This window comes from Dipodomys spectabilis, unplaced genomic scaffold (genome assembly GCF_019054845.1).
Source record: "Dipodomys spectabilis isolate Male_0828 unplaced genomic scaffold, ASM1905484v1 ptg000264l, whole genome shotgun sequence".
NCBI classification, from domain to species: Eukaryota; Metazoa; Chordata; class Mammalia; order Rodentia; family Heteromyidae; genus Dipodomys; species Dipodomys spectabilis.
Window position 1 is genome coordinate 6,765,605 of NW_024870941.1, and position 288,358 is coordinate 7,053,962.

At 44.4% G+C, this 288,358-nt stretch overlaps 1 protein-coding gene across 1 annotated transcript; it reads right to left on the reverse strand.

Moving 5' to 3' along the window:
• Positions 1-74,793: 74,793 nt before the first annotated feature.
• On the reverse strand, positions 74,794-217,261 carry Fam135b (family with sequence similarity 135 member B). Its single transcript, XM_042699932.1, has 19 exons — positions 217,163-217,261; positions 173,558-173,637; positions 145,169-145,308; positions 138,059-138,129; positions 133,178-133,351; positions 128,735-128,861; positions 109,741-109,894; positions 107,876-107,925; positions 103,855-104,010; positions 101,823-101,896; positions 96,763-96,917; positions 88,915-90,721; positions 86,579-86,745; positions 84,010-84,101; positions 82,175-82,272; positions 80,840-80,991; positions 79,157-79,267; positions 77,554-77,667; positions 74,794-74,999 (listed from the first exon to the last, which is right to left on the reverse strand). Exons 1-19 carry the CDS (start codon positions 217,237-217,239, stop codon positions 74,794-74,796), a joined length of 4,005 nt encoding a protein of 1,334 aa, XP_042555866.1. The 5' UTR covers positions 217,240-217,261.
• Positions 217,262-288,358: the final 71,097 nt, after the last annotated feature.

A 288,358-nucleotide genomic window follows, 5' to 3' on the forward strand; every position in this document is an offset into this window, starting at 1 on the left:
ATATACAAAAAAACCTGGGATAAAATTTTCATGGTCCTTTCATCATTTTTAAACATCAAGTTACAGTTTTGACTATTCAAGTCCATGATGAAAGGCATAATTGTCATGTCTTTGTAAGTACATACATGTTAAACTTCTTGTTTTAAATCAACTTCATGTGTGTATTTCCTTTTCTATACTTTGTAAGAAAGTGAAATGCAGATAATGAAGAAAGCTAACAATTCTCTAATGTCCATACTATGCACCAGCTGCTATGCCATAAGAGAAAGGAGTCCTTTAGCTTGTACGTGATAACAGAAACTGCACATTTAGTGTAGTTGTCTGATGGTGTGTGTGGTTGGGCCTGGGTGCTTTCATCAGTCTCTAGATTCCTCTATGTATGACATGGGCTCTTTGTTCTTACCCAACTTTAAACTGTATTATAAGATGGGCACTAGTAGCTCAAGCTACTCAAGAGGTTGAGATCTGAGGATCTGAGGATCACAGTTCAAATCCAGCCTAGGCATGAAAATTTGTGAGACTCTTATCTCCAATCAACCAACAAAAATCAAGAAGTGGAGCTGTAGATCAAGTGGTAAAGTGATATTCTTGAGCAAAATTGCTCAAGAACAGTTTCCAGGCACTAGTTCAAACCCCAGGACTGGTGTGTGCACACACACACAAACACAAACATAAACACAAACAGAAATATTATAAATAAAAGGGTTATTCAACTTGCACAACTCATACATCTATAACCAAACAACTTTGTGGTATCTTGTATAAAGATATATAATGAATGTTGGTCAAGCACTGCTTAATACGCTTTGAGGTTTTGTTTATGGGGTTTTTTGGTGATACTGGGGTTTGAATCCAAAGTCTCACACTTGAAGGGCAAACATTGACCACTTGAGCCATAACTCCAGACCATAAATAAATGTTTTGCTGTCAAGTATGCAATCGAAAGTAGCATATGTATTGCTGACCATACAAGAAAGTCCTGAACTAGAACTAGAAACCTGATGCTCCAAGTTCCATACAATAATCTGAAGATATCATTAAATCCTCTAAGTTAAGATAGGTAAAACAGCTCAAGACAAAGTTCTGGTTAGAAGAAAAACATGATCTCTCTGTGTTCAGAACACCAAGGGAAAAACAGTTCCATGGAAGAAAGAGTAATCCACTGACATGCATTAATAAAGAAGAGAATTAGAGGGTGTTCTTTGCATTTAATGAGAAAAAGTTTTCTATTATGGGGAGAGAGAGAGCTCTTTCTGAACGATGGAGATGGCTGGAGTTTGAGGAGCTTGGAGTGTCCAACCCCCACTGCTCCGGCTGCATTGAAGGTGTGAGCACATTTAAGTGCCAAAGTAGAGGACTCAGTCATGTCAGAAGTAGAAATCCCACCAGAGAGAGGGGTGAAGCTGAATCATATTAATACAGAAGGGTACTTCCCTATTATCAGACAAGGAAAGAATTAATCCCTGATAGTGTCACATAGGGACCTTTTTAAAGATTTCCCTGTACTACTTCCTTAAAAGATTTCCCTGGTTGAAGTTGAGACAGAGTAGATGATGCTAAATGAGTTGGGCTTTGATCATTGAGAAGAGAAGAGAGGCAAGGGGCATGTTTTTAGGGAGCTAATGGCTAGAGAAACGAAGAGGAGAGACCTGAAAGTGGAGAGAGCCCCGCGGATGTGCAGGTGATGGCCTCATCCAGGGTTCCGATGAGTAACAATCAGAAAACGCATGTGAAGAAACTATGCGAAGAAACAGGGAAAAAACCATCCGAACAGAATAAAAGGACTAGTGCATGGTGTTCACAAAGAGCAAAAAGACTTCCTGCTTCAAATTGTGACGTTGGAGAACTTCAGGGTCTTTGGGTGGGGAACACCTTACTTCTGCAGCTCTGTTCTGTCTCATCAGAAGCAACAAATCTCCAATGGCAGCTCCCAGAAAGATCTTTCATTTCCCCAAATACCTGTATTTTAGATCAAAGGGGAGATCATTTGTAGGCAAATGAAAACATTTAACAAGGAGTCAGATCTCCAACCTATGATTTACCAATCACGAGAAGAATTGGAAAATAGGACTCAAAATTCATAAGGCAACACTGATTCATCCTGGGTTGATGTCACAGCCAGTAGATAAGCAAATGAAAGTAGTTATCACATTGTCCAAAAGTTTAGATAAAAATCAAACTCCTAGATAAAAGAGAGATGTGACAGTGTTTGAGTTAAGGTAGAAGCATTTGAGATAAAAATCCAATTCATAGAGGTTAAAAGACACTGGGTAGAATTAACTAAATATTTGATGAAGTACAAGAAAAAAACATTAGTGTACTTGGGCTCATAGCTATGAGATATGTTCACATGAAGTTCAAATAGAAACAATATCAATAATAATAATAATAATCAACAGGCACAGAAATGAGCTGTGAGTTTCTTCATATGGCCATGTGTATAAGTAAAGACTTCAAAGAAGAGAAGATGAAAAGAGAATTATTTCTGCATAGAAATGATTGACAAAGCCAGGCTGGTGGCTCACGAATGTAATCCTAGCTACTAGGAGGCTGAGATCTGAGGATCACGGTTCAAAGCCAGCCCAGACAGGAAAGTCCATGAAACTCTTATCTCCAATAAACCACTCAGAAAACCGGAAGTGGTGCTGTGGCTCAAGCAGTACTCGCCTTGAGCTAAAGAGCACAGGGACAGCATCCATGCCCAGAGTTCAAGCCCTGCAAATGACCAAAAACAAAACAAAAAACAAAAAAATAGACGTGATTGACAAAGGCTCAATAGCTATGTGTATATGACCATATAAAATAATATTTTATGTAATGAACTCCAAGAAAAGGAAATGAGAGACATTTTTAGTTGTTGTTTTCTTTTCCTTTTGTCTTGTTTGTTTGTATTTGGGAAGGTAAGGAGGGCACAGAAATGGTGGAATAAAGGTGAACAAATAGAACAGTAGTACTCACCAGACACTATATGGAAAATGAACATCTTGTGGGTGGAGGTGGGAGAGATAAAGTAGGAGAGAGTGAGGGAGAGGGAGAGATGATTTAAAAAGAATTGTATTCATTACTCATACCTGATCCGTGTAACTGTAACCCTCTGTGTATCAACTCTACATTAACAATAAAGAAGTAAACAAATAAGAGAAATAAAGAAACAAATATTTATCTGACTGAATTTATCTATTTATCATGACAACTAGAAACCCACTGATTAAAGATGCTCAGAAAACTAAACAAAATAAGCATGAGAAAAGGCGCATCCATTTATTGACTTAAGCTCCTCCAAAGCCAGTATTGAAATCGAAACTGTAAACTCATCTAGGGAAAGATATGCATTATATACAGAAAAGCAAAGAAGTGGGTACAAGCTTATTACCTTACCAAGAGGGAAGTAATAGAAGAGTATATTTCTATAGCCCTAACTAAAGAAAGAAAGAAATGCTTACCTATACCTACCTAAAGTGTCTGCCCCAAAAATATTCTTGCCAGAATCATAAATATAAAAGGAAACACATACAAAGGAAAAAGAAAGGACTCATTCTATGCTATTCAGATAGAAGGAAAAACATTCCAGAGAAAACTCTAGAAATACCACTAAGAGGTAATCTGCCACTTAAACAAATAATAACCATTTTTTAAAGGGGAAACCGAACAGTTAGCTCTACAAGAGTGATATAACTTACAGGCATGACAAGTTAATGATACATATTATAATCCCTAAAACAAGCATTTAACAAAATAATAATAAGACGTAGGGTGACTAATAATTCAATAGTTCAATGACACAAACTAAAACTACTGAACACTGAATCAAAAAATCTAAAAGAAACATTAAATATAAGACAAAGATTAGCTGAGACAAATAGAAAACAAACAGTAAAATAATAGATTTAAATTTAGCAGTGTTTATATCCACAATGAATATAAAAGTCTAAATTGAGCAATTAAAATGCAAGTCTTATCAGGTACAATTAAAACACAATTATATGTTGATGGGAACACACTAAATAAACAGACACAAAAGTAACAAGTAAAATGATTGACAAGGTTTATAGTAATAACACTAATTAAAAGAAAGCTGCAGTTTCTGTTGAAATGTTAAATAACAAATTTCTTATAAAACTGCTACAAATAAACAGTCATTTTATAATAACTTATAAAGAGAAGGCAAAATGCTTAACTATTTATAGAACTAAAAGGGAATTTAAAAGTACATTAAAAAGTTCATATGTCTTCATGCCCAAACAAACCCACAATTATACTGAGATCTTCAGTAATTAGTAGAGCAATTAGAAGAAAAGTTTTAAAAAATGAAAATTGAAGATTTGGTTAATTTGATACTTAGCCTACACACAAAATTATTAAAAATATATTCATTTTAAATATACATATTTCTCAAGGTATACCATATTCAATGTGTTATTCTTAATATAGTTCACATAAATAATTCCTAAAAAACACTGAAAATTAAAATCCATTAAGACAGATGACTGTAATATGATTTCTTAAACATTTGCAGGTACATAGTAAATGTTTAAAGAACAGTTAGCTCAAAAAAAGAAATTGAACATATCTCAAAAACAAACAAAACAGCAAGGCACTGTGGCTTAAGCCTGTAATTCTAGCTACTTAGAAGGCTGAGATCTGAGGATGGTGGTTCAAAGCCAGCTTGGGAAGGAAAATCCATGAGACTCTTATCTCCAATTAACCACCAGAAAACTGGAAGTTTCACTGTGGTAGAGCACTAGGCTTCACCAAAAGAATTCAGGAACAGCACCAGGTCCTGAGTTTAAGCCCCGTGACTGTCAAAAAAAAATCACTAAAATGTTATTACTTTGACCCTATCAAATATAATCAATAAACCTTTAGTTGTCCTTTTAAGTACAAAAGTAAGACATTTGGACCCTATGTGAAAGATGTAGCTATAACTTCTACAAGTAAAGAAGTCCTGAGGCTATAAAAAAAAGTACACTATGAAATGAATCTGAAAACTCGACATTATTATGATGACCATATATTCCAAAATGATCTATAGGCAAAATAAAATCATTATCAAGCCAACTTATCCCAAAATCATTTGAAAAAGCTAAAATGGAGGAGTTCCGGGAAGATGGCGGAGGAGAAGCTGGAATCTGAACAAGCTCTCGCATAGAAAGCAGTTTTAGAGTTCCAGTGAACAGTCCTAAGCCAGAGAATCACACCAAGTGTGCCATCACAGGACAGAGAGTTAGTCAAGAGAGGGGAAGCCAAGACAAGGAGACACATCTGAGCGCTTGCCAGCAACCGCCGCGGCGGCTGCAGGGTCGCAGCGGCGACTGCCTCCACGGTCATACCTGAGACACAGAGAGTCCGGGAAGAAGGAGCCAGACGCAGCGGATGAGCGGATTCTACTCAACACTAGAAAGAACCGACAAGGAGCGGACATCTTCATCCTGCAGTTTGCAGACCAGAGACGACCCAGGAACCAAGACTCGGCATGAGTAGAAGCCCGACGTCCTCACTCCTTCTCAGGGAGCAGAGGAGAGAAGGCCACCCCTCCCCCCCAGCACCGGTGATCTCCATCTTGGATACCGACAAAGCTCGGAGGAGCTGCTAGCTCCAGCTCAGGCCTTGGAATAAAACGAGTCATTTAGCAGGTCACAAGAACTTAACGGCGAAGTGACCTCACAGACTCAGTTCCATCCAGGGAAAAGTCACCCAGCTCAGGCGCCAGCCATTGGAGTGGCTCTCCTCACTGGGTAACCAGAGCCAGAGGCTGCCCCTCCCTCTAGCAGCCTCCACAATCAATTGAAAAACAGAAACCCTGAGAATGGCTCCAGGCTGGGCTCTGTGAGTTTTTTCACAAAATAGCCCCAGGGAAAAGTTACTGTTTGTTGAAAGGCCTCAACTCTACCCAGAACCTAGCCTCATCACTGCATCCCCCGCTTTTGTGATTCTCAAAACAGATCACCCTCCCATTAAATTAACCTGGGAGGGGGATCTCAAAATCTTGTGTAAAGCAGAGCATTTTTCTGCCTGTTCGAACAAACTGACTTAAGAAACCAGTCAAGCCACAGGACCTCAAGCTGACCAGAGACTCCAACAAGAGGCTGGTTACAGACAAAAGGGAGATACAGGATTCTTCCCACCCCTCCCAAAAAAAAAAAAAAAATCAACTTTTTTTTTTCTTCTTCTTCTTCTTCTTTTTTGTCTTTTTTTCTCTTTTTTTTTTTGGTACCTCATATAAATAAAAAAAATTTTTTCCTTTTCTAAAAATTTTATTAATCTTTAATTTTTGCCTCTTTTGAAAAAATAATTGTTTTCCAGTAACTTTTTTTTTCTCTTATAATTTTTATTTTAGGAATATGTGAATGTGCGTTTTCCTTTCTTTTCTTGTCTTCTTTCTCTTTTTCTTTCTTTCTTAATTATCTTTTTATTTTTTGTCTAGCTCTACTGAACTTCTGATCTTTTCTTCTCCCTTTCCTATCCGTTTCACCTTTTCCTCTCTTTTGTTCTTCTTTATGTGACTTAACTCTTGTCCTGCACATCCTCAGATAAACCCGTAGTTAACTAGTAGACCCTATCCCCCATTGTGTACACACTTAATCCACAGATTTATTACTCAATTCAAAACCTCTGAGACTTAAATTCCTTAACAGCAGTACTACCTCTTTATACCTATATAATATTTTAAGCATTTTTTTTAAGTTTTTCACATTTCCTCTATGTCCCTCCCCTTCTCTCAATATATTCACATTCCTCTCTAAATAGATGGTCTTTTAATCTCTATAATAACATTAATTTTTACGTTTCTATTTTTTTCTGGTCTCTTTTTCATTCCCCTTTCCTTTTCTTCTTTTCCTCTCTCTCTCTACTTGCATCCTACCCAACCTATTTCCTGCATTGTGATTAGGACATAGTTAACTCTCCCTGTGCCTCCCCACACCAATCTATCCCTATTTTTTACCCACATCTCTCCCTAACCCTAATAATTTCTGGTTTTCCAAATTCTTCTCTGCAGTTTGAAGTCCATTAACATATAGTTGTTTGATGTTGAATAGATGTATCTGTTGAACTAGATTGTATCTGTAGACTATTGACTGTACAAATGCAAACCTTGGTTGATGGTTGCCTTAAGATAGTGTTCTAGCACAAAACTGGTGCTATCTTCATCTCAAATGGGCAGAGTAAGCCGGAAAAACACAAGAAAAATGGCAAATTCGGGTATCTCAATTCCCAATCTTGATAATCAGGGGTCAGAACAGATAATGAATAATCCAGAGGAGAGTTCCCAAATAGCTCTACAAACACTATTGGCAAACATGATAAATGAGAAGTTTGACAAAGGACTCTGTATGAGCGTGATAGGGAGAGAGAGGAGACATCCCAGAAGTTTATACAGGAATATCATAAGCGTGAGGAAGCTACTCAAAAACTGATACAGGATTTGCGTGAACAACTTGAGATTACTCAAAGAGAAAGGGAGGAATGGTGTGAGCAGGCTGAGAACACTCAAAGAGATCTGCAGGAATCCCACGAATGGGAGGAAAGAGAAATGCAGGAATCCCACGAAAGGGAGGAAGCTAATCAAAGAGTAATACAGGAATTGAGAGACCAGATAGAGAACACACAAAGATCACTAAAGGCATTCATGGAATCCATTAACAAAGAGCTGAAGGAAGTCAGGGAGACCACAAAGGGAATGCTGAATGGAACCCAACAGAAGGAATGGGAGTCCAAAGAATCCATAACCAATCAACTAAGTGATTTGAGAACAAACACTGAACACCAAATTAAGGAAGTAAAGAAATTCATACAAGGCCTAAAACAGAGCTTTAACAAAGAACTTGAAGCCATCAAAGCTGACCAATTAGAAGGAAAAGAGATAAAAAACAAAGTAGAGAGTCTTGACAGCAGGTTAGACCATGCAGAAGATCGAATCTCAGGGATTGAAGACAGCCTAGATATTATAGAGAAAGAACATACAACCATCCAAGACAAGTCCAAGAAATATGATACATCTATCCAACATCTGGAAGACACCATCAGAAGGCCTAATCTAAGGACAATGGGTGTAGAGGAGCACCTAGAAACAGAAGTTAATGGTCTAGGAAATTTGTTTAACAGGATCCTAGCAGAGAACTTCCCAAACATGCAAAAAGATAGGCCTATTCAGATACAAGAAGCCTTTAGAACCCCAAATAGACCAGACCAGAATAGGACATCCCACCGTCACATTATAATCCACACAGGATCAACTCAGACCAAGGAAAAGATCCTTAAAGCTGTCAAGGAGAAAAGGTTAATCACCTATAAAGGGAAAACAATTAGAATCACCTCAGATTTCTCAGCAGAAACAATCAAAGCAAGAAGAGCCTGGAATGATGTATGCCATGCCCTAAAAACAAACAACTATCAACCAAGAATACTGTACCCAGCTAAACTCTCCTTCATAACTGAAGGCCAAATAAAAACCTTCCATAGCAAAGAAAAATTGAAACAATACATCTCCACCAAACCAAACCAGCCCTACAAAAGATTCTTAAAGATGTCCTACACATAGAAAACCAACAAGACCGCAATAAAGGCCAAGAAACTGCACCCAAACTGAGAATCCAAGAACCATAGGAAGAACCCAGTTTTCACAGCCCCCAAGAAGGTGGATAACATGGCAGGAACTCCAAAATACCTCTCAGTCCTATCTCTTAACGTTAACGGACTGAACTCTCCAATTAAGCGACATAGACTGTCTAGTTGGATTAAAAAACAAGACCCTTCTATCTGCTGCCTGCAGGAGTCACATCTTGCCCATAAAAACAAACACATTTTCAATGTTAAAGGCTGGAACAAAATCTACCAAGCAAACGGCCCCCATAAATAGGCGGGAGTTGCAATCCTAATATCAGATAAAATAGACTTCAAATTAAAATTCGTGAGAAGAGATAAAGAAGGTCGCTACATACTAATTAAAGGATATCTCCTTCAGGAGGATATTACAATTCTAAATATCTATTCACCAAACAATGGAGCACCCAAATTTATCAAAGAAACACTACTTTCCCTCAAATCCCATATAGATCCAAAGACATTAATTGTTGGGGATTTTAACACACCACTCTCCCCACTAGATAGATCAACGCGGCAAAAACTCAACAGAGAAACCGCAGCTCTAAACAGCTGCATAGATCAACTAGACTTAACAGACATCTAGCGAACATTTCACCCAGCAGCATCAGAATACACGTTTTTCTCAGCAGCACATGGAACGTTTTCTAAAATAGACCACATTTTAGGCCACAAAGCAAACTTGTCTAAATTCAGAAACATTGAAGTTATACCTTGCATTCTCTCTGACCACAAGGGAATAAAATTAGGACTCAACACCAAAACCCACCAAAGAAAGTCCGGTATCACATGGAGGCTGAACAACACACTGCTGAATCATGAGTGGGTCATGGAAGAGATTAGAAAGGAAATTCAAATGTTCATGCTATTCAACAAAAATGAAAACACAAATTACCAGCTCCTTTGGGACACAGCAAAGGCAGTACTCAGAGGCAAGTTTATAGCTCTGAGCTCCTACATCAACAAATTGGAGAGATCTGAAACTAACAATTTAATGACACATCTAAACCTCCTTGAAAAAGAGCAGCAAGATAAACCCCAATCCAGTAGACGGAAAGAAATAATCAAAATTAAATCAGAATTAAATGAATTAGAATCCAAAAAAACTATAGAAAGAATCAACAAAACAAAGAGTTGGTTCTTCGAAAAACTTAACAAAATTGACAGACCCTTAGCAAATCTTATCAGAAAAAGAAGAGAACACACCGAAATTAATAAACTCAGAGATGAGAATGGAAACATCACCACGGAAACAACCAAGATTCAGAACATTATAAGGGAATACTTCTCAAAACTTTATGCTAATAAGTTTGAGAACTTGACAGAAATGGACCTCTTCCTAGCAAATATTGACATGCCAAACTAAACCAAGATGAGGTAAACTATCTTAACAGGCCCATATCAAGCATTGAAATAGAAACAGCAATAAGAGACCTCCCAGCTAAGAAAAGTTCAGGACCAGATGGTTTTACAGCGGAATTTTACAAGGCCTTCAAAGCAGAGCTCACACCAATTCTCCTCCAACTCTTAAATGAAATTGAAAGAGAAAGCTCACTACCGAACACATTCTATGAAGCCATCATAACCCTCATCCCAAAACCAGGCAGGGACTCATCAAAGAAAGAGAACTATAGACCCATTTCTTTTATGAACATTGATGCAAAACTTCTCAACAAAATTTTGGCCAATCGACTTCAACAATTCATCCAAAAAAATCATACACCACGATCAAACAGGATTCATTTCAGGGATGCAAAGCTGGTTCAATATACGCAAATCAATTAATATTATTCATCACATCAACAGGAGCAAGAATAAGAACCACATGGTTATCTCAATAGACACAGAAAAAGCATTCGACAAGATCCAACACCCCTTTATGATGAAGGTTCTGGAAAAATTAGGAATCCATGGAACATTCCTCAATACAATAAAGGCTATACATGACAAACCTACAGCCAGCATTATACTCAATGGTGAAAAACTAAAGCCATTTCCTCTTAACTCAGGAACAAGACAAGGATGCCCACTCTCTCCACTTCTCTTCAATCTAGTATTAGAATGCCTAGCTACAGCAATAAGACAAGATGCAGACATAAAGGGGATCCAAATAGGGAAAGAAGAAATAAAACTCTCCCTCTTTGCAGATGACATGATCTTGTATTTAAAGAATCCCATAGACTCCACTCCCAAATTACTCAAGCTGATTCAAAACTTTGGCAAAGTAGCAGGTTATAAAATTAACCCCCCAAAATCAATGGCTTTTCTGTATGCCAACAATGAGAAAAGTGTGGCTGAAATTAGGAAAGCAACTCCATTTGTAATAGCCCCACAAAAAATAAAATACCTAGGAATTAACTTAACCAAAGAAGTGAAGGACCTCTATGATGAAAACTTTAAAATCTTGAAAAAGGAAATCAACACAGAACTTAAAAAATGGCAAAACCTCCCATGCTCCTGGATTGGAAAGATTAACATCGTGAAAATGGCAATACTTCCCAAGGCTATCTACAAATTCAATGCAATACCTATCAAAATTCCAACCTCATTCTTCAAGGAAATAGAAGAGGCAATCCAAAAATTCATATGGAACAATAAAAGACCCCGAATAGCAAAAACGCTCCTCAACGGAAAGAACACTGCTGGAGGAATATCAATACCAAATTTCAAACTCTACTATAAAGCCATAGTAATCAAAACAGCCTGGTATTGGCATAAGAACAGACCTCAGGACCAATGGAATAGAATTGAAAACCCAGAAATGAACCTACAGCCCTATAGCCATCTAATCTTTGATAAGGGAGCTAAAACAATACAATGGAAGAAAGACAGCCTCTTCAGTAAATGGTGCTGGCAAAATTGGTTAACTACATGTAGAAAACTAAAGCTAGATCCTTATATATCACCCTGCACCAGAATCAACTCCAAATGGATCAAAGACTTTGGAGTCAAAGCAGACACTCTGAAAACATTACAGGATGGAATAGGAGAAACCCTAGGTCTCCTTGGCTCAGCCGAAATTTTCTGAATAGAGACCCGGAAACACAACAAATCAAAGAAAGGTTGGACAAATGGGATTGCATAAAGTTGCAGAGCTTCTGCAGGGCAAATGACATAGCTAGCAAGATCAATAGAAAACCCACGTATTGGGAGAAGATCTTTACTAGCTATACAACGGACAAGGGTCTCATATCTAAAATATACTTGGAACTCAAAAAATTAAACCCCCCAACAACAAATCCTCAAAGAAACAACTGCCCAATAAATAAGTGGGCGAAAGACTTAAAGAGAAACTTCTCTGAAGAAGAAAGAAGGATGGCCAATAGACACATGAAGAAATGTCCAACATCCCTAGCCATAAAAGAAATGCAAATCAAAACAACATTGAGATAACACCTCACTCCAGTTAGAACGGCAAAAATCAAGAACTCTAACAACAACAGATGCTGGAGGGTATGTGGACAGAAAGGAACCTTACTTCATTGTTGGTGGGAATGTAAACTTGTTCAACCACTTTGGAAAGCAGTATAGAGGTTCCTCAAAAGACTTCACATAGAACTCCCCTATGACCCAGCAATCCCACTTTTGGGCATTTACCCAAATGTTTACAAACAAGACCACACTAAAGCTACCAGCACAACTATGTTTATTGCAGCATTATTTACCATAGCTAAGATATGGAACCAACCCAGATGCCCCTCAGTAGATGAATGGATCAAGAAAATGTGGTATATATACACAATGGAATTCTATGCCTCCATCAGAAAGAATGACATTTCCCCATTTGTTAGGAAATGGAAAGGCTTGGAAAAAATTATATTAAGTGAAGTAAGCCAGGCCCAAAGAAACATAGGTCCCATGGTTTCCCTTATTTGCAATATCTAGTATATGTATGAGTCAAGCGGAAAAGGTCAGATAATGTGATGTTAGGAAAACGAACCCTTAAATATGTATTTTAATTTTTTTTTCTTTCATGCATGTGTTTCTAATGCATTTATAAGATTATTTCTTTGTTGCTTTGTATGTCCCTCCCCCCCGCTTTCACTATATTTGATGTCAGTATAACTTGTGGAGGAGATGGGGACAAACAAGTCGTTTAAGGATTCAGGTGGACCTGTTGCAACAATGAGAAGTACAAAATGTCATGTCAAAAACGAGCTTTACAGTGTCGGTGTGGTGGGAGGGGGGGAGGGGGCTGAAGGATTGGGTGGGGGGGAGGGGGGAGGCTGGGAAGGGAGGTAAAGGGTAAACAAAGGAGGAGGCTGCAGTGCTTGGTAAGAAACGTATGCATTATCCTGCCCATGTAATTGTAACCCTTCTGTACAGTATGTTCTCAAATAAAATAAAATAAAATTTTATAAAAAAAGCTAAAATGTACAAGATGGTTAAAAAACAAACACTATTAAAGGTAGGAATAATGTGTAAGAACCAGTCTGATAAGGATTACCATGAAGAACAATACTCAAGGCAGTGTAAAATGACATATAGAACACAGACACAGACCAGTAATCCAAGAAGAGAATGAAATTTATGCAGACCAATTTTCAAGGAAGATTCAAGGCAGATTATAGTCAATTTTTTCAATATGCAGTGTTCAATTTGATATTTATATGCAAAAAATCTCAAATTAGTTAAAATTTTAAGTTGAAGTGGATCATTGATAAGGAAATATAATGTACCATAAAACAATGCCAAAAATCTTTCTGACCTTGAATTAGCGAAAAATCTTAGTAATGACACAAAATCCAAGGCCCATTTTTTTAAAAAAATGTAAGTTGGGTTTCAGTGTAAATTTTTAAAAACTTTTCCTGGCAATTTAATAATAGCAGACTGAAAAATAAAATAAGCCATGAACTGAGAAAAAATAGTTAGAAATGATAACTCTGATAAATGGAAAGCCTTTATTTTATTTAGAATATCTAATAAACTCTCAAAATAAGCAAGAAAATTTCTTTGAAATGAATGAATGATAGATTCTTTATTGAGAGAAAAAAGAAAGAGAAGGAAAGAGAGAGTAAGAGAAAAAGAGAAAGAGAGAAAGAGAGAGAGAGAGAGAGAGAGAGAGAGAGAGAGAGGCCAATACCAATGGCTCATGCCTGTAATCCTAGCTACTGTGAAGACAGACCTGAGAATGGCTCATGCCTGTAATCCTAGCTACTGTGGAGACAGATCTGAGAATGGCTCATGCCTGTAATCCTAGCTACTGTGGAGACAGACCTGAGAATGGCTCATGCCTGTAATGCTAGCTGCTGTGGAGACAGACCTGAGAATGGCTCATGCCTGTAATGCTAGCTGCTGTGGAGACAGACCTGAGAATGGCTCATGCCTGTAATGCTAGCTACTGTGGAGACAGACCTGAGAATGGCTCATGCCTGTAATCCTAGCTACTGTGAAGACAGATCTGAGAATGGCTCATGCCTGTAATCCTAGCTACTGTGAAGACAGATCTGAGGATCGCTGCTCAAAGCCAGCGCAGACAGAAAGTCCATGAGATATGCATCACCAAAAAGCTGGAAGTGGAGCTGTATCCCAAGTGGTAGACTGCTAGCTTTGAGCAAAAAGTTCAGGACTGCCTCCAGGTTCTAAGTTCAAGTTCCAGGACTGGCAGAAAGAAAGGAGGGAGAGAAGAGGAGAAGGAGGGAGAGAGAGACAGAGAGAGAATAAGCAAACTAAGATACTCAACATCATTAATCTTTAAGAAAATGAAAATAAACGTAAGATGGAATTCTTACCTACATGAAGAGCTGACTTTGTAATAACTCTCCATCTCATGTATTTGAGGAGACACTGACATTTTCATATACTTGGAGGAGAAATTTAATATCCTACAATCCTGTTGAAAACAGCTGGCAACTTGTTGTTTGATTTGAAGCTAAACTTAACTCTGTTATCCAAACATTAGGTGGCCCATTTTCCCCAGGCTTATTCTGAGCATATGTTCCCTCAAGGATACATGTGCATGTTCATAGTTAACACTACCTATACTAAACGGGAACAATGTGAAGGTCTATCACCAGCTTCAGGGTTAATCAAATCACAGTAGGAATATAAATAGAACTCTATCAACCTGAAGAAATAAATTGATTGTCCATCGATGAAGCAAAAAAAATCTCCAAGTTAAAAACAAAAGTGTTCTATGCAGTTCATTTCTACAAAATTTCAGGAAGGTCAACTATCGTAGAGTAGGAGAAAGCAGATGGATTGTGTGTGGTGAGCAAAGCTGCACAGAGGACATGAGAAAGTAAGTTACAAAGGAGCAAACAAGAGTCATTTTAGAGGTTCTTCTGGTCTCTTCTTCCTCAGGATGATGATTTTGCATGACATTTGCATGCCAAATATATCTAAGTTTACATCTTAAATATTCATGCCTTATATGCCAATTATAGCTCAATGCAGTTTAGCTTTCATGTTAGTCTAGTTAATTAGCATATATTTATAATACAAGAAGTTTGTGTTGTGGTATCTCCATACAGCCACACGGGGTACTGTGAACAGATTCACCACCTGCATCAGAAGAATAATTTTAGGACAGAATTAGGGGGACAGGGTGCCTAGGTTCAATGCTAGGCACCTAAGATATTTTCCCATGTAAAACTAGAGAATTGGGTATTTAAAGGGTAGGGAGGAAGTGGAGGGGTTTTGTAAGTTTCTGGCACACTAATGAGGCTTAAAAAGACTTGTCTTGGAGAACAGGAGAATTAATTGACCTTAATTGATTCAATTAATTAATTCAATGTCATTTAGTTGAAAAACAAGAATGTCTCCTGGTGGAAGAAATCTTAATTATTTAACAAGATGGAGTTTTATATGACCAAAGTATTTTAAGGAACACATATGAATAAAAATACCACCTTTAAAACACTGAAAGTGATACATTGAGGTAGGGAACACATAACTCATAATGTAGAAGGCTGCAGAGTAGCCTTATGTTTGGAACTCTGATGAGTTTGGCACTGACAGTTGTAGAGTTGATTTATCTTCAAAGAGATAGTGTTCAGTTTCTTTATACCAATAATGAGACCATAAATGTTCATTTTTCCCCATTCTATAAATGAACGTCCATGTTGTAAACTTTTATGTTAATCCAGTCAACTATCTGTAATAAAGGATCGCCTGATGCTCGCCTATGGAAGGATAAACTCATTTCTGTCAAGAGGACAGGATTCCTTTGGTTTGGGGATCCATTCGTGATTCAAAGGCATTGTCTTACCCATCCAGAAGCACCTGCTCCATCTGCATCCTCGCGGTGCACTGGTCCCCAGAGCCGGTCCAGCTACCCATCTGGCCAGCGCCCTCCCGCACGGCCCAGCGCCTGCCTTGTCTCCCACAGCTCTGCTCTGCTGGGTGTACTGATCCCGCCACCAGCACCACCTGAGATCTTGCGGAACAGACGGACCTGGAAGGCGACCTTGAAGCAGCAGGCTACCAAATGACAAACACGCCACCTCCCCCGTGACTCAGAAAACGAATGTACAAATAGCTTTCAACAAGAAATGCCTCTTGGCGATGTCTAAATAGTTCTTTGCAGTCTTGTTATCATTCCCTATGTAATCTCTAAATTGCCCTGCAAAGCCCAGAACCAGACCTGTCCTGGTGATCTCTAAGAAGGTCAGGAGAGCCCTAGATGCAGGAGGTGCAGGGGTTAGCGTGTGCCATCTCCTTTCCAGGGCCCCATCTCTGCAATCCACTCCCAAACCCTTCCCCAGCTTCCGTCTGCCCGTTCTTCCTGTTCCAACCATGTACTTGAAATTCTACTTCTTCCTTCTCACACCATCTGAACTTCTTTTTTTTAAAAAAATTACACATTATATGCACATTAGCTATCAATATCCATTAGCTATCAAAACAGTGTATCATACTATTTAAAACCTTCTACTTTTTCCCATTTAACTTCAATACCAGTCCAAGCATTTCAGTGTGATGATTGAAGGCATATACTGCCTGACCTCAACCAGCCCATCAATCTACTTTCCCAACAGCTAACCCAGAAAACAATCCCTACTATAACCAAGCATAATAGACTGCCCCCTGCCAATAGTGCAAAGCCAGTGTTAGAGCCAGACAATAAAAGAAAACAAAATGGAGGAAATGTGTTACCTGTAGTAGGTAACAGCTTGAGAGTTGCCACAAAAGTAGGAATCCCAAGGAAAGAATTAGGTGCAGGGATTTCATTTTCGTGTGTGTGTGTGTGTGTGTGTGTGTGTGTGTGTGTGTGTGTGTGTGTATGCGTGCGTGTGTGCGTGCATGTGTATGCACTTTGGGAGTAGGTGCATTACTGAGGACACTCAGTTTACACTGAGAGTTAAAGAAGGACAGATGGAGGACACATTCCTGGGCGTGGCTAGCTCAAGGTCATGGAGCTCATGTTCCAAAGGTTAAAGGGCAGATGAGAAGATTTATGGACACAATCACACCTCATTACAAACAGACAAGAAAGTTTCATAATATAGCCTGTTTCTTTTGTCAAAAATATTTTAAATAATAAAGAAGAGAAAGGAGGGAGATAAGAGTATAATAGAAGGCTCACTACCAAACTCCTTCTATAAAGCCAGTATTATATTTATCCCCAAACTGGACAAGTACCCAAAACAAAAAAGAAAACTCTATTCCAATACATTTGATGATAATAGATGCAAATATTCTTAGTAAAATACTTGCTGACAGAATTCAATAAATGGTCAGAAAAGGCATTCACTACATTCAATTTGGTTTCATCCAAGAGATGCAAGGCTGGTTCAATATACCTAAATCAATATATGGTATACAACACATTAGCAGAGAAAATGACAAGAATCATATTATCACTTAAATAGAGTGCCTTAAAAATTCCAAAATCTTTTTATGTTAAAAGCTCTGGAGAAACTAGGAATAGAAGAAACATACCTCAACAGAATAAAGGCAATCTATGACAAACCTCTAGCCAACATTATAAAGAATGGTGAAAAACTAAAACCATTTCTCTAAAATAAGAACCAAGATAGGAATGTGGATTCTCTCCATTCCTTTCAATGTAGTCCTGGAATTCCTAACCGAAACAATAAGGCAAGAAAAAAGCTACATATCTGATGAGCATCTAATAACCAGAATATACAAGGAGCTCAAGAAACCAAACTCCCAAAGAATCACTATCCAAATTAATAAATGAGCTAAGCAGCTAAATATACATGGTCAGAAATTTAAAAATGACAATAAATACATGAGGAAATGCTCAGTATCTCTTGCCATAAAGGAAATACATATCAATATAGTGAGATTCCACCTCAACTCAGTAACAAAGGCCATCATCAAGAATACAAATAACAACAAAATCTGGTGGGGATGTGGGGAAAAGAAACCCTATGACTCTGTGATGTTTTAAGCTAGGATAACCACTTTGGAAGGCAGTGTGGAGATACCTCAATAATTAAACACAGAATTGTCCTATGATCCCACAATGCCATGCTTAGCATCTATCCAGAGTATTACAAGTCAGTAAACAGGAAAGACATTTGCACATCCATGTTCATTGCTGTACAACTGACTATAGACAAGTTATCTAAAAACAATATTATGTCATTTCCAGAAAAATGGATGGATCTGGCAAAATGATATTAAGTAAAGTAAGTCAGGCCCAAAGAGAAAAACAGTACATGTTTTGTCTCATATATAGAAATTAGATCTATATTACAATCATATATGAAAACATCTACAGGGTCATATGTATACATACAAATGAAGTCCCTAAAGCATGTTTACTTGGGGGAGAATTCCAGTGATGTAGTTCTTCTGAACAACTAAAGAACAGTTGCACAAAATGAATACCAAGAAGCTGAACCATGTGAAAGGTCAAGGGGAGAGAAAGGGGGGAGAAGCTAGTCATTATGTTCAAGACACATATCTGAAAATGGAACCTCACAGCGTGAGGGTATGGTGTGGGTTCGAGAAAGACGGGAGAGAACGATGGAAGGGATAACATTGACCAAGACATACTGTATTCAGTTACGAACTGATTTATTGAATTGAAACCCCTTTTACAACTGTTTAAAGGTCATACAGAAGGAAAAAGAAAGCAATGGATTGAAAGTGATCAAAGCCTATTTATATGCTTGTGTAGAGATAAGATGAAATCCCTCACCATGTTTTATAAACAAAATATTTATCTAATAGTTTCAAAAGAAAGTTGTGGCTGAAGCGAAAGCAAAGGACAGCTTGAATGTGCAATAATATATGAGTTTGTCCCCAGTGGCTCATCTTAACTTACCTACTAACATCAAGTCACAAAAGGCGACTGAGGATCTTTGCAAGCATGGGTATCTGTGTCCGGTTTGTGAATGGTTAATCAAACTATGCCTGTAGCTGTGATCAACTTGCCTAAATAACATGTGCACATATGATTTACCACCGTGAAAATCTTTGCATAATTACTATACGCTGAAATAAAATAAATGCCAGTAATGAAAAACAGGCTCTGCTTGGGGGATGGGTAGCAGAGGACAGCAGAGAGGGTGGATGTGGGTGAATATGACCTAAGTATTTTCTATGAAAACAAGAAAACATACTGAAAATTTTTTGTCAGTCATTGGGCCTGAACTCCGGGTCTGGGCACTGTCCCTCAGCTCTTCAGCTCAAGACTAGCATTCTACCACTTGAGCCACAACTCCACTTCTGTCTTTTTCTGCTTTATGTGGTGTTAAGGAATCGAACCCAGGACCTCACGCATGCAAGGCGAGCACTCTACCACTGAGCCACCTTCCCAGCCCCTTGAAATTGTTTTAAGAAGGAAAAGACAATCAGACATTGATAGGGTACATTTGATGGTAGTGCTTGATACATGTATATGGAAAATCATAATGAAACCCCTCTGTACAATGAGTGTATGTTAATAAAACATATTTCAAAAACCAACTAGCAAAAATAGACATGTTCTGTAATTGAGCTTTCCCTGAAAGTGGATTTTAGTTATCACGTGGTACAAGTTGGGCTTTGCTTCCTAATCCAATGCTGGACAGAGAAAACCTTGCTTTTGTTTGTTTCAATAGGATTTTTACTTCCTTCTCTTTAATATTTTACATTTTAATCACATAACCTACTTTAAGGAAGGACCTAATATACCATACAGTTGAAATAGTTTGCATTTCATATGTGTCGTCTTATTTCAAGCTCTTCAAAACTCAACAGCTCTTACAATTTCCATCGTACAGATTGAAAAAACATTCAAAGCAGACATTACTGACATTATAAGTTGTGAAGTATGTGTCAGGCATCATATAAAATACTAGGAATGCAAATAGGAGTCAATAAACTTATGTAAACGTGCTTTTTTAGTAGCAGAGTAAGAATAAATCTTGAATATACTCTCTGTAATTATTTTTAACATATAACATTCTAACAGGCCATACATATTTATAAATATTGATAGGCCTGTTCATTCATTAATACCTAAGAACCCTTGACTATTGTGTTAGAGTGACTCATATATAACTCTTAATATTTGTTTATCATTTCCATTCTGCAGAAGAGTTTTCTCTAATTAAGCTATTTCCATGCAGTATTGGATATAAATTGAGGAAATAAAAAAGACCCTCAGAAATTTAGTTGACAATATACTACCCAAAAAATGTTCGTGAGCATTTTGTTTTAGAAAACAAAATTAGAAAATAAAGAGTGGAAATAAGGATTTGTGGTGACACTGCCAGAAATCTAGAGTTCAGCAACCTAATTAATAGCTTCTGGGCCAATGTCACAGAGCCACATACAAATTATCTTCCTCCATTCTTCTTCATTGTGTGCAAAGAAGAGACGCAGTGACTGAAACCTCCTAGACAGGAGTTGAAGTCAGTGACTAGCATGCAAGTGATTTAACCTCTCAAAACTAGATATCCACATGCAGAAAATTTCCACCAATCCTTTTTATTTTTATTTCAATTCCACCTCCTAAGACAACCTTCCTATGATTAACCACTAGCTTAATCTCCATTACAGCAAGATTTTTAGGTTAATAATTGAGGCAAAATTTGCATTGCATAAGACACTTTATAGTGTATAGCACAGAACCATTTAGTAAATTTACAATATTTGAGCACATAATCTTCATCAACTTGTAAAACACTTTCATTGCTGTGAAAGTAATCCATTTTCCAATTAAACTGTTTCTCCCCATGTTCCCCTTCCAGAACCAACTCCCATCTGTTTTGTTTCTGGATTTGTCCTGCCTGTTTCAGAAAAATGTAATGTGTCTGACTTCCTCCACTGAACACAAAATATGAAATCATAGGAAATTTTGTGTCAGCTTCTTCCACGTAACACAATGCTGTTTATCTCCATTCATATATCAATATTTCATTTGTCTATGGAGGAATATTGTTTCATGTCAGGTACAAAATATAGAGTATTTACTCATCCATTTATGGAGGGACATTAGGAAAGTTTCTACTTTCGAAGATATTAAGAGTACTTCCATAAATATTCATGAATAGTCAGGCTTGTTTGAATATCTGTTTTCCATTCAATATAGAAAGAAACATACTACCATGCTTTCATTTTCCGTTAAGTTTTTTTTTTCCAGTTAGGATGTAAACTCTTGGAGACATGTATGCAGTCCAGCTATCTGGGAGGCTGAGGCAGGAAGATCACTTGAGTCATGAGTTGAAGACCAAGCTATGCAATTCAGCAGAAAAGCCTAAGATAGGAAAGCTGGTTGCTTCATGGAAGCCAAGACACAGAAACTGAGAGAGCTAGTCCATTGATAAAGTCCATACCTTCATGGCCCATTCACCACTCATCACCACCACCAGCTGGGGGCAAGCCTGAATAGGGCATTTCATATTCACACCATAACACTGCAATTCATAAAGACAGATGTCTTCTACTCTTGTATTATTTTTATTATTGTCTTTAAGCAGTTGCACAAAGGAGTTGCCATTTAGCATAGCAGTTTATGAATATAGTGCATCTTGACCAATGTCACCTCTTTCCATCCTCACCCATCCCTCCCATTACCTCCCTGTTCCTTCACTCTTCTTAATTTTGTAGTCTAGACATTGAATTCTTGACTGCATTCCCCCCACTCTTCTCCTCTTCATATGTCTACGCCTTTCCCCTGGCCACCTCCCACCCCTTTGAGTAGCTGCTTCCTGGTGTTGTATTTTGCTGAACCTAGATTTTTCCTTTCTAAGGAATCATACTACCTCAGTTCTCCCTTGAATCTGCAGTGTTTCGGTTAATGCACTTGTATACATTTGTGTATTTACTTATAAGTAAATATGTTGGGTGGTATTTTTCTTTTATTACTTTGGCTTGGACTTTCTCATAGAAATTGCTGACAGTGCACACCTGTCTTACTACAAATAGAATTCCAACTTTCAACACTATTATTTAAATCATGAATGAAAATTTAATTCTCCCAAATCATTTTTCTATAGCTTCTGAGACACTATGTGATTATAAATTTGATATATTGACTTTGAAATGAAATGTATTAGCGTATTTTTATAATGTTAAACTTTTATTGCGTTCCAAGGCTATGTCTCATTTTTCTGCACATACCTATATATGCAATGCATTACTGAATTACTGTTTTTCTATAAATCTGGTCAACACTTCTTATGTAGTGTACTCCAATTCTTTGTTGGATTTTTTTTTAACTTTTCTCCAATAGGTTTTCAAAGCTTGACAATCTAGAACTTTGACTGAAGAACTTTGATTGAAATACAGCCATTATCTGCCTGTAAAGCCATTTTTCATGTAATTGAACTGGAATTTTACATTTATACTCTATCTGTGAAAGGCTTTCACAGTTATGTAACAATCCACAGCTTTTCTCCACAGCTGTTCTTTGGAAGTCTATAGCTCTCCTGTCTATTTCCTATTTTATTCATTGTTTTTACCCAGAATTATTCAACTTGTGTTTGTATTTAATTTTTGCCTAACCTGGAGTTCTTTCTTCTTCAATTCCTATGCTTATGCCATATATGCATGTACAGGCATACATACGTGTGTGTGTCTTCACACACACAGTGACTCACGAAGCAAGGGCTTTCCACAGCCCTCTGACCTCAGTGATCTGTTCTCTGTGTTAACTCCCTTAGCTGTCAGCATATCAGGGAAAGGCAAACTATCACACAGCCATTATGTTTAGAGACTTGCTGAAAGGCTCGTCGATGTTCTTGGTCCTACTGAAATGTGAGCATAGGCATTTGAACCAGACTGTCAAAGCAAAGTTCTCTTCACTATGACACATGTCTCCAAAGAAGGAACTTTAAACTGGAGGGACCTCAGAAGCAATGCCACTTCCTGTGAGGAGCTGAAGCGTAGAGCTATGAAACACATTTGTTTCATCCTGAGGTCACCCAGACATGAAACAGGAGGGTGGGGATCAGAGCCCTGATCTCCTCCCCCCCCCCCCCCCCCGAGGCTGACTTCAGAGTACTTCCCTCCTTCTGGGGGGCAAATCTCTCTTTATAGCCAGGGGCACCACCTCTGACCCACACTCTCCTGTAGGCTCATTAGATACCTCACGTTACCAGCCCCTCTCTTTGATTTCTGGAACCTCAGAGCCGGCAAAGGCACTCCTCTGAAGCTGCATTCCACCTCCTTTTGAAAGGGCTGATTTAAGTAGAGCAACATGCAGCAAGGAGGTGAGAATGAAGACTACAAGGACACGATTTCGTGACACTTCAAGCCAGGCATCAAAGCTAGGCTAGGAGCCTCGGATGTGTGAAAAGCATGAAAAGCCTCTGTTGAGAAAGGTGGTATGGTGTGGACTAGTACTGACCAAAGGATACTTCCTCCTTAAGATGGGTGGCGAGCCCTGGGGGTGAGGAGAAGGGGGAGCAGCAGTCTAAACCCTGCCCCTGTCCAGCAGAGGCAGCTTCCTGTGGGTTCCTAGGTTTGACTGCCACATTGGTCTCAGAGAGCTTCAGCATCCAGGTGGAGCCCTGCCTTCTTAGAGCTTGAGCTTACTGACTCTTGGGCTTGACAAGAATCAGTTACTCCCTTGATCAAACTACCATCTTTGCCTCCAAATTTGTCAGAATAACTTTTCTTGTCTCCAATATTTTCTCATCTTCCTCCACCCCATTCCCTTCTTGTACACACATTCTTCATGGGAATGAAGAGTATAACAAGTAACTCACTGGAGGCCACCCCTGAACCCCAATACATCAGACCAATGGGCTTGACCTCAGGCCATTCAGACAAGCTTGAATCTAACTTTTTATTCCTTTCTCTCATCTCTGAGATGGAAAGGGTGTCTTCCTTCTCCTGCCCGCTGCCTGAGCAGCTGTGCCTCTGGGTCCAAGTGCTAGGCCTCTATTAATTCTACTTGTCTGGGGTCTACACAGTCACCAGAACTCCAAGCAGCTCACATCAAAATCCTACAGATCCTCTTGAAGGCACTACAGACTGCCTGTCTCCAGAATCTAATGCATTCTTAAAATTATTAGCAGATAACGAGGAAATTGTCTTCTCTTAGCCTATTTAGCTTTCTGGAGAATCTATAGGCCTAAGATTTGGTTATGCCTGCCAGTGTGACCCTAAGATAATGCAGAATGTAAATGAGTCTTTGCTTTTCAGATCCTTACATATCCGAACACAGACTAAATTACTCTCAATAGGCTCAATTCTCTATGTTCTGGCACTCACATTCATTTCTTCCTTCTTTAAAAAAAAAAATCTCTGTCCAAGGACAAAGGTTGAACCAATGCAACAGCAATTCTCACAAGACACTAGTTGGAAATGAACTTCACAACTTGGGGAGGGGAGCTAAGGAGAAGGAAAGTGGGAGAAAAGGAGGGAGGGGATAGCAATGTTCAACAAGAAGTGTACTTATTACCTTACTTGTGTAATTGTAACCCCTCTGTACATCACCTGTACAATAAAATAAAATTAACATTAATAAATAAATTAAAACTGTCTGTCATTTCTGTTACCTGATCTCCTGATTCTTGAAACAAAAATGAAAGAACGCCATGTCTTCCAGCATCATTGTAGCTAACATGTGCTGAACAGTAGCTATCCTAGGCATAATGCTATGTGATGGGTTTTGTGTATTAATCCATATATCCATCATGCCAAATCCATAAATGGACACTGTCAGCAACCCCGTTGTACCTGTAAAGAAGTTGAGGCTCACAGACCTGAAATTTAGTCCAGGTAAAAGTTAGTAGTAGATGGAATTGCAGACTTGAGAAAACTCTGAGAGGTTGTGTGAATTCTCCAGGTGAAAACAATAAGCAGATGATCAGGGCGAGATTCAGCCCAATTAGGTTTGATTCCCTTGTTCATTCTCTTTGGAAGAGCAACAAAATTTAGTGCACTCTGACTTTTCCCATGTTCTCCTGAGATGAATAGAGTGAGCTTTATGCGTTTCCTCAGGGAGGACCTCGGTGTTCACATGGAGATACGAAGCACGCAAGGGGTAAGGCCTACAAGCTTGAGGAGTGCCGTTAGTGAGATAAGAAGCCTAAACAATCAAGAAGCACAGATGGGTGGATAAGAGGAGAAGGAGCAAGGAGCAGATGTGTGGAGAGGAGAAGAGGGGGCCAGGAGCAGGTGTGTGGAGAAGAGGAGCGGGAACTTGTGGGACAGACGTCATGCACACATCACTTCTCGGTATGTGCGTGATATCAGTTCCTACTGCCTCAGTAGATGAAAATGGACAGGTCCTGGGTCAGACACGTTGGAAGGCAAGACTTTTCTTGGCACTGGGGTAGGGAGGAACGTGGTCAACAAAGACGATTGAGAAAGTTTATTAATAAAGATGGTGGTTTTTCCACCAGATCCTATAAAGCCACATTTCTGTTATCACCAGTCTAATTCCTGAACCTCATATTTAATTTTGACAGTTTTCCTTCATACTGAACATGAGTGCGAGGGTATTGATCACGACGGAGAGCCACAGAAAGCCTTTGTGTCTTAGCCAGACACCCAGGGTGTTGTTCTATTTCCGTGGCCTGTGGCCGACCCGTAAGGATGGGGCACACTGCGGGGCAGTGCGGGCGTGGGAGGAATAGAAGAGAAATGAGAGGTTTGCCTATGACATGCCCAGCCCAGGGGAGCCGGGCTGGCACAATGGGTGTTGTGTAATTCAGCACAAGGGATAGGCTGGTAATCATAACTTATTTGGAGCTCACAGTGTGAGGTGAGAAAAGAAATGCATCATTTTCCCTCACAAATCAGGAGAGTGCAAAGCAAACCCATTCTTTCACTTGTGAGCGATGCTGAAGGTGGGAACAGCAGGGGCAAATGTGTGCATGAACAAGAGGATTCTAATGCTTGGCTAGGAACAAGATAAATAAGCCTGTGGTTCTAATCAGAGGAATTGTTAGGTGTGATTTTTCCACTGTCTTCCAGCCTCTGAAAGAGCGGAAACGACTTGTCTTGACCATAAACCAGATGAGACTTCCTCCGGTATGCCTACTTGGGTCAAAGTTATTCTCATCTCTCAGTTTTCACAACTGCCCTCCTTATTGCCCGGCCTTAATCTGAGGTGCAGAGCCCCACAGGGAGTTGATAAATGGGCCTCAAGACAGCAGCAAACATTTAAATTGCATGTGGAATTTGGTATTTATTTGAATACACACATTTTATGGTGGAAAGAATTTGAGAGGTTTTATAAATTTCCTTTTTTTTCTTTTTTCTTTTTTTTTATTGTGAAAATACCATATAGAGGGGTTACAATTACATGGGCAAGGTAATGAGTACATTTATTATCAAGCATTGTTGCCTCCTCTTTTGTTTCTCCTTTCCATCCCTTGCCATCTCCCCCACCCTACCCCGCACCCCCTTCCCCTCACTACCACCACCCCCGCCCCACCAAAGTTGTAAAGTTCGTTTTCGACATAATGACTCGTATGTCTCATTGTTGCAATGGGTCCACCTGTATCCCTATTTACACAATTTGTTTTTCCCCTTCCCCTTCACAAATTATACCAACATCAAATACAGTGAAAACAGGGGTTATACCGTGGGGGAGGGACTTTCAAAGCAACAAAGAAATCATCTTATAAATATGTTAGAAGCAATTGCAAGAAAGAAAAACCATTTGAATCCTTATCTTGGGGTTAAAGGAGACTGAGTCTCCAAATGTGGAAAGAACACCATCATCTCAACAGCAATCAGACACTATATATTTCAATTAATTACTGCTGCCCTCATTTGGGTTCTACTCATGTACCTCATGCACCTTTGGGAACAGACATTTTTATCCCAGCCATACGTCAGGTACCATGAAGCTCATTTCAACTGTTTGAATCAGCACCATTGTCCTAACTTGGGACTTTGAGAATGAAAGTCTCCAGATTGTCTTTGGGTGGTCTCTCTGACTCCTGATGCTAGCCTGCATTCCCTTTCCCTAACTGCCTTGAAATAAACCCTCATAGAAGCATGTCTGGTGGTATCTAGAGACTCTCTCCCATGGTAGGACCTGGTAGGGTAAAATTCCTGACTCCTGGGTTTGGCCCTGAGACCATCTTTAGTCATGGGATATTCGTAGACCTGATGCAAAGTCACAACCTTGAAGAAGACAGTTTTGCTCATCTGGAGGTCACCCTCTTAGCCATAAGCACATGTAGAAGGAGGAGGAGTAACTGCAGTGGAGTCCATTCAAGCCATTTACCACTGCTAAGGGCAGTTTGGCTGATGCATATTCAGCCATCAGAGAATAAGTAAATTAGCCCAATTAAAATCAAAAGAGCTTCAGCTCAAGCCCCGAAACCTCCTGAAAAAAAATGAGTAAAACATGGTGAATGCAGAATGTCCCTGAGAACCTGCATGGCTCACCACGACAGGGATATGAGCGGTTCTTTGAGTGTGGCTGTCGACCAGTTCCCTCAGTACGGTAAAGACACTTGGCAAAGGGCCATGGGGTTTAGCAACTACAGTGTGGCCCCTCACTTCAGTCTACATGTTTAAGCATGTGGGGTGACCTCATCCATGGAAAGTCCGGGGCCACTCCCAGGCAGACCCTGACCATGTTCAGAGTCGGTCACATCCTGGCACATGACAGCCTCTCCCACAAACAGAAGCCTTTTTATTCTTCAGGACATAGGTGAATTCGATGTCTGAATAGACATAACATCTGCTCATAACGGATAATAACTCACATAAAAATTGACCATTAAAAATTGACTGAGAATTTTCCTTCCTGCATAGTAAATGAGCAGGCATAGTAAATGAGTGGGCATGTTTTGTTTTGTTTTGTTTCTGTTTTATGCCAGCCATGGTGATCAAGCCCCAGGACCTGGGCACTAGCCCTGCGATTTTCTACTCCAAGCTAGTGCTCTACCACTTGACCATTTCTGGCTTTTTACTAGTTAATTGGCAATAAGAGTCTCATAGACTTTCTTATCTAGGCTGGCCTCAAATCATGATCTTCAGGTCTCAGCCTTATAAGTGAGTAGGATTACACTCATGAGCCAGTTATTTTTGAGGCCATCTATTTAACAGTTTCTCATGGATTCCTATAGACAGGGATCAGTGATACAATCAGGTTCTACTCTAAGATGGACCACAAAACTCTGCTATCTTTGAAGAATATAAAGTTACAAACATCAGCTTTCAATATTAGTACCCACTTGAATTATCTCCATCTAGACGTGTCTAACACCTAGGCAAGAATGATTAAATTGCTTTCCCCAAACTTCACCAAGTTGAAAGAGCAAGCTGGTGACTAAGCTCCAGTTGCGAATCATCATGGCTGTAACACAGTCTCTAGGCAAAACATACTCATTTGTACCTTGTATTTCTTCCTTCCCTTTTGTAATATGCATAAAGCTATCTCATGTTAAGGGGAGAAAAAGACTATACAATTGAGAGTTCAAATGCTCTATAATACCTCTCTGAAGAAAGAAAGTGTGTAGTTTTTGAGACTCTCTGAAGACTCTCTGCCACTTTTGGAGCAAATGCACTCTTGCACAAGACAAGGTAATGACTGGGAAGCCACATTGCTGACCCCTACTGCATACACACTTGATTGTATTTATCTGGGCACAGATGCAGTAGCCTCTCCAACAGACATACACCTTGTCAAACTGAGTGATCTCTGTTGTAAATGTACCACCGTCAGCTCCGCAGCAGCATCACAGGGCAAAGCACCAACTTAGGTATGGAAAGATTTTTATCCTGACTCGCTTATTTATTGGCTGCATAATTTGGGTCATGATGCTTGACAGTTTTAGGTATCAGTTTCTTCATCAGTACAGAGGAGATGGTGATGTACATTTGCACACAGGTGCTGAGCAGATATGATTCTGATTCACTGAGGATATAATGGTTCTAAATATGGACACCATCTCTTCCTTCCCAGTTCAAAAGACAAAAATCTCTGAAAACAAGCCACAAAGCATGCAAATGAGGACTACTGGAACAGAACCAGTATTATGAAAGAAGAGAGAGTGGATTTGATCAAAGCGCAATAAATGCATGCATAAAAGGACCGCATTGAAGCAATTACTGTGCTCAGATTTGGCTCACCTGTGGAGCACTTGCTTTAAGCTGAAGGCCCCTAGTTCAAACCCTGGTAGTGCCAAATAGAATATTATTACTTTGTATAATTAATATGCATTCATAACTATAACAAATACTTCAGGTGTACTTCCCTGGATAAAGGAAGGCACTCACATGAAGCTGCCATTTACTGACTTAACAGCAATGGAAGGTATGAAATTTCTATGTGACTCCTCTTTGCACAAGTTTGCAATCAGGTTAATTAAAATTTTTTTCTCAACTCTATCTTTACCATGAAAAGTAGATTCCAGAAAAAGAAAAATCAGAGTGTCATTAGACCTTATGAACAGATCTCTTGGAAAAAATAACCTTTCTGCTTACTTTCTTGTCTATAGTGGCCATAAACTGCTGGGCATTTGAAACCTGTCACTCTTTTAGTCCTGAACTATCCAGCTGCCGTCAGAAACTGGCTAACTCACAGAGCTGCAAATTCTCCCCTGAGAAAATGAGAATCAGGAGCTAAACCTCAATATGACAACCACCTGCCCTTGACAGTCTGATCATTTATGACAGGTCAGGCTCTCCTCCTGTTCACCTTTAAAAATATTTTTAACTGTACATTAGTTTACAAAGGTTTCAGTATGATGTGTTTATAGCTGCATACAAAGTATTCCAGGCAAATTCACCTTCTATCTTTCTCCCTCGTCCTCCTCCAGCCCTTCTCAAAATAATTTCAACAGATTCCTGGGTTCTGTTTTCAAACATGTTTGTAGAGTGCTTTGAACATATTCATCCCTCTTCACCTTCTTCAACCCACCTCTGCTGATGGTATTTACCCCCAAACAGAATCTGTTGTGCATTTATTTTTAAACTCTAGATTCTTCCTATGAAAGAGGACAAGTGATATTTGTCTTTTGCAGCCTGGCTTATTTTACTTAGCAGGATCTCCCATTCCATTTTCATGCGAAAAATGTAATTTCATTCTTCTTTCTTGACTTGTAAATAAATAATATTTATACACATATATGTACATATGTGTACACATGTGTACACATACACACACACATATATAAATACTCCCTTATCTTCTTTGTCATTTATTTGTGGGTAGCCTTGGGTTAGTTCAATATTTTGGCTATTATTCATAGTGTTGGTATAACATGGATGTGCAAGTATGTCAACTACAGATTGAGCTGCACTCTTTTGGCTACACAACCACCATGGCTTACCAGAATCATGTGGCAGCTCTACCTACAACTTCTTAAGGAAGATCTATACTGATTTCCATAGTGGCTTCACTAATGTTCCTTCCCACCAAAAGTGTATAATGTCCCTTTGCTCCTGAATCCTCACTGGCATTTACTATTTTTAATGGTACTATTCTGACTGAGGTGACAGTGATCTTAATGATACTTTAACTTTCCTTGTCTGTATGGAAAATAAGCTTTAAAAATGCAAGAGACATAAAATAACTGGTGTCTTTTATTATACCAAGATAGAATAAAACGAGAAATCAAGTAACAAGAGAATATTAGGATAAACACATGAAGATTGAAAAATTCATTTTTGAATGACCAGTGGATCTTGGAACTGAAAATGGAGGAATTTAAAAAAAAAATCTTTGAAGGAAATAAAAATAAAATCAGTTTCTAGAAAGAAATAATAAAGACTAGGGAAGAAATGAACAAAATGGAGTCTAAAATAACAATGCACAGAACAGAAATAACGACACCCAGAAAAGTTTGGCACAAATGAGGGAGAAGAGAGTGTATCGAAAGGTCGATACTTTATCCATCTCATAGGAAAGGTACAAACTCATTAAACCATGGGAGAGGAATCTTTATCGAAACAAACAAACCCTTCTGATTATGTGCATTCTTGGGAAATTCAGAACTTCACACAGGTCTCACCAAATAAAGATGATTTCTCTTTTGCAAAGAAACATATTGGACTTTGTGCTTGGTCCCATCATGCATATTCGGTCTTCTGGGAGAGGAGTGCTTCGTAACTCTGAAGAGGATGTCAGCCCAGGCCATTATTTCTCACCCCTGAGAGTCATAAGAATGCTCACAACCACCTCTGCCTTCTGAAATTCACACCAGAGAGGACCCACCGGAAGTACAGGAACTCATCTTCTGCGCCAGTAGGCACAAATCTCTCTCGTTCATCGGCCCACTTCCAGGAGTGGGTCTGCAGAGCCCAAGACTGTCTCGTGGCAGTGAGGAGGTCACCTTTTGGCCTAGAGCTGTTTGCTGCAGGTGTGTTGCCAGAGAGAAAAGGTACGGCGTTCTCTGAAGGGTCTGAAATGTCTATCTCATTCCAATCCAATGAACTGGAGCATGGCCAATCTTTTAAGAAGGGTGGCAGTCTTGATTTATAGAGTCCTAAAAATGATTGCCTTGTTCTCTTTAGCTCCATTTTTTTCCTGTGATGAATGAAGATATATTTACCTTCCCCCCCTTCTTTGAGGACAATTCCATTGGAAGGAAGAGATTTCATAACTCATACGTTGTCCTCTCAGCTCTCTGATGCAAAAGAAAGACTCTGTCCATTTTCATGGCAAAATGTCCTATGGTCTTTTTCAACAGTGAAGCTAACTGTAAAACACAGACATGAACCTGTGTGAGCAAACAGGATGAACAGCTTCTGCATGTGAATTGGGGCCTCCTGGTCTCCAGAAGAGCCCATTTCTCAGGGTGTAACTCAGAAGCTGAAGCCTGTCAGTGGTGTTAAAATACAAGGAGTGAAGCAGGAGGAGGAACTCTGAATGTCATGTGCAGAAAGACCACCTCGCTTGCTCATTTCTCTGCCATTTGGAAAGCTATTCCAAAAGCTCTTCTGTGAGACATTTAAAACCTCTTCAATAATCTTCCTGCAAGTTCCAAATTTTGCCCCAATTAAATTGTCAGATAGGGAGACATGTCTGACAAACGCCGTCTAATAGATGAGCCTTCAGCACATTGGCACTGGGCCTCCCCCACGCTGTGGCCTCTGGCAGTGGAGGAGAGAGAAGGTGGAGAGCAAGCTGGAGCATTCCCTCAGACTCCATCATCTACAGGAATGTAATCTCTTCGCCGCCCCCCTCATCCAGTCTGGAAGACATTTGGGGAATGCGGATGTTTTGTTCATATGGTTTCATAGTCAAGGTGTCACAGGGAGGCAAGCATTCTGGGTTTCGTTGAGTTATCTTCCAAACCCACTGTGACCACCCACGTGGAGCCTGAAGATAAGGATGCATGCTTCCTCCCAGGCTTCTTGTAAGAACTGTGAGCTTGGCATCATCCTATATGGTCGTATGTGCCTAGCTATTGAGCTATTCTGCTCATCTGCTAAGCTTATCCTAGATGTATACTAATTATTACAAAGAAGGGAAACCATGAGACCTATGTTTCTTTGGATCTGGCTTACTTCACTTAATATGATTTTTTTCCATGTCCTTTTTTTCTTTGTCATCATTGTTTTTAATTTACTGTGTGTTTTCTTTTCTCTTTTGTGTCTTACTTCCCCTCTATGGTTTACTCCCTGTTGTCACTGTATTTGATTTTGGTACCCTGGGTATTGTATATACATTTATCTGAAATAAGGAAGGGAAGGGGAACAAAAAATGATGAGACAAAGGACCAAGGGGAAAACAACGCAACAGTGATGCTCACAAGACAATATGTTGGAAATGATCTGTACAACTTGGGGGAGGGTTAGGGAGAGGAAAAGTGGGAGAAAAATAAGGGACAGGGTAACAAGTTTAACAAGAAATGTACTTATTACCTTACTTATATAACTGAAACCCCTCTGTACATCACCTTGACAATAAAATGAAAATTAAAAAAAAATGATTCGTGAGGTTATTTTTGCTTGTAGTGAACCTGCTTAGATTTTACCTTTCCTGTATTGGAAGGCTGGCACAGCTCTGGCTTAGGTACCTGCTACTCCCTGTGCTGTTCCTGTCTGTGATGTGAAGCCAGTGCAAGTCTGTCTTCTCTCACCTGTGTTAGCTCCTGAGGGGGTGGTGGCGCTCAGATCGCCCCAGTTTTGTTCCATTACTTGCCAAACGCCAACACAACCTTATTGGTAAGTGCATTTATATGTACAGGGCCACTTCAATGTGGCATATGTAGTAAGTTACTCTCGATGCTCCTTGAAGAGTGACCCTTACCCGTGTTATCATGGCAAAAAAATATCAATTTCTTTCATCCAACCACTTACTTTCTCTTAAGTATGAAACTATTACAATAGACACCAAAGTGAATATAAGTTCTATCAGCAAGAAACTTGCTCCCAGTGAGGAAGATGCAAACCATTAATACAACGCTGTACATATGAGCAATTGTAATTAGGATGTGAAATATCTGGGAACAACCCCTACCAGTAATGTAGCATGGACAAGTTAATTAACCTCCTTCAGAGTCTGTTGCATAATCTAGTTAATTGAAATAATTCCTCGTTCTGCGACAGAACCGGATATAATTAGATGTTGTCTGTTGCTCTTGCTCAGTAACAGCACTCACAACCATGCTGTGGCATTTGAGAACTTTTCAAAAGAGACAGACACGACTGTCCAACTGTCCATTGGGCCCATATTTACATTCTCAGACCTACACAATAGATCACAGATCCAACATCTGTGAGAAGAGATAAGGCTAGCTCATCCCTTCCCCAAAAATAGTTAGTCGAAACAACGAATGTGGAAGGTCCTGTTAGACATGGAATTGGAGTCCAAAGTGGAAGCAAAGAATGTCAAAATTCTTTGAAGAAGTATTGACGACCACTTTTTGAATTACGGTGAGGCTACGGATGTCCCAAATCTCCACTGTGCCATGGTGAGTGACCCCAAGCGAAGGCTCGGCGCCATCCAGGCTGCAGTGATACCTGGTATCAATGAAACCAGCACCTGCAGTTATACCACTGCCGGTCCACGCACTGTGTTCCCATGGAGAAGCCTCTCTGCCGCTCAGCACTCGGTGTCAGCAGCCTGCGGATTCCTGCCTAGAACTGAGCAGAAGAAGCCATGTCTGCATTAGCTGGCCTTTCAAATGGCATCATGCTGAATTCGGATTCTGACTGTATGACTGATGTGTGTGAAGAAAAGAACATCTTTTCAGGCTTGTGATCATGGGGCATATACCCTTTTTGGTTATCCTTCTACTGAGTACCAACAACTGGGCCACATGAGAAGATCATTTTCATTTTTGGTCCTGATGACTGTCAGATGACTTCAAAGGAGGAGGACCTCACACACACACACACACACACACACACACACACACACACACACACACACAGGCTGCCTCTGCTCCATAGATAACTCCAGACAGAGTCCCAGATGCTCCAAACCAACTGACTGAACAAAAGCAAAGACCAAGAACGAGCACCAGCCCTAAGAGAGAGGGTGACACTGAGCCATGACTCCGTCTCCATCATCCCATGGGTGCTATCTAACCTCTGTCTTCTCTAGAACCACATCCCTCAGACCTTTAATGCAAAGGCCGTCCGCCCCAAACTCCCAATGTGTGCTCTTCCAGGACTCCTTCCTTCCTTATCTCTATTCATCTCTTCCTTGCTGTACTCCTTAGAAATGTGTGTACGACAGAAATGCCAAGGTCACACCATGACTCACATTATTATCCCAGTGCAGGGAGATGTAAATCTGACTGGGACACAAGATCTTCTTTGGTCATGACCCCCAAGTCCAGGTGAGTCCCCCCCTTTCCAGCACTGGAAACTTGAGCCAGAGCCTGCCTACCTCTGGACTCAGCATTCAATCTTGACTTCTGGTGTTCTGGTAGTCAAAGCTCAGAAGGAACTGTCATAGCTTTTTCCTTCCCAGACAGAATATGGACCAGCAAACAAAACTTCATAGGACCTTAGATGTGGAAATCAATTGGCTTTGACTTACAAAGCTTGGCTCTCTAACACAACGGAGAAACTGGGTTTCAGTGGGTGGGTCATGCCTGTCATCCTAGCTATTCAGGAGGCTGAGGTCTGAGGGCCAGGGTGCAAAGTCAGCTCAAGCAAGAAATAAAATGAAGGGTAGCTTTGTTCTATATACATAGGGGTGGGGACACAGAAAACAACAGGATTAATCTTCAGAGTTCTTCCTTGTTCTTCTGCTTCCTGTGACTCTATTGCAAATTTTCAGAGCCCACACTAGAATATTCTCCATGACTAAATTCCCAAGGGTCTGGAATTTTTTCCAGAAGACTGATGGATCCAGAAAGACAAGCTACCAACGTGCTTACATGCCCGTCTTCCTGGAAGCCTAGTCGGTGGTGCAGGTCCATCACGGTATCATCAAATGCACCATAAAATCCTATCCCCTTATATAAATTTACTAACGTCTTTTAAATCTATAAACTAAAACTTGTGACTTTAGAAAAGGTCTTTCATATGCAGACAACGTAGTCACTGAAAGATACATTCTTTGCATTGCCTCTGCCTTTTTTTAGTTCCAATTAGATTGCAAACTTTTGAAAGCCAGAAGGCCCAACCTTTCATTTTCAATATTCTTCTCTTTAGACCTCACTATATTAAATGCATTAACCTGAATAACCTTTGGTAAATATTGATTGAGTTGAATTAAATTGAAGGACATCGTCCCTTGGTGAATGATGTCAGAATTAAAAGCAGTGTCTACTTGGTGCACTTGGGGGCGTATTTCCAGGGACTCTGGCACTGGGCTGAGAACAATGGATTGTATCCCCTGTGAATTCAGCAATTGAACAGTTTTACTCGTGCAGTGCAAATGAAAACTGGAAACAGGAAGATCAACCATCTGCACACCCAGCTCCGTGAGTCAGGCCACGCATCTGCGGTCGATGGGAACTGCGCTTGGATGTGCATGGATACAGTTCAGGATGGGCTCCTCTCCATGTGGATAGATTACAAATTTGTCTTTCTACGCGTGCTTGATAGACTCAAGTCTATCATCTGTCCTCCAAGCCTACATTCATCTCCCTTGCACTACATAGATTCACTGTTGACTGACATTTGCTGTAAACTGTTCTCATACCTCACTCTCCAACCTCCCTCACTCCTCACCCCTACCATTGTATCCCCCACGTCTGTTCCAACCCCACCAATCCTCTCAGACTGGCTTCATTTTCACGTATGCACGTGGAGTAGTATGAGTGTATTTGTCCACTCTTCCTCTCTCCATTCATCTGCCCCCGCCCCTTGAGCCACGCTGGTCTGATGAAACATGCTTCATTTCCCCTTGAGCCCTAGTCCCTTCCGACAGAACATGTTTCAGATTCCTAGGCCAATTTTCCTCTAATTTTGCTATCACATATAGAGTTAAGCCTTTGAGCATTTTTATAACTTCAGGCTTCTCATCTCTAAAGTGAGCTTGCTAATTTCACTCACCATTTCATGAAAGTAGAAAATAAATTTAATGAATTTCCTACCACAATATTCTTTTTTACCATTGCTTGATGTACCATTAAATTATTCAGCAAACAATTATCACATAAATAGTCTAGAAAAAAAGCATGTGAAAGATTAAGAAAAGTCAGGAGTATATTATAACATCATTGGACATATATCTATCCAAAAGCTATAGACAATAATTACATAAATCTATACCCGTATGCACATATACACACATGTGTCAAAGCAATGTCATCTTAGAATAGAAATAAAAATTCATACCTAGAGCAGGCTAAGGAAAGTTGTTCCTAAGGGGATGGATGGACAAAAGATAAACAAGAAAGGGTGGAACAAAAAAAGTCCCCCATTCCCCAGATTTCATCTCCTGTTCTGATCCCTACTGCTTATGGAGCCCTGGAGGCACACACATGTACACCTGCACACACACACACACACACACACACACACACACACACACACACACACACACACACCACATCAGCACTATCCAATGAAGTTTGCTGTGCTGATGGAAATGCTCATATCGCCTATGCTCAGTTGAAGGTCTTTGCCAGCTAGGGAGTTGATAACATCTAAATTGTAATTAATTTGAATGTAAATAGCATCCCAGTGCTACTGAATACCACCTTGAGCCAGTCAGTTCTGTACTCTTCTTTCTCAACCATGGAGTCAGCTTTCCTCATGGTGGTCACCGGTGCGCCCTGTCTCCGGGCTGTTCTGTGGTATAAGCATGTCAGACAGGCATCCTGGTCCATTTTATTCGGCATTGCAAAGCCATACTCGGCCTCAGAACTACTTTACTGGGTCCATTTACCTACAGCAGGTGACCAGAGCACAGGCCTGCCCTGAGACCTCACCAAGAGGTTCCGACACATCCACACTCTGCTATTAAATAAGCAATTAAAGGGACGCATCCTTCCCTTTCCTCTTATGCGCTATGTCCATGTACTCACTTGGTTACCCTTGGCTAAATGGAAGATTCTCTGGAGACCCTGCGGATGAAGCATGAAGAAGGTGATGTCTCTGTCTCTTACATTGTTGAGCGGCACGGGTGTTAAAGGCTTGGTTAAACGCCCCGTGGGTTACAGTGAAGGAACCCACTCTACCTACCTCTGGCAAGTACCCTGACTAGATTTTAGGGTTCTGTGGCTGGGTCCCAGACTCCTTTTAGGGGAGCTTCATCCCCTCCCACAATGCCTTGGGCTCTCCTCCATGCCCACATTGTTCCCTGTATCTCATGACAGGATTACCTCGATCACCGCTCACATCCAACATTTGTCCTCAACTCCTTTCCTTAAGAAAATTTCACAGAAAACCCAAAAAGAATGATGCACAGGATAAACCCATGCAATGCACAGAGCTAGCAATAACAGCATCCAATTGGCTTTATTTCTTGCATTTAATCTAATCCTTTGAGGATGCTTTAAAAAGTGGAAACAATATTGTTCGTGGATACAAGCCTTTTTAAGAAAAGGTGTGGCTTTCCTTCTTTCCAAGGCCCAAATAAATAAGGATAGGTAGGATCAGCTCAATGCTACTCCAGGAGATCATTCTCCAAAGAATAGGTGTCTCCTTTCCTGGGTTGATTTTGTAAATTCACTGGGGGCCAAAGAGCACCCACTCTTGTCTCTGTAATCATGTTTAAGAACCATCAAAGTAGGGCTGGGAAGGTGGCTCAGTGGTAGAGCGCTTGCCTTGCATGCCTGAGGCCCTGGGTTCAATTCCTCAGCATCACATAAGCAAAAAGAAAAAAGCCGGAAGTGGAGCTGTGGCTCATGTGGTAGAGCGCTAGCCTTGAGCTGAAGAGCTGAGGGACAGCGCCCAGGCCCAGAGTTCAGACCCCACGACCGGACCCCAAAATAAATAAAGAAATAAAGAAATAAAGAACCATCAAAGTAGCAAAGGAAAGCATAGGTGGGGATTGTGGAGAGAAATTGGAAGCATGCTGAGCATGGTGGAGTAGCATCTGGAATTCTTCTGGTTTGAAAGGTAAGGAGGTGTTGGCAGGGTGACATGGAGCCTGTGGTTGTGGGGTGGGAGAGAGCCATGTGTGCACCGCACACTGCTTCCTCACGCCTCCTCGGAAAAACTGAAGTGACCACAATAGGATCCGTGACCAGATCCAAGTGATCCCAGAGATGTTCCGAAACACAAGGTGTACCCATCACAAACAGAGAAGAGGAGGACGGAATGGAAGCCAATTCCCGAGTTTCTGTTTTGGGTGATGGATGGATAATACTGCTGAACTGAACGGAAGCTATTTATTCAAGACGACAAGATTTAGGGGAAAAGATAATGAGTGTCAGGGGAACTATCAGGTTGAAATATCTGACTCTTCAGGGGACTCGTGTGTGTGTGTGTGTGTGTGTGTGTGTGTGTGTGTGTGTGTGTGTAGAGAGAGAGAGAGAGGGAGAAGGAGAAGGATCAGTAGAGGGAGAGAGAAGGAGAGGGAGAGGGAGAGGGAAAGGGAGAGGAAGAAACAGAGATAAAGTTCTCTGAAACTCTTTGAGAGCAAAGTTTTTCTCCAAGCTCAACCAGGAACAACTTTTCCCCTCTCAGGACACTTGGTAATTTCTGCCAGTGTTTTACCAGGTCAAGATGCAATTGCTACCTGGTAGGAGGATAGTAGAGTTCAAATACTCTGCAAATCCTCTAATACACAGCAAATAATTATCTTGGGTAAAATGTCAATAATGCAAAGGCTGAGAAAGTTTGTTCTATAAGGTCAAATGTGAGAACTTAAAAAATAGCCCAACTTAAGGTAAGTTGTACCTGCATTCAGATTTTAGGTTTGTAACTACTTACTTGACCTTGAGAATGAGCCAATAAAGAAAATGCACCTTGTATAAACCCCTAGTGAAGATAGGCAGTGCCCCCAAAAGGAATGCAAATGAATACACAGTGAATGAATATACTCAGCTGATCTCTGCTGTTACCACTGACACAGGACTTGCAGATAAGCACGTCGCTCCACGGCCCCCTGCACATCCCCTCACAATAGCCTGCCAGGCTTGCTCTTGTGGCTTGTGTACTTCTTCATCTCTCTTTCCACCATGATATGCTGCAACCTCTTAAGAATGGAAGGCATATCTAATCTTTATATCCACAGCCCCCAGCATATTCGCTATTTCAAGTGGATCTCCAGGAACTGCTTACTATATGGAGAGAAAAATAATAAAAAACATATTCTCTCTCTCTCTCTCTCTCTCTCTCTCTCTCTCTCTCTCTCTCTCTCTCTCTTTCTCTCTCTCTCTTTCTCTCTCTCTCTCTTTCTCTCTCTCTCACACACACACACACACACACACACACATACACACACACGAGTCACAATCCACTCTAAATGTGTGGACTCCTGTGGCATGCCAAGATCTGCCCCAAATATCACCAGTTCAAACCTTGTGTATAAATACAACCAGCACCATTGTTACCATTGACTATTTACAGTTTGCCTGAGGAATAGGAAAAAAGAGAAAAAAAAGCAACATTGTTTGAAAAGTCAGAAGCCTACTGAGAAAATGTCTGTCCACTTTGGTAACTTTTCTTGAAATATGCCGAAGGCCCTGGTTCCTGTCATGTGGGGTTTTTTTCTTCTCCTTCTATAAAAAAGTGGATTAATAGATTGAGATCACGGTTAATAGCAACACAATGACCTTTCTCTTCAAAGGTCTGTATATCGGAACAAAGGGAAATCAGCATTGCTCTTATTCTTCAGTAAGTCTATTTGTTTGAATTACGAATTTTTATAGAAAGTGGAGATAAATTTGTTCTTTTGGTTCCAAATCAAGCAACAGGAAATAGAACATGAATTTTTCATGAATCTATAAATACCACCCTGGGGCAGGTAGAATTATGGCTGTCTAAAGGTGTCAATGTCAAATCCTGTAACCCAGGAACGCGCTGCCTGACACAGAAATGAGTATTTGGGTGTGTGATTTAGGTCTAGGAATTCGAGATGGAGAATTACCTGAGGATCTAGGTAGAGCCCATGCAGTTACAGGAGTTCTTCAATGCTGGAAATGTTCACATATGTAGTCGGTCAGAAGGAGACACAAGAAGACATAATAGTCAGAGAGATGCAATGTTACTAGGTTTTAAGACAAGCCAGGGATCATTAAACAAAGGTTACAGGTGACTTTAAGACAAGCCAGGTGTCATGAAACAAAGGTTATAGGTGACTTTAAGAAGCAGGAAAGGGGGAAAACAATGTATTTTTTTTCTAGAGACTCCAGAAAGAGTACATTTTCATTTGCATCATGATTTAGATGTATGAGACTATATCAGATTTCTGACATAAAGAGCAGCTAGATAAGTGTGCATGTATGCATGTGTGTGTGTTTTTAATCTACAGGGTTATTTTATTCCTTCCATCCTGCATTAATTGAGCATATTTATGTGTCTGAGTATGATGTCTTCACAAGGCCGGAATGAGCACTGATGAACATATCTGAAATGAGCTCATCTCTGCAGTCACGTCTGTGACACACTAAGAAGAGAACAGAAGGTTCTGGGGTGAATCTTTGCCATGAGATGTATAGAAAAGTCTTTTGATCTTATGTTCAATAAAAGTCAAAGCATGGTAGTTTCTACTAAACAGAAATGTTTCCACCAGCCTGACTCATCTCAGAAGTCAACAAACTGAGACTTTGGGAAGGAAAGTACTTTGTTCAAGCTCCTCTAGAGAGAAATAGTGACCAAACCTTGTCCTCTGAGTCCTGATATACCACTCCCGCCGTAGCCAGTCTACAGCAAAACTCACAGACTTGGTCAAGATGAGACCCACTTTGCTACACAGTGCAAGAGAGCATTAGAGCACACAGTGGGAATTTCTAAGTAGGAACGACACTGTCATGATGATATAACAATGAAGTTTTAGACCAATCCATGGGCGGTCAATCCGAGATGCATGATCCTACCCTGGTGCATGATTCTGCCATGATTCACGATCCTACTGTGATTTACGATCCTATCATGATTCACAATCCTACTGTGATTTACGATCCTATCATGATTCACGATCCTACTGTGATTTATGATTCTAATGTCACTCTCCACCAGCGACAATGTGACCACGAAGGGTGGACAATCCAGTCAAGGTTGTGCTGTGAACTCAAGAGAGAGAAAGGCCCTGAAACTCAGCTCACGTCGTGTAGAATTAGAACTCGACACAGGCTCTGATTTTGGAAAGAGCAGCATTTGAATCTGGACTTGGTGGTGAGAGGATGCTATATGTAAGTTCTGGTTACGGGCTCTGTTGCCTAGATGGTCGATTTGCTCATTATTAAATAAAGGTAAGAGTGCATGCTTCCCGGACGGCATGGCTGTGAAGAATTTGTATCAGTCAGATGAAATTGCATATAAATGCCTGCAATGTCTGCATTTAAAAAAAATGTTTCTCATTCTCACCCAGCTTTCTCTGGATTCTTTTCTTCCTAATATCTGAAAAGAACAGTTCATTAAAAACACACACACACACACAAAGCATTGTATTGCAAACGACTAAGGCATATACCTTGCCAGGAGCCGAGGCTGTAGTCCTCAAGAGAAGGGTTTCATAGGGATTAGAGGTGAGGACTGCGGCTTCCTCGCCCTGCCTCTCCTAACAGCCACTTCCAGACCTGGCTCCCACAGGGCTCCGCTTCTTTTCCTCCTGTTCATTGCGCTTGTGAGCCCACAGCACCATCTTGTGGCCATATTCGGGCTTGGTCGCTTCTGTCCTTGGGCATACCTTGAATTGTCCATAGCCAGGAGGTTCTCATTGACCTTTCTTCACGTGTGTGTGATTCACCTTGATCACATTCACCACCTCTATTGTTTCCCCTTCCCCTTCCCCTGTTTCCTCCCCCTTTCTACCCCCCACAGAAGTTGCCCTACTACTTGCACAATTTTAGGTTTTCCGTTTGCTTTGTTTGGTTTTTCATCCCCCCCCCCATCACACCCACCCCCTCCCCATGAAAGAAAACATGCAACACTTGTCTTTGTAGTACTGTTTGCTTCCGTGTAACATGAGTAAACCTCCAATATGTATTGCAAAATATGTTCCCTGTCTGTTCTTTTATTGATGAGTACTTAGGCTGATCTGGTAGCTTGGCTTGTGTGAATAGTGCTGTGACAAACATGTATAAGGTATCTGTAATAGTAAGTCACAGTGCCTTCCTTCCTTTCTTCCTTCCTTTTTCCCTCTATTTTTTCTTTCTTTTCTTTCTTTCTTTTTCTTTTATTTCTTTCTTTCTCTTTCCTTTCTTTCATCATTCATACTAGAAAATTCAACAAACTACCTCTCCACTAAGTGCAAAGATCTAAAAACCAAAAACAAGAGTACTGACATTATGTGTATTCACCAATTTAATACCTGTAAGAACATGATGGTCATATAGTGAAAGCCACCACATTCCAGATGGAAGGGTAAAATTTGGGAAGAGGAGGGGTACCAAGAGGGAGGAAGAAGAAAAGAGGGCTCTGTGGTAGACGAATATGATCCAAGTACATTATATGCAACTATGAAAATAAAATCCACTATTTTGCACAGTTTGAATATACTAATAAAAGTTGTTTTGCAGAAACACTTAAAAAGAAATAAAAATGACAAAAAGATACCTTAAGTCTGAATGCCTCAGAGTTCACATGACATAGAATACTCAAAGAAACCAGCTGTAGGTAGAGGGAGTTGATGTGTAGAATTACAAAGGCACACTTTAGTTATGATACTTCAAAAACACATGAAAAGATAGCAGTTAAAAGAGGGGAAATAGATTTTATATAAATACTGATCTAAAAATCTATAAATACAGTATTATCAGATAAAGAATGCTTGAAAGTGCAGAAGTTTACCAAACACACTAAGCACACTGCATGGAAACTATAGGGAAGACACCACAGAGACTAAGAATTCTGAACAGGTGAACTTCAAGAACACGAGAAAAAATCTGAAGCTGCTGGAAGAGGAAATGAAAAATGTAAGTAGGCCTGTAGGTCGTCTGTCTTTGAGCCCCACGGCTCCCATGTAGGAAGGGAAGTTGCACCCAACTAACTGGGCAGGGAGAGGGCAAGAGGTTTTCAGGGACTGTGAGGCTTCCCCAGCCAGGCTGGCCATGGCTACAGCTCTGCACTACTGTCCTGGTACCCTCTGTGAAGAAGGGGTGAAAGTCAAATATCCATCGACTAGTGCACTGACAAAACAGGCTTTTCTGTATAACAACTGAACCAGGCTGCATCTTGGACAAATCTTAGAAACATCATCTTAAATAAATGAAGGTGGTAATAAAAGACTCCATACTGTTTTATTTCATTTATATTAAATGCTCAAAAAATTAGCAAAGGTATAAACTGGTCAAACTTTTGTTGCCTAAGGCTGGTGTTAGTGTGAGGGAAATTTAGAGAAATGGTCTCCATGTTTCTAGATTATTTTTCTATTATTACTTACTTTTACTCTCAAATGACAGTATGAGCATGTTTATATATGTGACATATGCACTGAAATGTGTTAGGTTGTGCAGGCAAAGTTGGTGACTGAATGATTTGTGAAATACACTAAAGATGGGATTACAAAGAAGTAAGGTCGGGCACTGGTGGCTCACACTTGAAAAGCTGAGGGCCCAGGCCGAGTTCAGACCCCACAACCGACCAAAAAAAAAAAAAAAGCAAACCATCCGAATATCTGAAAACAAGACTGCGTCGCCAATATTAGACCAAAAATATCTGCTACTAAATATAATCCCTACCAGCAAATGACCATTTATTCATTATCTTAAACTGTATATACCTCAAATATCAAGTTTAGGCTAGTAGAGAATATTGCCCTTAGGACTAAAATCTCTAGATGCATGCTGAGTGCTTGTCATCCTAGTTAGTTACTCAGGACGCTGAGATCTGAAGATTGCAGTTCGAAGCCAGCCTGGGCAGGAAAGTTGGTGAAACGCTTATCTCCGATAAACTGCTCAGAAAAAGCAAGAAATGGAGGTAAAACACTAGTCTTGAGCACAGAAATGCTCAGGGACAGAGCTCAAGCTCTGAGTTCAAGCCCCAGGACTGACAAAAACAACAACAACAACAACAGCAACTCTAGATGTAACATAAATCAAGAAAGATCAAGAAGTGAAAAGAAGGAAGTGGAATTCTTTTTTTCGTGTGGTTTTTTTTTGCTGTTTAGCTTTTTCTTTTTTTTCTTTTTTTTTTATTGTGAAAATATCATATGACCCTTGGATTTCAGGAACAACACAGTGGGATTTTTTCTCTGTATACATACATACATATATGTAAAGTGTGTGTGTGTGTGTGTGTGTGTGTGTGTGTGTGTGTGTGTGTGTGTACCCTAGAATCCTAGATTGGGAAGAGTAGAAGACTCTTAGAATATAACATAGTCACAGACTATTAAAATCTTGCCCACTCCTTCCCCTGACACACACATCAAAAGCTCAAAAAAGGATAGACCAACAACACACAAAAAAATACGGTATTCTCCTTACTCCATCCAGATCTCAATAAAATCAACAAACACACACAGAGATAGTAAAATCAACACACACACACACACAGCAAAATCAACACACACACAGTAAAATCAACACACACACACACAGTAAAATCAACACACACACAGTAAAATCGACACACACACACACAGTAAAATCGACACACACACACACACACACACACACAGTAAAATCCACACACACACACACACACACACAGTAAAATCCACACACACACACACACACACACACACACACACACAGTGAGGGTCAGCAGGGCAGCACTCCCAGCATCCGGCGCGCGGCACTGAGTAGTCGTTCTGGGAAGGGCTCTTCCATCTCCGCTGGTGGAAGCGGGTACCAGCCTGTCTCTTCTGCTGGTGGCAGTGAGCCTCCAGCATGGCCTATCTCCTCCACCTACCACAGGCAGGAAGCGATTCCTGGAGCGTAGAGGCTCTGATTTTTCATTCTGTCACCAGCGGCGATGGCCCAGGTCCTGCGTCCCCGCCAGGTGTTATTTGTCCAGCGCGTGGTCAACGATGGCGCGACTCCTCCCATTGGAGCCCGCAAGCCTGAACGGGGCGCGGTAAGCCGCTCCTACCCATCCCCACGAGCCGGCCGAGGCGGTGAGAGGCCCGTCCCTCAGCATCTTTCCCTTCCTGGGTGCTCTCTGGGCCCACAGGGGAGCTGAGCCAGCCACTGCCCCGGCCTTCGATAAAGCTTTCCTTCGCCTGTTGGCAGCCTGACCTCAGTCCTCACTCACAAGCAAAGAGGCCCTGTTGGTTATGAATTCCAGATTGTGTGCAAGGAGAGAGGGAAGAGCTAAATGTCTACCCGGTCATCAACAAGGGTAAATGACCCCACTGGCAGACTGGTGTTGGGATCCGTGGAACCTACTGAGAGAAAACTAGGGCAACTTAATATTTAACCGAGTTTACTTGGGCAGGAAACAAAAGATTCTGCAACAAGGCAAGATTCCAGAGCCACCATCGTTTCAAATGTCCCCACTTCCCCCATGCACTCTGACTATAGTCATCGGAGGGATGAAAAAAGGAAGAAGAGGAGATAGGCAATCAGCACCAGTCTCCAGAGACATGGCCAAGTCAGGGCTGGTGGGAGGAGGCAGAGTTGATGGCTATGCTCAGTGATTTGGAAACAAGGGGATTCGCTTACACATCAGGCTAGGCTTTAGTCCACTGCATCTAGAGGCAGCTTTGAGCCAAGTTTATCACAGGTATGAGGGTCAGTTGAGGACAAAATAATTCTAGTGTAACAAGGACATCTGGAGGTTGAGTGTTCACAGACCCCTGCCCACTCTGTACCTGTCAATGGGAAAAACGACTAGTATAAAAACCCAAGTCTGAGGCTGGGAAGGTGGCCTAGCAGTCGAGTGCTTGCTTAGCATGCATGAAGCCCTGAGTTCAATTCCTCAGTACCACATACACAGAAAAGTCTGGAAGTGGTGCTGTGGCTGAAGTGGCAGAGTGTTAGCCTTAAGCAAAAGAAGCTCAGGGACAATGCCCAGGCCCTGAGTTCAAGCCCCAAGACTGGCAAAAAAAAAAAGTCTAGTTATTCCAAGAAGTCAACGACACAATCAAGCAAGCTTTTTACCAAGAAGGAGGGAAATTAAAACTATAATTAGCAAAGATCCTAAACAGAAGCAAATACTAAGATGAATCTAACACTGGAAAGATCTAGCAAGGGTTTTAACACAGATACTAGAAAAGAGTATTTCAACACACAGTTACAAAAATCTCTTGCAATGGATGAAAAATACACAATCTCTACAAAGATACAGAAAACCTTTAGTACTAAGAAAATGGTAGGAGGAATAGAATAGAATAATAGACACTCAAAATTTGTAGAAAGGGCCTTCTAATAGGATGGATATGAGGATACAAGGATACAATCAGTGAAGTTGAGGGGAGGTCTGTCGGTGGCATATAGTTTGAACAATAGAGAGACGGTAGACCGGAAAACAACACATCAATGTTACAAAGACCAAGGCATAAACAGAAAGGAGATAACACTTGGGTGATTTCAGTGTTTTATAGGAGGAGAGAGAGATTAGAACTGAAAAGCTATGTTTTGTAAGCAAAGCTTCACACTTCCCATACTTGACAAAAGATACAAACCTACAGATTCTGAAACTTTGAGACACCAATAGGATAAACATAAGATTCATGCCAAAGTACATCATAATTAAACTCAAACAAAGACAAACAATGCTGAAAGCAGCCAGAGCAAAATGATTCATTCATAAGAAAATACCAATTTAATTATAGAATAGATTTCTTTCATGAAACCAAGGACCAGAAGGAAGCAACACTGAGAGGATATTAAAGAACTAATATTAAAATGCTAATACTAATTGTCAGTTGTGAATTCTACCACTCAGGAATAAATAGCAAATAAAGTCATTCTCAGACAAAGACAAACGAAGAGAATATTTTGCTAGCATATAGACTCCTAGAGAATAATGGATGATCTTTAAACAGAAAAGAAAAGGAGAAAATAGTTTGGAAATTCTGAAAGAAAAACAAGACTCTCACCATCATCTGATATGATATTTAATATCTCTAGAGCAACGCCTTACCACTGTGAAAGTCATTTAAAAAATGTTACTATAAAGGGGATGTACAGAGGAGTTATAGTTACATGAGTCAAGTACATTTCCTTTGAAACAGTGCCACCCCATCCCACATTCTCTCCTAGTACCCCCCACCCCAAGTCCCCTTCCCCCAAAGTTGTATAGCTCATTTCCAAGACAGTGTCCAGTGAATATCACTGCTGATTGCTTCACCCTTTGTTTCACTGTTTCTTTACTTCCCCTTCCCTTCCTAAATCAGATACACTTATATACAAACCAAAGGGTACAGAAATCCAAAGCAGTTACAGAAAGGAATAAGCCAAAGGAAAAAATATGACTAAAAGCATGCAATAAAAAAATCTTAGTTCCATTGCTTGGAGTAAGCATCCTTTTATAGGTTGCATGGTTTTCCTCATTTGTAAGACTAACTAAAATATCTACAAGTAAGCCCAATGGATAGTAAAAGACAAATAATCACAGCTACAAATGATTAAACAGCACTCTAAAGATTCACACAGGGAAACCAAGGGTTCAATAACTATGTGCATATGACCTTATAAAATGATGCTATGGAAATGAAAGTCACTGGTTTTCACTCAAACTGTTGAAATGTTACCATGTCAGTAACTTGTGATGCAGTGTACTATAATAACTAAGAAGAAACACTAAGAAAACAATACTAAGTGATGTTGGTAAAGATACTCTAAATAAATCAAGGTAGAATTCTACTAAGTATATAGTTGTCCTATAAAAGGCAGAAAAAAAAGATGAAACAAACAAAAAATATTAGTACAGAAACCTCAAGTCCCACCTATATACCGTTGTGTTGTAATTACTTGATGGAAACATATCAAAGCTATTACAACAGTAAAAAGATCTAGAAGCAAGAGAAAACAGAGACATGTCTGAATGGGAAGATGTCTTGTATTATTAAAATAAAAGGAAGGCTTTGAGGTTAAATGAGCCCACACTGAGGAGCAATCAGGATCTTTGGTATTAGACTATGTGTTCTGAAATTTGTCCTAGAGTTGATTTAAAAAAGTGTGTGTGTGTGTGTGTGTGTGTGTGTGTGAGAGAGAGAGAGAGAGAGAGAGAGAGAGAGACTTTTATAAGACTTATTTTTGAAGGTAATAGTAGAATGGATAGGAGGATCCAAAACTAAAGAGATCAACTAGGTGACTATAGTAATACTTATTAATTAAAAGATACAAAATTAACCAATATTGTTTTAAGAAGAGGAGAGAGTATAAAGGAGACTGACAGATGGGGTAGGTTGATGAATTATATTGTATCATGTATAGGAATGTCACAACGAATCTGCCCTTGTACAACAAATGTATGCCAAAAAATCCTTTAAAAATTAAAAATTAAAAAATATAAGGCCTTTGTCTAGGACAAGCAGAAAAGGTCAAAAGCTACGTACATATGACTATATAAGATGATGCTAAGCAAAATGAACCCCAAGATAGCGACACAAGTGGTTTTATCTTTCTTGCTATTGTTTTTAGTGTACTTATAATGTACTATGTGATTTTTTTTTTCTTTTGTATGTTCTTTCCCCACAGTATAACCCCTGTTGTCACTGTATTTGATTCCGGTGCCCTGCATCTTGTATATACTCTTTTCTAATTTGGGGAGGGAAAGGGAAATAACAAAATGCTGAAATAAGGATACAGGTTGACCCATTGTAACAATGAGATGTACAAGACACTATGTTAAAAACTAACTTTACAACTTGTGAGGGGAGGAGTTGGAGAGGTGGGGAGGAAGGGATGGTAGGGGAAAAACAAAGGAGGAGATAACAATACTCGATAGGAAATGTATTCATTACCTTACTCATGTAACTGTAACCCTTCTCTACAGTATTTTTACAATAAAAAATATATACAAAAAACAGAAATAAAAAGGTAATATATATATGTATATATATACATATATATATACATATGACCTAGGAATAGCAGATGACCGGGTTGGGGGACAGTGGTAGCTTCACAGAGAGTGAGATCTACCCAAAGACCATTCAGAGGAGAGAGGCCATAGCTAATCTGGGACAGATTCTAAGCCAGGATGCAATCCCCTCAGACAAGGGGCTTGAATTGGAATGATATCAGTGATAGACACTTTTAATCTGAGATGGATACATTTACTCTTACTTGATCTTTTAAATTGTAAAATATAAGCAGTCATCTATCCTATTTTTCAAACATATTGAACAATACTTACGTTAACGCTTGGCTCTGAAATGTGTCCCTAAATGTTGTGTGTCGGAAGCTTGGCTTGGAGGAGACCAGACCTTTGTGTAAGTGCTTCTCTCCTGCAGGCTTTGAGTTCTTCGGTGGATTGCTCCATTGAGGGCATCATGACTGGGTGGTGCTATCAACTCGTGGTGAGACAGGAGATGGACCCTCCTGGGAAGAGGCGGGTCACTTGAGTCTGGACTTGGTGGCTGCCTTGTCCCAGGCCCTAACTGTCTTTCTGTTTCCTGGCTGCCATGAGGGACTCCGGTTCACCCAGCCCTGTTTCCTTCCACCCTGATACCCTCCTTCCTCCAGGCTGAAGCAACTGACCCAGCAGCCTTGTGCTTGTACCTCTGAAATCATGAGCCAAAATGAACCCGTTCTCCCTTGTTGTTTATCTCCCTCCACGTATTTGTCACAGCAACATAAAATCTGCCTAAAGAAAGCCACTATAATATATACAATTATCCATTACAAAGCATTTGAGCTTTGACATGCGTGTGTGCACACACGCACTTAAAATACCAAAACAGAGGAAACAATATTTAACCTCTATAACTGCGTTATGCTTCGATGTTGTTTATTCTCAGGGCAATAGATTACGTCCTACGTTATGGCATTGAAAATAGTGTTTTGGAACTACTAGCTAGCACACAAAGCACTCAGGTCTTTTCACTCATGATTTGAATAATCCTGCTGAACACCTTGCAGATTTGCTTTGCCTCTACATCAGCATGAGAAATTGAAAACAACCTGTCAAGTACAGGCACGCTGCTCCACTCCCACTTTCACAAAAATTGCTTCAGCCCCTGGGAGTGTTGACATATTTATAGGATGACAGGAAAAATCCTGAGTGTCGCCGAGCCCCTATTGAATATGGTGTATTTCCCTCTGCAAACCATTATTCGCCAATTTTAACACAATGAACAGAATTAAGAGAAATATTGAACAAATATTGACTCTGTAGAGCTATCTCTGTGCATGAAATGGACAGTTGGTTTCCTTCTAAAAAAATAAGCAAGCTGGGAGCCAGCCTGTGATAATAGCTACTCCAGAGGCTTAGATCTAAAGATGTCAGTTCAAAGCCAGCCCAAGTAGGAAAGTCCATGAGATTCTTATCTCCAATAAACTACTCAGAAAAAGCAAAAAGTGGTGCTATGGCTCAAGTGGTAGAGCACTAGTCTTGAGCACAAAGAGGCTCAGGACAATGACCAGGCCCAGAGATCAGGCCTCAGGGCTGGCAAAAAAAATTAAACAGTGACTTTTTAATACTTATAATTATGTCTCCTTTCTCTCTTTTATCTGACAATATTGCTATGTTTTATAGGCATTAGTTCCTTGATTCATACATACAAACATATATATATATATATATATATATACATACATACATACAGAACTATACAGATGGACATAGATGGACATACATATCCACATATATACATACATATATGTGTGTGTACATGCTATAAGAAATTAAAAGTTCTCAGTGAAATTGATGAAGAAAGTTCTAGGCTAGATAATAATAAAATCTGGTTTTCTGAACAGAGCTTTAACTAAGCTACATGCGCATAGATGTGATATTTTCCCTAAATTCATGAATTTGTTTTTAAATAGATATCTTTATTGAATAGTAAATATGCACCTTAAGCATAATGCTCACACATTTTGACTCTTCTCTGGTCCTTGGTCTTCCCTGGACAAAATCATTTCCCAGGTACTCAGACCAAAATAGTTTATTTTTTACTCACTTCTCTTTTAATATAATTGTTTTCCTTCTACTTCTTTCAGGTTTACTCTTTCAAAGTACCATTATTGTGGCCTGTATCAAAATGACTTCTACATAGTCATCCTGTCTTTACTTTAGTCTTGATTACATTCTCTATGTCCTATCCCCGGGCTCAGCGTGAGTCCTTTGAACATGTAAGTCCACTCAGTCCCTTCATTCCCCCACAGAAACCCCGCACCGACTTCCTTCTGTGTTTGCACTAAATTTCAAAGTCCTTACAATGGATTTCAAAGACCAATAGCATATCCCCAGTTTCTTCTCCCATTGAATTTCTTTCCATATGTTCACCAACTCTCTCCCTTCCCTTGGTCAAATGTGCCCAGGGCTGCTTGTACTGGGGGTGTGTACTTACTATAATTAGTGCCTGCCTACGTGTCCTTTCCCTGTCCTTGTCCTGTTCTTTTCCTCATATCAGCCTTCCTTCTACTCTGTCAAGAATTGAATCTGGCCTTATTCCCTCTGCTCCTTCCCTGCTTCCTATTTTCTTTTGGAAATCATCATAACCTTACCTAATTTATTTTCTGTTGATTCACTATCTGATTATTATGAGATCTTCCCAACCAGAATGAGCATGGGTTTATGTTTAATCATTACATAGTTCAGGTATAGAAAAACATGTAGGTGTTTCGTAGATATCCTCAAAAGTTGCTAAAATTAGTCTGAACTAATATAGAATTGTCTGGAAATGTTTTTACAGATTTGTAAATTCTTCTAAAATTATTATTGCAAAAATATTATAAGATTCACAAAATATATTCTGTTGATCAGAATACCTTGTACAAGATACCTTGTATAGGAATCAATGTTCTACTTCATTTATTGTAACCACAGTCTCAGCTTGGCTTTATCTGTCATGTATTTTTATTTTCTTTTGCTTTTGCTTCTTTTAAATGGCCCTGTTTAGGCCTGGGACAATTCCTTTCTTCTTAGGAAATATTTCTGATCATAATGCTATTTTTACCTTGAGTAAAGTTGCCTGGAAATAAGGTCTTGCAATGGTTCTATTCTGTCTCATTTCATGCACATGGTCACAGTTAGTGCTCAGGGTTAGAGCTCGAGAAGCACATGGAATTGAGACACAAGAGAAGGAAAAGAAGCTGAACAAAAGGACAAAAGAATTTCTTTCAATCTTTAATTTGTAGAACTCACATATGAGTGAGTTCGTATTGGCTTTTCTATGTTTGCCTTACTCCACCTGGCATAAACTCCTCTTGTTGTGCTAGTGTGCTTCCAAATGTCAGGATCTTCTTCTATTTTTTGCCTGCTGATAAAAAAAAATTGATGATCTAGGCAGGAGACTGAGGTCTGAGGATCGTAGTTCAAAGGCAGCCCAGGCAGGAAAGTTAGTGAGATTTTTTTTTTTTTGAGTCCAATGGTGGGGCCTGAACTCTGGGCCTGGGCGCTGTCCCTCAGCTCTTCAGCTCAAGGCTAGTGCTCTACCACTTGAGCCACAGCGCCACTTCTGGCTTTTTTCTTTTTGCTTATGTGGTGCTGAGGAATTGAACCCAGGGCCTCAAGCATGCAAGGCAAGCGCTCTACCACTGAGCCATCTTCCCAGTCCCCATGAAATTCTTATTTCCAATAAACCAGAAAACTGAAAGTGGCGCTGTGGTTCAAGTGGTAGAGCGTTTGCCTTGAGCTGAAGAACTGAGGGATAGCGCCCAAGCCCAGAGTTCAAGCCCCATGACCAACAAAAAACAATGATGATAATAATAGAGGTTGGCTCACAGCTGTAAACCCAACAACTAAGGAGGTTAATATCTAGATGCTCACTGCTGAAGGCAAGCTGGGGCAGAGCTGGAATCCATCTCCAAACTAATCAGTAATAAAACAAGACTAAAAGTATGGCTCAGGGATTGGTGCCAACCTAGCAAGACAAATTCCTGAGTGCAAATATTTGATAGCCAGATATAGATAGATAGATAGATAGATAGATAGATAGATAGATAGAGATACACACACATATGTTATGTATTGCACAATCCTGCTTTAGACTATTCCATGATCCTCAATTAAAATCCAAGAGTTAGTAGCACAAGGTTTGAAATTTAAAATATTAGACACAATTTATTTTTAAAGTTTTCTCTCCATAGGTATGAGTCTGGGTGAGTCAATGAATATCATCCACCCTGTTTCTCATCTGCAGATGGAATTTGACAATAATAAGAGTTGGATCATACAATCATTAAATGGTTTAATTAAGATATACAGCAACCAGGTGCCTGTGGTCCATGCCTGTCATCCTAGCTACTCAGGAGGCTGAGATCTGAGGATCTCAGTTCAAAGCCAGCCCAGGCAGGAAAGTCCATGAGACTCTTATCTCCAATGAAACATCAGAAACCCAGAAGTGGCGTGGTAGCTCAAGCGGTAGAGTACTTACCTTGAGCTGAAGGACTCAAGGACAGCGCCCAGGCCCGGAGTTCAATCCCCACAACAGACTCCCAAAATAAAAAGTATATATACATACATAAACTCACATTACATAGCATTTCACACAATGTATGTCATTAGGTAGACACCAACATCTTAAATATTACCTAATGAATACTGTTAGGATGGTATCTAGTGTGTGATAAGAAATCAATGTTAATAGCTCTTATTATATTAATATCAGTCACAAAACTAAAGAAGATATCTGTTAACCCAGTGCCAAGCACATATTGATCACCATCAATCTTAAAAGCTGATAAAAGAATTCTGCAGATACACAAGCTTGTTGCTGGGTCCACAAGTCAGGAATTTCCTGGTTTTCTCAAAGACCAGGAATAGAGAGGAAAGTAAAAACAGCTTCCTGGCAGTGAGCCCTGAAGTATGGAGACCATGTTGATAATTACTAACAATTGCAATTAGAGGGATTTCCTCGCAATGCCTCAGGCACTGTCAGCAGGCTTTTGCTAAGAGAGTCCTCAGCCATTCTCCATCTGCACTTCATTAGAGACTTGGAGCTTCCAATCCTGTGGAGACATTTGGACAAAGAAGCTTTGTAAAGAGGATGCCTGTTTCCCTCCCAACCTTTCCTATCTCTAAGTTTCTGTTCTGAAGATCCAGGGGAACACCAGTGTACCTTAGGACTCAATGTCTGTCCACAAAACTCCTTTTCCCTATCCATGTGTGCGGCATTTGCTATGTGATTACATCACAAATCATTTTGCTTTCCTGGGGCCCCGTTGCTTTCCGTATTCTGGCTGATACCATCTAGGGGACTGAGGTTGTTTTTTAGAACAAATAAAGATTCTTTGGCAGGAAAAGTGGAGGTGGTGTAGAACTTTATTTGAAGGTGAAAGTAAGGCTGGAAAAGAGGATGCAAACAGTCTTTTGACTGCTGGCAGGTTGGAATAGGCCCCCAGCTTGGACTCCTGGCTCACAGACCAGCTTTGTCTCATGAGGTGCTGTCCACCTGCTTCCTAGGTATGATGGAGAGAACACAGAAAGTGAGAAGCAGACATGGAAATAGGTCATCCACTGCTGGGTCCACCTTTTATGTCTGTTCTTGATGAGTCTCCCATCAAGTCAGCTGTCCTGGCATCTGATTGGACCATCAGCCACCAACCAAGAAAGCATCCACTGGCTGAGGTCTACTCCAGGGTCTTCAGAAAGAAGAGAGTGCCTGATGTCTGTCAGGGTTGTTATCTCTGCCTTCCAGGGCCTTCGGGAAGAAGGAGTAGTGTTTTCTCCACAGGGGCCACTGTCTTCTCCTATTTGCCTGGTTTTTCTCTGACTCTCTCTCTCTCTCATGACTAGTCTAGTCAAATGCAATCACTTCCTTCCTGGACAAGGTGACACTGAAGACATCCACATCTGCAGCCACTGAATCTCCATTTGCCTTGGTTCCAATTTTTGAGAAATGGGAAAATAAAGTGATAACTGTCTTGTTAGTGATGAGGTCTAAATTAAATTCAATTATAGACTTTCCATTTCTATCTTTAGACCCAAAGATTTCCACCTAGCCATACTAAACTCCTGGACATCTCCCTGAACAAGTCTTCCTACCTCTGTATTCCCAGCCCATGCTACACAAAGCACCCTTCCCAGGAGCTCTTCTTCCTCCCTCTGAGGCCTGGAAGAATGAAACACCACTTTCTAGGTCAAACCCAAATATAGGATTTTATCTCAATGAGAATTAACTCCATCTGAGGCCAGTGGTTTCTTCTGTTCCCTCCCACCTCCAGCCCCCGGGAGACTCTACTTTCTCTGGAGTCTTTCTTGTCTGTCACAGCTGGATGAGTCATTTCTGGACAGAGGCCAGCGATGCTTCCAAAAATCCTATCGTGTGCAGGGTGGCCTTCCGCAGCAGAGTTCTCTAGCTCAAATTTTTAAGCAGTGCTGAGGATAAGAAATTATGCTGTAGAAATGTCACCTGGGACACCACCACCAGAGGTCTCTGTGGCTCTCTGTTGCAGGAGTCCCGTCCTGGGCAACTTTCTCACTCATGCAGAGTAAGTTTTACAGATGGCACCCTGCATTGGTCTACTTATTCCTCACGATGCCAACATCAGAACCTAGGACAGTGCTCTGTGCACGGAGAGTCTCTGAATGTGAATGGATTGGAATCTGCTCTTTCCAGCATATCCTAGAGCCTGAAGTTAAACAGCTCAGGAGTCCACCCTGGAGAGACCATAGCCTCAAGCTGACGTTGGTCTGGAGATGAAGAGACAGCAGGACCAAGGGATTCCCCCTGAGGCTGCTGGGAGCATGGTAATTTGGACAAACGGGCTTTGATGCACAGGCAGTGGCAGGCGTTAACCTCTTGGACTTCCTCCGGCCACAGAGATGTTGGCATTCAGGCCCTCCGCAGAGGGCGACAGGAGGCAGAGATAAGTCCATCTGTTTAGAAGCACCATGACCCTCTTTCCAGCTCTGCCCTGATACACCTTTCTATGCTCCAGACCTAATTTTCACTGAAGTTTTGGAGGTAGTAACAGGCTTGGATACCCTGGAGTCATCTGGTTTCCAAGTAGACCCATCTGAGTTAAGGAGGATCGTAACGCAGGTTCCCAGGCAAACTCACAATGTGCAGAACAATTAAGCTGATTGATTTTGGCAGATATCAAAAAGACAAGGGGGGGAATGGAGTAAATTCTCATCCATCACTAACTACACTATTAAGGTAACCTGAAAAGCCATCATTAATTTTGTGCTACTTTATATTTTACCTTTTAGCCCTTCTGACTAACACCATTTTTTCTTTCCCTTTTGTGGGGACAAAGCCACAGTGATGAGTGATTGCTCCAGCTTTGTTCTCCTTTGAAAAGGTCGTGATGGAAGTTTGGCTTTCAATGTCCCATGAATGTGTGCACAGGGTACTTCTACTTTTCTTTCCTTTTCCCTGTATCTTCTGCTTCCCCTGTGAAATCTCATCCAAAAGGCAATGGATGAGGAGCAAGGCTTTCTAACAGGAAGCCTAGAATGTACATCTTTTACCCTGACTTAGGGTAGAGGATGCAGGCTATGCTCCTACATTCTCTGCTCCGGACACCGCTTCCCTCCCAATCCCCCAAATAAAACAGAAAGAGATCCGCAAATAATATTTACAAAGGAGGAGGAAATGTTGAATCTGAAGACACTAGCCTGGCTTTTTGTTACCAGAACTGTAAAAATACCAAATGGACATCATCTTTCTTCATTGGTATATATGAACATCACCTTTATTTGGAGAAAATGAATGTAGTAGACGGTGTATAGATGGGAGCAAGCTCATGTTACTTCCACTCATACCTCCTGTCTCTTACCCACTGCACAACTGCATTTCTCTTTGGAGATAGTTTTGTCCCCGAGGGACATTTGGTAATATCTGGAGACTTTTTTTATCATCACAAATAAAGAATAGGTGGCTATGTGCGTTTGTGGTAAAGGCCATGGATTGAGCTAGTGACCTGCAGTGCCCAAGCCAGCTTCTGCAATCAAGAATTATCCCACCCAATCCATCCATTTTGCCAAGGCTGATGACCTTAGTCACAGCAAATGGTACCAACGTTCCCAAACCTTGTCACTCACACCTTTCCATGCTTGGGCTTTTCCATTTAATCTACTAGCTTTTTGGTGGTTATTTTTGGTCATCTTCTTCTATCTATAGCATCCAAGACATTATGGAATGTAAAGTTCATGAGGGTGGAAAAGCTTTTTTGGTTTGTTCATGGCTGAGGAGAACACTGTTGAATGAATTGATACTAACTTCCCTGCTTCACAGGTTGCTTCTTCTGAGAATGTGTTGTTCTCTCCTGGGAGCCTTACAAACCCTTACTATCCATCATTCAGTACTGGAGCTCTGCCTCTGTAAGATGTGTGGCCCTTCATATGAGGGCAACTTTTCCCTTTTACATCCTTCCATTTTAGTTTTGCACACTGCTCTAGTTTATCTACCCCCATGTCCTTCTTCTCTCTGTGAAATCAAGTTTCTTAACGGCAGGTCTCAGCCCAATTAGCATCACCAGCACTTGTCAGAGGCACACGTTAACATATTTTCTTTTGTAGAGAAATCCATCCCAGAAAAAATGAATGGATGGATGGATAGATGGATGGATGGATGGATGGGTGAATGGATAAATTGTGGATTGATCAATAGATGGATGGATGGGTAATGGATGGATGGAAGGATGGGTGGATGGATGAATCAAGTGCTAACTGCATGAGCGGCATGGTGAGATGTGATGTGAGAATGTGGGTGTCTTGCTTCAGCTAATTAGTGAAAACATTCCACTGCTCAGCATCCAATTATGTGAAGACAGGCAAACCTTTGCTATGTGAAAGTATCTGATAGAACTGGGTTGAGGTGAACGAGAGCCATCAGGGCATTTTTCTTCTTTTAATCTATTTAGTATACAGTCAGGTTTATGAATTACTAAGTTAGGTGAAAGTATGTTTATAATTGGATCTAGAATTAATGAAGGAGCTAACGCTACACAATCAGGCTGGATACTCAGAGAGACCAGAATTTATATTTTGGAAGTTCCTGGCAGGTGATTATTACCTTCCAGCAAGTTTGAGAACCACCCTACTAAAGGTGAGGTGCAGGTTGAGTATCTCTTGCTGCATTGAAGGTTTTTTGGTCTTTGTGTGGGTCAGGAGAGGTAAAAGACTTATGGTCTATTGTCAATAGGCAATAGATCAATAGATCAATAGATCTCAGCACTCGGCCCGGCCCAGCCAGCCTTCTCAACTACACACATCTCAGGTGACTTTGTGGAAATTGCTGGATAGAGGAAGTGCCCCAAAGGGTCCAGAAATTGGATGCCCTGGAAATTGACTGTCTTTAAACACATGTTGAACACTTATTTAGCAGAGACCAGGAGTCACTGATTTCCGATCAAAGCAAAATGGGCACTCTCATAATGTCTTGGAATGTTTTATTCATGTAACAGCATCTTTTACACAGATGATTAGACATACTGTTGTTAGCTGTTACCTTTCTGCCTGGAGAAGTTTTGTCGGCATTGGGTCAGTTTATTCTAGGGTGTTGAGGCACCCTTATGGATTACACATCACAGTCCAAAACCCTGCTAATGCACACCGGGAGGATTGTGCTAGGCACTTTAAAGTGCAAATGATTCTTTAAACCGCAGTAACTGTAACCCCTCGTTTACATCATCTTTACGATAAAATTAAATTTTTAAAAAGCAGTAGCTCTGCCCTCTTGTGGGTAAATGTTCAATTGCAGCGCCACACCTGAGCTCTGGGATCTTGGCTTGCTCAGAGTGGGCATGCCCAATCAGAGAAGGGAGGTAGCTTCCCCCGCCCAGTACTTTAGGAGGACTCAGAAGTTTGATTTCACTTTGCAGGACACGAACAGGACATTCTATAAATGGGTGTTTTGTACACACTGTGGTTTTATAAACAGCTGGAGGATGAACAAAGATCACAAGATCTTGGCCTTCATGAAACGTACACTGGAGTTATTACAAAATGAAACGATCAATATGTCATCAGTGTAAGTCACAGAATAATCACCAGGGGTCAGAGGACGCCTCGCGGTGGCCCATCTTACGTCAAGGCCCAGCGCCCTCTGGTGTGTGCTGCATCTGATGAGTGATGGCCTGTTTGCTAGAATGGTCGGCAGGGCGGTGAGAACCACCCTGAGGAAGAATGAAACGATCTGACTGGATAAGCAGACAGGAACACATCCATGAAGCAAAGATCAATAGTGGCAAGGAATTTGCCTTCTGCTAAGCACGGTGCTAGCAAAGCATTTGCAGTGTTGCTAACCAAGCGTCTGTGTGGCATGGTGGCGAATCTTTCTTCTCGCTGAGTGTTGGGAGGCCAGCTGCTCGGTGCTCCCCCCACCTCTCTCTTACCTCCATCAACTCAGTCTCTGGAGACACAGGTCCTGCATCAGGAGCAAGATCTGTCCCAGAATTTACATTCTTTCCACCCAATGCTCTGCCAAGAAGCACAGAGCTCCCCATAGCTCCTGCCTGCGCCGCAGGCCACACCAACTCTAAAAGCCTTACAAAGAGTTCCTTATTATGGGGAGTTTTGTTTTTCCCCCTATTACCTCTTTTTCTTCTTTAGCTTCTTTTTAGTGCCAACCAAGGAGAGATTAGTACACTCATGCAAGAGATGAAGGTGTTTTATTTTTTATGTTTCAGAAGAAGAAATGAAATTACCTTCTCATCCAAAACGGACGTGAAGTCTCTCTCCCGGGGGTTTGATGCTGCATTTTGAGAAGAGCGTGTGTTGTAGATGGATCTCCAAGAGTGTTATTTGACAGTGTACCCAAATCTCATGCTACCAGCGAGCGGGCAGGGCTGAGGGACCGTGGTAAGGACCGCGCAATGAGCAGAAGCCACCCCTACCCTGTTACCACCCAAACCCTGGCCAGCCGGCCTCACAGCTCCGGACGCGCCGGTGTGCGTGAGTGCAGAGGGGCACAGTGCAGAACGGAGCCCCACGCGTCCACCCTGCACTCCGGACTCCCGTGCTGCACGCACCGTACCCCACCACTCGCCCGGGGCTCCACCTCGCACGCATCTCACAGCGGCTGGGCTCAGGGGCCAGTGCAGGATGCCCAGCGCCGTCCAAGACCTTTGTAATCACAATCTGGCTACTTAGGAAATACCCCTAATTTGGTCAACAGATAACACATGTATTGGCCATGTTTCACACACACACACACACACACTCACAAATGCACACACTTCCCCTACTTACCTTTTACTCTTTGTAATTGCTTGCTGCTCAAGTAACTTAGAGGTTGACATCACAGGACTTTATTGCTCCATTTTTAATTGGGCCTGGTATGTTAGAAGTCCTCTCTGATTTCTCCTGGGAGAGTGTAGTCCTGAATATATATGTATCTCTGTCCACACCCAGAGGGGCTGATCATGCAGTTCTCACAGCCTTTCTTTGAAAGAGTAGCGCTCTGTTGTAACAGCTTATTTCTCAGTCAGTGTTTGGTCAGAAGTAAAGGTGATTTTAATGGGTGATTTTATAACAAAACACCCAAGCCTGGGTACGACTATTTATTAAGAAGTTTATTTTGATCCACAGTTCTAGAGGCCCAAGGCCAAGGTGATGATTTTGTTACTGGTAGATTCCCGAGTGGGGTGGGGTATCTGTGGTTAACAAACAAGCAAACAAACAAGTAATCCACAGGTATGCCAATGACTGTGTCTCTTCTGGTCTCTCTCTTTCTCTCTCTCTCTCTTTCTGTGAATGTGTGTATGTGTGTGTGTGTGTGTGTGTGTACATGTGTGCCAGTCCTGGGACTTGACCTCAGGGACTGGGCACTATCTCTGAGCTTTGTTTTTGCCCAAGGCTAGATTCTATCACTTGAGCCACAACTTCTGGCTTTATAGATGATTAATTGGAGGTAAGACTCTTGTGGACTTTCTTATACCTGGGCCAGCTTTGAACCACGATCCTCAGATCTCAGCCTTCTAAGTAACCAAGATTACAAGCATGAGCCACCCACGCCTGGTTCTCTCTCTTCTTAAAATCCACAAGATGGAATGAGAGGGGATCTACCCTCATGATCTTATCTCATCTTCTAAACAACATAGTTAGATTAACCTTCCATGCCCATTTTATTGGCACTATTGGGGCTTGAACTCAGGACCTTGCACTTGTACTACAGATGCTCTACCACTTGACCACTGTGCCAGTACCCGTTTCTACCCTTACTTAGTACCTCATAATGGAGAGTAAAATCCAACATACGAATCGTTTCCGCATACCACATGGCATCTAAAACCGTGGTAGGCCAGCTGTGATCTCAGTGTTCCACCAAAATGTAAGTTGAAGTTTAACCACCGATGTGAGTGGTTAACAGATGGGACCTTTGGGAAAGGCTCAGATCACAGAGCTCTTCACTCTTGAGTGAGCTGAGTCAGTCATGAATTAACAAATCAATGAGTTACTGTGAGAGTGGCTTTGCTTCAAAAATATACACCGGGTTTGAGGACCACTGGTTCAGGCCTTTCATCCTCACTTCTGAGGGCCAGAGGATTGTCATTGGAGGACAGCTCTGGTAGAAGAGTTCACAAGACTCCATACCCAAAATAACCAGCAAAAAGCTGGGAGGTGTGCATGGTTTGAGTGTTCCAAGGCCAGTTGAGGCTAGGTGAGCCAGAGCAAGGAACTGGGGCTCACAGGCGGGTATGGCAGCCCCGCTATGAAAAAAATGCAAAGGGAATTGAAAGCATTTTTAAGTGATGATGTATCGCATTCATGTCTTGAAACAGTAGGTCGGCAAAGGGATTTTTTTAAATAAATGCGAGTGTTGATTTCCTTTTCCCTTTTATAAAGACCAGAGCCTCACATCTCTTTTCAGTTCCTCAGATTCCTCTCTAATTATCACCCTGGGGCCCTGTCCAAGGAGTATGAAGGTGAGGCTGGAAAGGACATGAAAGGGAAAACATGGCCTCCCAAAAATCCTTTTCTGTTTCACTTATTGGAAAATATAGAAGGATTGAAGATGATCCCAAACTGAAAATGCAAACATTAACCTTCAACCTACACACGCAGGACTTCATGAGTCCAACAACTAGTCTCCTGCCAAAAGGCCTTGGGGGGAGCTGGGATGGAGGAAGCATCAGGGAAAGTCACTCTGCTCCTTCGCGAGACGTAATATGTTCTGTTTTGTTTTCTCGTTGTCCTTTTTCCTTCCCACATTATTTTAGTCGTTAAGTCGTTGTACAGCAGGGTCTTATTCAACATGTCACTGTGTGGGCACAGTGGGCATCCTGATCAATGTCACTCATCAGTCTTCCCATATTCCCAGCCCCATCCACCCCCTCCTATGCGCTCATCCATTTCCCATATATACATTGAATATGAACACTGCACTGTTGTCATTTTTTTAAGGGATAGAGGAAAGAAAATTTAGAACAAAAGTTTTACAAAAGCAACCCAGCACTCCCCCCTGAAGGAGCATCTTCTGATACAGGCTGAAGATGGTAATTCAGGCCTAGAAATGGTCAGTAAACATGAACATTGACATACACAGAGAGAAATGGGTGGCAGAGAACCCAGCGCCAGGTCAGGCCTTCCATTCCCTGCAGGTCAGGTCTTGGTGGACTGCGTCCAGAAGACATTGAAGTCTTGGTCTAAGGTAATTAAACAAGAATTTAATGGAAACTTGCAGCTATGAAAATCCCAAGGCACCTGTGTGACAAGAAAAGGAGGAAGCCAGGTGCTAGTGGCTCACGCCTGTCATCCTAGCTACTCACGGGGCTGAGATCTGAGGGCTGCGGTTCAAAGCCAGCCCAGGCAGGAAACTCCATGAGATTCTTATCTCCAATAAACCACCTGAAAACCATAAATGGCGCTGTGGCTCAAGCGATAGAGCACTCACCTTGAGCTGAGGAGCGCAGGGACAGCGCCCAGGCCCAGAAGTTCAAGCCCCACAACTGACAAAACAGAAAGAAGAAAGAAAGGGAGGGAATGACACCAGCTGACCTGGGAGAGCCTTCTCCAAACTCTGTGCATTTTTGGAAATGTGAAGGATCAGACAATTGGCCTCGTGGTCTGTTCACAAGTCCCTTTCCACTCCATCTGAGTGCTGGGTTCACTGCCACCCATTTCTTGTATGTCAATGCTCATGTTTACTGACCATTTCTAGGCCTGAATTACCATCTTCAGCCTGTATCAGAGGATGCTCCTTCAGTGGGGGGGTGGGGGGGGCCTTGAGTATTCTGTTTGGAGTAAGTTAACTCCTGTAACAACAAAAGCAAATAAAGAAGACCAACAAAACATAAAAGACAAGAACTCGCCAGCAGTAAGGTGTCTGTGAATATTTCTGGGAGCAGAGAAGGAGGGACCCAAATTCCTGCAGTCCAATACCAGGTTCCTGGGCTTACCTCTCCACCAACGGTGTGCTGTTTGAAAGCTAGCTTCGGAGTTTTCTGCATCCATAAAGTGAAAATTAGATGTAGTCATATTCCACTGGGCTTTGAGTTTCTGTTTTGTTCAAAAGGGAAACTTGAACAGGAAACACAGGCATTGACTAAAGCATTACTCCTGACGAGGAGCTGGAGTTTAAGGGTCAGTGAGAAGTGTGGGCATCATTTCTATCAGCCCAGAGAGCTCCCTGCTCACTCCCTCACACAGAGGGGCATGGGGTGTGTCTCTGGAGTGGAGGAGATCTCTGATGAGAGAGCACTAGAGAAGACTGTGAGCATGAACAACACGGGATAACGGGAGATCAGGAAGGCAGCGTGATGGGGAAGAAAGACTTCAGGCATAGACCATGATTCTGCACAACCCATTAAGCCCTGAGTGTGTGTCAGATCCACACTCGTTCAGTCACTAATCACATTTCTTTTTACTGTAGTGGAATCGGAACTCAGAACCTTGCATTTGCTAAGTAGGGTACTCTACCACTTGAGCCACCCCTCCAGCCCAACTCCTCCCATTTTTATGAAGAACATACTGCATACTCTGGTACAGAAATGCAAAGAAAGTCGACAACGGTCCACAAACAAACATTACAAATAATCCCTGCCTTTCTACTCACGAGAAAAGTAGATCAATAAAGTAAAACAGCTAGTAAGCTGAAGGAGAAAGATGAAGCCTATGTGGGTTGTGAACTTTCCAGGGCACAAGAGACAAGCAATGTAATTTGAGATCAAGCATCCAAGGGAAGCCTGGTGAGAGGGAGATCTTGAAGTAAAGGCCAAAAAGAAGAGAGCAAGCCTCATCTTCCTGGAGGAAGAGCACGGGGAAGAGGACATGTCACCCAATGGCCTGAAGAGTTAGTGTTCTTGGTGATAGCCACTTTTGACTAACAGAAATAGCCTCAATGTAATTTTATCTTGCATTTCCTTTATGGAAATCAATACATGTTTCACCTTTATTCACTTATTTACTAGTCGTTTGTACTTCTCTTTTGAGAGTTGTTTGGGAGTGAGAACTACAGTAGGGGAGAAGGAGAGAGGGAAAGAAAGGTGAATATGATCAAAGTCCTATGAAAATAAGATAACAAGACCCCTCCCTCCCACAAAAGAGTGTTTAAAAACAGGAGGATAAGAGGGTAATTGAATAAATGAATTTGGCCAAAAGACCTACATGCATATATGGAAATGTTACAATGAAACCCCTTATGTTAAGCATAAGGAGAAACACGGTTTGGTCGGGTTCTCATACAAGGACATGAAGAGCCTAAAATCTCTAGCGGGCACCCAAGCAAGTTGTTTAATGTGCATTCTTCAATTCAGATCTAGGGATTACTTGTGTAATTCAACCTTTTTCTTTATTCCTGTCTGCACATGTCTGACTATGCCAGGTCACTGGCTTCCATGTAGACTCTCTGTCTGCAGGTCATTGGTCCACCTGCACTCCTGCAGCAGAGCAGCCAATCTCGGGTTAACACAGGTGGGCATAGAGCCACAGCTCTGGTCACAAGTGATTTCTCCTGGAGATGGACAATGTCATGATCCTCACATTGCCTGGCCTTTTTGCAAGGAAAGAACAATGGGTACACTGTCACTACTACACAGAGCATGTCCCATGAGCATCCCTGAGTGGTAGAAATAGTGAATACATCCGTCAGACAAGATGGCTTACTCCTATAACCCCAGATATGCAGCAGGCAAAAAGATGAAAGCCTGTGGTTTGCCAATTAAACAAATACATGCATGCATGCATGCATACATGCATACATACACATTCAGTAAGTGAATAAGAATTGAAGACTTGGCCCTTCAGGACAAGGAATGGCACATTTTTGACCCTAGATTGTTCTGTGGTACAGTTAAGAGATTCCTACTTTCCCAATGGCCACACTGGGAAGAAAATCCTCAGTCCTTCTCATACTACATACCCAAGAAATAACAGTCAAATAATGTGTCCTCTAACCAAAGGCAAAATAAGTCATTCAGCTCTGTTATCTTTTCTGGATCTTAAATGTACTCCAAAAGCCATCTGATGAAGGCTTACTCATGAGCCTGTTACATGATTGGAAGCTGACAAAACTTGTAGGAGGCGTGGCCTAAGGGAAGCAAGTTAAGTTACTGGGAGCATTTCCTTGGGAGCATTTTCTTGAAAGGAATATTGGGATCCCAGTTTTTTTTTCTCTCTCTCTCTTGTGTGCTCTCTCTCCCCACTCTCTCTCATACATACATACACACACACATGCACACACACACACACACACACACACACACACACACACACACACACACACACACATCCTAGACAACAGTGGGTAAGCAGCTTTGCTTTACCACGTTCCAACCATGAGATTCTGCTTTATCAGAGGTCCGAAGTGACAGAGCTAAGCATCATGGGTTGAGTCCTCTGGAACCACAAGCCAAAATGAACCTCTCCTTTTTGTAAATGGTTTTTCTCAATTCTTTTGTCAGAGCAATGTCAGGATGGCTAACACAAGCCCTGACTGCCCTAAAGACAGGTTGCTGTGAATTCCGTAGACACAAAGTTCCAGTAAAAGGAAAAGTGAAAGGATCATTTTCTCTTTTATTAATTTGTTCTTTTATCATTTTATACACATCACAAGTTAACACAAAAAAGCCAACCAAGAAGCAAATGTAGAAAAATAGTGGAATTATATTGGCACTAATGATTCAGGTATGACTAAGGGGACTGTTTCACAGACAGTTTTCAAGGGTATGCAGGACATTGTAATTATTGTGTACAGATATTTTCACCAGAATAAATATGCATTAGGATTCACAGTGGCATCAAGCTAGACATTCAGACTCTTTCTCCATGGGATCGTAACAGAAGACCCACCTCGCTTCACCCTCTGTAATGTTGGATGCCATATTTAAAAACAGATGTAAAATAAATAATAAATTCCCCAGCCTTTCCCTATGCTCTCAATAAATGGGAGCCACTCGTGGGTCCCTTGGCCAAATCTAAGCACGATAGCTCTTGAAGACACTAGCAGTGTGTCTTTTCATTATCTGATTGTTATTTCATCTATTAATATTAAAAGAAGTGGAAAGCTCAGTAGCAGAATATCTGAAGCTTTTGCATCACAGGATGCGGTACTCAGAGGAACGCTTCTTGCTAGATGCGACAGTACAGCAACCATCCATCTCCTTTGAGAAATTGACTTTGATAATATGCTGTGGGAGAAATGGCTGGAGAGAGTGTTGGAATCCTGAGTGGTTTGATTGACATTTCTGGAGCATCTCACATTGGTTTTCTGTATGCAGACCCAGATCGAGACCCAATTCTGGGCACCAAAAGCCCAGAACTGGCACTGTGGTTTGGTTTTAGAGGCACTAGATGATATTATTCACAATGTTCCCCACCTGCTCCCGTATTTCATTCTGTCCCGGACTATTCATTCAGACATCTCTTCCTCACTCTGGGTGAAGTGGTAAGGTCACATCAAATGATTCTCTGTAGCCCTCACAGCTTAGCCCAGAACCAATCAGAGAACAAACAAACATTGTGTACAAAAGAAATATATTCTAAAGGAAATCATGAATGAAACTAAAATCACAGACTCTTTAGGAACACACCAAGAAATTAGTATGTGGGACCAAATGAGACACACTTCCTTTAGAAGGAAAGATAGCCAGTTGTCAGTGGCTCACACTTATAATCCTAGCTATTCAGGATGCTGACATCCAGAGAAACATGGTTCAAAGCCAGCCTGGGCAGAAAATCCTGTGAGGCTCCAGTTCCAGAATAACCAACAAAATGCCAGAATTAAAGCATGTCTCAAGTGGTAGAGTACCTGCTGAGCAAGCAAGCTTAGTGAGTCCGAGGCCCTGAGTTCAAATTCAGGTACTGGGAAGAAAAAGGAAAGATACACACACATATACACACACTTACATGTATACATATATACCTATATGTGTGTATATACATGTATGTGAGTGTATATATATACATATATATAAATATATAGGCATACAGTATTAGATGCACCTTGCTTCGGATACTTCTTCCTGGGGAATGAAGGACGAAGCAAGGTATTTTGTTATATGCAATAAATCTAGACATAAGTTAAAGAGTATTTCATTGTGTCTGTGCTGTTTAGTGCAATAGAAAGGAATATGTAGCAGTCACAGAACTCAGCTTCTAACACGTTATGTTAGATGCCACACAACTCCTACCTGTGGGACAATTGACAGCCTTTCCTCCACTCTCAATCAACAATGGCTTACAGCATACCTGAGAAGGAAATTAATTTGTATTATCCCGACAGTCCCATTAAACCTGAGCATGTCCAGTATGGTCACTCCTGTAGTCACGCTGGAAGGCTCTGCCCGCTGCGGTCACATCTAAAGTTTCAGACGAGGCCTCCCCTTCAAGCCAATGTGACTGAATCACTTTGAAGCCAGGAAGATTTCTTAATTTATTTCAAAGAAAATTCCCAGTAGGGAATTTGAGGCAGCATGCCTAAGCTTAGAATCTGAACTGCCTGATCTATGCCAGGTACAGCTCCGCGTCTCTACTTGCCGCTCTTACCCATGTTCCCTAGCTACTTTTAAGCACACCTTTCCAAATTTATTGTACAGATTGGGAAACAGGTTCTTTCCCACAATGCAACACACATATCTCACAGAACGACTCTCTCTTCTTGCAAATTCGGAAGCTAACAGCTTCATCACAAGCCAAGGTCAAACTACTTCTGCATTAGAATCCATTGCTGTGACTGAGAGGAAGGATGAGAGAGGCACCAACCCTTTCCAGCGGATACATTCACGTCCAGGCCGGGTAATGTATGGAGCACCAGGTTTGTGAGAATGAATGAGAGATGGTGGGAGAGCTACAAGGACAGAATGAAGACATGCTAAGTAATGAGAAACGGCCTTGTGGAACCATGAGAACACAGCTCTGAGAGCAAGGCACTGGGCTCAGATTCATCATGGTTGATTCCTGGGTGATATGATCAGTCGTCCCGATGGAGGGAGAGCAGAGACAGGAAGTGTGGGTGGAAGCGATGAATAAAAAGGCATCGAGGGTTAGCAAAGGAGACCTTAGACTGGAAAGACAGAAGCACAAGCAACAGGTGACCAGCCAAGAACAGGACATTCAGCCAGTCATGCAATTATACTCACTGATGAGACTTATGAAACCACATTTGAAACGGAATAACATTTCCTAGGTCATATATGTTATTGGTTAAATAAATGTCTTATATAGATTTAGAAACTCATTGGGAGCATAATTTGGGTGTTGAACCCTGTCTTTGATTTTTGCAAGATGGGTGACATTTACAATTATGTAATATCTTTTGATTGATGGAGTCATAGGAAAAAGAATATATAGAAGGCTGTGAGTTTAAACTTTGGCTCTATCACAGCTAAGTTGTACAACCAAACGGCCGAGTCACCCAATGACCCCTCTAGTATTTGTCTGGTGTCATGTTTTAAGGGAAGAATTCAACCAACTTAGCAGAAAAAAGTTGAGCATTAAAAGTTAGTTCCATTCTCTTGTTCTTTGTTTATAAAAAGATAGAATGAACAAGTTTGTTTTACCTCTAGCTGTTTTTGGTTCTGTGCTGAGTCTCGAAGTTTGAGTAACTGTTTTGCAATCACGTAACCACAACCCCATGCATGAAACAAGGAAACGCTCTTTGTAACTGGCCATGAAGAAGGGTGGGAGAAGGCAGCCAAGAATTCGATGTGGACCCGACAAAATTAAGAAAAGCGAAGGGAAGGGTGGGTGGGGGAGAGTATTGAAATGAGTGGCACTGATCAAGAGGCAGTTTTCATTCACTGCTTTGTTTACTGGCAACTCCTTGGTAGAACTGCTTAAAGATAATGACAGTAAAAAGGAAAATAAGCTAGTGTAATGGTGAGCCAAGAATTGCCTATTTGCTGATGGATGTATCTGTGTCTGGAGGTTGCTAATTCTCTATATCCAAGGCATTCCATTTTATGACAGAAATTACTGGGTTACATTTCCAAAAGCTAAATGTATGTACAGAGTCTGGTGCTCTGAAGACTTTGCAAGAGCCTAGCTTTTCTTTTCTGATTGTCTAGACCATTTGCCTTGAGACACACTAGCATTATGCGTAATGACACAGTGTCATGGAAAAATTAGATTCAAGTGATTTAGGGCGGGGAAGGGAGATAGTCCTTTTAAACACTCTAAAATGAGCAAGAACGGACTCCAGGAGACTAGGGATGATTCTAACTGTTTGTGGCAGTAGCTCTTCACAGATATGCACAATCATGGTCATGTGCAAGCTCTACCACCTGAATACAGTACATTCATCACAGATAGGATGAGACCAAGAAGTCAAATGGCATTTGAAAAGCAGAGTTCAGAATGCTAAGCAGGAGACGCATTGGAATCACGCAATCCATTTGCTCTCTTCCCATTCTAGAGATCTTGTGATTTTTAAAATTAAATACAGATAGCTAAAAAATAAACCAGCGAAATGTTCCATCCTCTTAGACCCTTCTACTGTGAAGGATGATAGGACTTACGTTAAGAGTAGGTACTCATTAAAATGTGTAAAGATGAAGTGAGCAGACACAAGGCAATTGATCCAGATGTTAGCATATGTTGCCTAGCTTTGCCAATTAGACAGGAGCATCCTTCCTAAGGATACAGGGATGGTTGGTTGCCAGGATGACATGGGAAGCGTGACTCTATTTCTGCCTCTTGTTTGCCCTGGCTTCTCGTTTCTTTCACGCTATCTGCAAAAACACCCGCAAGAGGCACTGATGACTGTGTATTCTGGAAAATGCACACTGTCAGAGACCACCAACCACAGTGATAAAAATAAGTGGCAGAAGGCTATCGACTTTAGGATCACCAGGGAGGGAGATTTGCTACTGTCTCACACAGGCGAAGGTGGGCCAGCTGCTCCCTACCTTCAGGTGCTCCTGCTTGGAAACATTTTTCTTCTTTACAGAAGTACCTGGGCCTTGTGTTATGATTGCTCTGTGTGCTGCATGGATTATTCCCCATCCGTGCTCTTCAGGGAGCTCCTTCTGACTCCAGTCTATGTGTCTTGTCTATGGCAGCAACTCTGCCCACCACCTACCTTCCCCTTGCACATACAGCTATCTTCCATCCGAATAGAACATTTTGATGTATTTTATGTTCAACACCTGCCTCAGGGCAGATGGTTAAGAAGTATTTGTGGCCTAGGAAAAACTTGTGATTTTGACTCCATTTCTTCCAGTTTGGGGAGCTGCAGATAGATCAACTGTAAACTGAAGACTATTTTCCTTGCATATCAAACAGCTTGGTTCAATAGTAGTTAATTCAAATCTGATACAAAAAGATCACTTCCTTGCTTTCCTATGCAACACAAGAGCCTATTAGGATTTTGAGCAGCCAATATTCCTTCATCTTAGCCTTCTTATCCAATGCCATTTTTTCCCAGCTTCTCCATGTCAAGACAAGTCCATGTGCTTCTCCGAGGGTAGGCTCAGAAACGAGACATGGGAGGGAGTGCTCATGGCTTCTCTCAACGCAGGGGTGAGGTCCCTGCAGAGTCAGCTCGGGAGTGAGGGCAGGTGGTGGGCTTATCCCCTGTCCCTCATTTCCAAGAGGAAAGTTCTCTATTAGTGCTAACAGTGGAAATCTCTACTTGATATAAGAAAACACTGCATAGCATCTAACTTCATACACCTCTTTTTTCACTCTCTGCCCCTGCATATTTTCCACCCACCTTCCCTTCTAGTGTACCATAGATTATCTCTCTCTCTATCTATCTTTCTATCTATCTATCTATCATCTATCTATCTATCTCTCCCTTTCTCCCCTCTGTCTCTCTTCTGTCTCCTGTTCAAAATTTGTAATGGCATAATGGATTCCCCACAGCTCACTTTCACCAGACCAACTTTCACCCATGCAGTCTTCATGCCTGGCTTTGTGACCACTTCTGTGAGGGCTTCCCTAAGCACCTGCTACCTCACCTCTGGTGTGGGATAGCTTCTTTCCTCTGAGCACTCATGAAAGCCTACAACTTCTATTTAGTTAGTTCCACACTTGGCCAATTATGTTCTGTTCTAAATTTACAAATATATCTCTGGTCTAGATTGGACCCTCAGTGAAAATTTATTAAATGTATGAATGAATGAATGACACAATGGAAGTGCAGCTGATGGCAGCTGGCTGTGCAGGGCAAATGCTCTCCCCTGGCCTCTCTCTAAGGCTGCCCCCTCGCCCTTCTGGAAGCAACAGGAGGTGCATTTCCACTGTGTGTCCTACTTTTGAGCTGCTATCTAGCACAGACTGAAGTGATGGCTAATCCCATGAAGACGGGAATCTAGCTTTTTGTGTTGCCCCTTTCCTCAGCCTTGCAGAACTGTCCCTTTCAGCCTGTACTGAACTGCTCACGTGACTCCAGCTTCTTCCGACTCCTCCCTGCTTCTCCGTGTTTATTTTGGTTCACGAACAACAAATTCCAAATAATTGCAATGTTAGTACCTTTTATTTCTAACTGGTTTTAAGAAACTCCACAAAGTGTACAAACCAAAAAAGAAAAAAAATGATGCTGAGAATAAAGACATACTAGGCCATTATCTTGGCAGGCAATATTTTTTTATAATTTTTATAACTGATAATAGAATGTCCCCTGTTATTTTATACATATACATATAATGTGTATATTTATAGTTATATAGATATAGATATATATATATATCTGTACTTTAATAGAAAGAGACATAAAAAAGCCTTTTTAAATGAGTCATGACACATAATACTTGACACTTATTTACAATACAGAGGTGTACTTTCCACATGATTATAGTAGATGCTCAGAAGTGAGAGATGGTTTACAAAGACAGTGGGACACCCCTATCAAAAAAGGGGGACACTATGCAGCTGGACATTTATTGCCATTAGTTCTTACTATGTCCAGACTGCACATGGAAGGTTAAGGTGGCATCTGGGTATTGGAAAAGATGATGGTCATTGGACTGATCCTGTGCCATCACCCCCAGTGACAGGATCTGCCAAGTGGCTGAAGAATGACAGAATGGTGATGAAGGGAACTAGAAACACAATATGAAATGTACCCATCAGAGAGGACGTGTTCCCTCACGGCCAGAAGGGAGATGTTGCTACAAGCCTACGGCTCTGCAGAGTGCACAAACACTTGTCTAGATCAGGGAAACCAGCATCAAGAATTGCCCAACCAGGAAACAAATGTTTCCCAAGTAACAAAGCCAAGCATCCCCGCTTAGGAGCAGTCAGAGACTGAACCAAGCACCAACTCAGGAACTCACGAAGAATATCCAGTGGCAAACCCAAGTGTTCAGCTAAGTACATAAGGAACTTTCAGAAAAGACCCAAGAAAAACTCGAAATCCACTGTAGGAGTGTCTCCCTTGGAATGACACTCCAAGCCCACACCAGCACCATGACATAGGTTTGGAAAACCCACAAGCTTGCTCTTCTGCAAAGTTGTCTATGAAGACTTAGTTCTTGTGTTCTGGATTTAAATTCAAATGAGAGGGGTTGGTAACTTTCAGAGGAGCCCAGATTCACATGGTATCATTGCCCTGCTATCTGTGACCTGGAGCCAGGCTGCTCTGTGCCTGGGACTGGTGAGTTTGTGCACTCAGAAGGGACTTTCTATAGAAAAACCACAGGCTCCCATTGCTATTCCTCAGCACAACTAAATGAGTCGTTCGTCTGTCTCCTGTGTTTGGGACTGTGTTAAACATCTTGGGAACTTTCAGAACTTCCGCTGGAATTCACTTACCCAGAAGAATTTGTGATGCATCTTCAGTCTGCCTTCTGTTCTGTAATCTGATCTCATTCTCATCCCTATTACTCACTTGGCTTTAATGGATGGTGACCTTTCCTAGCCCTTTGTTTTCCTAAGGCAAGAAGACATTTCTGTTGGTAGATAACCAGCACCTGCCTGGAGCCCCCTCTGAGTATTTCATCCGGCACTCTTCCATTTAGATATCTTTCTCTTTCCATGGATAGGAGCAGCTGGCCATGGTCCTGGTTTTTTTGTGATTGCATTCCACACTAACACAGCCTTTCCTTGGAAGCGTGCCATTGGAAAGTGCACACATTAGTGCACGAATCCCCGTGTCCCCTTCTGTGAGTGTGCAGTCTTGCTGTTTTCCCTACTGCAGACAGAGATCTAAGCAAAAACAATTTGTGAACCAGACGATGCATAGAAAAGGTGTGAGAGAGTAGGCAACATTCAGTACAGTTCAGTACATTCCCTATTGCTGGTTTGGTTTGTAACAAGCATACATTTTGTTTGTATATACCACGAACACCCTTCCCTCTCTGCTCCTCCCCATTCCCCCCTGCCTCTCACCCCATCCACTGCTGTTACAGAATAAAACGGGGCGTGGCCGCACGTTCCTTCATCCCTTTCCTTGTTTAGAAAACGTGGAGTGAGAATGACAATGTGGATATCACATCTTTTGAAGGAGTGGCACATCTGAGTGTATGGAGGATTCTATTTACACAAATATGTTCCATTTCTGCACAATGGGCAACCTGAGTTCTGAAATGCTTGTCTGCACTTAAACCAAAATGGTAAAGCTATGAGCTAGTCACAGATTAGACAAAGCTACTTCAATTGGAGCCATCTCTCTCTGACCCAGTGTTTTTCAAAGATGGGCTCACCAATTCCAAGGATTCTGGTTTTTTTTATCTTCCTTGTTTTTCTTAGAAAGCTTCTTGAATGAGACTCCAGGAGGCGAGGCAAATTCAAGCAAAATTTGTTGTGTTTGACACTATTTGTTCACCTCTCCCAAATGTCTGAAACAAAAGCACCTCAATGCGAAGTCCCACCCCAGCCTTCCAGCCCTCCCAGCCATCCATCCAGCTGACCTCCTGCAGCTCTACCCTGGACCGCACAAGTCTGTGAAAGGGCGTCGTAGCTAAAGAGCTTGATGGATGTGAAACACGTCCGGAGAGTTACCCCAGGCTGGCTTCCTCACAGCCGCTACTTGAAATAGTTGAGTCCCGCCACCAAGAAAAACTTCTCCAGGAAGAGTTCTGAGTCCAGCACGGCAATGTGAGCAGCACGGCCGATCAGGGTGTTGGCAGTGTTGGGCAGAGCGTGGAACACGTTGTGTCGGATCAGAGAGCAGTCCTTGGCTTCCACCAGAGGGCCCAGGAGGTTGTTGATCATTTCCGCGTACACTGGCCCTGGAAGGAGGGAAGAGGATATGAAGGCCTAGGTAGAAGCTACTAGAAACATTTAGAGAGCAAGACTCTGCGTGTTCACCAAGGGGCAGAGTGTGAAGATCAGTTTCCTACTTGTATAGGATATAAAAGAAATGAAGTCAAAGTTCTCTTCCTCTGGTTAGATTAAAAGCTAGGGGCACTCGAGGGTTTCCACATGACGGCTTTGTGGTCTGTGCCAGAAGAGGCGTGGTAGTGGGGGACGAGGAACTCAGAGGAGGGCTGTTCTCTCCATGGAGGGCCAGGAGGAAGAGAAGGGAGACACCAGCCAGGACAGTCACTCAGAAACCAAACAAGTCCCACTGCAGGAGATCACATATCGAGACACATCTCAAGAGATCCGTGGAAGCTAATACCTACTGACGCCATGTCTCCTACAAGTCAAGTTGGCTCCTGAGCACCAAGGAGAAGAAAGAAGAGATTGTAGGGTATAGGGTGGTGGTTGTGCCTTATCTTTTATAATTGTACGTCAGAACTGATTATCCTTTCTACCTAAGAATTAACGGGACCGTGATTTTGCATCAGGCATGGTAGGTAGGGGGCGCTCTTCTAGCCACGCTCTTCTAGTCATTACTAATGGACCAGTATGCGCACTGAGGCTGAAGTTCGGACCTGGAAGGCCTGTGCTCTTCCCGATCATGATAACTGCTGAATCGTGTAGGGACCTGTTCTAGCATGAACCAGAGGGCTAGAGTGCTTAACATTGACTCACTGGGGCAATACTCCAAATAATAGGATCTGTTTCATAATGTCGGCATGATGGCCTGCATTTATACAGAGAACGGCTCTTCGCTGAGTCTGGCAGCTGGTCAGCCTACTCCAGACATTCCTCCAAGCCCTCTGCTGCCCTTTCCCCCAGAGTTATCCAGCCATTTTTGGATCTGCTCTCCTGGACCAGGAAGGGCAGAGACCTTCACACAGGGCCTGGGCCACTTCAGTCTTCTAACCCCTTCCTCAAAGTTTTGACCAAAACCTTTGAGGCAGAGAAGGTAGAGATATAAATTGAAATAATTAGGAATTTGATTTTTTTTAAAGAAATTAGTTAAGAGGTAAAAATCCTTTCTTAAAGTGTCTATTGCTATATGAGAATAGTGGTTATTACCTATTACCATCACTAGGGAGAGGCTGGATGGTTATCAGCTATAAAACAATTTACATGCAGAATGCTTGTTTCAGAAAAGAAGGGAAAACCAGTCAAAAGTTGACATGAAAGGAGTGAGCCACATAAACCTTTCTTCACAGGCTAGTCTGCCGGCTGTGCCCTTTGAAAAGGATGTTGTGGAAACCACAGGATTACAAGAATACTACAGGAATGTTGCCAAGCAACGGGAGCAGAAGCATCTAATGGTTGTGCCACTGTCAGAATGTGTTTAAATTATGTGCGCAATGAAGGCCAACAGGCCATTAAAGAATAAAATAAAACAGACAAAATCATTCAAAATTCACTGAGTGAATCAAATCATTTTCCACCTCAAGGCAATTCTCAACAATGTTTTAAACATACATTGCATAGCCCTCATTATTTTTCTTACCTAAAGCACTGTTTCCATCTTGATGAACTCTTGAGACTACATGACACGTTAGTCGCTGAATTAGAAGGAGAATACAGAGAAGACCGGGAGGTATTTTATCTCAGCCTAGGTGGTACTGGAATTGATGGGGTATGGTTGGAAGAGGTGAAACAAACCAAGACTCAAGATGCACTGCACTAATAGATTGGTGTATTCACCTGAAACCTCTTTGTACAACTACTTAGAGATAATTATTTCTAAAACAAGAACGTTTTGGAAAACAGGACTATGGGTACTTATAAAACAACACACACACACACCCCAATATGAATTAAACACCATGTCAAATCATTCCATTTGTCTTAATTGATCAACTAAGTCACCATTTTTGAGGCCCGTTTGAAAGCATGACAGAAAACACTAACTTGGGGAGAGACGGTACCACTGTCCTCACGGCAACTGATGAGATTCATCAAACATTAGCATCCTTTGAAGAAGAACAAGTTCTGTGACACACAGTAGGCCCTCCTTCCTCTCAGCTACGGGTCACCTTGGGCAGCGTCTAAAGAGCAAAGCCCAGGCTCTGGAGGAGGAGGATTTCCTGTTCCGGGGCAAAGGTCCAGCTCCAGAACTGGTGCCTCGGGATGGCTTTGCGCACTTCCTCCAAGAGACAGGGGGAATGTCACCTTCCGCCGGGGCCACTGTGTCGTAGGAATGGGCTCAGCACAGTGAGTTAGCGGCGCCTGGCGCACAGCACACAGGGGCTCTCGCCTTGGCTCATCTAAAGCACTTCTTCCCTCGCGGTCAGCATAGAGATGAGGGTGCCCACAACTGTTCCACAAAGGGAGGATCTGACAACCACACACGGATGGGCAAGCCGCATCTCACGCTGAGATTAAAGGCAGCGCTCGGCTGCCCGGCTGCCCGCAATAAGCACAGTCACCTCCATGAATCTCAACTCGCTTCTGAAATCCAAAGACCCCTTTCTGAAGTCCAGGGCAGCTTACCTGTGTGTCTGTCCTTCAGGGCGGTCTTGCACATTTCGATCCGGGCTGAGTGGAAGGGCACGTAACGATCTTGAGGAGAAGCCACCAGAACGACGTTTTTAAAATACTGCAGGCCTGTGAGAAGCCGGGAGAGTATGCTTTTGACCTGGGTAATCCAGTCGGTGGACATGCTCCCCCCCTCCCCCCTGGGTTTGCACACAGTTTGTGGAACACACCCTCGGGAAGTTCCGAGGGGAGGAGACAGCAGCCACGCAGCCAGTGTGTCAGGCTGCTGACCGAGCTCAGGAGCGGGGCATTTGGGAAACTGAGGGAAGAAGCATGCAGAAGCGTGGGCCTTGAGTACTTTGCTGGGAAAGAGAACTCTGTTCTTGTCAGCCATGGGCACCAAGGAGACCCACAACAAGCTACTCAGAACAGTGTGTGTGGGGTGGGGAATGTATGCAACTAATAATACAAGTTCAAGATCACTTTGGTGGGCTGGGAAAATTAAGATGTCTGTGAGGACGGAAATTAGAGATTTCTAGGCTTCCTTCTTCCTCTTCCCCACCATTCCTTTACTTCCAGCCCCACTGCATCAGCCTGGATGTCCCCTCCCTGCATCCAGCCTCATCTTCCTGCATCTGCTCCCAACACAGAGACCGAGGGATCTTCCACACTGGACACGGTAGTGCCGCCTCAGAGCTCATCATCATGTAGCTCCAGGGAAACAGAGGGAAAGCTCCATCAACCTAGGGACCACCCTCCTCCTCCTCCCCCTTCCCCAGCACTGCTGGGCACAAGAGCAACCTACAGCTCTCAGACATCCAAGACTAAGTCTGTCTGCATCGCCGTCTGTCCGCTCTGGGGGAAAGTGGAATAAGGTGACAACCTTATAAGACCGGCCCAGCTTCTGAGCTCCCTATGACTGGAGGCAGCTAGGACCTCTGCGGTAAACACACCACAGTCCAACTTCCCCCTTCTGCCCAACCCTGCCATCTTCTTCTTCTCCAAGTGTCCACCTTTATATCCAAAGGCACAGAATAGGAAAGGAACAGCCAGAGGTGCTCTGCCAGGTTCACATTCTTGTGGGAGCAAGGGTATCAGGCAGTGCTCACAGAAGAATGGGACTTTGTGTACCCACAGACCAGGGAAAGGCCAGCAGCGCTGAATCGGTCATCAGCCAGTGGCTCTGCTCCCTCCCTGGACACAGAGAGCACTGAGCAACGGTCACTGCTATCTCTGCAGCCACATCCAGAATACAGGCAGGCCCCCCCACCCCCACCCCCATGCCCAAGGCCATTCTTCCTTCCTCCCCACAGCCCAGTGGGCCTCTGTGACATGTCTCATGTATTCTTTGGGTAGCTCACCTTCCACCTGGGTGAGGGTGCATGGGTAGAACACTCAAAGGCTGACGGGAAGTAGGAGCTGCCACTCCTGAGTATCCTGATGATGCCAACTTACCTTGGCTCTCATTGCTCTCAGGACACACTGGAGACGCGTGCGGGCTCCAGTAGAAGCAGCTCAGCTTGCTGAAGGCCCTCTGAGAGGACTGACATGGTAACAAAGCTAATCTGCGTCCCAGGAGTCAGATCTCATAAGCATGGCCGCAGAAGGCTGCACCCACCTGTTTTCTGGCTTAGCTGGTAGAGGAAACACTTGCGCAAGTCGGCATGATCCCTGAAGGTCAGCTGCAGAAGGGACCCGGACTTCTTCAGTTTCTGCATGAGCCACAAGCCTAGCAAGACAAAGATAAATAAGTCGGGCACAGGTGGCTCACGCCTATAATCCTAGCTACTTAGGAGGCTGAAATCCGAGGATCTCAGTTCAAAGCCAGCCTGAGCAGGAAACCCCGTGAGACTCTTATCTCTGATAAACCATTCAGAAAACCGGAAGTGATGCTGTGGCACAAGTGGTAGACCACTCGCCTTGAGCTGAAGAGCTGATAGACAGCACCCAGCCCAGAGCTTAAGCCCCATAACCAATGAAAGAAAGAAAGAGAGACTCAGAGAGAGAGAGAGAGAACTGAGACAAAGCAGAGCAATGTGAGAGCACTGCTCTAAACTTCCAAATAAGAGAGAGGGCGGCATTCTGGCAACTCTCTGGAAAGTCAGAGGTTAATTTCTCCCTGGTGATAACACTGTGATGGCTGTGATGGCAAGGCAGCAGGCAGCAGAAGGGGAATCTGTCAATATTCTCCGAACGAACGCCATCCGCGTCTGCAAAGTAGGCTGCAGGAAGAGTCTCCAAGGTGAAAAATTCAGAGGAATGTTCCTCACACATCACCTGCCGCTTGGTGCCCGCACGCTCTTCTCTGCACTCACATGCCACTTACTCTGCTCAGAAAACCCTTCCCACTGCCAGCAGCCGGCCTTGGAAGCGCTGCTGCTCTTCCCAGGTGCACTGGACCTGGCCTTGCTACTGTCCCCACCCCACCCCACCCCACCTCCAGCCTCCTCCCTCCCCAGAACAGTCCAACTCTTCCAGCCAGAAAGCAGCGCAGAATCAACTCTATTTAACTTTTCAGATTGACTGATTTCCTTTTTCCTTTGCCCACTTAATTGTCACTGATTCTATGATGGAAAGACTCCCTCCTATATACACACTCATATGCACACATAATATGCACACATTATATATGTGCAGCATCGTTATATATAGCTAGGCAGGTGTGTGTGTGTGTGTGAGAGAGAGAGAGAGAGAGAGGGAGAATAAATCAACCCTCTGTATCTGTGGGTCCCCTCTCTGAAGACTTAATCAACCAAGAATCAAACACATTTTCAAATCACTGTGTCTGTGAAGAACATATACAGTTGTTATTTCTTCACATTATTTTCTAAACAACAGATGATAGCAATTATTCTCATGGTGTTTGCATCGTATTAGATATTATAAGCAGTCTAAAAGATGATTTGAAGCGTACCGATTGCATTTGTAGGTTATATACAAGCACGGTGCCCTTTTGTTTAACAGACAGATGAATCCTCAGCTTGAGGTCTCAGAAGGGGGTTCTGAAACCAACCTATGCTCCAAAGAGACTGGGAGGGGGGTGGTCTGCGTGGTAAAACATATAGTGTTCCATAAACATGCCCACATGTAGACACAAACACCTAATACATAGGCCAATTCTTGTGATGACTTTGGGGGCTTCTTCTTTGAAGAGTTTACCCAACGACAGGGCCGCATCTCTAATCCCAGCTGAGAAGAGGCTCCAAAGCTGCAGGCTTCCATCCGGAGCCTTGGCCTCCAGTCTCAAATTCTTGGTGCCCTAGGTCCCGGCAGAGGGCTGCTGCACCTGGAGACATCTTACCTGTGCTGACCAGGGTGCTGTTGTTGTACAGCGTCCCCAGGTGGGGCCCAGACAGCGAAAGGAAGGTGTGGAGCTTGTTGAGGTAATACCGGAACCGGGGCCGGGTGAGGACCGAGCGGATGATGATGTTGCCCAGAGAATGGCCGATGAAGCTGGTCAAGGACAGAGAGGATGCCCGTGAGTGGACCAGTGTGGGTCAGCCGCTGCCGGGAGGGCCCACAGCCGTGCCCTCAGCTCCCAGGGCCTCCGCGCCCTGCATCTCCCTGGACCGCAGGGGCACAGGATCCTGCCAGCTCCCCCTTCCCAGAGTTTTCTAGACTCTGTTGTGAACAGCAGCTCTGTGCCATGTGGTCGGGGAGACGTATGGCCACCGTGCCACCTCCTCTCTCACTCTACCTGGGAGAAGGAGGGTGACATTTCTGACACCCACCCCTGAGCTGCCCCTCCCTCCACCCCCCCCCATTCTTGGACAGGATAAAATTGGAATCCTGTAAGTTTGGTCCACGAGGGCACTCAGAACCTGACCTTGGAATCCCACTCCACGTTTGCTCCTTTCCTCACCACCCTCCCTCCTCGACTGAGCGGCCTCTTCTCTGTTCGTCCTCCGTGGTCTGCCCAGCTGTCCTGCTACTCACTTATCCATGGATCCAATATAGCTTACTTTGCAAGTAAATACTTACCGAAACCCTATAGCACGAGCCGTGTACTGCTCTCTCATGATACACATCACACCCACCCAGAACGGAAATGCTACAAAACTGCATTGCCTTACTCCCGTAGACCTCATTTGTGGAAAAAAGCAGTTATATGCTGTCTCTGAGGTCTACACAGGATGACTTCATTGAGAACTTAACTCTATGTCAACATCACATTTGTATGTTTAATAAAAATAGAAGCTACTTCCCTTCATGTTAGTCATTTTAGCACAAGTTACTTATTACTGGACAAAAACAAAATTAGCTCTAATGGAAGCCCTCTCCTTGGGTAGGAAGTTCACTCAACTCACAGTTGCATCTTCTCAGTGCTAGTCTATTTAACAGACTAGAAAGCAGTTTGATAGATTTTAAAAGTTTGCAAAAGTAAATTCATGAGTCTTAGAGTAGGAATTCAAACCTAGTGATATTTATAAGTTTAGTACAAAATGGTTATTCACACCCAAGTATGACAGACATGTTAAACACGCCTGATACTCCTGCCTAAAAGCAATGGACTTCATTAAAATCACAGATTACCAACATGGTTCACAGAGGCATCATAACAAACTGGCACTGCAAACACTCAAGAGAAAACCACCCGTGTTCCCCACATCATTAACTACCTGTGGTTTCCTTTTACCTAATTCGGGATATGGAGAGATTGTACAACTGAATGTGTTGGATGATTTCATCTAACAATCGATCCGTCATGGTATCAAAGTCTGCAAATGTGTCCATCTGGAAAAAAAGAAAGGGAAGGAGCCAAGGTCAGGCTCTGAGCAGAAGCCATCTTCCATTAAATCGCGTGGTGCATTCTGGGAGCATGCCCAGGCTTGGGGTCACACAGTTGGGATCTGACTACAGATCCCAGGAGGAAGTCTTCAGGCAGCTCTTCCCACTTCACAGACTTGGAAACAGACTCTCATTTCCTCGTGTTCTGCCTGAGCCAGCTTTCACAGTGTGCAGACACGGCATTCCGCTAGCTCTGTGAATCTTCTAGATATCATGAGATGGGCCACGGTTCCCTCTTAATGCATCTGTGCCTAGGATCTAAGGCTTCCCTAAGGGAAACCTACATCATCCCCTGAGCTCTTAAAGGTAGAGAGTGTGGCCCATCCCTCCCCATCAGGTGAAGGATTGATTAAGATATGGATAATATCCCCAAGACTGTTGTTGGTATTATCATGGCCATGCAGTCTTTCAGAGCCTGTCACTTCATCTGTAAATGACTGATTGAACACACTCGTCTGCAAAACAGTCAGAAGGACGAGGCTTGATTTCAAATCAGAGTTGGGACCTCACCAAGCAGAGTACTTTTTTTTAAAGAGATTTCTTGCCATTGGATCTCCTTATGGGCTTTTCACAGTTAAAGAAATCGTGGCAAGCTATTGTGGAATGTCATTAGCACGGAGTGAATAAACACTGCGGTAAAGTGACTCCCAGAGACCCAGAGGCAAGGCTCCCGTGGAATCCAGGTTGAATCATAGAACAGGCTGCATCAAAAAGTGAATGGGAAGAGGTGCAGAGAAGACAGGATCTCTGCCAGACCTTATTTGATAGCCATGCTCAGGTTCCTGAAAAGAAAACTTCAACCAGATCAAGTCAAAGACACAGGGAGGATTAATCGCTCACATCCCTGCTCCTTCCCTCCAGAGCTCTGGGAAACAGTTCTCATCATTCTTGGCCACATATCAAAATCTAGAGCACAGTATCTCTGCAATCTCACATGGAATGCCCACATCCAGGCCAGATTAGGTGCAACCGGGTTCACCCCAGAGCCTCCGCTCCCTCCTCTGTAAGAGTTGGCCGTGTCAATGGTTACGAAGTCAGAATGAGAGATCAATCAGAGCACCCTGCACATCGCTGTTCTCAGATAACGATCTCCCCATTCTGCCTCTACTACTCCTCTTTGCTACGGATGTTATGTGGCCTTGAACACAGGAGGTACCAGAGACAAGCTAACAGAACTAAGCACCAACAGGTCACAAATGTGACAGAACTTTCCCTGTGCTTGCTGGCAGATGGCTCTCTGTGCAACTACCACTTTCGATGGTCCTAGGATTGTTGACTTAAAAAGCAATTCTATTCCTCAGTGCATACTCGGGTTTCTTCCACCTCAAGTGTCAGTTTGCTGGGCTGCATCCTGCCAGCCTCAGTCTTGCTTCTGGATTCACCTCGGTGTCTTTGATGTCGACACCTCCTTAGGAGCCCTGTGGTTCCGTCTTCCACTTCTACCTGCTCAGCAGCCCTAACCTGGCTCTTTCTGTTACACAGATGAGGCTGTATCCTGTCCCCAGATGCCCAAACAGTTGCTGCACCCCGCGGCCGCTCTCCCTAACACAGCCCTCCGAAAGGAGCCGACGCACACACCGACATCAACACCTATGTTATCATTACAGTCAGCAGTCACCTCCGGAAGGAAACAAGGCCCACGTGTGGCCCCGTCTGCGTGCGCCAGGGCCCCTTCAGTCATACCTGATTCTTTTCCGACATCAGGAAGTCCAGCTTCCCCCCAGGAAGCCCCAGCTCTATGAAGGTCTTCACCAGCCGGAGATCTGCACTGTTTCCTGAAAACCAAAGAGAAGCCCCACCCCATCCTGAATCAGAGAAGAGGTGACCCCAGCCACTTTCTCCTCCCCGCCTTCCCCTCTCCCCAACCGTATGGCTCCCAATGCTTTTAAGCAAATAAAACAAGTCGAGCCTCCGCTGCCCTGCGGTTGCTCAGATGCTCAGAGGCCGGTCCTGCCTAGCATTCCACGCAGAAGCCTGGCCCGGTCCACTTACCCGTGGCTGGTGAACCGCTGGCGGCAGGCCGGCCTCCACCCTCCTGTTTTCCCAGGACATTCTGTCTGATATGGCATGTGACACCAACAAGCCTCCTCTTAAGTTGCTTGTTTCACACAGGGACTAGGCAGTGGTGCCACTTTCAGGTAATTAGCCAGAGCTCTGGATGAACCCATCACAGAGTATCGGTGCAGTGAGAACCTATCTAGATAAAGGATCTCCACCCAGCAGGGGGTCATGGAAAACCACCTTGACGGGTGTTGGTGGCACATACCTGTAATTCTGGCTAGGGGGAAAGTACAGGTAAGAATTCTAGCCCAAGGCCTGCCCTGGGGTTCGGGAGGTGGGGGAAAGAGGGGCATGTGAGCCCTATCTGAAAACCAACTAAAGCCTGAAGTGGCAGAGTGCCCACCTAGCAAGCCTAAGGTCCTGAGCTTCAAATCCCAGAACTCCAAAAAAACAATAAAAAATAAATTAAAAAAATAAAGCTCCTGACGAATCGGAGCAGAGGAATGAAAAGTTATTCCTTCCAGGCTGCTTCTAATACCATAAGTATGAATAAGACAATGAATAGATTCCTGAGCTGCTGCTACTGCTGCTGCTGTTGCTGCTGCTGCTGCTGATGATGACAATGATGATAATGGGGAAAATAGATTTGGTACAACAAAATCATTCTTCTTTCTGTGTGTGTGCCGTTCCTGGGGCTTGAACTCAGGGCCTGCATGCTGTCTCTGAACTGTTTTACTCAAGGTTAGTGCTCAACCACATGAGCCACAGATCCACTTCTAGAAGTTTGGTGTTTAATTGGAGATAAGAGTCTTGTGGACTTTCCTGCCAAAGCTGGCTTCAAACCATCTTCAGATCTCAGCCTCCTGAGCAGTTAAGATTAGAAGTGCAGCCACTGGTGCCCTGCCAATAGCTTTTTGAGCTTAAAATGCAGACAGGTCTTGGGGTCTAGTTGTACCTACGTGAATTTTTTGGCCTATTTTTTCAACTGAATCCTGGTGGAGCTGAAAGTTAGAAGCTATTTGTTAAGATGTTTAAAGTCACCTACTTTACTGTGTGAGTGAAACCCACAGGGGCCAAAGAGTTCTTACAGTCGAAGTGAAGTGACAGTTCATTTTTTTTTTACATTTTTTATTATTATATCTTTAAGTAGTTATAGGAAGAAGTTCCCATTCTACAAAACAGTATATGAGCACAAGGTGTCTGGCAACATGAGCCAATGATTCAAAACACTGTGGAGGAGCCACCAGGAATCTGGGAGTGTCCCTGATCGTTAGGGATAACCCCTGTGATCACATGCCACCTGCCCAGGGGGCCTATCACAAACCAGTGGGCAGCTCATCTCTCTGGTATAAAACCAGACCTGTAAGCTGCCCCTCTCATTGTAACTGTCAGCCTTCACGTGCATCGTGAAGAAAGGTAAATGCCTATTTGATTTTCCTGATCAGATTTCTCCCTTTGACAACAAGGTTGAGGTCTTTGTCCCTGCAAGCCTGGGAACTAGCAGCATCTGGGATATAAAAGGTGCTCCAAATGAGAGAAGACTAAAGCAGGTAGCAAAGCGGTGTCTTCCGCTAACCCGAGCACCTTAAAACAAGTCCATGTGCTCTCTACTCTAGCTTTATTCACACCATTCTATTGACCCATGGACTCTATGATTCTAATAACTCATACATTTCATCCTAGCTATATATACACTTCATTCATTCACTCCATTCCTTCTTTTATTCTGAACATTCAATTAGTTATTCCACTTCCTCATTCTACTGATTCATTGAATTTCCACATTACATTATATTCATTCATGTATCTCAACTACCCAAGAGATATTTTGTGTTACAGAGAATTTGTTTTTCTTCACTTGGGACAAAACTATGCCATCTTCCTAGGTTTCCATAGCAATGTATTCTATATTGGCTATCTAACCATATTTTTAAATAAATAAAATTTTTTTTGGTCGTGGGGCTTGAACTCTAGGCTTGGGCGCTGTCCCTCAGCTCTTCAGCTCAAGGTGAGGGCTCTACCACTTCCAGTTTTCTAGGTTTATTGAAGATAAGAGTCTCATGGACTTTTCTGCCCCAGCTTTGAACTGTGAGCCTCAGATCTCAGCCTCCTGAGTAGCTAAGGTTACAGGCATGAGCCATAAAACTTAAAAAAATTAAGAAGTAAAATTAATTTAAAATAAAATTAATTCATAAACAGTATGACTTGTAGATGGTATGAAAATTCCAAGAGGGAACTAATTGGGACTCACCATCTAAGCCGTGGACACAGACAACTAGATGAATGCCATCCTCCAAGTTTTCTTCCTCTTCCTCTGGTGGGAAATACGGGATGTCAGAAGCTAGCACAGTTAAGTCACTGTAGAGAAATCCTTCAATCTTCAGTTCTTTTTTAAATTTTTCTTTGGCCTGATAGAAACTGGAGAATACACTAATTAATCACAAGCCAAGAGGCACAGTTCATGTGGGGCAGGAAATGACTTGGGCTGGTGTGCAGGAATGATGCATATCCACAAGCTTGGTGACAAATGCCAACCATGAGACCCTGTGAGATGCTGGTTCAATCTGAGCAAGAAGGCAGGTGAACATCCCAAGAAAAGCACAGGGATTTGGTTCTGCAAATCGAATAGGGCAGGGCAGGGCTGGGTAATAATCCCAGCCCCAGGGATCCAAGCGAGTCCCTGAAGTGATCTCCTACAGGAGACTTTCCTTCTCCTGACCCACGAGCCTGCTGTGGCTCTGCCTACTTCAGCTGCCCAGCATCGCCTCTCCTAGTCTCATAGCCTGGGCTTGAACATGCAGTTCTGGATGACTGATTTCTTCTCCACCTGACCACAATGCACCTGGCCTGGTCACTGTGAAGATGGCGGCGATGCGCACAGACTCGGGAATCCACATCTCCTCTGACTCAGGTCAGAATCCTGGCACTGGCACCTGCCATTTCCTACGAGTTGAATGCCTCACATGAGAAGTGTTTAGGAATAGAAGAGTTTTGGATTTCACGTTCTTTTGTTTTTGTTTTTTTTCCCTCCAGATTGAAGTGTGTACATAGATATAATGAGGTAGTATCCTGGGAGCAAGACTCAAGTCTAAAAATGAAATCAAGCTTTTGTTTTCTATATGCCTGCTACATACAGTCTACAGGTAGTTTTATGTAGTAGTTTAAATATTGATTTTTCATGGTATAAAATTTTACATGCCTGGTATTTTGGAACTCCAAGGGTTGTGGATTTCAAGAATACAGGCTTTGGGACAGGTCGGTGGTACTGTGCTCTTGCAGCATGAGTAAAGTCTTCTTGGGGTGGATCTCCAGCACACATTAATTAATTAGTAAGGTTTAGATATGTGAGTGTGTCAGATTTTGGAATTTTACATTAAGGATATTACTATTATTAGCTGTATCGTCATCACGACCATCATTATGATCACTGCTATCATCACCATCTCTACAACCACCCACCACCACCACCACCACCACCATCATCACTACTGATGTTTTCCTCGTTCAGAGTGTCCTCTTCTCTAAGAAGCTAATCTAGCCAGGTTCCTCCTACATTCCTTTTACCTTTCAGCTCCACAAAGTGCATGAGAACCACCAGCCACATGTACCCAGTCAGCATCCTCGCTCCCTGCCTACAACAATCTGACTCTCAGACTGTCACCTCCTCAACAGGCAGCACAAACTTAGCCAGGCATTGAACAGCATCTAATTGTACTTGTTCAAGTGATGACAAGAGTCACAGGTGACTCTTTCAGTAAGGGAAAAGTCCTAAGTATCGAGCTGTTATTATTTTGGATGGTAGGATATGAGCTTAAGATATTCTGATGAAATGATGCTATTATAAACTCAGTCAAATGTATCATTTGTAAGTTTGAGAGAAATGTGAATACAAATCCAAAGGGGGGAGTATGGGGAAGAAACGCAGCAGAAGGACCAGTGAACTTGATAAATCAACGATATTAAAGAGGGCTCAGGAAGCAATTCCAATGAGAAGCAAATCCTACCACAAAGTCTTCTTTAAAAAACAAAAACAAAAAAAAAACCTTCTCAAAATGTGCAAAGAACAACTCAAAATGCTCACGTATGTCACAATTTAAATGGAGCAAAATTTAAATGTCCATCTTTTCCTGATGTAAATAATAAATTCTGGTACAGCCACACAGCGGAAGGCTATGCAAATATTAAAACAGATCAATCAACTTTGGAAGGTATTTCTAAAATATTAATAAGTTTGGGATGGGGGTGGGGTAAACTTATTTAGGCGCTGTGGGAATAATCCTGGTTGGTTTGGTTTTTTGTGAACATCAAACACATACATGGGAGAATCTTGATATATTAAATTTCTAGGCAGCAAATTGTGGAAGAGCATCCAAGTATGCTATCATGAGCTTGGCTTCTTGATCCTTATTATCACCGCTTAGACTCACTATTCGGCACCTCAGCACTATTCAGCACCTCAGCACTATTTAGCACTTTGACACTTCGGCACTTGGCTCACTTAGGTGAGCACTCACAGCTCCTCCCTGCTTCACTAGCACGCGGGGAACTGAGCATCTTCGGAGGGGGAGGCGCGCACCGCCGGCTTACCTGGACATTCTCTCGCTGACGTCCTCCTCCAGCTGGCCGGAGTGGGTAGACATGGCCCCAAAGGAGCCCAGAGGCTGGTGGGTGATGGGGGCCGGGGTGTGTTTGGAGGCGAAGCCGGCCCTGGCTGGGGTCTCCTTGGGCACAGAAGAGAAGGGGAGGCAGGTGGCCGTGCAGGACACGGACAGGTTGACCACCTCCACGGTCTTCAGGCTGTCCAGGGCGAAGGTCTCGGCCGGGCTCAGGTGGGCTCCCAGTGTGGCGGGGCCGGCCTTCAGCTCCTGGTGTCTCCAGCCCTGGGGGGGCGCGGCGTGGGGCACGGCGGGGCGCGGGGCGAGCGCCTCGGGTTCCTCCTCCGTGTCCTGGGCGGAGCGTGGGGAGCTGCGGGGCGTGTCCGGGGAGTGCCCCGTGGACCTGTCCTGCGGGCCTTCCACGAGCGCTCCAGGGCGCGACGTGGTCCCAGGAGGCTGGCGCGGTGGTGATGGTGGTGGCTTCAGGTGGGGACCTTTGGTTTCCACGCCCATGGCGATGTTCTCAGTCCTGCCATCGGGGCCTTCACGATCGAGGGGACCCCTGGCCCCCGTAGGGAGGTCCAGGTATCCGGGGCCCGGCGGCCTGTCCACGTCCGTGACTGTGCCAGAGAGCTCGTGGCCGGCTGCGCCGTCGTGGGTTCCGAAGCCCACGCAGGATGGAGAGCTGTGTCCCGGGGAACCGGGGCTGTGGCCGTGGCCGTGCGTCTCCACGTCTCCAGCAAAGCCTCCAAGGCACTGGGCGTCCTCGGGGCTGCTGATGTGGGGCGCGGACGCCGACTTGGTGAGCCTGGTGTGCGCTGGCTCGCGCGCCTCGTCCTCGAAGGGCAGGGAGCTGATGGAGGTGAGCGAAGCCTGGGTGCCGCTGGGCAGGCTGCCGTGGCTGCCCGCGTGGCTGCCTGCGTGGCTGCCAGCGTGGCTGTCAGCGTGGCCCCCTTCCAGCGAGTTCCTGTGCCGTGCGTGCCTGCGCGCCGCCGGCTGCGCGCCGTCCCGGTCCCCGGGCGGCTCCAAGGCCCGGCTGCGCGCCTCCGACCAGGCCACGGAGCTCGGCTCGCTCTCGATGCCCGAGTCGGAGATGAGGGACGAAGACCGCTGGATGGCCCCGGATGGCCCCGACAGCTCCTCCGTGCTGGGCTTCTTCCCCGGCTCCCCGCGGGGATCGGCTGGGGTGAGCGGCAGGCTCAGCAGCCCCTGCTGGGCCTCGGGCTCCGCTTCGGAGATGGCCAGTCTTTGGTGACCTCCACCGGCTCCCACTTGGCCCAGCACAGTCCTGTGGGGACCGGAGTGGTCTCTGCAGCCCCGGCTTTCATAGGGGGCGCCAGGGAGCGGCTTGGGGTCTCCTGGATGGTGGGTTTTATTGCTGGATTTCACATCAATGTAGGTCAGGGCCGGGCCCCGTCCGTCCTCTGGGCCGGTGCTGCTCCTCCGCGGCGAGTCCACCACGGCCAGGGCGTAGGTCTTCACCGCAGGCCTCTGGCCAGCCCAGCCCTCGTCCTTGGCCACGCCTGCTTTGTTCTGGAACTCGCCTATGGTCAGGTACACCTGAGACTCGGAGCACACGTCCACGTGGTGCGCCGTGGGCGCGCTCCCACCCGGCCGCGGGCCTCCCACGCTCTCCCTGTCAGAGCTCCTCTGGGGCGCTTTCACAGAGGACAGGACAAAGTCTTGCGCGAAAGGTGACTTGGGGGTGGCAATGTGGTTCTCTTCTTTTCCTTTCAGATCCATGATTGCCGGGCTTGTCACTGGGACGTCGAAATTAGGGTAAAGACTCAAATTATGCCCTGCAGAAAAAGAAAAGATAGAAAACGGTGGGATAGTTCACAAATTGGGGTCCTCACAGTACGCGAATGTCTGCGTGTGTTGAACGCAGAAGATTCTGAGAGTGCTCTGTGCCTGCTTCGTGAGGAAATTCTCTTCGGAGTTTTCAGATTTCCCAACTGACAGAAGTGTCTTTTTGTTGTTGTTCTCTGGGCTCTATCTTGTTTATGCTAACCAGGTGACTCATGTCGAAACCCTAAATAGTTTATCCTGATGAGATACACTGGACAGGGGTGGACAGAGCTGGAGACAAAGTCATATTTGTCCACCATCTGGGAAAAGACTGAATTCAATCTCAAGTTCAGCGGACTTGCTCTAACTGACAGCATGAGCCCTGTCCCAGGACTGACACACTGAGAATACAACTTCTGATCTAGAACCTCACAGACCTCATCTTCTCAAACCTAACAGCTGGACGCATGGAAGGCTTCAGAACCTCCGAGATTGCATCTAGTGTCTAAAATGAAGCCAATCTTATGAGGAACTGTGCTCCTAAATGTGAAGTCTGACCTAAATCACCACAGTTAGTGTCTGATTTGCATCGTGCTAAGGAAAAGCTCTCTGATCTTATCATTATTACTTACTTTATACTTACCAAAGGTAGCTTAGTAACCACCACTTGTAAATACTCTTTCTCTATCTCTTCACACACAGTATTGTCAAGTAAAAAGATCTCTCCGCAGCCAGGAAGGCCTGACTGGCAACCTAGCTTGACATTGCTACTTCACAACTCTGAAACTGTGGACATGGGCAGAATGGTGGGACGGAAATGTACTTTTCCTCTCCTCCCTCCCTCCCTCCCTCCCTCCCTCCCTCCCTCCCTCCCTCCCTCCCTCCCTCTCTCTCTCTCTCTCTCTCTCTCTCTCTCTCTCTCTCTCTCTCAAACAGAATATGTGTTTAATCATGTGATTAAGTTCAACAAACCTTACTGCTGATAAAAATATTAGACACATGCTGCCTCAGAATGATAGCCAAATAAACTTTCTCTTCATTCCTGGGACAGGTACTTGACCTTGTTCAGGCAGTTAGGGATAGACAACAAGGTGGGAAATAAAGAGTATAAATCACCTTTCTTGAAATAAAGAGTATAAATCACCTTTCTTGTTCCCTCCACGGTTCAGGGAACTCCAGTTCCAGCGCATACATGCCTAGACCAGAGGCAAAATCAGAAGGCAAGCCCTGATTTTTTTGTCCTTTTGTTCCAGGATAGGTAAAACCCAAGCCAACAGGCATTCCATCTAGTAGGCAAAGCCTTTTTCCTAAGGGACTAGGAACTTAATACCTAGCTAACCAGACAGAAAAGCTTCTGATTCCCCCACCCCATCCCTACCCCCCACTCCTGATGATAGGGAATGGTTTCCTGCCCAGAAGGTCACCAGTTCCTCCATTCTACCTTTCCTCAAGAAACTTACTCAGTTTACCTTAAACACCTCTCTAGCTTACTGTTGTTCTTTAATGGCAGAAATAACAAGCCCCGCCCCTGGAAGGAATCAGCAGATCCTCAGCTGAGAACAGTCATAACTCACAGTCACGGCCACGGTAGGAAAGGTCTCCTATGGGGAAGGAGATTTCTGCTTTCTTCAGAAAACCACTCGTAACTATGATGGCTCTAACCAGGTTAATTATCCCATGTGCCACCAGGAAGCTTCTAGAATTATTTCTTTTCATAGGCAGATGGCAGGAAGTCAAAGCATTGAAAATTTTAAGGCAAAATATTCTCCCTTGTCTTCTCCCTTCCTCTCTCTGCTCTCTTTCTTCCTTATCTCTTTCTTCTCTTTTCCCTTCTCCTTCCTCTTCCTGCTTCTCTACTTCTTCCTCCTTCTGTTTTCCTCTTCCTCACACACTCTCTCTCTCTCTCTCTCTCTCTCTCTCTCTCTCTCTCTCTCTCTCAGACAAGCATAAATGCTTCCATGCCTGTCGTTAGCACGGTTCTGATCAGAGAACAATGTGATACATTGTTCATTTTCCATCTACACAAAACCAAAAAGGGAGACTATTTCCCCTGAAAGGTTTAAGTCTTCCAGATGGTTTTCATAGACGTGAAATGAGTATGATCTCTTCTGAGTGTTGTTATGGAGTAAACCACCATGACATGAGTTGGAAGCCACATGGGGTTTCCAGACAGGATCATCACTCACTCTGAGTGTCATTCATGACAAGGTCGAGGAATGACGTCTCCATCACATGGACGCAGTCTGAGCATCCAAAACACTGAGCACATTTCCCCTCCTCCGTGAGACCTTGCCTACGTCCACCACAAATCCCAGCGTGTTTTCTATACACGCGTGGTGCCACTCATCACCCAGGGGATGATCCGCTTCGTGCATCTCTTTTCCACTTGAGAGAGAAAAGCTTATGTTCTTTCGCTGTTGCCCTGGGGGGTAGGATCAAGTCTAGTGCATATTTGATAAGTTGTATTCATGAAATGAATTGAGAGTAGAACAGAGATGAAACAAAACAAAGGATAGTATGCTCTTTAGTTGTACTGGTTTCCAAAAACAAACAAAAGCCCTCAGTATCATTTAATCCCAGAATAGTACACTGACATTCCATGTGTGTAAAATTCCCTGACTTCGGCAGTGGACCAGGCTTAGGAATTGCCACCACTACTTCTAGAAAGCCGAAACTCTCATAATCAGGTTCCTCGGCAGGAGATCCCTGTGAAAATATTGTGTTTGATAAGTTGCTGCCAAGATTGTTTTTTGAACCCGATTTCCAGAGCATTTCTTACCTTAGTCAAATCAACACATCATTGCCACTATTCCTAAACACTGATCAAGATGCATTTTAGTCATAAATCGCTTTGCTGAACATCAACTTCTTTGTACAAACTACTTTTTAAAAAAAAAGAAAATAAAGAGAAAGTAACAATGAAAACACCAGTCATCCAACCAGTGGAAAAGAAATAGCCCTAAAATGAATATGGTCAGCATCCGGGGGTCACACTAGAAGGGAGACATTGTGGGCAGTGCTCCGAATTCTAGGGTGAGGATTCTGTGGGGCCATAGATAGAGCAAGAGTGAAGAGAGGAGGGAAGAGCAGGAGGTCAGGCAGAGGGAGGCCACAGTACATTAGCTATTCATAGATCAATAGGGGGTATGGTTAGCATGTTACAAGCACAGCTTATACATTCTTAGAACACGCAGCATTGTATTAGCCTGACCCTGGCCAACTAACACAGGCTGAATCAAGGACAACAAAGAAGCAATGCAGCAGCCATGAGTAAGGCTCAGAATTATAACCCTGAACCAGAGAGATGGGCGAGGGTCAGACGCAAGGAGGAGATAAAGCCAGGTATGTGTGTGCTGTTAGTGGGATTGAACTCCTTACACTGTGCTTGGCACTGCAGTTAATGTTTCAAGGGTAGACTTGTCCATTATTCACTGTGACCCGGATAGGTAGAAATTGCAACCCCTTGTGTCCAACTTCATATGCTGGCCATTGGGAAAACAACGCAATCGTGCTATCCATCCAGACCTCACAAACTGACACAAACCAAGCTCACTGGGAGCCTGGAACGGAGCTCGGGTTTATGGTACAAACCAGTGCACAAGTCATGGTGAATGGCTGATCACGGCCCCACATTGTGTTTTCAATATGGAAGTGGAACTCTTTTACTTCCCACTTTATGCCCTGAGTAAAGGATAGATGACAAATATTTTCGAAAATGCCATGGCAAGGTATTATATAAGTGCCCCCAAACTCACGAGGGAAAAAAAAAGTATATTGCTATACTTTTGAATCTGGGACTAACGTACTCTCAAAGTCATTTGTGACAGAAGGAGGAGATCAAAGCCAAGCATTACATTTGAGTGGCAATACGGACCTTGCTGTAAAGGTCATTTGGAGGATGGGAATAGATCAGGATGGTGTGTGTGTGGAGAAGCCCCAGGGAGACAGCCAGGCCTCAGAGTCACACAGCCCTGACCCTGAGGCTGGAGGCCCAGGCTCAGGCAGAGCAGAGGCTGCAAAAGAAGAGGTGCTGGCCCTAAACTATTCCATACATAGGGACAATAAATGGCTTAGAGAAACCTGCAAAGGCAGATGTCCACAGGAAGAACTCTGCTAGCCATGTATTGCTGAGTTGAAGCATCAAAGGCACTGACCTTCAAGGGAGAGGGAGAGGGAAGCAAGGGAGCAACCCCAGGAAGGCGGGGGTTGACTTTACCAGGGATGCCCAAAGGAAGGAGTCTCACAAGGAAAGCAAAGCTGACTTATAAGCAATGAAGATATGTAGTGTTCACATACTCCTGCGTTGCAGGGCTGAATTTTATATTCATAGACTGTCTGCTAATGCTTGGAAGGAAAAAAATGGGAGACAATCTACAAGAAGGCAAGATACTGGCAATATGAGAGAATCTAACCAAGGGTTTTTATCTCTTTTCTTCTCCAATGCTCCACATAGTCTATAAATGATTAACACCTATACATATATGTATGCATATGTATACCTAGATTATACACACTGATACACCGCCACATATGTTTACATGTATGTGAGTACCTGCACGCACACACCCCACCCTGTACACACACACACACACACACACACACACACACACACCGCCCTGTAGGAAACTGAACCCATCCTGTAGGAAACTGAATGTAGTAGCCTGGTAATCACTCTGGCTGTCATACACAGGATGACCACTAGATGTCAGGGCGCAGCTGAAAATCAAGTACACAGACACATTTTTGCACTGTCCTTGGAAAGTCACCTAGCTTCCGAAACAAGCTACAAGTCTCAGATGGTAGAATTTCACTTTGGTCCATCACTAAAAGGATAGGTACCTAGGCCTGTGGCTTAAAAGACCTCATAGGGCAGTCAGTTTTGATTGTTGGCTTATGACCACATCACTCATAAATGGTATTGATCAATATTCATTCTCTTTGTGCCTGTGTAGCTGAAATGGCTTGTGATGGTGTTTACAGGATTGGAGAGATAAAGCACACGGGCCTGTGACTTAAGGACCTGGAATTTTCTGGTCTTGGTTGGGTTCCTTTGTCAAGCAGCGGCAATAGACATGGAAGGGGGTATCCCTGCCTGTCCACCTAGGAGTTGGTGAGCGAAGTGTGACACCATCTGGAGACACGGATGCAAACAAAGCACAGAAACCCTTGCTCTTTCCTCATGGTAAGGAGCCTTCCATCCAGAGCCCAGTCACACCCTGCTTCCGAGAGCCTTTTCTTCTGGTTCACGACACAAAACAAGCACTTCACAGAGGGCTGAACCCAATGCTGCTACAGTTAAAGTGTGATGACTTCTTCTTCCTTTATTAGTGATACTGTGATTTAAACAGGGGACTTCGGGCTTACGGCATAGGTGCTTTACCACTTGAGCCACACCTCCAGCCCTCATGTGCTTCAGTTACTTTTCGGGTCTTGTGTCTTTTTGCCTGGGATGTACCCTCATACCAGGACCCTCCAAAGTATGGCCTCACATCTAGATGGGCTGGCAGACACAGACCATCACACCCGGTGCCTGATGATTGGTTGGAATGGGATCTTGCTAGTTTTTTTTTTTTTTTGCAAAGGTTGGCACCAAATCCCCTTCTTAGTAGCTGGAATTGCAGGTATGAGCCACTGCACCAGATTTCCAAAATGACTTCATAATTGAGATGCACAATAGAGACAAGATCTTCATCTACGCTTAATCAGTCCTGGTGTGTGTGTGTGTGTGTGTGTGTGTGTGTGTGTGTGTGTGCACGCGCACGCACGCGCACAAGGAGACAAGGAATTGTGATCCTAACAGGTACTAGGCATGATACCACCTAGAAGATGTCAAGGAAGAAGTCATTAATCAGTCTCTGGTTAAATGGTTGGGTTACCAGTACCAGTGAAATAAAAATCTTTCACAAAGTGGGTCAGCCTTAATTCTTGGGGCCGCACGGGCCTGACGGAGCCCTTCCTTCCTCATTCTCGCTGTGGTTGGTCGTAACACTGGCAGGAGCCACCTGCATAGCCTCTTTCTTCAGTCTTTGCAAAACAGCAAAGTGAGACCAACCTGTCACCGGGCAATCCACGTATCTGTCCTCGAAGATGACGGGCAGCGTGTTCCAGTCTCCGTCGATGTCCAGGCACTCTGCGGGCAGCGGGGGCATGCTGGTGAGGTACTCCGAGTTCCGGATGTCCAGGGAAAGCTGGCTGTGGGTCTGTATCCTGCGGAGAACACCAGAGGATGAGCGTCTAAGCAGGAGGAAGTACTCTACACGCGCCAGCCACCCTCTCACCCCATGAGTGTGTTCAGAAGAGTCCCATCAGCGTCTGGCAGTGACTCTGTCCATCCACCCACACCAACCTCTCAGCCACAAACAAACTCCAGGACAGGCTGCTTTGTGCGGGAACTGGTCCAGACACAGGCGTCAGCAGTTCTGGAGGTTAAGATTAGGCGAGATGCAGGTTGTCTGTCATGTACCATTTAGTGGAACGCAGTGTACGCCGTGCTGGAAGAATGCCAGCTGACCTTCTAAACAGCCAGGGATCTCACACACAATACACTGAAGGAATACTTTAAATCGGATTTTCGTCCACTCTTACTCCTCCACGTAGGGTCTGAGGCACGTTTTGGTATGATCATAGTGCTTTGAATGCATGCATAGAAATATCAGAAAAGAAGCTAATAAAAATCTAAAAGAAACTCCACCTAAACAGCGCCCCCTTCCGTCATGGGGCTTCAACTCAGGTCCCGGGCATTGTCCGTGAGCTTTCTGCTCAAGGCTAGCACTCTACTTTGAGTCACAGCTCCACTTCAAGTGTTCTGGTGGTTAATTGGAGTCTCGTGGACTCTTCTGCCTGGGCTGGCTTGGAACCATGATCCACAGATCTCAGCCTCCTGAGTAGCTAGAATGACAGGCGTGAGCCACCAGCACCCTGCTAAACAGCCTCTTTTTCTAATTGCCTTTTTTGTGGAATGTGGGAGCTTCAACCAGAGTTCCTGTAATTCAGGAAGCATATTTTTAATTGGCTTCTCTGTGTAGGATTTAAGAAATATCCATTATTTATTCTCTATGACCTGAACAATTTTCCATCAACAGGAATTCAGTTCTAGGCATTGGAATAATCACGATTTCTCATTCTCAGATGAGATGAGGATGGGTGGTGTTGGGAGAGGGGAGGGGAGAAACAAACGGAAGGGGAGACATAGATAAAGATGCATTGCTCACAGACCGACAAGCCGAACTGAAACCTCCTTGTACAACTAAAGATCATAAAAAATAAAATGAAGTTTTTCCTTTAAAGATGGGATAAATAATGGCCCTTTCCCTTAAATCTTTCCAAAGAGATTTTTTTTTGACCTTAGGAAGTGAAAGACATTAACATTCCATAATTTTTCTCCACAACAACTCAATCATTTCCCCCAAAGAAAGAAAAGCGTAATATAAGGTTGTGGATCTGGGAGAATTTTAGCATGCATGTCTGTCTGTCTGTCCATCAGTCTGTCTCTCTGTGTCTCACTGTGGAACAGCCTGAACTCTGGAAGTTCACAGCCATGGAACTCGACACAGGTCTGCCGCAACCTCTTTAACCAGTTTGCTCATCAACAGATGCCAGGAAGTGAGTCTAGACACATAAATGATCCTTAGTGTAACATTTCAAATAAAACCCATACTAAGTACGCCTATGAAATACACATCAATTTATATTAAATGTGGATGTTTTATTTCCTTCTTCCATTGCTATTGGATGGGTCTGCTACATCATCTTTGAACACTTGAGACTTTCATGTTTTCTGAGTATTTAAGTGGGATTTTGTGTCAATCAGCTCTGAACTTCATACTATGAAAGGAATCTGGACCGTCCAGTATGATTTGCAGTGCACTGAGTAACGTGTTGAATACGCATGGAGACACTTCGGACTGAGCTTGAATCTGGGTCTGCAACCCGAGAGTCACAAGAAAGGTGCTAGGCAAACAGGGCTTGCAGCAAGCGCAGGAGGGTCAGGTCTGAGCTGTGTGTGACCCAGGGTCCTTCTAAAACGCAGATTCTCAGGCACGGGGCCCATAACTAACACAATTGCTTAGCATGTGTTCTAACAGTGGCTAAAACGCTCGAGGCCCATGGAGTCCTTGCAAGTCTGGGACAGAGCTTAGGAGTTCAAGTCCCAGGAGTTCAAGAACTCAAGAGGTACACACACACACACACACACTCACACTCACACACACACACACACACACATACACGCACGCATGCACGCACGCACGCACATAGTATGGAAGTCCAATTCTCTTTTTCTGGAGGCAGGATGTTCATTTGTCTTTTTTCCTTGGCTATCAGAACCCTGAGTTCTCGAGATATTTTGGAACCTGGGGCTCACATCAGCACCCTCCTAGGCTCTCAGATCTTTGGCCTTGGAGTGAGAATTCCATCACCAGCTCCCTGATCCTGAAATCTTCAGACAGGCTGCGTCACACTTCCACAGCCCCTGGCTCTCCTGTCCTCCATCGCTGACTCCATTTCCCGAATAAACCCCTTCTCCTCCACATTGCCCTATGGTTCTTGTCTCTCTGGAGAACCCTAAGACGGAAGATTAGCAATTATCAGGTGATAATTAATGGAAGACAGTAGCAGAGGACTGTCCTGCGCACTCTGTGCAGCCAGGGCAAGGACATGAAGATACCCTTTCCATCCCTAATGAAAGCGCTCCTGTGGCCCTTCACGTTGCTTTGATTTTTTTACCCTGTCCATCACCTAATATATAATTTGTTGATTCTTCTTTATAGTGGTAGCTGTGTCATAAGGTAAATGTGACCATCAAATGAGCCAACTCTAGGTATAGAGCATCTTATAGAATCAATACATGTTTTAAAAAGTTAATGTTACAATCTGGGCACAGAAAACACGAGGGTCAAAGTAACAGGTCAATGCCCAGGTCACAGAAATGAAGGCTTCAGTATTCATCTCCGTGGGCTTCCTCATTTCCACATCCAGTCAACAAACATTCCTTCACAGTTACTTCGAGAGAAGCACCACCACACAAATGCCCCGGGAGACAGAGCGGAGGGATGACCACTCACAGCCGGCCGCTGACTCACGCCCAACACCTGGGAGGCAAGAAGCTGTCCGCCTTCCGTGACGAGCTGGCCGACACTCACACTCCCAGAGACACAGACACGGAATGACAGTCTCCGCAAATACTCCTCATTCCCACCTGCTCAGTCCTGTCCGGTCCTGTCCTGGCCCTCTCCACTTAACAAGTCCTGTCCCGAATCTACGAAGCTGAGTTCACAGGCCACTAAGCAGTGGTGACCTATTGTTGAAGTAATCCAAGCCAGAGTGGACTAGGTTTGAATCCCATCGCTGCCCTCTACCCTCATTCTCCAATCTCTAAAGTGACTCTATAAGAAAACATAATCTCCTAGGGCACAATCTTGTACCTGGCAAGGTCCCTACTCAAACAACTCCATGAAATTGTACTAGCTGTTCCTCTTATGTGTGTGTACAAACACACACACACACACACACACACACACACACACACACACACACGTGGGTGCATTTCTCCATAATATATCACAATTTGTCACTCATCTCTATTTATGCCTAAGCATTTCTACCACTAAAACAGAAACTCTGTTGTCTACATGGTTCACTGCTGAATAGCCTACACCTAAAACGAATGCAGCTCTAAGGAAATAATCACTGAAGGAAGGACTCTCCCTCCATTTCAATCTAGTATACCAAGTTCGGAGGGTCTCAGTCACCAACTTGATGTCACACGTTGGAGCATCCAGACTTCAATCCATGTATATGAGATTTGAAGTTAGGGTCCAAATTTCTCTTTGAAGGTTAAAACAGTATTAGCTATAATTACTGTAAGTCTACATTATTTCCCCGGTCCCTAAGGCCCTACCTGAGCCAATCTCTCCCTGCCATTGAGTGAGGACTTTGCTTCCTCTTCCAGTTTTTCCTGTGTATGTGGTGCAGAGGAATCAAACCCCGGGCTTCACACATGCTAGCCAAGCACTCTTACCACCGAGCCACCTTCCCAGCCCAGCCTTGGCTAGCTACCCACCCCTTCCTGCTGCTCCTTCGATTTCCCTCCTCACAACCACCACAGAAAGGTCCCCCATCCCACCCCACTGATGCCACAGCTCCAACCAACTCCCCCCCCCAAGGGGTACCTTCTATCCTGTGACCCGAGGCCACTGGTACCTTACCACAGTCCTGGCTTTGTGAGACAGTGCTCAAAACCCTTAAAGTTACAGTAATATTGGTGGGTCTAGCTCTTCTGATGTTAGACTTGTACAAAGTGTATTCAGGTGGTGCAACATGGCGGTTGGAAGAAATGAATGGGTAAAGGACAGACCCCAGCCACCTCTGCAGTCGCTAGCATAACAAGCAGACACATTTTCCTTGGTGCCCCCTTGCCTTCAGAACCCAACTGAAAATGCCAGCGGACTCTGCAGATAGAGCAAGCGCAGGGCAGAATGCAGGTGGGAATCCCACAGCTTGCTCCTCCCACTAGGGGACTTGAGGCCTCCCCTGGGCATACTATCCCCACCCTTGTATTCATTCAGAAAACCAAAAGAGACTTGTGGAACGCGAGACCAAAGTTCTCAGAAGAGTCTCTGCCCCTCCTCACCCAGGAACCTAGGAGGGAGGATGAGCTGCTGTCTATCCTCGGACTCCTCTTCCATCTTTCTTAGTCTTTTCTGGTAGAAGGCAAACTTAAACAGCCACCAATAAATCCTCTTCAATAGAGAGCTGCTCAGGCTTCATGATTATGCTAGCTGTGCTTGTGACACAGCTATGGGCAGCCTGGGTCTGTGGTTTGTTCTGACATGGCTTGTGTGATTTATTTTTCAGAGAGGTAGACGTGGATGTCGGCAGGGATGGAGCAAGTCTTGATGGTGTCCCTAGAGCCAGGATGACACTCAACAAAAGGAACTTTTGGCTGGTGACCCTCTCTGACCCCTGAAGCTCCCGCCTCTGCAGCCCAGGAACTGCAGAGGGGACTGGCAGAAGGGAGCGGATTTCTCTCCATCACAGCCAGGGATGGAGGAGAGAGGACCTGGGTGGGATGAAGGGAGGAGGACGGCGTGAGTGGACACTGGGGTCACTTACAGATTCTCCTGGAAGGTCAGGACTGCCAGCTTTTGGTGCTCCATATAAAAGAAGGCTTCAGAAAACCTCCGGACCTGAGAAGCCAGACAATACCAACAATGTAATTCTTTGGGTGGAGAAGACCTCTACTTTCTAAATTGAAAGGTTGAACAGGTACGTATTCAGTTGTGGTCGGAAGAAAGCTCGCACATGCCTGAAGATGTGAAGTGGTCGGTCTGTGCTGTCTGCCGCTGCCCTCACCCTGCCCAGCGCTCAGCTCACAGCGAGTTCATCAGTTCCATGCGTGTTGATGTATCTGTTCCTGCAAGGCTTCCTACCAGCTTTGTGCTTGTGTGTTAATCCCTCTGAGCATGGGACCTCTGAAAACAGTTCTTATAAAAATGGAGACTGCCAGGTGCAGGAGGCTCACACCTGTAATCCTAGCTACACAACAGGCTGAGGTCTGAGGATCACGGTTCAAAGCCAGCCCAGGCAGGAAAGTCCGTGAGACTCTTGTCTCCAATGAACCACCAGAAAACCGGAAGTGGCACTGTGGCTCAAGTGGTAGAGCTCTAGCCTTGAGTGAAAGAGCTCAGGGACAGCGCCTAGGCCCTGAGTTCAAGCCCCACAACCAAAATATGGAGAGAGACTAAGCAGGCTTTCCAGAGCCAGCCCTGCAGGTGTGTCCTCAGATTTCCACTCCTCTCGCTATAAACAAGAAGATCGGCTTTGTTCAATACCACCTACTCTTAGGTGCCAAACTTGTGGTAAAGAAACACACCAAGGAGGCTGGGCCACAGGACTCCCAGGGCTCATCCTAGCACGTGGGCTGCTGGAGCTGGGGATTCCCAGAGTGAGAGCAGACCAGACAGCAACAAGTCTACGAGACTCCATCACCAATGGCTGAGCAGAGCAGAGGGGAAAGGGCTGGATAGCCCAGCCCCACACAATGGCTGGGTGTGGGATGGGCATGCACTGTCAGCCCTAGCCCAGGCTGGCCAGGGCTTAAGGGGGACCCTACCTCAATATAACCATTTTTGAAATGGGCTAGAGGTGTGACTCAGGTGGTCAAGTGCCTACCTGGCAAACATGAGTCCCTGAGCTCAATCCCCAGTACAGCAGAGGGAGAAGGAGAGAAGGAAAGAGGGAGAAAGAGAGAAAGCCAGAGACAGAGAAAGAAACAGACAGACAAAGACAGAGAGAGAGAGAGAGAGAGAGAGAGAGAGAGAGAGAGAGAGAGAGAGAGAAAGGGAGGAAGGGAGGAAGGAAGGAAGGGAGGGAGAAGGAGAGAGAGAGGCTAAGACAAGTCCTTATATTTAAAAGTACTTTTCTACCATACAAGATGATGGTAAGTGAAATGAACCCCAAGATGTGGACACAAGAGGTTTTTCTTTGTTGTTGTTTTTTTAATGTACTATGTGATTTTTTTTGTTTCTTTTGTATGTTCTTCCCTCTGTGGTATGTCCCCTGTTGTCACTGTACTTGCTTTTGGTGCCCTGCATCTTGGATATACATTTGTCTAATTGGGGGAGGGGAAGAGGAATAACAAAATACTGAAACAAGGACACAGGATGACCCATTGCAACAAGGATACCCACAGGACACTATGTTAGAAATGAACTTTACAACTTGTGGGGGGAGGGGGAGGGATGGGGGAGGAGGGGGAGGGAAGGGATAAAGGAGGCGGTAACTATGCTCGATAGGAAATGTGCTCATTACCTTACTCATGTAACTGTAACTCTTCTGTACAGCATCTCTACAATAACATACAATTCCCAGATACTTTCTAAGGTACCAGTACCTCTAATGTCCTATGACAAGCTCTGTGCTGGTGGGACTCCGGGCAGCAGGTGTGGTGTGAATGGCAAGGCCTGGGTCTGGGGGCCATAAGTGGACTGTGTCCCCCTGCACGTCCACGGTGGATTCTCCTCAGCTCTTTTGTCTGGAACCATCCCGTTCTGATCCCACTCCGTGAACTAACTCTAGTAAAAATGTCCTCAGGAGAACAGCTGGGTGGAGCTGGCACATGTATGTGTAGCCGTAGGCCATTTACCCTCAGGGTGTGGTGCTCCTGGGTGAGGTAAGTGGCCACCTGGGAGTTGAGGGTCACGGCGTCCAGGAACTGTGTCCACAGCGCCATCAGGTGGGATGCCAGCCAGGCCAGGTCCCTGCTGATCTGCTCGGCTATCTTCTCTGGATTGTTCAGCATCTGAATGTGCAGAAGGGAGGTGCAGTCAGGAAATGAAGGGTCGTGGGCGGGATGAGGGTGCTCCTGGGACAGAGGCACGGTCCCTGGGAAACCTCCACGCGGGGGAGAGGAGGAGGGGAGGAGGGCAAGCTGGATTCTCCAACCTGAACCCCTCGCTGGTGACCAGCAGCCTGCTGTCCCAACGCTCGGCTCCGTGTTGCCCCTGGGAACCACCAAGCCCTCAGTCTGGCTCCACTGTCTCCCCGAAATCCTCCTCCTTCACTGTCTCCCCGAAATCCTCCTCCTTCACTGTCTCCCCGAAATCCTCCTCCTTCACTGTCTCCCCGAAATCCTCCTCCTTCACTGTCTCCCCGAAATCCTCCTCCTTCACTGTCTCCCCGAAATCCTCCTCCTTCACTGTCTCCCCGAAGTCCTCCTCCTTGCATCTTTGCTTGCCTCACCATACAGCTAGAAACCACTGAACACTCAGTTCTAAGGACAGGAGGTGTGGCTCAGGTGGTAGAGCACCAGCCAATGAGTGAAAGCATCAGATACCGAGTTCGAGTCTAAGCCTTGGTTTAAAACAAAAAAGAAAGATAAGGGCTGGGAAGGTGGCTCTATGGTAGAGTGCTTGCCTTGCATGTACGAAGCCCTGGGTTTGATTCCTCAGCACCACATAAACACAAAAAGCTCAAGTAGTGCTGTGGCTCAAGTGGTAGAGTGCTCGCCTTGAACAAAAGAAGCTCAGGGACAGTGCTCAGGCCGAGTTCAAGCCCCAGGACTGGAAAAAGAAAGACAAGAACTCAGTTCTAGTGACTTACTTCTGATAACTCTGAGACTGACCTCTTCTGCCTTAGTTTGTCCATGAAGGGCAGCCACAGCCCTCTCCGGACACCTGTGGCTGGTGTCTCTGCCGCGTTCCCTCCTTGCCTACCCTTCTCCATATTCTTGCGTCTAGCACCCTGGCTGAAAGTGTGAACTCTACATTAAATCCACGGGTGCCCTGGTGTCTGTGGGTGACCTCCACAGCCATGCTGCAGCCCGGGCTTCCTGGGCCTCTGGCTCTGGGTCCTGCGTCTCCCCTCCACCTCTGACACAAGTGGGAATTCAGAGCTCAGCCACCAGGGGGAATGAGCACAAGACAGGAAGCTATCCATAATGCATGTTTGGGGGACCATTATCCGCTCCCCCCCGCCCCCAGCTAATTAGACAAATGGCTTCACATAAGGCTAAAGCGGCTTCTAATGAAGCAGCAGGAAGTCTTCGCTGCGCTCACAGATGCCTGTGACACATGGCTAGGAGGGCTTTCTGCAGACCAGGGAGGGGCTGCACATTAGCAAGCAAGCGGCCCGGCCCAGTGCTGGGTGCCGGCTCCACCCAGCTGCTGGCCACTGCCTCCAGCTGCCTGTCCACCCTTCACCCCCAGCTCGGCTTATGGGGAGCAAGCAGTAAGCTATATTTTATATTCTAGAAAACCAGATATTGCTATCTTAACTAGTAAGCCGGCATCAGTGGCTCACACCTATAATCCTAGCTACTCAGGAGGCTGAGAGCTAAGGATCAAGGTTCAAAGCTAGCCTGGGCAGGAAAGTCCATGAGACTCTTATCTCCAGTGAACTACCAGAAAACAGAAAGTGGCACTGTGGCTCAAGTGGTAGAGTGCTCGCCTTGAGCTAAAGAGCTGAGAGACAACACCTAGGCCCAGAGTTCAAGCCCCACGACTGACAAAAAAAAGTATATTTTCCAGCAGGTACTCTGCTAGTCCCTGACCAATTTGAGGTCTCTAAATGCTGGGCTGGGTTTCCTGAGGACCCTTCTGCTCTGTGCGGGGAGCACCGCCCTCTCCTTGCTCATCCTGCATGGCGGGGTGTGCCCCCCCCCCCCCGCTGCTCCTCCCCAGGCTTTGCAGCCCCAGCTCCAGCCGGCCCTGGTCCGGGCTGTGTGCTCCCCACGCCAGAGCCACGCTGCCCCCATTCCCGCGGTGTCTCTGGCTGGGAGCTGGGCCTCACGCTGCCCACTCCCTCTGCCTGGATGTCTGACACTGCCCTCCCTGTGTCTGGCAAGCTAGCGTGTTTCCAGAACCCTCTGAGACAGAACCAGCCCCCCTCCCCCCTCTCCTTGCTCCACAGAGCCTGCTCCTATCTCCAGGCTCAGGCTGCAGACCTGGCTGCTCTTCCACATGGGTATGTTATGCCCTAACGCTAATTTTCTGAGTGACCAGCACTTAGCAGATGCTCAGGAGCCATCCTAAGGCTCACATAGAGTAAAGGTATGTGGAAAACCACTGCTGCAGGGCTCTGGTGTTCAAATCGTCTTAAATCACCTAAAGCAGGGTCCAGCCTTCCATCCTGCGGCAGGAGCAGGTGCTTGAGATGGACGCATAGATTTGCTACACGGCCACCAGGTGGCGATGTTCTCCGTCTAAATGGCAGGGTGTGTGGGTGAGCCTGGCTTGGAGCAGCGCTGGGGAGAGGGCAGGGGTTATCTCCCCCCAGCCGGCCAGGTCCACCTTTCAGCAGTAGACTCATGCCGATCCCACTCACCCTTCCCTCCTGGTCACCTGGCCCCCTCCTGCAGCAGTGACAATAAAATGCAGTGACAAAAAAGGCTGCAGCAGCAACACAGTCACTCAAAGTCAAGATCCAGCAACCTTCCTTCCCCCTGCCCTAATCTGGGGGTAGAGAGGAGGCAAGGCATGGCCTCTGGTGAGATGTGTTGGGTAAACGCTTTGGCAGCAGTGATCCGAGGTGACGGACTTGCTGTAGACGCTGGTAGCCCGGGCAGAGTCCGGCACCCAGCCCCTAGGGCCGGCTAACACTCAGAAAGCCATACTCCCATCCTCAGAAAATGAACGGGGACATGGAAACGCTTCCCTCAGTATGACACAACAGATGTGCCTCCACTCCGTGATGCCGGTACCCGTGCTGGTGTGACTGCCACTAATCCCCGGTGAGGTACCTTCGTCTCCCCAGGTCCTGGCACAGAGCGTCTGCAGCGGAGCAGTTTCAGGGGTGTCTTTTGTTATTCCTAAGGTCCTTTCGGACCCACTGAGTTTATGTTAATAGGGTGGCTCACACCCTTGGACCCTCGGACACCTTCACTTTGGGGGTTGGTTACCAGAAAGATCTACTCAAGATGAATGCCTGGTGATTTTCCCACTTCGGGGACCGTGTCGATTGTCAGTGGGCAGGTTTAATCCAGCGGCGCTCTGCCCTGCAGTCTCCCTGAGAACCCTAACCAGCAGGGCCTGGTCAGAAAAGGTTGGTGGCATCCCATCTGCCAGAGGGTGACCATGCCCAGCTTCAGGGACAGAAGCTTGCCCTCCTCACCCCTTCAGATCCCGCCCTATGCACCTCTTCCTCTACATCCTTCGTTGTATCCTTTCCGCAACCACACTAAAAGTTAGAACGTGTTTCCCAAGTTTGCTGAGCCATTTGATCAAATTATCCAACTGAAAGGGGAAGCCTGGCTGCCTCTGATTTAAGAGGCAGGAGAGGCCCCGGCCCAGCCCCTGGTAAGTCTTAAAGGACTGTGACTTTTGCTTATGGGACCAAATGACCTTGATCGTCTGACCTTGAGCTATGGTTAGCATGAGAAAAATCCCTACACCTCTGATGCCGTAAGTGTTCTGTGGTAGAAACCAATCTTTTCCTCTTAGGAACCCGGCGTCTTCATGGCTCCTCTGGCCTGGGAGATTGATCCAAGCATTCCGGCCTGAGCAGCGCACAGTCCCCGCCCCATGCCGGGGACCCCTCCCTGAACCCTGGCTGTCCCTTGTCCCCCCCTCCCCTCGCTCAGAGCCTGGCTGGCTGCTCAACACAGGCAGCCCTCTGCTTCCTGCCTGGAGGCTCCCCTTCCTTCCACCCAAGGTCAGTGCCCGAATTACCTGTAGCTCAGAGCACAGCCGAGAGAGCGTTTCTTCCACAGCCAGGGCCTCTGGGAAGGAAGAAGAAAGATCACACAGTTCAACAGACGTGTGCCAGAATGGGACTGCTGACTAAGAGAGAAGCCTGCCTTTCCAGCGAGCACTGAAGTTGAATGTCCTGTCACAGCCCTAGAGGACACCTTCCTGTGAGTGTAGCCTGCTTACACACCCCATTGCAGGACCCAAGCTAAGCCCGCATTTACTTGTGCCATTTTGCCACAGATTCATACAGTCATGGACTTGAATATCCACCTTGCAGATGAAAAGGTAGCAGCCCAGAGAAGCAGGTGCAGTGTGAGCCGGCTGCACAGCTCCGAGTCTAGGAGGTCAGTCAGCACCAGAACCTTCCAGGCCGCTCACAGGAAACAGGCTGTCTACGAAGGAGAACCAGGGGCCTCTGGAGGTGTGCAAGCAGACACTGCCTGTGATGGTGTCTAGACTCATCCCTTGTAAATGCTCCATCATTTGGAGTTGGCTCTGATACGTTTTTCTCTATCTATAATTCCCTTACACTCCCTCCTTGCCCTCTTTCCCTCCTTCCTTCCTTCCTTCCTTCCTTCCTTCCTTCCTTCTTTCCTTCCTTCCTTCCTTCCTTTCTTCCTTCTTTCCCTCCTTCCTTCCTTCCTGCCTTCCTTCCTTCCTGCCTTCCTTCCTTCCTTCCAACTCATTTGTCCACTCTCACAGCACATGTCTGGAGTGTGGCGTGACATTAGAGAACCCTGCCCAGAGGTGGGCATGGGCCCGTTCCTCAGCTCTGCTCCACCTTGCCAGGTGACCCTGAGGATTCCTGGCCCTTCAGTTCTGTCAGTCAAGAGCATTTGCACTCCACAATGTTCGATCACTGGAGAATTCATGTGCAAGAATTTGTTGTCCTCAGAACACTGTAAGTGTGAAGGAGGACAGGTACTGCATGGTTTCCTTAATCACCCAGATCAAGTGTGAGCTCTGCACAGCCCTGTGTGCACAGCCCTGTGTGCACAGCTCTGCATTCTAGCTGGGAGGCTCTTTGTGAACATCGTTTCATGCAACAAGGTAGCTTTAGGAGGTCGTTGGGGTTGGGACAGGTGGCGGAGAATGGTGGCAGGTGTGTGGTACTCACAAACTGATGTGTTAAATTAAATCCCCTTTGACAACTACTTGAAGATCATGATTTTTAAAAGTTTATTTTACACTTCTGTAAACTGTAATTTTTTAAATTACAGCCTTCCCTAATTTTTTTTTTCTTTTGTGGTTCTGGGGATTGACATCCTAATCGTTTTGTTGTTGTTGTTGTTTATGTCAGTCCTGGAGCTTGAACTCTGGGCCTGGGTGCTGTCCCTGAGCTCTTCAGCTCAAGGCTAGCACTCTACCACTTGAGCCACAGCACCACTTCTGGTTTTCTGGTGGTATATTGGAGATTAGAGTCTCATGGACTTTTCTGCCCGGGCTGGCTTTGAACCATGGTCCTCAGATCTCAGCCTCCTCAGTAGCTAGCATGACAGGCGTGAGCCACCGGCACCCAGCTGACACCCTAATCTTTAAAGACTGTTAACCAGCATTTCCCCACACCCCAAAGAGCAATTTAACATTATGCCCCAGGTGTGCCTGGCATGAAGTAAATGTTCAAAAGAGTGGTTGGTGAATGAACGAATGAACGAATGAATGAATGAGGCACACTGGAGGCACGCTGCCTTTCCTGCACACTTCCATGGTCCTGCCCCGCAGGGAGGAGGAGCGCGTGCACAGAAACCTGCCTGGGTGCTAATGTCCTCCCTGAGATGAGTCCCAGCCCCGCCCGGGCGCCTCCTCCCTGCGCTCTGCCGGCCGCCGGCCGTACCACCGCTTACTCAGCTCCGCGTGGGGCAGCTCCGGGACGTCCCGCATGATGACGTGGAAGTAGAGGCGCAGCCCGCGGTAGGCGTGCAGGAGCAGGAAGCACAGGTCCCGGTGCCACTTGCGGGCATGCTGCATGCAGTTCTCCGAGGGCACGTAGAAGCTTCCCTGCGGGGGCAAGGCGGAGGCAAAGCTGGGCGTTCCTGTGCCTGTCCCGGGGGGCACAGCTCTCCCACCCTCTGCCTGCCCAGGTCTACGTTCACAGAACAAAATCGCTGGAGGTTGGAGCTTGAGGTGGTGGCAGACTCCTGTAATCCCAGCGGCCGGGATGGTGGGGTGAGGCCAGCCTGGACAAGAAGCCAGTGAGCCCTCCATCCCAACCGACAAGGCCCGACTCGGTGGGTCAGTGCTACACCCCCAATCTAGGTTTGTACTGGGCAATAAACATGAGACCCTATCTCAAACAACTGATGCCACGATGAGCCATGGGTCTGACCCAAGTGGTAGAGCAACGGTTGAACAAACGTGAGTCTCTGAGTTCAAACCCCAGAGCATTTGGAGGCTCGGGGAAGGAGGCCTGGTCCATGGGAAGCCCGAGGGATGGCTGAGATTCCAGGGAGAAATGTGAATTTCAATCAGTTCTTTCTTCCTCCAGGTAGGAAAAACTGCGATAGCTCTATTCTATGGCATTTACATTAAAATAGTAATATAAATAATATTAGTAACAATATCAGTAAACGACGAAGATGGTGGTGATGATGATGATGCGGCGATGGTGGTGGTGGTGATGGCGGTGACATCGACAATGATAGTGGTGACAATGGCGGCGGTGGTGATGGTGGAGCTGGCGATGGTGGTAAAGATGGCTGTAGTGATGGTGGTGATTAAGATGCTGCTGCTGATAGCCGGACACTTCGTGTCGACGGCCTAACCCGCTTACAATCCCCTCTCCCCAGCTCAGACAGGGCAGGCAAAGGCCGAGCCATTATGTTCCCGTTCACAGGAAACAGAGGTTGAGAAAGACTCTTGTGGCAATTTGACAGGTAGTTGCAGATAATGCCATAGGGGGAGAAGAAGCCTTGCACAACAGTAGTGTCTTGTGAGCTGAGTCTCTCACGTTGAAGTGCAGCTCACAAGAGCTCTGAGTGTTAGAATGGACATAGCGTGATTTGTTTGTACAAAGTAGTCTGTCCACCAGGGCAAGAGTCTAAGTCCAGAACACACTTAGAGGCTGTGGGAAGCAGCAATCCTCTCTGTGTCAAACCAAAATGTCCCCCACTCCCTGCTTATTCCCAGCTGCCACTCTGTACTGATATTTCCTGGAACTCCTTGCTTCTTGGCTTCGGTTGTAACAGTCAGCTATGTGTGCTGATGTAACAAGCCGGCCATGTCAAAGGCATGCCTCCTCATCACCCGGCTCGAGTGGCCATTTCCACTGACTTCACCCGTCTCCTCCAACAGCCCCCTGCTCCCCGGCCCCACACCCGGCCAGCTGTGATAAGAAGAGCATCTCTGAAGGACAGACAGCTTCCCCCAGGACGGACCTCACACTGCTGGTTACAGTGGTTCTCACTCCCTTATGACACACCATGACCCTGGGAAAGGCAATGAGCCTGGCTCCTTAGAAATGAGAAGAAACAAAGCCACCCCAGGGGTCGGGGTCAACACGGGCAGGCCGCTGGGCCGAGGAGGTGCACACGGAGAGCGAGGCCACACCCGTCTGGGCAGAGCCATGCACCTCCATCAGACCCCCCGAACCCCTCGGATGGCTGCGCTCTCTGAGCAGAACTTGGAGGGGGCGGGGCTCCCGAAGACACCACCGGGGTAAGCTCCCACTGTGGGGCCCGGGTGTACAGAGATGCCCGGTTCTCTGAGCAAGAGCCCAGCGTGGGTGCCCATGCATAGACCGTGCATGTGGGTTTACTCCGGCGAGAGCCTGGTCTTCAAAGGCACACACGACGTTCACCGGTGTTCAGAAGCAAAAGATTCCCCCCCTTTCATAACCAGCAATTTCAGCCCAGTAGAATGGCTGTGTCCCCTGAGCACTCGGAGTCTCTTTCTGTCTCTGATCTCTGCCATTATGTGAAGATGGGGCTCAGAGCAGCCCGCGGAGCTGTGGGGAGCCAGCCAAGCTTGGGCACTGCAGGAGGCGTGTCACCCTCCCAGGTTTGGAGAACAAGAAGGAAATCAGCGCTTGTGAATCATGGGATCGTCGCTCGAGCTTGAGCTCGGCAGACCTTCCATAAGCAGCATTGAGCGTCCCATTTAGCTTTTCAAAATAGAGCATAGATAGGGAAATCCGAAACCTCAACAGCACCGTTTCCAATTCTCTAGAGGTTCATGCTTTCCTGTAGAACCTCCTAGAACTCCATACATATATGTGCATGTTAACAAATATCTTACATATTTACATACATAAATATATAAATATTTGATATATATCACATATCTATATATATACATATTGTTCGTATGTTTGTAAGCATACAGAGATGCACTCACACATTGGAGAATGTTCTGGGCTATCTCTCCATTGTTTTATCACCAAACCCCTCTGATCAGACAAACACCTGAGTAACAGGAACCCCTATTTCCATTCCACAGATCAAAAGAAGTGAGTGAGTCACGCACAGTCCCTTGTTTGCCAGGAGCAGAGATGAGGATCCAAATTCCGGTGTGGGAAGAAGGCGGTGCGTCCTCAGCGGGCAGCACGTGCCCTCCCGGGCCGTGCCGACAGCAGACACATGCTCTCCACAAAGCTGGGCTTGCTCTGACAAAAGCATTCATTTAAGTCCTGCGGTGTGTCTCCATTAGCTGTGACGAAGCAGACTTGAAAAGCAGCAGTGAGGGCTTACCCAGGCCTCACGGCCAGCACTCTCCCTGCCCCATGTCTGTCTGTCTGTCTTGCACTGATCAGTCCTGCCATTCATCCACCCCGTTCAAAAACCCACCTTCCGACCTCCACGGCCTTGCTCTGAATGGTAGAGAATGCAGGGTTGTACGGTGTCCGTGACTAAGCTTGACTTTTGCAAACAGATGCAAGCACATTCCTCCACAGAGACATAAAGACAACTTCAGGGAATCTGCAAAGGCTGACGCAACACGATCTCTGAGAAATAAGAAGTCAAAACGCTATTCCAAAACAAAGCGCCAAAGGTAGATGGCTGAGGATCCTTACACAAAACAGCTCAGTTCTCTCTAAGTGACTCCATAGTGTGGCCTTTTGAAAGTGAGTGATGTACCATGGAAAATCTGATTATCTAGCCCTGTGGGCTGTCAGAGTCCAGATCTGTGCAGAAAAGCCAGGCCACCGCCATTAGAATTGGGAAGGCAGAGCTCCACCATCTCCCTAGCAAAAAGCCAAGGACACTTTAGAAACCCACTTTTCACTGTCGGCAATGAAATCCTGAAATAATAAAGTTGGAACCGAACAGGGCCTGCATTCTAAAGGCCCAGCCCCCAGTACCTGCACAAAATAAGAGCTGTTTCTGCCTGTCTGTGCCCGAATTTGGTGTAGAATATAGATTCTGGGGCATGAGCTACAGTGCAGTCATCTCTCTATATATCTTTATTTTATTTTATTTTATTTTGCAATTTTGCCACTTAAATCCAGGCTCTGATGTTTGCAGTACGCTTGCTGACTCATTCCTCAGGACATTTGTGTGTGTGTGTGTGTGTGTGTGTGTGTGCTGTTCTGGGGCTTAAACTTGGGCACTGTCCCTGACTTTTGTTTGCTCAAGGTTAGTGCTCTACTACCTGAGCCACAGCTCCACTTCTGGCTGTTTTTACTAGTTAATTGGAAAAAAGAGTCTCTCAGACTTTCCTGCCTGGGCTGGCTTTGAACTGTGATCCTTAAATCCCAGCTTTCTAGAATTACAGGCATGAGCCACTGGTGCTTGGCTTCCCAGTACATTTTAAATACCAATTATTTTAATCATTTTGAGCTAAAGTCCCACATTTTCACTTGGTTGTGTATGGATGTTACCATGCTGGGGCCTGAATTCAGGCCTGGGCACTGTGCTTAAGCTTTTTTTTTTCCCCCTCAAGGCTAGTGCTGTGCCACTTGAACCACAGCTCCATTTCCAGCTTTTTGGTAGTTTACTAGAGATAAGAGTCTCACAGACTTTGCTGGTTGACCTGTCTTCAAACCATGATCCTCAGATCTCAACCTCCTGAGTAGATAGGATAAAGGCATGAGCCATCTGGTATATGTTTTATTTTTGCCCTTGACCTTACCAACAAGCTAGAGAGACAGGTACACACTATCATGCCTAGGTATTGATTGAAAATGGCTCTGAACCAACGTTTGCCCGGGCTAGCCTCTATCCCCGATCCTCTCAACCTGTCTTCCAAGTAGCTACGTCCCTGGCTCTTTATATTTTCTTTATTGTCTCCCTAACTTCGCTTGGGCTGGCCTTGAACTCACAATATCCATGCGCTGCTATACTCAGATAGGACTCTTTCTGTCTTAGTTATTCTCACACCACTAAGAGGTAATTTTACATTTTGTAGACAAGGTAACTGTCAGTGCTAATAAGGATGACCCAGGGTTGAGCATAAGATGTGTGATCTGTCACTAACTTTGGAAAAGTACTTGACACTTGTGCTCCAGACTGAACCTCAGCTGTCCTCAGAAGGCAAGAATGAAGATAATAAAGAGAGATAGTCCCATCCACAAAGCTCAACAAACACTCACCCGCCCCCCAGACTTCTTATAATCACGACTGGAATAAATTCCCCATAGCATACTCAAGTCATGTCCTCTTCTTTAGATCTATTTAGAACTTCCAGAAATAATAGCTGCTAGTAATCACATACTACCCATATCATTCATAACCATATCATTATTAATCATATGGCATCTCTGTTATTGCCACCAGCATACTCACAATGCATTCTGTGAGAACACACAGAACGTTACTAAGTTGTTTGAGTTGAGGGAATATTGTCTCACACTAAGTACCAAGATTGGGTTTGCTGCTGTGCAACGTAGTAACTGGCCTACTAGAAGACACCTGGAGGTGTTGAATGCATAACAGGCACACATGACCCTTTAAAACCAGCTTCCCAGCTTTAAGTTCAACTCTTCAAGTTCCACTGTGGCAGCATCTTGAAAGGTTTGGTAGATGGGCAAGGATGAAGGGTACCAGAGAGAAGTTAGGAAACAATGCACATTCCTGATCTGTAACTGTGTAACAAAACTGAGATCCCAGTAACAAAGGCTACTTGATTTTGTTTCTCCTGGTGTTTTCAAAATCATTTCAGAATGATATATGTAAGTATACCTCATTTGGAAGGGAAAAGTGTCGTTTCAATAGAACTTACTAAGAAATTACTTGAGACAGACATTCAATCCTATTTGCTTCCTTTGTAGAGTTACTGACAATGCCACACACATCATCTGTGTAGATACTGATTAGCAGTCATACAATATATTGAGAATCGCTTACAGGATAGGAAGGCATTAAAAAGGCTCAGTGGACAGAAGGGATTCAGGGAAAGGACTCATTACTGTTACCAAGGTAGAAGAGTCTAGACCACTGAAGCAAGAGATGAAACCAGACAGACAGGCTAGTGTTGCTCATAGAGAGCCAGGTATCTCCAATGAACCAAGACTCTAACTTCCAGAGACACATGAGCCTTGTGCTCTACCCGGGGAGCAGCAGCGGGGGCAGGGCAGGTGCTGAGGCTCACCATCGCTTTCTCTCTGGCCCCTACCAAGCTAGAATCACCTAGCATGTTCACAGAAGTGGACTAGGCCCAGAGAAGTTCCCGCACAGCTCCCTGTCCCAGTGTGATGCTGTGAGGCGAGTCTCGCATTCCACAGCAGCACAGCCTGACTCAAAGTCCGCATTCTGCATCTTACAGAGGGACCAGCCCAGGGTCCGAGTGCACTAGTGGACGCGGGGTCAGCACGCCTGGGTGGATGGATGTGCAACCCGCCCACGGAAGCAAGAGAGCGAGAACGAGAGATACGGAAAACAGCAGAGCTCAGATACACAGGATTCATCATGCAGCGTGTAAAGGGTCAAGCGATGAATCAGTAGACCCTTATGTAAGTGGCTCCTTTCAAGGTCACACACTCAGACTTAAGTCTGGAACAGGAGGATCCCGTGGCCTGGCCTTGGGACAAGGGGCCTATTGTTCTGCCTCTAATCTGCAACTGTAGCGATTCATTACTGTGCTTCCAAGATTCGACACTTTCTGCCCTTGTGGTTTTTAATTATAAAAGGCATTAAATTTCTCCAACTAATACTGGGCGGGGACATAGAATCTGTCATTACTGTACAATGATGAGTGCTGAGGTCTCTCACATGACTCTGCTTTGTCTCTCCCTCTAGTGCTCTTTTTCTCCTTCTTGTAAGTGCTGAAACTTGAACGCAGCCCCTTAAGTTTAGTAGGTAGATGCTCTAACCACTTGAGCCATAGCCCGAGACCCTAGCTGGGTACTTTCTGGAGTGGCCTTTTACATATGGCTCATTCTGTAGGGAATTTCTGGAGGTTGACTAGGTTAGAGTGGAATTCAAAACAGAATGTGTGTTCTGATACTGAATGTTGCTTCTGATAAAGCTCCTTGTCTAAGACTCACAGAGCACCTGAACACACATCCCAATGCAGGTAGAGAAGGAGAAGAGACCTGTTCTTCTCTCCAGATTAGGCCAGCAACAGGTCAGGACTCCCAATACATGGAAAGTAAGCACACCTCATCCAGAGTCCACAGGCCTGCCTACTGCTGACTTCGTGATAACATTGAACACTTTATTGTAGAAAACTGACCAGGAGGTCTTGAGAGATGAGTAAACCACAGAGCACTTCATGGGTGTATCGTGGTAGGTTTAGCTTTGCAGAGAAACAGCTAAAACGATGCTTGGCTCTTATTCAAATAGTTATGTTGATCACTGGTAACAAAATAACAACGAAGGATATCTGTATAATAAATCATGGCTTATCTAGTTCTTCAAGTCAGTTCTATCAGGTTTGTATCATTATTAGCCTCATGCTTACCACAAAGAGACAATGGAACAGATCTCTTAGACATCATAGTCAGGAATGAGGGCATTCTACAAAAATCATTTGGAAAAATCAATAGGCCATAAATAACCTAAACAAATTTCAAATATAATTTGGATTTTGCTGTATCCAAATAGTGTCATAGGGTTTTAATGCCTGTATCTGCATAGTGTTTAAGATCAAATTGTTAAGCATATGGCCACTGGCTGGGCACTGGTGGCTCACCTCTATCATCCTAGCTACTCAAGAGGTTGAGTTATAAGAATCCCAATTCAAAGCCAGCCCAGGCAGGAAAGTCTAGGAAACTCTTATCTCCAATTAACCAGAATTATAAAGTCAGACATAGAAATATGGCTCACCAACCTGAACCCATAAAACCAAGGGACAGTGCCCAGGCCCTCCCTGAGTTCAGGCTCCCAGGACCAGCACAAAGAAAAAGAATTTAAAGTTAAAATAAACGTATGGCCACTGAAGCAGCAACATTCACAGTGCATGGTGACAGCTCAGAATCGAGGTGAAGGCCTTTGCCTTGCCTTTAATGCTGGTCATCATTATTGATCACTTTGTATTTGTGAGTTCTCTGTCGACTACTGTGAGAAGCTTAAGCCTGGCATGGGACCCATGTATCTACATATGCCCTGTATCTGGAATGATTTATTACTTCCAGGACAAAATAACCATGACCATGACAATTGCCTAGAGCAATATGCTGAGTAGCAACGAACGCGGGGAAGCCAAGTGTTCTACAGAGTGTCACAAAAGATGAATACTCCACAAAGAATAGGTCTGTAATAGGGACATAGAAGAGGAGGTAATACACAGCCTGTGGGTATTACCAGGGAGATGACCCTCGGGCTGCGTCCGAGAGCATGAAGAGGGAACAAGTCAGAGGGCCAGATGGGTGGAGTGACAATGCCAGCTGTCACGCTCTGTAGATGGAACCCTTCACCCCTGCCTGGAGATGGCAGGAAGGGGTAGGCAGCACTGTACTCCCCTGCAGCTTCCAAACACAGCTGCCTGCTGCCTTCTCCTAGCAGTGCGATAGACTGAGGTTCCAAATAATATGCCTAGCCCTAAATGATACATCTAGTCCTCAGATGGCTTTCCCAGGGGGACTATGAATGGTAATGACTCTGGAGACGGTAGACTCTGTCAATACGTGCTTCCACTGTGGAGAACACTTATCCATCTGGGGGCGAACACTTCCAATCCATCCATGACGGAAACACTGACAGCACCGCGCTTTTGCTTCCTACTATTTCCCCCCAGTTGTTCTGTGGTAGCAGTGGTTCCCAGACAGTGTGGAACCTCCCACAATGCAGCTAGCAGTTGGCGAGTGGGATTCTGACTATTTCATCCACTTGAGGGCCGTGCTACGCAACTCCTGCCGAGCAGGCTGTTTAGAGGTCAGGTCATCTGAGGACAGCAGTGGCCTATCCCACGAATGCCTTCCCTTTTATTATAGTCTGGCTTGAAGAAAGGTTGAAGGGAGAAAATGCTATTTCCCCATTTAAATTGGATGCCTCCATTTCCTGAACATCACTAGAATGTCGCTCTGGGTGATGTGTTGGACAAGAGGCACCATGCATATTGAAGGGAAATGAGCGTGAGTCCTGTGCAGATTCATACAAGGGCTTTGGAACACGTGGACTATGAGATCAAAGACAAGAGAGGCAGACACTTCCCGCACCACTCCTCATGCGGAAGGCTGGCTGCTGATTCTGCTCAGTCTGTGTTCTCTACAACATGGTTGCCATAAAGAATGAACTGATTGGAGATGAAATGCCACTTATGATCTCAGATTGTGAATTCAGCCAATCCACAGAATCAGTTACATGTCTGCTCTGTATACAAAGTTGTTGTTTTTTAAACAAATAGTAACCACAATGAGTTGAATAACAATAGGTATCATCATTAGAATCCATTCCATGATTCTTTGTAAGGCTGTTGTCCAGCTTTTAGCGTGTTATCTAATGTTTCTCCCAGGGAGGTCTCATTCGAGACTTACAGACAGATGGAGGAGCAGGAGCGAGAGATGGAAGGAAGGTTTGCGTGTGTACGTTCTGCTCAAGTCGGTGCAATTTCCTTCCTTCGCTTTTTTACTTAGTGTGTTTTATTGCTTGAAGACCTCGTCCTCAGAGCTGGCAGGATCATCTTTTAGAGACAAGATTTTAGCTTATTAAGGATCAAATGCAGAGGACGTTTGTCTCCCGTGCAAATTGTGGTTTGAGAGTCAGGGTAGAGAACACTGGATTTCAGCACAAGAAGTAGCACAAGGTAGGAAGACAGGACCCTGGCCTGAGAGGCAAACAGATGAGGAAAGATCCAGCAAGCTCACCTCCGTGCTCTTAAGCATTCACACCACCTAGCGGCCACCATGAATGGGAGGAAGGGAGCGGATGCCAAACGAGAGTCAGCTCCCTAAATCCTGCTGCAGGCACTGGGGCTCTGACCAGGGAAGCACTACACTGCACACATTCATAATATCAACCATGTTCTTTTTTCTTTTCCTTCTTTCTTTCTCTTCTTTCTTTTTGTTTTGAGATTTAAACCCAGGGCTTAGGCATGGTGCACAAGCTCTTTTGCTCAAGGAAATTGAGTCACAGCTCTACCGCTAGCTTCTGGGTGGTGAATTGGAGATAAGAATCCCAAAAGGTCTCCTGCTCGAGCTGGCTTTGCACTATGGTCCTCAGATCTCAGCCTCTTGAGTAGACGGTAGTGTGAGCCCCCTGTGGCTGCTTCTAACTCATGCTCTTGGATCAGAGCTACAATCCCAAACATCTCATAAAAGTAGAGCCGGAGGCACAGAGTGGATAGCATAGCTAGAGGATGTCAAAGTTTTCCTAGGAACTTGAGCTGCAACATCTACCAGATCCTTCTCTTCCCACTGGTGTGATCTGAAAGGGTGGCAAACTCTTGCCACAGTTTCCTGATGCATAGGATAACACTATAAAGTTATAACACATAGGTGTGGTGAAAGTTAAATATGTTACCTGTCATCATCACCATCACCAACGTTATCACCAGCATCAACAGCATCATCTAGTATCTGACAAACACACACTGTTAGATCAAGAGTCTGGCAACTTCAGCTACAATGCACTTACCTAAGTAATGGCTACATCGAAAATGAGCTTTCTTTAGTATATAGTTCAAAGAGGTCTTTGCTTAACAGTTGGAAGAAGTGGCCTGGAGTCGCAACACTACCCTCTGTAAGGTGATAGAAGAAACCCCTGCATCCAGCCTGCTCCCTGGGGGTCACTTTTCCCCAGTGCATTTCTATCTATGGGAATCTCTAGTGCACCCGCCCGCCATGTTGGAGGCACAGGAATAGATCAGAGTCCAAGAAACGCAGTCTTTTCCACCACACAGCTTCTACAGCCATGCGGATGGTGCAGCAAAATACCCATGGGAGGAAGACTGCAGATGGGGGATGCCTCCCCTGTAAATAATCCTCCCTTCTATACCAAAACCACCTCCCTCTGAAATAATGGAGGTAGTAGGGAGGCGTACTTAATTCCCATACTAAGTATCTTTGGTAGACTTTAATAGAGGGAAATGTAGTATTTATGGGAACGTGGTAACTCAGATTATTTCCAAATGCGCGAGCAATGAGACTCTGGGGGAAATAAAAACCAAATCTATGTAAGGGTAGTTCTTGAGTTAACTAAAAATGTACGCACATGAGAAAGAAACAGTCACAGTTCTGTTCCTACTGCATCTAACTGTAGCTGTAATAAAAGTAATGAGAAACTAATGAACACAAGAGAAGGAAGCAGGAGACCAGAACTTGCAGGTACTCATTATCCCTTGTGTGTCAGACGGAACCCAGCTCTGCGACCCGCAGGGCAGTGCCCGGTGGCCCGTTCAGAATTGCAAAGTAATCTCAGGGTTCCACAGAGATCACTTAGCTCTCTCATAGAATAAGAAGTGTGCCTCACTTCGTGGATGTTTGATCTTGTCACCTAGAAAAGGCCTCATACATAAGGCTCAAGAACATTGCACAATTCCGATGCTGTTTGCAAAGACAGACACCTTCGTGGGAATAGCACCTGCCAGCTCACTTGATAGACATCCCTTCTCCTTTCTTCTTTTCCTGGGTAAAGGATTTCTGAACTACTGATGTCTGCTACCACGTGGAGAAGGCACTGTGGAGACTCTGTTCCACGCCTTGCTTCCCTCCAAACTATGACCGATACACAATGGTCCCATCAGAATGGCAACTGCGCTGAGAACTGCTTACCTAGCCCTGGTAGGATGCCCTCTGAGAAAATAAAACTGAACCAACCCAGGGAGAAAAAAATAGCCATTAAAAAACTGCAAGAGTAAACATAAGTTACCACGAGAAAAACTCATTTGCAAACAGTGATAAATATCCTGTACTTCTTACCAGGCTAAGTCAATGTGTGTGGTATGGGGCGACTGGCATTAACAACCCCGTGCTGAACACAAGCAATCTGGTCTCCATGGGAACAGAGGTGGTATCACGCCATCACGCCTAGATGGATCTGTTATTATTTCAATCTTCGAGAACTGATTTTTCAAAACAATAGAAACGACCAAATGTATTCCATTATGGGAGATATGGGCTTATACTGTTTCTTTGACACTGCTTGTTTTTCAGGAAGAATAGAAGACATTCATGAGGAGAAGAGTTACACATTTAGGTAAAGCATCAAAACTTCCAGTTCCTCTAAAATCGCTGGACTTGCTGGGAGTGGAACCTGACCCATGCAGGCTTCTTTAGAGGTGACTAAAGTATTTCCAGAAAGGCACGCGGTATCGACGGGGGGCCCTCGGGAATCACGCCACAGGGCAAATACTGAGAATGGAGGCTGAGAGAAAACCAAGGACTCACGGCTGAAGATGACAAACAGGAAAGCAAGGCCACCATCCCAGCAATGAAAACAGAAATCCAGGCTGGCCACGGGTGTCTTTTATCCCCACTACTCAGGAGGCTGAGATCGGAAGTTCTTGGTTCAAAGCCAGCCCAGGCAGAAAAGTTCATGAGACTCTTATCTCTAAATTAATCACCAAAAAAAAACCACGAAAAAACTGGAAGTGGAGCTGAGGCTCAAGTGTCAGTGTGTCAGTCTTGAGCCAAAAAGCTCAGGGATAGCACCCAAGCTCTGAGTTCAAGCCCTAGGGCTGGCAGAAAAGAAAAGAAAAATCCAGTCATCCTTGCACTTTGTTTCTCCCTCATGGAGACCTGTTAGCTCTCCCTCTGAGTGACCTTCACTCTTGACCTTCTGCTGCTAGCATCGGCAGCAGGGATCTGGTTCTGTCCTGAGTTTCTCTGACAGCCTTGGACTTGTTCTCCTTCTTTCTCAAAATTCAGGCTTCAAGAGACACATCAACAGCTCACATGTGCTGGGAGCAGCCATGCACGCGGCCTTGTGATAGTTAATATATGAATGCATTAACGCCTCTGCGGCTGCTTCACAGACATTCTGGGTCGGGCCATGCCTTTCACTGACCTCCGACCTCGGATCATCAACTCTAGCTCAGAGGGGTTCAGTGATGAGGTCAGCAATAAGAGGGACTGCAATATCTGTACCTTTCAGATTCTTCCAGGAGCCTTCAAGGGGAGGTCCACACCAGGAGCAGAGAAGTTTGCTGTTGTTATGATTTTAATACGCACTTCTATTTAACTTTCACGATAGCCAGACTGAATCAGAATCTCCGATGATCTAGACTGTATTTTTACACATCTACCCCAAATCAGACACGGTGAGGCCTGAGTGTAATCCCAGCACTCGGAAAGCAGAGGCAGAAGGACTGAATTTGAGGCCAGCCTGGCTAAGATAGTCCCTCTTCCTAAATAAACATAATAAAATGACTGCTTAAACTTCTGCCAGGCGCTGCTGGTTAGGTGAAGGATTGTTTTCGCCTCCACAGCAAGAGCAGCCCAAAGGAAACGTGCTCTCTGCCTGGAGCCGAGGCCCCCATTCAAAGGTGTTCCTCAATAATGAGCTACTTTGAGGAAGTGCGAATGTGTCAGACTCTGCCTGTGTCTATGCTTATGAAATAAACCACCAAGAGTCTGTAAACGCTTGGTAGACACTTGTCACGGTGGAAACGGATGCTTAACAAGGCAAGTGCCGTAGGCTGTGGTGAATACCAGAACTCCAAATCCACCCTCCCCGGGGGAGCCATGGTACACCCCTTCATGTTGCATGTTTCCTTGTTTTCAGCCTTCAGGAGTTCCATAAGGCCAACCTAAGACCCAAGAAGAGGCAGAAGGGGAAAGCTGGCAGCCCGGCCCAAGTGCTTCACAGGGCAGCATGTGGTTTGACCTCCCCAGATTCTTTCCATCAACTCCACAGCAGCCTCTGCTACGGCTCAACCACGTGTGCGAGTCTGTTGACTGGCTTCAAAACAGGACACGGGCTCTGTGGAAAGGACTGTTTCATGTCCACACCCCCAGCACGTGCTGTCTAGACACACAGGCCCACGCAGGCATCCGCAGTGCTGAGCTCAAGCCAGCCCTGGCCACTGCTCTCATCAGAGGCCACAGTCACAGTCTGGTCCATACCAACCTTCCTGGGGCACGCCCAAGCCGACGCCATCCATGCATTACACTCACTCTGCACAATCTCCTAGTGGTGGGCATGCTCTTGACACTACCTTTCCATGATCACTCTTCAATCTCCCACACCTATGACCTGAAAATGCCTGGCTCACGCCTGTCATCCTAGCTACTCAGGAGGCTGAGATCTGAGGATCATAGTTTGAAGCCAGCCTGGGCAGCAAAGATCTTCTAAGACAAGAGAGGGCAGGGAAGAGGTGGGTTTGATGGCCACGCATGCATCTCAGGAGAGGGCCATGCCTGCCACGCCTGTGATCTCCATCTCAGAGGAGTACCTCTCCTGCCACTCCTGCGGTCTCCACAGCATGCACCTGTAATCTCCACAGTATGCACCTGTGATCTCCATAGCATGCCATGCCTGCAATCTACACAGCATGCACCTGAGATCTCCACAGCATGCCATGCCTGTGATCTCCACAGCATGCACCTGAGATCTCCACAGCATGCCATGCCTGTGATCTCCACAGCATGCACCTGAGATCTCCACAGCATGCCATGCCTGTGATCTCCACAGCATACAATGCCTGTGGTCTCCATGCCATGCACCTGTGATCTCTACAGCATGGACCGTCTGTGATCTCCACAGCATGCACCTGAGATCTCCACAGCATGCACCTGAGATCTCCACAGCATGCACTTGTGATCTCCACAGCTTGTCATACCTGAGATCTCCACAGCATGCCACACCTGTGATCTCCACAGCTTGCAACTGTGGTCTCCACAGCATGTACCTGTGATCTCCACGGCATGCCACACCTGTGATCTCCACAGCATGTACCTGTGATCTCCACAGCATGCACCTGTGATCTCCACAGCATGCACCTGTGATCTCCACAGCATGCACCTGTGGTCTCCACAGCATGCACCTGTGGTCTCCACAGCATGCACCTGGGATCTCCACAGCATGCACCTGTGATCTCCACAGCATGCACCTGTGATCTCCACAGCATGCACCTGTGGTCTCCACAGCATGCACCTGTGGTCTCCACAGCATGCACCTGTGGTCTCCACAGCATGCACCTGGGATCTCCACAGCATGCACCTGTGATCTCCACAGCATGCACCTGTGATCTCCACAGCATGCACCTGTGATCTCCACAGCATGTACCTGGGATCTCCACAGCAAGCCTCGCCTGTGATCTCCACAGCATGCACCTGTGATCTCCACAGCATGGACCTGTGGTCTCCACAGCAAGCCACACCTGTGATCTCCACAGCATGTACCTGTGATCTCCACAGCATGCACCTGTGGTCTCCACAGCATGCACCTGGGATCTCCACAGCATGCCACGCCTGTGCTCCACCTTCACCAGCCTCTGCTCCCCCGCCCCGAGGTACCCCAGGTCCACAGACTTCTTCACTCACTCATTCAACAGAGGCTCCCCGAGCGCATCAGGCAGGCAGAAACCTTAGAGCCAGGGGAAGGCAGAGTGGTAGAAGTGATGTGGGAGCTAGTTACTCATGAACGCGGCAGCCGGCAGCAGCGCGCGGGAAGGCTGCCTCAGTCCCATGGGCGTGTGACAATCCTGGCATGGCCCTGACCTCGCTGCTCAACTGCAGAAACTCACTTAACCTCTCTGTATCAGGTGAGCCTTGCCTGGACTGAAGGCATCATATGCACGCGGTGTTTACAGGTGTGATGTGAAGTGACCAGCACCCAGGCACACACTGCTCATGGTGATTTTTCTAATCCTTCCTTTGTTTCACCGGGACTTGCTCAGGACAATTGGCTAAGCAGGACGTAGGTACTAACACGCAGTAGAGGACAGGCCAATCCCAACACTTCATGTCTTGAAGCTGTGGAGGGGTCGGGCAGGGAGGGCAGGAGAGGAGGCAGGCATGAGAGACACAGAGAGCACACCTCCCACCTGAACCCCGAGGCCTCACCACCCCCAAGTATCAGCGACAAGAAAGGAAACGGACAGCCTGGGGAAGAGATGGGATTTTCTGAGTCACTGGACTCAATCTGCAGCGGAGTCTCACAGATCCTGGGGTTTTTTCAGAGACGATGGTTACTCTAGGAATCAACGTGGCCACGCCACCGCCTCTAGCTACTGGGTCAAACACTCTAAGTGGTGCAGTGAAGGCTTTCTTCAGAAGAGTTCAATATGGGAATACTTGGCCTTGGAGGAAAGCAGATGTCTTTCCATAGTAAAGACAAGCCTCAAAAATCAGTTGAAAATTCTTGGTGGTAAAGGACTGACCTACCCACACCCCACCACCCTAACCCCTGTACCTCAATATAACTCTTCCCTGGGACCCCAGCCTTCCCGTCTACTCAGAAAATTTTGGAATTCTAGACTAGAGTTAAAAATTCCAGCTTTAACTGTCGATTTTATAGACACACATGAATATGGTCTAGTGGGGGATGCCTACAAACCCGGGGGCCTGCTTCCCTGGATAGTAAGGTGGGTACCTCATTTTGTGCTCACTGTCCTGCTTTCTGCAGCAGTGTCAGGGAGATCAAGGTAAAAGCAGCAGAGAAAGGGCTGGAAGATCCCAGCCAATCACCTTCCTACACCTTGGAAAACCAAGGCCCAGAGAAGGCAAATGGTTGTGCCAGGGTCACAGAGCTGGTGAACGTTGAAGCCAAGAACAAAGCTGCAGTTCAGGCTCTTCATTCACTTCTCCACTTACAAGAAAACCCCAGGCTGCTGTGGCCACACGGGGTCTTGGGATGCAGATAAATGAAAGGGACAATAATATCCACAGAAGGTTCTCTTGGGGCTTTAGGGCCAGGCTATAGAACATGATTTCATTTAATCCTCTTGGCAGCCCTGTGGGGCTAGTGTCCTTGGCGAGATAAGCCGAGAGTCAGAGGGCACACGTAATTCCCAGAGTGCACAGCCACTGCTTGAGAAAAGAAGGAACACGACCCTTTACCAACTCTGAACCCCCAAGTCTAGCCGCCCAAGGAGCACTGGGAGGGAGGGAGGAGCTGCGGAGGGGGGGCGGATCACAGTTCACACTGTCATCCCCCGCTTCCCGGGGAATTTTTTGTCACCCAGCTCTGGGTTTGCAGACACCTCTGCCAGGAATGGCTTATTGGGCAGCACTGCCCTCTAATCTCTCCAGCTGCCCAGATTCCAGAGCTGTGTGCTAATTCTAGGGACGGCGGGGGCGGGGGCGGGGCTCTCGCGGGGGTGGGGAGTGGGTTGTGTTCTCTTCTTGGCAGCCCTGGCTCTTGGGAAGGCCCAGGGTGGGTGCCTGCGCAGAGTCCACACACTCTGACAGTACTCCCTTGGAAAGTGCACAGGAACAGAGCAGAATCCTGAGACAAATCCGTCCAGCTATGGGCTGTGAGCAGGTCTAAATCAAGCCCTCACAAACACTCCATCTTTTTCTATTCTTAAGAAAGACAGGCATGTCCCCAGAAGAAAAAAGACAGAAAAAAATGACACTACACAATACCATGGGCCAGCCAAATCTATGTCTGTCATGGTTTTCACATACACAGAAATGAAGTTTCACAGCGGTAGAAACTGATTTTCCTCAGGGCTACATTCCCCCAAAGTCACACGGAATCCATCAGAGCAGGCATTGGAACCCCGCCTTCCCCCCCCCCTCCCCCGCCCAAGCAACATGAAGACAGAGTTCAGCAGGGCGTGACCAGGTACATCATAGATCCTCAGGAACGCAGGGTGATGGCTGACATGATCTACAATGCACACCGTCCCATTCTGTCCAGGTCTCTGGTCTCTGCAGTCTCCCAGGAAAACCTTATATGGAGACATCCATCATTTTACACTGGCTCTCATTCATTTCTGTCTGCTGCCACAGGAAACCACCAGATAGCCTTGTGGTTTAACTCTCTGGTCATTGAGCTCCGTACCTAAGCATGATTCATATACGTGCACCAAACATTCATTCAGCTCACATTCGTTTGCATGCCTTGCAGTCAGCAGGTGCAGGGCCCTGGGGGAGAAGACGGAAGGAGATGGTCTCTGCACGGAGGCCTGGTGCAGAAGAGCCGGGGATCCCCAGAGCACATGCAAGCAAGTCTCGCTTCTCAGGAGCTCAGTGTGACTTCCAGCTGCACGGGAGCAGGCCTGGCCGGCTCTGCACGGAGCTGGGCACCCGAGCTCCTCCAGGGCAGAGAGTTTATGATCACTCTGTCATATACTTTGGCAGCTAAGGACCTTCCTGTGGGAGGCAGTATTAAAAATTCCTTGAATTGAGACAGTCATTAACCACCCAGGCCGTCACCCAGAAAACAGTCTGAGAGGAAGACTCCAGCTCAGAGGAAGGCATCTTGGGACCACTGTGTTGTGGGTTTTAAAAGAAAGATCTGGGTAGCGGGAGAGCCTGACTGTGAGGAGTTCCCAGCATAGGCTTCTTCCAGGGCCCAGAAGACATCATAAAGACACTGGGAAGGATGCTAGGAGTGTACCACACACTCATTGCAAGATGAAGGCTCTGCTGCCAGCCATGAGAGTGGAGAGGCTTCTCATCTGGCCCTGTTACCAGGGTAGGGCACAGGTAGAGATAGAGATAGGTCTATGCCCTGCTAACAGGCTCCCTCCAAGATAGCCCAATGCAGATTCGGATACTCCCCAGCCTCTGTAACCAGTATGAACCAATTCCTTCTGAGAAGGAAGGGAAACCTCCCATCCATTCTCTGGTTAGTCCTGAGTAACACAGTCTGGTTATTCCTGAGCAAGCCACTAATCAAAACCTACCACAGATCAGCTTAGGAGAGACACAGACAGGCATGCTGTGTGTGAGCGCAGCCCGCCCATCACAGAAGGGTGGCCACCCACGGAGGGGCAGAGAGGACCGGATGGGCATATTTATTCATCAACTAATGAGCGCCAGGTACTTGCTTAACATTTTTTCCAGTCACTACAACTTTGGATACACATAACTGCCCATGAGATTGTTCACTGTTAGCAATCCACTGCAGGTGCGGGCACTGATGCACAGGGAGGAAGCAGATAAAAGAAGGCACAAGATTTAGAAGGCGGAACAGACTGACGCCAGCAAACCTTGGGTGTCACCCCAGAGTCGGAGGGAAGTCCCACCTCCAGAGAGCCAAGGTCTCCAAAGGGCACCACGGGTGGGCCACACACCCTGCGCCCACCCCAGGGCTTGGCATTGGCAGTGTGTTCGAGAGATGTTGCCATGACGAAGACAAGGACGGTTAGGCAGTAACCGGACCAACTGGACACATCTCCAGGTGGGAAGAGCTGGGCAGAGTGCTCCCTGTATCCCGACTCACTGGGGACATTATAATCTATGCAACAGACAAATGCAATGCACGGATGTGGTCCAGCTCTGCGTTGCATGGTACAGAGCATGGTGAGCTGGCAGAATCAAAGGAAAATAGGCGAGCCCAGCCCCCACCCCCTACACTCCCTGCAACTCCTAAGGTTCGCAGGGGATGGGCCTGTGGCCCGTGCAGACAGTACCTCTGAGGAAGTGGGCTTGCAGTATCCAGCTCCAAACACTAAGTTTTCCAGAGAAATAACGGACGGCTCGGGTCCCGCGTCTGGGCCACCTTTACCGAGCCACGAGCCTCTTCCAGGACGAGTGAAACTGGGAGCAAAAGAGAGAGAGGAAAAGGGAGAAAGTGATGTCAGCAAAGCAGGGGGGCACCCCCTTAAGCCCCTCCCCCAGGAGCGATCTGGGGGCGACCGCGAGGTCAGCATGAATGAACTCTCTCCCCACAGAGGATAGGATGTGACTGACAAGGACACCCAACCGGCACCTGGCAGGCACCTGGCACCTGGCGGGTAAGTTGAGAGCCAAGGATCATGCACTGAGAGACACTGAGGCTGAGTTCCAAGGTGACATCAACCACAGGGGCAGGTGGAAGGGCAAATGGACCAGATCACACTTGCACTGAACTCCTGTCTCTGGCTCCTTGTAAAGGCGTCAGCTGGAGCAAGCTCTTCCACCCTCTTTCTAGCATTTTTTTTATTTTGGTGTGTCGTGGGGCCTGAACTCTGGGCCTGGGCACTGTCCCTCAGCTCTTCAGCTCAAGGCTAGCGCTCTACCACTTGAGCCACAGCACCTCCTCCTCCCCATCTCTTCCTAAGCAACACCAACTGCCATGATTCACACACATGTCAAGCAGAATGCCAAGACAACCATAACTGACAAAGCATTCCTGAGATCCGGCTTAGCTGGGAATATAGTAATCTGGTCCACAGACAAATATACAAATAGTTCCTGGCGCTGTGCTTCACACAGTCATGATCAGCTGACATGGGGTACTGGCAGCAATCCATGTGAGACTCCAAGGAGGTTAGGAAAGGTCATTTTTGTCTTGAGTTTACGGTGAATGATATTTTCTAAAAAGAAACCTAATGGTTCATTATGTATTATTGTTATTGTTATTATTAGTGTTATGGTTGTTGTTACTATTGTGTGTGTGCCGGAACTGGGGCTTGAAGACAGGGCCTCCCATTGACTCTCTCCCTCAGCATTTATGGGCTCTAGACTGGTGTTCTACCACTTGAGCAAATTCTTCAGTTCTAGTTTGTGCTGGTTAATTGGACATAGGAGTCTTTCAAATTTGCCCAGGTGGGATCTGAATGGAATCCATTTGATCTTAGCTATGTAAGTAGCAACAAGAGGGTCTCAATAACAAATAGACCCAAATGATGTCATCGTTACCATAGCTACCCAAGAGAATCATGGGGGAATTTTATCCAAGGGATTTATGCTTGTGCCTGAGCACAAGCAGGCTAATGTTAATGTTACATTTCTGTTATTTAATTTATTCAAATACTATTAGCCTTGTGCCACATTTCAGGCTGGGTGATTACGAGGCAATCACCTAGAAGCCCCTCACGTGGGGCAGGGCCAAGAATGTACTTGAACCATGGGGTCATTACAAGGATTCTCTGAGATTTAAACACCAAGTGTGCCAAACAGCAATGATTCAATAAATGAAGTAACCACGGTAGATAATTTAATCAACATAAAAGCGTTCCATGCACATAGGAATATATGTAAACATTACTCATATGTATATGCGTATACATAAATAAATACATATATAACATATTTATAGTTGTTTGTAATACAACAATTATAAGTTTGCCCACAATATCCTTGAATTCTGGAGATTCCACCAACCACAGACTGAAAATATTTGGGAAAATATTATATCGACACACCTAACATGTAGAGATGTTTCCTTGTACTTAAACAAGAAAGAAACTAAACTCTGAAGTATAATGAACATCTCTGCAATACATCGTGTATGGTTCCAAGTAACGGGTGACAGGAAGTATGCTGGAGGGCGTGGGTGGGTGGTAGGCAGACATCACAGCACTGTACCATGTGGCCATGAGCAGTCGCAGGTTTTAGAGTCTGTCAGGGGGTCAGCATCAAGGAACTGTGTGATGCAGTATTGTCATTCTCCCAATTTGTTTTTGTTTTTGTTTTTGGTGCATGTGGGTTTGGACTCAGGGCCTGGCGCTTGCTGGGTTAGTGCTCTACCACTTGAGACGTATCTCTAGTCCTGCTTTTCACTGGTTCACTGGTGCTGGAATGGTGCAAGATTTTTCTGCCTGGGCCAAGTTCCTCCAGAATTCAACCTCTTGAGATACCTGGCTAGGGTTTGCTTTGAATGAAGAGTTCAAATGAGTTTACCAGGAAGCTGGAAGACTAATGTAGAAAGAACATTCCTGGAGTTCAGACAGGACAGATATGTGTATCTGTCAGCATATCTGACGCTGGTCATTTACCTAAGTGTGACCTTCAGCTAGCCTTCCCGGTGGGATGGAGATCTCTCCAGAAAAACTGTTAAAACCAAGTAAGGTTCAAAGTTGGATCCTTCTCTTCCATCTGTTTCAGTGAAGACTGAGGTCTTTGGAGGTGACATTTTCACTTCACCCCTGCTTCGTACTTGCCGGATCTGACTGATGCTATGTAAACCTTTCCTAGAAAAGCTAGCACTTGCCCTATTTGACAGGCACTTCCCGTGAACTTAAAGGATTCCCTTTGCTCCAGATACTAAGAACTAAAGCAGAAACTTGCTGCAGATTCCAGAGCGGAAGGCAAGTCTATTTTTACTCCATCCGTGGAGAAGTTCCAACTCATGCTGCAGCTTTTAAAATCCTCTTCTAGGAGGTTGCTGCAGGAAAACTTGCACGAGGGAGCCCTCTGGTCCAGGTTAAACTCCCTGCTGACATTTCCCAGCTTCCCAAGTCCTGGGGAGGATGTCACCAAGATTCCAATCACATTACAGTGAACTGGAAGCCTGTGATCGAAGGTGTGGTCCTAGGGTCACCCCTGCTCAATCCTCCACTGCCTTCACACATAATAAACTCATTTGCAATTCCTTAGTGCATCATTAATGGTGCCTTAAATTAAAACCTTGCTGCGCTCTCCCCCCACCCTGCCCAAATTCTTTTTTTTTAATTTTCCTCTGGGTGGAACACAAAGGCGATTTCTTCTAGAGAGACTTGCATCAGGCCTCAAGTAGAACTGCCTCTCTCTAGGATGAAGTATACTTGCCATTTGTTAACTGTTCACTAGTGCTACACAGGTGGTCCCTAGACCAGTGACTGAAATGTGGCAGATGCTAAATAAAATTAGTCTATTAAAGCATGGCCATTGACTTCATATGCACGATCTCATTTAACCCTGGAGGTCGCTGAAGCCTCCGTGCTTCAGAGTATGTAGGTAGGGCTCCGTGTCACTACCCAGGCCTATCTGGTCCTAAAGCTCATGTTTTTAAACTCTGACCTACCAATTCTTTACATCTCCCCCGCTTCCATTTGACAGGTACCACTCTGAACTGGAGCTCACAGCATCTCTGTGTCTCTTACAGGCCCTGAAGTGCCTGGAATTCAGCAGGTTTTAGCCACTGGGGTGGCTCTGGACTTATCCTTGTTTTTGTTGTTGTTGGTCGTGAGGCTTGAACTCTGGCCTGGGAGCTATCCCTGAGCTCTTCAGCTCCAGGTGAGTACTCTATCACTTGAGTCACAGAGCCACTTCCAGTTTTCTGGTGGTTAATTGGACATAAGAGACTCAGGGACTTGCCTGCCCGGGCTGGCTTTGAACCGCCATCCTCAGATCTCAGCCTCCTGAGTAGCTAGGATGATAGGAGTGAACCACCAGTGCCCAGCCCACAACCTATTTTTTAAAAGCATTCTTTTTTTTTGGTTTTGTTTGTCCGTGTGGTGTTTACGTGTTGAAGCGGATGTTTTAGAGAAGACAGGTGACTTATTCAAAGCTCCCCAGGAAATCAGTAGTGCAGCTAGGCAGGAAGATGGTCTTGATGCCAGCTTTACGGGGACCACTGACTGGGCTACAGACTGCCTGGAAGGAAGCTCTCCTTCCTATCAGGTTGTCACCTGGCATTCCACGGGACAGCTCCCTGATCTCAGGGTAGAATCCCTGCCACCGCCTCTGCTTCCAGAGCAGACAGCCCACACCCTGAACCCTGCACTGAAACGAAGGTGGTAGATCTTAAAGCTACACTTGCATCTTAGCAAGTGTCATCCATGAAGGTGAGCCAGGCTGGAATCCTGCGCCCAGCCCTGCTGGCCCCATCTGGAACTCACTAGAACTTTATGAAGATGCCACGCAAGCGAGTTCCGGTTTTAGAGTCAGACTCTGGAACACTAGGTAACTTCTCAGATAAGGCCAAGTGAGAGGCTGGGAATGAACCCAGGTTCTCCCAGTGTGAGCTGGAGGGCGGGTGCCCAGGTCCTGTGCTGGACACGTGCTCTCCGCCCTCTCCCCTGCCTTTTCTGCTTCTCCCAGCAAGGCCCAAGCCTAAACCTGCAGCCTCCGAGGTGCAAACCTGCCCGGGGCTGACCCCCAGGGTTACTCCAGCCCCGCTGTGATAGGAAGTGTCTCCCCATGCCTGCAGGCTGCCTCCGACCTCATACCTGATCAGGGGCTGCTGAAGAGCTACCAGGGCGGCGTGGACAGTCACCGAGATCACCGACAGGTGGAAGTAGTCAAACATAACCGGGACCTGGTGGTGCAGACCCCGCCGCGGGTGGAAGTGCAGACCCAGTGTGCGACTGCTGATCATCGGGGCACCGGCCACTTCCCTCAGCCTGGAAGGCAAGAGAGGGCACCATCGTGAGTGATGGTCTGCAGGAGTGCCTCTCCATATACCAGACACGCATCTTCTTACTCGATCCATGGAACATTCTGCCACTTCCTCATGTCGGGCAAGCGAAGATCAAGGCTACGTGGCAGCTCTGAGCTCGGCTCTGCTGACACTGCCACCAAGCCCACACCTCAGTGATGACCATGATGATACCCAGCTCTCCTTCCAGTGCAGCCCTCCTCTCCCTCCTGCCTTCCTCGTGTCCCCTCCCTTCCTCCCCCATGCTCCAACACTGAATCTTGCAAGGATGTTCTGAGTTCTGAGTTCTGTGCTTCTCTTAGAGTTCTATGACCCTGGCTTTGTGAAGCCCGGCATCTCTGTAATCCCTAGCATAACTGGGGAAGTTTGTCACACGCGTGCCTATTAAAATAATCAGCTGACTGTTTTACTGGCCACAGTCATGAATGACTCCCAATGCACAATGCTGAGACAGTCTGGCAAGTTTTAGGAAGAGCCCCTCATGCTTTTAACATTTGTAATGGCTATGGGTCTCGCCCTAAGTAAGAGCCAACTGGCAGAAAAGGCCCCATGGCATATTTGGTTATCAAAAGCAATCCAGTCTCTAAATAAACGCCGCCAGAGGTGTTGGCCAGCTGGAATCTCAATCTCTGAATACTTGTCACGCAAGCCCTGCAAGGTGAGTGGGAAGCCTACATGGATATAATTCAGGAGTAGAGCAGAGAAGATGTTTTTCTGTCCTCCACCTGTAAGGAAAGAGGAGACAGGGAGAGGAGAAGAGGGACCCAAGCCCCCTGGAAGCATTGTTGCTTATGTGCATACAAATGCCACGAGCCACAAAACCTCTGGGGACCAGCATCACTTCATAAAGACACCACACAGAACAGTTTCTCTCCCATCAGGATGAAGGTGAGGAAGGAAGAACTGAAGATCCACACTGTGAGTCTCATAAACACATAAAGACATTATGTGTTTAATCCAGATCACAATTTATTGTGACCTCACTGCAAACTGCTTTTTCCCTTCCTCTATAAGACTCTCAAGTACAATGTTTACTAATACTACTCCACTTGCAGAAGAGGAAGTAATTAACGTGAGCCCATGAACGTGTTCAACATCATGAGGTAAAACTGGGATGTCAGATGAGGCCTTTTTGACCATAGTCTGTTCTGAGTTAGCGTTTAGTAGTTTATTCACACAGTAGTTCCTGGCAGTCACAGAAATATCCTTAAGGCGTGGCCAACAGGATGTTAAACATACCTCAATTAGACAAGATACAAAAAAATGTTAACTAGAGTTTAAACCACATTGGTAGGAGGAAAGAATGAAGGAGGCCAGAAATTGTCTACTGGGCTTGGAAATGGATAGAGCTCTTACATGGAATTCTTCAGTTCAGATTCAGTGTTTGTGTGTATATGAGAGAGAGAGAGAAAGAGAGAGAGAGCAAGCTTAGAGAAGACAGAAGACAGAGTTAAAGCTGATAGCACTGAGAAGAAATGCCTAGATTCTTGTAAAGGAGCCAAATCTAACTATAAATAAATAATACATACATAAATACATAAATAACTAACTAAATAAATAGTAAACAAGAAAAATCATGCTCACAGGGAGAGAGCTCCCATGTTTGACCTAAAGTGTAACTTAAGAACTTTTCTTATCTGAAGAGCTATCCAGAATGAGAGTATTTTCCAGACATTCACCAGGAATACATCTGAGATCAAACAAGGGGAAAACACAAGGACGGCCTTCCCTGAAGGTAAGAAAGAATTTCCCATGTGCCTGAGCTTCTGAGGGACAGAGAAGGATACACTGGGGAGGAGCACTTGTCTTCCCTTGTATGAGCAGGGGTTGATACTGGTTTTGGAGATCAATCATGATCTGCTGTGAGGGGAGGCTCTGACCTATGCATATAAAGTGTCCGAAGCATCGTTGATCTCTATCTGCTAGAATCCAGGACCACCGCCCATATCTTTGAACATGTCCAAAAGCCCCAAGGAGCAGCGTCTTCCCCCTCACCAGGGTGGGCTGGGCAAGATGGACACTGGTAGCCTTTCAGCCTTGGTATTTGATGTCCAGTCTTGTGCACTCTGTGCCTTTGGGGTTGTTTTCTACCCAGCACTGAGGAAGCTAGCTGACAGAGCAATGCTTCAAAGCCTAATGTCTACCCCCAAGGATGTACTCCACATACCTTATCATCCTCAAACCCAATTTATGAAAATGAAAAAAAATACAGCATTTCCAATTTTCCCAGCCTCTGGCTTCCTGTTTCTCTCAGATAATCTTAGGCCGCATGAAAGGCCCCGCTCTGGTTGTTATTAAGTGTTTTGTGTTACACAGAGGAAACAACACATCTAATAAGACATACGGATGAAGAAGCCATTTATCTAGCAGAATGTGCACTTGCCTGTACACACACACACACACACACACACACACACACACACACGTCTCTCTTCATCTTCATTAAAGGCTTATTAAATGACCCTTATCCTTATTTCATAAACAAGGCTAGTGAGATCTGGGAAAATGCAGGCATTTGCTCTATATTTAATAGTGGATGAGTGAACAGCTTAACTTGCTGCATTTTATAGACTTTGATAGGACCAATTTCCTATACATAGGATTTCCAATAAGTCCCACTTTTGCTGGCAAGAAGGTCTCAGTAACAGTGTCCACTATAGCTTATCATTAAAGCTCTTTAAATTGTTTACAGTTTCTAAGCTCCATTTGAAAGCAGCAGCAGGGTTTGATGGCTGATCAGAAGTGTCTGCCAGGGGGGCTGTGGATAAAACTCTCCGAATGAGCTTGGCATAAGGACATAGGAAACGAGTGGGTTACTGGAAAGATGATGAAAGAGATTCCCTGCACAAGCATGGTGTGTGGATTCTGAGCATATAGATGGGATTTCTTAGCCTCTACCATCCCACCAAGGGAGGAGCTGATGTGATGAGAGAAGCAGGAATCCAGTCAGGTCCCGATAAAGACAGGAGGGCGCAGTCTAAGGCACTGAGTGCAGATTCTGGATCAGGACCCTGGACAGATCCTCTCCCCACTGAGCGAGCAGGCACCACATCTACGCTTTTAACCCATGTCCGTCCTCAATGCCCAGTCACCACCATGTGTCTGACTCCTCAGTGGAGATCCTTCCTGATCCAACCCTTCCTGCTTCAATCCTTCCTAACCCCCACATGAGGCACAACAGTTAGAAAGACTACACAGATGAGACAATCTCAGCAATTCCTGAGAAGTGCAGAAAGCCCTAAGAAGGAGTCTCAACTTCGAAGATAAGAGAAAATTCATTCACCAGTATTTTCACTTCAGCTTCCTGGTTTGCTATTTTCCAAAGGGAAGGAGGAAGAGGTTTTAGAGACTTGGCATGAAGGTTCATTTTTATAGAGCAGTGGCCAATGGATATCGAGATTCTGGTATCAAAATGGAGGTAAAAGAACCCTTTTGCATCTCTTCATCTTGGGAGTTGGCCCTCTACTGCTTCGAACTGTGGAAAGACAGGTCTTGTCCCCCGGTGGTCATGAACATGCCCTCAGGAGAAAGGCCAGGGAAAACTTGAATATCCCACTGTAACAGAGGTGGACTTAAAGGAAGGGATTCCCCATCCCACTGTAACAGAAGTGGACTTGAAGGAAGGGATTCCCCATATCTGTGGGACAGGATTTGCATAACTGCATCTTCTGCAGCCACATTACAGGGTCTCTGGGAAAGCATCTGTCTCAAGGTTCCTCCAAGACACAAGTGATCTGGCCATAAAAGGCCACATCAGAGAATGACAAGGCTGGGGCTGAGTGAGGATGCATACATCCCCAAGGAATTCACAAAGATACCCTAAGGGTGACTGACCACCTGCCAGTTAGGGAGCCCCGCTTCTCTGCTGATAAGCAGCCTATAAGATTTTCCAACCCTCTCCCCTTCCTCTCCTCACTGTACCTGACTCAAAAACTACAGCACAGGAGAATGCTAGGGAAGCAATACAATGCCCCCTGCTTCATCTTTTCTCCACGAGAAAGAAGTTTCGGGGCCCATGGAAGCCTGATCTGAGGGTTGCATGGAGAATGGACATGAACAAAGAAATTATAAAATTGATGAGACTTCAGAGTTGGGGAATCATACTTGTGTATGGTTTTTAATACCTAAGAAAAAGATGCTCTATCTATTTCCTGAAAGAATGTACAGTAACTAAAATGTTATTCACCCCAGGGAAGGAGGAAGAGGCCACAGGACAAACCTGAAGGAAGCAGTAAACAGAAAAGAAAGGGGGGGAGGGGCAAGGAATTGCCTCCTGCTTATTCAATCAGCAGGTTATACATAAAAGGATTTTCAATTTTCAGAGAGTTGAAATATAATAGCAGACATTCAGTACAACGACAAGAAATCACGGGAGAACGTCCGCTCCTTCGGAAGTTGCTTTGATTGTTGTAACCTACCTTGCATGAATAGTTACTGGTTCAAAAAGCCAGAAAGTAGGAGACATCTGTGTGTAGAACCAGAGCTTCTGCCTAACATGCACAGCTTCAGGATCCCAGGCTGACCCCCTCAGCCCAAGCTCCGGCCAGCAGTATCAGTGGTAGGATGTAGGAACCGGGCATCTGTGGCCCCTTCTGAGGCTCACAGCCCAGGCATGGGACATGCTAGAGGAAGACACCAGCTACCACAACTGTAGGATTTACACAACACTCACTGCTGCTCGCTGTCTGTGAAGTGCAGGTCCACCTTGAGCTGAAACTCGACTTCACTCAGGGCATCTTCCACCTGCAAAAGAAATAAAGCCCAAGGGCCATTAGGGGTCAACACCTGTCTACATGAAGCATTGAGCGTCTACTTCCCAAAGAAGAGAATCGGAAATCACAGCGTGAAAATCAATGCCACTTGTGCCTAAGGCAGGTCCGACATGCATGCCCCACGTACTTCGGGAGGAACGGGACATCTGGGAATATTAGTGCTAAGTGGAAGGGAAGGATTTATGCAGCCCATCTGGGAGAAGCATATTTTCAAAAAGGATTCAACCAGGGTCCTTATTTGAGGACTTTTGAAAGCTTTGTTTCTCAAATAAAGCTTTGACCTGGAATTCTTTTAGGCAGGAACAAGGGGCCCATAGCCCCTCGCTGGGAAGGATGCAGCCACAGAGCCCAAGTTAGCCAGCAAGGGACAGAAGTCCCAAACTGGGACTTCTCCGGTGCCATCACTGGCAGACACCAGTGCTCTCATGCTGAAGAAGAAGTACCCAAGAAAATGAAGTCATTTCCAAGCTGGACCAAGCTCGTAAGAAAGCAAACCTCTTTAAGTTTTGCCTTGGAATTCACTACATTTGAAATCATTGGTGATCCAAGAACCTCCCCTTAAATATTTCCCATCCTTTCACCTTGAGCTTTAAAAATAACACCACCACCACCACTCCCAAAAATGGTCTGTACTTTTCACATACACCCAAAGATGAGCATGGTCGTATTTCTTCTGTTCTCATATTCAGGGAAATTCGCATGCCAAGGGTCAGATTTCACCTTTCCTTCTATTCCGTGCTGGCCCAGTCAGTGCAAGCAGCCTCTGTAACTCACAGAGCTCCACGCTTCTTTCCTGTCTTACCATTGGATGCTTCCAATGCCAGTGATTTCTCTTTTCAAATTTGTAGGCTGAAAGCCCATGAGCCAAATGTTCTCTGCAACAATGTTTTGTGTAGTCTTCATCCTGTCTTCTTAAAATCTTTTTTTTTAAGCTAAAAAACTTTCAGGTCATTTTATATTGATGTTACAAGTCTATACCTTCTTGCAGAGTGAAAAACACCAGGTTCTAGCAACATAAGACTAGTGCTTGTTAGCTGTGTTCCGTTCAGGCAATTCTTGCATCTGTGACAGTCACTGAAAATATCCACCTGGTCTACAGCTGAAAAACTATTTTCTTTCCATATGTCCCCACTAACCTGGCATCATTAGCAGGGCCATGGGGTTTTACTCACTTTTAATCTGGGCATCACTAAGGGAAGCGCTGCTGGTTCCTCACTGGGGACCCTGAGTTCAGGACCAGGTCCTACTGCAGAACAAATGTCAATGCGTTTTTTTTTATTAGTAAAACTCTTCCTAATCCCTTCATTTTTTTTCTTGGCTTCTGTTGCTTTGCAAGAATGTGCTCATCCTTCAGGAATGGAAATCTCTCCTCCAAAAGCTGCTTTGAAAATGTCTTCCCAGTTAATCACAATTCAGGCAGAGACATACGGATGGAATTTATCTTTAGGGTTTAAAATTTGTTGTTTTTTAAATTAAAAGCCTTAATAGCTAACATTTGGCTGAAACCAAGTACTATAAATAACTTGCTCTTAGCTTTGTTTTGCATAGTCACATCTTTCACTTCGTATACACAAGGAAAGTCAACACAGTCTCTTGCCACAAGTTCCTTGGAAATAAGACTGGCAAAGAAAGGCCTGTCCCCCCAGCCATCCTCCCAGAATGCATTAGTCTGGGAAGGAGAACTCACTGAGGCTGACCCTCCTGCAGCTTCCTAGGAACTGTGGCTATGCAGATCCTGGCTGTGAGGCCCCTCATTAATCTGGATTGCAAGACAATCTAGAATGAAGCCACTGACCTTTCTGACCATTCATTTCACAAGTGGTTGCTCATTACCTGCCCTTCCTTCCAAACACATACACATACACACAAGCACACAACACACCTTTCACTTATTCTGTCTCATTTTAAAATAAAGGCAAAGATATCATCTCCTTCTATGGATGATATTCTCCTCACCAGGAAGGGAAAAATTTTAAACTAGAATTAACACTTATAAAAGCATTACATATAACTGGAACCTCTCTGCACACCACCTTTATAATAACAATACAGGTTAACCCACTGTAACAAGACACTATGTACAAGATGTACAAGACACTATGTTGAAAACTATACAACTTCACAGGGGGGGAGGAGTTGGGGAGGTGAGGAGGGAAGGGATAGTAGGGGAAAAACGAAGGAGGGAGTAACAATGCTCAAAAGGAAATGTATTCATTACCTTACTCATGTAACTGAAATATCAACAGCAAATAAGATACAACATACTTTAAAGAAAGAACTACAATTTGCTACAAAAAAGCTAGCATTGTAGTGTGCTATCATACTAGATATGGATAAACTTATGAAGAAATATTTTTCCTCTTCTTTTAAATGAGGAGGCTGAGACTCCCTGCAGTAAAGTCTCAAGCTCAAGCTCCAATACGAAGCACTTTCCCTGTGCTAGACTCCGCTTCATGGGCAGTGCATCTCTGGCTCAGTTCCATGCTCAAGTCTTTCTCAGGTCATAGACTCCTCCGCATGTCCCAGTGTCTCTCATTATCTTCCTCCTCCTCCCCTTGTCTCCCATCCTTCACACTGCTATCTTCTGACATCAGGCTGCAAAGGTGAAAATCCTCCTTCCCACCCTGAATCAACATCTCCATCATTTCCCATATGTAAAATGGAAGTGAGATTATTACCCTTAATCCATAGCTTTGTAAGTGTGAGCACTAAATAAGAAAGCATGCATGAAGACCTTACAATTCTAAAAAAATAATGTGAATGATTGCTGCAATATTTCTGCTTTTCTTCTGAAGGTGGATGTGTAATAGATCTTCCCTTTCTCCAACACCAGGCAGCCATCCTAACTACACATGCCCCAGAAACTCCCATGAGCCCTAAGTTGGATCCCTGGTTTTACCACTTCCTGGTTGTATGGCTTTGAGAGAAACAATAACTCTAACTCTTCATATCCTCATCCATAAAATGAGACTAATAGATGTTTATCAAAATGAAGCCCAAGAAATGGAAGGGTGTTAGGAGGTTTTATGATATTCTGCTCTTTGGTTTTTGTTTTTTTTCTCTCTCATTTGCTATTGTTTTTATTTCTGTACCTTTTGCCTTGTATGGAAGTTCATCTGATTTGGGGAAGGAAAAGGGGAACACAGAAATGGTGGGACGAAGGGTGAACACATGTAGCAGTGATACTCACTAGACACTATGTGCATATGACCATAGAGGACGATACTAAGCGAAATGAACGCCAAGACATGGACACAAGAGGTTTTTCTTTTTGTTGGTTTTTTTTTGCCAGTCATGGTGCCTGAACTCTGGGCCTGGGCGCTGTCCCTCAGCTCTTCAGCTCAAGGCTAGCGCTCTACCACTTGAGCCACGGCGCCACTTCCGGCTTTTTTCTTTTTGCTTATGTGGTGCTGAGGAATCGAACCCAGGGCCTCAGGCATGCAAGGCGAGCGCTCTACCACTGAGCCACCTTGTATTATGTGATTTCTTTTGTGTCCCCCTGCTGCAGTTTCTCCTCTCCTCTGTTGTCACTGTATTTTGGTACCCTGGTATTGTATATGTTTATCTAAATTAGCGAAGGGAAGTGGAACAAAAAAGATGGTGAGACAAAGGACAAAGCGGGAACCAAGGCAACTGCAAAATTCACAAGACAGTATGCTAGAACAAACTTTACAGTGGGAGGGGGAATGGGGAAGGAAAGAGGGAGGGTAACAAGCTCAACAAGAAATTTACTCACTGCCTTACTTATGTAACTGTAACCTCTCTGTACATCACCTTGACAATAAAATTAAAAAATGAACTATACAATTTATGGGGGGGGGAGTTGAGGGGGAAACGGAGAAAATGAAGGAAGAGATGACACTGTTCCAAAAGAAACGTGCTCATTACCTGACTTATGTAACGGCAATCCCTCTGTACATCACTTTCATGATAACATCAAGTAAAAAACAAAAATACCACCCCACAATACTATGGCCGTGAACCAAGAAGAAATTATCAAGCACAGTGCCTGCCACACAGCACCCCCCTAAGCAGTGGAAGATGCTGTTAGTGTTACGATTGCCGCTGTGGTTATTACAGCTAAAGATGAACCCCTAGCATGCTCCTGCCCAACCTCCCTTAGCCCTCCTGCACGGGGCTCACCATGGCACTTACAGGGCCATCTCAAATCCAGGCCTTACAGTCAACTTCCATCAACACATCTCCATGTGGAAGCCTCCGTTAGGCTTAATTGTGAACCCAGTTGTATGAGCCATTCTATTTTTTTTTAATTTTCCTCCAGTCATAGGACTTGAACTCAGGGCCTGGGCACTGTCCCTGAGCTTCTTTTTGCTCAAGGTTAGCATACCTACCACTTGAGCCACAGCACCACTTCCAGCTTTTTCTGTGTATGTGGTACTGAGGAATGGAACCCAGGGTTTCGGGCATGCCAGGCAAACGGTCTGTCACTAAGCCACATTCTCAGTTCCTTAGCCATTCTTGCTCCCATGCACCTCTCTCTTTTGCTCGCTTGGCTTCTGACCACCCGCCAGTATCTGCCATGATACATGCGACACTCTCGGGCACAGCAGTAGCAAACGCCTTCTCCAGGCCTCAGCCTCCCTCCTCATGTGAGTGCCTACACGACCTTCCTTTAACCCCAGGTCTCTGAGTTTGGGAGGCCTTCTACAGGACAAAGCAAGCACGTAGCCTTCCGTGAGGTTCCTGTGGTTGGTTCCCCTATGCTGTGTCTCTGGCAGTGCTTTCTAGGTCTCTACCTGCATTACTTCTCACGCAGTGAGGATTTCTTCCCCAGATCTTCCTGCTATTTTCCTGCTTTCCGGTGCATGACTATCCTCGATTTCACAAGCACTCCCTGCTTTCTGTAGAAACCCCACACAAGCCTAATGAACCAACCTCTTAGCCCGATCACTGCCTCACATCCTCTGTCTGAATCACTAGGGCATGTAGTAGGTCAAGAATCTTCATCCGCACAGAGGCCGGTTGCAAGATGTGGGTGGATCAAGGTCCCTCACTTTGGAGGACATGCCTTTCATTTATTTTATTTTTACCCCTTTTGCAATCTTGTTCACAGAATAAAGCACTTTTTCCCCAAGCAATCCGGTCTTCTTCATGAGAGCAATAAACATCTGCTGGTTAGTTATTTTATCTTCTTCTTCACTTTGTCTGCAAGGAGGTAAGCTATGTGTGGGTCACTTTTAGCCAGCACCAGAGGATGTTTCTGCATTCTGTTCTGCTCTCATTACTCCAGCCTTGCCTAGCCTTGCCTTTCTCTGTCCTCTTCTCTGGCTCATTCTATTACTATTCTTTTCCTTGAAGTATTCTATGTTTTCTGTAAGCCTTCTCAGATCTGCAGTGGGATTACATTGAATACATAAATAAAATATCCACTCTCCTTCCAAACTCAGCTTGCCAGTATTATTTATTCAAGCATCTCTTTGTAGTCTTTATCCATTGACTTCTCTGCGTGGTCAACTCTTCAGTTCACCTGCTGCCTAACTGCATGGGCTGATCTTCAGCTCCATATGCTCTTGGATAAATGTCCATTCTGTAAGTGTTTGTGACTCACGATGATAACAAAATGCACTTTGACTATGCTTCCTGGTCACTGGGTTATAAACAGTGCTTTGGTTGCCATGAACAGATAGCTCTGCATTGGAAATGAGCCAGGGTACTATTTAAAATTCCAGTTTCTTTAACAGACATATCCAATTAATTTTAATTGTCACTGATTTGGATATAACGATTAGTTGTGACATTGTTCACTGCCATTAATCACTGCTCACACAACAATAAATTACTAGCTTATAGTAATGAATACTTTGACATGCAGAAGGAAATAATAGATCCTGTGATACACACTTCCTGTTTGACCTCCAAACATGTTTGGATCTCACAAGGTCAAACTGTGAAGGGCAAGAGCAAGACTTGGATAGAATTAAAATGGAACGGTGGGGCAAGATACCTGACATATTGATCTGCACCAGGAATATTCTCTTGTTCACTATGTTATCTCCAGCACATAATATGCACATCATGGGTATTTAATAAACCTTAATAAATATGAGTGGCTTGATAAATGGATTAAGATTAAGTGATACCGTTTATTTTTGTCCACCAAGGAGAACTTGTCTACTATCCAATTCATAGAAAATATAGACAAAAAGCCACTCAACAAAATGGGCAAAAGAGAACAAGTACTCAATTAGAATTCTACACGCCACCTGGGGACTATGAATGGGGGGGACTCTAATGAAAGCTTCCTGGAATAGAAGCACTCTTCCCCACGAGGAATGGTCTTCCACCAGGAAACCATCAGCTGACGCGTGTCAGCGGGGTCTGAGAGGGGGACCGGGAAAGGAGCAGTGGTGTGGACTCCCCTGGAGGCCTCCAGGGGTCATCTGTGTCCACTCCCCTCTGCCGCACATCCCTCCCTTTTTCCTGATCTGAAAGCCAGCTCCCTTGGGAAACAGCTGGCACATACCAACTTTGTCATCTCAGGCTCATTTTCCCATACTGTGAGTCTTTTGACTTCTTCTTACATGCATCTAGTTTAGTGCCTAGCACCTGCTGACCCATTTGTTTTCTTGCTCAACTACTAATCCCTTGAACGTAAGGCCTTGCTGCCTTTTTCAATCCTGTCTCCTAGGCCAGGGCCTAGCTCAAGGCACTGCACAATGGAGATGCTCAAAAGCATTTGCTGACAGATTCACGGACAGAGCGCCTGAACAGATGCACACATGGGCAAGTGGGGAGTGAGTGTGAGAGGTGGCAAGTTAGTCTTGCTATCTTGGGACTTCATAGAATGAGCAAGTGTGTGAATGGAAGGATGAGTAAAAACACATGAATGAATGCATAAGTAAATGTACAAATGTTCCAACTCACAAATCCCTGTCCGTCAGAATTCAGAGTCCATCTTTAGCTTCTCTGTCACTCACCACTTACCCAAGGATGAGAGGGAACGGTCAGGGGAAGAAACACTTGTTCCCGATGGTAGATTCACGACTTACCCTTTCACCGTCTAAGAGCAAATGAGCTCGGAAGAGGACAGCATCGTTTATGGGCACCTCTTCATTCCTGTACAAGATCTGGAAGACGCGGCTGTGCACAGTGCTCTCGTAGACACAGGCTGAATTCACGCTGTTGCTCTCTGCAAAACACGAATGAGCAAAAGCCCATGAGCTCCTATACCTGCAGTCTCATCAGGTGTCTATCCGGTCTCACCAAAGCCAGGACCTGAAATGCCATGAACATTCCCAAAGCTTAACACTTAAGATCACAGATGATGAATCAGACAGCACCATGTCGAGACCGGTGTTCACAGAGGTGGGCTGCGTCGCTGAGAACCTTGTTCAATGCCTTGTTGAAATGCTCCCTTGTCCGTGAGTGCTTCCATATTCCCCCGCCTAGAAACAAGAATGGGGAATAAAAGAGGGAAGAGCATGTCTGTTTCCTCGCTATTGTGAGGGAGCCCTCACCAGAACCTGACCAGGTTGGCACTTGATCTCAGACGTCTAGCCTTCAGAAGTGGAAGCAACCTATTTCTATGTTTATCATATGCCTAACTAGTTTATGGTATTTTGTTCCACCAGCCTGAGATAAGACACTGCTATATGTCTAGGTATAGTGTAGATTTATCCTCATGACTACTCAGTAAGTGAGAAAATAAAGCCTTGGATGAATATGTAACACTCCAATTTCAGGCCAGGCATGGTGGCACATGCCAGTGATCCCAGCTACTTGTGAGGCAGAGACAAGAGGAGCGTGGTTCAGACTAGCCCAGACAAAAGTCTATGAGGCTCTGTCTCAGAACTGAGATGGGTGTGGCGGTATACAGCTGAGTAGTTTTTCTTTGTAATTGTGATTGATTCGTTTGCTACTTTTGTCTCCATTTGAATTATACATATCCCAGCCGTGCAAAGGGGGGATTAGAGGATCATGGCGTGGGCCATGCCAGGTACAAACTGGAAACTATATCTATAAAGAAAACTAGAATGTGTGTAGCTTGAAGTATGGCTCAAAAAGCACAATATAAGCCTGATAAATATAAGGTCCTGAGTTCAATCCCTGGGGTCGAGGGGAAAAAGAATGAATAATTTCCTAGCAAAGTGTCAGTCCTCTATGAAGCACAGTGGAAAAACAAGAGAGAGCCAGGCGTGCTGGCATAGACCCATAACCCCAGCTACCTGGAGCTGCGGTGGCTCAAGGCCAGCTTAGGTTAAAAGGAAAAAGGTACCAAGACTTTAAACTCAACAAATAAAACTTGCCATAATGGGACAGGGTACAGTGATATATCCCAGCTATGTGGGGTCATAATGAGGAATACTATGACCCAGGAAAGTCACAGGAAAAAAATGCACCAAACTTCATTTTAAAAAAAATAAAGAAAAATTAAAAGAGGATTGAGGGTAGTGGCTTACACAGTGGAGTACTCGCTTATCTGGCAATCGTAAGATCCTGAATTCAAAGTATAGTACAAACAAAAAATAAATACATACACACACATACATATAGGTGTGTGTATGCATACACAAATACATAAACTGTATGATTCACATGGAGACAAAAGTCACCAAAAATCCATTACAAGAGCAAAGAAAAACTTCTCAGACGCCCCTGTCTCAGATGGCTTTGAGTGCCCTGGAAATAGTAAGAGATCTAATGGTCTCTGTGCCCACCCAATGTGTGGTGACATCTAAGGGGATGCATGAGTAACTTTAGAACAGGAAACAGAATCACATAAAATCCCAAGTTGTTCCCAAGGCTGTTAAGATGCACCTGCTCTAATCCGCCCTTCATCGGGAAGGAAATAAAATCACCAGCCTGATGCGGCCTCTGGAGACCTGTTGGATTCAGATCGATACAGATTTTAAATAGAAATGACTGTGTACAAATACTATGCTGTTTCCATTTGCTACCCCACCCCCAGCCCTTGGCCTAGCCTTGTCAGGGCCTGGTTGATCTATAAGCCAGACTGACAGTGTGGCAGAGGATGGATGGGGTGAGTTCTCTGGAGGTCAGAGCGGCGTGCGCCGTCTGCTGCCAGGAGGGACAGCAGGCACAACAGTTCAATCACTTGCCTTTTTGGGAAAGTGACGTCACCTCTTAGAACAGCAGCTTTCTATGTGAAAAATAGGCATGTCCACCCTCATCTCCTAGGAGTACAGCGGGCATAAATAGGATAAAACAGATCAAGACCTTACAACTTGGCACAAACCAAGTCTGCCATGTACACTGTTATGAAATTTTTCATTGTGTCTGTAGAGATTAAAGTGCTCAGTACTTTCTTCAGAATACACGTCTATCTGTCACATCTTTAAGGAAATGAAAATTTTCTGATGTTGTACAGATTCTGATGTTGCACAGCTGGAGATCCAGCTATGCTTACTGAGGTTTACTATAGATCATTAAATCCTAAAATGCTCCATTAAGCCCAGAGTAAGGCATCTCTCTTAGGCTCATCTCTAAGGATAGACCAACAAGCAGAAGTATCTTTGCAAGGAAGGCTCACCCATCACAAGGCATGCTCAGATCATGGTCATGGTAGAGGCAATCTTCCTGCATGGTGCCATTGGCATCCTTTCTTCCTCAGTTAAAAGAAGAATCCACATTTGGACACCTTGCCCCAACATCTTTATTCTCTCTTCTTTGGGGGGTTGAGGTGATGTAGGATTCAAACTCAGGGCCTTCTGCTTTCTAGGGAGGCCCCCTGCCACGTGAGCCAGGCCTCCAGCCTTTTTGGTTTCAGATAGTCTCACACATTTTACGTTGGCTGACACTGGACTGTAATCCTCCTATCTCTGCCTCCCTACAGGCATGGGCCAATTCATCCATGTTTTGCTCCCTCTTCCCAGAATCCTGAAGAAAAAGCTATTTCTTCATCCTCCTAAGCAAAGCCACTTCCTGAAATCTATTGTCCTGCATGTGTTGCTCGGTTTGTACAGACTTCCTTTTCAGCCATAAAGGGCCCACGCCTATCATCCATGATCTCCTTCTAGCCCAGGCCTCAAACACACAGAGACGATGGAAGTACATACCACTGTCCTTCAAGACCAAACCCATTCCTTGAGATGCTGCCCACTACTAGGTACTGAGGGATGAGCCACTGTCTGCTATTTGCTGTTTCTATTCTCTACTTTCTGGAGGCATTTTACATAATACTTGACAACTAGAAATCAAATCCATGTGTGTGTGTGTGTGTGTGTGTGTGTGTGTGTGTGTGTGTGTGTGTGTGTGTGTGTGTGTGTGTGTGTCATGCGGGAGGGGTGTCAAAGTTGGAACCATAAATAAGGAGGAGTCCAGTGAGAGCTTTAAGGGAACTAAAAGACAGGTGGAAAGCAAGTGTGGTAGGAGGAGAAGAAGTCAGGAAAGGAGGAAACAGAGGTGAGAGCAAAAGGCACAGGAGGAGAGAGGCGCTCTTCACTGTCTCCTGTTGTACCAATGTTCCAACAGATTAATATGGACTTTCAGCATAGAATGCAAGCGTAGAAACAGCTCTATCTTGTTACTTCTCCTAGACTGCAAAATAAGGCACATGATGACTTAACACAGCTGTGCACCCCCAAGTGTGTGACCCTCCTCTGCTGGGCACTCCTCTAGCTCTGGAAGGTTCTGTAAGCCTAGATTGCAACGTGTGTTCATCTGACACAGACCCAAAGCACCGAGATCCAAGACAACAGCACCCAGGGCCCATTCCTATGGGCTGACCGCCGACCCATCCCGAGAACGTGACTCACAGGTGTCCCCCCAACGCTGAGCTTTGTTAAATAATCAGAACTTCCAAGCAGACATCCACTCCGCTCTCCAGCCCCGAGGATGGCTCACTGAGGTCTGGGATGAGTTGATGGAAAACTAAAATACAGAGACTCACCGCTAGATTTCTTCAAGCCCCATCCACATTTGTATGAGACACTCTCCACCTTAGAGCCCACAGAAGTGAGAAGGCCCCATGGGACCAGGAGTGGATCCTGGTCGTGACCTGGGATTTCATAGGCAGTATCACTCAAACTGCTTCTTTAGCTAGCTGTGGGCTTATATCTACTACTTCCCGTTGTTATGTAGTTTTGAAAAGACCGGGACATCTGAGCACAAATGAGGCAAGAATCACAGCTTGCCTCATCTGCATAATGAAGGTGAAGTTTAGAAGGGGTGATAAATAAAGAAGTATGTCTTCAGCTGTAAAATTCCCCAAATCCAAACAGATTTCCCCATAGGAGGAAGGTAATAATGCTGCCAACTCCATAGGAAGGTAATATTCTGTCTGTTTCCAGGAACAGAAAAGTCAGAATGTCACCCTCAAGTTACACTTCATTATGTTTTTCTAGCCATTTCGAGGAAGAGGCAGCAGAGAAATCACTTTGTAGAAGATGTTCGTTGTATTTTGGAAGGATGGCCAGATTGACTCCTTGTAGTCTGGACACACTTTCTACTCAGAATCCAGGGTGCAGTCGCCTGTACCTCCATGTAGGTGATGGCCGTCCTGGTTACCATGTTACAGGAATGACCTGGTTAAGAAGCCGAGCACTCCTGGGAGAAGCAGAGCCATGGTCCTTTATTTTGAAATTTGGTAATGATTCGAAATGTGGGAACTGTTTTTTAGCATACTATGTGGAACTAGCAAGGACAATTCATTCCCAGAAATAAAGGTATTTTGAAGAAACGTGAAGTCCAGGGTGACAACCTCCCACACGCACAATGGCTCCTTGGTAGAAAGCTGGTTTGGCTCCATTATGTACTGACATGTCCAGAGACATATCTAAGCATAAAGGAGAGTTGTTCTTTGAAGATCAATGTCTGAATATGTGGATGTTCTGACTCAGTCCACCTTGTGTTACTGTTACAGAACACCATAGATTGTATGATTTAAAATGAACTGGAAACTGGAGGCTAACAGTTCTGCAGACTGGAAACATCAAGGTATCCCTTGTTGCATCACCCCTGATGAAAAGCAGAGGGTCCAAGAGACAAAGGGGGATTCCCAGTCCTTCTGTAATGACAGCAGTAACGCCCTTAGGGATGAAGTCCTTGTGGCTAGATTGAGTCTCGCACAGGTCCCACCCCCCCACACTGTTACCATGACAACTAAATTTCATACTGAATCTTGGGTATGACAAATGTTCAAACACCATACCTACCAAAATAGTCATAAGCTGGGAGGTCAGGATGGGGGCTCCAGATGCCTGGGCTGGCATCCTACAACCATTCAGTTGTAAGCCTCTTCGTGAGTTCTAACATTCCTCACTGCAACTGAGATTTCTGGGTGCCAGAGAGAGGACCCAGCAGCAAGGGACCTCTCATCTGGTATTCAGAAAAGCACCCCTGTTGATGGGTAAGCCCAGACCCTCTCGGATAACATGAGATGGAGCAAGGTGTCACTTCTGACACCAAAGCATTCCAATATGCAAGCACTTGATTTGGAAGCAAAGTAATTGTACTCATACCTTCAATCTGTGAAGCATAGCACATTGGTTAACAGGTCAATAAAGACTAGCCATTGTTTGGGCAATTCTGGTGAATATCAAATATGTTTGCTTTGTAACTAAAATGCCACATGTTAGATGGAATGTGGGTGAGTTTGCTTTACTGAACACAGACATCAATTTATAAATTCATATAAACTTGCCCATAATCAAATATATTTATGTTTTTGCTATAAAACATAATTTGTACATTTGCTAAATACTTCCTGATCACCTCATGTTTTCCATGTCTCAAGCAGAGCACTGCTTGAATAAGCAAAAATTATACTGTTGTGGGGAGATTTAACTGCCCATAGTGCTGGCTGGGAAAAATGGAGCAAGATTTTTCTTCAACTCCACAGTCATGTACCTATCTTCATAAATATATTATCTCTTTGATATTGCATTATTAGTAACATCTCATAAGAACTAATTTAAATGATTTAATTGTGGCAATAAATTATGTACAAAAATTAGCTAAAGTATAGGTATTATTAACCATAAGAATTAGAATTATTACTTTTCTGCAATATCAATGCAAAATCATTTTATTCATTGTAAGTAGCCTGGGGTTAGTCTGAGCTCCACATATTTTATAAACCTTATACAAATGGGCAAAATTTTGTTTTAATTATAAGAAAACTCAGAGTCATAGTTTATAACCATCTTCAATGTCAAATATAAGACTCATCATCTTGGGGGTCTTAAAAAACTTCTTCCATTTGGTATTCAGTCGTTTTCTATTTAAGTAAACAATCCCCTAGGAAATACATTAAGTATAATGCTGTTGCTGGTGAGAATCCAACACTAATGAGGAATACTTTTTTCTCTCCTAACTTGGCTTTCATACTCTTACCCTTCTATTTTATGGAAAAATAACAACTCCTAAAATAATGAAAGTCAACTTTCCATAGCTCAGCCACTCAGTTATTTATCAATTACTCAATTAATATTATTGAACGCAGGGCTGAGGGGTGGTGACCTGCCCAGGTCATCCGGGGTTCCAGGGAGGTCTAGTTAGGTAGTATTAGCAATAACAATTGCTGAATCTTAGTTACTCTGCAAGAAACTCAGGTTACAAAGCATACAATGACCGGCAGAAATTTATATTTACAGGAGTGCAACTGAATCAGAGTCCAGTTAAAAGCACCATTTAAACTGCTGACAAAGAGCAAGGCTATTGCTGTAATTTAGCTGTAAGCATTCTCCTATCAACACTGAGTGGGCTTAATTACTTAATTATAAGCCATTGTGATCCACCTATTAAATGGAGCCCAGTAAGTCCAGCACTTGATAACGCTCTATTAGCTAATAATGTCTGCTGCTCTCTAATCTCAGATGCAAAAGGACAGCATGTTTCCCAGGGCACACTCTAGTCATCTAACAGTTGGGGTTGGGGGGGGGGGAGGCTTGAGATTGGTCCCTACCCATTGGGCTGTCTCAGGTATCTTAAGTTGTATTTCAGTCAGAGTCCAGGGTATGTGCTTATACCACTTTTTTAATGGCACAAAATAATGGATTTGAATGAAAAGATATGTGATTGAATTTGGCCTGGCCCCTGTGCACTGTATCCCTGCAACTAAAGAACTTGCGAACAGGCCTCATTTTCCTCATGGGGAACTGGGGATGGGAGAGTAATTCCAAGAGCCCAGGTTGCAGAAGGTGACTGAGATGATGCTCTTGAGACAAGATGTAAAGGATAAAGGTCCATCAGAGAATGGAAATGGACAGATGAGCATCTAGATAGGGGAGCGTGACAATTAAACATGACTACAGTGCACTCCCAGTGGGAGTGCATGTGCACGCGCGCGCGTGCACACACACACACACACACACACACACACTGCGTGTGTGTTGGTGTCACAGAGCTTGAGTTCCTGAGATATTGGGAAGGAAGGACGCTGGTTTCAGGGCCGTGTGCTGTGCCTGGGTGGGACACGGAGGCTCCTTACTAACGTCTAAGGACCCGAGGGAGACTTCAATTTCCCAGCCTCAGCTCTTGCAAAATAGCAATAACAGTGTGACACTTCTTGACAGCATAATAGTCCCCTCATGCCCTACTTTTCCCCTAATGAAGGGCGTCTAAGTTCAGGGCCTCTCCCACCTCACTGCTGTTCCTTTTCCCCTTCCTCTGCACCTCCTACCTCTCTGTGCTGTACACCTCAAGTCATTGTCACATGCATTTTCTCCTTCAAAAGCTCTATACCTCTGAGGAAAGAACTTCTAGAAGAGGGTAAATTAGATGAGTCTTTAATGCATCAGAAGAGAGCTTAGTGGAAAAAGTTCTAAAAATAACAGAAAATTCAAAAGTATTTCTATCCTACCCACTTGGGGCCAGCATTCTGTAAGACTTCTGAAAACTGTGAGTAACACCAGGTCTAACTAGAAAGAACCTTGTATTCATCATGGCAAAGGTCACTGTGAGCCAATACCTACTCCTTGCCTATGTATATAGAACATGGAAAAGTTGTATTCATGTATAGTGTCAGACTCAGTACCTATGACTACCCATTAATTAGAGTCTAACTCCCTTTTATGATTAAAAAAAGATTTATAAAAAATAAGTCCTTGTTATTGAAGAAAATGAGGATGATGCTAACCCGAGTCTGTTGATCTCTCTGTCCTTAGAGCAGAGATCTAACCTTCCTTAATTCACCTTACCACAGCTGCATAATTGACCAGGTGCACATAGATCCGCTACATTGCTGCAAGCATGAGGTTCAGCAGGTGTCACTGCTGAGGAAGACATCACGTTCATGCAAGGAAGCAGGGTGCTGCCGGGCTACCCCGGGGAGAATAGACTGCCTGGTGTCTGCCGATTCTGTGCACACCTGGCATTGTCAGCAGTATAGATGAGGAGTAGGTGCTTTTGGCGATGTGCTGGTTACATGTTTAGTATTTTTCTCTGAATGATGAATGGTGCTGGATGGGAAAAAGCCTATGGTCAGTAATGAATGCTTTTTCATTTTATGCTGGGACAGTTAGAGCAACCTGGCTGAAAAACACAGCTTTGAAATAGATTTTAAGAAAAATAGGCATGTACTAAGCCCTGCATCATTCCTTAATGATCAGCACCAGTGAGATGATGGCTGTCACAGGCCCACTAGTTCCCCAGATTGTGGGATGGCTGGGTGGAGTGAAGGCAGGGTGGAGTGAAGGCCAGAAGTGTAGAATTTCAGACCAAGAGGTTTCCCAGAACATACAGCAGAGACTCTGCCATTGAGCAACAGCTGTGAATGGAATGGAAAGGTAATGGGGTGGCTCAGCCAAGGCCAGGCCTGAGTCGGGCTGACCCATCAGAAATCGGATTGCCGCCTGTGCTGGAATTCTCAGACACACAGACCACCAGGAAGCACAGACTAAGGAGGCGTGAGCTGGAGGGAGGACGGAGAAGAGCCAGCCCTGGAGTGAGTCCCAGGTCCAGGCACGTCTCCCTGTCTCTCTGTCTCTCCATGGTGCTTGGATCTGAAGCACAAGCAGTGGGAGAGAGGAGGCGTGTCTGCTGAAATTGTTGCCAGTATCTGGGAGCAGGTCGCCCTGCAGTTTAGAGGGAGGGAGATTGAGAGGAAAACATGTGAAACTGAGGAGACAAAATCTCTAGCTGCCGAGACGGGAGTCCGAGGGACTGAGCTGTCCCTGGGGCATGGGAACACCTCATTAACTTATCCAGAACCAACGGACAGCCACAGCAGCAGCTAGCAGCAATGGTTATGTCAGCATCTACTCTGAGCTTTCCAAATCCCCCGTCGCACACCACAATGGCCCAAATCCCGACCCCCTCCAGCACATTGCATTCAATGCAGCCCACGTGTAAAGGATCCGTGCCAGGACAGGACCCTGGCTCACTACTGTGCCTGGCGTGTGCTCTGATAGGCTCATACCCAGGCCGTACCACGGGCTCTGTCATCATTAGAATGCTAGCATGGTCTAGATATGGACCCTCACACATCGGAGGGGAATGTGAGGCACATGAGGAGAGAGGCAGCAAGCAAGGGTACACCCGGTGACAGAACAGTTCAATGAAGGCTTGGGTGGGGGAAGAAGCAGCGGGCTCAGCCCTTACAGGGAGCTGCTCATCGTGTTCCAGAGCCGGCCCGGCTCAGCCCCTGACAGCGGAAGCCCTCGCCTCTGTGGAAGGCAGAGGCAGAGCGACTGCCTGCTTTCACCTGCTCAGCAGTGACACAGTCCACCCCCCCCCATACCCCCACCCCACGCGTGATGTGTGTACGGCAATGCTCTGCCTTCCTCCGTGGCTTCTAGCTAACAGGCCAAGGTCACCGTGGGCCAGAGAACAGCCGCTGTGCTCCTGGGAACTGCTGGGGGCAGAGGGGGGGGACATAATTGGGTGGGGACACTGCAGCTCCTACAAATATTTGATTAACTGCATTTGCTGCTAAACTTAGCTCTCCTTGGGAAACATATGGCTGAGGCAGATGGCTCAGGAAAGCCTGAATCACATAAACAGGGCTCTCTGCCTCCCGTTTGCTGAGTCTCCTGATGACTTAGTGAGAAGATGGGTTTCAGGCTTGGAGGATGGAGCCTGGCTTATCCCGTCTCCCAGGAAGTCCACACTGTGTTTCAGGCCTACCTCATGCCTGCTGCTTGCAAGGGAACAGTTTGAGGTGGATTCGGGATCATTCTGAGGACTTAGCAGGAAACAGAGGCAGCGCCAGAGAACTAACTCCTCCATGTGAGATGAGTTCACTGCCGCCGATGTTATTAAGCACCGTTGCCAACTTCACAGCGGTCAGGTCACTTGGAGCTGCGGATGGTCATGCATGCTATAAATATTTGCCCAGCTCAGATGATGCACAAAGCAAAAGCCTGTGTTGAATCCCTGCCTTGCCAGCAGTGTTCATTCTGGCCTTTCAGGGATGCAGGTTTTGTCCTAAAGTGCAACATAAGTGAGATTTACAAGATTCAGTATTGAAAGAGAATCTAAAAAGAAGGTCCAGCGGATTAATCAGAACCATGTCTTGATTGTGAATCCCTAGGACTACTGGTGATTAAATACCAGGAGTGACAGGGAAAGAGAGACCAAGAATGGGCTGGAAATATTTTATTACTCTCACAGGCAAAGGGAAGTGTGAGAGGAATACACTTAGGAAGTGTAGTGAAGGGTTCTGAGGGGACACACTAGATTTATAATCTGTGTTCATCGTAAAAGAATAATGCCAAGTAAGTAAAGGCCCATTCTCACTCAGGAAAGAGATGGTACCGGCATTCTTAGCTTATATGCCCAGTAAATATTGAGCCTCGGAAATGGATCAATGGGCTCATCTTCTATGTCCAGGGCGATCTGTATCTACATTATTGTAATACCCGGCCTGGCAGCTCCAGCCTTATGTGTGTCTTTCTATCAGTCAGCCATGGACTTCTCCAAAAATGGGGTTTACACTACTCTTTAACCTGTTCTTGCCCGCCGATGGGGGAACTTTCAAGCACAGGAGGCATGCAATTCGTACTATTTAATTAATGGGTATCCTCAGCCTCATCTCAAATCTCTGCTCCTTAATGATCTCTCACTTGCCACCTGTCCCTTGAAGATTGTCTCAGCTGGAAGGCAGCTTTAGCACAGCTACTGGCATTACAGCATCAAAATCAAACGCAAAGGCACTGTGGACATTTGCAGGCCGTTTGTTTTGAGTCAAATGCTCTTAATATGCAAAATCCCAGCAATAATCTCTGCTTTGAGAGGATTGTTTTGGAGATTAGACGAGACAGTGATGCAATCCATCACTACTAAGGACACACAGGGACCCCTCCTCCCTCATCTCCCCTGACCTTGTGCTCCTATGCTCCATGTCAGCCCCCTCCCTCCTTCATCCCCCCCTCCCCCCCCCCGTGCTTGGCTTCTCCCTTCAGTCTCTCTTCCCAGTCCACCTGTTTGTTCCCGTTCATCATTCTGTAAGACACTCAGCGTCTTCTTGAATGCTTGTGGGCCATGTTGATTAGCTCCAAAGGAGAGCTGAGTGATCATTTCAGAAAGCAACTTTTCATTTCCTATCACTCAGCCACTATCCGACAGTAGAGAATTCAGACACCCACCATGGGGGGCCAAGTTAAAAAGGCATCCGAAAGTTAAGAGGAAGTTCCACAGACTCATTTCACAGATAGGAAATAGGACTGACATCTATGGAGAGCCCAGTCCAAATGGCCAGCTGCAGAGTCCTAAATGCACCCTCGAGCCCAGTACCGTCCTCAGGTCTCACACCTCCCGGATGCTCACTGGGCCACTAAGTGACTATTCCCACGGCTCTCTCAGTGCTACAACTCTCGTCTAAAAGGTGCCATTGCACCTGTCCAGGTGCTGGCCAACACTTAGCTGGTTGGCTTCAAAATGTATACATAGGTCCATCCATCTATAGGTCACTATCCGCAACATCTACTGGTGTACCACTACATCAATGATCAGCCAGCGTGCTCTCCAGGGCTCCATTATTTTATTCACATCCTCAACTTGGCACAGACTCAGGCATGCCAACTTGCTCTTTAGATACCTTGGCTGCTGTCACTTGGCCTTCTGGAAGCTGCTAGAAAACAAGGTCAGAGGACTTCTCAACATTGGTTAAATATCCTACTCTCCACTGCGCTTCCAGCTGCCATTCTTTTACCTTTCTCCTGATCCTCAGATCTGACTTGCTTACTCATGCACCTCTGTGAGCTTCTGAGAGTTCAGGCCTGCTTTTTCATCCCAGGACTGTAAGACATGGTACTGGACTTAAAAAAAACAAATGAAGTCTTAATGACTTGTGCAGTTCAACTGTTTCTGCTGCTTCATTTTTACAAATTCAACCTTTCCTCATAGATCAGTTCCTTTCTTGATGTATTCAGCATTCTTTCAGGAGACAGAAAATGCACTAAATGCACACTAAATCCAATTTCCGTATTTTCAAGCCTACCCTCGCTGCTGTGCTTGGTTAGCAGGGGCTACCACCTCAAGGATGTCTCCTCTGGGTGTTCCTTGGTGTTTCATCATTCTTCAACACTCCACAGCCTGGTTTCTGTCTCTAGCACCACAAAAAAAATTCAAACCAGATGATTAGTGCCCTATGTGTTGGTAAAAGTACAAGGAAGTTTTCAATCCACATGAACTTGGATGTGCAGCAGCATTCTGTAATGCCAAGGAGTCTCTCTTGGAAAGAGGCTAAAAATAAAACTTTCCCAGATTTCCTCTTTACCCTCTCCAGTAGCTCTCCACTGACTCCTCGTTGCTCACCCTCAAAGTTAACAAGTTTTTGCTTGCCCCAGGCTTCCTCTTCTCCCTTTAGTAGTGTTTATTTTCATAGAGCAAAATACCACTTGGACAATAGCGCTTATGTGAGAGTAGGAAATGTGAATCTTTGGGGCATCTTGCAAGGCTGAAACAGACAGTGGTAGCTATACACAGTCATTGCTGACATTTATGCCACTACCCCAGGCTTTTCCTCTACCTTCAAGACCTGTAAGGTAAATCACCTACTTGGAATGTTTTTGCTTAGGTGTTTGGAGGTAATACACATTGAGGATGCTTAAACATGAACTACCTTTGTGGAGAAACAGTAACTCCAGAGGAACATTGAAGCTTCCCTTGAGGATGGTAAATTGACTTTTAAAATATGACACAGAGATATCACATATGACAGAATTCATAAGTAAAATTTCATTGAAATTATTGTTTTTTTTTCTTCCAGAAAGATGTGGTCAAGAAAGTAGAAAAATAAGCCACAGACTGGGAAAAATCATTTGCAAAAGGACTAAATGACAAAGACTGTCATCTTAAATATACAAAACTCTCTTAAAGCTCAACAAAAAAGAAAACAATGGGATTTAAAAAGTAGGCCAAAGAGTTGAACAGACACTTCACCAAAGAAGGTCTGAAGATGAGGAACAGGCACAAGAGTAGATGTCCTACATTGTAAGTCATCGAGAAACGCAAATAAAGTTAATTAAATAATACTATATGTCTACAAAAATGAGTAGAATCCTAAACCCCAGAACATACCTGGGAGTCTGTGGAGAAACAAGAACTTTCTCGCTGATTAATGTCAGGAGTACACAAGGTGCAACAGCCACTTTTAGAGACAGTTTGGTGCTTTTTTTCCCCAAAGTAAACATATATTTACTGTGTGACCCAGAAATCACGCTCCTTGGTATTTTCCAGAGTTGAAAATTTATGTCTGCATAAAAAGCTACGCTTAACGACACCTAGACTTTATCCATAACTGTCAAAACTTAAAAATGGTCAAAGTATCCTTCAGAAGGCCTATCAATAAATAAATCAGTGGATCCTGACAGCGGAATATTATGGAAGATTGAAAAGAAAAGCTCTTCAGGGCCACGAAAAGATATGAAGGGAACTTAAGTGTAGATTGCTGGGGGGGAGGGGGGGAGAAAATGGGAAAAGATTACTGACTGGATGTTTCTAACTCTATGAATTCTAGAAAAAATAAAATTATGGGGACAATAAAAAATCAGCTGAAACACTCCAGCCGTGGGATGTTGGGGCGGCTAAGGATGGCCGGTGCCGGTTCAGCGGCGGTGAGATGGAGACCGCTCTGACGCACCTGGCTGATAACGGAGGAAGCTTCCGTGTACAGAGAGAAGGTCACGCCGGAGCCATGTCAGTGTCGACCTCTCCATTTTGCAGGCAACCTAAAACCTGCATGTTACAAGTACTCATGTTAAAAATAATGTTACTATTGAACAACGCATCAAACAAACTCCACGTTCTCATGAGTGACATCGATTCGTTCTTAAGCTGGCTCCTTTTGGCAGAGGTTCTGTCATGGTCGGTGCAGGCAGGGATGTGAGTCCCTTGGAGATGTTCTCTGTCACTTCCTGGGTGTGCTGTCTCATCAAACGCTCCTCCTCCCTTCCAACTCAATCACCAACAAACGCGTCCGCATGCTCGTGGCTGCCCATCGAGGCCGTCGACGGCCTTTGTTTGCTCAGTGGCCTCTCGTGCAGACGGTCCACCTGTCCCCCCACAGATTTCCCTCCGAAGAATCATCTGCGTGTTCCAACCTCCACCATTCTTCTCAGGGGAAAGGGGGGAAAAGGCAAATAGAGTCTTCAAAGCCTATTTGTCCTTCCTCCCTACCCCAGTCCTCAGGCCATTCCTCGCTATGCGCCCACTTTCTCCACTTCCAGTGCCCACGTCACGGGCACTCTACTGCTCCCTCTTCCTGGGATGGCTCTTTCCGTCTCTGCCGAACAGTACGACTTCTGCTCATTCTTCACTTTTAGTGCCAGCATTTCCTCCTGCACCAGCTCTTCGTTCATCTCCCGTACACATGCAAGCTTCTCCCTCCACTTTGTAACATTGATTGTGACTATTTGTATAGCTACCTACTTTATTAGAGTAAGTCCAGTATGAATTCTAGGTTCATTTTTTTCTCAGACATACCCAATACATTGTGTAGCATATGGTTATTACACACTTACACACACACATACACACACACACATGAGCATAAACACACAGTGACATATATTTACTATGTGACCTGTTTGAAAAACAGGTCAATTTTTTTGTTCTTAATGTATATTTTTGTTGTAAAGATACTGTACAGAGGGGTTACAGTTACATGAGCAAGGTAATGAGTACATTTCCTATTGAGCATTGTTTTTCCCCTACCATCCCTTTCTTCCCCACCTCCCCAACTCCCTTTCCTCCCCCCAACAAAGTTGCAAAGTTCATTTTCAACATACTGTCTTGTATATCTCATTGTTACAATGGGTCATCCTGTATCCTTATTTCAGCATTTTGTTATTTCCCTTCCTCTCTCCAAATTAGAAAAATGTATGTACAAGATGCAGGACACCAGAATCAAATACAGTGAAAACCGGGGTTGTACCGTGGCGGAGGAACATACAAAGAAACAAAAAATAATCACATAGTACATTATCAGTATATTAAAAAGAACAGCAACAAGGTCAATTTTTAAAAACGATTTTTTTTCTGTCTTGACCTTTTAAAATGTCATAAAAATACAGAGAAATCTAGTTATTCACTTGGTGAAATAAAATCTACTTAGCTGGCAAAAAAAAAAAAAAACCCAAAAACTAAATTCAGAAACACCAAACGCATCAGCTCTACTCATTTCTAAGTCTTCTGAGATTTCCTCTTCTGAAAAAATGGGAGCAGAGACTTTGTTATAAGATTATTATGAGAATATAGAGTAAGACCTACAAGATACCTAATAGAGTGCACGGCATATGAAGTTGTTCGGCTGATAAAAATTCATGAGTGTTATTACAACCAATCCATGAAACACTGGGTCAGACCTTGGCGCATCGTTCAGAAGGCTGAGACAATGTACATTCACTTCAAGAAAGATAAACAAGAACATTCATTTCCAGGAGTATGACTTTGTGCCTAAAACTTTCACCCTATCAACCTGAATTGCTCTAAACCAACCCCATCAATATTGGAACGTGTGTTGGAAGCAGCTTTCAATAGTACAGTGAAAGGGAAAGGGGCCTTAAGCCAGTCCTCACATTTGCCTGCTCTTTCCATCACCTATTAACTCTGCCTCCAAACACAAATATTGAATGACTATGGCATACCTGACCCTTGAGTTATGAACATGAACAGGACAATTTCTGACCACAATTTCTACTCTATAGAAAACCAAAATCAACCCCCCCCCAAAAAAAAACGATCACCTAGATAATGCCATAAATCTTAAAGATAACAAAATATAACGTATTGATTTGTGGTTTGGTGATTTACAGTCCAAAGATAAACTTTAGACTGGTTGTGCAGATTGAGACTTGATTTGAAGCTAGAACAGACGTGCCAAACAAACATGGTGGAAAAGAGTCAAAGCAGACACGGGCATGGGTTACCTGGCCATGGTGGCTCCTGGATGCCTTGGTCAAGTCTGAGGAGCGACATGTCAGGTAAGGAGGGAGGAAAGGACGTTAGACACAACAAAACATCTCATTCAGAAAGAGCTGTGGCTGTGGAATCCGTCTCTATGCCCCTGGGCAGAGGAGAGAAAAGATGTTGCCTCCTTTATTCCAAATATCAACCTCCTAGCTGGACACCTTCATGTAGATACTTACAATGTGAGGACCAGGGGGACAGTGCCTCTATCACCCCTATGAAAGCTAAGGTAGCTGCAAAACTGAACAGATCTAGAGGAATAATCGTAGATACTTGCAAGGTGCTGAGCCAGTGGGACAGTACAGTATGGACCTGGTCCTGTTTAATGTCTAAGAGTCCAGCAGGCAGAGTCCAGTTCCCAAACGCAGACCAAGTCAGCAGTGAGCTGCAGGGGTGACCAGGATATTGAAGTCAAATAGATCTGACAACAAATCTGACACATCCTCTTACCCTGTTAAGCCTCTAAATAGCAAAGACTGTCAACCAGAGGACCAGGTTGTTGGAAAGAATATTGATTGTCTTAAACAAGCTAGTAGGCAAAAGCTTCATTGTGTTAAACGTTAAGCATTTAAAATGTGTATGTGGCAAAAATTACCTAAACCCAAATTAAACAAGAAGCTGCAGACTAGAGGATTTATTTTTCTTTAGTACACAGCAAAAAAGGAAAAAAAAAGAAAGAAAAAAAGAAAAGAAAAGGGCGGTGTAATCAAAGATGCATTTGGAAACAGAAAACAAAATCATGTAATTAAGAAGGAAGCTATGTAATGAAAAATAAAAGCTATCAATGGAAAATTCATGAGAGGGAAATAAAATTAGTTAACAACATAAAAAGTAGTCGATCTTCTTGGTAATTAAAAAAAGGCAAATTAAAATAAGACACTATATTTTACTGGTTTGGGGAAATAAATATTCTCATAAACTGCTAGTGGAAGTGCAAAATGAGACTCTGAAGTATGTTTTGGCAGTCTTTTTCAAACAAATTTAACTCTTGCTACCTCCCTAGAGAAGCGACTCATACACTGACATAAGGCAGTAAATGCAGAAATACTTACTCAACCATTATTTGTAACTCTGTCCAAGCAGTGGCCTAGTAGTACACATTTAAGAATTGGCTTTCCAGAAAAGTGCACCTGCTTTGTAAAGCTTGCAGGCCTCTGGGTACAAACAGCCCCACCTTTGGCCATTTGCAAGTTACCAAAGTGAAGTCACTAACTGCAAAGAAAATCAGTGGACAAACTGATGGCATATGTCATGTCCTTGGTAGCATACGTGTATACATTTAACCAAAATAAGAAAGAAAATCCATGTAACCTATCACCTATCACAAAAAGGTACAGAGATACCAGTAACTTAATAATGGCTTCTTTAGAGAGAAGATTTGAGTGCTACTATGTGATATATCTCTCGTCTTTTAAAATAATATCCTCAAGGAGAATTAAGCCATTGAGGATTTATGTTGCCAAATGAATGAAGTAATGGAACTATTGTAATAGCAAAGTTGTGCTATTCATGTGGCAAAGTTATTAAATAAATAAAAGTAGGGGGTTGGGAAGGTGGCTCAGTGGTAGAGCGCTTGCCTTGCATGCATGAGGCCCTGGGTTCAATTCCTCATCACCACATAAGCAGAAAAAGCCAGAAGTGGCGCTATGGCTCAAGTGGCAGAGCACTAGCCTTGAGCTGAAGAGCTGAGGGACAGCGCCCAGGCCCAGAGTTCAGGCACCACGACTGTCAAAAATAAATAATTATAAATAAATAAATGTAATAAAATAGAGCCAGGCACTGGTGGCTCATGCCTGTAATCCTAGCTACAATATGAAAGCTTCTCAAAAACAGAATATATACCCAAAAGAATCAAAGTCAGCTTACTACTAAGGAACTTGTATACCAGTATTTACCACAACAGTTAGCCTTGGTGTCCAGCAATAGGTGAATACATGAAGAAAACTTGGTACAAATACATCACAGAGTTTTACTCACTCATGAAGAAGAATGAAATTATGTTGTTTTCTAGAAAAACAATTGGAAACTGGAGATAGCATGTTAAATGAAATAATCCAGTCCCAGATGGACAAATATCAAATTCTTGCTCTTGTTTGTAGAAAATAGAGGAGAAACAACACAAAAGCTAGACTCCAAGGTCAGGAAAGTAAAAGGAACGCTACGGGTATAAGAAAGAGCAATGAAGGGATGAATGTGTGCATGGATCTGGTGTTACCATTTGTAACATTATTATCCACCAATGAAAATGACCAGTTAAAAAAACTTTTTAAAGTAAAAAATATTACTTGCTACTGATTTATCTCAGGAGTCATGAAAAAAAGAAAACAAGCCCACTGAGGTGAAAATGTCCTTTAGATCCCATATTGCTGTATTACAATGCCAGCTTTGCCCTTTAATAGTGAGATTGGTCAGTTCCTTTCCTGACTCTGAGTACACAAACTCTCCACTCAATTTTTTGATCCTTTTTGTCCTTAAACACTACTGCAGGGGCTGGGAAGGTGCCTCAGTGGTAGAGCACTTGCCTTGCATGCATGAGGCCCTGGGTTCAATTCTTTAGCACCACATAAGCAAAAAGAAAAAAAGCCAGAAGTGGCACTGTGGCTCAAGTGGTAGAGTGCTAGCCTTGAGCTGAAGAGCTGAGGGACAGCGCCCAGGCCCAGAGTTCAGGCCCCACGACCAGACCAAAAACAAACAAACAAACTCTCTTCTGGCTCCCGTCTCAAGGATTTCAAGGCAATGATCTTCTGAATCTATCCTCAATGAAAGTAAACTAACCACAATGGAGAGTTGGTAATGGTAGTTCCTCACACATTCCCGATTCCATCCACAAGTCCACACTTGCTAGTTCGCAAGGTTAGGAATTGCTTGGACCAGGTTCCTTAATGCCAAAGAAGGAGCTAGACTCAACTCAGTAGGGTCATCTTCTTCCAGCTCTACTCCTAAGTAAAGGAAAAGAGACATAGGGCTAGGAGCATGGCATGTAGATTCTCCCTGTAGCTCTGGCATAGTGAACTATCCCTTCATAAAGAGATACTGTCACTCTTTAGAACATTAGCCTTCATAGATAACCAGCTTTAAATACTGTGATGAGAACCAAAACATGGGCCCTGCCTTCCCTGAGTCTGTCTGTAAAGACCAAGAGGAACAGGACAATTTTCGTATGCAAGCAATCACATCTGAGGTGATTCCATGAAGCCAGGCCAGGGAGCCTTCATGGGGTGGGAGCTGTGGACATAGTTCTAAGGGAGGAACAGGAGCAAAGAGGCAAAGAGACAAGCGCAGGCCTCCTGTCTTGGTGGTGGGAAGGTTGACTCACAGGATACATTGACCAACACTGCCAGGCAGTCCAGACTCTCAGGGATTCTCAGATTCAAATTTATGACATGATTGATTAAAATTCAAAACTGAGTTATTTTTTGTGCTGGAGTATAAAAGACTTTTTTTTTTTTAAGTGGGATTGGGAAATTGACCTGAACGATGATGATCTGGTCAGAAGAAAACCAAGGGAAAAAGGGGAGAAACCATAAGAAATTGCCACAGACCAAACAAAGGCTACCACTTCCTCAGTGAACAGGAAGTGGTTCTGAGTGAGCAGGAAGTCGTCTGGATGGAATGAAGGTCATGTGTCAGGGATAACTTGAAAAGTTTTATTTCAAAGACCTAGCATGAACAGCTTAGATATTTTCTGCTATTAGATGCTTTCCGTCTTATATCAAAAGCCCTCCGTCACTTTGGGGGGTATGGGCTGAGATTTCCCTTTGAAATTCTTGCCTGCCTTTGTGTTTCAAGCCATTCTCTGGATGTTCTTCCTCATCTGCCCCTTTTCATCTGCCCTCCCCGGAGGAGGTTCACATGGCCTCTGAAGGCTGGCTCACTTCATTGCTAAAATTCACCTCTCTCCACGTGCAATGTTATACTCACCTCTGCCCTCAGCCTCTTTGCTAAAGACTCCACATGTGTGAACCTCAACTCAGAGCTCCTCAGGAACCAATTCCACGGCCCCGGCTCTGGGCTGGACTCTACGTGCTTTCTTAGATTCTGTTATTTTTAGGAAATGGACCCCTTTTTCTCCTCTGCCCTCAAAAAATCAATCTTATACAGAAGCTCAAACTGTAAAACACATGCACAAGTTTTCATAAATGTAATTTACCTTATATTTTAAATGTCCACTATTTGCTAAGGAAAATTAATAAAATGATGGGATGGTTCTGATTGACATGCAAGTATGAGATCAGTCATTTTGATGCCTTAAATAAGCTTTTCTTTTCTTTCCTTAACAGCATAAGATACAGTATAGCAAAACACACACACACACACACACACACACACGAGTGACATTAGTTCCTGGGAAGAAGTATATGGTAACTTCTGCAGGTACTGAGTAGAGAGATGGCTGTCTATGCAGTGCCAAATGGCTCTAAGTGTGTGCACAGGATTTCAGTGTCCACCGCTGTGAACCACAGTTGATTGCACACTGGAATCCCCTCAGCGGGGCCTTTCCTTCAGCTTCTGAGCTGACACATCTCGGGGACTGGAAGTTGCAGCACCAGTGTCTGCACGTGGCAAAACACTGACAATCAAACCCATCTGGACTAACGTTTCAGCTCACAGAACTCTCCCTCACTTTCTCTGTAAGTTCCTGGTACTTAAAACCTGATATAGTCAGTGCAATCTGTCAACACCATGGTAGAAAGGTAGTGTGCTGGTGGATAAGGGACAGGCTCTGGGCTAGGGCCTCACAAGTCTTCCTCTGTGGGGACCCTCCTCATTTTCCTCATTTTCCAGGATGAACCTGGATACCTGGAGTCAGGTTGTCTCAAGAAGAATGGTTCGGGGACACAGCCTTCACCGAGTGGTTTTCTCTGAGCCCGGGATGCCCAGCCCTCTCCTCCTGAGCTCCCATTGCTCACGCTGAAATCATCGCCTGTCTTTCCCACACCTTCCCATCGGGGCAGCATTAGCCGGCAAGCACGTATCCGCAGTTCCTCATTCAAAGCTGACGTTCAGGAGCCAGGGATTTGATGCTGAGTTAAGTATTTTACAAGGTTGAAATCCAACATGGGGAAGACAAAGAGGTGATTCCTGTCAGCTGTGGTAGGAAAGTGATCCACAGCTCTGACACCTTAGGGTGCCCACTGCCTGCACACAGGCTCTCGGTGGCACAGGAAATCTGTTAAGGACATCACCTTGACTAGTCCTCAAAACAGCTTTAATGATTGCTATGTATAAAGAGCTGTTCTAGGTCATGAGACACAAGGGACCCAGCTGGACCCAGGGATAGAAGCTTCTAGCCTGATCTCCTAACTGCTGCCCTATGTCTGAAGGTTTCTTGATTCAGGCAGTCACATAGCAAATCAGAATGTGTGTGCAAGTGACTTATTATAGGTGTGCCCTCAGTGGGACCACAGGAAGGCAGGGGGAGACAGGAAACAAGGAGACAGAGAATGAGGAAGGTAACACTGGCATGCTCCAGAGGCCACACACATGACAAATTATTTATTCTGATAAGGTAGGAGATGGCTCATGGACAGGCTGGTCACTGAACATCACGTGCAATCTTTGCACCAGTCCAATAGGTGTGAACTCAGAGTACAAGGGACATCTGAGGTAGAGCAGACATGAGCAAAGGCATGTAATGGACAGGAGAGGGAAGGAAGCTTCCTGAAGAAGGGCTCTGAATTCAAGCAACATGAAGATGCAGCCTCCAGGACAAAGGAGGAGAGAGCAACCTGGCTTGACCCCCAGGGAGCCAGGTCCCTGGGCAGCTGGCACCACAGACGCCTGTGGTGTGCAGAGGGCACAGCTAAGGCAGCTGGAGCATGGCTGTCTCTGAGCAGCTGGCTGGGACCTAGCGGGAGCTAGGAGATGAAAGAATGTCCTTGAAGTGCCAGCTTTCTGCAGGTCATCCACGGTTCCAGCCTGGATGTATCTCTTCGCCAGCCCCAGACCGGACCTCAGAGCCTAGGAGGTGGAGTGTGTTCCCTGCTTAGTATTCCCTATGCGAACGCAGCTTGGATATTTAGGTACACTTTAATGGACCCTACAAAGAAATTAGACTGATTCATTTGAGGAATAAATGTCTCCCCCCAACCCCCGCCCCTCCGCACGGTGAAGCTCTTAAGTGCTTCCACTTAATGGAAATGGAAATTACCTCTCAAAACATTACTAAAACTAATCATGACAATTTTTATACATTTCCACAATTTACGGTGCTAGCTTCTCCTTGTGCTTTGATGAGTGAAGACTAGACTAGCAGATGCCTGCTTTGAGTTGAACCACTCAGCAGAGAGTGCCCCAGTGCCTTGGAGCAGCACCTCCCCATAGTCTGCCCCGACACACACCAAAGGAAATGGCTCCTTTTTGACTTTATCATCTCTCAAGGCAGGAAGAGATGACAGAATCTATTAAATAGCACCTTTAGGGAGGAACAAAATAGCCAAGGCTATGTATACTCCACATTTTGTCCAGGGTCGTGGGTTTGCTGATTACTTACAACCCTGAACTCAGAAGAAAAGAGGAAAAAGGTGTGAAATAACAGGATTCAATTTTCAGATCTCTTTCACAGGTGTTCAGTTCACTTCCTGGAATACCTGAACTCTCCTATTTCAGTTGGCCACCATTATCATCTCTGTATTTCTCAGGGCACCGCACATTTTCTAGCTTGTAAGAGACACCTTAAGCCTAATACTGGTAGTTCACACCTGTAATCCTGGCTACTCAGGAGGCTGAGATCACAAGATGGTGGTGTAAAGCCATCCTTGGCAGGAGTGTGTGTAAGGCTCATCTCCTGATAACTAGCAAAAAGCCAAAAGTAGACATGTGGCTAAATTGGGAGAATACCAGGCTTGAGCAAAAGAGCCAAGCACGACTCCAGTCCCTGACTTCAAGTCCCAGTGCATGCGCACGCGCACACACACACACACACACACACACACACACACACACACACACATACACACAAGCATACCTGCAATACCTTAAAACTTTATTGATCACAGATGAATACTAATTTGGGTCAAAATGTTCTATGATTGACTCCAATCACTATCTGCTCCTATGTTAGCTATAGCCATTTATAGGTACATAAATGCTGCTGAAAATCAGTTATGTGTACATACATGCTTTGTCTGACTATTCCTAAGAAGAGAAAAAGTAATATGCCCTCTGTATCTTCTCATTAGCTTACACCAACAACACGGGGAGGGGGCGGTTACTATGGTATCTCCATGCATGGATGCAGTTCACTTAGCAAAATCTCATCCCTTCCACCACATCCCCATGCTCCTAATCCTCCTCTCCTTCCCCCTTTTGACAGCTATCTATTCAAACATGCATGCAGGTATATTCAAATTTGGGAGTACGTTTGTTGTCACCTCCACCCCTAAGCTGTCCTTACACCACGTTAGGATGCTTTGTTAACTGATATTGATAACGGCCACCATGAATTTTGCAGCAGATACTGCAGAAACATAACCTCACATCTCTCAAACTCAGTTCTCCATTACCCTACTCCGGGTCCAAGCTGAAGGGATGGCCCTGATGCACGTAACTCTGAAGTCAGCAGGTGGGGTTTTCACGTGACTGTGTGCAGGGTCTCACCACGGCAGGACCTGCTTCCTGAAAAATCACATCTCTCCACTGGACATTTTCCCAGTTCCCCCGGATATCTATCATGAGGTAACAGGAAGACATCACAGTGATCTTTTTTCCTCTTTCATGTTTTGGAGAAGCCAAGGAATGTCCTGGGCTGAGTGACTCATTAGACCTCTTCTGGGGTTAATACATTTCTATTCCGCTGCTGCTGGAGACCACATGGCCTTTAGATGTACGCTGCATGCCAGGGCTGGCCCTCCAAAAGCACTTCCCTTTTTGCTCTACACCTGAGCCCAGCAGACCTGATGGTTACAGTCACCCGTTTATATATCTGTCCAGTTCTGAGTGCTGGGATCTTTCTAGAATGCAATGCCAAGTGCAGGGTTATTCCTAACCAGTGTTTTTATAGTCTACTCAAGGAGCTATCCAGCTAACTCAGGCAAGAAACAAATCCTCAGTGTTCCACAGAAGTCTTCCCCAAAAGCATTTGTAGAAGGAAATGCTATGATATTCAGGCTAAGAACACGGAATTTTTTTGATAATATTCTAGTCACAGGATCTAATCGTAAACATCAAATTTTCTAAATTCACCCAGGCATTATTTCACAGCTAAAGAATCTTTATCTAATCTGTCCATATTGTATGATTTAAACATGCTTCCATATACTGTGGTTATTAGAGACATGGTTATTAGAGAATGCCCCTTTGTTTATGAAAACCCCATGGATTGCCAGTGCTGGTTTTACTTTGCAATTGTTCTTTCATCTGCACCTTTGTGTGGCCTCCAAACCCAGCCACAGCTCTGCTTCCCTTCTGGGGATGACCCCATTCTCATCAGCACACCAGCTGGCTCACTGGCACCATAAATAATCTTACTGCATTCAGGCTCCAGAGGTATTAATCTTTCTGTTTACTTCTTCCTAAATCCCCCTTTGTACCTGCGTCCAGCTTCTTGCCCTTCCAAGTCACATTCAGGACCCCTTCCTGCTTCTGTTAAGCTGCCAGCTCCTAGTTTGGACCATCCTGGATGGATGCACTTATCCACCCGCTGTCATTACACCATATCCCTCCCACCACTTCCGCCTCCTGAGATGAAGCCGAGTCCCTCCAGGGGAGGAAGGTAGCTTCCCACCAAGTTCCCAGGGGTGTATTTTGAGACCTGCACAGGAAAAATGCTGTTCAGTACACCACTATTCTGTGCAGCCCCAGAATTTTCTCCATGCTGCAGCATCACTTACTCTAGTGAATGGTTATTTTGAGCCAGCTATAGGCCCAACACCTTTCCAGTCATTTTGCTTGCATAAGTAACTTGCTCCTTACCACACACCCATGAGGTAAATAGCACCTACAGCCCTCATTTTATGTATGAAGGACCTGCAAAACAAACTGATTAATAACTACAAAACTCAAGCAAGGTAGAAGAAGGATTTGAACCTGGACAGCTCATACATGGCCCTTATTACGCCTGAACTCTGCTCCTCTAGACTCAGTAAAATTTCTCTGTGTCCCTTTCAGCAACAAATAGAAGGCGTGACATTGGTCAAGATTCACTGTACTCATAAATTGACGTGCTGAATTGAAATCCCTTACTCTAACTACTTGATACAAATAAATTATAAGGCAATGAAAATAAAATCTTACAATTGAAAAAAATTAATCATTCATTTCCAACAAAACAATTCAACTAATGAATATTAAATGCATCATTAGATTCTGCTATTTCCTGGTTCTTTGCCCAATATAACAACCTTCATTGCCAGAAAAGTGCTGTCTTCCGATTTCCCCTTCAGAAACATTGGCAGGTAATGGGATGGAGAGCATGTTTGGATGGTTCCTGCAGAGATGGCTGCTAGTGTCCTCCCCACACCAAATGCCGGCGGTGCTTCACAGGAAGGGGTGGGGTCCATTTCCTCTCCCCTTGTAGATGGGCTGGCCTTGGCCCTAGTCTTGACCAATGGGATACAGATGACCTTGTGACTGTGCCCCACCTATTCTGCAAGTGACCTGTCTTTTCTTTGTTGAACTTAGCTACCATGTAAGGGGGCTGATCCTACAACTGGATCCAGGGCCTACACTCCCTTTAGCCAGAGCAGTCACCTTATGTGAGAGATCAGATCTTTGAGTGAATTTACACTGACCCCATCTTCAGCTGGTATTTCAGCTAACATGAGTACATGAATGATCCTTGCAAAGCCCAGTCAACTGGAAACATCAAAAGGAATAAGCCATCATCTTAAGCACCAGGTTCTGGAGAGCTTTGTAATATAGCAGTATCTACCTGAACACTATTTCTAAATGGAAAATTCACCTTGAAGAAGAAACCACCAATGCTATCCACAGAACAATGTTACTATAAATTACTGCTGGCCTTTGTGTTCACCTTCTCTGCTAAATAGCCTGCTAATATGGACACTCAAGGGCATGGCATTCTTATCACAATTATTCCTCTGTCAGAATAGACCAGGAAAGAAAATAGTTTAGCCCTAAAATTGCATTTCATTTTTCAAAATGTATTTATCTTTCTGCAGTGCCATCTCAACTCTTTCTCATTATAAGGAACCGCCCCAGGCTCCGGTAGCAGCACTTGGATGCCCAGCACTCTGTAGTCCTCAAAGCTGGGGCTGCCAGCTTCAAGAGAACACACCACAATAAAAAGAAGAACCAAGCTCATGATGCCCAAAGTCTCAGGGAGGAAAAAGGATTAAAAAAGGTGGAGCTCAGCAAGTCAACTGGTGTTATTCCCTGCTGCTGTCTAGGTCGCTCCCTCCCCTGGGCTTTTGCCTTGATCCTAAGAACAGGATCATGCTTTGTACCCTTGATCCTGTGCCATGCACAAGAAGAACTGTCAAGCACTTAGCCTCTTCTGGAACATTCATATTTATAACTGCTATAACATGCATTTTTACTTAGAATCTCTAAGACAAACCCTACGGAGAATGGATTTTCTCTGCATGCCCTGCCTAGTCGTCACACACAGTCCATCCACACACTGTCAAATCCCAAGTTCTCTGCTCTCTAAAGTGTGGACACCATGTAGGGGGCCAAGCAAAGGGTGACAAGAAAGGAGGGAGGTAATGGATTCCTGAGTCACCTGCATCTACACTACTTAGGAGAAGAGACTGCCCTTTCCCAAGTCTCCAATTCCTGGCCTATTATTACCAAGCAAGCAGAGAGAAAATATGGAGACAGGGTGCCTATGATCCTTCGCAGTGACTCTGCTCAGTGAGGGGAGAATCAGGAGGTCAGCAGCATCTTCCTCCTTGTACATCGCAGACTGACTTATTCATCATTAGCCAGCTCTTCCAAGCTGTCCTCTTGTTGGTTTGAGGAATGCTGGCTACTCCCAACCTCTCCTATAAAGTGACTCTAAGCAGTCCACCAAGCAGTCCACCACCACATGAACACTCCTGGCCTCTCTGAGTGTTTAATTACTCATGATTTAATTCATCACAATCTCATTGACAATTCCAAGTGAGTTCTATGAAATACAACTCTGATCAGAACAGTTTCCTCTACTGGATTTTGTTTCTATAATATTCTTGGTTATCTTTGCTTTTAATGTTATATAAAATTTTTTTGCAGCTCCTGTTTTCTTTTTCTCCATCTTTAAGACCTTCTCATTCTTCTTAAGCATTTCTGGTCCACACATTCTTCCCATGACATGTCTACTAATCTTACACTTACCTTTCTTTCTTTCTTTTTTGTCACTCATGGGGCTTGAACTCTGGGCCTGGGCGTTGTCCCTCAGCTCTTCAGCTCAAGGCAAGCGCTCTACCGTTTGAGTCACAGTGCCACTTCCGGTTTTCTAGTGGTTTATTGGAGTAAGAGTCTCACGGACTTTCCTGACTGGGCTGGCTTTGAACCAAAACCCTCAGATAGCCTCCTGAGTAGCTAGGATTACAGGCGTGAGCCACCAGTGCCTGGCTCACACCTATTTTTCTTAAACAGTCATTTCTGTATTTGTGAGTCTGTTTCATTATAAACAAGAGCATTAAACCCCACTTAACGCTCTGGGTTCCCCTGGACAGGGACGTTGGTATTCATGGCAGTCCTCCTCACATGAGATGCTGGCTTTAGGATCCCATACTGAAACTAGAAAATGAGATGACTGTCCACTTCCTCAGCTGATAACCAGTACTCTGTAACCATAGTTCTGTCCATCCCAGGAGCTGCCAGAAGCTGCTCAGTGCTGTGTCCCACTCAGCTCTTCCCTGACATGGCTGCAACCAAACCTTCCCAATTCTACCCCCACCCCCCCATTCCCCTAATTAGGTACCAACCATTCCTGAATGTGATTTTCTCCTGCCAGGTCTCACTTTCAACAATGTACATACATGGCCATTGCCAACAGTGCGTCCCCATTTCCCTGGATGACAGTGATGGGGGGGGGGGTTCCCATGACCCGTTTACACTCCCCTCTGGCTGGGCACATGGTGACAAATAATGGCGTGCCTCTGGGGCATCTTTCCACTCACCTGTCTGCCCAGCAATGGAAGCACTCAGTCTGTGGGGAATCCTGGAGGACACCTTCAAGGTCACTCGGATCTGGTAATACCTAAGAGGAGATCAAAGGATAAACAGCTGAAGGTCTTGATGCCCCATCTTGACTCTTATGAATACCCAAACTGGAAAGACACGCACACAGGAAGATTCTAGAAAGCCTGGGTGGCAAGGAGAAAGTATGTCTTATCAGCAGCATGGAGGAGGGGAAGGAAGAAGTGGGAGGCAAGAACTTGAGGTCACCTGGGATCACATGAGTGTGAAGGTGGGAGTGAGGGAAATAAAGAAAGGGAGCAGGTGGGAGGCATGATTGTACATGAAGTGGGAGCGGGCGGGACGGCGTGATTGTACATGAGGTGGGAGCAGGCAGGAGGCGTGATTGTACATGAAGTGGGAGCGGGCGGGAGGCGTGATTGTACATGAAGTGGGAGCGGGTGAGAGGCGTGATTGTACATGAAGTGGGAGCAGGTGGGAGGCGTGATTGTACATGAAGTGGGAGCGGGCGGGACAGCGTGACTGTACATGAAGTGGGAGCAGGTGGGAGGCGTGATTGTACATGAAGTGGGAGCGGGCGGGACAGCGTGACTGTACATGAAGTGGGAGCAGGTGGGACAGCGTGACTGTACATGAAGTGGGAGCGGGTGGGACAGTGTGATTGTACATGAAGTGGGAGCAGGCAGGACAGTGTGATTGTACGTGAAGTGGGAGCGGGTGGGAGGCGTGATTGTACATGAAGTGGGAGCAGGCAGGAGGCGTGATTGTACATGAGGTGGGAGCAGGCGGGAGGCGTGATTGTACATGAAGTGGGAGCGGGTGGGAGGCGTGATTGTACAAGAAGTGGGAGCGGGCGGGAGGGCATGATTGTACATGAAATGGGAGCAGGTGGGAGGCGTGATTGTACATGAAGTGGGAGCTGGTGGGAGGCGTGATTGTACATGAAGTGGGAGCGGGTGGGAGGCGTGATTGTACATGAAGTGGGAGCGGGCGGGACAGCGTGACTGTACATGAAGTGGGAGCAGGTGGGAGGCGTGATTGTACATGAAGTGGGAGCGGGCGGGACAGCGTGACTGTACATGAAGTGGGAGCAGGTGGGAGGCGTGATTGTACATGAAGTGGGAGCGGGCGGGACAGCGTGACTGTACATGAAGTGGGAGCAGGTGGGACAGCGTGACTGTACATGAAGTGGGAGCGGGTGGGACAGTGTGATTGTACATGAAGTGGGAGCAGGCAGGACAGTGTGATTGTACGTGAAGTGGGAGCGGGTGGGAGGCGTGATTGTACATGAAGTGGGAGCAGGCAGGAGGCGTGATTGTACATGAGGTGGGAGCAGGCGGGAGGCGTGATTGTACATGAAATGGGAGCAGGTGGGAGGCGTGATTGTACATGAAGTGGGAGCTGGTGGGAGGCGTGATTGTACAAGAAGTGGGAGCGGGCGGGAGGGCATGATTGTACATGAAATGGGAGCAGGTGGGAGGCGTGATTGTACATGAAGTGGGAGCTGGTGGGAGGCGTGATTGTACATGAAGTGGGAGCGGGTGGGACAGCGTGATTGTTCATGAAGTGGGAGCAGGTGGGAGGCGTGATTGTACATGAAGTGGGAGCAGGCAGGAGGCATGATTGTACATGAGGTGGGAGCAGGCGGGACAGCGTGATTGTACATGAAGTGGGAGCAGGCGGGAGGCATGATTGTACATGAAGTGGGAGCAGGCAGGAGGCGTGATTGTACATGAGGTGGGAGCAGGCGGGAGGCGTGATTGTACATGAAGTGGGAGCGGGTGGGACAGCATGATTGTACATGAAGTGGGAGCGGGCGGGAGCGTGATTGTACATGGAGAAGTGGTTGGAAAATCCAATGTCACAGGAAAATATGGAGTGTAATAAGGGTGGAAAACAATAATGCCTGGAAGCTGAGTTGTTTTCATCTTGTGATACACACACATAAACACACAACCACACTTCCTTAAGACATGCAGAATCTAAGCTGTCCTTCCTGAAGTTCTATGTGAAACACTTGCCATTTCCTTATCTTACTTGGAGTAATTCCCTCCTTTTTCAAGGTTCCAGCATTTCAGCACACTCTACAGCCTCCCCTGCTCTCCAAGGCCTCTTTTGGGTTTTCTTTTGATACAAGTGCAAATGCATCCTTTGAAGTATTGTGCTTGGAATGAATGACCTTTAGCATATAAACACTTGGGGTCACTTCTGGCATCCTAATTGTTCTCCTTTTCCAATAATTTCAAACCTACTGTAAAATGAAATGTGACTAACACGAAGCGAAAGGAAGGAAAATGGACCATGAACACATTCACGTCCCCTGGTTCACTGAGCTCGTAGCTGGAGATGGCAAATGCTCCGTCACTGAATCAGAGACACTGGGGATACTCAAGGAATGTTTCTCTGATGGCCCTACATCTATTTGGATGTGTATATGAAAGCCAGGGAAGGATAGAGCTAGAAGCTCCATTTATGACTATAGTTTGGGTGGTACTGTGAGCTCTGTGACTTTGAATATATCATGTAATTTTTCTGAACTCGTTTCTGTATCTCCAAAATGAAGGTTTGCAGAAGATACTTACCTTTTATTGGTATTATAAAAGGTGATGGACAAAGAGGCTACAGTTTCGTAAGTCAGGAAAAGAGTGCATTTCTTACTGGACAATATCACCCTTTTCCCTTGCTTTCTCCCAGTTTTTCCTTCCTGTCTCCACCCACACTTGTACAGTTCATTTTTAACGTAGTGTCTAGTGAGTACCACTGCCACATTGTTCTGCAGCAGCTTTATCTGAAAGAACCCAGCCTCCCTTCAATAAGTAACGAGTTAAACAATAACTATTTACTAATAACCGTTGAGCAATAAAGTATGAGCACTCTATGCATCTGAAAACCTGAAGATCTTTCATGATGATCATGTTGAGCTAAAGAAATCCACTCCAAACAGGTGGGTGATTACATTAATATGGCATCCTCAATACAAGAAAAATTATGAATATAGGGCATACAGAGTACAGGTGAGTGGTTTCCTGGAAGCAAGGGATAAGGTGGGAGTGGAATGAAAGAGCAAGACCAGGATGCTGGCGGGGATTAAAGTGGTCTACACCGTGACTGGTGCTAATACTGAACTCCAGAATCACAAGACGTCACCATTGTGGTCACAACACAGGATGCCTTTGAGCTAAGTTTTAAACCTGCCTGTAAATCTGTAATGATCTCAAAATAATTTTAAACATTAAAGCAGCTTTTCTTGCTAAACAAGAAAATCACAATGGTATATATATATATATATATATATATGGGCCCACACCAGCCTCCAGGCAATTAACACACCAAAAACTTTTAAGGGAATTCTAGGTTCTATTTAATCTAGCTTTCTGCTCTCCATTTTTATAGAAATACAGATGCAGAAAGAGTACACTACTGCTACAGTGTGATAATCTGAATTTAATCCTTATTGTGAGCTATTAAGAGGTGATGCCAGGTGGGACTTTTAAGAGGGGATTAGGATATGAGGAGTGGGGGCAGACTTTGTCCTATTGAACAAATTAATCCATTTCTGCATTAATGGGTCCACAGGTGAGTAGCTATCTTTGGAGGTTCTGCTGTGACCGTGCGCTGCCTCTTTGGCCCACTCTCTCCCTCTGGTGCACTGTGCTGCCTCCAGGTTCTACTGCCATCCTCATCGAGAAAACCTTTCACAGATATGGCACCCGGCACTGGACTGTCAGTTCCCAGAACTATGAGACACTACTTTCTCGACTTTGTAAATGCCCCAGCCTCCACCATTCTGTCATAAACACAGACTAAGACAACTACCATTTGGAAATGCTACTGGGAACGGTACAACAAATAACCATGGCATCCACGTGGCTCAGAGAAAGACTGGCAGAGAAACCTCGCCGTGTCCACCATAGAGCTAACCTACAGCTGAGCATCGCGATATGCAAACAATGACTCCATGCTGCTAGGTCTTTCTACGTTTGGGAGAGTTAGAAGTCTGATTCTTTAAAGTGTAACATGTTTCATTTCTTAATCAATGACAATGGCAGCAGCACTGACAGGAAAATCCAATAGTGCTGGTAACCATGGCCACAATATCTTCAGAAAAGCAATGTGACAACAAGGTGAAATATGCTTGAAGACCTCTCAGGCCAGGAACTGTTTGACTGTTATTGATACAATTATGAGATATTTCTCTTTACCTGTACATTTCTGAAATTCCATCACAAAAGGCACTGGCATAAACGCCATCAGCAGCACAACTGACTTCATATTCTACTAGTTTGTTGTTTTTTTTTGTTGTTGTTTGTGGAGCTTGAACCCTGGGCTTGGGCACTATCCCTGCGCTCTTCAGCTCAAGGAGAGCACTCTACCGCTTGAGCCACAGCTCCACTTCCTGTTTTCTGGTGGTTTATTGGAGATAAGAGTCTCACGGACTTTACTGCCCGGGCTGGCTTTGAACTGATCCTCAGATCTCAGCCTCCTGAATAGCTAGGATTACAGGCATGAGCCACCAGTGCCCGGCTTTGACTTCATATTCTAAAGGCAACTTGAGTACCGGACAGGCTAGGCACTTCCCAACAATGCTGTTCTTAAGAGATGGAGCTGCTGTGCTGAAGATTTATTACACATCTCTATGCAAGAACCTTACAACTTTGGGGGGGGGAGGATCGGATGGGGGGAGGAGGGGGGTAGATGGGAAGGGATGGGAAGGGGAAACAAAGAGGAGGCAACATTGCTTGATAAGAAATGTACTCGTTATCGAGTCATCCTTCATTGTATAAATTAGACCCTACTAAATCTCATGTTAAGGACTACATCATCTGACTTTCATGTGTCCCATAGGCAGCAGTTGAAAGGTGTAAGTTGCAATCCGATTGACGTATTTGGCTCTTTCCTGACTACATGAAATGCTTCATCTATAGTAGTATTTCTCTTCTGTTTCATTTGAAGGTCAAAAATCCATAAACTGCACATCCGTATATAATATAGATGTGATTGTTTGATCTTCTGCTGGATTGTTTGATGTGTATACTATGATTTCTGTTGAAGATGAGAAAGTTAACATTTACAGATAAAGAGATTTGTCTGAATTAACATTGTTAATCACATACACAAATCTCCAAGAACAACGCTGGTTACCGTATGTCATACAAATGCCTTCTAGTCAGCCTATTTCTAGCCTGGACCATTGAAATAAGATACTGTGAAGGAAATTCATTTAGCTCCAGTCTTTGGAGAATGAATAAGTGGCAAAAGGAGATGATTTGCAAGCCAGCTGTGGTAGCTCCTGCCTGCAGTCCTAGGCGGTAGAGGAGGCCGAGATTGGGAAGAACATTGCTCTAGGTCAAGTCAAGGTTAAAAGTTTGAAAGAATTCACCTCATCCAATAAAAATTATGTGTGGAAATGTGGATCTGTCATCCCAACTAAGTGTGAAGCATAAAGAAGAGCACCACAACCCCCCACAGGCCACCCAGGTAAATGTGAGAGCCTATACAAAAAAGAAAGACAAAGCCGGGTGCTGGTGGCTCACGCCTGTCATCCTAGCTATTCAGGAGGCTGAGATCTGAGGATCGCAGTTCAAAGCCAGCCTGGGCAGTAAAGAGACTCTTATCTCCAATAAACCACCAGAAAACAGAAAGTGGTGCTGTGGCTCAAGCGGTAGAGTGCTCGCCTTGAGCTGAAGAGCTGAGGGACAGCGCCCAAGCCCAGAGTTCAAGCCCCATAACCAACAAAAAAATAAAAAAGAAAGACAATAAAAAGGGCTTAGGGTATGGCTAAAGCGGTAAAGGACCTGCCTAGCAAGCTTGAGGCCTGAATTCAAATGTCAGTACCACCAAAAAGAGAAAGGAAGAGGAGGAGGAGGAGGGAGGAGAAGAAAGAAGGAGGAGGAGGAGGAGGAGAAGGAGGAAGAGGAAGAGGAAGAATAAAAAAAGAAAGAAAAGTAGAGTAATGAGGGAGAATGAGTTCCAGCCAGCACAAAGAAACGTTAAGACCATGAGATGGAAAACTAAGACACTGCTGATGTGTCTACATCATCTACATTGGCACTGGACTCTTTTGTTGTTGTTGTTGTTGGAAATGATACAGACAGCCATTCTTCACTGATTCCTGTCCACAAGTGTGGCAATAAACCATGTGCTGCTCAGAATGTAATAGGCAAAATTCCTTTCCCCCAAGACATCTAAGCCCTTAAATTCAGAACTTAATACATTAGGCAAAAGAGAATTAAGGCTGCAGATGGAAGTCAGGAAAAATTATCATAATTACTAAGATACATTCAATGAAATCAAACACAAGAGAGAAAATAGGAGACAAAACAGAGACTGCAGTGTGAGAAAGAGTCTACCAACCACTGCTGGCTTTGAGACTAGAAGGGACCATCAGCCAAAGAAGTTGGTTGATAGCATATAGAAGCTGAAAAGGTTTGGAAAAAGATTCTCCCTACCACAAAAAGAGATTAAAATGTATCAAAATAAAGTTTTATACAAGTGAAAAAAAAAAAAAAAAGAAATGTAGCCCACATATCATCTCAATGAGAAACATTTTAGATTTCCAACCTCCAGCATCTTTGAACATGATATCTTTATCATGTAAACCATTAAAGTTGTAGACGTTTGTCAGCTTTCACATTTCCTCACAACAAAATGAATAGGAATGATTGGTGAACCATATCCAGTGCATGGCTCGAGGATGTCTGTCGGTCCTAGTCACTTCACTATTTGCTGCAGTTTGGATCTTGCAATGTTGCCAAAAAAAAGCCATGAGTTGGAAAACTTGGTCATGAACCTCTCTTGATGCAGACAGGTTGGGAAAACTATAGGAGGAAACTTCAGCCTAGTGAAAGGCAATTAGGTTGGGGGTGGGGGGGTCTATGCTGTCCTTCCCGCACTCTCTCTCCTTCCTACTCCTCCTGTCTTGAGGTCATCAGACTTCCTTTCACACATAGGCCTACCACCACGGTACAACGAACTTCCATGGTCCTGTGCCCACAGTCTGAAGCCAGGAACTAAAATAAACTGCGCCTTGTTATAAGTACCTGATTGATCTCAGGATCTTATCACCGCCGTGGGAAGCTGAGTGACATACTAGCGAGTGGAAATTTTGGTGTTAAAATTCTGAACCATTTGAGTAAAACCACATTTACTTTGTGAAAGTAAAACAAATTCTTCAAACTCCATAAGCTCACCTACTTTTCTTTCATCACTAGGATTCCAATTACACTTTTGATCTGATGGCTAATTTTTTAAATATCATTACAGTCCCATGTATTTGTCTATGTTCTGAAAAGCACCTTGAGAATAGAAATGCTGTGTCTTGCCTTTTTTTGTATTCCTTGAGGCTCTAGCAGCTGCACTAAAGAGGGAAAAGCATCTAATAGGCATCTGTTCCCAGCCGATTATAGAAATTTCCATTACCACCAGCTGCTGACGGAGACAAACCACGCTATGCTCTTCTGTGTGTCCCCAGGAGCTCGCATAGGTTTGGCAGGAGGTTAGCATTCAATACATGTCAGATGGATGGGTGGATGGAGGTCCCAATCACATAGACTTTTTCAATAAACTACAGTGCTATACCATTCATTTCTCCTGTGTACATTCCTGGGATGGACTGAGATTCATACACAATTTTCATAAAGCTCATAAAGCCAGAAGCAGTAGCCTGTGATGGGAATTCAGATATCTCTGACTTTTTGTCTTCATCACTTTCATTTTAGTATATTACAAAACAACTTCTCTGACCCAAAGACATCTGACATGACCTGAAATATAAATCACTGTTAGGAAAAGGCCAAAAAAGCTAACAAGTAACAAGCTTACGCCAGTAACTTTTTTCTCTAAGCCTCTCTCTCTTCTAGATATGTTTAGGAAATCCATACCTATACCAGCCTTCCAGATTCACAATGAGGCACTAACATAAACACAGGAGAGCTTCTATGAAATGTTAACATTAGTGATGCCTGTCTCTCCTTAAAGGAAAATGATCCTCTCCTTGATCATCATGGTCAGGGTATCTTAAGTCTAAACAGTCATCCTTCTTGCTGTTTACAAATGTCAAGTCACATTTTACCTGAGTTCTCAAATCTACAGAAACTCAGGACGGAGAGAGTATTCATCAATCTTACTTTGCTAGCTAATACTCTCCAAAGCATCCATCTCTAAATACACCCACAGAGCAACACCGATGTCTCTTAGTGTGGTGATAAATATTCCAATGTTCATTATTTCCATGAGATGAAATAAATAGAGTAAATCATTTCCCCCAAGTTTTTGAAACTTGTAAAATTCAGAGCTGAGACAAAAATGGAGGAAATCTCATTTTTTTAGTGTGGCTCTTAACCATTGTGCAATGCAGCCTATTGGAACAGAAGAATCAAAAACTTGAAAGTATTGTTTGTATTTACAAAGAAACTAGGAAGAAAATCAATTAAGACACATTTCCAAAGTGATCCCGTTGGTGAGTGAGTCAAGGAGAAGAATGTAAATTTACAAGCATAGAAGGTCAAGTAGCATTTTAGGTTTTTATGAAATGTGACCAATTGGGTTACAGGTGGAATGAGCTTTCATTTTTTTCTCTAAGCCTTTAACTTCTCTTGTTTTAGAAGACAAGTTACCTTCCCAAGCCATCCTCCAATCCGCATTACTTACTTATTTGAGAAAGATTATTCATAGGCATGATACACTCCCACCAGTCATTCTTACTTAGGAACTTAGGGAATTCTGCATCTGGCCATGGTATAGAAATAGAAGCTAAAATTACATTCTACCACTTAAGCAACTAAGTAACAACTGGACAAAACCAGTGAAGTGAGAGATTTTAAGACACTAGCCAATGAGGAGAGGAAGACTGCCATCCCTGAGCGCCGAGACCCGAGGGAGAAGAGCCTGCTTGTCCCAGCATGGAGGCATCCCAGGGAGGAGGAAATGGTACGGAACTGAATGCCCTTACAGAGTGAAGGGGACCACTTCTGATCTCAAAGAGGCAAAGGTGGCTGCAACGCTCACACCAATATCCCAGAGCAAAGCCAAGGAAGAGAGGGAGTGTCTTGAACAGCTGAGTCTCCTCTGGACTCTGTAGCCAGTTCAATTCTCCACTTTTTGGTAAGCAGATTGATTAGATTGGGGTGGGGGACTGGTGTGGTGATGGAGTGAACCAAGAGAAAGACATAAATAGCTTCAAAATAAAAGAACAAAAAAATCTCCTCCATGGTCTCCAATGTATCCCTCGAGGACACAAATGCAATTAAGCCTTCAAAGCCTGTAGCATGCTCCAAATCTAGATTCAGAGATCTACCATTCCTAGCTTCCATCAATACCAAAGGTTGTATCCAGACTAGAAATCGTCCTTGTGCCCAGATTTCTCATCATCATCTATTCTCAAGACATCTCCCTCACACCACTTGGCTGCCACAGTTGCTAATACTAGCATTATTATTTGTATTGATTCTTAGTACTGATTGGCATTAATCCTTGGGCTAGCTTGATTCTCTACCATTTACATGCACTGACTTTTGAATGTATGTAACTACTCTTTGAACTAGGTACTATGGTGACACGATTTCGGGAATTGGAAAACTGAGTCAGAAGAGAAGATAGATAACACGTACCAAACAGATGCTGGAGTAGGTACTGTCATTTCTTTCTTGTGTCAGAAATTGTATTTACTAAGGTAGCACCGAGACCCCTGACTCCCCTCCTCTTAGATTAAAATAAAAAACTCAGGAAATTCAAGTTCTATGGCTAAAAACACAGCAAGTAATGGGAAATCTAAGTTGTAGGCACTTAATAAACATTTATCCAATCAAGCTGTTTTTAAACTGAGCATCTACAGAAACCTATTAACACAGTTATTACATTTAAGTGGCTTTCCGCCAAGCAGCAGTACGTTTTGATTGTGCACAATTTCCCATCCTTTGAATGGGAGTTGATATCCTGAAATTGACCATAGAGGAGAGATTCACAGCATGGCATCTGACACATGTTATGCTTTTATTTTCTTTAATCGCTGACTTTTAAACATTTGTCAGCACACCATTGCTTCCTCTCTCTTCTGAGATTACTATTCTGACTTTCTAACTCAAGGAAATCCCAAGTCCAATCGGAAACAATTCTAAGAGAAAAATCATGGCCAAGCCTCAGGGAAACATATTTTATTGTGCTGAGAACTGTCAATGAGCTACCGGATATGTAAGTGAAGCACCTGGCAAAATCTTTCTACAAGCTGAAAGGAAGAATGCCGGTCACAAAGTGTCACCTTTTGTCCAGAGTTACGGACTTTACCCTCTGTCCCCTTTCTTCTTTCATATTAAATCAAAACAAAACCAGAGCAAAAACGCTTCCCTTAGCAACTAGAGACTAAACTATGAAATGCAGGGGTTTTGGTTTGCAAATAGGGGGCTATCCGTTACCATTGGGGGTTGATCTAGAAATCAAAACAAATACTCAAAGTAAAAAAATGGCTTTCAAAAATGGTAGTTATGATTACTGCTAGTTATGTCTCTGTATAGCAACTCCTAATATGTTCAGAAACAAACATCTGTGTTTACCAAAGAGATTCACGAAGGAACTTCCCCCAGGACCAGGACTCGCTTAGCAGCAGTGGCTGCAGACAGAAGTAGGAGATTGTCAAGCTACTGGAAAACTGAGAAGTCTCTGCAGCCTTCATCCCTCTCGGCTGTTTTTATTCCCAACAGGTGGAGGACCCGTTGTTCCCACCTGATGAGTCACCCCAGATGGGGATTCTAAGTTGCAGGAGTGGCCATGTGTCAATGTTGCTCAGAAAGAGTCTGGGGCCAGATTCTGTGTCACCCAGAGAAACACCATTGCAGGTAATAAGAAAAGCTCCTCCACTAAGAGGCTGGCATAAGAGCCAGCAGCTCTTTCCTTCTACTTTGAGACACATTTGATTTCCTCCACCCTTGTGACGCTTGATTAAATGAGCTTCCTTGAAAGCCAGCCTTTGAGCAGCAGGCACAGCTTGACGTGACATGGGTAATTTAAAACTTCAGACCAGAAAATTTGCTGTGCAAACTCACACTGTGTCAAGGGTCTCTGCAGAGTGGATTTATGTAACTGGCAAGACCAGAACCCACCACAGGCTCCCGGCAGTCAGAGAGTGCAGGAAGGATTGGGAGCCAGCACAAGCGCATGCATCTTTCATAAAAAGCATGAAATGAAAGCACGAGCTGTCTCCCCAGAGCTCTGGCTCTTTGGCCTCAGACAGCTCTTGTGTTAAATGCGGTATTTGTCACTTACGGAGGGTGCATGACCTCGCGCAATTCGTGTTGCCTTTCTAAGCATTGGCATGCTCACCTCACTTGTAATAATCAATTGTAGTGAGAAAGGAATGTAATGAAATGCATTTAACACCTGGTACTACGCACAAGACACTGTAAACATCAATTCCCATCAAAACAACAATAATTGCAATTATTATAATCTACTCAAATGTTGCTTTTCAGAGGATGAGAAAAGAGGAAGATGTTCTTTAAAGATTTCCATTGTCTGTGCTAGAATCAGAGGCTGCTGATCTTGGTCCTTGATCTATTCTACTTAAACAAGATATTTGGACTTAACTAAATACTGGAATATTCTATGTATTGATATGAAGTGATAGCAAAGGTCCTTCTACCTTCTACTGTTGCTTTTAGACTGTCCATATTATGGTTGTTAAACAACTGAATCAGAGCAAGAATAATTGAAGTCACCAATTCTTTCAAGTCAAAGTTAGCCTGTGTCATCAACTTGCGTCAAGCCACCTTCCAAGTCAATATATTTCAAGTCAACCTGAAGCACTATACTAGGTATATTCTAGGTGTTTCTTATGCATTGCCACCTTCTTTCTTTTACTTTTTTTTGTGGTGTGTGTGTGTGTGTGCGTGCGTGTGTGTGTATATGTGTGCATGAGTGTGCGTGTGTGTGTGTGTGCATGTGTTTCTGTGTATACGCTGGTACTGGACTTGAACTCAGGGCCTCATGCTCTTGCTTCCTTTTTCTCACTCAAAACTGTGCTCTACCACTTGAGTCACACCTCCACTACTGAATGTTTCATGGACTTTTCTGCCCAAGTCGGTTTTGAACTACAATCCACAGATCTCAGCCTGCTGAGAAGCTGGGAGTACAGGCCCCCAGTACCCAGCTATATGGTCACGATCTAGGTGGTCATTGCTCCACCCAATATTCTCATATCAAAGATGAAATTCAAAATCAAACAAAAAATACCTTACTCACAGTCCCAGAGCTTAAAAAATCACTGCCGGGTGCTAGTGGTGATTCATGCCAGTAATCCTAGCCACTGGAGAGACTGAGATCTGAAGAATCACAGTTTGAAGCTAGACAAGTGAAAAAATAAAAGTCTGCAAGATTCTGTCTCCAAAATAGCCAAGAAGAAAGCATGGCTGGAAATGTGGCTAAAGTGGTAAAGTGCCAGCCGAACAAAACAAGCTAAGCAAGTATGAGGCCCTGAGTTCAAACTCTGGTACTAGTAGACCAAGAATGATAGAAGACTTCCAAGTCACAAAAGTGTCTTGAAAATTGGAGTTGATTCATGCATAATGGCAATCAACTGAAATGACCAAAGGGTTCGGCAGTGACAAAAACTAGGATACCGAGAGCGAACATTGAAAAGTCACGCCACTGAGACTTCAGCGAGCAGAAGCTGCCTGTCCACACCATGCACACTCCTGCTGCTGGGTTATGGTAAACTGACTGGTGCTGGGGTCAAGGCACCAGGGCAGTTGCTGAGGCCTCATGAGAGGATGAGGAAAACCGTCCTTGCCCCAGAGGAGATCACAGGCTCGCAGAGGAGGGAACTGACACCCCAAGCGTCTTCTGTAGTCAGAAGAAGGCACTTGGGGCTTAAGGACCAATGAGACTTAGAGCCAGGCTAAACAGAGCGGGGAGCAGTGTGTTTCAGTAAGGACCAGGGTGTGCCCAAACCAGAAGTGAAGGTAAAGCTGAAAGTCTCCAAAAGGAGTAAGAAGGAAAAAGGACAAAACAGATGTTACCTTTCAAAAAACAATAACAATGCAAGGGATGGTAGTCTGTGTGATTGCTTCACCTCAGTCCACGAAGATGAGTACAGTAGCACACACTTGTAGTGCCGGCTAAATGGGACGCCTAATTAGGAGAACCGTGGTCCAAGCCAGCCTAGGAAGAAATTTGAGACTCTATTTAAAAAAAATGCTGAAAGTCAAAAGGCCTGCAGATGTGCTCAAGCGATAGAATCCCTGTCTGAGAAGCACAAGGCCCTGAGTTCAAACGCAAGCACTGTTGGAGGAAAGAAAAACAGAAAAGACTCTGCAACACTATGTTGAAAAACAAACTACAATTTAGGTGGGGAGGAGAGGTGGCGGGGAGGGGGGAGTGTAGTTGTGGAGGTGGGAGGGAAGGGATGGTAGGGGAAAAACAAAGGAGGAGGTAACAATGCTTGATAAGAAATGTACTCATTACCTTACTCATGTAACTGTAACCTCTCTGTACAGTATCTTCACAATAAAAAATATTTTTTAAAAGTATGGCGGTTAAAGGGATGCACCATGACATCAAAACAAGCTAGATGTGCACATCAAATTTTTCACCCTTTGGCTATAGAACCTTAGAGAAATTACTTAACATCCCAGAGCTACCAGTTTTTCATGTAATGTGCACGTAAACAATTAGACACAAATTGTTAAGATTGACTGCCATACAAAAGGTTTGGCACAGCTTCAAGTAATTACTTTAATAATTATTAGTTGGATTGATATTGTTAGTGAAATTATTATCATGGAAAAATCATGGTCTGGGAGAAGTGTGGCTTTCAGAGCACAACCTTGGTTTGGGCTCTGCTTCTGCTACCTTCCAGGCATGTGACATTGGGGGAATCCCTTCACATCCCCAAGTCTCAGTTTACCCATTTGTCAAGGAGGAATAATAACATCAACCTCTTAAAATACATAAATGAGGCCCTGTAGACCAAGCATAGGCACCTTGCAGACATTTGGGAAAATACAAGAGCCTTGAAACTTTAGAATGATGATATCTTCTACTCTGCTTTCCTAAAAATCACACACGCGCGTGTGCACACACACACATCCACATACCTTCAGGCACAAGGTATCTAATAGGATACCAGGGAAACCTATATAAACAAAGAGTGAGATTGTGGATGGAGATGTATGTATGTATGTATGTATGGATGGATGGATGGATGGATGGATGGATGGATGGGTGGATGGATGGATATGTATGTGTGGTAGATGTATGAGACAAGGATAGATGGATAAGTCAATGGACTAATGGAGCAATTGAAGACTGATCAATTGACAAGTAGGTGGATGGATGGATGACTGGATAGACCGAGATGGACTGGTAAAACAACGGGTGGGCAGGTGGATGGAGAGATGGAAGGCAGTAGGATAAACAGATGAGTGATAGAGGAGTAGATGAGCAAATATAACACATGAGCCCCTGACCATTTTACTTCTTTCTGTATTTCTGCTTTTGAGGAGAATCTGTCACTTTCACAACCTTAATTTATGTCTTCTCCATGGCCTCCTTTGTCTCTTCATTGCCTTTTGAAATGAAAACTACTGGGTGCCTGAAGTCATCCCAGAAATATCAAGGGATTCCTTGTTTGTGTATATATTTCTATTTCCTCACCCGCTCTTTCTCTCTCCAAAGCTGTTCATACAGAATAGCAACAACAAAGAGATCCCCTTACTAGATGCTCAGTGGTTACAGTGAGGAAAGGTGCAGTCAGACCGGAGGCAAAAGATCCCGCCTGAAATAAGGGCCGGCGAGCTGTGGGCTACCTCGCAACTTCGCCATGAAGACTGATCAAGGCAGTGCAGGTGATAATGCCAAACCACAGTGCCTGGTTGGTAATGCAAACTCACTTTGGACCCAGCTGTTAATATTAATAATCGCATTATTACTGGTGCTAAAAAAAAAAAGCCCTGTCCACAGTGTGTGAGAAGCTTTGAGTGAGCCTTAAGTGGTTCAACAGAAGGACGCAAGGGGAAAAGCCTTCAACACTCCAAAGAAAGATGCCCATGACCGCAAATGCGCCCGCATAAATCTGGGCATGCTCACACCGGGCTGTTTCATCCCCGACCTGTTACTTAGGAAAGGGGACTTTTCTCACTCTCACTCGCCCATCTCTTTTTTCCCTCTACCTCTCTTTTTTCTCTCTCATTTCCTTTCTTACTCTCTTACTCTCTTTCCTTATTCTCCCTCTCCTCACCTCTTCTCTTCTCCTTTCCCCTACCCACCTTTCTCCTCCCGGCTTTTTCCCTCCTCTCTCCTTCCTTCCTCTCCTCATATCCTCCCTCCCCCACACACATTCACTCACTTCCCTAACTATAAAGCCCAGGTGTCTGCTCTCTGCTTTGTAGCCAGATACTAGCCATTCACTTTTATTAGCAATTTTCTCAACTTGGTTTTTTGGTCAGTCATGGGTCTTGAACTCTGGGGCTGAGCTCTTCAGCTCAAGGCAAGCGCTCTACCGCTCGAGCCACGCGCCACTTCTGGTTTTCTGATGATTAATTGGAGATAAGAGTCTCATGGACTTTCCTGCCTGGGCTGGCTTTGAACTGTGATCCTCAGATCTCAGCCTCCTGAGTAGCTAGGATGACAGGTGTGAGCCGCCGGCACTCAGCTCTTCTCAACTTTTAATCAAGGTTTCATGAGTTCAAATCTCTGGCTGCCAATCCAGTGGTGCAGAGAATACCATTCCCTGGACGATGAAAACTACCCCTCCCCCTGCTTTTCCTGTCCTAGAGTTCTAGAGAAAGCAAACACGGTGTGTCACAAGAATGGGAGAGCAGAGCCTGGAAAGCCGTGCTCCCGTGTGCCGGCACCGCCAGCCTTGGCTTCCCTCACCGCTTGCCATCAGCCTTGCCATCACTCCTGTTGTTTCTATGGCTCCGAAGCTCTGCTCTCTCAAGTCAGAACTGTGTGCTAGCTCTCAGGCCGGGAACACACGTCTGTAGGCTGAAGGAACCCTGGGCATGGACACCCTTGTCATATTAATAAATGAAGCAGGCCTGCAGAGATTTAAGTGGCTTCCCCAGGCTCAGCTCTGATAAGCTCGCCAGAACACAGATGAGTTCCTGAGTTCCTGTGCCTCCGCCTTTATCCTTGTTCCTGCCCCCCACTTCCTATGCTTCCCAAGCAAGACCTGTATCCAGAACTCTCCCTGGACCCAGACAAGGAGCCATCTCCAGAGGAAATGACGCCAGCCTGCCATCTCCAGCCCTGCCTGCTCTGGGTACGGCATGCAGGAAGGGACAGGAAACCTTTGTTGACTTAACTCAGAGTCCCCAAAGCACTGCTGAGGAATGAATGTCTGCAATCACAAACACAGTATTTGAACAAAGAACACTCCTTGGCATGACTTTTGCCATCTAATTTAGGCCTAAAGCTGGGCATTGCTGCTCATGCCTGTAATTCCAGATATTCAGGAGGCTGCGAGCTGAGAATGGCAATTCAAACCTGACCAGGGCAGGAAAGTCCGTGAGACTTATCTCCGATTAACCACCAAAAAGCTGGAAATGATGTTGAGACTCAAATGGTAGAGTGCTAGCCTTGAGCACAAATGCTCAGACAGTGCTCAGGCCTTGAGTTCAAGCTCCAGGACCAACATTTTTTTAAAGTAGGTCTAAAGTAGGACTGTTACAAATTATAAATAAGAGTTTCAGAGAGGTTGGCTGATGTCTTCAAGATTACATGGTAAAGATGAAATGGAGCTATGACTTAACAAAAACCATGGTTCTCCAGACCCTTTGACCCACAAAATCCTGTACTAAAACTGATCATGCAAAGAAGAGCACCCCAGTCTACCTTCAGCAAGTTCACATGGAGAATAAATTAATGGGGCCTTGACAGAACCTTTAAGTTTGGTTTTTGCTGGTTTGGCTTTTTTCCCCACTACTTTGACAGCAGTCTAAACTGAAGATGGCATAAAAGAAATCTAGTGTGGCTTGGCAAAGGGTTCCATGAGACTTCTGAGAAGGGGTTCCCATGTGGGAACAGCCCTGATGTCATGATGGCTTAGGCCTTAGGGAAAAAAATCTTCCTTGTGATGTGGTGTATACATATATACCATATATGTGATCAGCACATGGGGTTATTTAGTAGTGATTCTACCAGATGAGTGGAAGTCCTTTGTTTCTTAAGTCCTGTTAATTTTGTCGTATCACCTAACATTTTGGATTTAATATCCACTTATCAGGGAGACCATGTGCCGTTTGCCTCTTTGCACCTGGCTTACCTCGCTCAACATGATTTCTTCTAGCTCCATCCATTTCCCTGCAAATGTCATTATTTTGTCATTTCTAATGGCTGCATAATATTCCATTGTGTATAGGTACCACAATTTTTGGATCCATTCATCTGTGGTGGGGCATCTAGGTTGTTTCCATATCCTAGCTATTGTGAACAGTCTGCAATAAACATGGAGGTGCATGTGTCCTTGTATACTGGTTCCTGTTGTTCAGGATGCCTAGAAGTGGTATGACTGGTCATAAGAGAGGTCAATATTTAGCTTTCTAAGGACCCTCCAGACTGCTTTCCAAAGTGGTTGTATAAGTGTACATTCCCACCATCAATGTAATAGGGTTCCTCTTTCTCTGCATCCCCTCCAGTATTTGTTGTTGGCTGACTTGAGGATGTGGGCCATTCTGATTGAGGTAAGGTGGTATCCCAGGGTTGTCTTTATTTGCATTTCCTTCACCACCAGGGATGATGAACATTTCCTCATGTGTTTCTTTGCCATTTTTATTTCTTCATCTGAGAAGTCTCTCTTTAGTTCCCTTGCCCATTTAGTAATTGGTTTGTTAGGTTTGGGAGGGATTAGTTTCTTGAGTTCCCTGTATATATTGGATATTAACCCCTTGTCTGATATATTGCTGGTAAATATTTTTCCCCAATTAGTTGGTTGTCTTTCTAGCTTGGTTGCTATAGCTTTGGCTGTTCAGAAGCTTTTTATTTTAAGATAGTCCCATTTGTCAAGTCTCTCTCCAATTTGTTGTGACCCTGGGACTCTGTTCAGGAAGTTCCTTCCTGTGCCTATAAGTTCAAGTTTCTCTCCTACTCTGTCCTGCAGAAGTTTCAGAGATTCAGGTTTAATGTTAAGGTCTTTAATCCATTTTTAGTTGATGTTGGTGCATGGTAATAGACTGGGGTCCACTTTTAGTCTTCTGCATGTGGCCGCCCAGTTTTCCCAGCACCAGTGGTTGAAGAGGCTATGTTTATTCCATTGTATGTCTTTGGCTCCTTTGTCGAATATCAGCTGACTGTGGATTTATTTCTGGATCTTCTATTCTATTCTATTCCATTGGTCATTGAGTCTGTTTTTGTGCCAGTACCATGCTGTCTTTGTTATTATGGCTCTATGGTAGAGTTTGAAGTTCGGCATGGATATCCCTCCTATGTTGTCTTTATCCCCTAGAATTGTTTTGGCTATTCTAGGTCTTTTGTTGTTCCATATGAATTTTTGGACTGTTTTCTGTATTTCTGAGATGTACATCATTGGGATTTTAATAGGAATTGTATTGAATTTGTATATTAATTTTGGCAGTATTGCCATTTTCACTATATTAAACCTGCCTATCCAAGAGCATGGGAGGTCTTTCCATTTCCTAGTATCTTCTGTAATTTCTTTCTTTAACTTTTTATAGTTTTTATTAAGCAGTTCTTTTACATCTTTGGTTAGGTTAATTCCTAAATATTTTATTTTGGGGGAGGTTATTGTGAATAGGGTTGCTCCCTTTATTTCCCTCTCTGCTTGTACATTGTCAGTGTACAGGAAGGCGACTGATTTTTGTGGGTTGATTTTGTATCCTGCTGCTTTGCCAAAGTGATTTATGATTTCTAAGAGTTTGGGGATGGAGTTTTTGGGATTGTGAAGGTATAGTATCATGTCATCTGCAAAAAGGGATAGTTTAACTTCTTCTTTCCCTATGCAGATCCCTTTAATGTCTTTTTCTTGCCTTATTGCCCTGGCTAAGGATTCCAGGACTACATTGAAGAGGAGTGGAGACAATGGGCATCCTTGCCTTGTTCCTGATTTTAGGAGAATTGGTTGTCACTTTTCCACATTAAGTATAATATTGGCTATTGGTCTGTCATAAATGGCTTTTATTGTTTTAAGAAATGTTCCTTCTATTCCTATTTTCTCCAGAGCTTTTAGCATGAATGAATGTTGAATTTTATCAAAGGCCTTTTCTGCATCTGTGGAGATAATCATGTGATTCTTGACCTTGGCTCTGTTGATGTGTTGGATTACATTTATTGACTTACATATATTGACTTACATATGTTAAACCATCCCTGCATCTCTGGGATGAAGCCTTCCTGATTGTAGTGTTTGATTTTTTTTATGTGTTTCTGGATTCTGTTAGCTAGAATTTTGTTAAGGATCTTTGCATCCATGTTCATCAAGGAAATTGGCCTGCAATTCTCTTTTTTGGTTGGGTCTTTGCCTGGTTTGGGGATGAGTGTGATACTGGCTTTGTAGAATGAGTTTGGGATAGCTCTCTCCTTCTCTGTTTCTCTGAAGAATTTAATGAGTATGGGTATTAGTTCTTCTTTAAAGGTCTTATAGAATTCTGTTGTGAATCCATATGGTCCTGGGCTTTTCTTTGTTGGAAGACTTCTGATTGCTTCCTGTATCTCGTTGTAAGATATTGGCTTATTTAATTGATTTACTTTTTTGCTCAGTTTGGGCAACTTGTATTTCTCTAAAAATGCATCCATTTCTGCCAGGTTTTCTTTCTTTAGAGAATATAACTTTTGAAAGTAGTCTGTTAAAATTGTTTGGATATCTTGGGTTCTTGTTGTGATTTTTCCCGTGACATCCCTAATCTTGTTAATATGGGTTTCCTCTCTTCTTTTCTTAATTAATCTTGCCAATGGTCCATCAATTTTATTTATTTTTTCAAAGAACCAGCTTTTTGTTTGATTAATTTTGGCTATGATTCTCTGATTCTCTATTTCATTAATCTCAGCTCTTAGTTTGGTTATCTGGCTCCATCTAGTAACTTTAGGTTCCATTTTTTCATGTTTTTCTAGCTGTTTTAATTGCAACATGAGATTATTTACTTGGTCTGTCTCTATTTTCTTGATGTAGGCACTGAGGGCCATAAGTTTACCCTTCAGGACTGCTTTTGCTGTGTCCCACAAGTTTCTTTGAGATACGTTTTCATTTTCATTGAGTTGTAGCAATTTTTTAATTTCTTCTTTAATCTCTTCCCTTACCCAGGTGTTGCTTAGAACTGTACTGTTCAATTTCCATGTATTTGAGTAATTTCTGGGTATGCTTTATTATTGAGAACTAGCTTGATTCCACTTTGGTCAGATAGGATACAGGGGATTATGTCAATCCCCTTGTATTTGCTTAAGTTCCTTGCATGAACTATGATATGGTATATTTTGGAGAAGGTTCCATGAGCTGCTGAGAAGAAAGTGTACTGTGTTGTTTTAGGGTGAAATACTCAGTAGATGTCAGTTAGTTCCACCTGAGGTATGGCCTCACTTAATTCGGTAGCTTCTTTGCCAATCCTCTGGTTGGTAGACCTGTCCTTTGGTGAGAGTGGGGTGTTAAAGTCTCCTAGTATTATCATATTGGGATCTATTTTATTCTGTAAGTTTGAGAGTATTTGCTTAACATATTTGGGTGCTCCAATGTTTGGGGAATATAAGTTGATGATGGTAATATCCTCCTCTTGGATTGTTTCCTGTATTAATATGTAGTGTCCTTCCTTGTCTTTCTGTATTGATTTTAATGAAAAGTTTATTTTGTCAGATATCAGGATAGCTACACCTGCTTTCTTACTGGGGGCATTTGAATGGTAGATCCTTTTCCAACCCTTCACTCTGAGTTTGTTTGTATGTTTGGCTGAGAGGTGGGTCTCCTGAAGGCAATAGATGGATGGGTCATGTTTTCTGATCCAATCTGCAGTTCTTTTTCTTTTGATTGGTGAATTAAACCCGCTAATATTAAGAGATAGTATATTAAGATATTAATATTAAGAGATGCATTGTGGTCCCTGTCATTCCCTGTTTTCCTAAATTTTTCTTCTTTCCTTTCCTCCTATGCTTGCTCAGTTAGACTTTGATTAATGCCTGTCTGGGTGTAGGTCCCAGTTCCTGGTTGCTTTCTTCAGGTTGTGTCCCCCCTCTTAGTATTCTTTGTAATGCTGGCTTAATGTTTATGCATTTATTTAGTTTTTCTTTGCTATTAAAAATTTTCAGTTCTCCATCGAATGTGAATGCTAGCTTTTCTGGGTATATCAGTTATTGGCAGTTATTGGCTCTCAGGGCTCGTATGGTACTTTCCCAGGCCTTTCTTGCATTCAATGTTTGTGTGGAGAGATCTGCAGTGATTCTAATTTTTTCCCATTGTAGTATAGCTCCTTCTTCATTTTTGCTGCATGCAAGATTGTTTCCTTATTTTTCAGATCTATCATTTTTACTATAGTGTGTCTAGAAGTGTTTCTCCTGGGATCTTGCTTGTTGGGTGTTCAATATGCTTCTGTTATGTAGGTAAGATGTTCTTTTTTGAGATGGGGAAAATTTTCACCGATTATCTTGTTGAATACGTGTTGCATTCCCTTGCTTTGATATTCCTCACCTTTCTCCACTCCAATTATACGAAGGTTAAATTTCTTGGCACTATCTGCTTGCTCTTGAATTTCCCTTTGGCATAATTTAAGTGACTTTTCCATATCTGTCATTTTTTGGTCCAGTTGGTGTATTCTGTCTTCTGTATCTGACCCTCTACATTCCATTTCATTCACTCTGTTAACAATGGCTTACATTGTGGTTTGCATGGAGGAAATGGATTCATTTATGGATTCGATGTTGGTTCTCAAAGTACTAATCTCACCTCTTAATGAAGTATGTACTGCCTCTATTTTTGCACTAATCTCACCTCTTAGTGAGGTGTGTGCTGCCTCTATTTTTGCATTCATCTCCTGTTGGATATCCTGTATCTCTTTTGATATTTCGACCCTGTGTTCTTTCAATTTCTGGTCTATTTCTCGCTTTATTTCTTGAGTCATTGCCTCCAGCATCTCTTGAATGTAGCTTTTTCCTTCCATTCCTGCTTTGCTCCCACTGGGGCTCTCCCCTGGGTGGCTGCTGGCTTTTGGGGATAAGCTTGCTATCCTGGGTGTTGATAAACCTTGTAATTTTTCCCTGTGATTTTCACATGGGGATTCAGGGATTACTGGAGACTAATCTGACATTTTGTTTTGGTCAATAGGTGTCTGTTTTTGCTTGGTTTCTGTTTCTGTGCTGGTAGAGAGAGTCTGTATCTGATTTTGGTTCTGTTGGAGGCCGACTCCAGCTGCTGGTCTGACCCACATAGTGTTCTCGGCTCTCTGCTGTAGATCAGTGACAGTTCCTGCCTTCAGAAGAGTTGAGCAGCCTAGACTGCTCCTGTTTGCTCCTACAGGTGCTCTTGGTGAGATCGGATGTGCTGAATGCACTCTCCCAGATGTTGGAGTCTGGTATGGGCTCCTGATGTGTTTTGTTTTTGTTTGTTTGGGGTATTTTGGTCGGTTGTCTTGAACTCTGGGCTTGGGCACTGTCCCTCAGCTCTTCAACTCACCCTACCATTTGAACCACAGCACCACTTCTGTCCCTTTCTGCTTATGTGATGCTGAGGAATCAGATCCATGGCCTCATGCACCCAAGACAAGCACTCTGCTGCTGAGCCACCTTACCAGCCTGAGCTCCTGACTATTATCAGGTGCTGGTGGCCTGTGTTGTCCAATTCCCAGCCTAGGATATATGGGTCGGGTTGTGGTGGGGTTTGGACTTCTCTTGTCCTGAACCCCCAAGTCTTTTGCTGTAACAGGCATGATTCCCAGGGGGTGCAGTTCCTTGTTTTTCCCCCCTCTGCTGAGGCATATGCTCAGCTTCTGACTTCAGTTGGGAGGAGTTAGTTGTGTTGCTCAGGCACAGGATCCCCAGGCCTGGTCCCGGCCCCCGGCCTGGGGCACTCCAGTTGGACCTGTGCTGCTGTGTATCCCGCCTAGGTTATGCAGCCTGTAGTACACAGTTCAAATTTCTCCCACTGTTGGCTGTTTTGACCCAGGGGCGCTGTTCCTGGCTTGGGCATTTAAGCTCCCTTCCAGGGGTGCGCTTGCTCTAGCCTGGCACTGCAGAATGGGCCTTGGGCCTCAGGCCGAGGGGTGGGGGAGGGGCCTCCATGCAGGTTCTGAGTGCTGGGGTTTGTCTCTGTTTGTGTTCTCTGGATCAGCACCAGTACCTTGCAGGTCTTCTGCTCTGGTGTTCTGTGGGCGTCCCGTGTAGCTCTGGGGTTCCCGCTGTGGGGCCGAGTGGCTTTGGCGGGATGGAGCCTCTGCTCGGATGGAGAGTGAGGGGTGGGGGTGGGATCTTTGTGCAAGCTCCCGGCTTGGAGGTTTCTCTGTTCATCGTGATCAGCGGTCCGACACAGGTACCTCAGGCGGCTTCTGCGCGGGTGATCTGCAGACAATCCCCTGTGTCTCTGGGACTCTGGCAGCCCCCGCCAGGCTGGGCTGGCCGCGGCTTGGTGCACTGCTGTGCGGCCAATAAAGGTTGGTGGAGGGGTCTTCGTGCTTCTCTGTTCTGAAATTCTTCCTTGTCTTTCTTTTTTGTTTTTTTTTTCCACCTCCTGTTTTTCTCTGGGTGTTCGTCTTTTTGTTGTTGTCAGTCTCTTGGAGAGAGCTGTGGCGTTTCCCTACTGCCCCGTCGCCATCTTGCTCTGATTCCTCTGCATTCATTTCTAAAGTGTGAAGATTCAAGTCTGGGTGTTCAGACCGCCAGCATCGAGATGCATAAGGAGCCCTGAAGGCTGCAATTTCCAGATGAAGCTTGAGCTGTGTTTCCATGGTTATTTGTGAGAAAATGTGCAAAGGACAGGTGTAAGTGCCAGACTGTGCTGTGCATGAGACTCTGGGTGTGAGGTGTGCCAGTCTAGAGGGTCTGGCTCTGAGGCCACGGCTTGGGCCACCATATCCCATGGAGCTCAAGTTACCTACGTTTCGACATTAGTCCAAGGGTGGCCCTGCGGTCCACAAGAAAGGACATGTCTTTGTTATGACAAAGCCCGAGGAAGAGCTGTATGGGTGCACAGCTTCCACTGGCTTCCATAAGCCAATTCCTAAGACCCACGACTCTCCTCGTTCCCTATCTAGATGGATACAGCTACTCTCGAGAGCTCACCAACAGAACATTTCTAATTGTATGTGCTGCAATGCTGTGATGACTGTGATGAACACTGTCACATACATCATTACCACCTGGTCTCCCAAGGCACACTGCCAAAGTGCTTTACCCTGGCTTCTAGAAGATGAACCTGAAATCAAGGGAAAACAAGGCTGCTGGTTGACAGGGCAGCTGTAGTATGGACCCAGATCTGGCTGTACAGAACATACTATTCTTGCCTATTGTTCCCTCTTGTCTGAGCTCAGACAACAGGAGGGATGAGGGTGCCACTAACTGCGGCCAGAAGACCAGATGAGGACCAGGAGACACGAAGGCAGGGTTGCTACACAGAGCATGGTGATGCTGAACAGGGTCTAGGAATCCACTGAACCCAGGACAGCTCAGCCTGCTACTGACACACAGAGAAGCCTTAAGCTATGGGCAAAGAAGAGATATTGAAGCATGCTCAATCCATCTGGCAATGTTTCTTCAGAGCCATCGTGGAGGTGCAAAGACCCTTACTGACACAGAGATGGGCATATCGTTCTTAAAATAGTTCCTCAGCCCCTTGCCCATAAGTCTTGCTGATATCTTCTATTATGTATTCATGTCAATTGAATGAGCCAGGTGATATTCTGTACATATTTTTAAGACCTCACATAATCATACACACATTACCTGGCGAGGTGGCATTTGCCATGATAAAGCAACCTCATGGCATCTGGAAAGCTAGGTGTGCGTTCTTCATGCTTGCTGCCTCCACTCTCCTCTGCCTAGCCATGAAGTCAAGAAGCAGATCAGAGATGGAGTGGTTTGTAACACCGACCCCTGAGACTTCTACCCTGCTTGCAGAATATCAAGGAAAGGAAAACGGACTACGGAGAATAATCAGTCTCAGTGGAAGCCGATCCTGACGTCGTGCAGACAACGGCAGACAGCCCCACTGGGGGCGAGGCCAGTCACTGAGGGAGCCTGCCGGGAGGGCTGCAGCTCACCCTGGCCACTCCCAGGGATTGTTCTCTCTGGTTCCCATCCTCCATGAAGCAAGTAGCTTCTGCTTCTTGCTTCTGTCACCATGATGCGCTGGGTTACCCTGGGTCCAGAATCAGCGCATTTGTGGACTGTGGACTAAGCCAATAAAAGTAATTGCTCTGTTTTAGGCGTTCCCTCCCGCATTTTGTTCTTTGCTATGGAAAGCTCATGAATACAGATTGGAGAAGCACATAAAGCCAATCTGCAGGGTAGAGAGGTAAGGAAAATCCTATTGATCATTACATAACTTTACTTGTCCTTTAATAGTAACCTTGTTCACCCTCTAGAGTGAAACCACGTCAATGTGAGGATTATGTCTGATACACTTTCAAGGTATAAGATACTGAATGATGATGTGTAGTATGCACTGATGTCTGGTTTATAAATTAATTAATTCACCTTATGCCTTGCTATCATAGATGAGGTCATCATCTCTGTAGATTGCTTGTCCTCATATTACTCTGGAACATTCATAGCCATGAAACCTTGGATTTATTTGACAAAATGAAATTTCTTTCATATAGTTTAATAGTTGAATTTTTGTCACTCATGGGCTTAAACTCGGGGCCTGGGTGCTATCTCTGAGCCTTTCTATGCTCAAGGCATAGCTCTCTACCACTTGAGCCATAGCACCACTTCCAATTTTCTGGTGGTTTGTTGGAGATAAGAGTCTCACAGACTTTCCTTCCCAGGCTGACTGAACTGTGATCCTCAGATCTCAGTCTCCTGGGTAGCTAGGATTACAGGTGTGAGCCACCAGCATCCAGCTTAATAATTGAAATCTTTATCATTAAAACTTTCCAGATTCTACTACAACTGTTAGTGCATTCTGTGACAGGCTTAGAAAATAACACCCATTTTTTTCCTTCACATATGTGTTAACCTGTGGCACAAATAGCTAACAATCCAATACCCAATCCACCAGAAAAAGTAATGTACAATACAACACTAAAGTTTCACTTGCTTGATCTGCCAGCAGATCTCATAGAAGAGTTCCTGAGAATGCCTGAGATTGGATCATAAAAGAGCCCTCTGTTCCCCTTCCAAACCAGCTCAAAGCTGATCTTTGAGTCTTGGGCTGTTTGACTAACTCACTCTACCAACCTCTCCTGTGTGCTGACATACTCTCTGGAACCACAGCAGAGACTCGCCCACCACCTATCTCTTTAGTCCAAATGCCATCTTCATTTTGTTAGGATTGGGTTATCAGATCCTTCCAAATCCCTCAACTTCTCTCTGGCAGAGATTCCTAAACACCATCCTCTATTCCTAGGCAAACCTGTCACGCTCTAGGCTTGATCATGATAGAAAACTCTCTTCAACTCACACTCTTTCCCAGGCTGTACACTCCTCTCTGTTCTGTTCACTAACAAGATACATCACAGCTCTGCTACCAAATGATCTTTGATCCCCACAGAGCTGCCTTCAGATAGCAGCAAGGTCTTCCCTGCCTCCATTTGGAAAGCAAAAAGGAGAGAGATTGGGTCTGGAAAAAGGTGGTTTTTTGTTTATCTAACAAAGAGGCAGAGTGATCTAAGAGCCAGAGTGATCTTTTAAAGTGGCAATTGCACTATGCCCCTTCTGATGCATTCATTCAGTTGGCTCAACAGTGGCTTTGTACTCTTTATGCTTTAGCTAGTAACCTAAGCACTGAGACTCATCAGAGAAGAGAACAGACATAGATTCTTTCCCCAGGTCAGTTTACATGTTAGCCAGAGGATCAAATACATAAACAATCCATGTGCCATGAGTATAGTATGCAGAAGGGCTCAGGGACAGGATGACTGGTTGCAGAAGTTGAAGTGCTGAAGTGTGGTTAGGAAGGCTAATAGGAGAAAGAATGAGAGAGGACAACTCGTGCTGTGACACAGAGGAAGAACACTCCAGGATCGAGGAGAGGTCCTGGGGACCAAGTGACCGTATGGGGACAGCTATCCAGAATGACAGGAAAAGATGGACCCGCAAATCAGAGATCCAGGGCCATTGGGAAGTGAACTGCTCTAAGTGAACTGTCAGCTCCCTGGAAGGCTGCAAGTGGACAAGCAGGATTTCGGAACAGAAGGTCTTTCTAAAGCCAGAAATGTTAAGTGAAGTAAGCCAGGCCTAAAGGTTTCCTTTATTTGCAATAACTTGTACATGTGTAGGACAAGCAGAAAAGGTCAAAAGCTATGTACATATGACCATGTAAGATGATGTTAAGTGCAATGAACCCCAAGATAGGGACACAGTGCTTTTGTCTTTCTTGCTATTGTTTTTAACATATTTATAATGTACTATGTGATTTTTTTTGTTTCTCTTGTATGTTCTTCCCCCACAGAATAACTCCTGTTTTTACTGTATTTGATGTCAGTGTCCTGCATATTGTATATACATCTTTCTAATTTGGGGAGCAGAAGGGAAATAACAAAACCCTGCATCTTGTATATATATTTTTGTAATTTGGGGAGCGGAAGGGGAAAAAACAAAATGCTGAAATAAGGATACAGGTTGACCCATTGTTAACAATGAGATGTACAAGACAGTATGTTCAAAACAAACTTTACAACTTGGGGAGGGGGAGGAGTTAAAGAGGTGGGAGGGAAGGGATGGTAGAGGAAAAACAAAGGAGGAGGTAACAATGCTCCATTGGAATGTACTCATTACCTTACTCGTGTAATTGTAATCCCTCTGCACCGTATTTTTACAATAAAAAAACCTCTGTTTTTTTTTTTTTAAAAAAGAAAAGAACTTCTGGCTGCTGTACTGACCAGGAGAGTACAAAAATAAGCAGAGATCAGGTCGGGCAGTGGCCAGCAGCCAAGTAAAAAAGACTGGTTTAAATGTAGAAGGCCATCCCATGCTGAAGATGGTTACAGGAATGGTAGGATCTGGAGTATCTTATGCATGTAAATGAAAACCATCGCATAAAGGATCAAAGGAAAACATAGAAGAGTCAAGAAAGGAGGCATGGCGCCATGGGTGAGTGGGGGTTGGGTCCTACCCATGCCTATAATTCCCTTGGCAGGCTTCCTGGTGCTCTGCAATCAGACACCTTCAATGGAGCACTGGGGCTGAGTATGAGCTGACATCTGCTCCCCCAGTCAGCAATAACTGTGGCCTTACAACGGTCTCTGAAATAAGCTGCTCCTGACCTGTCTGCCCTTCCTGCTTCAGCCGCTCTCCTCCTACCTGCACTTGTCTCTCTTTTAATTAACCATCAGGCCTCCTGTTAAATGTTATTTCCTCAAAGAAGTCTTTCCGGAGCCCTTAGTCTAAATCAGGAGCCTGCTGTCACAGACTGTGGTCAAGGCATTTTATGTCATTGCACATATTTCAAACTGAACTCTACTTGGAAGGGAGAGCTTGGGTTTAATGACTGTTCTCCCACTAGGCCCATGTTCCGGGAGACCAGGGAAAGTTCTGTCTGGGTCATAACCATGAATGTAATGCCAGGATTGTGGCAGCCACACTGTAATTCTGTTTCACTGTTGGACAAATGGTCAAAGTATTTTAAGCCCAATGAGTGACCTGCTTAGGCTGAACACCACTCTGCATGGAGAGCCGCAGAACAGAGGAAGTGGGGAGGTGGCTTCAGGATAACAGCTGGAGAGGCCTCAAGGCTAGGACAAGCCACCACACGGTCTTCTGACCCAGGTCACAGTGAGAAGCAGGGAGTAGCGGGTGAACCCTGTGTGGGGTTTAAGCCACACAGTTCTTTGTATATTTTGTCACAGCAGCCCTAGGTGAACAAGACACGGACTCTAGCTTAGGGAAGACATTTTGGTGAACAAAAAAGACTTTTCCCTACTGATCTTGGATGGGACTCCAGCCTTGTTGGCCCAATTGTTTCAGCAACCACGGTCTGGGGGAAGGCCCTCAGCCACAGCCGAGCTGATTATAAAGGCTAGGAAGCTGCTGGGATTGGCAGCTCATGCCTCTAATCCCGGATACATGGGATGTGGAGGGAAGGAGAAGAATGATTCAAGGCCCATCTAGGCAAAAGGTTAGTGGTACCCCTTCTCAACCAACAAGTGAGGCATGGTGACAATCTGAGTCTCAGCTTCACAGGAGGAATAAATAGGAGGATGGTGGTCCAAGCCAGACTGGCAAAGAAAAGTGACGCCCTATCCAAAGGATAACTAAAGCAAAAGTGACTAGGGCTATGAATCAAGTGGTAGATAGAGCACTTGCCTAGCAAGCCTTAGTTCAGATCTCAGCACCACTCAAAAAAATGGGGAATGGCATGTAGGGGACATCTACGCCTCAGTGAGGCAGACAGTGAATTCAGAGGAAGAGATTTTGTCAATTTGATTAACTAAGAGCTGAGACATTGGCTTCGATGTGCTTTACTAAAAGACAGTTCATTGTTGTAACTATCAAAAACGATGCAGTCTTACGGGGTTTTCCCTCCCCTGGTGTTCGGTAAGTACAGATTGGCTGAGGTGCTCTGAGCTCCTTCTGTGAGCCCCGCTCCCTCAGCTTCTCTCCTTGCCCTCTGTCCTGCTCCATCTGTCTCCAAATGCTGAAGTCTAAACATTTATTTCAGTTAGGATTGGTAGAGATAGGGGAAAATCCTATCTTGGCACCTCTTCCTATTCCCCATCTTTCATTGCTCAATCTGCTTTTGTGTTTTTCAGCTACAAATGAAACATGTGAGTTACTTTTTTCACTTGTGCTCCTTCTCATTCACACATATTAATTGTACAAAAGAGTTTCATTTGGGTATTTCTATATATGCACATAATATATTTTGAGCAAATTCAACCCTTTCTGTTGTTACCTTTGCCTACCTTTTAAACAATTTTAAAGGGTCTCATTATTCTGTTTTCATGAATGGAAAGCTGTTTGTTAAGATTCTTTTGCTAATCATGGAGAGAAATGCATGCATAGTGTGATTTAGGCTCTCCACAAATTTAAACATAACATTTTAGAAACTCTAAACCTTGGGTAGAGTGCAGTAAGAAACCTTTGGGTCACACCGCTCAGTAAGTCCTCTTCCTTATCCCTCCCATCAGACCTAAGTTCATCCAATGAACATTAGTCCCTGTATATGAGTGACAGATAGGCTATAGGCAGGCATTGCCTTCCTTCTCTACCCCAGTCTGCTCTCCACACTGAAGTCAAATATTGCCCTTGCCCAGATAGGAGTTAATCAACCCTCTGCTTAAAATATTTAGTCAGCTTTCTGTCACTACGACCAAACTTATGAGAAAATTAACTTAGAAAGGAAAAGATCAATTCAGCTCTACATTCTGGATGTTCAAGTCCAAGTTGAGGCCAAGCCATTGCTCTGTGTCTCAAGTGTGTATCTGATAGCAACAGTGGGAAGTCTTTGGCACAGAAAATTACTCCACCAGAAGCCAGGCAGCAAAAGGAAGGAAAGCCAGATCAGGCTGAGGTCCCCAAACCCAGTTTGTGGCCACAGCCTAATAAGGTAAAGAATTCCCCTGATGGTTCACCTCCCACCACACCCAGCCTCTCCCAACAGCATCACCCTGAGGACTAAGGCTTTAACACAACCACAATGTTGAAACCACAGTGTGCTCCATCTCACCTTCCCATAGCAGCCCTGGAAGAGGAAGTGCTGTGCCTTTGCCCCCCTCCAGGGGGCAGTGTCACTCTGGCCGGGTGTGGAAAGGAGGCTGACCATGCCCACTGGTACCTCATTGTCTCCCACGATCATGGGCTCAACACCAATCATCCCCAGGCCATGACCAGATTCTCCTCTGCAGCCCAGATTCACTTTCCTGTTTGCAATTCAAGCCTCTGGCTCTACATGCTCGCCATACACCATACAAACAGATCCTTCTAGTGGAGGTCGGCCTTGACCACATGACACCAAATTCTGGATAGCTTACCCAAATTCTGGGTACCCATGGTACCTGTCTAAAATCCCAGCTATTCAGGAGGCTGAGATCTGAGAATCAAGGATAGAAGCAAGCTGGAGCAGGAACATTCATGAGACTTTTCTTTCCAATTAAACACCGATGCGGGGTTTGGGGTGGGGCGGGGCGGGGGGGGGGGACCAGAATTAGAGCTATGGCTCAAGTGGTAGAGTGATAGCCTTGAGCACAGAAGCTCAAGGCCAGCACCCAGGCCCAGAGTTCAAGACCCAAGACTGGCACCAAAAAAAGATACTCGGAGGCTTTCACAGATTTCCCTCCCCTCCAACATCTGACCTCATAACATTTGACGCTTCTTCCGTGCCTCAGATCTTAGATCCCGTGACCTAAGATCATCCTGCTTTGCCTCACACCACCCCAAAACAAATCGCTCAAACTCTTTTGTAAAGATCTGTCCCTTTCATATGTATTTAAATCCTGTTGAGTTTTCTTTTTGGAGTCCAGACTGGTTCATAAAATAAAATGCTGACAATGCTGATTTTAGAGCCACGTGGGTATAAATTTGAACCCCGACTCTGTTACGCTGGGGTAGGCTTTTATATTCATCTGCAAGATAAAAGAACAATACCATCCTCATGGTCTATCAGTACCATTGGGTGGATGGTGATGTTAAGGTCCGGCACGTGATTGGAACCATAGTCAGAAACCACTGTCAGGGGTTTCAAACGTGCCATGAGCTGGAGAATCGCAGCCCAGAGCCCAGCGGGCCCCAGCGTCGGCTACTCTACTGTACTCTGGAGTCTCGGACTCCCATGAGCTGCTGCTGGGCTGGGTCCTTCCCCCTCAGCTTTATCCACTCACTCATCCCCTCCCTCCTCCTCAGCACAGGGTAAAAGCTCCAGGTCTTCCAACCCCGCTGCCTCAACACCCCTTTGCCCAGCAGAACTCTCCGAACTGACACGAGACACACACAACCCCACGCCTTTCCATGAACTGTTTCACAGCCCTCCGTTATCCACAAGACACAGTCCTAGCTCGGGGACTGGCCACAGACGCCATTGACGAGCAGTCTCCTGGCACGCATTCCTCCTGCTTGATCAAAATGCCACCTTTATGCCAAGCCCCTGAGCCCCATGGCATTGCTCAGCAGATGCCAGGCCCTTTGTAATTTCCAGGTGATTGCAGGTACTTTTGTCAAAGCCTGAGGGTACCTGGCCCCTTATCTGACAGGTGATGATAGCCCCTCCCTCAGGAAGCCTGCCTGAGCCCCCCCATTCTCACACAGGGGCTGGCTGTTGCCCACGCTTGGACTTCCATTTCTGTCATCATTCCCCTGCGTCTCTTTCTGCCCACTGTGGAATGAACATCTTGCATTCACAGCCATGTCTTGCTCATGATTAGGGCCAGAATCCCCAGGACACAGCTCACAAGAGAACAGAAAATGTGATTTCTCCCACCGGAGTTGGGATTTGTCCAATTTTGTACTGATAAGGGGCACCCCTCTCCTGAGGGATCACCCGTAGTGAGTGCAAAGCATCTGCTTAGAATGCAGGGTGGAGCCGGTACCCAGAGCCTGGCCCGTCAGCAGACTTGCCCTTCCTGGCACTTCACCTAATCAAGATGCTCACCTCAGAGTTCCAGTTACCATGGGACAGAAGGCCTTGTTGGCCTGGGCCATCTTGGTTAGTAATTCAGGCCTGCACCACAGGCTGGGGGCTTTATAAATATGACCTCATCAACAGGTAATAAAGAGCCTTCAGAACTAAGGAACGACATGAGAGCAAAGAAGTTCAGCATCTTGCCCATGGGTAACACAGTAGCAACAGTAGCAGCAGCAGCAGCAACAACAGTAATAGCAGTAGTAGCAGCAGTAGTAGTAGTAACAGAGATAGACCCAAGGCTGGCGACTCCTAACAATTTTTGTTTTCCCACACCACTACCTTCATGGCTGTACTGTAAGCTCTCATTGTCCTTAGGAGACCTTCAGAGTGGAATCCCAAAAGGACCACACTACCTAGGGGTGTTCTGTTCTGCCTTTGATTCCACCAGGGAGAGATGAGGCCCTGTGGGTAGCTCTGTGCTCTCCACAGGGCAGTACCGGCCCTCCTGGAGAAGGCTTTTCCTCACAGGTCTGCTGCACATGTCCTCCTCCATCAGGGGTAGGAGGATCAAAGGCTCAAGGCAGCAGGCTCCGGAATTCACAGAGAAGAAGGTAAATGAACTAAAAAGAGGACGGGGAACTTGTTACAACACACTTACATTGGCTAGGAAAATAATCCACATGTCTCTGTACACAAGCATTTGGGGAAGGGAAGTGTGCTGGAGAGAAGAGTTAATGATAATAATGGCCTTTTATGGAGAGAGATCAACTTTCATTAAAATGCCAGCTTTACCTACAGGTTGACCTCTACCCTGACTTCCCAGTGCCACTGTATTCACCAATTTGTCCTGCCAAGAGGGCCTTTCAATGCGGCTCTCAAATATTTATAATCCCCATTCCCTTTCAAGAGGGTGGGAAGGAATGAAAAGGATATCAACATATATTAATAAAGTAAGTTTAAGAAAGGATTGTTTCTGACAGAACCAGACAAGTCAATTAATTGATCTCTGGACAAGCAAAGATAATTGTATTTCTGAGTCTATTAAGGCACATCAGGGCTGGTTAGCTAATTTCACGGGGAGTTAGCTGTCACCAGGCATTAGCTAGCGAAGGGAAACAGCAGGCAGAAACACACAATGGTGTTTTCTTTTGGGAATCACCGGATATAGGGTCCCACCATTTCAGATCAGTACAGGAAAGGCCAGTAACCTTGCTCAAAACGTATTTCCATCTTAGTACTGATGTTTTAAAAACATCAGATCTGATGATACAGGTTATAGGTCCTTTCTTTGAGGCTTTTTGGTGGATAGGGACAGATTTTTTTTCAATTCTTTTTCAGATCTTTGGACAGAAATCTTCACAGGATGGAAGAGAGACAAGAAATGAATCTGATCATCAAACCATGAGAAATTTTATAAAGAAAAAGGAACTCGTATTTCTAGCCTATTCTGAAATAGAAAATCAAATTTGAATTCATATTCAAGGATTACTGTCAGGTCCTGCCAGGTGCTGGTAGCTTACGCTTGTAATCCTAAACTGAGATCTAAAGGGGCTGTGTTAGCTCAAGTCCAGCTGAGACGGGAAAGTCTGTGACACTCTTAACACTAATTAACCAGTCAAAAACCAGAAGTAGAGCTGTGGTTTAAGTGGTAGAGATCCAGCCTTGAATGAAAAAGATAAGCAACAGGGGCTGGGAAGGTGGCTCAGTGGTAGAGTGCTTGCATGAGGCCCTGGGTTCGATTCCTCAGCACCACATAAGCAGAAAAGAAGTGGCATTATGGCTTATGTGGTAGAGCACTAGCATTTCAGCTGAAGAGCTGAGGGACAGGGTGTAGTTCAGAGTTCAGGCCCCACGATTGACAAAAAAGAAAGATAAGCAACAGTACCCAACAGCACCCAGGCCCTGAGTTCAAGCCTCAGTACTGGCACAAAAACACTGGCACATATGTACATGTACACACACACACACACACACACATACACAATTGTGGTAATAATAATAATGTTAGCTCCATTTCAACAGTATTAAAAATGAAGCTTCCTGCTCTCTTAAATAGATATAAATGGGAAACGGGTTCTGATTATGGATGGATGATTGGCAGATACGCCCGGGACAGGCTTGGGAATTAGTCTTTCATCTAAAGACCATTTCTAAATGAGAAAATTATTGCACTGAATACGAAAAGAGATCTTCCCTCCTGTTTTCACTAACCCAGCATCCTCCTGCAAATAAGAGATTTCTGTAACTTCTTACAGCCGAAGGTTGTGTTAATGGCCGTGCACATTCAATCGCCTTTTGAGGCAGAGGAAAAATCAGGGACCCAATGTGAAGAAGAAATTAGAACCTCATTTGCTTTACAGTAAAGACATTTAAAAGGAAAGGCTGAGGCTACTTCATGCGTGGGATCTTCACTTCATGCAAATCCAATCATTTGCCTCCTGAGAATTACAGGAGACTTTCACAAGTGCTGTGGGTGCTCTTCATTTAGTTGTCTGGAACTCTCAGCCCTCCAGACAGCTCTAGTGAGTGGGATCAGGTTCACAACAACTACTACAAACAAGCCACTACCTCACAATGGATCAAGAAATAGAAGTGTGATAGGTATAGATGTATACACACATATAGATGCACCTATATGTATAAATACGCCTTCATCAAGAAGGATAACATTGGTGTCATTTGCAGGAAATGGATGCGCCTAGGAAATAACATATTAAGCGAAATAAGTCAAGTTCAGAGAGACAAAGAATGCATGTTTTCACTCATATGTGGTAGTTAGTTCTACATGATAATTATATGAAAACAAATACAGGCCATATGCATCTGTACATAAACAAACCGATTAACATATGGCACAGGCCAGAGAGAATTCCAACGGCATAACTCCTTTGAACAACAAACTTGCAGTTAAGCAAACTGAAATCCAGGAAGCTGGCACATGTGTGGGTTATGGGTGGGGAAATCAAGGGAGGACAGACACGTGGAGAGAGGAAATTTGGCAGAAACAGAAGACCCAGTACATATGTGTGAAAACAGAACCAGGCAATGTGAGGGGAGAGGGGGGTTTGGGAGAGATGGGGGAGACTGGTAGAAGGGGGTGACCCTGCTCAAGATGCATGGTATTCCTAAACTGACATGTTGAAATACAACCCTTGTACAGCTACTTAAAGATGATGATGATGATGATGATGATGATGATGATGATGATGATAAGACATGCTTCCCTGAAGTTCAGATATAGGTCAGAGGAAAGAAAACTTGTATTTCTAAGAAGCTTCCAGGTGAGGGCAACTCTGATGGCCCATGGACCATACTTTCAAGACAGTTGATAAAAACAGCACATTTGAAATTAAGGATCAGCTGGACGCCGGTGGCTCACGCCTTGTAATCCTAGCTACTCAGGAAGCTGAGATCTGAGGATCATGGTTTGAAGCCAGCCCAGGCAGGAAAGTCCATGAGACTCTGATCTCCAATGAACCACCAGAAAACCAGAAGTGATGCTGTGGCTCAAGTGGTAGAGCCCTAGCCTTGAGTGAAAAAGCTCAGGGACAGCACCCAGGCCCTGAATTCAAGCCCCACATCCAACAACAACAACAATGGTATTAGGAATCATCTGCTATTGATATAATGTAATAAAGATCCATGTGGCAGCCTCTGTCATTGAAGTAATTGCTAAAACATGAAACTCAGGTCAAGCAAACAAAAGTTATTATTTCTCCCTCAGTAGGCATCAGGCATTGCTGGGCACCGGCTACATAAGGTAAGTTCAGATCCTCACTCTTACGGAGAGTCTATTTGCCAAGCGTGGTGCTTCGAGCAATAATCCCAGGATGCAGGAGGTAAAGGGCAGGTAAAGGCCAGAGGATTATGAGTTCTAGATAAACTATGTAGTGAAACTCTGTCTCATAGAGAGAGAGAGAGAAAGAGAGAGAGAGAGAGAGCTTACTTTTACTGAAGAGAAGACAAGTTATACACAGCATCCCTAGTCTTCCCTAGCATCCCTGTATAATAAAATCAGAATGTCCTAAATAAATCATTCCTTTTACCTCCTCCTTCTCCCAGACCCCTTCCCTTCTTGTACAGTCCTGGAGTTAAAGCCAGTTAAGCACCCTACCACGTGAACTGCTTCTCCAGCCCTTTAGTATTATGGTTCATTTTTTCCTCATTGTTGTTTCTACTTTGTGCTTATACTGGGATTTGAACTCAAGACTTATATGCTGTCCTTTAGCTTTTTCACTCAAGGTTAATACTCTACCACTTGATCCACAGGTCCATTTCTGGCTTTTTGGTAGTTAATCGTGGATAAGAGTCTCACGGACTTTTCCTATCTAAGCTGGCTTTGAGCTGTGACAAGTGTGAGGCACCAGTACCTGGCTTGTAATTGGTTTCTAAGATCGTGTCTTAACTAACTTTGCCTGGGTTTGGCCTTACGTTCAAGACATCCTGAATACCTGGAATTACAGGTATGCACCACAACACCCAGCTTCACCTTTGGTTTCATTCTTCACTCATTAATTCATAGTTGATGAATTAATCTCCTTGGTGTCCCAGCTGAATTCTGCTTCCTGATACTCAGCATTTGCTTTGTCCTCCACACAGTACACAGCTGTTCCCACCTTTCCTTCTATAATTTTTTTCCACAGTCCCTTCTCTTATTCTGATAAAATTAGGTCAGTCACTCTGTGCATCTTTGTAGTATCCCATGTCCCTCTTGGTAAGAGAGCCTATCAGACGTGGTGGTCATTTTCAGCATATGTATCTGTTATTCTTCATTCGCTGGAGAGATGCTCCAATATCTATCTTAATGATTGTGAGAACAATGCCATAGAAAATGACTAACTAGTGTCTGTGGTCATAGATACGTGAGCAGGTGACTGAACACAGCATCTTCTTAAAGATGACCTTTGGGAATATGGAACAGGCGAGAATTTATGAAACCTGGGCTGAATACAGTAGGTAAATGCCGATCTACAAAAATGGTTTAGAGGAGAATTTATTGGAGTTGGAGCTTGCATATAGAATTTTCAAGGCAGATACTACATTAAGAGGGTCAACAACAGTGTGAGCAGTGACAATAAGATGAACCAGCTTAAGGTCAAAGGTTTGGGGCCCTGAGTAAAGGAGCAAGAACAAGAGGAACACAGAGGGATTTCAGAAGCAAAATGATCACACTCACCCTCTGAGTGGGAAGAGCATACTAGCAACCATGACAATGTAGACATTATCAACTGGTACCATGCTGGTCTGTGCGTGTGTTCATTCAAGGGTCATGAATCCCTTCAGTCCCTACCCTTGCAGTGAAATTATTTGGTACCTGACAGGACAGACACAGATACTCCTGTGCATCCCACATACTTCTCATTGGCTGCCTGTATGGATAATTGTGTATGACCTATAAATAATGGTATAAATACTCAAATAGCTCTTGGCTCTTATTCAGATGGGTTCCCTGGGGCCTTTTTCATTATCATTTTATAGATCATAAGTAATTGGCTCCATGTGTTTTGAAGGGCTGCTCTCTGGTGCCTTGGGTTTCAAATTCAAGTCTCACAGTCAGGGTCAGCAGAACTTCCCTCCCCTGCTGTTTTGTTAGCCTGACTCTGACTGTGATCGGAGTGACATCTCAGGATGTTTGCTGACTGCTCTGAGGACAGATTTGCCTTTGGGAATTAAGCCTCCGTCAACATAGACTTGGGGTGAATGCAAGCTGGCTGTTTGCTCCAAGCAAACATTACCAAAAGGCAGTAGGCATGCTGGAACTGGGGGTGGGGGGGGGAATCCAAAAATATATAAATGTGCAAGAAGCCAGTAACTTCTTGAACTGGGTGACTTCTTGGGCATTAGTCTAAGTCTGTATCCAGGTGTATCCAATTTAATATCCTACAAAAACTCAAGAGACGTCTCGTTTCTCAGCAGACCAAGGAACAGTAGCCCGTAACACAAGATGGAGCCACAGCGGACACTTCTCATCAGCTGGATAAACTGGTGGGGTGGGAGGGGCACAGGCAGACTTGGTCTGAAGAACGCTGTTCTCCTCCTTTCTTATGAGTCCCAGCCTAATTGTCACTATTTCCTAGAGGGAGGATCTGAAATGTCCCTAAAAGTCTGATGAGTCTTTGGAGGGGCAAGGGTAGAATGTCCCCAACCAGTCCATGTGCTGGCTTAATGCCCAATTTGGGGCTATGAGGAAGTCATAAGAATTTTAAGATGTAGAGTCTAGTAGTGAGAATGAGTAACCCAATTCTTTAGAAGGATATTTGGGTTAAGACTTAAGCGCTGATAAATACTGCTAAGAATGTTCATGAGAAGCCTTTAGTTGAGCATCCTGTCCATGTTTTCTTTTTGTTTAAGTTAGGTTGGGGGGAGGGCATGTGGTATGACTTATTGGCGATTGTCAGACCCTTCTCTGGTGCCCGGCTGCCCTCGGTAGAAAGTTGTCAGGCAAGAAGACGTGCCGAGATGGAAGCCAGGCTGCTTTGAACACTGCCAGAATGCCTCAGAGGACGTACACCTCCACTGCAAGAATGTCTGCAAGGCAGCTGCAGCTCCTGCTCCGGTGGTGCTGCTACGGTCGGGACCACTTCAAACAACTTGCGCCGGCCTCGGCCGTCACAGCCCTCGGTGGACCTTGGCAGACCCTTCTCACCCGCAGCTCTTCGCCCTCACAGATGAGAGGGTCCAGAGCAAGAGCTTCCCAAGTAACTCAACACAAGGCTTATGATTGGTCTTCCTCTTCCTTATATAAGGATTGGTACAACGAGAAGCTGTGTGTGGTCGATGTAAATTGTCATCTTACTTTTGCATGGGCCTGGGCCTGGGTTTAGCTCACAGCCAGGAAACGCCCTCCGATGCTGCCAGGTGGTGCTGCAATATTAGGCTCAATCAAAGGCCTCTGGTAGCCAGGTGCCATTGGCTCACACTTTTGTCATCCTCAGGAGATTGAAATCTGAGGACTGCAGTTCAAAGTCAGCCCAGGCAGGAAGTCCATGAGACTCTTCAACTAATCACAGAAAAAGCTCCAAAGTGGAGCTGTGCCTCAAGTGGTAAAGCAACAGAGCTCAGAGGACAGTGGCCAGGCCCAGAGTTCAAGTCCCAGAACTGGCAATAAATAAATAAAAGGTCTCTGGTGTGTGGTCATTTTCCCTTGACTCTCAGGGATGTCATCCTAGGCACAACACGCTGAGCTGGTAACAGCCACGGCATCGGCAAGAAGGTGACTGGAGGGAGGGAATGCAAGAAACTACAAAGGACACAAGACATACGGAGAGGATGGAAGATAGCAGAGGAGTCCTCTGAGGAGAGAGAGCTGTGAGAGCTGAAGTCAATGAGGACGGCAAGGCCAGTCACAGCAAAGCTCACCAGAGATGCAGAGGGTGAAGGACTAAGGGGCCAGACCCTGGAGGCCAAAGAGCTCCTGAGACTTGGGCATCACATTAGCTGCCAGTGATGGTCTCAGCCACTGGGCTGCAAAGGCCCAAGGATCACACTGACCACCGAGGGCTGGCAATCAAGGCCAGAGAGACACAGCAATAACCCTCTAACCTGAGCTCCTAGAGGTATAAATCTCAGGTTTCTAGAGCTATACGCTTCTAGTTCTCAGTGCTTGGAGGAATACACCTCTGAGTGTGTCAGGCTAGCTCATAAATCTGTAGCCATCAGAGGCCCAGGATGGCTCCTCAGCTACTCAAAACTCCTATCTGAGCAGAGCCAGAGGACCCGTGGCAGCCGATGGCACCAATGTGGAGACTTTGGGTCATGGCAGGTATTACGTTCCAGGGAACTATGGGACCTGGGTCTCTTCTTCCTCCTTCTATTTCTCTTCAAAATGACACAAGAAGTCATTTGGCTCCTCCACATATTTCTTTTGTTATTGTGCCAATACCAAGGATTGAACTCAGGGCCTCACAGTTTCACTCAACTTTTTCATCCACTGCTTCAGCCATGCCTCCAAGCCTGGCATTTTGCTGGTTAATTGGAGATAGAGTGTCTCAGACTTTTTTCTTGTTTGCCTGGGATAGCTCTGAACATGATCCTCCAGATGTCAGCCTCCTTGAGTAGCGAGGACTACAGGCGTGAGTCACCAGTGGCTCACCACTCATCACCACATATGTCTGCTCTTAAGCGCTGCCCTGTCACAGCCACCGGGAACTGAAACTATGGGCCAGGGTAAATACCTGCTCTTCATACATTTGTTATCTCAGGTGTAAGACATATAACTCACAATCCCAACAATCCTATGTAAATGCACATTTAATCATCCATCCTCTTACCCCAAAAGCAAACCAGCTCTCCTCAAACCTTCAGTTTTTCTATTCATTCACTTTCTACCACAAGCTACCCCAGGGCCTCATCTTGCCCACCAGGCTTGGATTGCAGCCATCCCTTCTCCATGGAACACTTGCTGAGTAAAATAATTACACTTCACTCTAAGCATAGCTCCTGTGGGATTCATAGTGGAAAAAAAAAATCTTTGGCTCTTGACCCTAAGGGATCGTGCTATCAGAGACTCCCCTGGAAAAAGCTGAGTTCTGGTTGGCATCGTTCCCAGCCTATCCATAGTTCCCTGAAGGTAGGATACAGAAAGTTGGTAGCTATTAACTTCAAGGTTTTATAGCTGATCAGATCTTATGGACTCTAAAACTCTCTCCATCCCCTGAGAGGCATGATATCTCCATGTGTTCCTCGGGCTCTTCCATTGAAGTAACAGCCACAGACCCCGCTTCATGCATTTTAAATCATAATATTATGTCCTCAGCCACATCCGAAGGATTTATCTCAATAAACACACTCCCGGGGAACATGAGATGTGGTAATTAAGAGACAGAAGCTCGCCAGAGTATTTATGATGCAGTGGATAAGTTGTGTTGAACATTTTATAATTTGCATGCTTATTAGTAAAAAATATGTTTGAGCCTATGACCCTGATATTTGCATATTTAGTTATAAATCATGTGTATGTACCATTACACAACTTATAGCATGCATTAGGAATACAGGAAAAGATCTTTTAGGAGATAAGGATGCAATAACCTATGGTATAAAATAGATACCATATGCCTTAATACCTTACCTTTTTCTTATTAAAAATATAATATCACAAGTTCTAGTTCTAGATTTACTCAACATTAAATTTGACAGTGAGTGTGGATAACAAACGTCTACCAAAAACCATGCAAAAAAGTATTACAGGCTTGTTGAATGAGTCATAATTTTCACTCTCATTTTCAACCCCTTACAACTTCACAAGGCTCTCTTTATACTTTAGATGTGCCATTTTTTTAAGCTTTGCTCTTGGTGATTACTTCATATAAGACTGTCAATATCTCAAAGCCTGAGCTACAGCTTGGATGAGGTGCATGATGAACAGCGATTACAAGTCAGTATATCAAAGAGGTTTGAAAGAAACCCAAATCTCTCATCCTACTGATTGTTGGATCTGATTATCTTGTCATTTTTAATCGCAATGTGTATTATCAACACATGTGGCAAGTAGGGAGTCATTCTGGCATTTCCTGGGGTTTGTTAGCTTTCCATTATTAATATTATCTGCACTTCATGATTCTGTGAGAGTACCCTAAGGACTGTGAAATTTAACCTAGAAAACAATTCATATCGGTGCCCCGCTGGCCAGTCATACAATGGTATCTTGCCAGGTGGAGGTGATGTCATCCTATTCATGATGTGACACCTGAGACGCTGAGCAGAACTCACAACTGTTTGTCCTTCAGACAAAGGAAAGTTTTCTGGGCCAAAGTTTTCTAGAGTCTAATTGCTTATAAAGCTTGATTTCCTTGTTATTTCTGGCTAAAAAAAAATTGTAAGTCAAAGTTGTGCTCTTCTCTTCCCAAATTCTGTTGGTGCTCATGTATGTATGGAAGCCCATTTGAAGACCAACCTTCAGTGATGGAAAATAATTCAAGACCTGGAACTAAAAAAAGACTTGGTGTCAGCCTGCCTCTCCACTAGGCTGTGGTAGTCTGTGGACTCTCCTACCCCCTGATGGAGCTGCCTGTTGGAAATGGAGACTGTATTGCCCATCTCTTCACAGGGGGATAATGGATAGGAATGTCTCTAATGCCAGAATAACACGTGATGTAATGAACACTGATTTCCTTTTCTCACAAATGCGCAACATGAAGAACACAGAAGAGAAAAAGAGAGCCTAGAATCCAAACAGAGCCTAGATGCTCAAGGCTTGGCCTCAGCCCAAGACTTTCCACAAATGACAAGACATGGGATCAATCTATGGATGAAGAAAATAACACACACACACACACACACACACACACACACACACGAGAAGTCAGTCCATCAAGAAGGTGCATATAAAGATGCCAAATTCGGAGTATATCTTCAAGACAGTGGAAACAACTAGGTTTATGTTTCCCCCATACATTGCCGTATTTCATTTTATTCAACCAAATGCCCATCGCTGGAAGAACAATGCAAGAAATGGTGAACAAACTTCAGGAAAACATTCTTTTATAACTTTCTGCCATATGTGGTTGAAAGGTTACTGTATCTTTCTTTCTACACATTTACTATTTGCATAAGTTTTTTTTAAAGCTCTACTTTGAAATACCGTTTGGGTTTTCCAAAGATGTAGGCATATGTTTTACAGCACATGGTCTTCACAGATAGCCCCCAAAGGGACACCTTTTGATTCAGGCTACACAGGGGAACATCCCTCTCTGTGAATTTATTTCCCTTTAAAATTGCCATATTTACAGGAAAGAGTAACTGAGGAGAAAAAAGAAAGCAGTGCGGAGAGATCAATATGCAATTTATTTTCATATGCTAAAGGGCTGGATTTACCTCGTGGCAGGGAAATTAATAAAAATACTTTATTAATCTCCAATGTTCCATAACCTGACCTCAGCACCCCCAACTTATTCCAGAAACACACAGCCACACACCTCTCCACACACAACAGACAGTGAAGTATACTCACCCTCGCTGAAAGAGATCCACATTATAAAATTTATGTAGCTCTACAGAAAACTCAACCGTTCCTTGTACTTCAGACATGATCTTTGTGGTTCATTACCTGAAAAATAAAGAAATGAACAGCTGTAGAGGAAGGTATCCAAACACGAGAGAGTTGGGCTTCCCCAACAGGAAACCAGACCGTGTTTCCATGGACAGGAGTATCTGACCCACGGAACAGGCACTGAGTGTCTGCTGTGTGCCACCACGCAGGGGTCCTTGCGGTCAGCACCCGGAAGCCTGAGACACAGACCCAGGTGTCCTAACTCCACTGGGCTGCTCCGTTTCCTCCCCCTCCACGTCAGGCCTGTGAGGGCCACACCAGCCCAGCCACCATCACATCCTTCCTGGCTCAGAAATCCCTCCTCCCCTGTGTCTGGCTGTGTGACCTTTGGCAAGTTGCTAAGCCTGTCTCTGCCTCGAAGCAGTCTGTTACAGCAGGAGTGGTAATGGTGAACAACCTTGATAGATGGTGGGAAGATTAAGTAAGCACACCCCCTGAGCACGTTGCTCGGTCCCTTGCACGTAGCAAACCGTACACAGTTGGATGGATACTCTATCACAGATACCATAAGTAAAGGTAGCTACGGGGACGGGGGAGCATAATGCTCTGTTGACCTTGAGGAACAGAACACGTGGTACTATTGAAAGGCAGATCCCGAACCTGAGGGCAGGTTACTCATTCTCCAAGCCATGAGACCTAAGGGCTAAGCCATTGGGAGTTGGGTGGCAAAGATGAAGAGAATGCACAGAATAAAAGTATGGGCAACCGGGATGAAATGCCAACCCAGCGGGAGAGTGGAGGCAGGCCAGGGGAGCTGAGAACAGGGGTCACCCAGATGCTGGGGATCTGAAGGACAAAAAAAGCGCTTCCTGTACTCTTGGTGGCTTACAAAGTGTGCCAGAAACCTGCAGGAGAGTCACAGACCGGCCTGCTGGACACACCAGAGGCGGCAGAGGTCATAAGCTCCACCCCCACCCGGCTTTGCCCCCAAAGCAGTTCAAGAAAATGCTGAATGGAGGGACCAACAAATAAGGCTCGCTCTCTTATTCTCCCCTTTCCTCATCCTATGAAAAGCAACACCTCCACGCCCCCATTTGCTTACCACCCTGCAGTCCCAACCGCCCACACCTGCAAGCTGGCAGGGCCTTCTGAGAATCTTCTCCATCCCTGCCCTCACACGTTAGACTCTCCAGACCTCAGACTCTTGACTACTAGCCACATGACAGGCAGGGGCATGCGGTACCAGTAAGTAACATGGGGTAACGTCAGAAAATAGAGCTGTGATGAGCGTGTGAATAGGGGAAAGATGGTAGAAGTCAAGGAGGAAAAAAAAAATTCACAACTCAAAACAAAACTGGAATCAGTTAAGAGTTGGTACCTTGCCGTAGGTTACTGTGGAAGAAATGGAGTTCTTTGTCATTGGTGGTATCTAAAGAAAGGTCAATAAGGTGAGACTCTTCTAGACTGATCCAGGACTGAGGACTGACACAGAACAGTTTGTGCTGTGCGTGTGGGGCACGCTGGGGAGGAGGGAGGGCTAAGAGTCGGTCTGCATCCACAGCAGGTGGGGGGGCCTTATCTGGCATCTCAACCTGCCTCATGATTAGGGCCAAGGACCTCCCGCCAATAAATAAATAATTAACTAAATAAATATCAGCGAAAATCACTCCAGATGTGATCCAGGAACATGCACTCCAGGAGCTTCCTCTAATTCCAGCTAGGACAGAAAACTGTCTGCAAAGCTGATCGTGGAACTGAAGACTGGAGGAAGATAATCCATTTCCCATTTGTGCAACCCAGGGAGAGTGAGAATGTACCTTCTCTCACAGCAATTAAATTCCTTTTCATTTAGAGTTATTTAAAGTTTCTGGATTAATAAACTACTGTGTGAAAGGCAACCAGGCTGGTATATGAAAGTGTGTGTCTGTGTGTCTGTGTGTTTTTAGGAGAAACCCACCAAGACTCAGATATTTATCTTATGATTTAATTCAAATTACAAAATTCCCAAAGCTTCAGCCTCCTCTTCTGTAAAACTAAGACAATACTCAGCTCAACAGCTAATAAAAGGTTAATCACACATGTTTGTGTCGGCCATCCCATAACAGAACGTTTAAGCCATTAAGGGGAAAGACCCCCTTCCTGGCATTGGAGGCATCCATAGGGATCACAAAGATCTAGAATTTTCTACCACATGCTCTGCCATCTGAGCGTCAGTTGGGTGCCATTCTCAGAGACCCACCATATTTAGTTCATAAAATCCTCTCTCTGTAGGACCATATAAAATGATACTTATCAAAATGAACACCAAGAAATGGAAACGAGGTTTTTTTTATTGTACTGTTTGCATTCTTTCTTTCTTTCTCTTTTTTCCCTTGGTTTATTCTCTGCTGTCACTGTTTTTTTTATTTCTGCACCTTTTGTCTTATACATAAGTTTATCTGATTGGGAGAAGGAAGGGAAATTGCATAAATGATGAGACAAAGGGTTGACCCAATGCAACAGTGATACTCACTAGACACTGTGTTGGAAATGAGCCATAAATCTTGAGGGGGAAGAGTGGGGAGTGGGAGAAAATGAGGGCAGGGGGGATACCATTCAAAAAGAAATGCACTCATTACCTGACTTCTGTAACTGTAACCCCTCCGTACACAGTAAAATTTAAATCAAAAAAATCCTCTCTCTGTGTCAAAAACCAACATCAAGGGAGTGCCGGGCACCATCTTGGATTCCCCCTGCCACCTCCATGCCGATCTCTGCACAGATGTACCATGTCCAGCACCCTCTCCATCCTCTTGCTACAGTGACTTTCTGGAGGAACAAACAGCTCCTGTTCTGCACCCTCTCCCCCTCAGCACTTCCTCTTTGCCTTCCACATAATTCAAGAGGCATCTTATCAGCCATGAGCTTCTCACCCTCTAGGCACAACGCTTCCTCTCCAGGCAGCATGTGAACTGTAACTACAGCATGCAATATTTCAAGGATCCTTTATCTGCACGGGTCCCAGGAGGTGGCCAGTGCACTCAGGTGGTGACTAACACCAATCATGCGTAAGAAGACCTCGAGCCTTGGCTGGGAAGAGGAGCGGCCATGGCTCCTCAGCAGGAGCACCCATTATGTTTACTTCTAATTTCAATGCAGTTGGCAATGATGCCAAAGGTCCTTCATGCCAGCAAAACCAAACAAGCCAGGCCTTTCTCTTAGCCTCTGAGTTCCTGGGGACCCTGAGCATCTACTGATCTCCATGCCAGTCAAACACTGAGTGATCGATTTTACTTTTCATTAAAATCAGTCTGAACCTTGTGATTAGTTATTTACATGTGTTGTAAAGCAATCTCAGTCATCTCTGAGGAAAATGGGTAAAAATATTAATACTCTTTTGGAAATACTACAATTCCTGTACTTTATTATATATTGCTTGTGGGGGGGGGGGATTCCTTTCCTATTTTCATTTAAGTGTAACTTTTCCTTAAAACTTCAGTATTCAAGGTATGTGGCTTTGTATATTTTAAATGAATATAAAAAAGTACGTTGACCTTCACAAATATCAGCGTTTATAGAAAGGGCACATGACACGAATGTGCTCAGAAGACAGGGCAGTAACATGCAGAATTACAACATGGTAGAAAGAAGAGGTGTAGGAAAAAGCCTCTCATAGCTCGGAGAGGAACAATGAGCACAAAGAGCAGATCCCCAAGCAGGGGCCATCAGCAGCCACACCAGGACCTAGAACCTCTTGTCAGAACACCACGCCTTTAAAGGCTCTAGGGTCTGCCTGAGAAGGGACAATAGTGAGATTTCCCCAGCTACTTGTTCCTGCAAGAAGTAAATGATTCCCCAGAATGCCTGCCTTGATTTTTGCTAGAGAATCTGTCCAGCTTTGGCCAAGAAGTCTCAGTAGAAATGAAAAAGTGCTGTTCTTCACGGAGGATGAGATTCCTCTTTTCTTTGCTGTGAGTCTCTCCACATCCCACCTTCTGAGCTCATCTCTGCGTACACCAGAGACAAGTCACATAAGACCTCTGAGCCACAGGGTCCACACCTGGAACACGGGCCAACTCTACCCTCTCAGGACACTCATATAAGACCAATCATAAGTAGCTGCAAGTTGCCAATCCTAGGGTATATTTTCTCAACATACTAGGATTGAGTTCCCAGAATGATCCAACTAACCAGATACAGTGTGAAAGTCAAGTACTTGGATGGATGGGAGACACAGAGCAGAGAAAAGGAAGTCAAGTCACAGCAGAGGTCCACAGAGATGTACCATGACACAGCATGGGCAGAGCAGGCAGTAGCATAGAACAGGTGGCTGGAACTCACAAGGCCAGATTGCCTGGCCTGGACAGCCCGAGAAGCATGGAAGGTATCCCTTCCACAAAGGGCAGTCTTGAGGCAAGGCCTTAAACAGGCGATAGAGAGTAAATACAATAGAATAGAATAGAATAGGAGATACATGGTTTATATGTATATACATGAAAATAGCAAAATGAACCCTGAAAACTTAAAAAGAAGTGGGAAGCCAGGCACTGGTGACTAATAGCTGTAATCCTAGCTATAGGAAGCTGAGCTCTGAGGATCACAATACAAAGCTAGCCCAGGGAGGAAATGTATATGGGACTCTAATTAACCAAGGAAAAGTCAGAAGTGGAGGTATGGCTCAAGTGGCAGAGCATCCACCTTAAGAGAAACAGTCAAGCAAGAGCCCGAGGTCCTGAGATCAAGCCCCCACAGATAACACAGTGATGGAATACTATACAACACAATAAAAATTAGAAGTACAGATAAGTAAATGTTATTGAGGTATATCTTAGGCATGTTGTCAATGGTGTTCCTTTGTGCATAGAATTTATTCTAATAAAATTTCTGCCAGGCATCAGTGGCTCATACTTGTAATCCCAGATACTCACAAGGCTTGAGATCTAAGTATTGTGATTCTAAGCTAGCCAGGGCAAACAAATCCAAGAGATTTATCTCCAATTAACTAGCAAAAAGCCAGAAAAGGAGGTATGGCTCAAGAGGTAGAGTTCTAGCCTTGAAAAAAGAAGAAAAAGTTCTGGAACAGTCTCCAAGCCCTAGGTCAAGCCCCAGGACTGGCTGGCACACACACACACACACACACACACACACACACACACACACACAAGAACAGTCTCCAAGCCCTAAGTCAAGCCCCAGGACTGGCTGGCACACACACACACACCTTTCTACGTGACTCTGTTTTCCTAATTGCAAATTGTGTTACCACCTAGGATGTAATAAATGTTTTAAAGATAAAAGCTATTATGATAAAACTAATTTTGTAGAAATGATAGGAAAAAACAAATACTCCCCTTCCACAAATGTGCTTCCTGTACCTGCAGCCCAGTGGCTTCCTGGGGGCTGCTAGCTGGCCTGGGCAGGAGGAATTGTACTCACCACTCGGAAGTTACCCTTCAAGCAATCCCATGCATTTAGCATGTTGGTGTTTAAAGCATTGTCTCTCCACTAGAGTAGACATCAAAACATGGTGTGTAGGTTTACTTTTTCCCACACGGTGACAAGTTCCTGCTTTTCCAGTGAGTTCTAAATCCCTCACTGTTAGGTAGTGTATCACTCAAGTCTTTCTAGTATCCTAAAAGGATAACTGTCTCATCAGCTGGGGTTGGGTGGAAGCCTCCAAGTACCAAAGATAAGAACGCTCCAGCCAGAGCTGCACCCTGTGGAGCTGTCTCAGGGCACGGAGCTGTCCGCTCTGCACCTGACACCTGGGGCCACGCGCTGAGAAGCCAAGCGCAAGCCGGAGCGGTGTCGGTTCTCCCGCGTCTCACCCTCTAACACGCATGCACCCACAGAAACATTACGTGAGGACACGAAAAGCACCCCGAGTTGCCGCTAGGGTAGATGGTAGGGAATTACTGAAGAGGCAAGGACGTGAGGTCTGCCACACCTGACTCACACCCTCGTCATGTCACAGGCCACCTTCATGCAGACCTAGTGGTCCCAGTTTCCACACTCGAGATCCCACAGTCGTAATGACAATATTTTCTCTTTTGGAAAATTGACACAAATGTCAATCTTTCCACAACGTGAAAGCTTCCCAGTAAACAGTGGATAACAAGGACATTAGAATAATTAGTTAGAAGAACTAGTAATACACATGTGTACATATATAAAATGTGTGTATACATACATAGTGTGTGTGTGTGTGTGTGTGTGTGTGTGTATCTAGTAGGTTAAAAAATTAAGCTAAGATCAGTTTCAGTAGAAAGAAGTCTGACTTGCAGGATTTAGTGAACCAGTGGGAGAACCGGTTTAGAGCTGAAGTGCTAGACAATGCCTATGGCTCAAGACCCCCAGGGTCCAGACTTGGGAGAGACACATGGGCCTCCAGACCACAACCACCATGCTAGGTTCACAGTTGGGTTCCAATCGTCTTTGGGTCCTGGTGAAGACATGGCTTTGTCTCTCACTTAGAGAAGCATAATACAGTGGGGCTGATGATTGTACCTTGTGTTAATCAGGGATGGGAGGTCTCCCAGCAACGATAGAAATGATTAGAGCAGAGAGAACAGGTGACAGTCACACCTGCCTTCAAAAGCTTGCACGCGCTGTCTCCAGGAGCGTGTCGGCAGATGCTTCTGGCCCCAGAAGCCGAAGAGGGGATTCCTGCTCCCGGATGGAGTTTTGAGTACACGTCCTCTATACTTGCTGACGGCTTTGAGCGTCTATGAATATCACCCTGTCTAATTTTAAGGCTCTGCCCTCGTTAATGGCTATAAATGTTTCAAGAGCATCTCCTTTTCAGAGCAGCAGTGCACCCAATGCAATTCTTCGTGAATCGCAGGGAGACACGTCAGCAGGCTCAGCATCCACTCTGTCATCCCTTAACCCTTGGCGCTCATGGGCACTATGCAGGTATGAATACCTCCTGTGTCAAAGCCCCCAGTGTGGCATTCACCCCTGTGAGCATCTCTCCCACCTCTCGCTAGGCAGATAAGAAATGGGAAGACTGGATATGGCATGCTCTCGTCACAGAATATGTACCTCAGAATGCCTATCTCCCAGTTTCTAGTCTAGCTATCCGTGTATTTGGGGTGATCAAATGTTGTCACATCCATGACTAGAAATAACCCAAAGAGGCAAAAATAACAAGGGATAATCCGCCCACTATCTGCTCAGGAACAAGGAAGAAGTGGATATAGGTGACATTCACCATTCTACCAGAAAGACTTGGTAGAGAACGCAGATTGCTCATCTCCATTTTTGGAAGGAGAACATCTGGGCGGCCTTGGGGCTGCCACACAGCAGTCTGACAGAGGAGCCACCAGAGCGTCTTGAACGCCTCGGCCCAGAGCACAGGTGGCTCTGTGAGACCGCATGAGCAGACCCACCTTCCACACGGACGCAGCCCCAATGCCCGTGCACACCTAGCCCAAGCAAGACCTTATCAAGAACACAAAGGGCTTCAAACTCTGGCTCCGTCCTCTCTCACCATATCCCACCTACCCAACAGGGCCTCTCCACTCATTCGCAGTGGAATGCTCTTCCTTCTCTGAAAGCTCTCTGTGCTGTATCTATCCTCCGTTTCCATATAGGCCGCCTTTCACCTCTATGTGATGGGCTCTCAACTTTTAACCCTCCAAGCCAGCTTCCCAGGAAGACCTGAACCCCCTGTGCTGCCCCTTTCCCAACCCTAGCTCCTCATCTCAGGAACGCACAGCAGCCCTGCCTGTGTGAGCTCTGGAAGTGCGTCGATCTTTCCAGACAGACTATGAGTTCCTTAAAAGGGTCTAGCACTAGGATTTTATCAAGAAAGACATAGAGGACAACATCAGAATAACCATCAGGAATGGAAGAAGAGAAGAGCCAAACAAATGTAAGAGAACCACACTCATGAACGAATACACAAGTTGAGTGCTAAAGGTTTTTGGTGGTGGTGGTGGTGGTGGTTGTGGGGCTTGAACTCTGGGCCTCAGCTCTTTAGCTCTAGGCAAACGCTGTGCCACTTGAGCCACAGAGCCATGTCCCATTTTCTGGCGGTTTATTGGAAATAAGAGTCTCACGGACTTCCCTGCCAGGCTGGCACTGAACGGTGATCCTCAGATCTCTGCCCCCTGAGTAGCTAGGATTACAGGAGTGAGCCCCCAGCACCCAGCTCAGTATAAATTTTCTTGGGCAGCTGGAACCAGTCCCTGTGAAGGCCTTTGAGACCAACAGCTTCATGCTGCTGAGATCCTTTTGTCCTCTGTGTGTCTCCTAGGGGAGAAGCAGGTGAGTACAAATCCATCATGTCTTTGAGGACCCCGAGGAGGAGCAAGCCTGGAGGAAGAACTTGGCGGTTAGGGTGTCTACCCTACAGAGGAGTACTCCATTTATCCTTCCAGCACCACGAGGGAGGGAGGGCGGTGGTAAGGACAAGAAAGCAGGTGATGCCAGACTCCAGGTCCCCACCCATGAGTCAAAGGTTTAGCATTTAAGGTGTGCTCTGTTTTGCCCTGGCTCTGGTGGTTCAGAGCCTGTTTTGCTTAGCATCTGTCATTAGCTTCACAAGTGCAGAGTGACTCAGCCTCGCTCCAGTACTGTCCACCCACAAGATCCGTGAGCCTCCATCCACACCCTCCCTTGTGGTACCAGGCAAAGCAGGGATCGATGGGGAGGGCCTCAAAGACATTAACCAGCGTTTCCCTGCAAGCTCCTGGGAGCCAAAGGGAAGGGAGACTCAGTCTGCACTGCGCTTGGGTGAGCACCAAACAGGGCTTTTCCTTCCAAGCCGTGGGCTCCTCCACGCGTGCAAACCCCACAGAGGCAAGCCACCATACAGCTCTAGCTGTTGGTTCAGAGGCTCGCAGAGGGAAGGGGATTGGGGCAGAAGTGAAACCAGATCTCCATTTTCACAGAAGGAAAACCTAGGCAAGCACAGGATGTAGGGAGAAAGCTCACAGCAGAGCTGGTTTCCAAACTTCTGTAGCTGCCAGTCCTGTCCTTTTTAGTTCTAGGTTCCTCAAAGGTGTGCATTTGCTCCTCAGTTTGCTCATCTTTGCAGAGGGGCTAATAATGACCTTCAAGCACAGTCAGTATGAGAAACAAAAGAATTTTTATGTGAAGTACATAGTTTGATAACTAGCAGACAAAACTCACAAAAAATAATTGCTACTATTATATACATATATGTGTGTGTTGTCAATGGACACTCGGAGTCATAATTTACAAAGACAATGACATTTTCATTCTGGGTTAGAAATAGTCTCTCCTTAAAATGAATGGAAAGCCTTCTCTTCCCAATAAACGTTTCTCCCAATCGTGCCCTGAAGGCATAGTCTTCCAGACAAGAATCACCCTGTGCTGATGGGAATAAACCTAAGCAGCAAAGACAGAGAGGATGGAAGTGAAAGCAGGCAGACAACTACTGCATGCTTCCATTTCTAATAAACAGCGGGATCATGCGGAACGCATGGATAGAGCGGACAAATTAGTAGGTGCCAGGGGAGGAGGGAAAGATGAAATGGGGAGGGTCTGATTATGGATAAATCATTCTCCCCGAGTGATGGAAATGTCCCAGAAACCGATACAGTGATTGAGTGAGGGTTGCACACAACTGTGAATCGACCAAAAGCACTCAATTGTGTGTGCGATGAAAACATTGGTACAATGAATATCAAGTGGACATTCTAACACCACTACCACACATAGGAAGCAGAATCAAGGCCATTTTCTTGCCCTCTTCTGTAATTTCCCTTCCTGGACCAATCAACACTAAAACCTCTGAAAGCCAAGCAGTAGCTGCCAAGATGAGCTTGTCCTTTTGTAATTATGTGCACTGCAATTATAGCTTGGACTGCAGCTTCTTATTAACTCCTCATTTTAGGGCAGGTGTACACCCATTGGAATGAACCCAGATTCTCTTGTTTATCAGCTAGTTTGCCAGACATTAAAAAAAACTAAAACAAATAATGCAACATGGGAGACATACTTTTACTAAAAATTATGTGGAACATTTCTGTCTGAAATCCAGATTTAACTGGGCATGATGCATTGTATCTATCAGCCTTATTACCACTGGATTCCAAGAACACAGAGTAGATACAGAATAAGTATTTATTTTTTAAAAAATTAAATAAAGAAATAGAAGCTAGTCTACACCTGTATAGTTGCTAATGGGGGGTTGGTCATTCACTAAATATCACTATGTGTACTATACCCTTGTGGCTTGCAGAGAAAGCAAAAGCTGAAGGGAGAGGAGAGCCAGAAGGCAGACAAATCCCTGGGCTCTTTCCCCATCTCCTCTGTGGTACTCTAAGGAGGGCAGGAATCAGAGCCCAGCAGTGGAGATGCTACATATCATTCATCACCTCTGCCTCTCAGAAAAGTCCATTTCAGCAGCATGTGAAGTAAGGGCAGCCCAGCAAAGGTAAAAGTTTACAGATAGAAGGAGGGGCGATGCACAAAGGGACCTTTGTGGAGTTTGGACTGGGGGGAGGGGGAGGAAGGATAAAATGGAACCTGAGAGGTTTATGACCCCCAAAGACCACTCTAAGACCCAAGAGGCACCCTACTCCCAAGCTCCCAGGGTCAAGTCATGCCTTCCCTCCACTTTCCCTGGAGTCTGGAAATGCCAGTCCTCTCCTCTCCGCACTGGGCTCCTTTGCTTCTGGTCCTCAATCCATGGGGGTTGCTGAAGAGTTGGTTAATGTCAACGCCAGGGAGTATCTTGCTGCCTGAGCCCCATACAGATAAGGACCAGACCTCTGAAGCCCATGGGACTGGCCCCACCCCTTCCAGCATGGGCTCCCTCTACCCCAGCTCCCTCTCTGGCCAGCTGCCAGCCCTGCAGACATTCTGCAGGTCCCCAACACACTTGGGCCACTTCATCATCTACCCGTGACTCCCACCACGTCTCCGGCTCTGCGCAGCCTATCACTCTGGTCAGGATGTAAGTTGGCAGTCTCCTCCTTTTCCTTAAAAATGAACTTCTGGGCCAGCTGTGCTTGGAAAGCAAGCAGGTGAGCTGGTAGGACGTGACTCTTTTGAGTCACCCCTGTTGCACTGGAACGATCGTGCTATCAAGTCCCACAGAGTGCTCCATCCTGGTCAGGCCGCCCCCAGACTTTCATACAGTTAATTTACCCTCCCAGCATCCCGGGGAAGCAAATGCTATCTTCCTCATCCCATTTTACAGATGAGGAAACGAGCAACTTCCCCAAGGGTCACACCTCCTCAGTAGCCACGCCAGAGCAGAACCAGGACAGCCTGGCTCTGATCCAGGCCCTCCCTAAGCCCTGCGGCTCCAAGGAAACGCTACTTATGTCACCTCTGCACCCAACCCACGAGAGCATGGGCTAGGCAAATCAGTGGGCACTGTCATTAAAGCATGAATGGAATACAACTGCACAGCCTAAGAAAAACACCCTGCATGTTGAATATCATGCATAAGGCTTGGAATTTACTCCTAACATTTGACTAGTGATTGCCTTTCCTATCTTTACAACTGCCTTTGCAAACTGACCCCTGAGCCAGGGCAACCGGCACCCAAATCATGGGGAGGAGTTGTGGTCCAGCAGAGGGGTCCAGTGGTGACACTCTGATGAACAACAAACCTACAGGTGAACACAGCAAGTACCGGACATCAAAACATGTTGTTTAAAGGAGGGGGAAAGCTGGGGCCGGTGGGAGGGAAGACAGAAAAACAGAGTGAAGATGACAAAAACAGTCCTACTCTTCAATGCACATGTGTGCGAACGTAGCCAGGCAACTTGAAGGAACGGGCAGGTGTGGGAGAGACAGTAGAGATCCATGGAAGGGATGACGTTGATTAAGATAGATTGTACTAATAAACTAATTGAAAAACAAAATCCATTCTTTGCATTTCCACCATGGCTTCCAGAGAGCCTGCAGTCAAAGTGTAAGCATTAAGTAGCACTATGCAACCTGTCAAGACATTAGTTAATGAGAGTAATTCACACTCAAGTGTGAATGAGGCCAGCAGTTAACGGGGTGCAAGGCAGTGCATGCATAGAGCAGGAGATGAGTAAATCCTGGATGTGTTGTTGTATGCACCCAGCGTTAACTGGAGTTCTTTCTGCAAAGCGGACTCTCCATGCTCACCTCCCATCAGCCTGCCCACCTCCCTTCCCCATCCTTGACTTCTTTAAGTCACTGGGTCTAGCTACTTCCTTGGAGTCTTCTGGAGTCAAAATGAATTTTAAAAGAACAATCATTGCGTGAGACCTCACTTCAAACTCCTTCCCCTTTCTAGCACATTCACCTTGGATAAGTCATTCACAGTCTTCTAAGCACCCAGGTAATTGTTGCACTGGGGTCAGGCGTGTGGGGTCCCATATGTCCAGTATGGTCCCAGCAGAAGTAGAGTCTCTGCCTCTGCAGGACTCAGGGAGAGAATCCAATGGACACTCTTGGTCTGGGGATCTCTAAGCTGAGCAGTGTTAATCACTGATCCCACAGGGGCTGCCTCGGGACTCTGACATGTCCATATTTGATAGCAGTCTCCAAGGCAGGCATACATCCTACTATACACTTTTAGTCTCAAAAGCACATTTTGAGGACTATGAGCCTTGCATCGCAGCAGCTCCTCCCTGTACGCAGTGGACGTACTTCCTAAAACAAGGCTAAAAGGCTGGGCAGCAGAGGCACTGGCAAAAAACAAAACAAAACAAAACCCCCACAGGCCTAGGTGGAGGTTTTGATAATAACTCTGAATGGGAATGTGGCCTTCATCAGCATGCCCCAGCTAGAACTTGCAGACCAGGTAGCCCCACAGATAACTTTATCCTCAGTTCTCTGTTGCTTTGCATTATCTCTTAGTGTCTCTCTGGTTTTGCTATCCTAAGGTACAGGGTGATGTGAGACACACACACACACACACACACACACACACACACACACACACGCGCGCACACACACACACACACACACACACATATATTTGATACCTGTAGGAGGGAGGGAGAGAGGAAAGGAGGGAGGGATAATGTAATACAAGCAGGAAGACTCTGATAGGGGGTTTCTCATGCCCACATCTGGATCCCAGACCCTCTGTGAGCAGCCATGTACTTTGGTTCTCAGCCTGGGAAGTAGGAAGTCAGACTAGATCAGAGCCAACCAAGTGGCATGGATGGGTAACTGGGATACTGAAGGTCAGAAGATGGAGCAGGGACTCCTCCAAGAATACCAGCCCTGAGCCCCCGGGACTGACCACCGTCTTTAGCAAAGCAGGACCTGTCTGGAGGCTAATTCCCACAGACAACAGAGGAATCACTTAATGGTTGACATCTCCTACTTTTGATGGCTTAAGAGCCAAATAGTAATCTTCAAAAACATCTTCTATCCCAACACACCTGTCTGTGGAATGCTGACCCCATGGCCATCAGAACCTGAGCTGTGAACAGGACAATGATGAGTCTGCATGTATTCAAGCTTCCATGGTTCAAGTCCAATTATTCAAGTCAAATGTCAGGACCTGGGCCGTGAGCTTTATCACGCATCAGCTCATCTAGTATCCCACGAATTCTGGAAGTAGTATTAATCGTACTCCTTTTCAAAGGGAGGAAGTCAGTATTATCCACTCTTTTCAAAGGAGAGGAAAGAGACTCACAGGAGGCTCAGCAATTTAGCTATCATCAGAGCAGAGCATTGGAGCTGGGATTGCAATGTAGGCTAGAAGAATGGTAGATTCTGCAGCCTTACCCCCTTCTGTACACTCTACTTCCTTCTCTGATTATCCTGCCTGTGAGTTGCCTTGCTTCGTGGAGGCAGGTAATCTATTCGTCGAATCGCTCCTGTGACCCAAGTCCCGCTTCCTCAGCCTATAGGATTGGGGTTCCCGTCCCATTTCACTGACAAGGACTCAGATTCATACTGGCTTTGAAGTGCCCGAGCCCACTGCTACTGACTGGGGTAGACAGTTGGTATTCAGACCCAATGACAAAAGCACCAAACACCAAAGTCAGACTGTCAGTTATACACCTAGAGAAAAGCAAGCACATCCAGCATATCCTGAAATGTTCAAGGGTAAAGAGAGGAGCTACACACAGCCCATCTTTAATGGGTATTCTTAGGTCATCTGTGTCCCGTCTGTTGACCTCCATTTCCCTCCATTTGAATTCACTTCTCCACACTGGCCTTTGCAAGTCACCTCCCTTCTGACTCTGTGGAAAGCTGCCCATGTAGTGAGTTAATTCTTCACCTTCATCCCCATAGCTTTTTGCCTAGAAGAGAAGCATGCTCGGAATCCCAAGTGCTATTTATCTAATGAGACTTCAGTTACATGAATTATATTTAATGCTTCCACTTAGACAATAAATCTGCCTGCAGAGCCCTGCCATTACCTCTGCTCTCTAGCCCCCGACACAGTCTCTGGCTCCTCGGAGGAATTCCCAAGAGGTCTGCCAGCCCCAAAATAGAAGGAGCTGAGCTCACAGATGCACCTGCCCGGGCACAGCCACAAGGTCTGCTCCCGGTTTGCATGACAGATGTTTTCCTTTCAACAGAGCATCTCTGAGAAGAAAGGGTGCCCTAGGAGACTGGTGAAAATTAAGAATCCGACATACATCACTCACACCCAGGATCCTCTACTGACGCGAAGGTAGCCCTGAGGCTCTCGTGGAAGTTCCTCTGGGAACTGTAATCCAGAGAGATCCAGGGTTTTGCTGGAGGCGGAGATGGATGACATGAACTTCCTGTGTCCCAGATGTGCCCTTCTGGGGCACAGGTGTCTCATACAGCCAATATTTATGGAGCACATTTTTTATTGGTCAAATAATATGCTTTTGGCCCAGAGCATTCACAGAGTAGAGAAAAATGGTCGACATCTAATCTGGGGGGAAAAAGGAGAAAAATCTCTACTCCTAAAAACCTTGATTTTTAACCTTTCACCGTTGCTTGACAAAGGTATGGTAATAGGCAGGCGGTTTAGCTTTGTGGCCCTTTGTGTTCATTATCTACAAAATCAGAGTTATAGTTACTGTCTTGATATGTCTGCAAGGACTTAAATGATATGCAAAATAATTTCATGATATCCTACAAACGGGAGTCAGGGCATCAGGGTTGTGATTCTGCCCTGAGCCTCCCTGAGATGAATGTGTGCTATGTGTTTTCCTCCAAATAGGCCTCGATGTACCCACTGGTGCCAGGATGGGGTATCTCTGTTTCCTGGCAACAGTGTGGGCTGAAGTTTGGATTTGGACATCTAGCCCGCGTTATCCCTCCATGGCATTATAGCTTTGGTTCACAGGGATGCTTTAACAGTTGTCTTCCCACCAAACCATAACCCTGGGCACACGCTTAGCCATGTGAATATAGAATAAAGTATATTAATCAGCATATGGCAGGCATCATAAACATTTAGAAGTAGATGAATGAAAAGGAGGAAAGGAGAAACTGACGGCCATTCCGCAACTGAATGGTAAACACTGTGTTAAACAGCACACATTTACTCTTGGCTATAGTCAGGCTTCACCCACCTACTACATCATGGTGATATAGGAAAGGACAGGAATGCAGAGGGGGCAGAACGCAGCAGGCGTGGTGTGTCCACTCGCCCAGCATCTGACATAGCCCTCTTCTGCTATGAGTGGATACCCAGTACATTTTAGTCTAGTGGTGCATTCATGTATTTCTTTAAACCATGCAGAGACTTTGTGCATAACAACAGTGGATAATGGTGGGGAAATTGAAGCTCATGGCAGAAAAAAAGAATCTGGCCAAAACTGAGTAGTAAAACCTCCATCTATCTACTCTACTATGTTCAGAAAACTTCACTCAGAGTTTAGTGACCCTACCCCCCCCCCATGGCCTGCTCTCCCAATCCAGGGCAGAGCCTGCATCTGACCCAGAGGCCATCTGGCTAGCTTGACTCTAGACCCAGCCTGGAGAGCACACGTCCCTCAGCACTGGTCCCTGGGACACATGTGGTTCATGCAGTTCCTTAACTCAGAATCCAAACAAGCAAACTAAGAATGTGTCGAAAGAGATTTCCTCAACAAGTCCACCAAGGCAATAGCTGACCTGTGCCCAGGCTGGGATAGGCCCCCTTCGGCTTGTGTGCAGAACTCTGCAGCTCATCCCTGACCAGGTACCTAGCTCCATCATTATTTAATATATATTTTTAATTATGAAGATACTGTACAGAGGGGTTACAGTTACATGAGTAAGGTAATGAATCCATTTCCTATAGAGCATTGTTACCCCCTCTTTTGTTTTTCCCCTACCATCCCTCCTCCACACCTCTTCAACACCCCCACACACACACCAAAGCTATAAAGTTTGTTTTCAACATAGTGTCTTGTACATCTCATTGTTACAATGGTCAACCTGCATCCTTATTCCAGCTTTTTGTTATTTCCTTTCCCCTCCCCAAATTAGAAAAATGTATATATAAGATGCAGGGCACTGGAATCAAATACAGTGAAAACAGGGGTTATACCATGGGGGAAGAACATACAAAAGAAACAAAAAAACACACAGTACATTGTAAGTACATTAAAAACAACAGCAACAAAGATAAAACCACTTGTGTCCCTATCTTGGGGTTCATTTCGCTTAACATCATCTTATATGCTCATATGTACATAGCTTTTGCTCTTTTCTGCTTGTCTCAGACATATACTAGTTATTGCAAATAAGGGAAACCATGGGACCTATGTTTCTTTGGGCCTGGCTTACTTCACTTAATATTATTTCTTCCAAGTCTTTCCATTTCCTAACAAATGGGGCGGTGTTCATTCTTTCAGATGGACTCCTAGAATTCCATTGTGTACATATACCACATTTTCTTGATCCATTCATCTACTGGGGGGCATCTGGGTTGGTTCCATATCTTAGCTATGGTGAATAATGCTGCAGAAAACATAGTTGTGCTGGTAGCGTTAGTGTGGCCTTGTTTGTGATTGTTTGGGTAAATGCCCAAAATTGAGATTGCTGGGCCTGGCTCCATTCTTGAGCCACCCAAGAACTGGATGATCTGCTTCAGTAAATTCAGATTCCAAATGCATCTGTGAGATGGGCTCTGGAATCCGTAAAATGTCTTGCAGAAGTCTGGAGCCAGATGGCTAGGGTGCAAGATCACCCCACAACACAGAGGATCCCTGACAACATCACACTAAGTGAAAGCAGGAAGCCAGACACATAGGCCAAGTACTGTGTGATTCCTAAGGAACAAAAGGCCCAGCACAAATCCACTCACATACACAGCAGATGCGTGGGTTCTTGGAACTATGGAGAGGGAGAAATAAGAAGTGACCACTGCTTGGTGATGGGATTAAAAAAACTTTTTTTGTAGCTAGACAGAAGAGATGGTTCCAAAACATTGTGAATGAGCTAAATGTCAATAAATTGCATGCTTTAAAACGTCAGTTTTACTCTGGGATTTCATCCCAATTTAAAAAAACAATACAACTTCTGAATTTCTTTCCTTCCTGTAGAAGAGACCATGGGAGGAAATGTATAAGAAAATGTTCTTCAACATAACCGAATGTGTGTTTATATCTGTCTATCTATCATCTACCTAGCTAATCCATCCTCTATTTATCAATTACCTACCAGCTATCTATCCATCCACCAGTCTACCCAACCATCAATCTGTTCATCCATCCATCCATTGATCCTGGCTTTTTTACCTTCTTTGAAACAGAACATTCGTTCTTTCATTAGTTGAAAATAAAAGCTTTACATGGGCTCTTTTAATCTCTTATATTGTGCATGTTTATGTTATATTATACACATGTCCTTTAGCTCAGTAAAAATGGTTGCAGGGTTATTGATTTCAAAAATAAATAGCTACTACCATTTCATCTTGCATCTTGGCTCTGCCTTCAAGTGTGCCTTCCCTGTGTTCCACACACATCCTGGCTCAGAGGTCACACATGAAGACTCCTTCCTAGAGACAGAGTTGCAGGGGCTTGAAGTCAGAGTAGGTGTGCCTGCAATGTTTCCTGTGGAGACAGCCCTGGCTTAGGTTATTAAGTCTACTGAAGAAGATGCTGCTGCCCCTTGCCCACCACCACCCTGCTGTCCAGAAGGGAGCTGCACACAGCTGCCAGGTCCTTCCACGAGCACTGATGTTTCCTCACAGGCTGAGAACGTACATCCCAGACTCAGGCAGCACCACATATATCCTCAGCCAAGGAAGCAGGAGCTCACCTGGGATGGGAGCTGCAGCTGACTCCTCTAACCTGGATCTCAAAAATGGACACTCAAATAGAAGCTGAGACTTAATCCTGGCTCTTGTCTACAAGCACTGTGTATGTACAGGCCCACGCAGGACCCATCAGAGCCAGTGCATGGGGTCCCAGCCGGGGCCCTTCAAACAACACACATCAGAAGACTCAAAGGGAGAGGGATTGCTAGATGTCCAAGGGTGTATAAAGGGCACATCTGGAGGCAAAAGGATGTAGCTAAAAAGAGCAGAGCTTCTATGGGCGATTTCATATTAAATCGGCTTAATTTACAAGTCAAAAGCGTATTACCTCCCTTCTCCAGCTGCAATGGCCTCAGGAGACCAGAGACACTGCACACAGTGCAGGGAGAAGTAAGTCAAGGGCTAGAACCTGGATCAGCCACATCCAGAGACCCTGAGGGAGGGGATTGGCTGATCAACCCACAGACTCCACCCCGGGGGCGGAGCCAAGTTTTGATAGGAGGAAATGAAGATAAAGACTCTGGAGGAACTGATTTAGGGAGGACCCTCTCAAAGAGAGAGTCTCTGACTTGCGTTTGAGGTAGTAACTTGAAGTAATGGTTTCAAGCCTATCATAGAAAGATGTTTATAGCAGTCATCAAGACATGCATAGTCAGATTACAAGGTAGTAAAATGCCTTGTCTTCAGCATTTTCCTAGTCCTCTACTCTATCTTCACCCCCATTCCAGTCTCTACGTCCCCTGATGTAGAACCAGGTACACTGACAGACTCGCGCTCAAAGATAGACTAAGAGAAAGGCATCTACCTTGCCCTCTGGACTTGAATCTAGACCTCCAAAGTTGTAGATAACAGAGGACTCCATCACAATACCTTAGTTAGGCCAAACGTGTCACTATCAATAACATAATAGGAGCAGTAACAATAATAACTTTGCAAAACCCAATACTGGCTAACATCATCCAAAAGAATGCATTTGTCCTTATTTGACCGGGTGGTCTCAGGCAAGGTTTAATGTCCAGCTAAATTGTTAGTTCCATCCCTCTTCACTCAGAGAAGCATCTGGATTTGAATAATGCTTTAAATATGCACTTTATATAATAATCCTTTTTATATACACTTTATAATAATGCTTTATGTAATCTGCCAACCAACGACAACCTGCTAAGACTCATCTCATTGTAGATCTCCTTTTACAAAGCAAGCAGAAGTCTAACAAAGGCAGAGCAGTGTTCTAACCAGGTTGTGTGTCGAATTGGAGCTGAGTTCTCATTTCCATCTAAAAAATTCCTTGAAGAACAAATGCTTTCCAGGTTCTCCTCTAAGCTCCAGTGCAGGGGAGATCCCCAGGATCTGCTCAAGGAGCATGGGAAGCCCAGAGGATGCGACTGGAAGCTCACTCACCCTGCTGATAACATGGCCAGACCCTTCTGTGCACTTTATATGGGGTGGCTGCAAAAGCTCCTTTGAGAAGAAAAGAAGAACTGATGCTGAAGAATCTGAACAACATAATTTTGCTTCTGTATCTCGTGCGCCTAGAACACTAGCAAGCATGCTGGGTCTCCAGTGACAAGCGTTAAGTTGGTGACCACATAAATCTCCCCAGGCTGACAAATACTTTGCAACCAACTGACACAGTTTCCTAAGTGAGCAGTTGTATTTATGTCAAAATTCACTCCATAAATATTTATGTCAAACCCATCCAAACCCAACATCAGAGCACAGCACATGGAAATACAATGAGAACCCATAATGATAGGAGTAATCCTTGATTTTATCTGGTCCTGAAGGCTAACACAGGTCATAGGAAGAAACCTTCACTATATACCAATGCATATCAGTATAAATCACCATCCTTTGAATTTACATAGAAGATTAGCTTTTTTTTTCTGAAGATTAGCTTGTGTGTGTGTGTGTGTGTGTGTGTGTGTGTGTGTGTGTGAGAGAGAGAGAGAGAGAGAGAGAGAGAGAGAGAGAGAGAAAGAGATAGGGCTTGAACTCTGGGCCTGGGCGCTGTCCCTCGGCTCTTCTGCTTAAGGCTAGCACTTTACCACTTGAGCCAAAGAGCCAATTCCGGTTTTCTGGTGGTTTTATTGGAGATAAGAGTCTCATGGACTTTCCTACCTGGGCTGGCTTTGAACCACAATCCTCAGATCTCAGCCTCCTGAGTAGCTAGGATTACAGGTATGAGCCACCAGCACCCGGCCAAAGGTTAGCTTTTGATTAGCAAACACCCTCTCTGTTCTTCCATGCCTGTGTTCATCCAACAGAGCCTATCCTGGGCACAGAAAAGTATTTATTCATCTGCTTCTAATTCAATCTATTCTCCTGCAGAGCATTTGCCATTGTGTAAAGACCCAGCAAGTACCAGATGGGTAAATGGGTATTTGGAATGAAGGAATGCACTGTGCCAGTTCTTCCCAGACCCTAGGCTTTGAGTCTTCTGGAAGCAAGTTAACACTTGGCTGGAATTCATTTTTGGATTCTAGGAAAGCTGACATAATTCCAGAGTCCCAGACACCCCTTAGATACCACAGCTCAGATGACGCAATGTCTTGAATGCATCCCCCCAATATTTCACATATCAGAAACTTCGCTCCCCAAATTCATGATAGCATTTGAAAGTGAGGTCTCTGAGAGACAATTAAGATTAGATGAGGCCATGAAGGTGAGCCCTAGTGGGAGGGCTTAGAGAAGAAGAGACCTGAGTCTCCACGTTTGCTCGATACCACCACGTGAGCCCCTCTGCTGTGGCATAACAGGAAGGCCCTGCAAAGATGCTGCGCTGTTCGAGAGCTTGGCGATCTAGAGCTCAAAGCTCCAGAACATCAACCTGAATGGCCTTCTATTGATGATCATTTATCTAGTCGGTATATTCAGCTAAATGAAATAGAAGAGCGCATATAGGGTAGGGTAAACTGTGTCTACAACCAGTGTGTGTAAGGTAAATAACACGATCGCCCAGAGCCCTGGTAGAATGGCCTGCTGATGAATATCCATGCTGGATTGATGGGAGAAGAATGCAATGCCTAGGATGAGCCTAGGGACCAGAGCCTGGTGCCTGACTCTAAGCCTGGCCCTAGGAGAATGCCCCCAGTGCTTCCCATTGTATCCCAGCCTTACCTTTCATCCACCATAATTAGGAAGGAAGTGGGAGGAAGGGAAGAATGGGAGGAGGAGGAGAGATGAGTCAGGGGAAAGTAGGTCAGACTCCCACACTCCTACAGCACCAAGTGTGGAAGGAGCTGCTTAATGGCAGCTCAGGAACACCCCTCCCCATTCATACACGTCGCCTCAGTGCTGAGTAAAGCCAAGACAGGGAGCTTCCCGCCTCCCCAGGCAACAAGGGCTCCTCTCCCATGACTACCCACAGCCTCACTCTACCTCCACGAGAACTAACCTGTTCCTCTCATTTTAAATAACTCCAATCCCATACTTGTAATAGGCCCTGTATAGGTCCATGTTCCAAACAACTATAGTGAATGAGAAGTGTTGTGTCTGAATAGGGACAGCTACTTAGGTTTGATTTCCTAAAACTTGGTGACTTCGTACAAAGCTAATATCAACCATTTCAAGACTTCTGGGAGAAAAAAAATCACAAATGACAAGCACTTGGGAGTCTGAGGCAGAAGGATCATAGGTCTGAGGCCAGACTAAGCTATCTGAGTTCAAGACCACCCCTCAACTTCACATAAGGACACCCTCCTCCTCCTCCCATCAATAAGAAAAAATGCCTAGCTCAATATGTCAATGACCTACTTGAGAATTCATTAAATGTTTTGGGGTTCATAATACTTCCCTTTGGAAGGCTAGAGAGTGTTTTAATGTAAAATATTATTTGACTCCCATGACCAACCAAACTAAGGAAACATTGGGCAGTGATGATAGATGTCTCTTGCTTCTAATACTTCCCAGAATCTTTAGAATAATTCCTTGTACAACTCTCCTAACAGATCTAGAACAGAACCTTTTTCTTTTCTTTTCTATTCTTTTTTTCTAGTCCCAGGGCTTGAACTAGCACTCTACCACTTGAGCCACAGCACCACTTCCAGATTTTTATTAGCATTGAATCTCAGGGATTATATGGGGTGAAGAAAACCTGAAAGCCTGGTGGGAAGGCTTGTAGCCAGTCCAGAGTTCAAATCCTTCAGCACCGAATCACCATCTTTAGATCTCGGCCTCCTGAGTAGCTAGCGTTACAGGCATAAACCACCAGAGCTGGGCTCAGAACCTTTGCCATGTATGGAATTCTCATTGTGCGGGCCTTCCTCTGCCCTGAGAGTTCAAGCAACACTCAGAAAAGCTGGTGTGGCAGCCTTGAAGCCTGAACAGCTCTCTGAGCCTTCAGAGCGGTAGCTGCCTCCTCAGTTCTCCTCCCTCCGGCTTAAGACTAAATCCTAACTCTGCCAGGCATGAGCAAGCTGTGGGAGGCACAGAGCGCTCCGCTGATCTTTCTGAATGAATGACACCCACATGCTTGAGAGGAGCCTATCTGATCAGGGTCCAGGCTCTGAGCCAACTATCAGTCCCAGAGACATTTCCCAATCTATCCATTTTCTTAGCTTTCAACAACAAAAACAAATTTAAAAATGTCTTTTAACCTTGACTGCCACAGCCACAGACCTGGGAAATCCAAGAAAAAGAGTCCTCCTGTTTCATGCAATGTTTTTCTACAAAGGTAATGAATTTAGTGTCCTTTCCCCAGAGCTGGGTGAGGAATGTGACTGAAGGGTAATGCATGTTAGAGCCATGATGGCAAGTACATGCTATCAGTTCTGAGAACCAATGGGCTTAAGTGGATCTTCATAGGATGAATCAGCATTCTGGGAAATCAGGCCTGCTTTTGACGGGCCTCTATGCATCATGGATGTGCTGTTCCAGGGCCAGCTAGAGAGTCTTCAATTGCCTACAGTGTGTCTTTCCTGTGTGTATGGGAGGAGGAAGGAAGAGAGAGACAAGAGAGAGAAAGAGAGGCAGACAGACAGACAGAGAGACAAAGAGACAGAGACAGAGAGAAAAAAAGACATACAATAACAGAGACAGAGAGAGAAATTGAGGCAGATGCTTTCTAAGACAGTAAGGTACATGTGCAGAGAAAAAGAGACAAAGCAGCTAAGGGTCAACTCCGCCTTAAACACCTGTAGATTCTGAAGCACCAGGAACATCGCCTCTTGGACAGACTCCAGCTTCTTCCCTGTATCCTCAGATGGTGTTTTTGGTCTTGCATTAGGTCTCAAAATATTGGGGCACTTACTGAAGAAGGATTCCTTATTTGGGGGTGGGGAGGGAATAAAACAAGCGTCTTCAGTTAATAGTAATAAGCAGCATTCAGAGGTGCTCCTTGCAGGCCAGTGCTCACTAACCGATCCCCGTCCACCAGGGCCGGTGCTGCCTACCAAAGGCACAAGGAGAGTCAGCCTTTCTTCTAAGGCCCCATGAAAGAAAGGACAGTGTGGGTTTGCCCCCGGAGCCGGTATTCACAGCCACTCAACTTCTGCTCCCAAGCAAAAGTGAAAAGTGCAAATTAGACTAGAGGGTAGAAAAAACAACAACAGTGCTACACACTTCCTCAAAAATAAAGCCCGAGGGGCTGAGAAGGTGGCTCAGTGGTAGAACGCTTGCCTTGCATACATGAGGCCCTGGGTTCGATTCCTCAGCACCACATAAGCAAAAAGAAAAAAGCCGGAAGTGGCGCTGTGGCTCAAGTGGTAGAGTGCTAGCCTTGAACTGAAGAGCTGAGGGACAGTGCCCAGGGCCAGAGTTCAGGCCCCACAACTGGACCAAAAATAAATAAATAAATAAAAGTAAAGCCCTAAACCCTGGCATGAGGGCATTTGTAGGTGCAGCCTTATGATGAGAACAGGGCCTTCAGAAACTCAATTAGAGTCCTAATATGAACTGAGATGGATGTCTCCTGACTCTTATCTGGGCCACTCAGTTGGCTGAGATCTGAGGCTCTTCATTCAAAGCCAATGAAGCAGGACAGTCCCCAGGGCTCACAGCTCCAATCTAGCAGCAAAACTTTGGAAGTGGAAGTGTGGTTCAAATGGAAGAGCATCAGCCTTGAACAAAAAAGGTAAGGGACACTATCCAGGCACTGAGTTCAAGCCCCAGTATTCACACATACACACACACACACACACACACACACACACACACACACACACCATACATATACACACACAGGAAGAGAATTGGCTGCAAACTAACTGGGTCCTTACCAGACATCCTCTCTGTCCACATCTTACTTTTACCCATCTGAGCATCCATGACTCTGATAAAAAAAAAAATGCTTATTGCTTAAGTCACTCGACCCACAACCTGCCATAGGAGCACAAACTAAGATAAGAAAATACTTTATCTGATTTACTGCACCACAAAACTTACTGGCGACCCCCTGAGACAGCTTCTCCACACCCACACTTTCAGAAGAAAGCCCTCTTCACTTCCTTTCTCCATCTGACCATTCACATGCCAGACAAACCTGCTGCCACACATGCACTTACTCCACTTGGCAGAACCAAGTAGCCAGCCCGAGACCATGCGTGGCATTTGAGTTGCTGGGGGGAAGAAGGTATTCAAGTGGGTTTTCAGATACTGACCCCCAAGAAACATGGAGGCTTCATATAATCGGGAGTCTGTTTCCTCGCTTTGTCACTAAGGGGCACTCTGATTGAGCCCTGGTAAATTAATCCAGAAAGCAGAAACGGATAGAGCAGCTCTAGGGATGAACACACGGTGAGATTGTGGGGCAGGAACTCGACCTTGTGCTCCAGGCAGAGTGACCCTGAAAACTTGGCATATGGACACATTCCTTTGAATCTTCCTCTGCCCACCCTCCTCCTCCCCCTCAGAACCCATCCAATGCTAAATCCAGTGAAGTTCCTGAATCTTCCACTGCTACAGGGCAGAGCTGCTCCACGAGGGGGCTGGCTGTATCTGATGACATTTTTGGTTTTCCTAGCTGGTGCCTATCACTGCCGTTGAGTGTGGAAAGGCTAGGGGCCCCCCTCGAGCAACAGCTGACCAAGGCTGAGAAATCCCTGGAACAAGGGTGTGCAAAGAAACATATGAGTAATCTTGCTCTTTTTTGAGGGTTTTCCACATCATAAATGAAAGCAAGGTCGAAATAAGGCTGATAAAGTGAAGGAGAGGAAATGGAAGCCTGAATTGCAGAAGGTTCTAGAGCTTACTCAGCCCCCAAAGTGCAGATTTGGATCCCATATCCTAAACTCATGTACAAGATGGTCCTTTGCATTAGGAGTATTTAGCTCTGGTGATAGATGTGAAAGGTTCTGCAGAAACAATGGAGAAGACAAGCCTGATTGGAATGGATGGTAGACAGAGTTCTCCCTGTGGGTAAGAGAGGTAGAGGAAGCAGCAAGCGTTTTCCTTCCTAAGTGGGGCTAAGAGGTAGTAAGAGAGGCACCAGGACAGGAGGCTGAAGAGATTCTGCACTGATTTCCTCAGTGGTGTAAACAGATCGTGCCCTGGGATTTCCGGTATTAGTAGACGCAGTGTGTACATATTCTAAGATAGCCCAGTGACCCCAACCCTGTATCTACAGCTTTGTGTAATCCTCTTCCGCGATAAGGAGGCTTCTGGCTTCTGCCTTCCTTGGGCTCTCTTGCTAGATCTGATGCATGCCAGGGGGCAGGTGAGAGGTTGATTGTTTTCAGCTGCTAAGTTAGGGGTAGATTTTCACATGCACACAGAGATAGGCACACAGAGGGTATCAACGGTTTCCTATGCAGGATTTCAGACCTCTGGGATTCATCTGTCTCTGATTCCAATTTTCTTTAAAGTGTGCAGTCATTTCTCTGCTTTCTCTACACAAGCTAGGCTTCAATGTTTTGTGCACATACAGCTTTGGACAATCTGTATGCTAGGATACTTTTTAATTTATCAAAGGGGCAAAACATCAAGCTTCTGCTCCCCATGGTTGGGGAATCTCTCTGTTTTTCTTAGTTTGAATGTTTTATAATTGTACATTTTTATTTCTCACCCTTCAGGTTGTAAGGGCACTTTCTGGATTCATGTCCCCTCTCTCCCCATCTGTGAGCCCCTCCTCCCAAGACTTTGCTCATCAGTTTCCTTCCTACCTTCTGGTAGATTCCTATGTATATTTAATGAGGTACCTTGAGGGACCTCCTATCCAGCGATCAGGGAAGCTTTCCCTACCAACCTTCCTCTTTGGGTCGCAATGTCTCTTCTCTGAAATTTCAAACGTACCTAGAGCATATTCTACTATACATTATTGATTGCTCTTAAAAACACTCATCTCAGCCAGGTTAGAGACCATATTGTACTAAGCTTGTACTTCTCAGTTCTGGATTACCCCTCCATGAGTGAACAGGTGAGCCAGGTAAAAGAAGAAGAATAGACAATAATCATTTTTCTCTTGACTGCAGTACTCACAATTAATTTCTGGAGCCACTTGCTTCTTCTGGAAGAAATGACTAAAAAAAATACTCATTTCCCCAGGGCCATAATGAGCCCAGTTGATGTCATTGTGTAGGTAAATTGATTTTCTAGAGCTTTTGAGAGGTCACCACATGGGAGATTAGGTGACAAATGTTCTGTTATCCCCCCCTTTACCTTAGTTAGTCCAACACCTGCCAACACCCCTATAATATTGACTTTACTTGCAAGAGCAAGAACATGATATACAACATTTTCTACAGTTTTTAGAAAAGCCATTTACCAGTGACTTTAAAAGAACAAAGGATATCTATGATAACTTAGTATACACACACACACACACTGGGGCTCACATTATGATGTGAGACAATTCCTTTAGTTTCCATTTAAGTAGTGAACGGAGAGGATATTTTATGAACTTTCTTGGGATAAGTGACTGGTACAATCTCACTGTCTCTTTGCAGAATTGAAACTCTAACGGTCTTCATGGCTGAGTATGAAGGGCTGTGGTGATCATTTCTCTGAAAGGAGGGAGCATGTTTCCTTCCAGTGCAGAAGCTATTTCTGCACCACAGCCCATTGAGGTGATGGGACACTGTTCCCAAAAGCCTCCAGGAGAGATGGCACTTCAGAACACTAAACACCCAAACAGGTTGCCTTTGATTTTAAGCTTCACAAAAACGCACACTTTTGAATCTGACTATAAAGTTAGTAATTTAATAGCAAATAACTCGCAGTTTCAAAAATAGTTTGGGCACAAGTGATAGTTATAGGAGATTTTTCAAGTGACCAACAACAATTTTATCCAATCTAGAAACAAGGAAAAGTCTGATTGGATTAAGGCAGTTTGCAAGAGGTGTGGAGAGAGACAGACAGACAGATAGACAGACAGACAGACAGAGACAGAGAAGAGAGAGAGAAGAGAGAGAAGAGGGCATTGCCACTACTATGTTTTCTGCTGAGGCTCCACAAACATACCTTAAACTAGAATTACAGTAGTTTCTTTATTCTGGGGGGAAAAAAGAAATAGTTTGAAAGAATTTGTTCAGAGAACACTTGTGTCTTCAACCCTGGGCAAGTTCAGAGGAGAATGGGGGACACAATCAACTGCTGTCTGTCAAAGGAATAGAAAGACACCCCCCCCCACCCGAGAACCAAAAGAGAAAATCCTAGGATAACAGGAAACATTATGTAAAACTTAAATAATGCAAGGGTGAGACCAGATAAATATCAGGGGGTGGGCGGCAGCTAGACATACACTCTCATTCTTTATGTAGAGAGATTTAGGACTGATTTTTCTGCTCTTTTGTTTTGTTTTTTGTTGGTTTATCTTTGGCTTTGAGGTTAGAAGGTAGAATAGGCTCATATATTCAAAGTACTTTATATGTGTGTGTGAAAATAGAACCATGAAACCTATTAGAATGGTTTTAAGGAGAAGGGGTGAGGGAGAAATAAAGAGGTTAAGTTTGAGGAAGGTACTTTGTATTTGCATCTGGAAATGAAACAAACAAACAAATAACTCTCCTCATGGAACTTTAACCCCTCTGTACAGTATCTTTATAATAAAAAAAATATATTAAAAGAACTCCCCTATGAGCCACTACCATAGGCTAATCAAAAACGTTTCCAGGTAACCTGTGGGGGGCGGGGGAGGGGGCGGGAAGATAGAGGAGAAGTATGAAAGGGGTGACATTGACCAAGATGTATTGTACGCACAAAATGATAAGTTACAACCCCTGTGCACAATGACTTAATACAGAAATGAACAAATTAGAAAACAGTCCTTTAAAGAAAGAATAGAAGCAAAAATCCACCTATAGAAAGCAGACATTCGGGCTGGGAAGGTGGCTCAGTGGTAGAGCGCTTGCCTTGCATGCATGAGGCCCTGGGTTCGATTCCTCAGCATCACATAAGCAAAAAGAAAAAAGCCAGAAGTGGTGCTGTGGCTCAAGTGGTAGAGTGCTAGCCTTGAGCTGAAGAGCTGAGGGACAGCGCCCAGGCCCAGAGTTCAGGCCCCACAACTGGACCAAAAAACAAAAAAAAGAAAGCAGACATTCTTTTTGTAAATTGGAATTGCAGGGCTTTCCACACAGGAGCTGGGAGGCTATCCGGCCCAGCACAGCTGTCTGAGCAGCAGCAACGCCGGTCTGCGATGCGGCACTGACCCCAACTCCCACCATGCTCTCACAGATCCAAGTTCAGCCATCTGTGGTGACAATGACAAAGGATTTAATCATAGAATCTTTGCCCAGGAGGGAACTTTCCGGGCCAGTTCTCTCAGTTTAGAGTTTAGAAAGTGAGACGCAGGGAGGGAAAGGCAGCCTGAACATGGGGTGGCTACAGCAGAGCGCAGATGGAAGCCGGGGCAAAGCAGCCCATGCTGGGCTCCTTCTGCTTGCTGAGGAGCAGAGCTGAAGCTCACCTTGCAGACCGGGGATGATTAAGTGGTTGAAGACAGAAGGAGCAAAGGTGGTTAATCAGCAGGCTCTGGCCTGACTCTCCTGAGTCCCAGAATGCAAGATAGTGAGTTCCTAACTTAACTTGCTGTCATCCTGCTAAGCCCCCTGTCCTGTCATGAAACATGGCTCCACTTAGGGTAGCTCATTATCAAAACTCTCCACTGGTTTCTCCATAGGCTCCACTAGAAACTAAAGTGCACATTTGGTGACGTGGTATTCCATACCAGCGCTGACGTGACCTGTGAGCACGCCCCCTCCTCCCTACAGCTCAGCCTCCTGTTTCTTCCGCTGGCCCAACTATACTGATCATTTTAATTTCTCCCCCCACTCTATAATGCTCTCCCATGTTGCAATATTCAACTCAGTTTATAAGAGCAGTCCACAGGGCATCTACTGTTGATTGCCTTATCTTTGTACTTCTGGAGCACACAAGTAAGTGAATAATGGAGGGTAGGAAACTAAGAGAATAGTGTAGCCAGGCTGCAGAATGGTTCAGACTTGGGGGTTTCGGTCATATGGTGCAGTCACTTATTATCTGTATGATCCTGAGCAAATCCCTAACCTCCTGGAACTTTTTTGATTTGCAAAATGAGATATTAATGCAGCCATCTTCTAAGAGCAAGGGACTCTCAGATACCTGTCCCATGCTTAGGATGCAATCTGGCACTTACTTTGTTCCATGTATCCTTATGTAGTTGGAATAAAATATAACAACATGCATACCGATCATTTATCTCGCTTCACCATGATTTTGGTCTACCTTTCCCCCATTTGCTGCCCTGGGAAGCCAAATCTGTCTAGTTCACTTATTCATTCAGAAGTTGGTTATTAAGCACCAGTGTATTTCAGATACTGGCTTAGGCAGGAAAGGCAATGAGCTGGGGAGAAAAGCATAATTCTTGTTCTCAGCAGTTTCATTCATATGGTAAGAGGTGTCTAAAAGCTGCTTTTACTAGCCAAGAATGAACTAAAGGCAGAAGAAAGTTCAGTATGCCTGCCTGTATCCTGTATGCGTCTTTGCTCCAAGCGATTCTCTGCAGTCACTTTGTAATCCCCCAGGAGGAAGGACTGATTCTAATCAATAATAAGGATCCCAAACTACCCTACATAACAACAGCAGCTCCTCAACAGACCACCCATGGTAACTCTACTAGCCACCTAAACTTCTCAGGAAGGAAGTAATGATCAGCATGACCCTTCTTTGACAAGGATTGTTCAATAATTACACATACCTCTCTCCTCCTGCCCCCATATTACTCTGTATGTAGTCTAAAACTCAGGTCTATACTCCAAACCAAGGAAGACACTCTAAAATTGTCTTTCCATGACTACAATGAAAACAATCATTTTTCTCTGCCCTCCCCCTTATCTCTTAATGTGGTCCACAAGGCCCAAATTGCTTGACTTTGTATGTGGAACTCCTAGAGTTTGAACCTCAAGTCTGGAGCCCTAGGTTCAGGCTTGGGAAACACAAGTAGACATGTTTACCTTTAATGCCTTTATAGACATCACCACAGTAACCACACAAAGTGATCATCAAAGTCAACCTTTGATAAAATTATTTATCAATGGCAAGCATCTGACTTTTATACATTTTATACATTATTTTAGTAAATATGTGTGATTTCCCCAATTTTCACCAGAAAAAGTCACAGTTCTATTGGACTAAGGGATTGTTGAGGGATGCACAGGTAAGAATCAGTAGCACAAGATCCATCTGAAGTCCACCTATAATCCCCCTCTGCCTCTGTCTGGGCTTTTGTAGCTGGTCTTATAGGCATTGAGTCATTGTTTCAACGAAACAGTGCTGGATGACATATGGGAAACAGAAGGGAACATTCAAGATTTCATTTTGGATTTGCTTTCTGAAATTGGAATCCATGATACTTACTAAAACCAGTCATCCCATTAAATGTGTTTTTTGTGTCAATCCTGGGGCTTGACCTCAGGGCCTGGGCGCTGTCCCTGAGCTTTGTTGCTCAAAGCTAGCACTCTACCACTTGAGCCACAGCTCCACTTCTGGCTTTTTTGGTGCTTAATTGGAAATAAGAGTCTCATGGACTTTCTTGCCCAGGCTGGCTTCAAACCACACTCCTAAGACCTCAACTTCCTGAGTAGGATTACAGGCATGAGGCACTGGTGCATCCCATAACATTTTAAGAATAGTATTTCTCAGTTTTTTTCTTTCTCTTCAGTGTTTAGCCATATTCCATTCTGCTGATTTCTCACTTCAAATTGTGTCTGTCACAAAACCATTGAAAAAACCATCATATTGAGCCAATAGCATGTTCATTACATCTTACTTAATTTTAAAATTATATATTTCAAGTCTTACTATAATAAGTAGGTCTGGCATTGAATGACTGTTCATGTGTGGCTCAGGACAGTACGTCATCCACATGTAACAATGACCTTTCCGGTCGCTAAAATTACTCCACTATTACAGACGGGAGGACACACACAACCTGACCAAAGTTCAGAGTAAATGAGAAGCAGGACTTGATCCAAAGTGCACACATTCGAGGGGTTGTATGTCAGCCACTTCACTTACTTAGAAACATCAAGTGCCACTGGCGAGAAGATTGTCACTCTGAGCAAGGGTCCACACCAGTGAGGAGGAGGGGGTAAGATCCTCTTCAGGGACTCATAAAGTCACCCAGAGAGAAAGCAGGTCTAAGCCATGAAAGGATGCTCCCAAAGGCCATTCTATTAGAATGTCCATTGTTGGTATCCGTCACATTCACTGGCTTAACCAAACATTCCATTTGGAATGACGCCCTGGCTCACAGAAAAGCTTCTATGCACTGTCTTCAGGATAGACTGAAGAGCGGCAAGGTGAACGGCAGCAAGGCACAGAGTAGCTGAGCCTTCAGTCCTGGTGTGGCCTGAGATTTGATCACACACTGACCTAGGTGCTTAAAACACATAAGGGAATGGGATTTAAATTGTGCCATCAAGAAGTTCACCCGTCCTGGGAAATATTCATATGGTAAGCACAGCAAGAAAGAAATAGCCTGCAATGCTACATCTAAATATCGTATGTACAAATAATTGTATGAGGTGATGTCCACTTTCCTTTGTAATCTGGTAAATGTAGATTCAAATCATAATATGGTACCACTTCACATTGAAAAGAAGAGCTAAACTTTTTTTAAATGATAACTGTGAGTATGGGTTTGAAATAACTGGAATTTTTATCTAGCTCTGGATTAAATTATGTAACTACTAAAAATATTTAGCAGTGTTTAATAAAACTAAACATAGGCATACCTTATTATGCAACTCCTGACATTCGTTATTAATGCCCAATGAAATTCCGTGCATTTATGCGTTAAAATATATAAGAATATTGCTATCATTCCCCAGTACTGGAAATTACACAAATTTAATTGGGATGGGCAAATGAACTGTGGTATATTAATGCTTTTTAAGTATGAATTGTCAAATACAGTTTGAGCAAAAATAATCCAGACATAAAAGAACATGTACTGTGCTCTCATTTTTATCCATCTGTCCAAACCCAGTCAACACTAATTTATGTTGTTAGAAGTCAAGAGGTAAGAGCCACGGGCGGGTGCTGGATGGTGAAGTCAGGGGGTAGGGTTACTGGGAGCTTTTCCACTTTTTGAGCTAGGGTTGTCTGGACTGGATCTTTGAATTTCGAAAAATCCATTATGATTATGCACATTTATGTGCATTTTACAATGTGTATTTCAATAAAGAAAATTGAAAGTTTCTTCCATGCTATTCATATTTTGAAGTGTGACCTTTAACATGGTTTCTCTAAAGCTCCTGTTATATCTTTAAATAAGAGGATATCTCAAAGATGTTGTCTTTAATTTTTCTGAACCTGGACCAATAAATGAAGGGTTATGAGAGCTACCTTTACAAATTACATGTGAAGTGAAGACATGCATTACGAAGTTTACTGTGTAGCAACTTTGACCAGCACAGTCAATGTTTTGAGTGAATGAATGAGGGAATAAGTATATAAATGAATGGGTGAGTGATTTTCTACCCGTGCTATCTCTTTAAGGGATGCCCATCCCACCATTTTGAGAACTAGATAGAATTGTCAACTAAAACTAATCGGTACATGTTCTGTAACCCAGTGTGTTCAAATGAATGTTATCATTTCTCTGATAATTTCCCACATTTCAACTCGCATCATGCATCACCTCTTCAACACACATTGCATTCTTGCCATACAAGCCCCTGATTCAGTCTGAAACATCTTCCGGGCATTTCTGCCCTTCTGCATCTGGCCCAAACCCAGACTGCTTCGTCTGCACAAAGTTCCCATCCCCTCATCCATCCAAGCCCATCCCGAAAGCCCAGGCCACTTGCAAATTCCTCCACATCCTCTTCCTTGGTAGTTCCCGTTCCCTTTTGTCTACTTCTGCAGCAGTAAACATCATTGCCAAGAGAAACTTAAGCCCTGTGTGAGACTCTGGTGTTAATAATCTATATTAACTTGCGGTGCAATCATTCTTACGGCAGTAGGGATATGGCTTTCATTTTGTCGCATAGAGATGATAAAAATAGACGATGGAATTGGGCATTATTATCCCATTTTCAAAAGAATTAAACTGAGTCTCCAAGTGCCTGGGAAGCACATCTACCCTACACAGCTGGAATCTAGATGACTGGGAATTTAAAACCAGGGCCGGCAGCATGTTCCAAACTCCCATAGCCTGGCACTGACCACTGAAGTTATGGATGTCCAACATACTGCTGTAGACTTGAGGGTGGCTCTTTCTGCAAAGTAATTGTGACCTACCCCTCTAACCAAGGTGAGGAAAATCAAAACAGGGATATATATTAGTGCCTGTGTGTATGTGTGTGTGTGTGTGTGTGTGTGTGTGTGTGTGTGTGTGTATGTGTTATAATGCACAGGAATCATAAAAGTACAAATCTATTGAGTATTATCTATAACTGCAAACAAATTTCATTGGATTCTAACTGGATGAAGCAGCTTACTCTCAAAGGCTCAGAGAAGTTAGACTACATACTAAAGGACACATAGCAAACAGTGACAGGAACTGGGCTTAGGATACACTGACCCCTAACATTTATTTCTGCCTGGCTTGTTCCATCTCAAAACTTACCTCCTTAAAGATCCGGGTGTCTGTGAGCTTTAGGAGAGAGCACTGTGAATCCCATAATAAAGGGGAACGTGAGGTCCTACTTCCCTTTCAAGCTGTCATTAATTCTGGATTTACTTTTATTCCTGCTGTTTTGGATGGCGACTTCGATTCATCTTCAAAGCTAATTCAGATATCCCACTCTGAAGGAAGGCTTCTCAGATCTTCTACTCCTCTGTTCCATGTAACAAACTGCACCCCAGGGACTGACTTTGTGGGAGGCAGTGGACAGGATACCGGGGATTCAGTAGTGAATAAAAAGTCATACTCTTTGGTCCTCTAGACTGACGTTGTAGGGGGCCATGCCTCACTGTCAAATGCAATTTCCATCTGCAGCAGATGCTGTGAATGAAAAGACCAGGGACCTTTAAAAAGTATAATGGGCATTGGATCAAGTTCTAGAGGTCAGGGATGGCTTCCTAGTGCTTGGATAGAGTTAATTAACCTGGCAGTATCCGTGCTCTGAGTTAGCACTCACTCCACTATGGGTTATCTCTTTTTTTTCTGTCTAGGAGGCATGCAAGGACACAATCCTGTCTTATTCACATCTGATCTCATGCTCCAGAAAATTTGCATGGCACACTACAGGTGACTCTTGAGCCTGATGTTGGGATCACCGCCACTATCCACGCCACGTGGCTGTGGTTCTGCGGAAGCCTGTGGTGTCTGTGTGGATGCAGCCCCCACAAGGGGGACTCCATTTCCACTGCAACTTCCCAGTACCTCAAGAACAAAAACAACAATTTGTAGACAACAAAAGGAATGAGCACACAACTTCTCCTCTGCAATGCTAATTTGCTTTCCGCGCTAATTTGCTCTTCGCCAGCTCCTTCATAGCAATTTCACAAGCTATGGCTTCTGTTAATGACTGTTTGCAAATCCAATTTGATGACAATGCTTTGTGGTGAGCTTGGTTCAAACACTGGCTTACAAAGAGAAGAGCAGAGACAGGGATGAAGCAACTCGGGCCAGAGTAGAGATCAAACAAACTGCCTTGTCAAGGGAGGTTTACTCTTAGGAACTTTAAAAATATTTAAAACAGGTTCTAACAGAACCTAGTTTTTGTTTTTATTGAGATAGTTTGGTTTTCTTCATTTTGTTTGCTTGTTTGGATTTTTTTTCTCTAACTAGAAGGCTCCTTTCAGACATTATAATAGACAAGGAACAGATCTGAGTGTGGAGAAGATAAATTCCAGGTAATATAGCAAACTGAGGGAAAATTCTGAAATCCTGAGCCTCAGCCCCAGCCCTGTGTGTGCGTGTGTGTGTGTGTGTGTGTGCGTGTGTGTGTGAGAGAGAGAGAGAGACAGAGAGAGAGACAAAGAGAGACAAAGAGAGAAATGTGTGTGTGTGAGAGAGAGAGAGAAAAGGAGAGAGAGACTCTTCCTACAATGCAGTTTCTTTAATAATGCACTGAAAGTCTGAGATTCTGGCTAAGTTGGCACTCTATAGGGCAGGGCTCCATGCATGGGAACTTTAACCGGAAATGCTCCCCCTGGCACGTTGCTCAGGGCTCCTCAGAGCAACCCAGTGAGATGAGCCGATGCCTGCAAGCTCTCTCGGTACCATCTGTCAGACCTAAGACTGTTTCCACGTGGTACCCCAGTCTGAGTACTGACTTGCATTTCAAATTTCTTTGGATGCATACCATCGCCCTAACACTTGGTGGCTTAAAGCAACAACTATTTTGTCCCTTTCAGTTCTATCAAGATGGGGATTTAAGTGGAACTCTGCAGGGTGAGTAGAGGCCTAGCCAGGGGAGTTCCAGCCAAGGTCATGGTCTCCTGCCAGCTATCAGTTCAGGACAGCACCAGCCTCTAAGAAGAAACATTCCACAGGGAGATGGCGGGTCAGTTGGGCCCAGCCAGTGAGCAACATCACTGCGACCACGGGTCCAGACTCCAGGGACAAGGAAAACATCCCACCTCTCAATAGAAACTGAGGGGACAACGTGCAAAATAATGGACAACCTACAAGAGATGTCCAGAGTACAGTAGTGAGAGACATGTTCTTTGGAGCCAGACATTTGGCCCTGTCATTTAGTGTGGCTCTGTGGATAGGCTACTTCTCTGAACCTCAAGCATCTCTTCTCTAAATGAAGGTAATTATAGTGTCTACCTCCAGGAATTACTTGTGGGAGAATATACTCCACACAGAGGGAGGCTCTGCAGGCCATTCCAGCAGCCATGCCAGATCGCTTCCACGTGTGGACACTTTTGATTATGGATCAGGAGAAGCACCTGCTGGACATAGTGTAAGTAGGGAAAATAGATGCATAAGGCGATTTATGTTCACTGCCAGCTAATATTGCCATGATCCATTGAAAATGGGGGAAATCAAATACAAACTGCAGCCAGAGATATCAAGTAGCTTGCCCAACTTCGCTCCCACACTTGCTTTCCCCTAGATACTCTCAGAGCTCCTCTTCAGCAGCTGGCTAATAAACAAGAAAATACTTCCGGCCATCTTCAGGTTTAAGGTCTAGTGACAGAGTGGCTGCTCACAAACAAGCAAAATATTGATTCCTTATGTAATGTAAGTAAACAAATCAGTATAAACCCATGAGAGAAAACACTACCGGGCGTAATTGTAACTGTGGCCACTTAATCAATTGCCCACATACCGTGGCTTGTGGGCCTAGCTTAACATTCTTTTCTATAGTTAAAGTTTTCAAATTTACAGACTCGTAGACACACCCACTTGTTTATAATCTTTGTATGTGTGCCGATCCTGGGGCTTGAACTCAGGGCCTGGGTTCTGTCACTGACCTTCTCTTTACTCAAGGCTAGCGCTCTATCACTAGAGCCACAGCTCTGCATACAGATTTTTTGGTAGTGTAGTCAAGATAAGAGCCTCACTGACTTTCCTGGTGGATGGATATGAGCTGCAATCTTCAGATCTCAGCCCTCTGAATAGCTAAGATTACAGGCAAGATGGTTGCTTTCATACTGTCATTGCAGCATTGGATACTAGCAACAGATCTACAGCCTATGAAGTTTCAAGTGTTTCTTTCTTGCCCTTTACAAAAAAAAAATGTTTTCCCATCCCTGGCTCAGGAAATAGTGAGGACTGTTGTCCCGCTAATTGCAGGTTTCGTGGAGGGCGATTCCCTGTCCTAGATCATTGCCGACATGAGGGCTATGTGCTCCTCACTTCCTCCAAGAATGGATGCTTTTCATTTTACAAGATGGTTATGGGCTTTCCAAATTTCTAGTGACACAAGGGCCAGAGGAAGAACCCATCCTCCATAAAAGGGATCAGCCTGACAGATTTGGGAAGGCAAACAAGGCTCTGTCATGTGTCACTGGTGAGAACAGTCACATACACTCTAATCAGACACCAGGGAGAGGATGTCAAAGCATGCCCCACTCTCTGTACCCAAAGCTCGCCTGGTCTCCAAAACACGGATTATCTATTACATACTATGAACTATGTAAAGTCCCCTAGGAAGTTACTCGTGTGTGTGTGTGTGTGTGTGTGTGTGTGTGTGTGTGTGTGTGTCCTCATAACACGATGATTATAACTTCTACCTTTCCAGGTTGGTGTCTAAGGGAAAAGTGATGAGAAGATGACAGATTCAGGATTCTATTTAAATCTCCTTCATGTCCAAATTTACATCTTTCTTCTCATCCATACACTTGACCTCTGACCAATTATTTAACAGGTCCAGTCCAATGGGAAGAGAAAGAATGGGTTGGCTGCAGGAGCAGAGCTATTGAACTTAAGATGCTCAAACAGACACTAGTGGCTCACACCTGTCATCCTAGCTGCTAAGGAAACTAAGCCCTGAGGGATCCCCAGTTTGAAGCCAGCCTGGACAGAAAAGTCTGTGAGGCTCCATCTTCAACTAACCAGCCAAATGTCAGACTGCCATTATAGCTCAAGTTGTAGAGTCATGAGCAAGAAAGCAGAGCAAGAGAGTGAGACCCTGAGCTTAAGCCTTCAGATCAGCACAATAAAGATTTTTCAACGGGCTGGGAAGGTGGCTCAGTGGTAGAGCACTTGCCTTGCATGCATGAGGCCCTGGGTTCGACTCCTCAGCACCCCATAAGCAAAAAGAAAAAAGCCGGAAGTGGCGCTGTGGCTCAAGTGGTAGAGCGCTAGCCTTGAGCTGAAGAGCTGAGGGACAGCGCCCAGGCCCAGAGTTCAGGCCCCACGAACGGACCCCCCCAAAAAAAAACAAAGATTTTTCAAGTTAGAAGCTGCTGCAATCATCTTGCAGAGGGGACAAAGCCTGGATGTTCGCATCCACTGCTACCAGGTATTCATCAAGGCTGCAACGGTGAGCAGCAGGAGCAGCTATAGGTGGTACAGATGCACCCACCCCAGGGAGGAAGGCAAGAGGGAATCCACAGTCTTATCTGCTCATACTACTATTGCTAAATCAAAGCTACATCACAGCTGTCCTTGGGACTCTTGCTTTTATCTCTGAGTACACATTCTAAGCTTAGACATGCCGTAGTCACAAGGACAAAATATTATTAGTTTAGCAGTGTTTTAGCTCCAGCTTTCTCTGTGAATCATGTGTGCATGAATCATAATCACCACTCTTCACATTTTAGAAGCAGATGCACAATTTTTCTTACCCAAAGGGGGAAAAAATCAATTGCTCTCTGAATATGAATCTAATGTTTTGGAATCTCTTTGATTTATTCAATTCTGAGCCTTCCTTTGGTGTGGGGGGTGGCACACAAGGAGAGCAATTAGGGAAGTTTAAATAAAGAAGATGACATTTACTGAGTGTTTATTCTGTCCATGATTCTATGCCATACTTTTCAGAGTCAAGGGAGATGTGAGCTGCTGTTTTATAAAATAGGATCCTGTGGCTCGTGTAAGTAACTTAATAGTGCAGGATCTCCTAGCTAGTGAGCCGCAGAAGCTAGGATTCCAGTTAATGTATTGTTAGACTCCAGTCCTGTGTTTCCAATGGTGCTGGCAAAGTTGCCTTATGACAACACAAGGAATGACACAAGAGTAACTGGCTCCAAATGATCCCTTTTACATTTCTCTTCTGGAGATGACACCCAAAGCTTTCCCCACCACGGGCCATGCGATTTATACCTACTCTCATACTGTGACCCTTGGATTAACTGTTGAAAGCTAACTAGTTCCAAACTTTGTTATGGTTTGGACATTAAGTATTTCCTCTGTCCAAACCTCCAGTGTTGCAGACTTGGTTCCTAGACGATGGTATAAGTTTGGAAGGTTCTGGAAACTAGGAAATGGGACCTAACTACAGGAAGTGGATCACTGGGAGGAGTCCATGGGGCTGTCTTGTCTCTGGCCCCTGCCTCTCCTCTAGGGGTATTCTGTATCCTCAGGTCTCCTGTCCATCTTGAGAAGAGCAGCTTTCCGACAGCACACACTTACACCACCATGCTGCTCTGCCCTAGCATGCAAATCCCAGCTGTGAGCTGAAATAAACCTTTCCTTCTTGAAGTCATTTCTGACATACATTTGGTCATGACAATGAGAAAGCGAGCAAATATAGAAAATTTGTCCCAGGAATAGGATCATTACTGTGATTAAAACTTAACCCCATGGTTCTTCAGCCCTTGGAAGTACATGATGGAGGAATAGTGGGACAAGTTGAGAAAGGTTGAAGAAGCAAAGAGAGCAGTCCTAGATTTCTGTAAGCAAAGCAGTTCTGGTGGCATCTCAGGAGACCAGAACTCCCACTGGAGTGCTGACCATGAAAGCCAAGCTCATGAAGTTTCAGACAGGGAATCCATGCATGTACACCATGGAAAAATGGGAAATTTCCCTGCATTACTTTCCCTGTCCTGAGACATTATCAGAGACTGAGGGGTTTTTTTGCTGCTGTTTTTGTTGTTTCAACCCCAGATACTAGGGCTTGAACTCAAGATATCATGCTTTTGGCATAACATTTTTTTAATTTTACTTTGTTGTAAAGATGCTGTACAGGGGGGTGACAGTTACATGAGTAAGGTAACGAGTACAATTCTTGTAGAACATTGTTACGCCTCCTTTGTTTTTCTCCTACTATTGCTTTCCTCCCCCACCTCACCCACTCTCCCCCACAAAGTTGTAAGGTTCATTTCCAACACGGTGACTTGTGAGTATTGTTGTTGCAATGGGTCATCCTGTGTCCTTGTTTCAGCATTTTGTTCTTCCCCTTCCCTTCCCCAAATTATATAAATGTATAAGATTCAAGGTACCAAAATCAAATATGGTGACAACCAGGGATATCCCGTAGGAGGAAGAATATACAAAAGAAACAAAGTTCGTAGTACATTAAAAACAACTAGAACAAAGAAAAACCACTTGTATCTTGGGGTTCATTTCATTTAGCACCATCTTATATAGTCATATGTACTTAGCTTTTGAGCTTTTCTGATCATCTGGTAAAATTATCCTAGATGTATACTAATTATTGCAAATATGGGAAACCACGGGACCTATATTTCTTTGGGTCTGGCTTACTTCCCTTAATATGATTTTTTCCAAGTCTTTCCATTTCCTAATAAATGGGGAGGTGTCATTCTTTCTGATGGAAGCATAGAACATATATGTATACATATATATATATATCACATTTTCTTGATCCATTCATCTACTGAGGGGCATACTACTACTGAAGCCACAGTTCCCCTTCCAGTTTTTTCTGGTTAATTAGAGATAAGTGTGTCAAGGATCTTTCTGTCCAGGCTGGCTTTGATCCATGATCCTCAGATCTTAGCCTCCTGAAGATCTAAGATTACAGGCATGAACCACTGAAGCTTGACCCAACATGGAGCTTTTAATCTGTCATGCTAGTCAGTTTGATCATTGCTGAGGCAAATATCTTACAGAAACAACTTAAAAGTAGGAAGTATTGACTGTGGTTCACAGTTCCAGAGGTTCTAGTCCGCTGTGGCATAGAGGGAGGTACAGAGTCGCACAGAGCAGTTTCCATCATGGTAGACAGAAAGAAGAAAGCAAAAATGGGTCTGGGAACCAGGTATAACCTTCTATCTTCCTCCACCTAGGCCTTGCACCAGAATGATTCCAGGATCTCCCAAAATAGTGTGATTAAATGGGGACCATGTGTTCAAAACATGAACCTGTGTGTGTGTGTGTGTGTGTGTGTGTGTGTGTGTGTGTGAGGGGTGCTTTGTATTCAAATCATAACACATGTGGCAGGCTCTCTGCCTGACATCCCAACATATCTCACCTCAGAGATACCCCCTGGGAACATGGTCCTTCTATTACGGATAATAAAACTGGAACCCTAAAACCCAACGTGCTCATGAGTATAGTTCCTTATGGGGAAATATTACCATCATATTAAGTAAAATAGTGATCCTATTGTATTGGACTATTTTATATATTCAAATACAATAATAAAAATACCAACTACCAATTACCAATTGGTAATTACCAATTACCAATATACCAGTAGCATTACCATTGACATTATTATCATTGCCCTTAGCAAAAGCAATAGCAATATCTGTAAATACTTATGTACAGTCTTTGAACTTTTTGTGTACTTTCAAATACATCATCTCATTAATACTCTTGCTAAAAGTTCATTTCTCAATGAGGCCACATGAAAGAATCTAAGCAGAACAGAAAGAAATGTAGTCATGACCTTTTGTAACCACAACCCCTCTGTACATCACCCTTACAATAAAACTAAATTAAATTTCTAAAAGTAAGTGAATCTAAGCAGATATCTGAAGGTCCTAAGCAGTCCCTGGTCAGTTCTCAAAGTGATCTTTCTCCATGGTAGTTACTACTGTGTCACATTTTTTATTAAAATATATGGAAGCCTTGAATCTGCTTGTGGCATTGAATCTGATGATTTTGGTCATTTAGGTTCAGGTTGGAGAGCTGGATTCCATGAAGGTCTTTCAAAATCATCTTCCTGTCTTTACCTGGCTTCTCATCATCAGCCTTCTACCACCCTACATATCCAAACCTCCACATGTGACTATCATCAAATGCAGTACGATCAGACTGGGCCACTCCAAAAACCCAGGTGCCTTGTATGAGGAGGGCTTCTATACTCTCACTTTATAATGGAGTCACTGGAGATACAAATCCTTTCATGAAAGCCACCATTCAGGGAGCATATAACACGATGTTTCACTTATGCATGATAATCAGACACATAGGCTGGTAAACACTAAAACTAAGCAAGTACTCAGTGATAAATGGGCAAGAGAATCTAAAACCTCAAGAAAAGACACTCATTGGGAATAAATAGGTAGAAGCAAAATTAATAAATTAATGCAAAAGTCAAACTTCTGGGTATTCCTACAATCTCCTGGGGAAATGTGCCTGAAGAACTTTAATATGATGCGCTGTGGGGGAGGGGTTGGAATGCCCACTGCTGGACTTGGGCTGAATATGTGTGTGGATGTTTTCCCTGGAGTTGGGCGGCGGGGTTCGAGTGCCTGCTTGTCTTGCCAGTGAACACTGTGCTCTGTGCACAGCCCCCCGTGCAATGCGATAGGAGCAGAGGTCCCACAGACCTGGAATCAAGGCCTTCAGAGGCAGGAGAGGAAATCCAAACACCACACACGCCTCTGGGAAGAAGATGAAGTTGGAAAAGCACAGGAGCATTCTGGGTTTACATCTGAACAAGGCTTCCCATAAACGCAAAGTGCCTCTAAATCTAGTCTGAATTTAATAATAATTTTTAAAAAGGTGCCCTTGTAGTTTGCTGGCCTGCCCAGGTTAGAAAATTATAGTACATGTCCGTCTTGAACAGGAAATCCCTTCATAACATGCCAACACAGGTGGACACATTCAATTCAGGTTAATTGATCCATCAAATCTGATTAGACTCTGACTGCAGGGATGATAAGAACAGCTCTGAGAGGAATCTAGTGACGTGTTTGAAAGGTGCTGCCTAGGAGCAAGTCCCTTCACCTTTCTGAATCTTCATTTGTTGGTCTGTAAAATGGAGATTAGTACCTATCTCAAAGTGTTGTTGTGCAAATAAAATTTGGTAATATCTTTAATACAGTGATTACAGTTTGGGGAGGGACATCTCCGTCCTTTGCCTCTTGGATCTGAGTGCTACAGACCAATGCTGCTAAACGAGATGACATATATAAAGTAAACAAAGTCAAAATGACAAAGCCAGTTAAGATCTGGTGTCATCATAATGGCACATGCTTGTAACTCCAGCTACTCAAGAAATAGACAGATAGTGGTTCGAAGCCAACTTGGGCAAAAGGAACAAAAAAAACAGTCATGGTGGCACACACCTGGAACACCACCTACTTGGGAGACAATTAATAGGATCATGGTCCAAGAATGGCCCAGGAAAAAAAGTATGAGGCCCAGGATAAAAACTAACTGAAAGCAAAAGTCCTGCAAGGATGGTTCAAAGGGCAGAACACTGGCCTAGCACACATGAGGCTCTGAGTTCAGTCCCTAGTACCAGCAGCAATGACAAAATGTTTAAATAAAGCCTTTTGCAATACTCCCATCCTCCTGCCTGATTTCCACCAGCAATCTAACCGCCATTATGAAATTCCCATTCCCAGTCTTGCTTGTCCACGATGCACCTCTGTTTCTGATAGGAATGTGTTATATTGCTCAGGAGTTTAGAAATACAGAGGGAGAAAACAACCCAGTTTGCAATGACATTTGTAGAGAAGAGGGTCAGACAGCTATCTAAGAAACCTGGATTCAGACCCAACCCTGCCATATCCTAGCATCAGGAAGCATCAAGAAGCAAGTTGCTCAGAAAACTGAGTCATAAAGTAAAGATTAAACCCACCTTCCAGCAGCATAAAGGGGCCATCAGATCTCCTTTGCCCTGGCATTGTAAGGAAACAAGTCTTAAGGCATTACTTACTGCAGCCCTTTCATGGATGGTAGCACAAATACTCTTATCATGAATACTCGCACTTAGGCATCGCATAATTTGGCAGCATGATTACCAATGCTGAGTTCATCTGCCTTGAGAACATCTGCTGGATTTGTCAAAAAAAAAACTTATCTGTGCCTCAATTCACTCACCTATGAAAATACCCCAAAGTATAAAAACAGTTGCCTTTCTTTGCCTGTGAAACCTGCTCACTTTAATTAACCTGAAAGGTTTCTAGCAACTCATGTTTATAAAGCACTTTGACATCTGAAGAATAAGCACCAATTTGAATGCAAGGTTTTATTATAACACCATTCTTATGATTAGTCCTCAAAGGGCTCTTGAGCAAGACGGAGTGCAGAGAATTCCAGGTCTCTCCTCAGGAGAAACACACTGCTGCCCACTTGAGACCAGGCTGAGGTTCATGTGGGTTTGCTAAGAGTCCTTAGAACTCTGCTCCTTCAGTAAAAATTATGGGGAAAGTCAAAAACCATCCAATAAAAGAGAAACAAGAAGGAGGCAGAATTAGAGTGCCTTTAAATGACAGCTAAATGATGATTTCTCATAAATCTACAAATTAAAGTTCAACTGCACTCTGACAAATTAAAACCAGCGTGAGATGGCAGCTGACAGTGGTGAAATAAACAGATTTTATTCTGGACCATCGCCATTGGCAAAAGGAGACCTCGGCATAAAATTGAGCTCAATTATGAATATAACATTGGATGAATGGGGATATAGAGCAATGGAAAAAGACTAAAAACCAAGAAGAAGCATAAGGAACCGAGAGAGCTGAGACAAATGGGCTCCTGGGCTTCTTGTCAGGAGGAAGATGAACAGATCAGATAGAGCAGGCAGAGGTAATTTTTGCTAAAATTAGGTCTTCAAGGGAGTCCACACATGGACTAGTAGAAGGTTGAGGAGGCCAACTAAAGTTTGACCAGAGAACCTTTGTCAGCTCCAGACAAACTCTCCTGGATATGCAAAATAAAGTCTTACTATGTACAATGGTTCCCTTGATCTCCATTATCAACATCTTTCTCTTTTTTGTACATTTTTTATTGTAAAAATACTGTACAGAGGGGTTACCATGACACGAGCAAGGTAATGTGTACATTTCCTATCAAGCATTGTTACCTCTTCCTTTGTTTTTCCCCTCTCCTCTCTTCCCTCCCACCTTCCCAACTATCCCTCCCTCCCCCCCAAGAAAAGTTGTAAAGTTCATTTTCAACATAGTGTCTTGTACATCTCTTTGTTACAATGGGTCAACTTGTATCCCTAGTTAAGCATCAGAAAGAATGGCATTGCCCCATTTGTTAGGAAATGGAAAGACTTGGAAAAAATTATATTAAGTGAAGTAAGCCAGGCCCAAAGACATAGGTCCCATGGTTTCCCTTATTTGCAATAACTAGTACATGTGTAGGATAAGTAGAAAAGGTCAAAAGCTATGTACATACTACCATTTAAGAAGATGTTAAGCAAAATGAACCCCAAGATAGGGACACAAATATTTTTTCTTGCTTGCTATTGTTTCTAACATATTTATTATCTACCATGATCTTTTTGTTTCTTTGTATGTTCCTCTCCCATGGTATAACCCTATTTTCACTGTATTTGATGTTGGTGCTCTGCATTGTATATATACTTCTCTGATTTGGGGAGGGGAAGGGAAAAAAATCAACATCTTTCTTGGCCAGCCCCCTTTCCTTCTGTTTCCTTCTCTGTTTCCCCTCCCAAAGGCACCAAAGCCGCTCAGCACCAGCACTGCTGGGAGTTTCTATGCTGAAAATGACGCAGTCTTTGGAGACAGACCACCAGAATCTGGAAATTAACTCTCCCACTTACTGACCTTTCTGGGTTTGAGTCTCCTTTACAGAAAAAGTTATTAATCTATAGCTTATAAGATGGAAGTATGCATTTCCATCAGCAATGAGCAGGCTCTCTGGAAGTGAAAGTTATTCATATTTGCATTATTCACTACTAACTGTCATTATTAAGTGACAATCCTTTCTAAGTCATGGTGTGACAAAAAGGGTAGTGTTTTGTGACTATATATCTCAATGTAGATCTTTTCTGAAGTAGGCAGGAACACAAATAGTTTTAGGTGGTGAAGAGCCTGGTCATTATCTGTGCTTAATGGTGCCCCCCCCCCTTGTTGTTCTTTTGGAAATCAAACTCCTTTGCATCTCACTTTCCCACAGATCCTACCTGGAAACCCTGCACATTTCAGAAAAGACCTGCTTAGAGTTCGGAGTCATGCACTGGTGCAAGTATAAAGTGCATGCTTAGCAAGCAAAACGCCCTGAATTCAAACTAGTCCCTCTAAAAACAAAAAACAAAACGGAAAAGAAATGCGGAAAGCAGTATGGATAAAAGCAGGAATGTGCTCCAGTAGAACTGATTTTAGAGAAGGGGGAAAGACTACAGGGAGTTTCTTTCAAAGAGATTTAAACATAGGACAGCAAATTGTTTCTACAAAAAAACTCAAGGGACCAAATTCAGGGCAATTTTCAAGTGAGAGAGGATCTTAGAAAGGGAAGAATCTGAGTTGGGAGCCTCAAGCTCAGGTTCTGTCCAAATCTCTGGCTGACTCCAAACCACATGAAGGACAAACTACACAGCCAATCTAAGGAGAAAAGAACAGAATAGAACCTGCGGTGCAGAGAAGAGTCTCTAAAAGTATGAAGATACAAAGTGGGCTTCTCCAAAAGGTGATTCTTGTGTTGAAAGCAACAGTGAAGGGAAAGAAGTTAGGGAAGATCTTTAGGAAAGATGCTAGAAGAGGTACTGCCACATTCAAACACCTTACAAGCTACAAGGATGTTCCGTGCATTTGATAACATATACTAACAAAATGTTCCAAACTTTCACTGATTGTATACACTGAAAGTTGGTTTACTGTTCATTCAAAAAAGAACTGAATTACTGAACTGAGATTTGAACTTCTGCCCAAAGGACAAAGTTTTTACTTTGATTTCAGCCCCCTTAATTGCCTGCTACAACAAACCAGACAATAAATGACAATAACAACCACAAACAACAATACTCTCTGAAAGGATATTATAAAAGTCTTCATAAAACAGTATTGAAAATATCCAACATATAATCAAACCTTGTTCATCATGAGAAGCGCTATGAAATGATGGCCCATTCTTTGAGCAAAGCCTCCTCATGGGAGAACAGGGCCAATGTGATATAGATATTAGAATCAAAACACATTATATCTATGCCAATCATAGAATGAAACCCATGCTCACAATGAATGAAAAGTAGGTATAAAGTTAGTTTGTCCCTCAAATTTCAAATGAAAACCAAGAAACTTATTAGACTGTACAGTTTTGGATTGCAAAATAATATGGTTTGGGGCAAGTTTAGATTTACCTAGGGATACAATCTTTGGATAGACTATTTAGAGCCAGGAGAATGATAACTCAGTGTAATCATTAGTGCATGAATTAGCAAGTAATTATTGAATACTTAAATTTCATGCAGGACAGAGTTCTAGTTTCCACAAAGACAGATACAACCTAAACCAATGACTAGCTTTAGCATCGATTGTGACTGCTTGTATGAGATACTCCACACAGAGACTGCAGCCCAGAGAAGTTGAGCAGCTTTGCCAACATGTGTATTGTAAGTGCTAGTAGAGTATGGCTTCTTTTGTGGTCCTCCAACCCAGACACCAAACCACTACCTTGTACTTCCAGGAAAGGCCAGAAAGAAAGAAGGCTTTGAGGGCAGTAATTGGATATTGAATGGAGCACCAGCTATGTCTCTGGTACTGTTTGAAGTACTGAGAACACAACGGGGAAAAGAAAAGGTCTTATACTAAATATGGATATGTATTATATAGATGCAATATAGATACCCATATAAATATAAACAAATATTAATATGTGTGTTTATGTATACTACATGTACGTTCATGTAGGTAACTAAGTAGATCAATAACTAGGGGAGATGGATAGATAGATAGATAGATAGATAGATAGATAGATAGATAGATAGATAGATAGATAGATGTGTGTACATGTGTATTATATAAATAGAGAGAGAGCTTTACATTTTAAGGTAGATAGGAAAGACTGGCCAATGATATCAAAATAGCCTGAATTACCCTAGTCGCCACAAGTCTGGGTTAAGTCACCCAGGCCACCTCGAAAGCAAAGGCATTGCCCCCTGATCCCGGAGACCACAGCTGCTTCCCCACCACTGGGCCGGGGCTAGACCGGCCCCTGGCCACAGAGCAGCCTGTACCAGGGTGTAGAATGAAAAGTTGCAATGAGTGAAGCCAGGCTGCGTGGAGAATGTGTTTCACTCATGAGCATCTCTCGTCTCATGATGGGAGGGTTTTTTTGCCCTGTAATTGCCATGGCTTTTTTAAGGTTAGGTGGAGAAGGTCACCCTGCAAGTAGGCCAGCAGTGACAGATGGGCCTCTGTTCAGTAATTGGTACCTGGAGAAACAAGCGGGTCAGCACATTAGCTGGACTCAGGACGCCTCTCGCCAGGCCATTAGCTTCAGAAAACACAGATCACAATTAACTTCCATGGAAATTGAATTCTTCCCTGCCCATCGGAAGGCCTTCATTTATCCACAGGGAGCTGGTGCAAGGCAAAGGTTCCAGTGTCCATGTCCTTCGCTGAGGCTCAGGCACAGAGACGGTATTCCTCCAGGTGACAGATCACTTTGACACAAATGATTGATTATCACCTCATGATGGCCCTTAATGGTTGGTGTGCGGGGAAATCATAGAACAGTGAGCAACGAGTAAGTTTTCAGGGTTGGGTAAGCAATCAAACATGTGTCTGCTCTGCCTGATCCCAAATGCCAAGGTCACTCCACCACCTGGGATTCTGACAGTCCTTTCGGAATCAAGAGGAACAGGCTGACCTTCTGTCCTTGGGAAATCCATCCAGCCTACCACATGACATCACAGCAGCCCAGAACCGGCAAGGAGGAACCCAACATGGCTTTGACTAAAGGAATCAACAATGACCAACCTCCATGAATGTTGATGGTTTGTATTAACAGAGAGGAATGTACTGCTTAAGCCAAGCACCCTCTGCGTGCCAGATTTCCTCCTAGATGCTTCACAACTTATCCCCATTGAAACCCTAACGTCTCCACAAGGTAGACATTAATGCACCTCACATGATGGATGAACTAGCGCCTGGGAAGTGTGATCATCCACTCCTGCGGTGCAATGGAAAATGAAAGCGACGGAATTTGAACTAGGTTCTTTATGGTTCCAATAGCTAACTGGCTTCTGTCGCCCCAGGTGCCTCGTCAAGTTCCAGATCAGATGACTGAATCAGGAGGCAGAACACTAAGGCTGACTTACCTATGCAAAAGAGCACGTGGTGGAGAACTGGATGAAGGTGTGAGGACCCTAGGGAAGACAGGACAGAAAGCCAAGCCAGGAGTTCATAGTCATCAGGATCTGCTGACAGTCTCGGCCATGGTCCCCTGCTGAGGGGACCAAGAAGCTTTGTCTGTGCTGACTTATCTCACTGAAGACTGAAGGTCCAGGGACAGAGATGCCCTCCTGGCCACGTTCAGGCCCCCAGCTCATCTCATTAAAGGGAGAATTTTGGTAAATGGCTCTCCCATGATTCATTAAGCCCTCACAAAAATAAGCATTTACTGGGCTTACTTTTGATCAAGAGCATAGATTTAAAAGGCAATTCACTCACATGAAAATCTGGGTGTTATCAGGAAGTAGAAGTGGGTGCAGGATAGTGATCAGTATGTAGGACCAAAGGAAAACACGGTTGCTGTATTTTATAGAAAATACACGGAAGGCCCACACAGGCAAATCAGAGCTGCGTTAAATGGCTGTTATTTTGGTATAAACATATTGATACTGTGAATTAGATGAGTTGTATGTAATAAAAATCATCATCAAAAACAGCTTCATCATCAACAATCCAGCATAAATCAGTTTTGGGGACAGAATGCCAGCCTTAAATAACGGGTGCCGTGACAAATATTCAAGATAAGGGTGGTTGTGGAAATGTTCCACAAAGACAAAGGGAAGATAAATTTCTCTAGCAGTCCTCTTCCAGAGGATCTTCTTTCTCCTAACCACTTAGGAGGTACTTGCCATTTCTACATTGCTGGTTCCAGGAAGGCTGTGAGCTGCCTTAAGCAACTATTTACAGCAGGAATACCACTGTACACTTCTACTTTTGCCCATTTTGAGTACCCTGCTCTGCATTAGGAACTCTAGGCTATAATACTGACCTTGAAAAAAGAGAGGGACAGTCAACACTGCATTCTGAAGCCCCAGTCAAGCCAACAAAGACTCCACAGTTAAGGATGTGTCTATTGGACTAACACTTCAATGAACCAAAGGCCTATGGTGCTTGGCTTCAGTATGAAGGATGGCCATAAGTCATTATCAACTGCAGTAAGCGTCCTGCTTTAGTGAGGGAAAAATACAAAGAAATGTGGGCTGTGGACTGTCCTTTCAACTCAGCTCTGGTAAGAAAAATAAGGTGACCTCTACGGCACCTAACAAACCTCTGCTTTCCCATAGCCCAGGCAGACAGGGCCACAAAGCAGAGCACAGCTATTGCTTCAGGATGCATAATGGAAAGGAGAGTTAAATGAGCATACATGCCAAGACTCTTAGTTGAACCTTAGGGTATCTATTGGGAAGGGCTGAACACTGACGCTGAGATTAAAGGCACAAGACCAGATTAAGATCAGAGTAGGTGTGGCCAACTTTATCCACCATCATCATGTTTATCCAAACAGAACAGAACACAGTGCATGGAACACAGCCCGACACACTATGTGCTTTCAAAGTGGCTTTTCCACCACAAGTACATAACTGGCAGATCAGCAAGGACCTTGGGCATTTTGCTCAGTACTTGGAACTGTGTACACTCAGCAGATATTAAAGGATGATTATCTACCAAAGGAGAAAGAAATGGGAGTTTGCAAATAAGGAGAGTGTAGGGAAGGGGAAGAAAAGGATATTTACATACACAATATTAAAGATGCACACTCATTCTCCCACATTTACATATACACATACATAAGTTGGATTTGGTTAAAGCTTTTATAAATAATGACAATGTAAGTCTTTATGTAGTAGACCAAGAAAGGTAATTCATTTATCCTTTCCCTCCAAGCTTACAAAGGAGACAGTGGAGTTATTAAAATTGGATAGGACATTGTAAGGTGCCGGTGGCTTACCTCTGTAATCCTAGCTCCCCAGGAGACTGGGATCTGCAATTTGAAGTCAATCCCAGACAGGAAAGTCTGCGAGACTCATATCCCCAATTAATCACCACAAAGCCACCATGGATCTGTGGCTCAAATGGAGTGAAAAAGCTCAGGGACTACACCCAGGCCCTTTGATATAGGATAATAAATAAAAGCTAAGGAATATTATGTGTGCAGGTACACAGTAGATGCTCAATAAATGTGGGTTGAGGAAAAGAAATATTAAACACAGAGATGGCTATAGAAATCCATATACACATTGATCCTGTAAAGAGATGCTTTCCTCTCCAAGACTAGCATCAAAGAAAAAAAAAGGACATGATTACAGTGTGTGTGGCAGGACTAGAATACAAATTTTCCTAGTCCAATGTCTTTATTTTATCCATTCACTGTAAACTAAAAACCTATGGTGATTGACTGCAGAGTCCCATCACACACTATAATCTAAAATATTCATGTCCCTTATATCAAATCTGAAATATTTCAATATAAATATATAAACTTCTTGCTGAATACTTTAAATCATATAATTATAAGCATTAGATTACTTCTTATATGTAATAGAGTACAAATATTATATAAGTTATTGTTCATTGATATTGTTTAGGGAATAATGATAAGAGTAAATCTATACCTGTTTAATAGAAATAAGGTGTGTGTGTGTGCATGCGTGCATGTGTGTGTGTGTGTGTGTGTGTGTGTGTGTGTGTGTGTGTGTGTGTGTGTGTGTGTGTTGTATGTGCACATGCCAATCTTGGGGCTTGAACTCAGGGCCTGAGCACTGTCCCTGAGTTTTTTTTGCTCAAGAAAAGCATTCTACTACTTGAGCCACAACTCCATGATTGGCTTTTTTGTGTTTATTTGGAGATTAAGGGTATCACAGCCTTTCCTGCCCTAGCTGGATTCAAACAATGCTCCTTAAATTATAGGCATAAGTCCACCAGCACCAGGCTTGAAAGCAAATTTTTTTCTCTACATTTTTGATCTGCAGTCAGTTGAATTCACAGATCAGAAGCTGTGGAGAGCTGAGTATAATTAAGTTTAATGTGAAGAAGAACTTGAGAATTATGCAAACTCCTGACAGGGGAAAGCATCTCTTCACAGGATCGATGTATATATGACTCTCTGTAGGTGTCTCTGTGTTTAATAATTCCTTTCCTCAACCCACATTTACTGAACAGCTACTGTGTACCTGCACACACAATATCCCTTAGACATTATTTACTACCTTTTATCAACAGATTAAATAATGCCAAGTGGTTGGCTGTAGCTGTGACTTAAGTTCTACCTCCCAGATTCTAGAATGGATAGTTTTTCCAATGTATTATCTCCATTCAACCTCCACCACCACCAAACAAAGCAAAACAAAACAAAGGAGAAATATGGGGAGGTAAATACAGAGACAATCCAAAAGATTCTGGAGAGAGTCCAGAACATTATGCCAAGCCCTCCGCAGAAAGCAGAAATGTAAAAAGTAATAGATCTTCAGTCCACTGAGCCCGTGGAGTAATGACTCTTGATAAACCACATTATACAGAAGAGCTGTGAGGCCCCACTCCCAAGGAAAAGGCCGAGGTGCCCGGGCTGGGTGTGTAATCCATCCAGTCAGGGGAAGGTTGAGGGGGCTGGGGAAATGGACTGTGTTCCTGCCATGCCACTGACAAGTTGGAAAGGACTATATCCTGGTCTTCCAAGGGCGTGTCTGAGTGGGTGTTCCACCATCCCCTGTGGGAAGGTGGTCTCTTTTTTTATTTTTTTATTTTTATTGTGAAAATACTGTACAGAGGAGTTACAATTACATGGGCAAGGTAGTGAGTACATTTCTTATCAAGCATTGTAGCCTCCTCCTTTGTTTACCCTTCCCATCCCTTCCCAGCCTCCCCCCCCAATCCTCTCCACCCCCCCCCCCACCAAAGTTGTAACGTTCATTTTCAACATGAGAACTTGTACTTCTCATTGTTGCAACGGGTCCAGCTGTATCCTTATTTAAACTACTTATTTTTCCCCTTCCCCTCTATAAATTATACCGACATCAACTACGGTGAAAGCAGGGGTTACACTGTAGGGGAAGGACATACAAAGCAACAAAGAAATAATCTTATAAATGCTTTAGAAACAAATACATGAAAGAAAAAAAACATTTAAATACATATCTTAGGGTTCATTTTCCTAACATCACATTATCTGACCTTTTCTGTTTGACTCATATATATACTAGATATTGCAAATAAGGGAAACCATGGGACCTATGTTTCTTTGGGCTTGGCTTACTTCACTTAATATAATTTTTTCCAAGTCTTTCCATTTCCTCACAAATGGGGCAATGTCATTCTTTCTGATGGAGGCATAGAATTCCATTGTGTATATATAACACATTTTCTTGATCCATTCATCTACTGAGGGGCATCTGGGTTGGTTCCAGATCTTAGCTATGGTAAATAATGCTGCAATAAACATAGTTGTGCTGGTAGCTTTAGTGTAGTCTTGTTTGTAAGCATTTGGGTAAATGCCCAAAAGTGGGATTGCTGGGTCATAGGGGAGCTCTATGTGGAGTCTTTTGAGGAACCTCCATACTACTTTCCAAAGTGGTTGAACAAGTTTACACTCCCACCAACAATGAAGTAAGGTTCTCTTCTGTCCACATCCCCTCCAGCATCTGTTGTTATTAGAGTTCTTTTTTTTTTTTTTTTTTTTTTTTTTTTTTTTTTTTTTAATTTTATTTTATTTTATTTGAGAACATACTGTACAGAGGGGTTACAATTACATGGGCAGGATAATGCATACATTTCTTACCAAGCATTGCATCCTCCTCCTTTGTTTACCCTTCACCTCCCTTCCCAGCCTCCCCCCTCCCTCCCACCCAATCATACCCCCCCCCCCCCCCCCACCGACATTGTAAAGCTGGTTTTGACATGACATTTTGTATTTCTCATTGTTGCAACAGGTCCACCTGAATCCTTAAACGACTTGTTTGTCCCCGTCTCCTCCACATGTTATACTGACATCAAATATAGTGAAAGCGGGGGTTACACTGTGGGGGAGGGACATACAAAGCAACAAAGAAATAATCTTATAAATGCATTAGAAACACATGCATGAAAGAAACAAAAACATTAAAATACATATTTGAGGTTTTGTTTTCCTAACATCACATTATCTGACTTTTTCCGCTTGACTCATACCTATACTAGATATTGCAAATAAGGGAAACCATGGGACCTATGTTTCTTTGGGCCTGGCTTACTTCACTTAATATAATTTTTTCCAAGCCTTTCCATTTCCTAACAAATGGGGAAATGTCATTCTTTCTGATGGAGGCATAGAATTCCATTGTGTATATATAACACATTTTCTTGATCCATTCATCTACTGAGGGGCATCTGGGTTGGTTCCAGATCTTAGCTATGGTAAATAATGCTGCAATAAACATAGTTGTGCTGGTAGCTTTAGTGTAGTCTTGTTTGTAAGCATTTGGGTAAATGCCCAAAAGTGGGATTGCTGGGTCATAGGGGAGCTCTATGTGGAGTCTTTTGAGGAACCTCCATACTACTTTCCAAAGTGGTTGAACAAGTTTACACTCCCACCAACAATGAAGTAAGGTTCTCTTCTGTCCACATCCCCTCCAGCATCTGTTGTTATTAGAGTTCTTGATTTTTGCCATTCTAACTGGAGTGAGGTGGTATCTCAGTGTTGTTTTGATTTGCATTTCTTTTATGGCTAGGGAGGTTGAGCATTTCTTCATGTGTCTATTGGCCATCCTTCTTTCTTCTTCAGAGAAGTTTCTCTTTAAGTGTGTAGCCCACTTATTTATTGAGCAGTTGTTTCTTTGAGGATTTGTTGTTGGGGGATTTAATTTTTTGAGTTCCAAGTATATTTTAGATACGAGACCCTTGTCTGTTGTATGGCTAATGAAGATCTTCTCCCAATCCATGGGCTTTCTATTGATCTTGCTAGCTATGTCCTTTGCCATAAAGAAGCTCTGCAACTTCATCTCTTTAAGAGTTCAGAGCTGCTCCTCCTGCTGAGCAATTGAGATCCACCTAAGGCTTGACAGAATAGGATGTAAGGACCCCTAGATCTCCTCTCCACACCAGGCCCAGTGCTTGTGGGCCCTGCAAAGCTGAGAGATATGGTCCATTATCTATACTAATGCCAGGCAGTAATAGCCTCATTTTTCATCCCATCTGGGGGAAATAGATCGTGTCAAAACCCCAAAATAGAATAGGAAATTAATGTTCCAGAAATAATAAGTAATTGAACAGAAATTGAAATCCAGTCTATCCAACTCAAATGTGCTTTTCCTTTTTTCTGTGGTTCCAAAAAGCTTCTCTTAAAAAGAGATGGAAAATACAAGCTCAATGTGTTAAGTCCTTATTACAGGGGCTGCACTTCAGAGCCTGAGGCAAAGAGGCAAAAACAGGAAGTAAATAAAAGCAAACCAAGAAAGACCCTGGGTGGTCCGCAAATATATGTCAAACCTGGAAGGCAACAGCCGTATAAATAGAACTGCTAATTGCTTGTTTCAAGACATGTATCAGAAAAAATTGCCCCCAGTTAAGTAATCAATCAATCAATTCAGGAAGTATTTACTAAACATAGACTGTGAGATAAATATATAGTACACAATTATGCAAATGTCATCTATAAGCCTATCATTTTGTAGAGTTAATTAATGAAAAGAATTAAGAATACAGCACAATAGACACATAGAATGTGATACACTATTGCTGTAGCAACACAACAGCAAAGAAACTTAGGACATGTCACATGATGCTAAGGTCATAGGAAAACAGACAGGGTCAGGGGATACTGTGAGGAAGCTATCTGTATTCTCCATGATGAGAAATGACTTGCACTTTTGTGTTCCCAGACCACTCCTATGCATGGTAGTGGGAGAGTCCATACCTGTGAGCTAATTTGAGTTGCAAGGTAAAAATGAAAAAGCAAAGAAGCTACATACGTAATGAAGAGCAGAAGATAGGGAGGGAAGTCCGAAGGGAACAAAAATTAAAAATACTTGTGGTAGGTGTCAGATCTGTTTGGTTAACTTTCTGAGTCAAGTAAACTGAGTTATAAGGTGCCCAGATATATGGCCAAACATTCGTGTCACATTTCTCTAAATGAGATTAGTTATTTGGGTTGGTTCTACGATTCTATCACAGTACCCCTATAAAGTAGGTGGATCTCACCCAATCAGTTGAAGGCTTGAAGGAAACAAAAGATCTGATCTTCCAAGTCCTTTGCTTGACTGCCTATTGGCTGGAATATCCATGATGTCAGACACTGGGGGTGTGGCCTAAAATATTGCTGCTTCTGGGTCCCCAGGCTACCAGGGTTCAGACAGAGACCACACCACGGACTCCTCCAGGCATCTTGAGACCTCTGCACTTGTCAGCATCCATGCTGATAGCAGCCTTCCCTATCTTACATACTAAACAATGACATCAACCAGCTAAATTAAAAGATCTAACTCCATAATCATGTGAGTCAACTCCTTATTTTTGTTTCTCTGGAGATCCTTATACAGAAGGTAGCTAGCACTCAGAAAGGAAGCTTTTTTTTTCCTTTCTGTGTATTAATGGCTATGCACATGGAGATTACTGAGATAAACAGAGAAAGAAACATAGGTTTTGATTTTTTTTCTATACTGGAAGAGAGAACCCCTTTTTGCCACACACCTGGTTTTCTTTAGGGAAACTTCTCTTGAGCAGCTCATGCGTATGATCATTTCTACCATTTGTTTCTGGTGCAGTCCAGTTGTTATTTCTTTTATTCAGTTATTCAATATGTTTACCACAAATAAGTTGAGACCATAGGCAGCCCAGGCATACTCAATACAAACCGTTTTCCAAGGAGCTGACACACACTAATCCCAAAGGAGTCATGATTTATAAAAACAAACACAAATTCAAGAGAAAAGCATTCACTTACTCTTCACGTAACTCACTGTAAGCATATTAAAAGAAATAAAAGACAAATGTGGGCCATGGAGAGAGCTCATGTTGTGTAAAGATCTGCTCTGAAATGCCAAATCAGGGATGCGGGCTGGTCCTGGATTAAAGCTGAGACCCAAGGGGCCAAGCGGGAAGCGAAGGAGCTTTCTGGCTGGCGTGAGGGACGCAGAAGCCAACAGGAGGAGAGAAGTCTTCACAACGGGTCAGGGATTAAAACTGGAAGGTCTAGAGGTAAGAGTAGCTGGGGCTTGAAGAGGGAACTGGGAGGGGACAGGAAGCAAAATAAAATGGAGAGTGGCCCAGGTGAAAGCTGATCAACAGTCCTGGCCCATTTGTCAGAGCCAAAGTGTCCTTCCGGATCAAAACCATGCTGGACACACTGAGAGTCCCGACTCTATTGGAAGTGGGGAAGGATCTACCCAGAGTTGAATTTTATTAACACTTGAATTTCTTCCTCATTTTCTAAATTAGCATCCATTAGTTGCACAGAGGATTTTATTTTCATGGCTATGTGTATAATGCATCTTGATCTGACTCACCCCTCCCTTCAGCCTCCCTCCTTTCCCCTTCCCACCCCCCCCCCAGTCAAAGCAAGCTCCACTGCTCCACGTGCAGGTATGTACATAAAGTATTTTGACCATAATTGCCTTCCTTCGCCACTTTAACTTTTAAAGCAATTTGGGGTGACAGGAACATTGAGAGGCAGGCACAGAGATTTTTTCTAGGGGCTCATTTTCCCCACAATTCATAGCCACCCACATTATCGGCATCCTCCCCAGAGTAGTACCTTGTAAAGCTACACAATTGGTGAGCCTATGTTGAGACAATACTACCCATCACTCAAAGTCCATAGTCCCCAGTAGGGTTTCTGTGACTCTTGTGTGTTCTAGAGGTTTGTGCAAATACATAATGATGTGCATTCACCAATGTGATAACACACGGAATCATTTACTTGCCTTAGAAATCTGTGATATGTGGGAATGTAAACTAGGACAACCACTCTGGACAGCAGTCTGGAGTTTCCTCAAAACACTGAACATAGATCTTCCCTATGACCCAGCCATACTCCTCCCGGGCATCTACTTTAAACAGCATGAGCCAGGATATAATAAGGACACCTGCACATCTGTAGTCACTGCTGTGCTATCCACAACAGCCAAGATAAGGAAACAGCCCAGATGCCCCACAAGAGTGAGTGGATCCAAAAAATGTGGTACACAATGGAATTTTACAGCCATTAGAAAGTATAAAATAATGTAAAATAATGTCATTTGCAGGGAAATGGATGGAACTAGAACAAATCATGTTGAGTGAAGTAAGCTGGGCTCAGAGAGACAAATAGCACATGTTCTCTCTGATATGTGGAAATTAGATCTAAAGTGCACTGGGATATGATCAATTGTACAGGATTCTAGATACTCACACACAGTGAGATCAAAAGAGAATATTCTTAGGAGAGAAACACAAAAGTGCAATGCCTATGTGCCCCTTCAGAGCTATATAAAATAATATGTATACTGAAACTCCACTGATGAAAGTGAACTCCACAACTCATTGGTAGAAAGGGGAGGGAGGGACTGGGAGAGAGTGAGGGAACCAAAGACGCTGTACAAAAGGAAATGTACTCATTACCTGACACATATTCTTATGCTCCCTCTGTACACTGCCTCTAGAATAACAATAAAGCAAATCAATTTTAAAAATCTGCTCCACTTATTCCCTCCCTCTCCTGAACCCTTACACAGCCATTTGGTGTGGTTTCCTGTCCCAGAATGCCCAGGTGGACTAATATTCACCAGGAAGCCTTTTAGCTGGGGATTTTCCACTTCATGATAATCATTAAATTTCTTTCTATTCCCATGTCCGGATAACTCATTGTTTCAGTGTTGAACAATATTCCATTGTCTAGATATACCACAGTTACTTTATCCATTCACCTACTTTAAAATCATGTTGGTTGTTTCTGAGTTTAGACAATTACAAATAAAGGTACTAGAAACATCTATGGACATGTGTTTTGTGTGGATGTGAATTTCCACATCCTTTGGGCAAATACTCAGCACAACTGCTGTGTCACAAGGTAACAGCATGTCCAGTACTGTAGGAAACTGCTAGCCTGTCTTACCAAGGGACTGCTGCATTCTGTATTCCCACCAACAATGTATGAGAGTTCCTGGTGCTCCATGGGAACTTACTGATGGCAGTATACAAAATTTTGGCCACTCTAATCATTGGTATGTGGTGGATCTTTTTTTTCTGCTTTCATTTGTATTTCCCAGGTGACATGTGATGTGGAACATCTCTTTAATACCTATTTTCTCCGTAATGGTGGAACCATTTTTGAGACATCTATGATGTTGCACAGCTCTATTTCCTAGTCTTATTGCTACATTGTTATGATTAGTGTAGTTTTAGGATCAATTATTTTAATACTCATAAATTGTTAGTCCTGTAAGTTAGGTATTCCTTCAATAATTTTTACTTCTCTAAATAACCTCAGAATCAGCTTGCCAATATTCTCAACGTAATTTGGTGATATTTTTAATTGTGATGGTTTTGTTCCAATAAAGAAGAACTGATATCTTGATGATATTGAATCTGCCTATTCAAGAACATAAAATGTTCTTCCATTTATTAGTTCTTTGATTTCTTTCATCAGAGATAGCATATGTTTTGCTCGTATGGATCTTGAACATATTAGTTAACTTCACATCTAAGTATTTCCGTTCTGGCAGTATAATGAGTTCGTAATCTTTTTTAATAAATAGGAAAAATTTGACATTTATATGTTAACGCTGCATTTTGCAATCCTGTTATAGAAAATGCATGTATAAAAATTACTTATGGTCAGGAGCCAGTGGCTCACGCCTGCAATCCTAGCTACTCAGCAGGCTGAGACCTGAGGGGTCATGGTTCAAATACTGCCCAGGCAGAAAAGTCTACAAGACTGTTTCTCCAATTAACCATCAAAATGCAAGAGTATGCTGGGTAATGGTGGCTCATACCTGTAATCCAAGATACTCAAGAGGTTGAGATCTGAGGGTCACAGTTCAAAGCCAGCCAAGGTAGGAAAATTACATGAGATTCTGATCTCCAATAAATTACCAAAAAAGCTGGAAATAGAGCTGTGGGTCTCAAGTAGTAGAGCACTAGCCTTGATCAAATCAGAAGCTCACGGGCAGCATGCAAGCCCTGAATTCAGGCCCCAGGACTTGGGGGAGGGGGAAAGCAAGATTAGAAGTATGACTCAAGTGGCAGAATATCAGCCATAAGTAAGAAAGCCAAGAGAGAAAACCAGGCTCTGCGTTTTATCTCTGGCACTAGTACATACAACAACAACTGCTTCAGGTACCATGCATCTGGTGGTGGCAAAGAGACCCATTTGGAAGCTTTAACTGGATTCCGGGTGAGAAGTCATGCTAGTGTGCACCATAACAGAGAGGAGTAGGAGTTTGGTATCACTGAATTAGTATAAGAAGACACAAGTACATAGGAGGAATAAACTGACAGGCGTGGTGATTGGGGGTAAAGAGAAAAGAAGTAGACGTGAGGAGGAGAAAGAATCAAGGGTGTGTCTGAGTATTGTGTATATGACTTAGAATCAGGGCCTTGGAGGTTCGATAAGTTATGGACAACAAGTCACAATTGCTGAACGCTTACCATGCACAGTCACTAAGCCTACCTCTCCAACCTTCAAAGTGGAAGACATCACCCTTGTCCCTGTTTTATATATTATATCGCACGGAGATAGTGAAACCAGGGTTCAGATGCACATCTATTTGACTCAGATCTTGTATCCTTCACTTCTGTTTCACAAGGAAAGGAAATTCAGTGTAAACGTATTCCACATACTTACAAATCATATATATATATATATGTATATATATATATATATATATATATATATATATCACTACCAAAGTCCATTAATTTGTCTTGCCAGAGCACTTCAAAACTTGTTCTCATTTTCCAAGGCAAGTGGTTTTCCACTCCACCTTATTTTCTGACTAGATTACTGTAACCAGCTCCTGACTTCTATAGTTTTCTCTCAGACACCCAGCTCAGTCATTTCCACAATATCCTGTTGGCTATGTACCAAGGGGAGAAGAAGCATAAGTATGGGACAGAATCTCAGAAGTTGGGTACCACTGAGGATGATCTCAGAAGCAAAGAACCACAAGAACCCCAGTCTGCATTAGTACTGAGCAAGAGAGAAGATGTGAGTCTATCACACAGAAAGCCAAGACCTTTATAATCCCTGTCAAATTTGCCACCATGGAGGCATGAGGAATTCTTTTGTAAATATCACATGAAAAAAGCCAAGAAGGCACACGTAGTCTTTTTTTTCCTGAAATAGTGCTGAGAGGTTAACAGCAAACACTTCCCCTTCTCAATTTTTTTTTACTGTAAGCACCATAATGAGTTCTGACTCCTCAAGTTCTCCCACTTAGTTCCAAGTAGCAAGGACAACAACAACGACAAAAAAATATAAAACACATTAAGCAACAGATACACTTCTTGATATAGAAGAAGTATGTGCTCAGACCATGTATCCCCCAAGTACCCTCAGCTCCACAAGCAGAAGAAGATTGTTCTCTGCAGTAGGGGATGTATTCAATAAACACAATAATAGCATACTAGTCCACTATGAACACAAACCAAGGTACCTCCTTTGGATAAGGGGCAGATCCTAGACATAAGGTCCCTCAATGTCCATGTGCTATTCTAGGCTCTCTTCCTAGAGCAGTACAATACAGTGGACCAGACAGAATGCTGCAGAGACAGACTTCCTGGGCTCAGAGCCTGGGACTTACAGGTATTATGCTGTGACATCTTAGCAGTTACTAAAACTTTATGGACTCCAGCTTCAGGAGCTGCTTAAGGGAGATAATAATTCTGGCACTATCAGGTAAAGTGCAAATCACATTAGGCAGGGCATCAGTCAACTTTCCATTACTATAATTCACATTTGAGATAAATCATTATAAAAAGAGGAATGTGGCTTAGTGGTAGAGTGCTTGCCTAGCATGCATGAAGTCCTGGGTTCGATTCCTTAGTACCCCATAAAGAGAAAAAGCCAGAAGTGGTGCCATGACTCAGGTGGTGGAGTGCTAGCCTTGAGCAAAAGAAGCTTAGGGGGATGTGGACAGAAGGGAACCTTACTGCATTGTTGGTGGGAGTGTAAACTTGTTCAACCACTTTGGAAAGCAGTATGGAGGTTTCTCAAAAGACTTCACATAGAGCTCCCCTATGACCCAGCAATCCCACTTTTGGGCATTTACCCAAATGTTTACAAACAAGACCACACTAAAGCTACCAGCACAACTATGTTTATTGCAGCATTATTTACCATAGCTAAGACCTGGAACCAACCCAGATGCCCCTCAGTAGATGAATGGATCAAGAAAATGTGTTATATATACACAATGGAATTCTATGCCTCCATCAGAAAGAATGACATTGTCCCATTTGTGAGGAAATGGAAAAACTTGTAAAAAATTATATTAAGTGAAGTAAGCCAAGCCCAAAGAAACATAGGTCCCATGGTTTCCCTTATTTGCAATATCTAGTATATGTCTGAGTCAAGCAGAAAAGGTCAGATAAGGTGATGTTAGGAAAATGAACCCTTAGATATGTATTTTAATGCTTTTTTATTTCATGCATTTGTTTCTAACGCATTTATAAGATTATTTCTTTGTTGCTTTGTATGTCCCTCCCCCACAGTATAACCCCTGCTTTCACTATATTTGATGTCAGTATAACTTGTGGAGGAGATGGGGAAAAACAAGTTGTTTAAGGACACAGGTGGACCTGTTGCAACAATGAGAAATACAAGTTGTCATGTTGAAAACGAGCTTTAAAACGTTGGTGGGGGGGGGGGGTGAGGGGGGAAGGGGGAGGCTGGGAAGGGATGTGAAGGGTAAACAAAGGAGGAGGCTGCAATGCTTGATAAGAAATGTATGCATTATCCTGCCCATGTAATTGTAACCCCACTGTACAGTATGTTTACAAAAGAAATAAAATTAAATTAAAAAAAAATAAAACATTAAAAATTAAAAAAAATACGAATACATAAATAAATAAATAAATAAAAATTAAAAAAAGAAGCTTAGGGACAGTGCCCAGGATCTGAGTTCAAGTCCCAGGACTGGCAAAAAAAAAAAAAAAAGAGGAGAGGCTTAATTTAGATCATGGGTCAAAAGTTCTAGTCTGAGTTAAGTGGCCTTGTCACTTTCGGCCCTGCAGCAATACAGAATATACCATTGCAGAAATGTATGGTAAAAAGATACTACCCCAGGAAATGGAAGGACAAAGACAGAGTGGCACCCGCAAAAGTCTTCAAGGGCACACCACCAATTTCCTAATGTCCTTCCGTTAGGCTCCATCTCCTAAAGGCTCTGCCACCTCCCAGTTCTACCGCAGGCTGCTGGCCAGCCCTTTCACACATGCAGAGTTTGGGGTGATACTCACGATCCAAACTGTAACCCCCTTGGTTGTACCACCCTTCCCCTCTCTTCATTTCACTAAAGAAGCGTCTGGTTCAAGATGCAGTTTCCTGGGGTCACACAGATGGCAGAGCGTGTAGTACATATTATGGAACACTGACATCCTGTGTGTGTTACTAACTACTGACAGTGTGTTATTGAATATTGACAGTGTGTGTTATTCAATACTGACATGGTAGGTTATTGAATAGGAATCTATTAATGTAGGCGTGCTGTGAAATCGTAGGAAATATTAAGCTGTACAAATTAGGAGTTAGAAGTTAGGAGTTAGAACTATGGGGGCTGGGAAGGTGGCTCAGTGGTAGAGCCTTGCCTTGCATGCCTGAGGCCCTGGGTTCGATTCCTCAGCACCACATAAGCACAAAGAAAAAAGCCAGAAGTGGTGCTGTGGCTCAAGTGATAGAGTGCTAGCCTTGAGCTGAAGAGCTGAGGGACAGCGCCCAGGCCCAGAGTTCAGGCCCTACGACCAGACCCAAAAAAAAAAATTAAAAAAGAACTATGGAATATAGAGATAAGAACACACCCAAAGAACCTACAGGGCCATCACCAAGACAACCAGCCCACCAGATAACCAGACTCAGCCAGAGGCAAGCCAGCTCCGCCCTCATCCATTGCCAGATGTGACCAGAAGCAAAAGTGCCACCAAGGCAGCCCTGATAACCAGACATGGCCAGAAATGAAAGGCCCAGCATTTCATTTGGAAACACGGGGCAGCAGAGACCCAGCAAGATGGTCTCTCCGAGCCAGGTGACTCCACGTCCGACCGACCCTCTGCCGGAGCGGAGCGGCCTTGGCAGGTTGGTGCTGCTCCCTGCAGGGACTTGGAGCAGCCCAGAGGGCGTCCTGGGCAGATTCCCCTCGACCTCCAGACCAGGTGCCACCTGAGCTCCCTTGGTGTGGAAATTAGTAGAATTAGGCCAAAGAGCTAGTTATCGGTATGGATTGTATTTGAAGTACTTGAATAAATTAAGTGATACGTATTACGTCTAAGCATGATGCTAAATGCATTGCTCCACACAGAGCTCTACCTGTGACTCCTGTGGTCTCCCTCCCAGGACCTGCCTGGACACACAGCTAGTCTCGACTGAGAATAAAACGGGTGAAGAGAAAGGAATTGTACAAAATCTCCTTTTAAGTCCACTGCTTTGAAAATGGAAAAGCATAATTTTGAAAATGCCTTCTTGGCAAGCAGCCTAAGTGTTTAAGCCATTGAGTTGGCCAAGCTTCACACCAAAAGCCAATCCCCTGGATTGAGAAATGGGCTCGGGATGGGTTAAGTGGATTACTGGAGCACAGCCAGGTTTCAGTGGTCTGTTTTCTCCTCCATCCATCACGCGGAAAATGACTGTTCTAAATGCTTCCTTTGAATGATGGCTTTTAAGGGACTAACAGTGTAGTGACCCTGGCAGGGACTGTAAAATGACCACCAAATGCCAGCAATGTCTCCTGGAATGTCTCTGGGACTTTAGCTGTTCCCTAAAGATCAGGAAAACCTGAGAGCGAACATAAAACTGTCTTGATATTATAGAGCAAGGACCTGAAGACAAGAGGTAAGGGTGACTTGTGAGACCATTCTGTCACTCAGCACCCAACCTGAGAGGGAGCCATTCCATCACCAGATCACAGACAGGCATTAGCGCTCATTTGGAGGAGCCTTGCTTTGGTGCTATTATGGCTCCACAAAAAGGGGGCAGCATTCATCTCAGAAGGGATAGAGATGGGGGTTGCCGTGAACTTGTTGTGCACTGTCTACCTTGCTTCTCTTTTCCTCGACAGAATGCAGACTCCATAGAACAAGAACTTCATCTTTAACTTCTCACATCAGCACAGGGCTTGATGTGCTGGAGGAATTCAATAAAAAAAAAATGTTGGTAAAATGAATGATCTCCCATAAATCTTAAGATAGCAAATAAGTACTGCATTACAAATGAGAAAACTTGGGCCCAGATTCATTCGAGCTTTTCAGGGTGATAAGTGTAGAAACTACAAATAATTTGATGACCTTCAGAAAGAGAATATCCTTGGGAATCTATTGTAACATAGAAATGAGGTGGCTTCAAATACAGGGCTGTTGGTACACAGGTCCTTCCTTCCAAAGTATGTCAGAGATTAAATGTATTCCTGAGCAGTTGGTACTCAGGTCCTTCCTTCCAAAGTATGTCAGAGATTAAATGTATCCCTGAGCAGTTGCACTGCTCTTTCCTGTTTGCTCAGCAAATTCCTTCATCATAGACAGGAGAAATATTAACTGCAGCATAGCCTTGGTCTGTCTGTAGATGCCAATGATTTCAAAGTGATAGAAATCCAAATTAAATAGGGTTTCTTACTTTTTCAATTTCAAGTACTTTACCTGATAGAACCTCTTAAGATTTTAACCAATTAGAAATAATACATTTGAAATAATTATGATGATATAACCATACAGGTCTGACTGAATCTTTATACTATTAAGTGTAGGTCTTTATCATTACCGTAATAATCTCTATTTTACAGAGGGAGCAGCTGAGCGAAAGAAATAACACAAGTCCAATAGAATAAGTTACATCTGGTTTTTCTGGTATTGTGAATGGGTAGATACAATGCTGTATAAATAGAGGGATGGCTAGAAGGCTGAGTGAACAAAAGAGTGGAAAAGACCAGAACTAATGAACTGTAGCATGAAAATCCACCCTCCAAGTACGCAGCTTAATCTATCCTTCACAATGTGGAAAATCCCAGGAGAGGCTGGGCTACACTGGGTTGGAGGGAGAGTCTAGGAAGGAGAGTTGTATGCATGAGCCCTGATATCTGCTATTGCCAGCTCCACAAACCATATCTGCCACTCTGTGGGTCTTTTCTGAGCTTCTAGTTTTGTTTCTAAAGTTGAGGAATGTAAGTTTTTTTTTCTACTCAGAAGAGTATGTGCATCCAACATTATTCTAGCATGCAATAAGCGTTCAGTAAATGTGTGTGGAAAGGATTAGTGAACATATCCACAACATGCCACTGGCATACTTAACATGAAAGGGATCTGTGTCAAAGCCAAGATTTGGGGTCTCCTTTGTATCATGATTCAAGCTAGAAAATACCTCAGTGCAACAAAACTGAAAATCTCCAGATGTAAATGTTAAGCAGTCATGCATATCATTGGATCTATAGCAGAAGTGTTCTGCTCTCATTCACATACAAATTATCAGATGAAGCCAGGTACTGCTGGCTCATGCCTGTAATCCTAGCTACTCAGGAGACTGAGATCTGAGGATCGTGGTTCAAAGCCAGCCCAGGCAGGAAAGTCCCTGAGACTCTTATCTCCAATTAACCACCAGAAAACCAGAAGTGGCTGTTGCTCAATTGGCAGAGCACTAGCCTTGAGCTGAAGAGCTCAGGGACAGTGCCCTGGCCCAGAGTTCAAGTCCCATAACTGACAAAAACAAAAAAAATTATAAGATGAGCTAAGAGCTAATTGGGATCCACACAGTGAGATAATCTTCCTAATCCTTGCCATCTTTGAACTATAGGCTTGCCTCTTGCCAAAAAAGCAACTACATTCCTAAAATGGTTCAGGGGAATGAGAAGGATTGTCCAAGTTAGGTCAGAATACTAGCTTATGTGTGTGCTAGTTCTGTTTAATCTCTGATGGGTCATTCTAAATTCTTCATGAGCTCCATCTTCAGGAGAATCAGCATTTGGAAGACCAATGGTAGGTTCCTCATCATCTCTCATAGCTCATTAGAGACACATTATTCCCTATCAAAGAGATGAACAGCAGGGTAAAAGCAAAGGGCTCATCTTTATGCTCACCTGCATCAGTGCTTGCTCAGAAGACTAAGAAAATGGGACAGAACAGACCAGATTCACACGCCCTTCCTCAAAACACTCTCTGTTTCTCTCACATCTGACATAGAAAGATAAAGACACAGGACAGTCCAAGAAAATCACCCTGGAAAGATCTAGAGAGAATAAGCATGGGACGATGAAGTAGATATGAAAGAAGAGATCAAAGGAACTAAAGCTTTAAGTGTAGAATTAGAAATATCTCAAGAAACAGGATGATAACCAACTCTGCGTGCTACACTTTGAAGATCAACAAAAGCCAGACAAGAAGGAAAGCAGCGCAGAATGTGAGTCTATACCTGCTAATGTACAAGGAAAGGGAAGGGCTTGGGGATGTCGGGGTAGTGGGGAGCCCCAGATATCTGTCACCAGAGGAGAGAAAGACGCACCTCAGAGAAGTCTGGGAAATTCAGGAATACCCTGGAAGACATTAGGAGTGCCTTATTGTCTTGACTTGGTGTTTAGAACAAAGATTCTCAAAGTAAAATATCCCAGCAAACATCATCAAAGATTAGCCTTGACCCCACAGGCCTTCAGTCTAAGCAAATCAATCTGACAATATAGGTGGACAGCTCTGGTGCCACCAAATCCAGGTGATCCTTGCTTACCTGGAGCCAGTGACCCCCTACTAAGCATCAGGAGCCATCAAGGGCTTTAAACTGGAAATTCATATCCACATTTCATTTTACATTGTATCACACTTCATAGCATCCGGAAGAGCCAGCCACTTCATACACAAATGATGTACCTCAGTGTGCATAGGCAAGCTTACCTGTTGTGCTTCCACATTAAAGTATAAACTACAGCAAGGTCAAAACATCTATTTTCTGCTCACCTTTGAAGCCTTGGCAGTTAATGAAGTAAGGAGGTCAGGTCTGGTCAGGACCCTATTGGCCACATGGTGGATTATAGGTCTGGTATCTTGTCTTCATGCTGGGAGAATGAAACACCCCTGACTATTATATCACCTACCTCCCAGGTGATGGGTGTGCCTGGATCCCTGCAGGCAGGGGCAGGTACTTATCTGATTGGTTACTGAATCTGTCAGTCCAGTGCCTGGGGCTGGGAATTTCCTGAGGATCTGCCCCCTGCACCGACCTATTTAGGCCCGGACCAGCCCAGCCATGGGACTCCATGCCACGTGTGTCTCTGTGACCGTGTCCTGTGTCCTGTGTTCTGGCTCGTCTCCAGTCATCATGGTGTCACAATTCAGCTCTCCATTGGAGCTGAACTGGCTTGTTGGTATTGTTTTTGATCTTTCTTTCCTCTTTAGCATGTTTCCTAGCTGGGTTATGTGTATTTGTGTGCTGCAGGCCTTTGTAACAACTGGCAGCCTGCAGCCTGTTAACTGTATAATAAGCTCCAATATTCTATATTTTAAAGTGTGGCTTCTGGGATGATTCACCTTACAACATTAGCACCATGGCAGCCCGGCCCATAGCAGGAGCTCAATATTTGTTGAATCATTGTAGGAGGAAATGCACACACACACACACACACACACACACACACACACACACACACACAAGCACGCAGTCTGGCAGAAATCTGAATGGCAGGTTAAAGGATGAAGATCTGAAGCAAAGTAGGAAACTCGTTTGTAATCCAAATGAGAGAGTATGGCTGCTAGAGAGGGCCAAAAGAGTGAGTAGGTGTGCCCTGAGACTCTTATATTTCCTTTCTGGCATCAAACTTACTTCAAATCTGGCCCTCTGCCTGCCTGTATAAATAAAACTTTATTGGAATGCAGTCACAGCCATTTGTTTATGCGTTGTCTGTGGCTGCTTTCTTATGACAAGAATAGAGTTGAGTAGTTGTGACAGAGACCATATGGCCAGAAAAACCTAAAGTATTTAATCTTTCTGGCCCTTTCAGAAAATGTTTGCTAAACCCTTATTCCTGGGCTCTTTTGATTGTCTGCTATTTCAGAAAGGACACTGAGTGTAGAGGGAGGAGCAAATGATGAATTTCAACCAGCACGCAGCAAAAGAAAACTGAAATGTGGGATTTCTAATGTGCACAATTTCCAGCATGTGCTGGTGGTCACACAGTGCCTAAATATAAAATCCCTTCCACAAGGAAGCCCCTCCTACCACAGCAAATCCCAGGCGCCCCTCGGTCAGCCCAGAGCGAAACGTCCTACAGCCCCTGAAGAATGACGCGGAAAGCACCAGGGTTGTGGCAGAACACGTGGCTAATGGCACAGCTAAGGGCAGCCATCACAGGGCAGCAGCGGAGCCTGTCCTCAGGTCTTCGGGGAATTGTTGCTGCCATCCCAGAGCCACTGCTCACAACTGCCAAAATGACTTGGGACGGGGAGGGAGAAAGACAGATGAAACAGCAAGGAAAGAAGACGAAGGAGGCTGTGGCAGGACCAGTTGTCTGCTGTAAAGAGCTACAGGGCCACACGATGAGACAATCGGCCAGGCATTTCAAAAGATCACCCAGGCTTAGTCTGCTACCCCCCACCCCCCCGAAGGCTGCCCGCAGCTGAGCAGCCACCACAAGGGTCGAACACCTCATCAACAGGAGATCAGAAAAGACGCACATTGCACTGACACAATACCGACCTACGAGAGACACCGGTCAACAGTCAGCCTTTTCCTGGTCTGTTGAAGAATAACTCCACTCTGAGCTGCAGCTCATCACAGACCCAGGCTCTAATCCAGACTGAAGAAGAGTATCGATTTCTGTATGAATTTTAGCTCCTACAGCCAAAGCTTATACATTCAGAGCCATTAGGTCTTCCTGCCCGCTTTTGTGAATACTCAGCAAAAAGAGCTAAAGAGTTAGCCCACAGACTCTGAAATCTGCAAGGTTGCTTTAACAGTGTGAATAGACACGCTCCTTGGGTCCAGTCTGCCATGGTTTCAATCACACTGGCCCAGGATACCTGAAACCAGATGACCTACATACACATCCCTGTTCTGAGTTCCTTCATATGCAAAATGGACACAACAATAGAGCCTTCCTCCTGATTTTGTTATAATGTCTGCAAAACCACTTTGAACAGCAATGGACCTTCAGAGAGTATTTCACAGCTATCATTGTTCCTTTGCTCTATTTATGGTTTAAGCTTTTGCTGTAAGTGGTGCATTGTGTTAATGCCTTTTCTATCCATGTTCTATTCTTCACTCATCCCATTCATTATTCCTTTTATTTCCATCCGCGATCACAATGATCCTGGGAGGCAGATGCATTCTTCTAATTTTGCCGATGAGGATACTGAGGCACCTGTTAGTAAGAGATATCATTTGTTCGGAGATTCACAGCCAGTGAGCGAGCAGTGGAGCCAGGAGTGGAAGATTCCACAGACTGTCTGGCTGGTGAGGAACGACTCACCGAGCTCTGCTGCAGTGCCTGAGACAGCCACAGCCCAGCAACCACAGGCTTCCTCCCCGGGGCGAGCACTAGCCCAGAGCACAAGGTTCATCCACATCTGGACGAAGGGATGGAAGGTCTGGGGCCAAGTCAGCGTCAGCAGGCATCGCAGGTGCTGGCTGTGGAATCCAGCTGCTCTTCACTCCGTGCCCTCCTCTTGTGCCTATCTGGCTGCAAAGGCTGAGACAAAGAAGATGGATATTCCCCTGCCAGCGTTCCCTCTAGGGAATATGTCTATGGAACCAAACGGCAAACACAGGACAGGGTTGGGATGGAAGGTGGTGAACA

Bases quoted from the DNA above. Each gene is read 5' to 3' on its own strand.
- Fam135b (XM_042699932.1), bottom strand. From the start codon at position 217,239: ATGTCTGAAGTACAAGGAACGGTTGAGTTTTCTGTAGAGCTACATAAA. The intron at 138,130-145,168 runs GTAAGTCGTGAA...TTTCTTTTGCAG, and splicing joins TGCTCTTAGACGGTGAAAGG to GTGGAAGATGCCCTGAGTGA. The intron at 80,992-82,174 runs GTAAAAGGAAAC...GTCCTTGACCAG, and splicing joins CTCTCCATATCCCGAATTAG to CTTCATCGGCCATTCTCTGG.